General features: G+C 39.1%; 1 protein-coding gene and 2 pseudogenes across 3 annotated transcripts; 1 reads left to right on the top strand and 2 right to left on the bottom strand.

Annotated features, from left to right (window-relative positions):
- Nucleotides 1-31344: 31344 nt before the first annotated feature.
- On the top strand, nucleotides 31345-31477 carry LOC139007958 (U2 spliceosomal RNA; annotated as a pseudogene).
- An 11861-nt stretch (nucleotides 31478-43338) lies between these two features.
- LOC139005587 (sucrase-isomaltase, intestinal-like) lies at nucleotides 43339-218048 on the bottom strand. 3 transcript variants are annotated; one of them, XM_070407808.1, is made up of 26 exons: nucleotides 217952-218048; nucleotides 156723-156809; nucleotides 155460-155590; nucleotides 140054-140223; nucleotides 122305-122824; nucleotides 119315-119417; nucleotides 118960-119108; nucleotides 106918-107086; nucleotides 106419-106515; nucleotides 105930-106042; nucleotides 75661-75786; nucleotides 74734-74865; nucleotides 73192-73305; nucleotides 71540-71656; nucleotides 70339-70423; nucleotides 62264-62381; nucleotides 57395-57563; nucleotides 55785-55901; nucleotides 54698-54846; nucleotides 53871-53955; nucleotides 50866-50922; nucleotides 48951-49081; nucleotides 47628-47716; nucleotides 45645-45694; nucleotides 45298-45456; nucleotides 43339-43529 (listed from the first exon to the last, which is right to left on the bottom strand). In XM_070407808.1, exons 4-26 carry the CDS (start codon nucleotides 140121-140123, stop codon nucleotides 43467-43469), a joined length of 2982 nt encoding a protein of 993 aa, XP_070263909.1. In that variant the 5' UTR covers nucleotides 140124-140223; nucleotides 155460-155590; nucleotides 156723-156809; nucleotides 217952-218048; the 3' UTR covers nucleotides 43339-43466. The 3 variants fall into 3 exon arrangements, with proteins under 3 accessions (XP_070263909.1, XP_070263910.1, XP_070263911.1); XM_070407809.1 differs by having other exon boundaries at nucleotides 155460-155587; XM_070407810.1 differs by lacking the exons at nucleotides 119315-119417; nucleotides 140054-140223; nucleotides 155460-155590; nucleotides 156723-156809; nucleotides 217952-218048 and having other exon boundaries at nucleotides 122305-122343.
- On the bottom strand, nucleotides 196718-196811 carry LOC139007943 (small nucleolar RNA U13; annotated as a pseudogene).
- Nucleotides 218049-244506: the final 26458 nt, after the last annotated feature.

Raw genomic sequence — 244506 nt, 5'->3', positions numbered from 1 at the left:
CATAAGTGGCTATTTAAGTTTAGATTAATATTAAATAAAATTAAAATGAAGCTCCTCCATTGCATTAGTTACATGTCAAATGCTCAATAGCCCCATATGGCTAGTGGCTACCCCATTGGATAGTACATATTACAGAATATTTCCTTCACATGCTAGAGGTTTATTAGACAGTACTGACAATCTGTTCTACTTCCCAATATTTCTGAAATCTATTCACCTTTCACTTCCCCTCTGCCACTCCCCTTAGTTCAGTTTACTTATGTGTTTCACTTGGGTTATGCAACACTCCCCTACCTGTCTCCCTGTTTCCAGTCATGCTTTTCTCCAATCTGCTCCCCATTCTGCAGCTAGAATGCACTTTATAAAATATTCATCTGGTCTTCTCAAATTCCTGCTGAAATTACTCATGTCATTCTTTGCCAGAAATATTCCTCTGTGCTTCTTTCCTTAACTAACACTTATTCTTCAGGACCCAAGTTAGATGCCACTTCCTTGACAGAATCTTCTCAAATATCTCTGATCTTCAATATTCTTATCATTAAAATGATGCTATCATCTATGATACACAGTTGGTGAAAATTAATGATAACGAATGTAACTCAGTGAATGCTTAGCATTTAAAATGAGAGGAGTGTTAACGCTTATGTTGAGAATAATAATTTTGTGATGATGGTTTAAGTTCTCTAGCTCTATTTTCTCATGTACCTATCCAAAGTTGCATCCTAAGAAGTGCCACCAATCTGTCAAGTAATCATTTAAAATGACTTACAAAGCTCATATGACATATACTATAACTTAGTCGCATAACTAATCTAACAGAACAAGTTACTTTATGTGCAGAGAAGAGATAGAGATTAAATTCTAAGATTCTTATATTTATTAAGGGACAGTGGCAGTTTACATTTCTTATAGAGTATAGTCATTCATTTGACTATGATTATTTAGTGATAATCAGTTAACATTAAGAACTTTCATAGAATAAACCCTATACGTATTGAAATCCAGGTGTCTTTAAAAGGGGCCTATTGTAAGAATTTTAAGGATATATTTTCATGGTTACTAAACACAGAACAGTTCTTACTTTTGATGAATGTTTTCAGCCTTCAAATTTATCTAAAGTTTCTTCCAAGTAGAAACTGCTAATTCAGAGAATTTGCTTTTCAAGGCTGCCAGAAGAAATCCATCTGTAAGACTAAGTCAGAAAGAGCAGGCCTAAAAATTTCTGAAACTTATCAAAAGAATATAGGAAAGAAAACATTCTTAAAGGAGGATATGAAGTCTAAATTATTTCGTTCCTGCAGGGGCCTTCCTAAATGCCCCAAATAAGCACCCTTTACCTTTAAATATATTATTAGAATAAGTATTCTGTGACAACTTGCCTAATATCTGTTTCCCCTGCTAGACTTGGAGCTTCAAGAGCGTCAGGACCAGTCTCTTTTTCACTGGTTCTCTCCTGTGCCAAGCATATTGACTGATATGAGTCAGGTGTTGTGTGGCCAGCAACTGTTGAAAGTTGCTTTGATATATTGATTTCAGGAGAGAGCTGAGCCCACAAGTGCAATGTCCAACAGGCATTTAGGGCTAGGCTGAGGGAACAGGATTGTCTAGATTGGAGTAAATAACTTAGAGTTAGTAGTAGAAGCCAAGGATTTCAGTGAACACTCCAGTGAAAAGGAAAGAGGAATAAAAATAAAATCTGATGAGTAACTTCCCTGGGGAGAGGAGGACAAACAAGGGTCCCACTGAAGAAATGGGTGGGGAAGAAGCACTGGAAAAAACAGGGGAGAAAAACTCCAGGATGGGGACACTAAGGACAAGGAAGAAGATGCTTTTAAGAGGGAGCCAGTAGGATCATGACAGCAGAAGCTACAGAAGTCGTATTATTGCCTTGTTTCGTTGCCACTGCAGATTGCCAAATTCTCTCTCAGGAAGTTTCCAATGTTACAGAATCCTCTAAAATGTTTCAGTTACCATTCCAGATCTGTCTTTCAGATTCTTATACTTAAATGCCCCTGGCTCACCTCTAGCCCTGCTTCACTTCCTTAAGCATGAAGCCCACCCTATTCCAGAAGTCTTCTGTGCAGAAAATAGATCTCCAGTAAGAAATTGCATGCTGAAGTAGAGGGTGGTGTGGGGCCTGGAAGTGCATTCCCCTGGCTGTGTGGACCCAGAGCTCCGTGTCCAGCATCTCCCGGCACTGACTCATTGCCTATGGCAGAAATAGTCAAGTTAATGAAACTCGATGTAATGGATGCACCAAGCCAACTGTAGTTGTTGACAGAAAATGAATGATAAAATCTCTTTATGTTATCTATCCTTTACCCTGAAGAAGATACCACCTTAAACTGGTCACTAGAAGAGAAACCAAGATGGCGGCATAGGTAAACACCTGAAATTGCTGCCTCAAACAACCACTTCCAAACTACAACTAAAAGAAAAAACGAACATCAGCCAGAGGAAGGCTGGCTGAGTAGAAATTATACAACTAGAAGGAAAGAGAAAAACACACTGAGACTCAGAGGAGGTGAGGAAGTAAAGTATAGAGGTACGGAGGTGCGCGCGTAAAGGGCTGGCAACTGAGGACATGGTTGTCTTTTTCAATCGGGAGGGAGTTACAAGCTCCCTACTTCTCTGAACTCCAGTTCTGGGCGAGTCTCTGGGGACCCAGACTCATATGGGAGAATCTGGACTGTCTGGCAGTGGGCGGAATTCGAGGGTGGCTTTCTCTCAGAGGTGCTTGCAGCGATTACCAAGATTACCACGGGACACTGAGACGTGGGGCCTCTTAGGGCAGGACTGAGGATCAGCCATAGCTGTTTGCTCCACCCTGTTGATTCCCTGAGACCCCCCCCCCCCCCCCGCAAGCTGTGCACAGAGGCTTTTGCATATGAATGACCTGGCCCTTTGCAATCTAAAATTACCTAACAAACTGCAGCTGGGTCAGAGAGATCAAGAACATCCAAAAGAAGGCCCAAGGCCCCACAGCAGCTTGCACTGCTTCACAGCTGGGCCTCATCTGGGCACCTCCAAACTCCAAACAAAGAAGAGGAATCTGCAGATCTCTCTGTAGCTCCTGCTGGGTAGCCTCAGGAAGAGGCTAAATTAGCACCTCCTTAGAGATCCAAGAGCCAGTGTACCCAGTGGTCAGAGTGAGACCATCCAGACTACAACTCCTCAGATCCATAAGGGACACACTCAGGGGGCAGACTCAGTGAGCACCAAAGCCCCACTGAAGCAAGTCTTGCCCCATAAGGGTGTCTCCAGCACAGAAGTCCTCCTACTGTAGACACAGCTGATTCTCACAGCCAATTGGCCTGGAGGTCAATTCCTCCCAGTGATATCAACTACAATCAAGGCTTAACTACAACAAGACTGTGCATACAGCCCACAAAGGGGTGCACCAAGAGTGTCCACCTCAGGTAACTGGGGAGGCTGAGCCACTGGGCCCTATAGGACACCTAGCACACAAAGCCACTCTACCAACACAGGGAAGGATAAAAAATGCGGAGACAAAGAAACAGGTCACAAATGACAGAAATGGAGGAAAGCAAACTACTGGATATAGAGTTCAAAACCACGGTTATAAGGTTTTCAGGAATTTTCTAGAAACCACCGATAAATTTAGTAAGACCCTCAATAAGTCTAGTGAGACCCTCGAGGATATGAAAAAGGACCAACTAGAAATTAAGCATACTCTGACTGAAATAAAGAATATTATACAGAGATCCAACAGCAGAATAGAGGATCGCAAAAATCAAGTCAAAGATTTGAAGTACGAAGAAGTAAAAAACACCCAACCGGAAAAGCAAAAAGAAAAAAGAATCCAAAAATATGAAGATAGTGTCAGGAGACTCTGGGACAACTTCAAGCATACCAACATCCGAATTATGGGGGTGCCAGAAGAAGAGAGAGAGCAAGATATTGAAAACCTATTTAATGACAGAAAACTTCCCCTACCTGGTGAAAGAAATAGACTTACAACTCCAGGAAGCACAGAGAACCCCCCAAAAAAGGAATCCAAAGAGAGCCACACCAAGACACATCATAATTAAAATGCCAAGAGCAAAAGACAAAGAGAGAACCTTAAAAGCAACAAGAGAAAAACAGTTAGTTACCTACAAGGGAGTACCCATATAATTGTCAGCTGATTTCTCAACAGAAACTATGCAGGCCAGAAGGGAGTTGCAAGAAATATTCAAAGTGATGAACAGCAAGAACCTACAACTAAGATTACTTTACCCAGCAAAGCTATCATTCAGAATTGAAGGTCAGATAAAGAGCTTCACAGATAAGAAAAAGCTAAAGGAGTTCATCACCACCAAACCAGTATTATATGAAATGCTGAAAGGTACTCTTTAAGAAGAGGAAGAAGAAGAAAAAGGTAAAGATAAAAATTATGAACAACAAATACATATCTATCAACAAGTGAATAAAAAATCTGATGAACAGAATAAACTGGTGAATATAATAGAATCAGGGGCATAGAAAGGGAGTGGACTGACAATTCTTGGGGGAAAGGGGTGTGGGGGTGTGGGAAGAGACTGGAAAAAAATCATACACTTATGGATGAGGACAGTGGGGGGGCGGGGGGGGTAAGGGCAAAGGGTGGAGTGGGAACTGGGTGGAGGGGAGCTATGGGGGAAAAAAGAGGAACAACTGTAATAATCTGAACAATAAAGATTTTTTTTAAAAAAAGAAATTGCATGCTGAGGAACTTACACAGGAACAACCCCTCTGGCATGTTATGGCCATGTGTAAGGAATGAATGCCTAATTTTCAAATCTGATTTAGATCCCTTCTAGAGCAGGGCAGATACATGTTAACTAGTGTGTGGTCAGAGTCTACTCTGGTTTCTTTCCAGCGTGGACAATTAGAATGTGCAACCATGCAAAAGAACAAAAGTTTTGTTGGAAATAGACACACACACAAAAATATGAATCTATTTAATAACTTGGTAAAATTAACATTCTTCTAGGATAGCCCAGCCTTTCATTTGATTTGAAAATAGTTATTTTAATGCAAAAATGCTAACATTTTGTAGGACCTTTCTCTAGCTGTCCAAGAGATTTGGCCAGAACTTTGCAATTTACAAAAGCGTTTTTCATAACCATGATAATTGCTGTTAAATTTACCATGAATTGTCACAGTAGATGGCGTATTTTCTATTCAAGTTCAGATCATTTAGTTATTGTGTTTCCAAGGTGAGTCCCTTATTGTATGGTTTATAGAAATAAATTGTTTTTGTTAGGCTTTTAGATGTTGAGGGAAAGTTTTCGCAGTCACTGGCGTGGTAACTGCTTTAAAAGGAAGGACTTGAGTTACTTATTCTAAAAGAATATGTTGAGGTTTAGTTTCTGCTTTAACAAAAGGATAATTTATGGCATTTATTAAGATCTTTTTATTTAAAATTTATCTATGAAGAGCTACCTACAGGACAATTATTTTTAAGTGTATATCATAAAATCTGCCGGGTTTTGCCTGTTGATGTTGAGGGACCAAATCTCCATAAATGATACTTGTGCTAAAACACACTGATGATGTTGTTAAGAAGAGTGATGGTCAGAAATCCTTCTGTTGAAGACCCACACATATTTTGTTGACTGGAGCCAAGTTTTTTTATTATTTGATCTTGTTTTGCAAATACAGAAAGTAAATGAAAGTAAAACATTTAGTCTATTTAAGTCAAAGTAACTACGTTCATGGCCTCACTGTGCCTCTGGACTTTTCAAATGCTGGTCTAGTCAGCCATGCCATTGAAAATTAACTTGGCGAATTAGAATTGACTCTTAAAGTGCCATATTTAACTCAGCAATAGTTTTCATCATTTTAGTTTTTAAAGTTTAAATGTTTTTTACAAACTTAGTATACATGTGTTACACTCTGATCTTTTTTTAAAAAGCAATCAAATAGATCTAAAATTTTTAAATTAATTTACTAAAACAGGAGGAAAATGACCAAAAACCCAATAAATTAATGAGCAAAAGACAGAAATAGATAGTACACAGAGAAAATAAATGCAAATAGCTCTAAAATATATGAAATGTTGCTCAACTCACTTATAATTTTAAAAAAGAAAATTTAACAATAGATGAAGATACTATTTTTCCAGGTAAATAAGAGTTTCTGAGACTGTGAGAGATTCTCATAAATGGCTGGTGGAAATGTAAAAGTTAAAAATAGTTCATTGGATATTCATTTGAAAAAAGAATGTACTTTAACATGTACCTTATACCATATACAAAAATGTACCCCAAATGCATCATAGACCGCAATGTAAAATCTAAAATTATAAAACTAGGAGGAAATTTTTATGATCTTGAGTTAGGCAAATATTCCGTAGATGTGACACCAAAAGCATAAAACAAAAAATTGATGCATTGGACTTCATCAAAGGTAAAATTTTCTATTCTTTGAAAGATATTGTGAAGAAAATAAGACAAAGCACCAAAGAGGAAATAATTTATAAAACATATATCTTGATCAAGGACTTGTATTCAGAATATATGAAGAACACTCAAAACTCAATAAGAAAGCTAACAAGTTCCCCAAAGAAGATATACAAATAACAAGTACATATGTATTATTGGCTACTGAATGGCATTTTAGAGCATGGTTAAAGTGTAAAATGTTTGCACCTGGCTATAAAGCAAGTTGTGTTCCTGGGATGAAGAAACTGCAAGAGGCTAGTCACTAGGGAGAGGAAGCTGGGTGTTGTCATTACTCGTTGCCCACAGTGACCATTTTTAGGCTGGGCTGGGTAGTGGGCCGCATTTTGCACCATGTGGTCTCAGCAATGTTGGCTGCGATTTGGTGAGCTGTTGTTCCAGGGTGGTGGCAGGACCTGTGTCTCACTTGGGAGAAGCCAAGTGTTGCTTTGTGGGTGCCAGGTCTGTGGTGCCATTTCTATTTAAATGGCCAGTGCATGTCATGGCAGCTCCTGTGTTGAGCGTCTGCCCTTTGGTGGTCAGTGTGCATCATAGCGACCAGTCAGATTGTTGGACACTTAGCATATTAGCCTTTTATATATATAGATTTCATTTTGAATTCATCTATAAACAATTGATTATTTAAGAATCTATCTTTTTTCCAAAGAGTTTTTTTTTTACCTTTTTATTTTTGCTTAATAATTTAGTTGCAATATTGCGAGATAACATGGATTATGTGATAACAGTTTAGAATTTGTCAAAGACTTCTTTTATGGCTTTGTATATGATCATTTTGAGAAATGTCCACAAATCTTCGAACATCACCATGGGAAGACTTGACAAGCCACCTATTATGTATCCCACCTCAGGCCTTTATGGAAAGATAGAAGAGTCTTCTCCCAGGGATTATTTCCATAATTCAGTTGAACATTCTCTTATATATGCCTTAGAGCAGTGGTTCTCAACCTGTGGGTCGCGACACCTTTGGGGGTCAAACGACCCTTTCACAGGGGTCACCTAAGACCATTGGAAAACACATATATAATTACATATCATTTTGTGATTAATCACTATGCTTTAATTATGTTCAATTTGTAATAATGAAAATACATCCTGCATATCAGATATTTACATTACGATTCATAACAGTAGCAAAATTACAGTTATGAAGTAGCAACGAAAATAATTTTATGGTTAAGGGTCACCACAACAGGAGGAACTGTATTAAAGGGTCGTGGGATTAGGAAGGTTGAGAACCACTGCCTTAGAGGAAAGGAGATTCAGTAAAATAGGAAAAACAATAATAACATCAAAGTAGAGTTTATATTTGTGCAGAAAGTGGATTTCAATTCTATTTCAATTTATGAATTGCTTCATAAATTCAATCCACAAGACATTGAAAGTCTAATTTGAGGATTATGCTGCAATATAATACCTCCTTTTAGAACAGGACAAAATAAAAAAAGGCTACTCCCAAGAGGTTTTGCTTTGTGAAAATAGATCTCCACTCTTCAGACTCTGACTCATGCTTGTAGCATGATAAGAATACTCACAGCTCACACTGTCTGACCAGCAGGTGGCACATGCCTACCTGCTAGTGAGCACAAATAATCAGTAACCAAATTATCTGCCAGTGTCCTTTCTTCCTGCTGTTGTGAGCAGCTGCGACTGTTGTGACTAATCAGACTTCGATTTTTTAATTACTATTGTTTTCCTAAAGATTTTTTCCTTTTCCCCTTAAGTCAAATAGAAATAAGAATCTGTTTTTAAAATAATTAATGATATTTTTAATGTATAATGTTTCCTCAAACTCTATACATAAACTATCTCTATATATAAAAGCCTACGCGACCATCCAACTGTCTGACCAGTAGCTATGATGCACACTGACCACTAGGGGGCAGACACTCAACACAGGAGCTGCCAAGCTGCGGTGACTTGGCTGCTGCGGATCTTGGGTGATGCACCCAGAACCAGAGAGGAGGGAGCCCGATTCTGGGATGTGTCATTTGAGAACCACCCTCTCACAATCCGGGACCCTTCAGGGAGTGTCGGAGAGCTGGTTTTGGCCCTATTCCACAGGCCAGACCGAGGGACCCCACTGGTGCACGAATCCATGCATTGGGCCTCTAGTTACATATAATAAGGTTAAGTTGCTTGGATCAAGTTAATTTTAAATTCTAAAGAACTGATTAAACTTATGATGTGATAATGTAAATTTACAAATAAATTGGCAGAAAAGTTGGTTGGATTTCTTTTTGTAGATTATTTACAGTAGAACAAAGATTTTTAATATGCTAGCCAAAGACTCTAAGAAAAAATTAATAGATAGGCTTTAAGGAGTCAATAAATATTATAAAATTATGTATAAAATATTGTTTGGAGAAGTGCTTTTCCTAAAGAGATACATATAGCTTTTATTAGTAAGCTCTCTGGGACACAGAGAACACAAACTATATATACAGGAATGGCTAAAAGTAGGTTTACAGTTGTAATACAAATAGATAATACAATACTCAATAAATAATAATACAAGAATATACTGTTTTTGTACTCACAACTGTAAACCTACTTTTTCCCACTGCTGTCTATTAGTAGACATAATTTCTTTAAATTACTGTAAATTCTTATATCAATATAAATAACTTGGACATTTTTTGTTATTCTCTCTTGTACATGTCTAGTGCCTCTAAAATCTTTGGGCTTTTAAAAAAAATCTTTCACTAAATTATTTTATTTTAGAACCAACTCAATTTCAAGAACCCTAAAGTATTCAACATTTTCTAACCTTGGGTATTAATACCTCCTGTAACAAATATATAGCAGTTTAACTTTATTTGACTGGTGTTATATTTAGCCATCTCTGAATTTTCAAGCCCAAAGCAATTAATTAAAGGTCCTTTGCCAGTTGTACTAAGTCTTTTGCTTTTTTGCTTTCTCACACTGACCCAAAATCTTCATTAAAAATGAGATTTGGTAAACCACTAGAACAGAAAAAGAAATTGAGAGTACTCCCCTTATAAGAAACCCCCAAAATAATATATAAGAAAAAATTTATTAATATAGGAAAAGCCAATCTCATTTTAAAGAACTTAGAATACCCATAAATGATTTTTTAAATGTTATAGGAGACAGGTTCTTATAAGTTTAATCTAGATGTGGGACAGAAATTCCAAGGCTCATATTCAGAGAAGGAATGTAATCAGGGAAGAATGAAAAAATCTTTGTTGTCAGAAGAATTGGCAAAACCTCTCCTTCTGACTCCACATACCTTTCTCTCTCAGAGGAAGGTTTTAAATCAACAGGTCTCATTGGTCAAGTTATTTAATTACAAGCAACTAACACTCTGATTGACTGAAGCAGAAAATCAATTAATTAATGGGATATTGAATAGCTCCCGGAATCACTAAGAACTCAAGAGAATCAGTCTCAAAGGCAATGAAGTTAGAAGCAATGCCCATAACTAGAAGAGATTAATAAAAGAAAATAAAGGGGGGGGGGGGAGGAATATGTAGTACTTTCAGCAATAAAGAGTTAAAAAGAAAAAATAAAGAAAAAGAAACAATGCCTAAAAATCACACCTTAAAAAGAGTGTAATGAGCACATCATAACTTCTATAAACAAGTATTAGATATTGGTCCTGGTATTGTTGCTATGATAACATAGGCTATTCAATACTGCCCCTAGAACCACTTGATTATTGTCTCTGGACAATTGACCTGCATGAAACACGATAGCCTCAACTGCTATCTTGCTACCATTGTCAACAGGTCTTCCACGTCTACTGCCATATTTTCACCATTGCCATCACCACCTACACCATTGATACCACTGCCAGCACTAGCAAAGAAAGAATATTCCAGTTTCTTTTTCTTAGAGCACTAGGCCAAGAGAAAGAAGAGCCCATTTTCTAGATGCTAGGGAGAAATCGCCTATATCTCCCACTAAAATTCACAAGCTGAGAATAATACAAATGTAGAATAGGATAATGGCAGTGAGCAGCCAAGAAATACCCAGTGAGGTTCTTATCCTATTATAATTTCTAAATAGGTATTGGGATGCATACATCTACATGTATGGTTACATATAACAAGAATACTCACTCATTCCTTCCACAAAGATTTATTAGTTACCACATCTCATTTCAAGATTTCTAGAGTATGCCTATTTCTTTTCCTATTCCAAGATAATTCTGCTTCAATAATTTTTAAAGTATGGACTAACTAATAATATAATATATAGAGAGGGGGAAACATAGAAGGGAGGAGGAGGAAAGAAAATGGAAATTAGTTTGTAATGTGTGTTATATACATGACTCTGCAAGGAAAAAAATGTGGGTATATCCCTCTTTGAATCTACAACTGGTTATAAGGTAATAGTTGGTATATATGACCTTCACATCTCATTAATTATCTCATTTCCACATTCCTTTTTTTCTTCAGCCAACACTTCATCTGGCCTGATTTCCTTGCCTAAACTTTTGGCCTAAATCTTCATTTCATAGAAACCACACTCTGGAAATCCTGTCTCGATCATATTGCATTCTATTCCATTTAATGGACATGAACGGACCAGAACACATTCTGGGTTCTATCTATACTTCTCTGTGTCCCCACTATGCAGTAGCAAATGTGTTTCCTTTGGAGAGTTAGGCTACATCACCTAAGCCACTTGAGTGTTTTTGCCTCTCAGGTAGTGGGAATAGTAGCCTAAAATTGCCAGGCAGCTATCTCAGCTTCAACTCAATAGACCTGTTATAGTAGCTCCAGGGAAAACATTCCTCTTTAGATATATGCAAACCTGTACAAGAAGAATGCAGAGTTGTATACATAAGAAACAAATACTGTGACTATGAGAGAAAATGTACCATTCATGAATTCAGAGCATATAAGCCATCCTGTAGAAGAGCAGCACAGCCTCACAAGACTTTGTCTCCCAGCTGGCACGGTAACTGAGTCTTCTCCTCTTTTATAAGACAAACTGCTGCTCAGTCTTAGGGTATAATGGTAAACCCTCTTTGTACCACAAATCTGTATCTTTTGAATAGGCTCAAAAAGCCAGGCAAGAAGCATCTGTCTAACTGGGAGTAACAGCTTCTGATTCAGCAGAACCATTACTGTGTTGATAAGTTGAAAGCATTCCTGCCTTGAGTGTTAATACATCCAGACCTTAATTACTGTCATGGAATACCATGTAACATGCTTCTGTCCAAGGAACTTAAATTACAGGAAAATAAATAATGAAGTAGAAGCCAGAGATACAAGAATAGGAATTAGACATGTATAGATTCTTAGTTTTAATATTACTAGGAGACATTCAATCTTTTGGATCGTGGACATATGCTTTCATGATGCTATATAAGACTCTAGAAATTAATTGCTAACCTAGGGAGAGAGGACAGGAAGAGAATACCATACAGTGATTGAGGTTAGCCTAAGTTTGCAGGATTAGGCTTCTATTACAGGCTAGAATAGAAACTTGAGACTGAGAGTAAGTTCGGTTTTAGAAAAAATAGATTTGTTTTGGGAGACTGAGTTTTGTAAAGTAAGAATTTCCTTTCTCTATATAAGCAGTTGAATGTATGATACCTTCTTAACAGACAAAATTCCCCCAAACAGGCATATGCATATGTATATATATATATATATAGAGAGAGAGAGAGAGAGAGAGAGAGAGAGAAAGAGAGAGAGAGAGAGAGAGAGAGAGAGAGAGAGAGAAAGAGTGAGAGAGAGAGAGTCAGTGACAACACCAAATTTAAATGAACAACCATTGAAAGTCTCCTCCTATACTCAAGGTAATATTTAACACTCACTATACTCTATTAATTTCTGGAGATCAAGGACCATGTCTTAATCACTTCTCTATCTACCCTCTGCACCTTTGATAGTACTCTTAGCATAAATACTCAAAAGTGTTTAATGAATGAATGAATAAAGTAGGGAAGTAACACATTAGCAGGATGATTCTGTTAGTTGTATAACATCAACAGTAATGAACGGTTCCCACCCCATTATCATACACACATAACGAAAATTTATTCTCAGTGAAAATTAAATTGAATATTATGATTATTTTTTAAATTTAACTAAAAATCAGTAGTTAAATCCTAAGTCACTCACTGTTAATAAGTCTGGAATTTAGACTAGAAAATGTAACCCTTATAGGCCACTTGGCAGAAAAAGGTAGTATCACAAGTCCAGTGTTCTGAAATGGTAGCCAAATGACCCAAAGACGCTGAATCCAGAGAACACCCACTTCATATCTTCCTTACAAGATTAAATGCAATTTCTTATTTCCAACTTTGATTTTTGGCATTAGTACCACTACATAGTCATGCCTAAAATTTGGTGAAAATAAGGAGCCTTATTCCAAGATTTGCTTTTATTGAAAGATGGTGACTTGACAAGTTTTATTTACTGTACCCTTTTATATAGTTCCTACCAAGTAATTGTAGGAAATAGCACAGTCATTATCTCTATTTTGAAAGGCCGGAAAGGGTTTACATGGAGAATACGTCTTTGGAAAAATATATTTTCTACTATATACCATGTTATGACACTTGCTCCAGAGGACCCTATGCAACTGACTTAAAGAACATAACAAAGGGGAAATTGAAGAGGAAATTGAGCCAAATTTAATTTTTGAATCAAACGAGATATTTTTACATGAACATTTGTTTCTATAGTAACACATTAAACAGGGGTTAGAGAAATATTATGTAAGTACCATAGTGGTAGCTGTAGATGACAAGGTCTCATCACAAATAATAGACTCAAAATGCTGAGTTCTCACCTACCAAAAAAACATAAAGGCCTTCCCCTCCCCAGCCTGTAAGCAACCCACAATATGAGAAGTTGGTCTTTACAGCATGGCATTGTTCTAGATTTCAATGGTATAATTGAACTCAAGTGCCACAGGATGTAAGTATCAATCACTCCCCCACAACCTCCTGCTTTGTTTCCATTGGAAGTCATTAATTAACACATCTTAGAGATCTTTTTATGACTCAGAATCTAAGGAGAGACCTAAAAACTATTATTTGGTGAAAAGGCTAGGAAAATCCAACAATTGTCATGGCAAGAAGGGTTAGTAATCCATCCATTTATGGTTGGGGCGGGGGGGGGGGGGGGGGGGGGGGTCTAAACAACTAATAAACTTAAGTCTTGCCATCAGAGCATCCTAAATTTATGACAAAAATCAGCCTATAATATTAGCATAAAATTGTTACATCTCTAATCATACAATTGCCATTTTCAAAATGTATTTCTAACATATTATAGTGTGGGAGTATCTACATAGAACCAAAAATTCTAATATTTGTTATGACAGGATCCTGAGAGGTTAAAACTGGAGATCCATATTTAGGAATCCTGTGTCTAAGCTTATAGGCCCTCTATAAATATTAGCTATTTATAGAGGGCCTATAATTAAATTGAATATTATGATTATTTTTAAAATTTACCTCCTCTTTCCCTTGTACCATTTCCTTCATCTGAATTGCTTATGTCCATCTGCCAAAATCTTATCATCCTTTTATGTCCCATATCAAATGCAACCTCCATCCATGTCTTCTCCAGTCCCTACTATAGACCTAGACAAAACACACTCTCAGCCAGAGTAGAAATATACTCTCAGATCTCTAACACTTTACTTTTCTATCTTACATGATAATTATCATTCCTTCTGTCTTCTACTTTAGCTATTTGGATAATGTCTTAAAGCCTTCTTCCAGATCAGGGGTTCTCCAACTTTACATCATGGATTAAGTATCACTTGAGTCAATTGTAAAAGATTCACATTGTTACTCACACAAATTCTGAATCAGAAGATCCATGGTGGAGCCTTGGACTCTGCCCTTCCAATATGTTCCCTATGATCTAAGTTTTATTCTCCTTAGTGTCTAAAAATTTTCCCTCTTTATAAACAAATAACAAGCTCTCTCTTAAAGACATCTGGGCTATATTCCATTTGTTTAAAATAATTTCCCTAACTTCTCCATTTTACCATCTATCATTGTGGTCATATTTGAGTGTTAGTAAGATCAAATAGGCTGCGGCAACAATTAAACCCTCAAATATCAGTGACTTAACAAAGTTTTAGTTTTTCTTGATAACATATATCTGTGCAAATCAGGTATTCCATCTCTATATTTTAGCCATGTCATATGAAACATATGACCTATAAGCTCTTTATGATATGAACATATATATCACTTCACAGATTTCAGTAGCTAGAACTAATTATATGGCCCCAAATTTAACTGCAAGGGAGGTGAGGGGCTATAGGATATTATGCATATACTAAGACTCTCAGCCCAAATTAAAATGTCAATTGCTTGGCTTTTAATAATACCCTACAGCAACTCCAACTCACTATGACCAAAAGAAGATCTACCAGCATAATAATCATGAGAGCTATTATTCCTTGAGCATTTACTATATTACTGTGGTAACTACAGTGCAAGACTAAATTCTTACACAACTCATGAGGTGGGTATTATTTGATGCAACTTTTTGAAAGACCCTGACATTTAGGAGGTGTGGTGATAGAACTTGACCTAACACACGAAGCATGTAAGTTGTGAAACCAACTATCAAACCAATCCTATATCACCAAAGCACATCTTTTAAAGGAATACTTTATATTTCTTGAAAATCACTTAAAGTACTTTTTATAAGCCACAATTATTACTCTTCATTGATAGTAGAATACAGCCTTTTGTGATTTCTTTATTTAAAAAAAACCTCTCTGATCCACGCTATCATAATCACACCCCGTTAGCAAGTTTATTTCAGCCATACTAAATAATGTGCATTTTCATACTAGCCCTGGTTTTTTCTCTCACTTTTATCACTTTTTCTGCTACACTCCTTGTCTTTTCTAGCTAATTCTCATCTATATACCAGGTCTTACCTTAGACATCACACTTATTCATAAATGTGAAGATATAAAAAAAAGTTTGTAAAAACTTAGGAAAAATCAACATTGTGAAAGAGAATCACTGAATTCAGTCAACAAAACAACCAACATCTGAAAGGGGGGGAACCAGAACGAGCAGAATACTACATGAAAACACATTCAAATTAAAATAATGTCTTAAAAGAAACTAAAAAAGCCATTATATCCAATAAAACATTAATGAATTTTTAGGAAAGAGTTTGTGGAAATGTAAAAAGCAATTACCAAAATATAAAAAATTCAACAAGTAGGCTTAATTGCTATATAAATATGGCTAAAAATTATATTATTGAGCTGAACATTGAAGTAATTTCCCAGAATGTAGTTGAAAACAACTGCATTTTCATTACATCATTTAAAACATAATAATGTCCTTATATCATAATATATCTGGTTAGTTCACATGTAACCATTGTCTTTTAGTATTTTCTCTAGTTTATTGGATCAGGAATCAAAACATGTATACATTTTAGTTATGTTGTATTCTCTATTTTTCCCACCATATTTTTTCGTGTGATTTTTTTAAAGGTGTTGTATTTTAAAGAATTGGCTGGAGTTTGTCAAAGTCTTTGTTTTGCTGGCTACACCTTTTCTTTATATATTAATCTGTTCTTCTGCCCCTGTATGTCTTAGAAATTGGTGGTTAGATGTAACGGCTTAATTACACTAGTCCCTCTTATATATGGGGGATATGTTCCAAGACCCTAGTGGATTCCCGAAACTGCAGATAGTACCAAACCCTATATGCACTACTTTTTTCCTACACACACATAGCCATGATAAAGTTTAATTTATAAATTAGGCACAGTAAGAATTTAACAATAATAAAAATAAAAGAACAATTATAACAAGATACTATAATAGAAGTTATATGAATGTGCTTTCTCTCAAAATATCTTATTGTACTATAGTCAACCTTCTTTTTATGATAATGTGAGGTGATACAATGCCTATATGATGAGAAAAGTGAGTTGAGTGACATAGACATTGTGACGCAGCATTAGGATTCCATTGACATGACAATAGTCAGAAGGAAGTTCATTGAGCCATGATGATGTTGTGTCTTCCATGCACAAATCTAATGTCTTTTCCATCTTGGCTAAGCATTAATCATGCACAATGGCCATAATTTTTGCAGTTTGAGGTGCAACAACAAAACTACTTTTAGTTTCTTTTTTTCTTCTTCACAATTTCACAAATAGAAAATTTGTTCTTACTGGGTATCTTAGCAACCTTAGCATATGATATTTTTTCTCTCATTAAGTCAAGAACTTTCACCTTTCATGTATAGAAGGCACTTTATGGGCTTCTTTTCTGGCATATCTGAATTACCAGCATCACTACTCTTGTGCTTTAGGGCCATTATTAAGTATAAGAGGAGTTTCTTGAACACAAGCACTGTGATCCCAGGACAGTCATCTGATAACCTGAAAGAGCTACTAAGCAATTAACAGGTGGGTGGTGTCACTGTGTGGAGACTCTGGACAAAGGGATGAGTCATGTCCTAGGTAAGACAGAGCAAGACTGGAGAGATTTTATCATGTTACTCAGAATAGTTTGCAATTTACAACTTATGAATTGCTAATTTCTAGAATTTTCCATGTAATATCTTTAGACTATGGCTGATCACAGGTAACTAAAACCATGGAAAGTAAAAATACTGATTGAGGAGACCACTGTAGATTCAGTTTTCTTTTAAATCAGGACAAGAATACTTGATAAGTGTTGATGTAGACTTTGGCTAGAATATACATAATGTATGTTCTTATGTAATGTCAGCAACCATTGATTATAATCATTGCTGTGCACTTAATTAATTAGATATTTCAGACTGGCAATTACTCTTTGGTTATTATCTGGAATGCTTCTATAAAAGAAACATCCCTGATTACTCAGGTACTTTACCTTAAAGCACTGTTTATATAGAAAAGGCATAGGAATCAATTTTTCCAGTTTTCCAAATAATGAGTTCCTTAGCAATTTCCCAAGTTAACAAACACCATTTTTAGTGCCATTGTGAGCATATGGATTAAAATATATTCTTGTTAGAAGCCATTGCAGATACTGCTTTTATTGGTTATCAATTTTTCTCATCTTTGCCCTGGGAATCCATTCAACTTGGTTCCTGAGTCTTTTTTGCTATGACCCTAGTAGTCTTTGAGAGCTTCATGCTTTGTGGTATTAAAAGATGTTTTCGGTTCATCTTATATATTTTCTTGTCCCAGAATTAGAATACATATGATAAGAACTATGTAATAGTCCTGGGAATAAAACTATGACATTGGATTGCAAGGCAAATATATCAACTACCTGGATATATTTTACTTTTGCCAATAAATTAAAACCCATTTGCTGAAATTATTCTAAAAATTAAATCCAATTATGGTAAAATACCATCAGGGTTTGGGAGTTCTAAATTTTAAAAGAATCAAAAATGTGCATGAATAATCAAATCTTTGAAAATTGTTCATAAAAATTTATATAATTTATATTATTTATATTATACTAGAGGCCCACAGGGATCGGGCCTGAATGGGCAGTTGGACATTCCTCTCACAATCCAGGACTGTTGGCTCCGAACCGCTCACCTGCCTGCCTGCCTGATTGCCCCTAACCGCTTCTGCCTGCCAATCTGATCACCCCCTAACCACTCCCTTGCCAGCCCAGTTGCCCCCAACTGCCCTTCCTTACAGGCCTGGTCCCCCCCTAACTGCCCTCCCCTGAAGACCTGGTCACCCCCAACTGCTGTCCCCTGCTGACCTGGCCACCCCCAACTGCCCTTCCCTGCCAGCCTGGTCACCTCTAACTGCCCTCCCCTGCTGGCCATCTTGTGTCCACATGGGGGCAGCCATCTTGTGTGTTGGAGTGATGGTCAATTTGCATATTACCTCTTTAATATATAGAATTATATTATAACATTTGTATTATATCTTTGACATATACCATAATATATGTTAAAATATATGAAAGGTTATGTTAATTAAAACAAACAAAAATACCACTATGTTGTCAAAAGAATTGTTAAATTTTTAAAAAGCCCTGGTTTAATGGAAATATAGTTTATGACAAAATTGGCAATTCAGATCAATAGCAAAATGATAGTTTATCTAATAAATGCTATTAAAAATTTAACAAAGATGTTCAAAAATAATTCTTACCTCACAGTCTATTAAAAATGTTTTAAATAGATTATAAATAAAAATATATAAAACAAGCTTATAATACTATTAAAAGGAAACATTCAAAATATAAAAATATACATGTACTTCTTAAATTTTGATGAGCAGGAGAGGTTTCTTAGCAAGAAACAACACTATAACACATAATGCAATATACAGATGATGTATCATAGAATTGTATATTTGAAACCTATATAATTTTATTAACCAATGTCACCCCAATAAATATAATTGAAAAAAGAAAAAAATACACAAAATTAAAACTTCTCTATATCAAAGGATACAATCAAAATTAAAGACAAGCAAAAAAACTGAAAGAGAATATCTGAAATTAATAGGAGAGAAAAAATAAGATCTGTATAAAGAATGTCTACAAAAAATTATTTTAATAGACAGAATAGGGATAAAATTTCAAAAAAGAAGTAGAAATGGTCCATAGATCTGTAAATGACATTCAAACTGACTAGGAATCAGAAAAATATACTTTTGTACATAAAACTGAATTGGATTGATAATAACTATTATTACCATCTGTGTGGGGGAAATGGGCCCTGAAACTCACTGCTGGTGGGTGAATAATCTATATAGCCTTTGGAAGGGCAATCTAGTAGTACTGAATACAATTTTACTGAAAACCACTGACCCAGTAATTTCACTTTTTGGAATTCATCCTGCAGAAACAGGCATTTATCTTACAATGTTACATGTACAAGATGTGCACCACAATACTATTTGCAATACAAACACTGGAAGCAATTTACTTATTTATCAGCATGAGAAGAGTTAAATTATAGTGCACTCATACTATTTATTAAAATAAAGTGGTTACAGAGACTACAAACTTGCACAGACTTGTATGCTAATGATTTTTTTTAGGGGGAAAAAGTAAGCCACAAGAAAAAAAATGCATAGAATGCTTTCATTTATATATTTAAAAAAATAAACATTATTAAACATACATATAGATGTAAATCCATAGAAAAGTCTGAATGGATATACCAGTGATGGCGAACCTATGACACGCGTGTCAGAGGTGACACGCGAACTCATTTTTTTGGCTGATTTTTCTTTGTTAAATGGCATTTAAATATATAAAATAAATATTAAAAATATAAATCTTTGTTTTACTATGGTTGCAAATATCAAAACATTTCTATATGTGACACAGCACCAGAGTTAAGTTAGGGTTTTTCAAAATGCTGACACGCCGAGATCAAAAGGTTCGCCATCACTGGGATATACACTAAACTGTAAAGAGTGGGTACTTCCAAGGAGAATAATTTGTGGAGCAGTAGGATTTCCTTTTTAGCTCTTTGTATTTACTGAGTGTGTGAGTGTGTGTGTGTGTGTGTGTGTTTACAATCAGTATTCATCTATTTCTTGAGTAATTAGAGAAAAAAACTTTCTATTCTTCATTATAAAATGCTCTGAAATAAATCTTTTAATTATTTTACAGCTGCAATTTAGCAAGGTCTAAAGGTAGAAGAAGGTATATACTTTACTGTTTATAGTTAACCAAATGAAAATATCTAAATGTACAAAATTAACCACTTAATGAAAATTAAAATTAAAAAAATAGGCCATTGAGTCTATGTCCTCATCAGATTCTGCATCCATATTTATTCTCAAAGAGATCTGCATCCTTATCAGATTCTTTTGAGAGTGCAAAGAAAGGAAAGGATCTGTTTCCAGGGAGAAACATATACAAGGACACACACACACTCCCACAGATATTTCTTGCAAGTATATGAATTTAATGATCTCCATTCCAGAAATTGCTAGTTTGAAAGTTAATGTCTTGGATGAGTCACTTAAAATCTTCTAGCATCCATTTCCTCATTAAAAAGTGAGAGAGGCAGAGAGAGAGAGAAATTGGAGAAGTAGAAATAAGAGGAGGAGGAGATGGAAGAGGAGCAGATAACAAGTAAATCAACTGTAAAGATATTGAGGATACTACATGGAAAGAACTTGGTGATATATTGTAAATGGGTATCGGAGATAAAGGAGAAGGAATATTAAGGATGATAGCCAGGTTTTTCTGTGGTGTGTGTTGGGTGGTGGTACAAAGTTGTGGTACAAAAAAATAGAGAAAGCAAATACTGGGGTAATTTAGGTTTGCCTTTTTTTTAACAGATTGGTGAGATGGAAAAACTAAAACACAGGGTGTTAGAGATGCTAGCAGCAATGTTAACTAATAAGAAACCATACAATCTAAGCTGGATAAAGTGGATAGCAAAATGGGGAGAAGAGTGATGGATCAGGAATGAGCACAGCAATCAATGGCCTGGAGGCCCTAGTGAAGCCAAAGAAAGATCATCATTGGACACATTGATGAAGCCAGCTGAAATGATATGAACTTTTGGTTGTAGAGCAGAATTTTTAAGTAGAAGATTAATGACAAGGTTGTGTGTAACCTTAGGAGCGTGTGACCAAGGTGACAAATGCCGCCACTTTTTCATTCTGATCTAAGACTCCACCATTTCTCTCCTTGCCTAAGGCAATCCCGAAGGCTGCCCCTTGCTTCCACTCATATCATTCTTATTCTTCCTATTAGTATTTTCTGCACTTCAACCACAGTAATCCTTTTTCATTGTAAACCATCTTATATCTCCCTTGGTTCAAAACCCTCCAAAGGCTTTTAGAATTAAATTCAAAATTGCTTCCACATATAAGGCCATGTGTATCTGGCTTCTGGCTACCTCTCCAAATTTGTTTTCCATCACTCTTTTCTTCTGCTCTAGAAGCAGGCTTCTGTCTCCAACATAGCACCCAAACTCTGCCTCTGATACAATACTCCTGTGCCGGGGCTGACCGGCAGACCCTGAGGGACGGATGAACAGATTGCTCTGACACAGGTTTCTGTGAAAGAGAGGGCTAAGGGACTCTTTTACTTTAGAAGTAAAAAGCAGTCCTGTTCACCTGCCTTCTTAGGCTTTTATAACAGCTTGAACTAAAATTAACCTCTACATACAATCAGCAGGGTAAGTATCCTTGAGAAAGTGTCTACTTCTACAAGGTTGGGTCTTTAAAGACTAAACATAGAGATTTTAGTAAAACACCCCGGGGGATTGGAATTGTTTGGAAAAGTCAAAGTGGGGGCTGCCACCTTCAGTAAGGTCCCCTCAGAGGCCCCCGATCTTTTGGAGAATCCTCCTTACAGACATTCCAAGCAAGTCCCATGCTTCCCTACACTCTTTCTGTCCCATTAGTTCCCTCCCAAAATATTGCATGGACGATCCCTTAGACCCATGGTCAGCAAACTGCGGCTCGTGAGCCATGTGTGGCTCTTTGGCCCCTTGAGTGTGGCTCTTCCTAAGCCTTAGGAGTACCCTAATTAAGTTAATAACAATGTACCTACCTATATAGTTTAAGTTTAAAAAATTTGGCTCTCAAAAGAAATTTCAATCGTTGTACTGTTGATATTTGGCTCTGTTGACTAATGAGTTTGCCGACCACTGCCTTGGACCATTGACATCTTTACTTAAATGTCAGTTCCCAGAGTCCTCTCTTGACCACTCTAAGTGTTCCCTATATCTTTATATTTCATTTCACCTCACTTAACTACCTGACATCATATTATAAAGTTATTTATTATTTTTATTATTTTCAAGCCTTTTCCAGTGGAACATTCAGTCTTTGAGGGCAGCTAGGTCACTGCAAATGAAGCCCAGAATCTTGATAAATGTTCATTGTATATCATTATAAGTAGGAAATCAGATCAGGAACTGAGCAGCCAGGTTTCAAACGGGTAATCACAGTGATGATGAGGTCCCCACGCTGGACAAAAATGATCAGATATGTGGATAGTGACAGGGAACTACTAGTATAAAAAGACAGCAATTGGTAAGGGAAGAAGAGTTTTATATCTACACTAGGGGCCCAGTGCACGAATTCATGCACCTTAAAAGGAACTATGGGCCGCAAGGCTGAGGTGGGCACAGGGGCGGGTCTTGGCTCATCCTTCATGCTCCCACTTGGCCCCTCCTGCCATGGCCCCCGGTTCACTGTCTGCCAGAAGTCCCTCCCCCACTGCTGCTGCTTCCATGTGCTGATGGTGCCAGCCCTTTTCGCACCTGCTGATGGCGTGGAGCAATTATGGCCGGCACCAGCAGTGGGTGCGAGCGGGGCCAGCGCTCTCAGTGAGTGCAAGCGGCGGCTGCTGTCCCAATTGCTCCTCAGGAGCAGGGGAAGGTGGAGAAGTCCTCAGGGGAGATCAGGGCCAGCAGCCATTGCTTGCACCCACTGATGGCACTGAGTGATCGGGACTGGCACCAGGCACTGGCAGCAAATTTGAGCGGGGCTGGTGCCGGCAGCGGGTGTGAGCACCCGGGTGGGACCATAGGGCATGGGAGCAAATAATTTTCAGTAACCACCAGAGGTTTTCCCCGATGACAGCAACTGGTGCCCGCCTTGGTCTGGTGCCCCTGCTCACCTGCTCCACCATCCTGCTGTGGCCAACGCCCACCATGTTCCACACTCTGCCACCTACTGCTGACCCCCACCATGTTCTGCACGCATCCCCTGGTGGTCAGTGCACGTCATAGTGACCAGTTGTTCTGCTGTTTGGTCTATTTGCATGTTAGCCTTTTATTATATAGGACTAGAGGCCTGTTGCACAAAGATTCATGCAATAGGCCTTCTTTCCCCTGGCTGCCAGCACCAGTTTTCCTCTGGCACCAGGGACCCAGACCTTGGTGCCATCTTCGCTCTGGACACAGTCTTTGCTGCGGCTGGAACCTTCAGTCTTTGCTCCTCGCTCCAGCCAGAGTCTTCAGTCTCCGGCCAGAGCTGCTCCTGTAGCTCCTTCCGCCCCCCACCATCCCCCTCATAGCTTGATCGCTGCTTCACCTGCAGACCTTGCCGATGGGCTCCTGGGTCCCAGGGGGCCGCCTTGCCTGCGGCCCGGCTTTCTGATCACGATCACGATCACGGGCGGCAGGCAAGGTGGCTCCTGGGTCCCGGGGGGCCACCTTGTTTGCAGCCTGGCTTTCCGGCGGCTCCTGGGGTCACACACGGGGGCCTGGATGGCAGCTCCCGGTGACCTTCCCTGCCTGCAGTATGCAAATTAGCCGCCATCTTTGTTGGCAGTTAATTTGCATAGCACACTGATCAGCCAATGGCAATGGTAGCGAAGGTACGGTTAATTACCATGTTTGTCTATGATTAAATAGGATGTATTATTGGTTCGTAGCTCAGTAAATTGTGTCAACTCTCATCCACTTTGTATTTTCCTCTTACAAATGAGTCAGGCCTTTGTTCAGAGTTAATAAGTGTGAATACATATTTATCTTGAGTATGAGTTATTATACATCTTCAAATGGATTCTTCAAATGAGTTTTTAATTATTAAGGAAATTTGCATATAAAAGCAACTGTCTCTTGAAAGGACTGTTTGTCTGGAAAAAAAAAAAGCTATAGGGTATAATGCAGACAGGATTTAAAAGCCTTTAAACATTGATGCCACTGAAGTTGTCCAGCATTACATTCATATTTTGTGTATTACATTAACATATACAATCTTTCCACTTTCTTTCTAAAATATGTATTCACTCTATTCACCTTTAAATAGTTGGTTGAATCAGGACTCTTTTTTGATTGCAGTAACAGAATACTCGATCTGTTGGTTTAAACAGAAAGAAAATTTATTAAATCAAAAACTGAAAAATATTAGTAATAATATTTCAAATAGCATTTTAAAAGCAGGGCTTGACCCAGGAGTTCACATTGTTCACTCCTTCCCCTCTGTTGTCTTCATTATCATACTCTTAGTCAGCTCCAGTCTCTCATTAACAATGCCAACAGTCACACTGGAGAAGAAAGCTTGCTTCTCTTGGTGATAACTGGTAAGAAGCTAACTGATTACATTTCATTAGGTCTGGTTGGGACCCATGCAGAATCTCAATTCAGTCACAGGACTGGGGAGCTGTGATACTCTGATTGGTTAGCCAACCCCACACCCCACTCCCCACTCCCCACACCGAGGCACACTGCTGGGGCTGAGAAGAGTCAATGCATCAAAACACATGGAATGAGAATGGAGAAGGGGTAGTTCCCTGAAGGAAAATAGCAGCATTGTAACCAGAAACCAAACCAGGAGTGGATGCCAAGTAACAAAAACCACAGCCCATTAGAAAGGCTTCCAAACATGATTTTAGTCACTGATATCGTATTCATACTATATAATAAAAGCCTAATATGCTAAGTGTCCTGTTGTCCGGTGACGGGTCGACTGTTCAACCAATCAAAGCGTAATAAGCTAATGATATGCTAAGGCCACTCAACCACTCACTATGATGTGCACTGACCACCAGGGGGCAGACGCTCCAACTGGTAGGTTAGCTTGCTGCTGGGGTACGGCCAATCGGTCGGGCCAATCGGCAGCCCTGGAGCCCTCCCGTGGTCCCTCCCCACTGGCCAACCTCCCATGTCCCTCCCCAGCCAGCTGGCCCCGATCGGCCCTTATCGGGACTGAGCGAGATGGGGCCAGACATGCCCTGGGACCCTCCCGCGGTCCCTCCCCAGCCCCGACTGTGCACTGGTGGGGGTCCCTTGACCTGGCCTGTGTCCTCCCACAATCTGGGGCCCCTTGGGGGATGATAGAGAGCCAGTTTCGGCCGATCTTGCAGGCCACTTTCCTTGGGAGGGCACCAGACGCAGCACTGGGTTCATGGCTGGTGAGCGCTGTGATGGTGGCGTGAGCCTCTCCTGATGGGGACTGATTGAGCACAAGCTTGTGGCAGGCGCAGTGGGGCCTGGATGAGCAGGAGTGGCAGGTAGGAGCTGCAGGCAGCATTGGACTGCGGGTTTCAGCCCGATCCCTGCAGGCGACCCAGAGGGACCCCACCTGTGCATGAATTCATGCACTGGGCCTCTAGTATATAATAAAAAGTACATTTAACATGCTACCTTTGAATTCCTTACATTTAAAATATCAGGATTAAATGGAAGAAACTCTGTTGGTCAGAGAAGAAAGTAATCATTAATCTTTTTCTGTGATAAAAAATGTATATAAATTCAAACTTTTAGTATGATAGAATAAATGGACTTTGAATGGAAGAACTAAAAGCACTTTGAATCATGAGATCTGTTTTTCATCTCTGCTCTAATGCCTCTCTAGTGCATCTAGACCAAGGTTTCCTCTCTTCCTGGATGCTTTGATGGTTTACTTCTCCTCACCTATAGTTTCCCTCTTCATTGTTCTGAGCCATTGTTCATGCTGTTGGAATTTTTATAAACATTGTATTTAAATTTTAATATAATTCAGAAAGCACTTAAATATTTAATCATGAAGTTTTATTACATAAGAGCTCTATATTTCTCTTTATTTATTCCAGGGGAGCTGGTGTGAACATGAAGCTTGTGCTGCCTGCGATGCCATGAGTAATACAGGTTTTTTTTCTCCGACCCAGGGGTCTCATGTCTCCTGCCAGTATTTATGAAACAGTGGCGGGATAGAGTGATGCAAGCAGGGTTACATTTCCACAGCTCCCGATACTGCTGTCCATTGATGTCCATGAGAATGCTTGCAGCTGCTGCTAGAGAATAATTGTTTGTCCTTCTCTCCTTAAGAATTTCTCATAATTGCCTCTCATCATGTGATCTAAGCAGAGCCCTACAGCAAAGGAAGTGCACATTTCCAAGAATTAATAAGGTTTTTAAAAAATCACTAACAGATCCTACATAAAATTGAGAGAGTGGAGAGGAAAATAACATATGCAAACATATACATAACAAAGCAAGGAAGAAAATATGCATAGATAATATGGTCCTTATTTCTGTAACCAGTCATGAAGCCATTTTGATATTCTTCTTTTTCTTCTTCTAATATTTATATGGTTCTTCAATTAGTTGTAAGTTTGTTTTGTTTTGTTTGTTTACCCAAACCTTTATTTCTGAAAGAACTAAATCATTAGTGTTCTTAACTGCAAGAGTAGATGTAGCCATCTATTTTTTCTATCACTGTAAAAGGAAATATTAAAAGGTGCCCCAGCCCTGGCTGGTAGTTCAGTGATTAGAGTGTTGGCCTAAGGGTCACAGGTTTGATTCCTGGTCAAGGGCGTGTACCTTAGCCTTGCAGGAGGCAACCAATCAATGTGTCCCTCTCATGTGGATGTTTCTCTACCTTTTCCCCTTCCTCTCTACTTCTCCCCTTCCTCCCCTCCCTTCCACTCTCTTAAAATCAATGGAAAAAAATATCCTTGCATGAGGATTAAAAAAACAAAGAAACAAAAAAATAGGTGCTCCAGAGAACCCTCTGAGCTCCACACTTCCTCTGATCCCCACTGTGTGACAAAGGCTTTCTTTTTCATTGATAATTGGAACCAGTTACTTTATCCAGTACAATGACTCTCTTCCTTTTGTTGCATTCTTCAGATATAAGACTTCTAAACTAATAGAGTTCAGACTTGAAGGTATTAGAAGCAAAAAACAATTTTATTTTATTTTTTTTCTTAGGGTCAATCACTTTTCTACACTTAGTTCTCTGATCCATATATTCTGAATATGGGAGACAAAACCATCATAAACTTATACTGGTAAATCTTTTGGAGAAGCATATCAATTCCTCGTAGTTGGTTATTAAATATGCAACCTAAGTTAGTCTTATCATTGCACAGTCCTATCATGTCTCCTTCTGTTGATAGTGTAGGTGATAAGACTTGTGTTTCTTCATGGATATCATTTTGCTGTCCAAGGAGTTCTTTAGTCAGATCAATGTTATTGGAAATTATGATGTTGAATAAAACATTTACTAGGTCTTTAGATTATAATACTGGCCAAAACATTGTGGGCAGAGAAAACAAATCCATATTTTTAGTGTCTGCTCCACTGAAATAAAATCGCTGCCCTTTCCATAATGAAAAGAAAGATGATTAGAGGATTCTGTGGGAATTGGTGCTGTATCAGATAGTCAGTGCAGGTCTTTGCTGCTAACAAATGTGTTATTCAGCAAGTGCTGAGTTACCTATTCCAATTATGAACTCAGAAACCTGGTGAGTAACTCTAGGATCATAGATCTAGGGGTCTACTTCAACAGGAACTTGAGCCAAAACTCCATTTATCTCCTGGCCTCCACAGTCCCTGCTCTCACCGATGGAGCACGAAGGCATTTCAGGTATTCGGGATTCATGTCAGTTCAGGGCCAGGGCTCTGTTATCTTTGAAATTCCTTGGCATTTCTCCTTCTGCAAGGCACAGTCACACTGATAAGTGACTATTATGTTTCCAGCGAAGACTAGGAAGAAGTGTGCTTTTGCCACTTGTTGAAAGCTGCTTCCTCAAGTGGACCTGGCCTTCTAGTTATGCAAGATGACGACACTGAATTCTAGATTTTACAAATCAAACACACACCTGCACAAGACTTGCATGTGGAAATGTGCATTACATACATGCAATTACAGTCAGAAAAATTTACATTCTGGCTGGTGTGATGCAGGCATTGGTTTGTTAGAGTAACCAATATTGGAGGTTCTAACGTCCAGTTCTGAGTGTCATAGAAACCAAGCAGCAACGGTGGTGATAGTTTAGCTAGAAAAGTCCTTTACAATATGGTTGGACATTGTTTCTGGCAGCTTTGCTTCTCTGACTCACTAGAAGATTCTGTTACCTACCCAGTATCTTTTAAATAGATCCTTTCTCTAGGGAAGTGGTGGGAATAGATTGTGTTCGGAAACACTGAGTGAACTCTTATATATAACACAGTAGGATACTACAAGTGGCCCAGGAAAACTTAAAGTAGAAATTAGTCCTTATCTGTACAAGTATTCCCCCATAAGTACAGGAAGATTAGAAGGGCAAAATGATCAATAAAATACAGAATACTTTCCCAGACTAGGAAAGATCAAATATATTTCAATATGTTTTTATTGATTTTAGAGAGAGAGGAGGGGAGAGGGAGAGAGAGATGGAAATATTGAAGAGATCGGCTGCCTCCTACAAGTCCCCTTTTGGGACTGACCTCTTGGTGCATGGGATGATGCTCAACCAACTGAGCCACACTGGCCATGTTCAGTCAAATATTTATTGACTCTATTGGCAAGTGCAATTACTAAGCTAGCATGAAAATCAATGTCAGTCACCATGCTAAATCAGTGAAGAGTGAGGGCTAAATGAGAGATGCAGGTCTGAGTTTAAATTATGATCTGAAATAGTCACTAGCTGTGAAATATTTGAAAAATTGCTTAGTCTCTTTTCATCAATTTTCCCATCTTTCAAGTGGGAATAATAATACTTGACTTGCAGTCAGTGATTAGATAGATTTAATAAGAAAATGGAAGTGCCTGTCATTGTGTTTGATGCACAATAGGGGTTCTATAAATATGGATTGTTTTACCTCATTCTCCTTTGCTCACTAGAAGGCCAGTCTAAATTTGACATACAGTTAGCAATAGTAAGGCTCTTATAAAATGAATTATAGAAACACAAATTCTAATCATTGCAGTATGAGGTTTGACTTTAAAGACCTAGAATGAATTCACCACATTTTACAGAACACAGAAATATTTTCAGCTAAAAATTACTAATACATTCACTGTACCAATTCAGATTGATCTACAAGTTATATCTATTCTATTGAAGATTTATTTTTTTTACACAAATAGTTTAGTTCCTAATCTCAGTAATGTGATCAGATTGTGATAATCAATACATTCTAACCAACTTGAAGGCAAAGTACCTTTAATATATTCTAAGAATAGTTATAACTTATTTTGTGAACCTAATTTAAGCCCAATATTATAAGTCAATAACACCAAAAAAACCCAGACATGCTCCACACAATGCCTTCCCTGATAGTGCTTTTTAAGATACTTTTTTATTTTGAAATTAGAGGCCTGATGCATGAAATTCTTGCAAGAGTAGGCCTTTCTACCCCCGGCTGCTGGCACTGGCTTCCCTCTGGCACCTGGGACCCAGGCTTCCCTCTGGCACCCAGGACCCGGGCTTCCCTCGCAGCCCCGGCTTTATCCAGAATGTTGTCTGGAAGGACATCTGGTCTAATTAGCATATTATGCTCTTATTATTATAGACTAGAGGCCGATGCATGAAATTCATGCCCGGGGGAGGCCCTCAGCCCGGCCTGCACCCTCTCTCAATCCTGGGCCCCTCGGAAGATGTCAGACTGCCAGTTTAGGCCTAATCCCACAGGGATTCCTGTGGGATCGAGCCAATGCTTAAACAGGCAGTCAGACATCCCTCTCGCAATCTGGGACTGTTGGCTCCTAACAGCTCACCTGCCTGCCTGCCTGATTGTCCCTAACTGCTCACCTGCCTGACTGATCTCCCCTAACCACTCTGCCTGCTTGCCTGATCACCCCTAACTGCCTCTGCCCTCTTGCCTGATTGCTCCTAACCACTCTGCCTGCCTGTCTGATCACCCCTAACCACTCTAACAGCCTGCCTGATAGCCCCTAACCACTCTGCAAGCCTGCCTGATGGCCCCTAATTGCTCGCCTGCCTACCTAATCACCCCCTAACCACCTTTGCCTTGGCCCCTGCCACCATGGCTTTGTCCAGAAGAACATTTGGAATGATGTCTGAAAGGTCATTTGGCTGCCTGGTCTAATTAGCACAGTGGTTCTCAACCTTGGCTGCACATTAGAATCACCTGATTTTAAAATTCTGATTTCCGGGCCTCATCCTCTGGAAATTCTGTTTCTTTGTTACTAATGTTGTGTGCCCCACCCCTTAACAAAGAAACAGAATTTCCAGAGGATGAGGCCCAGAAGTCAGGATTTTAAAAAGATCCCCAGGTGATTCTAATGTGCAGCCAAGGTTGAGAACCACTGAATTAGCATATTACACGTTTATTATTCTAGATAGTTAAGATTCACAAGAAGTTATAAAAAACAAAAAGAAAAACAAGTAGATATCTTATCTACCCTTCACCCTGCTTCCCCACTGAAAACATCTTATATAACCACTAGAGGTTATTCATGCATTCAGGGGGGTTCCCTCAGCCCAGCCTGCACCCTCTCCAATTGGGGACCTTTTGGGGGATGTCCGAAACCGGCAGTCGGACATCCCTCTCACAATCTGGAACTGCTGGCTCCTAACTGCTCACCTGCCTGCCTGCCTGATCACCCCTAACTGCCTCTGCTTGCCTGTCTGATCGCCTCTAACTGCCCTCCCCTGCTGACCTGATCTCCCCCAACTGCCCACCACTCTGGCCTGGTTGCCCCCAACTATCCTCCCCTGCTGGCCTGATCTCGCCCCCAACTGCCCTCCTCTGCTGACCAATTTGGTTCTGATTGGACGGTTTCTATGCCAGTCAGCAGCAAAAGCTCCGCCTGCTAGGCAGCCATTGGCTCCCCACAGCATCCAGATTTAGTTCTGATTGGTTGGTTTCTATGCCAGTCAGCGGCAAAAGCTCCGTCTCCTAGGTAGCCATTGGTTCTTCACAGCACCCACATTTGGTTCTGATTGGTCGGTTCCTATGCCAGTCAGCATCTTTGGGCCTATCAACAGGGCCTGATCAGAAATGCGGGGCTGATCAGCAGCCCCAGTGGAGGCCTGGAGATAAATGGAGGCGGGGCTGCTGGCCAGACTGGAAGAGAAAGAGAGAGGCAAGTGCTGATCAAAAGCTGCCACAGAGGCAATGGATCAGTACCTGCTTCACTCTTTAGGCCTCTCTCTGGCCCTGATTCGCAGCCCCCTCAGCAGTCAGCGGGGCACCGGGCCTACAGCAGAAGCAGTCAGCGTTGGGTTGCCGGGCCAACCCAGCGCTGACTGCAGGACTGACTGGTGGAGCTTCAGTGGGACCCAGGGTTTTTATATAGTAGTATAATACATCGCTTCTCGGCCTTTTGGCTAAGATCAAGTGTAGTATCTGTTCTTATCAGTTTAATATAGTAGTATAATACATATGCAAAACCAGGAAATTAATATTGATACAATACTATTAACTCAACTACATAACCATAACCATATTTCATCTGTTTTTACATGATTCTTAGTTTTTAGTACCAAAATGTATAGAATGCAAGTACTTATTAATTCACGTTTTATTGGGCAATGTTTATATGGAAAAAGTGTATTAATTTCCTCTAAACTCAATACAACATAGTTTTAAAAGAATGTGCAAAAAAATTTGCATTCCATGTACAAGTGGGTAGATTGCCAGAATCATGTGTTAGACCTTTTGAAAACCATACTAAGTGAAAGTACATTTAAACTCCTTAGTCACAATTTTCAAGTTTTAAGTCTCCACTTTATCCAGTAACTAAAGTATATTACAAGAAATTTCCTTGTTTATAATTATTATTTTTGTATATCTTATTTATAACAAATGTATTTATTGCTGGGTTGAGCTTTTTTCTGTGTAGTTATCATGGCATTTCATGCAAATTCTATATGCTACTGCTTAAAAAGCAGTTGTTATGTGTGCTTTTTTGTTTTGTTTTGTTTTGTTTTTACAAATCACTGGAGCTCAGGAAGCTGTGTTTAAAACATTGTAGATCCTAAAATGTTAGTATGCTATTCATATATATTTACTGGGTTTTAGTTTAATTCTGTAATTTTCCTCTTTTGAAATAGAGGCTATGGGGCTCTTGGTTAGTGTTCTCACAAAAAAAAGTCTAATTTTTACTGACATATTACTAACACGGAGATACGCCAGTATATAGATTTATTAACAGAGAGATACCCTGAAGTAGATCAATCAATGAAATGGGATAGTTCAGCTGGATAAACTGGTCCATCTAAGAATTTTAAAGATGAGTAAAATAATAATCATAGTCAATAGTAAAAGAAATGGCACACTATCTGAAAACAAACACTTTAAACATAAATCTTTGTTTCTACTCATTCTCATCCCTTTTCTATTCTCTAACTTTCAACAAGATACTCTTCACTAAATAATGAATGATTCCACTGGCCTTGCTCTTATTTCTTTCTCCCTCAAACCCCAAAACTTCCCTGGATTTTTTTACTGGAGGGAGTCAGGTTCTCACTTGTCCTCCTAAAGGACAGTCTGTTTCTCTGCCATCATACACATTTTATGAACTTTGTGCTGTGAATGGTGTGTTAGTGCAGATGTTTTTGGTTCTCAGGCTGAGTTTTAAGGGGGATTTGGTTCAAGTGATGCCCAGAAATCATCTCTGATTTGCTACCGGAGGGATTTATAGTGCCAGAAAGACAGGACTGGATGTGCCAAAGAGGGGCTATGACATGAGGCCACACCTGCTTTTCCGTCTTTTGTTTGGAGGTGCTATCAAAGAATGCTGGTAATAGACAGTTCATGTTGAATCCTGGGCACTCTATCATCTCAATTCCATTTCCGTTTGGTACCAATAGTGCCATTATTGACCCCCTTTCCTCATCTTCCTCCTCCTGAAGATTTCATGACTTCTTCCAATATAGATATGGATCTATACACAGGCCTAGGACATGCACTGTTCACTACCATAGAAAATCAGACTGATCCATGTAGTGCATCTTTGCAACCTCCATTTGATATGCCCTGTTCCTGCCTTGTTACTAATTATGTCTAAGAAAGTGTAAGTAAATTACCTTTGTAATGTCTGCGATAAGATACTGCTATGCAGTTCATCCAAGCTTAAAGGTAGGAGCTAAAGATGTATTTGTGTTTGATGCTAAAGAAAAAAATCAAGGCTCAAAGACCAAAATGTTTTTATTTGTAAATTATTCTGATCCAATGAGTGTCTTTGGATGGTGACATTATATCAAGGAATTTAAATATAAATGTGGTCTTGTATTTATTTTTCAATATTTTTTTCCTCAAGGAAATTCTGATAAGGTTATCATCCTCCATTATAGCACTCAGCTTAAAATGTATGCTTCAAAATTTGCAATCAAGAAATTTTACGCAGAACTTGGCAGCTAGAGTATATAAATGTGCAATGATCTCATTTGATTCTTCTTTTTTTCAATATAGATTAACAAATTTTCATAAGTTATTATCATCATGTTAATAATTCTATTTGCTCAGTATTACCTTTGTACTTCTCACTTAGAATTGGTTATGAGAGCTATTGAAAGTTCATTATTTACTAATAAAACCTATGTGGGAAGAATCTGGCATCTTTGTGTGTATGTGTATAGAATCTGATTAAAATAAATGAATAAATTCAAGAAACAATAGAGGCTTGAAATGTTATTTCTGCTTCTACATTTGCTTCCTTTAAATAAATTCAATATTTTAGGCTTTTTGACTGAACACTATCAAACAAAATTCCTTTCTAGCAATTTTTTTTTCCAAAGGAAGACTGTAGGAATACTTAGAGCTGAATTAATTAACAGTTTGGCCACAGTGATCTTAAATACTATGAATTGCAAAATCAGCACTGGTCTTTTTGCAGAATGCCATGAATTTAGTTAATTTTATTTTAGGGCACCCCATTTAAAAGATTATTTAATTCCATGTAAAAGGAAGAAAGAAAGAAAGAAAGAAAGAAAGAAAGAAAGAAAGAAAGAAAGAAAGAAAGAAAGAAAGAAAGAAGAGAAAGGAAGGAAGGAAGGAAGGAAGGAAGGAAGGAAGGAAGGAAGGAAGGAAGGAAGAAAGAAAGAAAGAAGAGAAAGGAAGGAAGGAAGGAAGGAAGGGAGGAAGGAAGGAAGGAAGGAAGGAAGGAAGGAAGGAAGAAAAGGATGAGCTCAGCCGGTGTGGCTCAGTAGTTGACCATCGACCCAACTCATGCACCAGGAAGTTTGGTTCAATTCCTGATCAGGGCACATGCCTGGGTTGCAGGTTCCATCTCCAGCAGGTATGTGCAGGAGACAGCTGATCCATGTTGATATTCCTCTCTCATCGATATTTCTATCTCCCTCTCCTTCCCTCTCTCTCTAAAAATTAATAAAACATATATTTTAAAAAAGGATGAGAGGTATCTATGACAGTTTATCTTTCTGTGGGAGGGACAAGATTTATTCACGGGCAGGTGTTTCCTCCTCCACCAATACTACTTAGGGAACCAGCCCACTCAGCACCCCTCCCTTGGGGAGAGATTTAGGAGATAGTGGCTGCTGGGCTTTCCTAATGGAGAACAGGCAGGGAACATCTAGAGCAGTGGTTCTCAACCTTGGCTGCACATTAGAATCACCTGGGAATCCTTTTAAAATCCTGATTTCTGGGCCTCATCCTCCGGAAACTCTGTTTCTTTGTTATGGGGTGGGGCCACAACATTAGTAACAAAGAGACAGAATTTCCGGAGGATGAGGCCCAGAAATCAGGATTTTAAAAGGATTCCCAGGTGATTCTAATGTGCAGCCAAGGTTGAGAACCACTGATCTAGAGGGCCTTGTGATGGGAGAGGAGAAGGAGGGACCATCAGAGCACAGGCCAGGACCATTCTTGCCTCTGGCTAGGGTTTGAGGAGTTGAAGAGAGTGAAACATTCCGTAAAGTATAACCGTCAGTTCAGCTACAGGGTGCGACAGAAGGGGATTTTAGTTAGAACTATTGTGCATTAGAAATCGTACTTTTTAATAGTATTTGAAATATGGAAGCATTTTAGAATTTGATTAGAATTGATAGTGGGTTAGATTTGTAGATTAGTAGGTTAGAATTCAATTTATAAAACGATATTTGATTTCTTTGACTCTAACATTAGGCTGCTTTCAGAGAAGTATAAAGCAGCTTTCTCTCCTCCCTGGTCCTCTGCTCCACAAAATCTGGCCACCTTGGCCCCCCAGCTCCACACTGTGTCTCCTGCACTGTGGATTCAGTTGGGCTGTGGGAGCCCTCTCTGTGAGCCATGGCCTGGAAGCTCTCCTCTGAGACACTCCTAAAGCCTCACCCTCTTTGTTTCCCATCTCTCAGGGATGTTTACCCAAGAAACATGGTCTATACTACATTTCTATGCAATACAAACATTGCATTTCATATGTATTTGTTCAGTGTTTGGAATCCTTTCTGTCTCTATGTCTTTAAGTTGCCTATATATCCATCTATAAGATGTCTGAGGATGTAGGTTGTGCTACTTACATTACTGTGTCTGCCTAGCTCTGAACACTTTACTGCCATATATATATATATAAAAGCACTTAAAGCATAAAACTGTAAAGTCCTTGATGATGACAGTCCATTCACAGTTGGGTTTTCTCTTGTACATAATTAACACCACAAGAAATTGTCTATTTTAACACACACAGAATTCTCTGGAGTGGGGGAAAGACAGATGGAATGGGGAAAGCAAATGGAAAAATGTGATGGTACAATGAACACCCCAGCATGCATTTTAAATAATTTACACAGATCTGTTCCAATTTGTGAGCCGAATAAAATAGCACAATTTGTCAAATAAAAGTTAAAACTTTGTTGAAGATTATAAGCCTTGATTTACACATCACACTGTTAGATTTGCCATTATTAAGCATACCATAAGGGCAGCGATCTAAACATGCCCTTGTTCACAGCTGCACAATGGTCTTAATTGGCACTAATTTCCCTCAATTGCAGTATCATTTGTTTTTCTTGGTGTGAAAAAACAGAGTAAGTTTGCTTTCTATATCAGTACACTGACAAAAATAAGCAAAGGGCCTTATTTTGTTTGAAAATAAGGAAAACTGATTCATAATCAATATGTGAAATATGCTTTGTGATATAGACCTCATATTGCTCATCCCACTATATATACTGGGGCTGTAAAAGGACCTAGATAATATTATTTTGATATATGCTGTTTGAATTCACATGTTCTGTGGATTCAGAATAGGTAGTCATCTTCAGAATACATTTGAAAGTAAATTAATCCCATGTTTTCTGTGTACTGTTAGGCTTGATAACCATACTATCTTCACTGAACTTTGTTTTTGTTAAATATTATTTTTTTCTAGTAAAAATAAATTTTAATGCTATAATTTTTTTTCTTTTGGGGAAACATCTAAATTATAGTAAAACATTTTAAGCTGAAAAAATAAATACAGGGCAACCAAGATGGCATCGTAGGTAAACCCCTGTACTCGCCGCCTCCCACAATCACATCAAAATTACAGTGGGGCCTTGACTTACGAGTGTCCCAACTGACGAGTTTTTTGAGATACCAGCTGTCTCTTGGTCGATTTTTTGCATTGAGCTGATAGAGTACTTTGAGCTAACGAGCTCCTTAACGAGCTTGGTCTCAGAATGAATTAAACTCGGAAGTCAAGGCCCCACTGTACAACTAAAACACAGAACAACCATTATCTAGAACCACCGGAAAGCTGGCTGAAGGGAAGTCCTACATCTAGGGAAGTGAAGGAGAAAGCACACTGAGACTGGTAGGAGGTGCGGAGCAGGCAGGTCCAGCACCCACATGCGCCACTTTTTTAATTGGGAGGGAGATCATCTTTGTGGAGGCTGCCTGGCAGAGCAAGGGGTCCCAGTCCCACACCAGACCCCTTGCCCAGGGTCCCAGAGCTGAGGAAAGAAGTCCTGTAACTATGGGCTGTAAAAACCAGTGGGAACTGAAGCTCAGTGATACAGAGGCTGCTAGATACCCAGCTGTTCCTCTTAAAAGGCCAGCACCACGAGCTGAACTTACCCGTTTCCTCTGAGCTCTAGCACCAGGGCAAGGATCTTGGGGACACATTTGTCTGGCATCCAGGCAGGAACTTGGGGGTGGCACTCACAGCAAACATTGTTCCTACACTGGGACATCCCGGGTCACAGGGCTGACAGCCATTTCTATTTGCTCCACCCTGGTGATTCCCTAAGACCCCGCCTCATCCAATTTACAACCCCACCCAAGCTGCCTGCAGTGGCTTTTGCATATGAATGGCCTATCATTGAAAATCTCAAACAAGCTGCAGCTGGATCAGGGAGTCCCAAACCTATCAATAAAAGGCCCTAGACCTGGCACCAGCCTGCCTTGCTTCACAGCTGGGCCTCATCTGATACAAAGAGGAGGAATCTGCAGATCTCTCTGTAGCTCCTGCTGTGTGGCCCCAAGCAGTGGCTGTGACTTTGCACCTCCCTGGAGACCCAAGAGCCAGTGTACTCAGTGGTCAGTGTCAGCCCATACCAGATTACAACTCTACACATCCATAAGTGACACACTCAGGGGTCAGACTCAGTGAACACCAAAGCCCCACTGAAGCAAGTCCTGCTCCATAGGAGTGTCTCTTGCATAACAGCTCTCTCACTGTAGTCACAGCTGGTTCTCACAGAAAATTGGCCTGAAGGTCAATTCCTTCCAGTGACACTAATAGCAATCAAGTCTCAACTATAACAGGACTGTCCTCACAGTCCACAAAGGGGTGCACCTATAGTTCCTAGCTCAGGTGACTGGGGAGACTGAGCCACTGGGCCCTATAGGACACCTACTACACAAGGCCACTCTATCAACTCAAGGAGACATAGCAGCTCTACCCAATACATAGAAACAAACTCAGAGAAGCAGCCAAAATGCGGAGACAAAGAAACATGTCACAAATGAAAGAAATGGAAGAAAGCCAACTACTGGATATAGAGTTCAAAACTACAGTTATAAGGTTATTCAAGAATCTTCTAAAAACCTCCAAGGGACTTAGTGAGACCTTCAAGGATATTTATTAGTGAGAATGCCAAACACATGGAAAAGGACCAGCAAGAAATTAAGCATAAACTGACTGAAATAAAGAATAATATACAGGTATTCAACAGTAGACTAGAGGACTCAGATTCAAATCAACAATTTGAAATATGATGAAGCAAAAAACTCCTAATCAGAAGAGCAAAAAGAAATAAAAGAATCCAAAAATATGAAGATAGTATAAGAAGCCTATGGGAAAACTTCAAGCATACCCACATTCGCATTATGAGGATGTCAGAAGAAGAGAGAGAGCAAGATATTGAAAACCTACTTGAAGAAATAATGACAGAAAACTTCCCCTACCTGGTGAAAGAAATAGATTTACAAGTCCAGGAAGCACAGAGAGTCCCAAACAAGAGGAACCCAAAGAGGACCACACCAAGACACATCATAATTAAAATGCCAAGGACTAAAGACAAAGAGAGAATCTTAAAAGCAGCAAGAGAAAAGCAGTTAGTTACCTACAAGGGAATGTCCATACAACTGTCAGCTGATTTCTCAACAAAAACTATGCAGGCCAGAAGGGAGTGGCAAGAAATATTCAAAGTGATGAATAGCAAGGACCACAACCAGCAAAGCTATCATGTAGAATTGAAGGTCAGATAAAGAGCTTCACAGACAAGAAAAAGCTAAAGGAGTTTATCACCACAAAACCAGTATTATATGAAATGTTGAAGGGTATTCTTTAAGCAGAGGAAGAAGAAGAAAAATATTAAAAATATGGACAACAAAATGGCAACGAATACAAACCTATCAACAATTGAATCTAAAAATCAAAATAAATAAGAAGTCTAATGAACAATAAACTGGTGAATAAAATAGAATCACAGGCATGAAAATGGAACAGACTGACAACTCTTGGAGAGAAGGGGTGGAGGGGCTGGAAGAGATTAAACAAAGATCTTATATGCTTATATGCATTACCTATGAACACAGACAATAGAGTGGTGAAGGCCTGGGGCAGGAAGTGGGTGGAGGGAGGCAATGGGGGGAAAAAAGAGGGACATCTGTAATAATCTCAACAATAAAGATTTTAAAAAAAGAAAAAAATTCAAAGAAATAATTCCAGCATGTAATACAACTGATATGTGATTTTATTCATGTCCTTAAAAAGGGATACCTATAAAGAGGAGTTCTGTTTCCTGGTTGTATAATGCTCTCGTTAATAATATTTATCAACAATAAAGACAATAAATAGGGGGGTTTGCAAAAATAAAATAAAATACATTAGTCTATATATACTATGTAGAACCAAAAAGCAAAAGAAGCCATATAGGGTGTTATTGATGGATATCCCATAAAAGATTTTGTGGTCTAACTCTAAGTGATTTCAGGTTTTAAAAATTTCCGGGAGAGCCTGGCCAGCATAGCTCAGTGGTTGAGCATTGACCTATGAACCAGGAGGTCACAGTTCCATTCCCCTTCAGGGCACATGCCCCGGGTTGAAGGCTCGATCCCAGTGTAGGGCGTGCAAGAGGCAGCTGATCAATAATTCTCTCTCATCATTGATGTTTCTATATATCTCTCCCTCTCCCTTCCTCTCTGAAATCAATAAAAATGTATATATATAAAAAAAGTTCCCGGAGATTGGTTTAAGAAAGTGTCAATGGGTAGTTCAAGGAACATTTTTAAGGTGATAGTCAACTGATTAGTTTTGATTTGTTTTAAATTCATTCTCTTTGTAAAATCACATTTGTTTTGGAAACTGCAGCATGAGGGAACTTTTACATTATTAAAGAGCTAAGAATTCAATGGAGCCCCTTAAAAGATCCTTACAGTAGTGGCATGCTGTGTGGTGTGTTCTGTCTCTCCTGAAAAGAAACGTTTGTTTTATGTAGTTCTCTAAAAGTTCCTCCTGAAAATTTCATACATCTCTGGGTTTATAGGGTATGATGTTCCTCCACAGTGAGAAATGTTTGGTGTCTTTTCCCTTGGTCATCAAAGATGAGTGGAATTTTTAAAAATCTCCCACGGTCTCTCTTGATCTGCATGAGTCCCTGCAAGGGGCTTTAGGAAGTTTTATTCTGTCCCAAGGCTTTCGGGCCTGGGGATCCGAACTCAGGACCAGTGTCTGGGACTTGTAAAGAGGTTGGCAAGACACTTGGTTTTTGCCACAAGTCCACCACTCCTTTCTAGTTGACCCTGACATGGCTCCTTAAAAAGGCTGTAAATGTTCTAGACTAGAGGTCTGAAATGATGTCTTCTCTTCATATCCCTAGTGATCAGCACATGCTTGTCACAGCGGGGGCCCACGATAGACCTCATAAATAAATGAGTTTATTTATCCCATGCTGACCATTCTAGGAGTTGCACACTGTGAGTATCATTAAGGATATCCACACCATATTTATCACATCTCTGTAGTTCTGGGTCAAACATATATTTAATACAAGAGCAATCTGGATATCAATAGCAGTTTCATTAGAATAGTGTAAACAGCTGGAAGCCCTTGAAATTAAAAAGATAATTATATTTCCATAATTATTTTACACTGTGTAGGAACGTAAGATAACCAGGCACAAGTGCCATATTGGTGTCACAGCAACTTTGGAGGAAGTCATAACAAATGGGAAGCTGAAACGATGATGACCTGAAGAGATAATTTAACAGTGACTGCAGTGACTCCTGCTGGGAAGTCGATGCCAAATTCCAGACAAATATGTGAACTCTTGTCAAGCTCCATATGTTTTCTTTTTCATAAGCTTTTTTCTCTTAAAGTAATTTTACAAAATGTTTTGCATCAAAGTAAGTCTTTACAGAAATGTCTCAGTGATAGTACGGAGAATCTTCAGATATCCTACACCCAGTTTCTCCTATTGTGAGCATCTTACATTACTATAATCCATTTGTCATAATTAGCCAAAATTGATACATTGTTATTAACTAAACTCAATATTTTACCAGATATCATTAGTTTTCCCCTAATGGTCTTTTTAATGTAATAGGATCCTATCCAATATGACATGATATTTGTCATCATTGTTCTCTTAGGTTACTCTCAACTATGACAGTTTTTCAGAGTTTTCTTGATTTTAATGAACTTGACAGTTATGAAGAGTACTGGTCAGGTATTTTGTAGGATATCTCCCAATTTGGATTTGTTTATCTCACAATTTGACTGGGATTACAGGTTTAGGGGAGGAAGATCACCAAGGTGAAATGTCATTTTCAACACCACCTATCCACAAAATGTACTATTAGCATCACTCCTCACTGGTGATATTAACCTTGACCACCTGGCTGAGGAAGTATTTGTCAGATTTCTTCTCTGTATGGTTATTTTTTTACTTCCCCCCTTTTCCTTAATATTCTCTTTGGAAGGAAGTCACTAAGCACAGCCCACAGTTGAAGTTTCTTTGTAAAATATCTGGCATTATTCTCTCTGAGACATATTTCTCTCTCTCCTGTTTACTTATTTAATCAATCATTTAGCTATCTCAGTATGGATTGATGCATATTTATTTTATACTTAGGGTTAAAATTCAATACTATGGTATTAGTTTTTTTGCTCAAATTGGTCCCAGTTTGGCCTTTGCAAACTTATTCAGTTGGCTCCTGTGTCTCTTTGACACACTCCCATCGTGTTATTTTTTTTCCGAACTTCTTTACTTTTGGTATAACATTATGCTCCAGATTCATTTTATATATGTTCTGTCCCAGCCCTAGAAATAGCCATTTCTCCAAGGATGCCTAGTTTCTTTTATTGAAGAATGTTATTAGAAGACAAGATCTGAGTCTTGGGTATGTTCATTGCTATTGAGTGTCATTGCCACTGGGTGTCATTGCCATATATGCAGGAGTGGGCAAAAGTGGGTTTACAGCTTATGAATATGTGAAACAGAATTAATAAAACCATTGTAATAATCATAACCTGCATGTCTTTTTCCATACCCACCCCTGTATATTCACCCATTGAAGGACAGACATCTGGGTTGTTTCAGCTTTTGGTTATTTATAAATAAAACTGCTATAAAAATTGCATGCAGGTTTTTATGTGGACAGACATTTTCAAATCAATTGAGCTTGGAACATAATTGCTGGGTCACATGGTAAGTCTATGTTTAGTTTGATAAGAAATCCTCCTCCAAAGTGGCTCTAGCATTTTGCATTTCTGAATAAGGATTCCTGTTGCTCTGCATCTTCACCAGCAGTTGGAATTATCGGTGTTTAGAAGATTTTAGTCATTCTAATCAATGTGTTGTGGATTTTTATTTGGGTTTATTTTTTACTCAAAGAGGTCAGTCTTAACCTCAAACAATGTACAACTAAATACAGATCTTAGACATGAGCAAATTATTGCCTACAGTTTATTTTTAAATCAAACAAAAAAGTCAACATACACAGCACACTCATACCCACATTTCCTCCAACCACTGCCTCATCTCTGCTGCCATTTACAACTAAGCTCCTCTAAAGATGTAACTGTACAGACAGTCCTCGGGTTACGTCAGACTCGATGTATGTCATTTTGTGGTTACGTCACCATCTCCCATTTATTTATAAAAAAAAAAGTTCCGTCATTTCGACGTATGTACATATGTGCTTTTTGTTTTTTATTATTTATTTACCACAAGTAAAGGTCAGAAATTGTTATCTTTCTTTTAAATTTTTTTACTGTTTCACTTCATTACTGTTGTGTATGTGCTCCATGGGAGTGACATAGGTGCTTATGTAGGTGGGTTCCAACTTACGGTGAAAATCGCCTTAAGTCGCACCGTAGGAATGGATCTCCGACATAACCCGAGGACATGCTGTACTCACTCCTCTTCCACATTCTCTTGGACCTACTCCAGTCCACCTTGTCCCTTCTTGTCATGTTCACCAACAACAGCCACCTTGACCAATCCAATGGTCACTTCTCAGTGCCTATTTGCCCAGAGGTCTACTCATTCACCTTCATGAAAGTCATGAAAGACTTTCTTTACTTGGCTTTGGGATCTTAAATTCTCTCTTGGTTTCCACATAGCTCAATACCCTAGTCACCAGTGAATATTTAACTTGATACAGCAAATGATTATGCCAATTCTTTGAAAAGTTAAGTAAACAGTTTCTTAAAATTCCTGAGCCCCACTAGCTTTTGGGCTCACAAGCCTTCTACTTAGTTAGAAATATCCCAATAGGTTTTTCAAAGATTTGCTTTAAAGACTAGAAAACATAATCTTGCTCAACAGCTCATCATTTCAATATCTATCAGTCCTTATACGGTAGGGGAAGTTTTATCCAACATTTTGCCCTGCTTTTGTAACAACGTCAGATAATTTGAGTAATATACACACACATGATTGAAATACTTTAATAATATTACTATTCAAATTAAACAATAATTTTCATTTATTCAAATAATTTTTAAGTGTTCTAAATGATTGCTGCAGATAATTTCTCACTATTGTTGTTTTGGTTATTACTCAATATTCAAACGAAATGGTTAACTCCTGCGAAAGGGGTGCAGATATCCATAAAGTGATTTTCTGTAACAGATGAGAGAATAAATAAATTAGAAAATGTAAATCAATATGAAGAAATTTAGTTATAGTTAAAGATATTAGAATTAACATATGATACTATAAAGATAATCAAATGTAATAAGTGTTAAGGGATAACAATTATTTACATGTAATGTATAGTGTATATTTTATATAAAATATATCCAATACATAATATATATTGGAGTAAATTAGAGTTATCAAGTGATTCATACACTCTAAGAATATAAGTTTATGGAATATTCCAATTAAACAACTTATATTACTCAAAAGAGATCTTTGTACCCTACAGAACTTTATCAAGTTCTTTTGGAAATTTTTTCTCTTAATAAAGATCAGCCACACACATACATGAAACTAAAATTTGTGAAACTAACTTCCCAATAGAGTTGTTTCTGTTTTTTTGACCTATCAATCATTTTTCATTTATCAGGAAAGAGAAAGAACACAAAGGGAAAAGGAAGGACAGCTCTGATTTCCTGTCACTTCCTTACTAATTGCAACATCATTCTAAGACATTGTTTCTTCCTCTTTGAAGTCTGGATGATAATACTGGCCATACAGATCTACCCAGGAGCATGTTGAGAATCAAACAAATTCATGTTGCTAAAGTCTTCTGTAAATCATAAAACTTCAAATAAAGAATTACTGTTATGATTAACATATCAAACAACTTACTCAACAAAATCCCCCAGATTGAAATTCCATTCAATTAGGAAAAAGTAAGTTTTTAATATATTATTATTTAAACTAGATGCCCAATGCATGAAATTTGTGCAAGGGGCTCAGCCTCCGCCTTTGTGGTGGCTGCCTCTGCCTCAGCCCCTTCACCGCTGTCTCGGCTTCTTCCGGAAGGTCGTCCAGAAGGTCATCCAGAAGGTCATCCAGTCTAATTAGCATATTATGTTTTTATTATTATAGATGACCCTGTCATCAATTCTTTTTAATTTTACAGAAGGGAATGAAAAGTCAGTATCTTAAGTTCTGTGTTACTGCTCTGTATAAGTATTAAAGACCATATGTTGCATTGTGTGATAAAGGTATTAGAAATACAATGAAGACTTCAGATTAGAAATACAATGTAGATTCCTCCTCCTATTTAGGGCTTTGGTGTCTATTCTGCTTGCTATTAAGTTCTTCAGGGGTGGGGATCATGTCTTATATTTATAAGCATGTTTTTATAGCAAATACAGATTTTAAAACTCTTAATAGGAGCCCAATAAATAAATGTTTCATTTACAAATGGAACAGAATAGAAGGAAAGAGCTGTGAAATGTCAGGAGTTTCAAGATCAAGACTTAGTTTTGTCAATTATTAAAGTACATGACCTTGAAAACTAACTTCACCTCCTTGGATGCTCAGTTTTGTCATCTGTTAAATTAAGGAATTGAAATACAGTCCATCCAGAACCTTCCACTTCCAATTTTCTATCAGCTTTTATTCTCATTTATTTTAGCCACTCATTTAGCCTTTCTTTATGTTATATTTAGCAAGGAACACCCAGCCTCACATGACATCATTTGTGATATTTAATACAACAAAGTTTCTAGACCTGACATGTGCATACTTTTAGCTAAAAATATAACTCTGTGCTAATTTTTCTTCCTTGAGTTTCAGAAACATGCAAGTTATTATTTTAGAAATGTGATCTGTGTCTATGGCAAGGAAGTAACATTCAGGGAAAATTCAATTATTAGTCCTAGAGATTTAATAAGGAAAATCTGCCTTTAAGTCAATAGTGTTTAAACCTTACCCCGTTGGAATTATACTGCATTCTGTTGCTTGGGATGGTTTTCCCATTCATAAAAATAACATTTGGCTTTGAAGTGAAACCAAGGATCTGAATGGTGTTATATGCCAGACTAGTAATTCCATTGTAGCCATTTTTTATCACAGTTGCTTTCAGAGATCTCTGTTGTTAAGGGAGAGAGGAAAAAATGTTAAACAAATAATGATAATACACAGAAATGTACAGCTTAAAGTGGTATGGAGAATTGCCGATACTTTTAAAAACTTCTTACTTTGAAAATCCCTTAAAATATACTTTCTTCATATAAATGAACTATTATGTCACAACAAATACTGAATGTTTACACTTACATTACTGAATTTGTATTCCACATAGAAGTACTCTCCCCTTTCAACAGAATCTGCAAAATAAGAATTAGCATTAGAAAATAAAGGTCAATTTTATCTTTTACTATGTTTTTTAATTTAAATTCTGATCAATTAAACTCCTATGACCACAGGCCTTGGCTAAACCTTGTACTTGGAATCCTCTAACTTACCTAGCAATTGCTGAGAGGAAAAAAAGTGAATAATCAAACTTACATTTCTAATGATGGCCTTTGGAAAATGCAAAATAGGTAACCTCATCCTCTTACCATGCCTCCCACGTTCCTCCTCATTTTCCATACTTACTATATATGGAAAAATAGAGAGAAAGGAGCTTTGTTTTAGACATGTTTCAACACTTTAATTTAGTACAGAGGGATATAGCATAAAACTCTGTAGACAACCTCCTCCCACATTTCTCTTTACTGTCTATACACAAACTCGCTATCACAGACAGAGGTATCTGTCTTTTCCCCTGGTTCTCTTTTGATTTGAATTCCTGTCCTCTAAAATTTAAAAACAATCTTTCAAGTGTTAGTGATTTAATCAGTGCTTCCTGAAGTATTCACTGGGCGGGGGGAAGGGAGGAATGAAAATGGACACAAAATACTGCCGATTTCCATGAAAATACAAGCATTGGCAGCCTCTGTACACTCTCAGTTCCTACCACAGAACCAGCCATATTGTCTATACGTAAAATTAGGAGTGCATCTGTGCACCTTTACATTTCCTTTTTCACATTCTCTTTTTCTACCTTTTCACCTTCCTTATAAAAATGTTTATCCTTCTGTGTTTCCTGCTTATGAACGAGGGGCAAGGAAAGAAAGATGGATGTAAAGTCAACTAATATGGAGACAGAAGAAATGTTCTCAGCAGTAACCTATGCACAGGCATTATCGTCTCTTTGGAATAGTGCCTATTTCTTTGAAAACCCATTTATGATTTTCAAAATGTGGCTGCTTTGAATATATTTATCACTGTATGTACAGTACTTATCTTCTTAACAATATAAGTCATTTCTATTTTTCCAGGGAAAGTCTTTTCTATAGTTTGCTGATCTATGAGATTATGGAGAAAATGGGGATAATAAGAGATAAATAAATAAACAAAACCATTGATATTGTGCCTTAGCCAGCTAAATCTTTTTTTTTTAAATTCTCACCCAAGGACATGCTTAGAGAGGAGGAGAGAAGGAAGAAAGGAAGGGAGGGAAAAAGGAAGGAAGAGAGAGAGAAAGAGAGAGAGAGAGAGAGAGAGAGAGAGGGAGATTGGTTGCCTCTGTACGTGCCCTGACTGGAGTTTGAACCTGCAACCCAAGTATGTCCTCTGACTGGGAATTGAACCTGACCCCTTTCAGCCCACAGAATGACACTCAAGTAATTGAGCCACTCCAGCTGGGCATAGCAGCTAAATCTTGACCTGTTTTCTCAGTTCAAGCTATACCCCTTTCTCTACTACACATAAATCTTCAAATTATGGTTCATGTCTCCCATCATAGAATCTCAACAGTTCTTCCTTCCTCTAGCCGAACATCTATGCCACCAGAGCCAAGTTCCTACAAATTTCTATTGAAAGTTTGACTCCTTAAGACTAGAATCTCTATTCCTTCCTAGGTGAGAATAAATTAATGAGAAAAAACTTATTGTAGCATACTAATAAGTAAATGTTGTCTCCTTCCAGGTAACCACAGTGTGATTTGTTATTACCTTCTTGGAGATAATGTATAAATATAATGTATTTCACCTTCTTAATGGTAATGGTCTCACCTGTGTGGATTAACCCAGAAGAGTAGCCAGATCTGAGGAAATTTTCAGGTTCCTGGACAGTAATGTGGGTGAAAGCAGAATCTTACCATGGTGTCTATTATATCAAACTTACTGTATTGGTTTAGAGCTCCAATTTTTAATTTAAGTGAAGTCATTTTGAAATTCAGAACATTCCAACTGTTGTACATGTTGGTCTACTTACCAATAGAGTCACCATCATCCCAGAAAAGGGAGCCAGATGCTTCTCCATGTTCATCTAGAGCAATTATGAGGCTAAAAGGATTCAACCGGCTGTAGAAAAAGAAGAAAATTTGTATTTTCAGAGTGAGAAGGACCTAACTCCTATCATCTCATGGAACCACCTAGAAAAATGTTGAGTCTTTTCTTAAACACCAAATTTCCACTTAGTTTATGTTTGAATATCTCCAGTGATAGGAAACTTAAAACATCCTTAAGTAACTTATTTCTGCTCTGAACTGCTCAATCTGAGGGGAAATGAGTGATTTCAATAGCATAGTCCTCTTAAGTGTGTCCCACTTAAAAAAAAGCAAAGGCTTATATAATTAATAAAGTAATAAAATAAGTACTATAACATGCTTATTGAAGGTACACTCCTCACTCTCTGACTTGTCTACAAAATTGCCAGTCTTTGGGTCTGGAAACCTGGGAGCTGATTTTAAAGTATGACCAAAGGGATTCCAGGAAAACGGAGCTTGAATAGTAATTCAGAGAGCATGAGATCCTCTCTTCTTTCTTGGAAATGAACTAAAATATATTAACTTGAAATCAAATGAATCTATTTTGCAAGTTAGTGCTTAGAAACTATAGATCTAGTATATAGTGCAAGGCATCCTCCGGGACCTTTTTAATATTTCAAAATGTCTAGCCAAAACTCTTCTCTAATAATGATGCATATTTTTAGATGATTTTATTTTCAATTAATGCCAGTTAGAGATTTTGATCTGCTTTTATGAATCTTTGATGTAAAATAGAAATATAAAATAATTATTATTATTACTAAAAATTCTGCTTGTTTGCTAGGCAAAGTCTTTGATTACATATCTATGGAGGGAGAAAAGGACTAATTAAACATAACCTGAATGGGTAAAAGCAAGAGGACCCTGACCTAGCCTTCATATAAAACCTAGGAGAGAATTCATGAATTAAAAATCCCTGGCTATCTTTAAAATAACCATGGGAAGATATTTAGGGCTAGATAGCTTAGAGCTGGATGAAATGCCCAAGCACATCACCTGATAATCTCTCTCCTTTTTTCTTCTGTTCCTTCTCTTCTTTTTCTCTCTTTCTCTCACATACACACATCAACACACTGACTCATACATACACATGTACAAACACATACATAGACCAATAATTCATTGCACCACTGATTGAGCCACCTCCTGTCAGTGGTCTCCTACTCATATACAACCCCTCCTCAGACACTAATAAGGAAGTTTGACTACAACAGAAAGGTCAAATCCCGAGCTCAAGGTGAGGTCTCCTGACAGAATGTGCCTACTACCTCAGCACTGTTGTTCTGGCTGGCAACTGTGTTGGCAGAATATATCCTCCACGAATGAAAAGGGGAATTACATCCAGAGGAGCAGGAACTTCAACAGACTTCTTCAGCCAAGAAGGTGATACTTGCTCCCCCTAGCACAGAACACGCCAGAGTTAAACACTCCAATTACTCACTGGTAACAAGGAATAGATTTCGGGAGACACAGGAAGTTAAAATCCAAACTTCTGTTGAAATGCAACAGAGCACCATGGAATTTACTAATAAAAAGGGTGACTTAAATGTCTATGTCAGTGTTTTTTAAAAAAGGAAAAAAAAAACTTACATAAACTCCTTTTCGTAAAACACATGAAAGCAGCATTCATCAGTATATACTAATTTTAGCATTTCAACTTTATAAGCACATTTACTTACTAAAAAGTTAAACGACAAGAATACAAGTTAACTTTGGGCTCCAAAGTGTTAAAATTTGATGTATAATGCTTTTGTGTGAGCATTTTTGTTATACTCTTTTTAAAAATCAATTTTATTAAAACATGAAATGTAATGCCAATATTTAAGGAAATGTATGAAGCATCTCTACAGAATATTGTTTGAAAACCATTGGTTTAATTGTTTAAGATACTATAATAACCTGACCATGAGAATGGAGAATTCATAATACCACTTCCACCAGTCACAACTAACTGATCATTTGAAAATAGGTTGTATGTCCTTTCTTCAAATGTGGAAATAGTCTTATCCTTATCATCTAAACATATTCCCATAAAAATTCCTTGAAGACTGGGTGAAATTAGCTAATGCTCATCAAAACATACTAAAAGAATGGGAGAAGAGAACTCAGTTATAGGAGAGATGTCATATTGCTTCCCTCAGATTCCACTGTTCTCCCCCATCATGGAGAGGATAGCCTCCACTGGGTGTAACTTATGCAGAAAAGGTAGTTAGATCAATGAAATTATCATTCTTAAGAATTTGAACTATAAAACATGGAAAAGAGCCTGCCACTTATCATAGAAGCACAAAGGATATATTGAAATATGTCCACTATAAAATAGAAGTTCAAAATTTTACAAAATATAACTCCAAAATATAGAGTCCTTTAGACGCTGAAGATCTTTGGAAGCCAGTTGTTAATAAGACAAAAATGATATCATGGAATTCTGAGTCCGGGTAATGGCACAACATGGGCTGAAATTTACAAACTTGCAATTGAATCCTGAATTTCTCCAGGAAATCCAGTGCTTTTAGAGTTGCTGGTCTTAGATTTCCATAAGATTACTTTTGTCCTTTCATATGTTTTCCCATAATAAACCTCATACTTGAGCAATCTTTCTGCTTCTTGCAAGGTAAAGTATCAGATTCATAAATTATAGTATCTTACACTCTACTACACGAAAATATCACTATGTAGAGTCATTTGCTTTTAAGAACTTGTGTTTGCGTAAAATAAATGTCTACTCTACTTCTAAAAAAAATCATTCTATCTCTCATCTTAAACATATGCCAATCTATGGCTGAATTCTACCATTTTGGGAGAAGTAAACAATTGTTGTGGTTTTTTTTTTTTTAAAAAAAAGTTTCCCAAAGAACCACAGCATCAGAATTATACAGTCCAATGCTCTAGAAGTCATATAAAAATTAGTGAACCCCTGCTGGAGGGGCGCAGTGGATTGAGTATCATCCTATGGAGTAAGAAAGAGGTCCGGGTTAGATTCCAGTCAGGGTACATGGCCAGGGTTGTGAGCTCAATCCCCAGTAGGAGGCATGCAGGAGGCAGCTGATCAATGTTTCTATTGCTCCCTCTCCCTTGCTCTCTGAAATCAATAAATATATACATATATATTTTTAAAGTGGGAAAAAAGCATGTAAATCTCTGATTTCATAGATTATATTATTTTTTCTATAAAATACATACTGTATAAAAGTCAAACCAGGATGCTTCAGGAAAATATACATACACAGATCTTGCTCCCTGTGAAAAAAGAAAACATTTGACTTTTCAATCCTCTTTTTAATTAAAGTATTCTAGTAAAAATACATTTGGTTCTCTGGATATTGAATCCTATCATATTTATCATTAAAACCAAGTACTAGTCAACCCAGACATGATTATGCAGTGGGGCTAGAGAATCTCCATGAAACATGCATGATTTATCGGAAAATATGTTTCATGTCTAGATTATGGCACATTAATGTGCACTATTGATAATTTTTTCTAAAAAGCCAAATTGGGTTTGCTATATTTCAAAATATTGTTTCAGTATAATGTAGATATATTCTCTTACTAACCAGGTAATTACTTTGTGGCATTTTAGTTCAATGTCAATTGTGATGTACTTATTAAAAATGTAAAATATGAAATATTTATCCATTTATTTAAAAAAATTTTGAGTTCTTACTAAGTATAGGTTTGTTCTCCTGTATGTTACATATATTATTATGTGTACATTTCAGATTTATATACATATATGTATATGTGTATATATAAACATAGGTAGTAGACCACATTATTATAGATGGCCTATATTATTCTTGTGTATGTTTGTGTGTGTGTTTTATATAGAGCTGTGGTGAATTCAAGAACAATCCAAAAATAGAGAAAATAGTTGCTTTGAAGAATCCCATAAAGGCCCAACTTCAGTTCTTGTGTAACTATGACAAGTTCAAAGCTAGTGAAATTTGACATAATGAACAGGCAGCCTTGAAAATATTTTTTCTACCTCTGGAAATTCTAATACTTAGTCCTGAAAGTTGGCACTGATTTCTGGTCAACACATTCTCATGACATATATCCTGCCTGTTCTCCTACATGTGTGGCTTTCACCCCCAGTTCTCTCAGATTATAGTCATGTTTTCCCTCTCTTTGTGACTAAAATCTGGGTAAGATAGCCATCTGGAGGAGAAGGAAAAATTAATTTGAAACAGGAATTTGTTTGTTTGTTTTTTCCAAAAAGGCTAATAAAAACAGCGGATATTCTCAGAACAGAATTTACTGCTATTACATTAGCATAGGTGACCAAAGTACTTTATTTCTTTTATATTTATATTTGAGGGTCAAAATCTTACTTCTGCAATTTATCTAGAGATCAATTTCAGAATCTCTAAATAGCAAAAGCATATATTTCAGTTTTTTTTATTAATTAAATCTTTATTGTTCAGATTATTACATTTGTTCCTCTTTTTACCCCCATAATTCCCCTCCACCCAGTTCCCACCCCATCCTCCTCCCTCACTCCCCACCCACTGTCCTCATCCATAGGTGCACGATTTTTGTCCAGTCTCTTCCCGCATCTCCCTCACTCCTTTCCCCCCCAAGAATAGTCAGTCCACTCCCTTTCTATGCCCCTGATTCTATTATAATCACCAGTTCATTCTGTTCATCAGATTATTCACTTGATTTTCAGATTCACTTGTTGATAGATTTGTTGTTCATAATTTGTATTTGTTGTTCATAATTTGTATCTTTACCTTTTTCTTCTTCTTCCTCTTCTTAAAGGATACCTTTCAGCATTTCATATAATACTGGTTTGGTGGTGATGAACTCCTTTAGCTTTTCCTTATCTGTGAAGCTCTTTATTTGACTTCAATTCTGAATGATAGCTTTGCTGGATAAAGTAATCTTGGTTTCAGGTTCTTGGCATTCATCACTTTGAATATTTCTTGCCACTCCCTTCTGGCCTGCAAAGTTTCTGTTGAGAAATCAGCTGACAGTCGTATGGGTACTCCCTTGTAGGTAACTGACTGTCTTTCTCTTGTTGCTTTTAAGATTCTCTCTTTGTCTTTTGCTCTTAGCATTTTAATTATGATGTGTCTTGGTGTGGTCCTCTTTGGATTCCTTTTTTGGGGGGTTCTCTGTGCTTCCTGGACTTGTAAGTCCATTTCTTTCACCCCCTTGTGGTCTTTGTGCACAGTCTTGTTGTAGTTAAGCCTTGATTGTTGTAGTTATCACTTGGAGGAATTGACCTCCAGGCCAATTGGCTGTGAGAGTCAGCTGTGTCTGCAGTGGGAGAACTTCTGTGCTGAAGACACCCCTCCAAGGCAAGACTTGCTTCAGTGGGGCTTTGGTGTTCACTGAGTCTGCCCCCTGAGTGTGTCCTTTATGGTTCCACGGAGCTGCAAACTGGATGGTCCCACTCTGACCTCTGGGTACACTGGCTCCTGGATCTCTAGGGAGGTGCTAATCTAGCCTCTGCCTTAGGCTATCCAACAAAAGCCTCCCTGCATGGCTTGGGCGGGGCGGGTCCCACGGGATCAACAGGGTGGGGCTAGCAGTTATGGCTGCTCTCAGAGACCCCACTTTTCAGTTTCCCGGCAATTGCTGTAAGCCCCTCTGAGAAAAAGCTGCTCTCAAGTTCTGACTGATGCCAGACAGTCCGGCTTCTCCCGTATGAGTCTGGGTCCCCAGAGACTCACCTGGAACTGGAGCTCAGAGCCTGAGACTCCCTCCCGATTGAAAACGACAACCGCGCCCTCAGCTGCCAGCTCGCTCCATGTGTGCCTCTGTACCTTAGTATTTTACTTCCGCACCGCACCTCCTCTGAGTCTTGGTATGCTTTTTCTTTCCTTCTAGTTGTAGAATTTCCACTCAGCCAGCCTTCCTGTGGTTCTGGATGATGTCCATTCCGTCTTTTAGTTGTATTTTTGAAGTGGTTGTTCGAGGCAGCAAACTCTGGTGTTTACTTATGCTGCCATCTTGGTTTCTCTTCTATTTCAGTTTTATTGAGACTTATTTAACATGAGGTATATTTTACGTTAGGTAGAATAAATATGTAAATACATTGTTTTCAAATAAAAGAATGAAAATGAGGTAAGAAAAACAGGAGAATATGGCAAGCCTGGACTGGTTGTAAGTATCAAATGGCATCAAGGTAAACTACTGTGAATAACTATATTGTGCTGGTATAAAACTCTGGTCCTTACCTCTTCAAGTACTGGAGTAATCATTAAAGCTGGTCCCCAAAGGAATGCTCTGTCAATTCCATGAGTCTGAGGATCTGATGTAAATCTGGATTTTTAGGGTGAAAAATTATTCATTTAATCAAATTAATGTCTTTGCATATATAACTAAAATCTTACTCAACCACCTCATGTTCACCAAGGAAACCAAAAAGATAAAAACAGGGAAAGGTTTAGGGGACAAGCAGAGTTTTAGGAATAAAATCTCATCATCAAGTAAAGCAACTGAAATCACTTGTCCTCTCTGACCAGAAGATAAATGGGCATTAAAACTAAGGTTAAAACTATGCCAAGCAATCAAATTGTCTTCAGTTTTTGTTGTTCCTTTTTGCATCCTAAACAACCTTTAAGGATTCAGCATCAACCCCATCTCCTTCATAAAGCTGTCCATTCCATTTCAAATTGACCTTGCCTTTCTTTGAATTTTTATAGGTTATGCCACATAATCACGACATACATATATAATGTTCCATATTATACTCAGTTACTTTCAACTCTGTTAGTTGCAACCTTCCCAGTACTCTGTGGGCAGGGACTATGTTTCATTCTTTTTCTATATTCCACACTTTTTAGACAGCAAGACACAACTTTTATTTTTGTTAGAAAATTTTTGAGTCTTCTTAATTAAATTCTTCAAATCTGTAAAGTACTTCTAATCATAGTCAATGGAGAGAAAAACTGATTTGCATATTTATTTATCCCTCACATAATTCCCTCAGTAGGAGAACCCGGTTCCTAAGATCTATATGGTAGAAAATCTAAGACTAGAACAATTATTAAATGTGATTTACTCATGCATCAATCCTCGGACCACTGTATTTCCACTGACATGAGAATGGTAGAAGAGGGTATATAAGTAAGGCAGCAATAAGTATCTAATCCTTAATGCGGAACGGGAAATAGCAGCGAACTCTTCTCCAAACACCCCAGGGTCTTGTTCCTATAAAAGAGAAACATTTCAATAGACCTATTAACTGAAATGGGAAATTTTAAGTGTTACTTTTTTCTCTCCTCTCTTTAGTGGTTAGGGAGAAACAACATTTAAAAAATCTTATTTCTTTTTACTTGAAAGCCTTTCACAATAGTAGGTTATTGCAGAGTTGTTTCTCAAATATATTACACTAGAGGCCCAGCACATGAAATTCGTGCACTTGCGGGGGAAGGTTCCTCAGCCAACCTGTGCCCTCTCGCAGTCCGGGAGCCCTCGGGGGATGTCTGACTGATGGCTTAGGCTCGCTCCTCATGGGGAGTATTAGATTTATCAGGGTGATAATTTCGTGAGTTATATAATGTCTAATCACTAAGCTGTACACCTGAAATTAATATAATATTGTATGTCAACTGTAATTGAAAAATAATAAATTATTTTATGTAAAAAAATGCATTTTCAAGGACAATTTTAGAGAAGCTATTTCTCCAACATTCATTTTTAGTTATTCTCTCACAGTTTTTTTATAAAATCAATAACATGCCCTGACCAGTTTGGCTCAGTGGATACAGCGTCGGCCTGTGGACTGAAGGGTCCCAGGTTTGATTCCTGTCAAGGGCATGTACCTTGGTGGCAGGCACGTCCTCAGTAGGGGGTGTGCAGGAGGCAGCTGAATCAATGTTTCTCTCTCATCGATGTTTCTAACTCTCTTTCTCTCTTCCTCTCCCTTCCTCTCTGTAAAAAATCAATAAAATATATTAAAAAATAAAATAAAATCAATAACATAATTTTTTTAAAAAACCAATTATAGATTTTGACAACTTTGTTTTAAAAGTTTGATTTAATTCATATTTTTATGATTCTATATGTACTTTCAAATCCCAGTTCTTAAGTACAAGTTAATATGACTACTGTATAGCAGCTACCATTTTACATTAACACTCACTCACCTTCATCCCAATTGCATTATGGTTTCTGGAAAAGGGATAAAATGCCCCAAGTTGCATCCAACGAAGGCAAAGTTCATAAGTTGTCTCTTCATTAAACCCACATATATCAGCTCCAATCTGGGGAAAGATTTTTATGACCTCAAAATATATCACTTATTACTTTTGCCAATAAAACCTGCACTGAAAATTTTAGGACACATTATTTTTAATTTTTACTGTGGAATCTAAAGATGGAAAGATCCTCTTTGAGAAAAACATTTGGAATAAAAAAGTGATAATTCCCTCTTGCCCACCTTGATTAAAAAATATACTATGGGCTATATGACAGTATGAGTACTTTAGGTAATCCAATATTCCGACAAATGCTTCCCGCCCCCCACCTCCCAGCCCAAGTGCAGTACTATAAAGTCCCTGCCTCAATATGGAAGTTAAAGACATAGAACATTTAGCTAATCCAAATTCTTAGTGGCTAACCACTCAGGCTGGAGCAAAAGCCTCAGGATTATAGCACCTGATTATGCTCTCCCTTTTATCATATAAAGTTACAGATACTTTGCCTCCTTATATCTAAGGAAGGTCTCTCTAAATCTCCAAATTGTTTTATTCCGGAACTCTTTTTTCTCTCTCAGAAATATTATATTTAACCCCAAAACTCATTTAATGTTGAAGTTTGTAGGCAAAAAACAGCATGAAGAAATAAAGCATGCAGTCATAAAACCTGTCACTTGTAATAAAAATGTTTTACCGTGACCAAGTGTCTTACTGACACCATCAACTACGGGGGTTGTAATCTACTCTTCGAAAACTCTAAAATTTTCAGTGGAGAAAGACCAGGTCATGCTCCCTTCCTCTATGGATCTGCTTATGTTATAACTTTAGCCTCTTTCAGTTTCTAGTCCAGACAAAACTTGAAGCTGTATTTCACTTTCAATATTTATTTCGCAATTCTTTGAAAGTACCTAATCCATCACTTGAACAACAAATGCAATTCTCACAGAATTTGAGTACACAGCAATTTTACTTGAAGCTTTCCAAAATAAGACAAATATTGCCCTATATGTTATTCTTGTAAAAAGTCATTTGGATATGGGGAATCTGCTACAATAAAACTTTGAAATTTGTTAACATAGCAAATTCATAGCTAAATTGTTTATCACTAGGGCTCAGATAAGAAAGTATTTTGCTGTGTGTTTGGAACATTTTACTGATTTAATTTCACTTCCTCCCTGAGTGAACTTTCTATTCCTCCTTCCAAATTGTCCATCCCTTCTTTTTTCACACATTACCTATAAAGCTCATAGTAAAAGGTTATAGAAGAATTGTGAATGGGGTGAAGATAGAAGTGAACGACAGAGAAAATAAACCTATCCAGTTTTACCGTGACCAAGTGTCTTACTAACACAAAACAAACAAAAATAATTAAGAATTATGTGGTTCTCTTGAAATCTATATAGGTTGAGGGCAATGCTAAAGTGACTATATGAAGCGTATTATTTATAATGAAACAACTTGAGTGCATTTTATCTTCATAGAAGTAGATTGGTGCCCCCAAATAATATGGGTTGACAGATAGGCCTTAATTTAATTGAATGTTTAATTTGAAAACTTACATATGGAATTCCAAAGAGATTAAATTCTAGCATTCCAATGATTGACATATGCATATCTCTCCAACGTGAAAAGTTATCGCCCAGCCAATGGCCAGTGTATTTTCCGCTCCCAACAAATGTTGAACGACTCAAAACAAATGCTCGCTTTCCTGTGGCATTCTGAGAAGCACTTTGAGAAAACAAAAGAAAAATTTTCTTCAGTAGCATTCTAAAAGGATACTCCCTCATCCCGCAAAACAAAAAACAAACACAAAAAAACAACACATGATCTTAAAGTGCATGAACAAGTCCTTATTTCATGTAATTTAAATATTTTATCAAATGTATAAATCTTTGTGAACATGAAATGGCAGGAATGAAGAAAACAAAAAGAGAACTTGCCATATGTAAACTATTTTACACATTTCATGAAATAGCTGTTAAAAGCCATTGCTAACCATCCAAACCAAATTTTCTCACTTAATGCAAATTTTCTCACACTAAATGTTTCTTATAAGTTATACTACCAGGCAGGTAGTATATGGTTTCTCAACCATGGCTATATATTAGAAATATCTGAGAACTTTAAAAGAAAAAAAAGGAAGGCATCATCTTTGATCAACTAAATCGGACTATCTGGGAATGAGTCCTAGGCATCAACATTTTTTAAAATTCTGCTTTTTTTTTTTTTTTATAATATGTGGCAATGGCTGTTTTTATACTAATGTTGAAAATGCCAGTAATTGTGGTTTGATACTGATTATATTTCCTCAGTGAAACCTTACATGTATATAAAAAATAACATATGTGTAGATAGTATCATTATTATAAGTTTTTGTTTGAATTTAACTTGTATGTTTAACCACTTTGGGGTTTTTTCTTTAAGATCAAAATCTGGTCTCCACTCTATTTCAACTTCACTTCTAACCTTGATTGCCATTCATATTCTTTTGGCCTCTTGTATCAAACCATCCTGTAACCTCACTGAAACTCTGACAGTTGTTTCAATCCACATATGTACAATATACATGATAAAAATTGACTTATTTACAAAATTGATACATCTCTTTTTATAATGGAAGAATTTGCTAAACTCTAGTGAAATATAAAGCTCCTTGAAGGCAAGGACTTATTTCTGGTAATCTTATTGACCTACTAGAGGCCCAGTGTGCAAAATTGCATGAGACCCAGACCCACCGTGCCATGAGACCCATCAATGCACCTCCTGGTGACCGGTTGTTTGGTCGTTATAGCATTATGGCATTACAGTCACTGGCTTTTTATAATATAGACTAGAGGCCCAGTGCACAAAAATCTGTGCATTCGGGGGGGGGTCCCTCAGCCCGGCCTGTGCCCTCTCACAGTCTGGGACCCCTCGAGGGATGTCCACTTGCTGGCTTAGGCCTGCTCCCCGGGTGATTGGGCCTAAGCTGGCAATCAGACATCCCTCTGGCAGCCCAGGAGCCCTCGGCAGATGTCCATTTGCCAGCAGGGCACATGCCCTTGATTGTAATCGAACCTGGGACCCTTGAGTTAGCAGGCCAACGCTCTATCCACTGAGCCAAACCAGTTAGGGCAAGATGGATATTCTTTTTTTTTAAATATATTTTTATTAATTTTTTACAGAGAGGAAGGGAGAGAGATAGAGAGTTAGAAACATCGATGAGACAGAAACATCGATCAGCTGCCTCCTGCACACCTCCCACTGAGGATGTGCTAGCAACCAAGGTACATGCCCTTGACCAGAATCGAACCTGGGACCTTACAGTCCGCAGGTTGACGCTCTATCCACTGAGCCAAACCGGTTTCGGCAAGATGGATATTCTTAATTGCATTCTGTAGGAGTTGGAAAGATTCAAATATAAGATGAGTTACTTAGGCAAAGTCACATAGTTATTCCCTGTTTTCACTCAATTCTAGAATAAGGACTGTGCCAGGCTCTCCCAGTATTTCTTTTCCTGCATTGGAGTTAGAGTTATAGCCAACGGAGAGGTTAGAATTTATTTGGTGCTATGTTTAAGCACTTTAAAATCTAACCTATAAATAAGAAGTTAACTGAAATAGGTTTTGCAATCAAACAGATGTAGTTTAAACTTCGTCTAGCTCGTCATTATAACATGTAACTTCTGAGCATGTTACTTAACCACTATAAAATGGGGCTAATGATGCTTAACTTCTCAGAGTTGTTATAATGTATAAATGAAAATAATTTATATATGAAAGCACCTCTCACAACCAGCTTAGCCCATAACAAGTGCTTAGTAACGGCTCATTTCCTTCCTGTACTTTCTAAACTTGCAGTTACAGTCCCTGATCTGCTTCACCCGGGTTAGACAACTTGAATCCCTATTTTAGGCCATTGTTTATCTACCTGGAAATCCAGGACTAATCATTTTGTTTCTCAAGGGTAAAATAATGAGGGGGATTTAAATTGTTAGATTAAATTGAATGATAGAGGCTGTAGTAATAAATTCAGTAAACACCTTTTATGCCTTCTCTAGATAAAGCTTGCTAATGTTTCCACTTAAAACTATTTTTATGCCTCTGGGAAGTAATTTTCATTGAGTTTCATTAAGTTCAGCATTTGGAAGTCACATTCATTTTTTATCCCTGAGGTATGAAAAGTACTCAGAAATATAATTTTCAACACTGAAGAGGAATACTTGTCTACATTTACTACTCCTTCTTTCTCTCTCCTCCTCCTCCTCCTTCATCTTCTTCTTGCCTAAATTTCTTGATGAGTTAAATACAATTAACAATTTCTTGGGTAACCTACTAATAGTTATGAGTGGTATATTCTAAAATCTAAAGAAGTGATTCCTTGCCTTTTCAGTAGAAATTTGAAATGGGTTATTAAATCAAGGGTGAAAAGGGTGAAGGGGCCAAGCAAAGAAAAAAAGCACACAATTCATAGCCACAGACAACAGGGTGGATTATCAGAGGGAAAGGGGGGTGGAGGGAGGTAGCAGAAGGGCAAGGGAAGATAAATGGTAATGGAAGGAGACTTGACTTGGGGTGGTAAACACAAAATATAATATATAGATGATGTATTATAGGCTTATACACCTGAAGACTATATAATTTTATTAACAAACTAGAAGCCCAGTGCACAAATTCGTACATGGTGGGTTCCGGCCACCCACCCCCAATCGGGGGGGGGGGGGGGGCGATCGGGGGCAGGGCTGGCAGTGGGGAGTTATTAGTGTCAAAGATCTTTGCAGGATGCATACACATTTGCTGTTGGCTTTCGGATGAGTTGAAACTTCAAAGGTACTTTAGTGTCAGGGACACTGACAGCTTCTGTTTCTAAGCCTCTCCCTAGACAGGTAATGCGGTTTAGTTCCCTGCTGACAAACCCTCTAAAGAGAGGCCGTGGTGTGATGTGGCTGCCCTCTTTGGCAGTAAGCAGTGGAGAGAGAACGCAGGAAGATGGTGGTTGTGCTGGGCACCTCTCCTGGACACCTGACTGATGGTCCAGACTGTGAGCAGTTTTCCTCCTAGTCACTCATCATTCAGGTTCCTGGTCTATGAAGGCTGGAGAGCAGTTATTTACTTAGAATCACTGAAAGTCACACTTCAGTGATCAGGGTGGGAGAGGGGGCGATCAGGGGAGGAGCTGGCAGGGGGGAGGGGCCGAGGGCAGTTGGCTGGCTGGCCCCGCCCGATTGGACTGGTTGGCTGCCACAGTGAGCATTATAGCCATTGGTCGTTCTGGTCGTTCTGGTCATTCCACCATTTGGCTGCTTGGCTTTTATATATATAGATGTCACTCCAAATAAGTTCAATACCATTTTTTAAAAATAAGATAAATAAACCTCAAATAGTGGCAAGCCACTTGATTCTGTTTTTTTTATAATTAGCCCCATTAAATATATATTCAGAATGTTGTCTATCAAATTTACTAGATGTGTATTAATTTTGTTTTCTGTCAAATTAAGACCTAAATATTTTTCAGAAGTAGGTAGGAGAGACTGTGGTTAAATGACCCTTATGTTCACTTCAGCTCTGTAATTCTCTATCGTGCTTACCAGATAGATTTCATTAAGGTCCCTGAACTCATGGCTCTAGGACAATGGCTAAATTCCAAAACAAAAAAATGAAATATATTTGTATATGGCAAAAATAATCTGTTCTATTTTGATCCTATACCGCAATAATCTGTTCTATTTTGATCCTATACTACTCCTGAGAATTCGCTTTATAAATCAAACAAGCTGACTATATGAGTCATATATATTTTGCCTATACTTATAACAAACTGTGGAAGTACTCTAATGAACCTCAATTGGAAGGAACACCTGTTTCAGACAGACAAGGATGCAGAGTAAATGGAAACACAGTGTTCTATACTTGAACCCTTGAATATAATTCTACTAATGCAGCCTATGAGTCTCCCAGTAGATATACACAGGAAAAGACAGAAATGGTGAACACAGAGGGGCAGCATAAATCAGGTGGCACTGAAAGGATGCTTAATATCTGAAATTATTAATTCCAGGAGAGAAGAGGATTATCTGCCAAGGTTCCAGTGTATCGCACTTGGTGTCTTAAACTTATGACAGCACAAATCTTGACTTTAATAAGGTCATTCTGCTCTGCTTTTGTGCTACTGCAACAGGTTGCTAATACATATATATATATATGTATATATATATATGTATATATACATATATATATATGAAATCAATGAGAACATTTAATAAAAATAATAAATCAGTAAGATAAAGTCTTCGAAGAGGAAGATAACTTACTGGTCCTTGGATAAATTAAGAAACGATAACATGTAACACCAGCTTTAAACAAACATTTCCTATTTCTTAAAGGACATTTTAATAATAATGTGCAGATACTAAAAACATTTCAAGGAGGTTTGGTTTACAAACTACTCACTAGAAAGTAGGTATTGCCTGGGACCAGCCAAACAGAGAATGTGTATCATAATGATATCCCAGATAAGTCTTGGAATTGGGACATAATGTTTTCTCCGCCAATAAGCCACCTGTGATATCTAAAAATGAAATAAGAGAAATATACATTCTTAACATAATTGACATATCCTTATTGTATTTTATTTGTTCGTTTACATATTGGTCACCCTCACTAGTGTATGAGTTTCTTGAAGACGTTAAGTATCTTTCAAGCAGTGACAACAGTGTTACACTAACATGGCAAACATTTTTCACTTGTATCTTGAATTTATGAGACAGTTAGCTGTTAGTATCAAGACTAAGATGGATTTCTCTCAGAAATACAAAGTCTAATATTTAAAAATCAACATAATGTATTAACATATTTAAAAGAAGCATTCAATTATCTCCAGATGCTTTTAAGTGTTTGATAAAATTGAACTTTACTCTTGACAAAAACCTCTCAGTAAAATAGTAATCAAATAAACTATCCTAACTTTGTTAAGGTTTTCTACAAAAATACCTATAGCCAAATTCATACATAATTGTGAAATATCTAAAACATGTCATTGAGATTGGGAAGAAGACGGTGCCTACCATAACCAATTCTGTTCAGTCGTGTACTGGAATTCTTATTCAGTGAAATAAGGCAAAGAAAAATAAATCCAAACTAAAAGGAATAGAATGGGAGAGCCAATGCTATGTGTAATTCACATATGATGTGAATGTCTACAGAGAAATAAAATCCTAAAGAATCAACAGGTAAACTATGAGAATTAGTATTATAGTATAGCACATTTTCTAGATTAAAAGACAAATATACAAAACTCAACCAATTACACTTTATAAATCAACAACAAATACAAAGTAGAATGACTAAAATGAGGCATTTAAAATAGTATAAAAAATATAGAGAACCAAGAGAAATAAGATTAACCAAATAAATCTAAACCTTCCTAAAGACATTATAAAATTTTAAGATTGTGCATCAAGCGTATAAAGAATTCTCACACAGCACAGTGTAAAAAGTAATTTTAAAAGACAAATAAAGGGGGAAAGTAGCATACTCATTCTTTTGGAAATTCTGTATTATAAAAATGTCAGTGCTTCCCAAATTGATTTATGGATTTAATGTCCAACAGCCAAAACATTCTTGAAGAAGGCCAAGGTGGTAAGTCTATTTCCCACATTACTTCCAGGTTCATTATAAAGCAGTAGAAATTAAGACAGTGTCAAATTGGTAAAGGGAAAGAAAAATCAATGGAACAGAAATAGCAGTCTAAAAGTAACACAAAGTATATATAGATATCTATCATAAAAAAATTAGTAGTGTAGATCAGTGGGAGAAAAAAAATAGCCTTTTAATTGGTTCTGGGACAATTCTGTCTCCACATACCAAAAAAAAAAAAAAAAAAAAAAAGGCCCTGGTCAGTATTCTCAATGGTTAGAGCATCAGCCTGAGCACAGGAGAGTTGCAGGTTTAGTTCCCAGTCAAGGGCACATACCTGAATTACAGGTTCAATTCCCAGCCCTGCGTGTGGGAGGCAACCAGTCAATGTGTCTCCCTGGAATCGATGTTTCTCTCTCTCTCTCTTTCCCTCTCTTTCTCTCCCCTCCCTTCCACTCTCTCTAGAATTCCATGGAAAAAATATCCTCAGGTTAGGATTAACAAAAGAAATAAAGTCAGACTGTTTTCTCATACTGCTCAGAATCAACTTCAAGTAGATTGAAGACCAAAATGTGAAAGGGCAAAACTGTTTAAATATTTTTAAAACTGTATATGTTTATGACCTCAAATTCAAAAGTATCTCTTAACTTGAAAAACTGATAAAGAAATGGACTGATATATTTGACAGTAGTTTAGTTAGGAACTTTTATTCAACAAAAGATCCTAAAAAGAGAGTGAAAAGATAAGCCAAAAATTAGTAGAGATATTTTTAACACATACTTTTCTTTCTTGGAGAAAGAAAGCTAATGGCTCACAAGAAAAATAGGGGAAAAAAACATTGAACAGGTCATAAAACCTGAAAAGCCAATGAAGACAAAAAATGCTCAATACTATTTATAATCATTAAATACACAATGAGCTGTCATTTCACACTTACCAGATTAACAAATAATAATAATAATAATAATAATAATAATGCTGAGCAATGGTTCTATTTTCTTGTGAAGCTCTGGTCAATTCAGTAAAACACCATCTTGTATTTGCTTTCCTTCCTCCTCTGCTTCACTTCCCTTTTTTCCTTACCCATCCTGCCTGGGGATTGCTTCACCTCCTACTCTTCCACCCTCCCCCCAAAAACGAACCCCATCTTTCCCAGATAAGTTTTGCCTCAGGCTCTGTTTTCTAGGGGAAATGGAATGAGACATTCTCTGCCGCTTTTGAAGGTAATGGTGTAAGACTGGATGTCCTTTCATTCTTTGATTGCTATGCACAAAATTTTGTGTTTTTTTCTTTAATTCCCCCCTCCCCCTTCACTGATATCTGAAATTCTGGGTGTGGCTTCCTTTGCCATCATCACCTAGAAGTCTCTGATTGTATTTCACTTTATGTTTACACGATGGTCACCTTCACTGGACTCTGAGCTTCTTAGAGACAACTATCTGTTTGGTTTGTATGCCCATAACCTTGAACAGATCGAATAGAGGGTGGTTATCTAGCATCTTGTACTGTGCATAACAGAGCAAAAGATTGTTCATCAAGAGAATAAAGAATTCTCACACAGCACAACTATGACATTCTCTCCCATTTCTACAAAAAAATTGAAAAGGAAATTCATTTAAAGAATAGAAAGTTTAGGTTAAATATGAGAAAAATTTGCCAAACCAAATAATGACTTTCTTCCTCAAGATTTTAAAAACAGAAAAGACTACAACTATATAAGAAAATTTGAGCATTGTCAGAGCTAAGTCGGGGAAAGACTAGGTACCACTAACACTCTCACTTGCTGTAGGAGTTTTGGCCTCTGCACATACACATAAGGGAGTAAGTCTCACCCACTGATGGCAGAAACTCGGGCTTTCTAAAAAGGAGATCTCAGGGCAGGAAGGAACTCTTCCCTCCGAGTTAACTCAGAGTGAAAAGAGTAAGATGGAGTCAAAGTTGAGATTTTTAGTGAGATTTTTAGCTCTTGTTTCTAAAAGCTATTTGCAGGAAGTATTAGCCTTTCCTCTTCTGTTTTTCCATTTCTTAAAAAAGAAAAAAAAGAAAAACAGCTTTAGCGAGGTATGATTGATATACACAAACCTGCCTATATTTAATGTATACAATTTGATGACTTTGAACTAACTATATCATAATAAAGCCAGCCTGCTTGGCCACAAAGAAAAAAATGCAACAAATGTGGATAATTATCTGCTGGAATGCAGTAGATAATTATACAGTACACATCACCAAGGCTTGACTTAAAACAAGTCTGCTTAGCCCTAGCTGGTTTGGCTCAGTGAATAGAGCATCAACCTGCAGACTGAAGAGTCCCAGGTTTGATTCCGGTCAAGGGCACATGCCTGGGTTGGAGGCTCCATCCCAGTGCGGGTTATGCAGGAGGCAGCTAATCATTGATTCTCTCCCATCATTGATGTTTCTATCTCTCCTTCTCTTTTCCTCTCTGAAATCAATAAAAATATATTTTAAAAAACACACAAGTCTGCTCAGAGATGGGCCTTTGGACAGTGGCCTTAATGGGGTTTTTTAGTAGAGACCTATTCTGTGAGTTGTGCTAACCTTATTTTTCTTAATTAATAGTTTAATTATTATACTATCAATAATAAAAATTACTATGCATATTAATAATAAATAGTACTATTGGTTGTTATTACTTTATATGAAATAAAGGTATTTCCTATTTTACATGTTCTCCTTGTACAATGCAGACCTTTTAAGTCTAGTCTCAACCTTCCTGCTAGGACTCTATGTTTATTTGTTTAGCTTAAAATTATGGAGCCTAATCTCAAGGCATTTATTGCAACTTAGAGTGAAGCTGCTGTACATATCTAGCTAAAGAACAATAAGATCAGCTTTGGAATGACAGGGGTCTGTAATAACAAGTAGAGTAGCTTTTATGACTTTTTATTTTTATTTTATTTTTTTAAATATATTTTATTGATTTTTTACAGAGAGGAAAGGAGAGGGATAGAGAGCTAGAAACATCGATGAGAGAGAAACATGGATCAGCTGCCTCCTGCACACCTCCTACTGGGGATGTGCCCCCAACCAACGTACATGCCCCTGACCGGAATTGAACCTGGGACCCTTCAGTCTACAGACCGACGCTCTATCCACTGAGCCAAACTGGCCAGGGCTTATGACTTTTTAAATGCATTTTTTTCAACATAGCAACAAGGATAGAAAGAGTCTAATACGCAAGAAAATCTAATTCTAACCCACATTCTGCAGCCTTGAAATGTTTGCCTTTTAGATCTTCAAAATTGAGACTTTAATATCATTTCAAAGCTGTCTTTGTGATATATTGAAGACATGTAAGGTCTTAAATACTGAAAGGATTTGGTCTCCCTGGAAAGGGGGGTAGGTGGGTGAGGTGAGACAATCATGTCCATTTGGAGTATTTTTGTTTCTACTATAAACTTTTCTCCCAACCAGCTATTATTTTGAAAAGAATGTGTTTTTAAAGAGATGTAGAGCCTCTTGACATTTAATTTCTAAATGTATGCATTTGAGAATAAGTCTAATGGAACTTGTGGTGATTTTTCAAAATGTAAAATAAAACTGAGACACTTTTCTTTGACCATCAGTTATGTCTTAAATTTAACTACATACATAGATAGCTCAGCTACTTGTAGAGCATGTAAAATAGATGCAGGAATCTAGATATTGTGTAATAATTTTCTCACCCCCTGTAAATGAAGGCAGCAGCCTCATCATATTCTTTGACTCCTGGGAGAACATTTTGACCACTAACTATATCATAATAAAGCCAGCCTGCTTGGCCACGAAGAAAAAAATGCAACAAATGTAGATAATTATCTGCTGGAATGCAGTAGTAATTACGAACTCCTGTACTTTAACTAGAATACAATTATCTCAAAGTCTAACTTTATACAATCAGAAACAGTTACCAATCAAAGAGGTAAAACCTTAGATCAGTGATTTTTCATCTTTTTCATCTCATGGCACACATAAAGCTAATTAATAAAATTCTGCAGCACACCAAAAAAATATATTTTTGCTGATCTGACGATTTTGATCCATTCATATCAGATGGCTATAGTTGCATTGGCTGTTGTCATTTTTTTTTATTTAACAATCTATTTAGTGGCCCTCACTAAATAGTCAGGTATTGCATGTTTTACAAATTCTTGGAGCACCCTGGTTGCAAGTCACTGCCTTTGATTGTTGAATTGTAAGAGAGAGGGGAGAAAAGAAATTTAATTTTGGTTAAAAATAGCACAGGAGATAAGAATATTCATCAGATGCCACATCAGACTTTAGTCTTTAGCTCAGTATCTTGGTAACACTCATCCTGACTACAAGCAGATTCCTTCAACGCTTTTTACAATGATTTTAGAAAGAATGCATCTGAGAGCTTAACTGGCCTTGTTTCTATTTTTCATGTTCCAAGTTGGTATTAATAGTCATTTTTCTCTCTGATTAATACTCCTTCCTTTCTGTGTGTTCTAAATAGTAATAGATTTGTTCTTTAAAAGAATATAAGACAGGAGTAAGGTAGGTAAGCATTAGGCCATCATATGTGAAAGAATGACCCCAGTCAGGGTGAAAATGAGAACTGTCTTAGCTACTTCTGGCTTCACTTCCTGAAGCATAATGATGGAAAATTATTATAATAATCACCCTTTTATTAATTGCTTATTTTTAGTATTTGGCAAAGTACTCAGAATTCAATTTAAATCCTCCCAAATTGTTTGTAATCGATACGATAGTGGCTATTTTTTTGTACACCTGTTGTATGCCACTCACCTGCTTTATATAGAATGTTTTAAATTCTTAACTTGTAAATTTTGAATTCATATCCCCATTTTATAGCCAAAAGAAAGGGATTGGACTAGGTTTGGGGGCCATTGTGACATCTGCTTTGTTGCCAGTCCTCCAGCGGGCTGCCTTCAGTGTGTGTGTGGGGAGTGGGGGGGCGGGGGACAGCTTCCATACCACTAAGCAGCGTGGGGCACAAGTGTCTTGTTGCTGGAATTATTATGCGTGATTCCATTCACTACCTGACCCTTTCATTCTCTCTCTATTCCTCATCCGTTGCTTCAAGAATTCAAATGAGTCTTCAATGCTGCCTGGGAATCCCACCATGCTTCAGCCATGAATTTGTTTGGCCACCGTCAGATCTGACTGGGACAGACCTTCTATCTCTTAAAAGTCCTTACTCCCCAAATTCACCCTCCTTTTCCCTATCTCTTGCACTGATGAACACATCTTTAAAATAGAAGCTTCTCTAGTGGGAAGATCTTCAGCCTCCCATCAGCTAGCCCACACATCCACGTGCATCTGTATGCTGGCTCTTCTTCCAGCAACAGTGAAGTGCGCCTGCTCTTTTGTCGCTCCGTCCCTTCACAAGGAATGCTAGCCTAGGCTCTCTTCTCAGCGACTTCAGTCCTCGAATTATCTCTTCCTTCTTTCGCATTAGCCACTTTGTCCAGTCTACTGGCTCATTCCTGACGCAAACAAACACACTCTAGTATCTCTCATTTGTTAAAAAAACAAAAATAATCAAACAACACCCCCTTCTACACACATTCTTCTCAGTTGCAGCCCCATTTGTCTGCTCCTTTCAGAGCCAACCCTGCCAAACGTTCGTTTACACCTCTGCCTCTACTTCCTCATCTCCCTTTCGCTCAGAATTTAGTTTGGTATCTATTCCCACTACTCCACTGAAACTAATATTGTCAGTATTGCCACACTCCGCATTGCTGAGCTCTGGACAAGCTCTGAAGTCATTTTGCACAACCTTTTGACACCATCTGACGGAATTGGCCATGTCATCTGCTTTGAGTGTTTCTTAATCTCCTCATTTGGGACACAAGGAGGGATTCTTTCCTGCCTTTCTCCATCTCTATTCAATTGCTTCCATTTGGTTTTCTCAGCTGCATTTCTATTTCCATCCAAAGCCTAAATGTTGCGGTATGGGGTCTTCTCGAGGCCCAGGGCTGGAGGGCCCGTTTGTCAAGTTCACATTTTACATTCTGACATTCTCAATACATTGACTCATCAATCCCTGTAAGTTTAAACACCATTTTTATGCATATAATTCCCAGGTGTTTTTTTTTTTGTTTTTTTTTATCTCAAGCCCAGATTGCTTCTCTCCAGATTTATATATCTTGCTGCCTACTTGATATTTCATTTAGCTATTTCACTGAATAATGGGAGAAGGGACCAACTTATGGCCACCATTTCTTCAGCCTCGCCGGTAACATGTGGAGGGAGGCCAGCATCTCGTGGATTCAAAGGATGTGAGTGGGATTTAGGGTTTACCAGCTCTGGGAAGTGGATTTTATGTCAGTTTTTGCTTTTCCCTTTTGTTCCGGTTTCACTGGGAGCTGAATCACTGTACTTGCGCACGGCTGTAATTTTAAAGGAGCTCTAAACGAAGTGCTATAAGTCTGCAGTCAAAGATAAGCCTCTCATTCCGAGTGCAAAACTCTACTCCTCAAATCTTCACAGCGTTCCTATGGCATTCTATTTTCGATTGTAGGCAATTAATTATAGAAATAGCAAAAACTATGGAAATTATAAATTGCAAACATTTTGCAGCCAAAGAACTCACTCATCAAAGAATCAGCTGTGACACATCAATAAATCTAGCTCCCTGCCTCTTATAAGGATAGCCAAGGAAAGAAGCCTTTGGATCCTTCTTAGACAAGTGAGGACACAACTCACAAACATTTCAAGGCCTTACCACCGAAGGAATACAGAACGTACACACCCATGTTCTAAATTTCCTGGATTATTCCTAGATTGGTGAGCTATAAAAGGAAATGTACTTTCCTAAGACAAACTGATGGCATTAAAGAGATTTTTCCCCCCATGGAATATAAAAATGTTTCAAACTCATCTGACACTTTCAGTGTACTTACCAGGCACATATGGTGGGTAGTTTAGATGATTCTCTTCACATCCTGGCTGTTGGCCATTTTGAAAATTGGATGGTTCATTCATATCCTCACATAAAAATAGAAACTCAATGAGTAATAATGGGCATAGTTTTCTTACTTTCCATTAGGGAAGCAGAGCACATAAAAATCATTCTTTCATTCAACAGACACATTTTGAGTATCTAAATGTGTGAGATGGTAAGCTAAGAGCTCTAGGAGGCATAGCAATAAACAAGGTAGTGTCCTTGGTCTCAAAGAGTATGCACTGGATATTAGCAAGTTTCACAAATATATAAATGTCACAGAACAGAAATAGGTACAACCATTTCTGTTCTGTGAAAGGTAATTCCAATCTTCCAATGGTTGTAGACACAAATTGTGCTTAGTCTTTCTTCTTGTAGCTCATATCTAATCTGTCAATCAATCCTGTCAACTCTATCTTCAAAATGTATACATAATCTGATGTCTTATTCACTGCATTGCCAGGCTACACTACCATTGTCTTTTGCCTGGATTGTCACAATAGCTTCTTAACTGGTCTCTCTCTTCCACATAGGCCCAGAGGTAGATTTATTCAGAAGCTAAGAAAGTTAAGTTTCATAGTCCCTTAAGTTTCATGACCCCTTCATAATTTTATACCTACAATTTTACTTGTAACTTTTAATAATTTTTCTTAAAAAGAGCTGCCAAAATTTTATAAAGCTCCATAAAATCTGGATTCATCTCTGTTTTCACACTGCTTTCTGCCTTCCTATAGTCTATTCTCAGTGCAGCACTAGAATGATCCTTTGAAAATCTGTGCTCAGAATCCTCCAGCATTTTTCCATCTCACTCAGAGTAAAACCTGAAGATCTTACAGTTGGTCCATGAAGCAGTTTGTGATACTGCCTCAACATCCTTCTGACCTTGTGTTCTCTGACTGTCCCCCTGATTCATAAGCATTATGAATGAATAAAGAGTAAGATGAAGCATGGATCAAGATAGCAAACAAGATGCTGCCACTATTATAGGCAGCGGCTCTCCCCTCCAGTGGTGCATTAGAACAGTTAAGACAGAGGTTACCAAGAAAGAGGAGAGGGGAAATGTTCACTTCAACTTATTATAAAGTGAAAAAAAAAGAAGTAGGTGAACATTTTACTTTTCTACCAGGGAAAAAAAAATTAAGTAATAAATTTGGACTTACAATCCAGATCCCATCATAATCAAGAATGTTTTTAAATTCCATGCACATCTGTATCCACCATTCTGCTGTTTTGGGGTTGGTGTAGTCTGGATACACTGAATCTCCTGGAGGCCAGGCCTACAACGGACAAGTAAGTCAAAGTAAATAGTGATAACTCACCTAATATGGTGTAGAAATAGCTATAGTGGGGCATTGTGAGTCATACAAATAAAATTTGAGAATCAGTGAAATTATATAACTTAACCAAGTACATAGTAAAAGTACATAGCAAGTTTGTGATAGACTGGGAATAGAAACCCATATCCCTGTCCAGTGTTCTTCAGCCATGAAATTGTACATGAAATCATATTTTTATTGCTCTTTTATATTTTAGCCGTTTATCTCCACACATAAATCTATGTGAATACAAATATAGGGATTAAAAATGTAAAAATTACATTTATAATAGCAATAAAAACTTATGTCTATGTTGTCAACAAAAGCCATAATAATAATTTAATGCAAACTACAGAATGTCCATGAAGTATTCAAAATTAGACATATCAATGAGAGATATAGAGTGTTTATGGATGGGCAGATTCCATGCTGCACAGACGTCAAGTCACTTCAAGTTCTAATGTAAATTTTTGGGTGAAATAATTAAATTTAAGAACACATATGACCCTGTCCGGGCAGCTCAGCATCATCCCAACACGTCAAGATTGCAGGTTTGATTCTTGTTCAGGGCACATACAAGAATCAACCAATGAATACATAAATTGCAACAAATCATTGATGTTTCTCTCTGTCTTTCTCTCTCTCTCCCTCTCAAATCAAGAAATAAAAGTTTTTTAAAATCATATATGGACACGAGATAAGAATATGAAACATATATTAATATTTTTACTGCAGCATTGCTTGTAATATTAAGATATGAGAAACAAGAAAATGTTCATCATTCGGAATCAGTTAAACTAATTTCCTCACATGAGAACAGTGGAATTTCATATTATTTCAAAAGAAAAGATAATTTCATATGTATTAACATGGAAATATATATACAATATTGTTATAGTTTTTAAAAAGTTTTAAATGCTATATACTGTTATTTCCCATGTAAAACTATGGCTACATATATTTAAAATCTAGAGGAATACACACTGAAATGATAAAATGTATATTTTGGGAAAAGAATAACTGTCACTTTCTACTTTTTATAAGTCAGTATTACATCTTTTTATAATATTGTACTGCTTTGATCCTTAGCAAAAGCAATGAAGTATTTCTATTGTGTAAAAGAAAACAATGAGAAATGTTCTTACATTTAAGAAATATCTTATATGTGTCATTCCTCAATTTACATAAACTTAATTTTCCTATGTAATCTCAATCAATATAATTTTGTCATGCTTATTAAACTGGGCTTTTTCAGAATGTTACAGTGTATATAAATGGATCCTTTTGATTTCTCACCAATTCTATGGGACTTAAGGAATTTCTTAACAATCCACAGTATCCAGGCCAATGCTCCAAATACTCAGCTTGAGAAGCTGTACATAATTTTTTGAACTAAACTCAGGTGATATCAATCCACTGATGCCTTATGAATTGTGATTTTTGAAATAAAAACTCAGTATAGAAGGTGGTATTCATCTATTCTTCAAGGTTCTTACCTTGCCAACCGCTGGTGTGATCCCATCAGAGTTATTGACCCAAATTCCCAATTCCTGTCCAAGTTCATAGGGCCTATAAGTACCTTGTGGTTCATCTTTTGTCAAAAAGGGATCCTGCAAATTCCCAAGAACATTGTAATTGGTAATAATCTGATAATTGATATTTAAGTATAAACTTTCCAAAAGTTTTTAATATACGAGTATCTATTATTCACATGCACAATATATTTTAAACTGCATACATTAATATGTTCCCAGCTATTAAGTATGGTTACAAATATAAGAACTCTCTATTTTCATTCATTTTTAATGCTGCAAAATGTGGAGCCAAGTAATGTTAAGTTAATAATATAATCAGTTGCTTCTAGCAAAAATCTCTAGTTTTCTTTACTGAAAAAGTTACATAAGTAGATAAATACAACTCATGCTACTTTTTTTTTGTCGCTTTTTATATGAGATAAGGCTATGAAATTGTAAAACAAATATAAAAGCCTAGATGGAGAAATCAAGAAATTGGGATTCTACAAAAAGCCTGGTTAAGCCACTTAATTTTAAGGGGGCACAAGTTTCTCTTTCTTCTACAAAATGAAGCAGTGTAGCTGGAAAATTCTTAAAGTCACTGTCCCTCTTAAAAAGTCAAGTTTTACAATGACTCAAGAAGAAAAATATATATGATTCTATATTCATTTTTTTCCAAAAATATTTATTGACCCTACTCCAAGTCTATTTCCCTTGCTAAACATTTTACTATCATAATATATTTATATTTAAATATTTTTTCATACACTCCTGCTAAATAATGTCATTTGGATAATAAATACATGTACTTTTATTTATAATAAGCCATCTTAAAAAAAAAAAACACAAAAAACCCCTCTGTCCATAAAACTCTAACACCATTAAGTCATCTAGGGATTATAACACATAGTGACATTTTTATCATTACATTAAGGTAACAGATAGAACAATTATTTTATAAGAAGTGTTAATGAGACAAGCACTTCATTATGAACCAACTTTTAGTAGCAGTCATACTCCTAGAAGTAGTTATGATGACTTTTGTTTTTATATTCTAAATGTATTAAGTAAAATATAATGTTGTACCCAACATGAAGAAAATATTCCTGCAACCTAAGTTCAATGCATTTATTCAATAACTATATAATCATTTGTTTAGAATTTCTATGACCAAGTCTTCAAATCTTGACAAATTATGTGACCTGTGAAAAGCCTTATTGTTCCTTCTATGTATAAGTCAATTTTTTTGAAGAAAGAACACTGTAGTTTTAAAAATTGTAACTAAATTCCTTCATGACTTGTTGATGACATTTTTGTATCACTGAATAATAGAAAACTTACTCATAATTTATTATCCTTTAATAAAATATAATGTTTATCATTCTATATTAAATAAAATTTTGTCCCTCAAAAATACTTTAGTGCTAGACATTCTTTTTGCTAAATTAATTGTAGTATATGCTTTTAGAAATTTAGGAAATATGAATTTAAATATTGTATGTTTGATCTTCAAAAAATATTTACCAAAATAATGACATAATGCATTCCATCATTTTTCAGTTTCTTAATGTACTCGGGCAGACCAGCAAAGTTAGCCTTATCGTAGGTGAAGTCCAACTGCCGTTCCATGTAGTCAATATCCCCATACTGAACATCCTGTACAAAAGAGCAATATAGACACAGCCTTCGAACATTAGAAAAACAAACATTGCCATAGACTCATAAGTAGCTATTGAGTGACTGTATATAATTGGAAATTTAAATATTGATGTGCGTTTCAGATCATCCTGTAAGAAAAGAGGATGAAAATGAATATTTTATAGGAAACGGAGAAAATGCCGCAATCCCTACCCCCCACTTAAAACCCCGCTGTGCTTTAGTTACCCACAATAACAACCATGGTCTGAAAACGTTAAATGGAAAACTCCAGAAATAAACAATTCATAAGTTTTAAACTCATGCCTTTCTGAGTAGCATAATGAAATCTCTCACTATCATGCTGTTTCCCGCCTGGCATGTGAATCATCTCTGCCTAGCATGCCCATGCTGTATACATCCCTACCTGTTAGTTACTTAGTAGCCAGGTAAGTTATCATACTTACTGTCTTAGTTTCATAATGCTTGTGTTGCAATAACCCTTATTTTACTTAATAATGGCCCCAAAAGAGTAGTGATGCTGCGAACTTGGTTATGCCAAAGAGAAGCCATATAGTGCTTCCTTTGCATGAAAAGGTATGTATGTGTAGAAAAAAAACAACACACAAAAAAACATAGAGTTTGGTACTATCTGCAGCTTCAGGCATCCACTGGGGATCTTGGCATATGTCCCCTGTGAATAAGGACAGACTACTGTAACACACAAATATGTATTTTATATAGATTACAGGTTAATCACTACACCTTATATTTTTGTTACAATCAATTCCCCCATAGTGTTTAGGGTACACTTACATGAGGAATATCATACTGTCTTAAACGTTCAACCGTTTTTTCCAGCACATCTATGCTATTATAGCCCCATCGACTTAGCTGAAATCCCAGAGACCAGTATGGGGGCATAAAGGGACGTCCAATAGCCTGTAAAAACAAAAGTGTTAAATCCAATTAAGTGTGTTAAATGTTCACAAGCATGGGTCTTCAGGACTTGATGACAAGTTTAGTTTAAATTTCTCACATTGTGATGAGCATCTAACATTGTAAGTTGTCCCTGGTCACAAACAAAGAAATAATGATGAAAACTTGGAGTTTCAAGAACTCTTGTGAGAATTTAATTATAGGCATGGAATTCCCTCCCAAAGCATATACCTATAAAAGCAATTATTTAAATTTTGTGAGTGGGGGAGTATGCTCCCCAGACTCCTCTCTCAGACCCCACTTAGTCCATTCCACCAGGAAGTAATGTAATAGAACTTTAAAGGCTCCCAATAAAAAGAAATTTGAGTTCACCTCTCAGTCCTGCCTTTAAGATCTGTTGATATTAGTAAAATTACATGTTTAAAATGGTTTAAAGAGTAGTATCCACTTCATTCATTTACAAGTATTTACTAAGTATTCACCATGCACTATTTTAAACCCAAGATCCCTCCCTCCCTCTTGGAGCTTGAATTCTAGTAGAAGAAAACCAACAATAAACATGTAAACAAAGTAGCATAATTATTAGAAATAGAGTATGTGGGGCTGGGGTGGAGGAATGTTAGGGAAATCTCTGGCAGTAAGACTTGAGTAAGTCAGCCATGCAGAATGCACCAGCGAGTCGGACCAGCGGGTGCACAGGCTTGGAGTGTACAGGAAGAGAATGATGGCCAGTGTGGATGAACTACAGCAAACAAAAGGGAAAGTGAAATACAAGAGAAGTAGGCAGATATTCAATCATAAAGGTTCCCCATGACAAATAGCTGGAAACTTTTTAGTTGTGTTTTCCCCCCAACTTTATATTATGAAAATTATCAAGCATATGTAAGAGACAATAGTATACTAAACCTCCACATAACTAGAACTAACAGTTAACATTTTGCCACACATCTTTATATCTCTACCTTGGGGGGAGGGGGAGATGAGGCATTTCAGCATTTTTTTAAAAAAATCCCGAAATAAAAAAAAAAAAAAAAAAAAAATCCCGAAATCATGTCATTTCATCCTTAAATATATCACTAAAAATAATCTCTTACATAACCCAAATATTACCACACCTAACAAAATTAACCACAATCCCTTAATATCATCAAATGCTCATCTAAATTTCTCTCATTTTTCTCAAGAAATGTCTTATTTACAGTTGATTTGTTTGAAAGTTGAGAGTTATATTCTAATTTCAATGGAAGCCATTAAAGTGAATAATATACTCTATTAATTTTTTTAAAAAATCACTGTGACAACTCAGTTAAATAAATTACAGGGGAGCAATGGTGGTCACCATGAAACTAGGTAGGAGGCTGGTACATGGTCCAGGCAGAGATGAGAGACAAACAAAGGAGGTCACATGTGATAATGAAAGAGTCAGACTGGAATACATTTTGGAGACATTGCTAACAGAAATTTCTAATGGATTTAATGTGGTAGAATGAAGAAAAGAAAGGAATAGAGGGTGGCATTTAATTTAAGGGTTGAAGGACAGGACAATCAATTCCATTCATTGAGATGGGAAAAACTGAAGGAGCATGAGCAACTGTGTTGAGGGGAGAGCACCACGCATGAGAAATATGGATGTATGCATTGGGGTTAGTCAGTACCAAATGTATTTAGAGTCATGAAACCAGGAGATATGACAAGAGAGAGTTCAGAGATCAAAGGAGAGCCTCCAACTAACCTCTGGGAGACTCAACATTTAAAGACATCAGCAAGGGAGACTGAAAATGAGCCATTAGGGATGGAGCAGAACAGCCAAAACAATGTGGTGTTCAGAGAAGAGGATGTTTCTAGAAGTTTCTAGAAGAAACCATGTGACGTAGATGAGAACAGAGACTTGGTGACTTATCTTGACGTTGATAACACCTTTATAGAGAGTGTTGGGGATTATAGCCCAATTGGAGTGTGACGGGAAATTGGGAGGTGAGGAAGTAGAGACAACCCACACAGACACTTTCAAAAAGTTGTACAAGGGTAGAGGAACGAAGAGATGGAGGACAGTGTGGGTCCTTAATATGAGATTCTTGTTTAGTTTTGTTCAGAAAGATGCTATTAATGCAGGTTTGTTGACGGGAAGGACCTGGAAGAGAGGGGTAAATTGGCGATGCAGTTGAGTGTGGAGAGGAGCTTCTGTAACTGACAGTGCAGGTGGATTTTGAGCACAGGAATTCTTACGCCTAGAAATGAGCAGGAACCACCTTCATAAGAAGAAAGGCAAAATTATATGGGCCTATTTGCAGGGAAATTGATTCTGTACTTGAGAAACAATGTATTTCTTTTTTAATTGCTTCTATTTTTCTTCGTAAAATAATAAGACACACCGACAGCTGAAAGTTGGGGGAGGTGGTGTTGGGGTTTTAGAAGAAAAAGTGTGAAATAACTGTCTCTGTGAGTGGGACTGCACATAGACTAGTCAAGCACATTTAGTGGGATTGCTAGACAGAGAAGTGCACTGGGAGATTAAACTAAAGGGGTTCTTGTCAGCACAAACATGTGATTGTTAGCCAGAAGCTTGCAGTTGATCAGGGTCAGGTCCTGCTTTCACTAATAAACTAGCACACAAAGTTCCCATCTGCTGTGTACAGCAAGTTGGTGTCAAAAGTGGTTCCGGTCTGCAGTTTCAGAGTTTTCTTCCTGTAAAAACCTTTCCATGGATACTGTGACTCATCTCTCCCTCTGACCCTATTATAATGTCGAACACAGAATATGAAGTTTATAATAGTTTATTTGTGATAGGAATGAATGAAGAGTCGATGATATCATCCATGTTTTACAGAGGGGCACACTGAGTCAAAAAGGAGATTCTGTGATGTTTATGATTTGACACCACACAAAAGACTAAAACCAGAACTGATTAGACCCATGATTCTCAGATCTGGCTGACCATTTAAATCATGTGGGGAGCTTTTAAAGATAGGTGTCCTATCCAGAGCTCACCATTGACTAATTTGATCAGAATAATTCAATCAGAATTTCCAAAGGTGGACTCCAGACATCTGTATTTTATTTTATTTTATTTTTTTTAAATATATTTTATTGGTTTTTTACAGAGAGGAAGGGAGAGGGATAGAGAGTTTGAAACATCGATGAGAGAGAAACATCGATCAGTTGTCTCCTGCACACCACCTACTGGGGATGTGCCCACAACCAAGGTACATGCCCTTCACCAGAATCGAACCTGGAACCTTTCGGTCCACAGGCTGACGCTCTATCCACTGAGCCAAACCAGTTAGGGCAAGACATCTGTATTTTAAAGGGCATCTGTATGATTGATGCAGAGGGAAGTTTAAGAATTACTATGTTAGAATGTGAGCAACTGGGGAGCAGGTACAAGGTCTATCCTTTGTGTGACTCCATTTCTGGACACAGAACTTGCCTCATCTGTGGACACCAAAGACCTTATCAGCTAGATCTCATAGATCTCCTAGTCCTTAGCCAAGTGGATTTTTAAAAATACATATATATTTCTATTGATTTTAGAGGAAGGGAGAGGGAGAGATAGAAACATCAATGATGAAATTCATTGATTGGATGCCTCCTACTGGGCCTCTAATGGGGTCGAGCCCACAACCTGGTCATGTGCCCTGACCAGGAATCAAACCATCACCTCCTGGTTCATAGGTCAATGCTCAACCACTGAGCCACACTGGCCAGAAGCCAAGTGATTCTTATACAACCACATTTAATATTACTCTCTGCTGCTACATTTTAAATCCACTTTCTTTCATCCTCACCTTATAATAAGTGGTGAATGTTTTATTTCCACCTTCTCAATAGCACAGCAAACACCTACCCTAAAAGGTAGTGGAGAAACTGGAGGAGGAGGAGGCAGCCAGGATACAAGGGCTGAGAACAAGATATGCTTGAAGGACTACAAACCAGAGCCTGGGCATCATGGAGTTCCGACTGGTGCTGAGCCTCAAATAAACATGAACAAAGCAAAAGCACACTGAACAGTAGGAAGCAGTACAGAGTGTCCAAGTAAACAAGGAAATATGCTTTGTATTGTTCTGCAGGAGCTGAAATATATGTGTACCAGCTTCCCCATGTCATAAGTTCTAATGTATGTCAAGAAACATTCCTCACGCTAATTGAAGAGCACAGAGCAGGCACTCTTCCAGCATTCTCTAGGCATCTAGGGCCTGAAATTTGGAAAATGTCACTATAAGTAACATATAATTATTACCAATGATATTATATACTAGTATATAATACATATAGATGACATTAAAAAGCATTGTCTATTAGCTATAGACAATAAATGCTGACCTAACTAATAACACTATGCCTTAAAGTAAATTCAAATATTTTCTTCAAGGCATATGCCAGTTCTTAGTTCTACTTTTTTTCCTGTTAGTTTAGTACGAGAGATTAAACTATTGTTATTTTGCTCATAGGGCATCTACTGCCACTTCTGTCTCTTCATACGTGGAGGTGTATACCTGTGTTAGATTTTATTATATACCAGCAATACTACATGGTGAACTGAACAAATGTTATCATCCCTCTTTTATACTGGAGGAAGCTGTAGTCCAAGATCATAAATGATTAGTACCAGGTTCAAAAATAGCACAGGGCAAAGCTGTAGCTCAAACTTTGATTTTCCGGTTCCCAGTCTAATAACTTCCACTGCCTCCTAAATATCACTGAAGTCATCCCATGTTTTCAGGTATTTCTTTAGGATGCCTGATGAGAGTTGGCATCCTAAAAGATAAGGGATAAAATTCTCTCCTTCATTTCCATTTCCCTTATGCTGTGTAGCCTGATAGTCTTAGGATGTCTTAATGTAAGGATATGTTTTATTAAATCTATTTCTATCCTAATCAAATTTTACATTTGTTTCCCTGGAGTAGAAAAGCTCTCCTAGAATAGATACGGTTGACAGAAAAATGAGGGATTTAATTTCATCCTCATGGCTTAAAAGACAACACAAACACAATATTTCTTCACCAGGCAGATGAAACAAATGCACGGTGGGTTAAAAATTGCCTCCTTCACTCATTTTATAGTATACACCCAGAATAACTTTCCTTGCTCTTGTTACTTCCTGCTACAAACCATAAATTTCTCCAGCCTGGGGAGTAAAGAAAAGTTTGTCTTACATAAGGAAATTGCATCCATTTCCCCTAATTGCATTTGCTTATTATCTGGCTTCACGTTCTTGACCATCTGCAACTAGAAGGAAGCGGCTTTGCACAGGAATGACAAGGACAAGAGAAGCGTGTGCTGCACAGAGGAGTCTCCACCTGCTTCGCGCCTACCAGGTGTTTTCCTCTGCTGCCCGCTGGAGTCCACACAAACCAGCCCCAGTGAGCACAGAATGCTCCTTTCAGCACTGGGGGTTTAAAAGTCGGAAGTTTGAAAAATCAGTGTGGTATCAAAAACGCATATTAGTATTTCTATATTCGCCTTTTGGCACCGTAAAGTCAGGAATTCCATTTGAATAAAATCAGGTCAAAGCTATCAATCACGGTTCTCCATATAAAAGCAGGAAAATGTTCACAAAATAATGATGAACATTCTACTGTTAATAATAATTATACTTATAATTTCGAGCAATTACTGTGTCCCAGGGACAAAATTAAGAGCTGTATGTACATTATCTCAACTAGCCTGCTAGTGATTCTGGGAGATGGGCATGATTGTCCTCATTTTGTATAGGAGGAAATGCAGGTTAAATTCCTCAATTCGCCAGCATGCAGACCACTCCAACTCCCATATTTCAAAGGTTTTAAATCATTATATTATGTTACTTAAAAGCAACAGGGCATATACATGTGATTTATATTAATATATGGTTTATTGATCATTACTTTTAAGAGGCAATATTTGTTTGGCAAGTTTATGCCATGCTAGAATTTGTATTATGTATAGTGCTAATGTTTGATTTTTAAATTCCGATTTTAAAAGATCAATTGCAAACCTGAGGTAGATTGAGGCATTTTACCTTCTCTTGTTTTAATCCCTAAAGGCTAAAGGAAGTATGTAAATCTCAAACCACCTACGGTGGCTTTGTCACATGTCAGCTTAGGTAAGCTGAACTACATTTACCAGAATTATTCTTTCTATATGTTTCTGGTTGGATGGACCATAACAAACTCTCGTGGGATATTTGGAGGATGAACTAGTATGCACATATGCATAAGATCAAATTCCTGTCACAAGTTTATCTCACCTAGTGGTTCTGCTTTACCGAGGGAAGCTTTACTGATACAATAAAATGGAATGAACACACAGGTTGAACTCCTAAAGCTATTTAATTATATATTCTCATTTCAGAAAGAGATAATACAAGCCTTTGTTCAGTTATATATTTTTTCTCATGTGCTAATAAGTAGCACCAAAGTTTTTTGACAAAACTTAAACTATTTTTCCCTAAAGAAGAAAAATTTACTAATTTATTACCTTAAGTTTTAAATTGATAAATTATTATCTGTGAACATATAAACATCTGAAATGTTTTAATTTATTAAAATATATTCTACTTCAAATATTAACACAATTACAGACAACTGCAGGAACAAATCTATCAACTGAAGAAAGGCTCTTACCTTCTAGATTGGCCAGACTGCCTATCATTTACCACATTATAATTACATTAAGTGCCAGCAGGAATAATCTTTGCTTTTTAGCACTTTAGAAGTCATTTTGAATAAAATTATTTTAGCACTCTTATTTTTCCCTTTAGGCATAATCAGACAACAGAAAGATTCAAGAGACAATAAAGTGTGGAAGAGGGGGAGAACACAGAGGTTCTGAATTCATTCTTTTCAGTGTACAGTTACAAAAAAAGGGATTCTCAATATTGCTCTACATATTTCTTCATCTGAACTCCCCTGATTGCTCTAAAAATAAAATGTCCATAGTGGGGAGCAGGGCCCCAGTGGAGGAGGAATCTATCTTCCAACATAGTCACAAGGCCAAGGTCTCTCATTAAGTCTACAGATATTCTCTCAGGTGGACACCATAAAAATCCTATAATAATACTTGATGCTTATTTTCAAAAGACCTTATTTCTAAAATTGAGCTGCTTTGTGGGAAATTAAGTCAGAGGGCATGAAGGAACATAGGATGCATTAAGGAACTAACATTGCCATAGCAACTGAGAGGAGAATTATAATTAATTATTTTTAACCCATATGTATGTTTTATAGAACATTTGGAAAGGAGGAAGGTAGAACGCAGGAAGCTAAGCAACAGACTGGAGAGTACATGATTTGGAAACTTTCTCCCCTAACTGTGTTACTAATCTGATAAATGCTCCACTATCATCTCTACGTCAATGTCCACTTCTGCTGAATGGAAAACATGCAGGCCTAATGCATAGAGTTTCTGTGGGGAATTACTAATGGATTCCACTAGAAAGAGCTCTGTAAACTGAGCTCTCTCACAACATGCTTCATGGTAAAAATGTGTCTCATTCTCCTACACTCTGAACTCATCAAGTTCTTGAACTTGATGGCCACATCATCCCCTGAGCTATTTTAAGACATGCTCTTAGGAAAATAGTTAAAAAGATCTTACAGACACTGAATTCTAGGTAAACTGAGGAGGCACAGCTTGAAACTCTATGGGCTTTCCTCTCCCTCTAGCAGATACTATCTCCCCTGCCCAGCACTGAGTCCAATCAAAATTCAATAAAACATTTTATTTCATCCACCTGTGACAGAAAAAAAGGAAAGACCTTATAAATATACATCAAAGCTAGTAGCAAATCAGTCTTGAATTAACTTATTATGACTTTCTGTGAACTCTCGGGAAAAAATTGTGTTATCTTTTCCAGACTGATCCTGCATGTATTAGCCTATCCATAAAAGGTATATATTATGAGCTACATGAATTTCATTCACATCCTCAGGTCAGGCTCTCATTAAAAATTCAGTCACAAGCAAGTAGTAATAATGGCAAGCGCAATGTGTATCTCCAACTTTTAAACAGATACTGAAAACCAGTAACAATTCACTCTTACAGAGTACCATTTAGGCCCGTGTGTGAAAAGACAGAAACCTGCTTTTCACAACTTTTGTACAATATACAAATTCAAGTACGTATTATTCTCTGACATGCAAATGAAAACAGATAAACTCAGAAAGAAATGGTCATTGTCACTTACGTACCTCCCCAAACTAATTTTCACCACTGCACTGTATAAGCAAAACTTACAACCAGTTGTGTGGAGGTAGCACTGCCAATGTGTACATTAATCATATCTAGGATGGAGATACTAGGTTTATAAGAACTCTGCGCTTTTATAGCATGATGCTAATTGCTTCCACTGTGGATACATGCCAGCTCTCTGCTCTCCCAAAACTTGCAGGTTGAATTTCTGCTCTGCTAAGGATCTAGTTACTGGATCCCATCTCCGATAATGGCTTATGCAGCCTTTGGATAGTGAGTCAAGATTTACATGCATGATACAAATATTAAATTCTATGGTCAGGAGATAATCCTCTGTCAAAATGTCTGGAACAGAAAGAAAGTGCCCTGGGGTTGGGGGTGAAAAAAGAGAAGACTAGAATAGGCTGGAGTAAGCTGAAACATGTCATGGGAGAACTAGGAAATGCAACTTTTGTATTGTCTTAGGTGGATGGGTAGTGAACAGAAATAGGTGCAAAGAGGACCAGGCAGGAATGAATTAAATACACGCCAAAAGACGGGCTTGACCAGAGTGGAGAATTTATACTGGATTTGCTAGAAGGTAAATTTGGATCGGAGGTACTGACATTTAGGTATACATGTTTGGAATTGATCTAGCAAGGAAAGAGGCCATTACAAATCCTATCCCAGAGCATATGCAACATGTATGGGGCCTGCTATCCTTTTCACTGCATTCGGCAAGCTTTTGTTGCAGACAAACACTGCCAACAAGGCACCCTGGATAATGGCAGGGAGCTTCTGGTATTAGCTGAGTTGTAAAAATGTTGGTTTTATTTTTTCTGAGCTTAATTTTCTGAGCTTTAATTTTCTTACTTTCTTTTAAAGGAGTATTTCTGACATTTTACTGTTAAATATCTATTTTAGGCTTGCTTTGAAGAAAGTTCTAAGAAAATTGATCGTTGTTACTAATCATGCGTACCAACACATGACAAGTTAAATGACCTTCGTTCCTTTCCAGGCTTTGAATTCTTCCCTTTTGATCTGCTCAACAGTCAGTACTCTTACAGGCCAAGACATTTAATTAAAGCTGAAATTTAATAGACGCTAGCTTGGCTAACAAAAAATAATTACATTATGAATTTTAACCTTACTAAAACTTTATTAAAACAGAACATTAAAGTATTCTGAGAAATAATAAAAAGAAAAAGTTGAAAGCTTGCCATCACTACCTACTTGACCTTACCCTGTCATGCTTTCCTTACATTATCTTACATTGAATTAAAAGTTTAATATTAGAATAATGTTTTTCTTATTAATTGCCTTTGGACTAGGTCCTGTTATATCTTTTCAAAAACCTTCTTTCATGCCATCATCTAGAGATAAGAATTTGTACCTCAGTTGAGCACTTGAGAAACTGAAGCTCAATGAATTTGTTACTTCCCCAGTGAGTCAGCAGCTCTGATTCCAAATCCATTGCTCTTCCCACTGCCCCATGATGCTTCCGTCACATGAGAGTGTAGTGTGATTTCAAATGTATTACCAATTTGATTCAAGTAATTTCTTTTTTTTCTGGGAGCCACTGGGGACTGGTGGGTAAGAAAGACTTGTCTTTCCCATCTCCCTGCTGCAAGCCAGGTGCTGTGTAGACCACACAGCTCCCAGAGGGGGGGCCCCGTGGCTGCCTGCCTCAGCACCAAGGCCAGAGCCTGCTTCTCTCTCTGATCCAACATAGACACTGGATGGTGCAGTCTTAACCCGATTCAGTCATGCCTCAGCACTCCATTCAGTAAGTACTTATATTTTCTTATGACGTTCATGACTATGCTAGGAAGCACATGAGACAGGGAAGACATTACATCTGGCCGAAACACTCAGACGTAAGGAAGACATGTGCAGGCCCCATGTGGGCAGGACCACACTGAGAAGGGGAAGCAGAAGCCCCACAGCATTCCGCAACCCTAAGTAATGGATCCAGGTGGTGGCCATCGATGACACTGAGACTGTGCGGAGATGGAGGAAGAGTCAGGAGTGAGAACGGAAGGGTCAGGTGGAACCTCCAGGCGAGCTCAGCAGCATCGTAAGTGGGAGCACCAGGCTGACAGGACTAAACGAAGTGCACAGCATCGCGTGCATTTGTGCATCCTTGCTGATCAGCTGACCCTGAATCTAATCAAGGCTTTAGATTAATTACTAGTTCACAGAAGGTACATGGCACAGAGGCACTCATTCAACACCTTGAAGAACCAATCATCCCAATACAGAATATGGAACATTCTACAAGATTAACGACCTGGTTTCTCCAATAAATCAATACCATCAAAAAGGTGGGGACAGAGCCTTCTCAAGAATAAAAGACTTAATACATATAACAACAAGTTCCAATGTTTGGATCCTAATTCAAGCAAATTAATTATAAAACAATCTTTGAGATAAAAGAGGAAATCTGAATAAGGACTAGAGACTTAGGTGACACTTAAGACTTAGATTGATTAATGCTGTTGAGTGATACTAGCATGGAAGTTACATTTTAATTTTTAAAAGTCCTTTTAGAGATACAAAGTTCAGGTATTTATGGATGAAAAAACATGTTGTCTGAGATATGCTTTAAAATCTTCCAGGAAAAAGTAAAGAGGGGGGTCAGACGGTGATGTGTCTTCAATACCAGGCTGAGGGGAATGATTCAAGTAATTTCTTAATGTTCATCTTTAAACAACACTATCAATCTGTCTCTTCTAGAGAAGAAGTAAAAACTAACTTCCAAATAATCCTCTAATATGTTGAGAAAAATTCTTGTGCCCAAATTTCTGTGGGCCTGATTCATAAATAAATACATAAGATGCTGAGGTCTACCGAATATGAACTGCTCAGCAGTTATTTGTCATTTCCCATTGACTAAGGTCTATTTTACTCTCATAATTTTGTACGTATTAATTAGAAAGAAAAACGTCCTTGTTAACCAAAAAGCCCCTTAGTACTAAGCAAGAACTTGGAATCTAAACAAAGATGTGGGCGAATTCTCCTTACTGCTAAACAAGTCACCAGATTCTTTATTCTACTCAAAAATCATTCAATTAGAAAGATGCACTTAACACAGAGGTTAAAGTCAGTTCTAAAAAGCAGGAAAAATCAATTTGCCTTTCATAAATTAACAAATTTATGTTCAAGTTGACACGTCACAACATAGCTGTTCACTGCGATGGAAAAGTTTTCTTTTCCTTTGATTTTATTTGATAACCATTTGAAAGGTTTGACTGCATTCTTCCATTTGTATTTGGGCTTCAAAAAAGCCTACATTTTACAGCAGGAAGCGGATTTAGTTGCATCTCCATTGATCAACATTTCCACAGTAGCCAAATAGACCAAACTTTGTCTAGAAATGAAATATTCAAACAGGAAAAATTCTTGCAGTTTTTAGTTTTCTTGGCACATGGAACAGCAAAAGAATTTAGGTGGGCTTCCTGAGGGAGTGGGAGGGGCATTGCTCTGTGCTGACGATCTGCACTCTGAGTCCAGCTCCACAGCAGCCGCCACTGTGGGACTTTAAGAAAGCCCGCCAGTCTCCCAGCGCTCCAGCGTCTCATTCAGTCAACAAAGGGGCTGCGGAGGACCCTTAGTAAACTCCCTTCTCCTCTATGATTGGCTACAGTGAACCCTATACCAATTGTGTGTAGACTTTGGAAGCTCAATGCTTTTTCATTCAAAGCTCAAAAGCTAAATAAGTGTTTTTCACTTTTTCAGCCTGGTAATGTGTGTGTGTGTGTGTGTGTGTGTGTGTGTGTGTGTGTGTGTATGCGCACTGGGGTGGGGTGCATTTTTTAATTCACATGAAGTTTTCTTTGAAATTCAAGGAATTCTAAGGAGACACATACCTCATGACTCAAGATGTGATATTTGCCTAAATTGTTTTCTTACTAACAAATGTAGGAAGGAGCTATAAAAAGCTGAGTGGGAGAAACATTCTTAAATTAGATGCAATCGTGGTATTGGTTAGTCACAGGAAACCTAAATTACATAGAAGCTTGAAGCAACACTCTATACATTTGTCAAAACTGGACAGGGCAGTTACACGAGGCTGATTGCTTTCTATCGTATAATGTGAACTATAGCTTCACAAGTTCAAAGTGCAGGAGTCAAACTAAAGGAGGACCAGAATTTGGGTAGAGGACAGAAAATTAGTTTGTAATTTCCTTTGAGCCAGAAAAACATATTGAGGAAAAAAAATCACAAGCGAGTAAAACCATCAAGAATCTCCTAATAAAATACAATATAAATAAAAAACTCAACTCCTCCCAACATCAGAATTCTGTTGTTAAATATTTCCCAGCTCTGCTAAGCTTATGAAATCAACTGATCAATGATAGAAGAAATTGGAATGAAGAGAATCAATTTCTTACAGATGTCTGTGTTCAGCTGCAGCTGAGATAACTTAACAGCTCAGTCAGCTTAAATTGCAAGAGGAAATACAGAAAAGGCAACAGCTTGTTATATGACACAGGATTAACAAGTTGTTTAGCTGTCAAGTTTTAAGACAAAGATATAAAAATACCCACTACTGCTACCTCACATTCAATGGCATCTTAGAACTTTCCAGAGGATTTTCAATTTTTTCTCTTAGATGGACACAGAAAATCTGACAGGCAGACCTGGCATCATGGTACCTCTCTGCATATGGGAAATCCAAAGCTCACAAGGGTTAAGAAACTTAGCCAAGTTCCTACTACCCACACCCTGAGTAAATTCCCAAAAATGACTTGATGAGAATATGTTATTTAAGATTCACCTGTATGGGTCTTAACTCAATGTTCTATTTAATTTTTTTATGGACTGAATAATCAGCTATACAGTTTTTAGGGTTCAATCCTGTTGATTGATTAGTGATCAAAATCACAGTCTCTCTGAACAGCTCTCTACTCCCCTTCCCACCCCCCCCCCCCCCCACACCACACACACACACTTTGGGTGGCATTACTTTTCTTTCCATCCATTCACAAAAGAGTCAATTATGTATATTGTGTGGTGTTGCAATGTTAAGCCCAGTGATAATTTTGGTTCAGGGAAAGAATAATTAAAATGGCTTCCAACAGCTGAGCAAGGAGACACCATAAAAATCAACTCCCTGGTAACTGGCCTCTAAAAATGGAAACAAGAACTCTGCCTCCTGCTCTACCCCCTGGATGTTTCATAAGCTCATCTTTCCCCTAACCATTCCCTCAGTTGCTCCTGCAGTGTCTGTGTGATTGATGACATGATCATTTTAAAGAGTTTAGTTGCACAGGGTGAACACCCCAGTCTAGATAACAAAATTCAATTGTTGACAAGTATCCCAGGTTTGTGTGTGTGTTCACTGAAACACAAGGGAAAAGATAAAGCTGCTGATGCTGTCCCTGCTGCAACACTAGCAGCTTATTTGCTAGGAAACTCCCGGGCAAGAAAGGAAGCAACTTATTAGAGATGGGAGAAGTCTTATTGTTTAAATGAGGCTTTTCTAATCCTTTCCCTTTCTCCTACTCCCGATTTCAAAAGCACTGGCAAGCATCGATTATAAAATGTCACTGGCACTTTGCGGCTGATCTATTTGATAAGGTCTTTTTGGGAGCCTGCTTTGGAGTGATTCAGGGTAAGTTCACTCCACTAACTTTTAAAAATATCATACTTAAAATCTACCTTGAAAGGTGAATACAAAGAACATGTAAGTAGGCCCAGTCTTACACTGATCTCTAGCCAGGATTCAAGGGCAGAACTGACCCTGACCAGCATAGAACTTATTTTGCACAGATGATAGGTTTGTGACTTTGCTGTGGTCTAATTTATCTGGATAACCTCGCAACTCCTGGGATCCAAATGGCAGGATGACCCACTGCCACATGCCAGGATCAGAGGAGATCTCTGAGAGTATTTGATCAATAATCTTGATAAAGCATGACTCAATTTCAAACAGAGGACAACTGTACAGTCAGAAGCCCTTCCCTCATTAAGCATGCAACCTCCTATCAAGAGAACAAGAAGAAAAACAGAATTCAGGTCCAAATTTTTTTCCCAATTTCAATTAGGTCATTCAGAAAGAGTGGTAAAAGCTTTGGATCATGATGTTGAATTAAGCATCCATATTTTTCTTCCCTCTATTCTCAAATCCCACTTAAATTACAATAAATTATTTTGAAAAATCTATTCACTAAAAGTACTGATAAATAAGAGTGACATATTAGCAAGCTCATGATTTAAAACATTTACAAGTTACAGGAAGCAGATGAGATTTTTTTCCTGAATACCAGAGTTGAGGGAGGTATTATCCAGAAAGTACAAGGAAAAATGATGCAAGATGGAGGAGAGATTTCCTTCTGGTTGAGTCTTAGCAACTCAATCTCAAGGTAGGCAGTTACAGAAATGGAGGGGTGCAGTGGGACAGAAATCAATGTATCTGATTAGCTGCCCCTGCCCCATCTTCCTTTTGTGAGCAGCAACAGAGTTTGCACTAGGTTAAACAAAGAATTTCTCTCTAAAGAAATGGAACTTCCCCTGACCCTTCCCATCACAAAAAAAAACAAACCAAAAAACAAATAAAACCACCTCTCAGGACTGCCCAAACATTGTGTGCCATGAATGGGTATGGGTAGGGTGACCATATGACAGCGTTCAAACCAGACCACTGAGACAACAGGTGGAAATTGGGACTCTTAAGGACAAACCCATGAGCCATCACTCTAGCTATTTGTGTGTTGAGATATTGATCCTCTCAGTTCTTGGGGAATCTGAGTGGGGCCTGAGGCAACCAGAGGCTCCATGTCAGGTGAATAGCCTAGGTCTGTTTACCACAACATTCCACCAAGTATTGTTATTTTCTATGTCTGTTATGGCAATATATATAATATATGTAATATATAATAAATATAAATATTAGTCATTCAACTCTTTTGCATATATATATATATATATAACTGGATTGAGGCAGAAGTCACATCCATAGTTCTGAAGCATTTTTCATTTGGCTATGAGAATTTTTAAAAGATTGGCTTCATATTTAGCAATCAGAAAATTACACATAAAAATCTAAATTTTGTATTCTCCTGGGGGAAAATATTTGTTCATATAATATCCACATTACAGTCTAGAAACTATCCAATGGGTCTGAATAAAGGCAAAATTCTCTCACTAGGAAGCATCACTTCTTTACCTTACCTCTACATCCCAGATTATCCTTTCAATGTGTTTCTACTATTGGTGGGCACATCAGAGTGCCCAGTGGTGGGGAGCACAGCTGACACCTACTTCACAACCACAGACCCTAAAGTGAAGCTGGCCTGCCTGCCTGTCAACCAGCCCTACCCACATTCCCAGCCCCAGGTCTGATCCTCTCCCTGAGGAAGAATTGAGTCCACCTCTAATCATCCACCTGATTGGTCCTTCACTCATAAGTAAGATCCGTCACACAGAGGTCACAGATGTTTGAGAAAACCCAACAACAAGAATGAGAAAACCTACAATTTCAAGATGAACAAACAAATCAACCAAATTATCTACATGGCACTTACCACTCCCTGAAATTACCCATCTCATTTATTTGTCTATTGACTAGAATGTTATCTCCACAAGAAGAATGAGTTTAACTTTTATTTATTCCCACGTACCTTGAGTCTAAAATGGATCCTAGTACAGAAGCACTTTATAAATGTATAGAAACAACCATAGGTATGGAAACAATCACCGGACTTGAAATACAAGCAGAAATGGTGAAAATGCCTCCCTCAGCAGAGTGAGACTAGAGGTAAACATGAAGGATGGCCTGTTCTCTATTCATTTTAAATAAATGTATGCAACTTTGATTTTTATTATTATATGCACATATTTCTATAATAATGTGAAAAACAAAGAATAAAAAGACACTATTCATTGAGTTAAAAGAACCATTGCTTCCTAAAGCTTGGGATTCTTCTCTAACACAAAACCCTAAAATGCACATCTCTAAGGAAAGCAGAGATTTTGCCTCAGTGACCCAAGTAATTATTTGTTGGCTTGTTTGTTTATAGAGGTAGCCTTCAACTCCTCAATTTGACTGAAAAGTAGACTAGTTGCAGGTATGGATTCTGGAGTCAAACAGCCCCGGATTCAAATCCTTGGTCTTACTTATCTCCTATGTGTCCTCAGCTCTCTATGCCTCAGTTAATCCTCATCCATAAAATGAGGTTATGGTAAGAAAGGGAAAAAAGATAATACAGAAAAGCAATTAATCATACCTGGCCCCTAAGTGCTCAATAAATATCAGCTATTCTAACAATTATCTGTAGGCCTCTATATGTTCAAATAATTTAAATCTCTAAAAGATCTCATCCTCCTTTCTACAACCATTAATTGAGCACCAACTACATATCAGTAGGTCTAATAAACTCTGGGCACACAAATAAAAAGAAGACAAAGATGTGAACTATGAGCATAAGATGCTCAGATCTGTTCTTCAGGATCTCAGATTTCTGAAGTTGAAAATTAAAGGTGGCAAATAACTAGAGCTGAGTACAGATGTGTCACTTTCCTTCACATAAGTCTTGAATTTTGCTTATTGCTACCCTCTCAATCTCTATGTTTTTTGTATGTTGAGCTTTAAAATTAGTCACTTAATTCTTTTGTATCAGCATTATTTAATTTTAAAATGTTAGTTTCACACTCTACTTCCCTCAGATCTTAAACACCTCAAAGAGAATAAGCTCAGGGGGAAAAAAGTTTATTTTAATTGCTGAGAGGAATTGTAGAATGTAGTACTAGGAAGAGCAGTTAAAGGAAAAGGTCATCTGAAAAAAAAATTGAGCTTTGTATAAGTATATGGGTTTTAGGACTATACCAAAAGAAAATAACCTATAGGAAAAAATAATGATTGTTTAAGAGAGAGACATGAGTTCCACACTCAGCATATTTCTAGGCTTTTATAATTTGACTACCTTCTATAAAATAGAAATAGGAGAGCTCTGATTCAAGATTTCAGACTTTCTGCAACCTCTATTCCAGTGATGGCGAACCTTTTGAGCTCGGCGTGTCAGCATTTTGAAAAACCCTAACTTAACTCTGGTGCCGTGTCACATATAGAAATTTTTTTGATATTTGCAACCATAGTAAAACAAAGATTTATATTTTTGATATTTATTTTATATATTTAAATGCCATTTAACAAAGAAAAATCAACCCAAAAAATGAGTTCGCGTGTCATAGGTTCACCATCACTGCTCCATTCCCTACCTCAAGTCTCTTAATGTTAAAGAAAAGATACCTTTTATAAATTCAGTTTATCAGTTGAAAACTGCAAGAGGGTCCCTTGATGAACATAAACCAAAGCAAAATCCCAGAAAGGAAGAAAACACAGGGATTTGATTAGACAGGAAAACACACAATAGACATCTCCTGCAAAAAGTGGGAGTGGCTCTGGAACATGCCCTGAGCACAGATGGGTCAGATATTGGCTCTGGGCCAGAAGCAAAGAGACTAGGTGGACTGGCCTTTCCACATCTCTGCCCCATGTCAACAAAAGCACCACACATGAGCAACAGAGCCTTTTGTTCCCCAGTAGGGACATAAGTAGGAGAAGCAAGTAAGGTAACAGGAAATTGGTGACATTCAGAGGAATAAGGAACTCCTATGCCTAAAAAGAATAATAAAAATAACGAACATAGTGCCCCATTCAGGAACACATTCCTCCCCACACACCCTCCCCTCCCATTCTTGGCAGGAGTGTTTACTCTCCAAGCAGCCACACTCCCCACCACCCACTCCACTAGGTTATTTTAGCAGTCCAGCCTCATAAGCCTTTGAATTGTGATCCCTGCTCTGAAAGACCACCGGACATTCTCTGTGTGGTCTTGAAAGTGCAGTGAATTGAAATGCTCTCTAACATCACGTGTTTTTCTGTTGATCGAGAGGCAGGCTGAACTGCAAAGAGCCCCAGGGATAGAATAACTGGCTTTAACCTTAGACTTTTCTAAACCAATAATTTGATTTTATGGGTCCAAAAATAACTGTGGGAAGCATATAGCAATGAACAGAAAGATTTATATACGAGGACTCTTAGAGCTTCTGCAAAGATCAGTTGATCCATCTCCTGAAGAAGCATGTAGGGAAAATCAGCAGATGTTATTAAACTGAAAGAACTTTCAGTTGTGAAAATAGTACCTGGGTTATTTTTAAATCCTTTTACCTACGTCCCCTGTGTTTCTGTGCTCATGTGGTTTCTGAACAAATGACTTATCAACTGAAGTGCACCCTTTCCACAAATTATAAATGGTTGCTTGTGTAAGAAATGAGACCTTATTTCACACTCAAATAGCAACAAACGTTCAGGAAACCCCTCCCAACTGACTATCTACAGGACAGATGTTGAGAGTTCAGATTACAGCAGCCAAATATGCTATGATATAGAGACTGATAACTTGACAAACTTAAAGTAAATTTTAAAAATTCAGTAATATTCTGAAATCATGCCCAAATTGGAACACTATAGAAGCAATTCCTAAATAGCTGATTTTAAGATACTTATAAACACTTAAATGAGTGTAAACCTGCCGGAGACCAATTCCAGCATGTACAGCAGGGCTACATCTGGGAATGGCTGAAGGCATTTCCCTAAACCTGAATAGGATACATTAAATTGATTTCTTGGCTGCCAGACAGCTAAAGGGCATCTTAATCTACATGTTATTGCCTTCTACTGGCCAAACACCTGAACAACCATAGGCTAATTCCCCCATTCTGACAATGGACTCTGTACTGAAACCCTGACCCTTTGAAGTGTATATCTCTGCTTCGCCTCAGGACAAGTTGTGTTAATAAAAAGCATGGGGTCCTGGGGACGAGGAGAACCTAAGGTCTGCTTAGACCTAAGACTTAAGACCTTAGAACTTAGCTCCTTTAGCTAAGCTCCTCTGACCCCCCAAATGCCTTTCAAAATTATCTTCATCTCTGGACTCTTATTTAAAATCTACGCACAGCCTTCTCCAGATTTCCTGAACCCTTCTTGATGCCAGAACAAGAAACCCGGCATAAACCTAACCTAAAGATCTTGAAACTTAAAGAAGAGGAAATCCTTTCATTAAACATATTTAATGACTTGCTCCTGGAAGATGATAAGAATACTAATATAATTTGTGCATTACTATGCAAATTCTCAAATGAAGGTGAAAATTAAGTATTGTCAATGCCATGCAAAATAAAAATGTCATTTCCTTGAGGTCAATGTGGCTTTAGAGAAACAATAACTTTTTACAATTTAAAACAGATTTTTAGAAGCACCTAGAATATATCAACATCCGTTACCTGAAGGTTATACATTTTGGGGGAAAAGAAACAAACAAAACACATTCCCAAGAGCTTTGCTTACAAAAACTTCATGTGATAGAAATGTCCCTAACAATTTCTTCAAAATTTAAAGCTATAGTTTTAAAGACCTACTACTTAAAATATTTTCATTTTATTTTATTTACATATATATTTTAATTGTATTTATTGTTGACAGTATTAAAGATGTCAATACTTAAAATCTTTTCAAAAATATATCGGTATAGATTGTATAGAAGTTTCCTTGGGGAAGAAATTAAAACAGTGAAGTTAAATAAACATGTTAGAAAATCCACAGAAATACTTATGGCCATTTACCAACATCATTTTGTATGTAGAAAGTATGATAGAGTGATAAAAATAATTAAATTTGGAAGCCATGATTATGTGGCTCTCTGTTATGTGTTCTTAGGCAACTCAATTCAACTTCATCAAGATCAGTTTCTTCAATTTTAAAATGGAGATAGTAATGCCTGTCTTGAATATCTCTCAAGTTTTTATATGCAACAACTCATAAAATACATGTAAAAGTGTCTGGAGAATGCAAGTTGGATTATTTCCATAATTTTGGTAACACATACTCATCATTCTAATCCACGTATTACTGACCAGTCGTAACCCAGTACATTTGGTGTCCAAAGGAAATTCAAAAGCCTTTCTTCTCTCCCCCCGAAACTGTCACTTTGACAGCTATCTCTGGCCATGACCCAATTTTGTAATAATACATTTAATAAGTACCTAGTTTTGCCAGGATGAATATATACTTAGATAGCTTTTCTATATGTTAAGAACTGTGTTCTAGAGTCTTCATATGTACTAACTTTTTAATAGTCAAAATAATCTTATCAGGTAGGTACTATGAATAATTCATTTTGCAGGTGAGAAAACTGGAGCCAAGAGATTAAAAAACTTGCCCAACATTACACAAACAGTAAGGGATAGAAACAGGAGTTACATTTAGGGAGTTAGCTTCAGGGAAAGTGTCCTACATTCAACTGTATCTCTCTTATACAGTGCAGTGTCATCAGGCAAAAGAAAACAAAACAAACAAAAAACAACAACAAAAAAAACACAAAAAAACAAACAAATACATTGTCTTCTGCATTTCTGACAAACATGGACCACCTCATAATAAGAATGAGAGTCACCACTCATTGGCCTACTATATATATAACCCTACCTAGACAGAGAGATACCTTTAATCTTGAGGAAAACTATGTAAGGGAAAGTGATAAACTGAATTTTAAAGATTAAGAAAGTTAAAGCTCAGACAGGTACATCAATTGACCAAATCCATGGGAGTCATACAGAGAAAAGCAAAGATTTAACACTTGAGGTCTGTCTGAAGCTAACATTGAACTGCCTAGGATTTGCCTTCTCAGAAAATTCCAAATGCTCACTGTAAGCTCACACAAAACTGAGGCATATGGGAGACTCAGATATTCTTGAGATACATAGATACCAAAAAATGAAAAGAAGAATAAATATGGGGGATTAGGATAGACACTGTAAACATGTCAGAAAATCTAACTTACTAATAGGTATATGCCAATAAAGTTTAATATTGTCCATGTAGCCATTTAAAAAGCAAGGTTCAAAAGGGAATCTTGGAGTATAATCTATTAAAACTCTAAGACTTCTGATACCTAAGCTTTCCAAGGTCAGATCTTTCCAAGATCATGTCTGTAAGACAAAAAGACCCCAAATCAAAATTACTCAGGGGATCGACCCGTCAAACTGATATACTACCATGGGCTTTATTTATTTTTGGTTTTCTAAAGTCTGCATGATGTCCTTAACAATGATTTTCTTGGTGACCATTGAGGAAAGTGGACCATTTCAAACAATCCCTGGAAGAATTTTTCCTTGGTGTCACAAAATTCAGCAATTTGGTGGCCCTTCAATTCTGCACCTAAATGTGAACTATAGCTTCCATTTTATAAGGCTAGGCAATTTTTAGAACTATAAAACTGGAAACACAGACAATAGTACATTCTTCCCCAAAACAATGTGCTTTGTGCCTTTCCTCATTTTCTAGTTCAAGAGCTATTGAAAGAAGAGGAAAGTGCAGCTAGAAAGGAATGTAAAGGTCAGAGAGAACTTACACCTTTTTCATACACATCACGGAACATAGCTGACAGGAACAAAGGCTTAGGATAAGATAAAATTTATTAAAATTTCAAACTTTACAAAGCAATGCACTAATTATCTAACAAAAAGGGGGATTTCACTCACAGATTTCCTATCCAGATAAATTTTAGATAAATCCTCTAGCCCCGTAAGTCCGTTTTTAGAAAATTTTGCTTTCTGGCTTTCTCACTGCTAGAAAATAGGACTGACTATTAAGAAAAATGAAAGTTCTAGTAGATTGGTTCAATATTGACTACTATTATGCCTCTCAAATTCTTCTTTGGTATAAAATTTTTATGGGGAAAAAAAGGCCGTTTGATGCCGTAGGACTCAAGATCACATGATTTTTCTTCCTCTTTGGAGAAGCCAGTGAATTTCTTTCCACAGCCATTATATTCTCCAGAGGAAGTCAGCGATTTTATAGAGAGCTTTAGCCTGAGGAAAGGACTCTTTGAGAATAATCTCCTTTGCAATATTTAAGCTTATTTTTAAAAACAAACACAAATTTTGATGAATTTACCTTGATATTACAACACGGAAATGAAGTTTATAAATGACATTAGATTGACAATTATATTAGTAATGCTGGTAAAAGACTAAATCTTATTCGGAAAACTACTTCTGTGGTTATGAGAAAAAGAAATGGCCCCAAATATAAAGTGGGCCCTTCCCCCTCTTCTAACTAGTGTCATGAATCTTCCCAATATGTGAACATACGGCAGCATCAGAGATCTTGGCTGGGCCAATGACACCCAGCACTGTCCCACAGCAACATAATGCAAGCCACAAATATAATCCACATTGGTCATTTTAAAATGTCTAGTACCACAGTTTTTAAAATGTATTTTTATTGATTTCAGAGAGGAAGGGAGAGGGAGAGAGAGATAGAAACATCAATGATGGGAGAGAATCATTGATTGGCTGCCTCCTGCAACCCCCATACTGGGTATCAAGCCTGCAACCCAGGCATGTGCCCTTGACCGGAATCAAACCTGGGACCCTTCAGTCCTCGGGCTGACGCTTTTTCCACTGAGCCAAACCATCTAGGGCTAGTACCACATTTTAAAAAGTAAGAGGAAACAGGTAAGATTTAATTTAATTTTAGTAATATAGTTTATTGAACTCACTATATCTGAACTCACAATATCACTTCAACATGCAAGTCATATAAAATAGTATTTTATTGTTATAAACATGTAATTATCAATATAATAGTGTTATTAATCTTGTTAATATAATGTTAATAAGTGGTATTAATATTTTATTAAATTAATGTGTAATATATACTATTGACATTAAAATATGGTATGAATAACATATTAATTAGCAATGTCACTTTCTTTTCCTACACGAAGGCTTTGAGCCTGTTTCCAGTTGACCTGGGCACATTTCCAAGCGTTCTGTGCCACATGGGGCTGGTGGCTACCACACAGGGTAGCACAAGGCTGGAACTCTGGCTCTCTGGTGTGAGCATTAGCATCTCCTGGAGAGATTTGTAAAATCCTAGTGCCAGGCCTGTCCCCAGGTCAATTAAATCAGAATCTCTGGGAGTCCCTCCCCACAACCCTCCACCTTCCACCTCATGTCAATTTTTCTCAAAATCAGTAGATTCTAATGTGCAACACTGAAGAAGCAGCGGCCTAGAAAATAGCCGGCATCGCTGGCATCACCACAACCTTTCAGTTTCATCTCAGAATTCCAGTTTGAATTTTTTTAAAAAAATTACATGCGGTTGACCTTCTATTCACTTTCTCACTTTTCTAGCAAAACCTGGAATCAGGTTCCCCTGAGTTGATTTTATCTCCACCACCTTGCAGTGCTATTGTATTTAAACCAAGCAAACATTTACAGTGGTATTAGTAATGATGGTAAAAGACAGTGTTTACTTGAGTCACTGGTTGGATCCTGTGCTGGCACCAGTGTGGGACATAAAACTCCTGAATTACAGAAAATTTTAATATGGAAAATCTCCACCTGTGAATACTGAGAAACAGGTTAGTCGGGCCGCACAGCATTTTCTCTCAGAAAGCTTGTCGAGTGGACACATGCCACGCCTTGGCCCTGCTCCTCTCTTTCTGATTGTCTGCTGCCTGCCTGGACTCATTCCCAGCTTCAGACCTTCAGCCGAAAGCAGGGCTCTGAGCCAAAGCAGCACTGGGGGAGCAAGACACCCAGTGCAGACCTGGCTTCTGAGAACCTGAGTGCGTCTTGCAGGTCTTCGTTTCTCTCTGCCAGAATGCAGGCAAGCAGATGTATCACATTGGTTTAGAAAAGGCAGTCTTCATAAACTGCATGTTAAACCTGTTGAATTCTACTCTATGCTTGAAAGCCAGGGTTAGACGCTGTAGCTAGTAGGATTTTTGGAGTTTAAAGGACCCAGGGAGACAGGAAGGTTAAGTGATTCATGCCCTGTCACAGAGCTAATTAGAGCACCCGAATGGGGGGTAGGAGCCAGTTCTTCTGATGCTTGAACCCAGTGCTCCTGCCATCAACAAACTTCAGTGTCTTAAAGTCCATTTCCTAGCCTTTGTATTCTAGACACAAATGAAAATTAATAGTCTTTTTCTTTTTGAAGGGATATTAGCAATAGCTATCAACATTTTAAATAGGCATGTCCTTCACTCATGCATTTCACCACATACGCCCTGCAGAAGTGTGCATGTGCCCAAAGACATTTGAACAAGGATGTTTGTTGCTCCACTCTCTACGATAGGAAAACATTAGAATGTCAGTTGGTACAACTTTTAAAAAGAAGAAAGATATAAATAACATCAAAGGCATGATCCATGAAAGAAATAATCGGTAAGCTGGATTTCATTAACATTAAAAAGTCCTGCTTTGCAAAAGGCAATGTCAAGTGAATTAGAAGACAAGTCACAGACTGGGAGAAAATATTTGCAAAACACACATCTGATAAAGGACAGTTACCAAAATATCCAAAGAGCTCTTAAGACTCAACAGTGAGAAAGCAAACAACAGGATTAAAAAAAATGGTCCAAAGACCTTAAAAGACACCTCACCAGATATACAGATGGCAAATAAGTCCCTGAAATACAGTCCACATCATATGTCATCAGGGAAATCTAAATTAAGTCAACAAGAGACATCACTGCACACCTATTAGAATGCCCAAAACCTGGAACAATGGCAACTTCGAATGCTGGTGAGGCTAGAGAGCCACCGAAACTCTCATTCATTGCTGGTTTGGAGGCCACTTTGGAAGTCAGTGTGGCAATTTCTTACTAAACTAAACATTCTCTTCCCATATGATCCAGCAATTGTGCTTCCTAGTATTTACCCAAAAGAGGTCAAAATTTATGTCCACATAAAAACCTGCATAGAGCCAAAACCGGTTTGGCTCAGTGGATAGAGCGTCGGCCTGCGGACTGAAGGGTCCCGGGTTCGGTTCCGGTCAAGGGCATGTACCTGGGTTGCAGGTACATCCCCAGTAGGAGATGTGCAGGAGGCAGCTGATCGATGTTTCTCTCTCATCGATGTTTCTAACTCTCTATCTCTCTCCCTTCCTCTCTGTAAAAAAATCAATAAAATATATTAAAAAAAAAACAACAAAAACCTGCATAGAGATATTTATAGCGACTTAATTCATAATTGCCAACATTTGGAACAACCAATATGTCCAGTAGATGAATCGATAAGCTGTGGTACATCCAGAAAGTAGAAGATTATTCGGTGCTAAAAATAAATAAGTTATTAAGCTTCAAAAAGGCATGGAGAAATCTTAAATATACATTACCAAATGAAAGTGGCCAATCTGAAAAGGCTAGTACATACATACTGTATCTAACTATATGACATTCTGAAAAAGGAAAAGCTATGGAGCCATGGCGGCTGATGGAGGATGGGAATGTACAGGCAGAAAAGAGAAGATTTTCAGGGCAATGAAAATACTCTGTATAATATTATAATAATATATATATCAAGAGGCATTTGTCCAAACCCATAGGATGTACAACACCAAGAGTGAATCCTAAGGTAAACTATGGGCATCAGTGATTATGTTGTGTCAATGTAGGTTCATCCTTGGTAACAAATGTGCCATTCTAGTGAGTGATGTTTATGATGGGGGAGGCTATGCATGTGGGGAGGCAGGATGTATATGGGAAATCTCTGTAACTTCCTCTCAGTTTTGTTATGGACCTAAAACTGCTCTAAAAAAATTATGTCCTAAAAAAATTATATAGATTTTATAAGTACTCATATGGAAAGATCTCTAACACAGAGGTAAATTAAAAGACCACCTCACAAAAAATAAATAGTTCTAGCATGATCCTATTAATACATGAGTGGAAAATATAAATACATGTGTATAAATTCATAGTAAATTTTTAGAGGAATATTTGGGAAACTATTAAAAGTGGTTGTTACAGCTACAGGCAGGAGGATTTAGGGGTATACTTCTGTATCATTTGACACTTTTACATGGAGAACAGATTTCCATAGTAATGTGTAATTAAAAATAAACTTATTCAGAAATATATTCATTGACCTCATTTTAAACAATCCAGAATAGTCACAAAGGCATGCTTATTTGGCAATGTAGATGTCCTTTCTAACTATGTAAATGAAGATTTTTTTTAGTGTCCCAGCATGCAGAAAGTTGTTAAGTCATTTGTGTTATGACTAAAGAATAAAGAAAAACTAATTAAAGAATGTAAATTAATTAGTAAGTTAATTAACTGAAATTGCACATAGTCTCCTTTCCTCAAGATTAATTTCGTTGGGGGCTTAGCATTATAAAAATAATATAAATAACTACCAATAATTTAATTTCATGTGGCTTTGAACGTTTGTTAGAAAAAAGCAGATTTGTAAATTATACCCAAAGCAATAAAAATAAATTGCTCAGAACATGGGTTAAAATTAAGGAAATAAAAAACTGATTTAAGCAGGGCTCTTCATTATGCGAGCCAAGGATAAATTCCATAATTCCTGATTTCATAGGTTTGGAGAGAGGACCTGGACTGGTTGGAAAGGCAGGACTAGAAGTCACTAGATAACAAAGCTTCCATTCATACTGTGTGTGAACTAGGAAGGATGCATGTAGAGTGGGAGTGTAGATCATCAACAGTAGGAAAAAGATTTCACAGAAAATGTGGTGCAAAGAGCAAGCTGATCACCAAGTAGATGAGATGGGCACTTTTCCCAATCAAAGGGAAAGCATGCATGCTAAGAACATAGCAGACCTTGAACATTTTCAGTAGGGCTGGAGTACAGAGTTTGAAAAGAAGTTGATGGGAGATGATGCTGTAGATACAGAATGGAAGCAGTTAATTAAAAGCCTGCTTAAGCTGTGCAAATTAATTTGGATGTTTTATCCTTCAGTCTTGTGTAGACGAGTATGGGAGTCGCTAGCCACATATGACTGTGAGTACTTAAAATATGGCTGGCCCAACTTGAGATGTGATGTTAAGTATAAAATAATGCACAGCAGGTATCAAGGACTTAGTATAAAAATATATAAAATACCTCATTATTATTTTTTGGCTGATTACATGTTGAAATGATAATGTTCTGAATAGAATTTCACCTGTCTTTACATTTTTTAATTGGCTACTAATATTTTTAAAATTACATATGTGTTTTGCAATACATATATTTTTAGTTGCCAATGACGCTTTAGACCAACGGTTCTCAACCTGTGGGTCGTGACTCCTTTGGGGGTCAAACAACCCTTTCACAGGGGTCGCCTAAAACCATCGGAAAACACATATATAATTACATATTGTTTTTGTGACTAATCACTATGCTTTAATTATGTTCAATTTGTAACAATGAAATTGGTGGTCACCACAACAGGAGGAACTGTATTAAAGGGTCGTGGCATTAGGAAGGTTGAGAACCACTGCTTTAGATACTGGTTAGATGTTTAACAGAGGAGTGAAAGATAGGGTTAACCGTTTAGAAGTATCCTCCTGACAAAAGTATGAATGAAGAATGGTTTGTAGGAAAACCAAACAGGAAGTAAGAGAACCAGTTCTCTAGTTAGTATAACCTTCCAAGGAGAAAGATGAAAGCTCATTAAAGCTAGAGTGCCAGAGACAAAATAAAAGGACAGAATCAATCCATGGGCTGTCAGACAATGAAGGATCAAGAAGAAGATAGTTTTTCAGTTTCTTGCCTGGATGATTGGGTTCTTGGTAATTCTGTTAACTCAGAAAATGATAACGGGAAGATCTAGTTGAAGTAAGAAGTTTAAAAAGAGATTATTAATTCTGTATAGAATATGCTGTGATGGTTGTGGAATGTGAAGTATACATTTTCAATAGGCAAAAATAAATATGCTGGAGTTCACAAAAAAGCTTTGGACTAGAGATAGGGCATGTGATTCATCAGTGCATGCATAGTAGGTGATGCCATTGCTGAAAAGCTGTTCTTCTTGAAGAGTACAGAACGCTGACGAATACTGATAGGAATACTGACACTGACGGAGTGAATAAAACATTTGTCAGGAGATTAAGAAAAAGAAGCTAGAGGGGGATAGGTAAACCAGAAAACACTGTTTCAAAGCTTAGCAAGTGGATTTCAAAGACAGCAATCAGCAGCTTCAGAGAAATCTAATAAAATAAGTGTCCATGATATGGAATTTTTTGGCCCTTCATGGGTGATTAAATGTATTTTATGCTTATTATCACATTTGATTCTTACAGCAATCATATGAGGTAGATACTACAATTATCCCTATGTTACAGATGCAGGAATGAGAGACACAGGAAGGTTAAGTAATTGCCCAAGATCACACAGCACATCAGCAGTAGGCAGGATTCAAACCCAGGCCCTCTGTAGGAGTGTTCTTACTAGGAATCTAAGCTATGCAGATGTATATAACCTCTCCTAGAGTACTCAGTGGGCTAAGGGAAGTTTATATTATCAACAACTAGAGGCCCAGTGAACAAAATGTGTGCACGGGTAGGATCCCTAGTGGCTGCTGGCTGCTGGCCGGGGCCTTCTTTCATTCCATGCCACCCCCTGGTAGTCAGTGCACGTCATAGTGAGCGATTGAACTCCTGGTCAGTAGAACTCCCAAGGGGACACTTCGTGTAATATATATATAGAAAATAAGATGAAAGAGAAAAGTTTATTTCTTTTAAACTGTCAGTTTGGGCCAGTTCTTCAAGTAAGTGAGAGATTGCTCAGGAGACAAGGTAAATGGGATTAACTTTTGCTTTATTTTTGTCACATCCTTTGCTAGTGATTTTAAAGGCTTTGAGAATCAAACCATAGCTGTTCTAGGCAGAGGGGACCCCTGCTGTAGGTGTCCCCTGGAATGAAGGACAGAAATAAGCAAGCAACAAGAAAAGGAGGATGGCGTCACTTTCAGCTTTAAGTAGCTCTCTCCTCAACCCCCCTCTTGTCTCCATTCTCATTCCCATCTTTTCTAAACCCCTTGATGAAGCTTCTGTAGACTTTGGGAAAGAGAACTGATGCATCTTTATGGAATCCCTTGAAACCACAAAATTTGGTGCAACCCTATTTCCAGCTGGGCCCAGGAGCCTCCCTCAGGCACTTCCTGATCTCCAGGAGAACTGAGAGATCTGATGGGACAGGTCCCCTTTCTCTTCCCATGATTGTCCAACAAAGGCCTTGTCTTTGCATTTTGAATTTCCTGCTTATCAGATTCAGTGACAGTCATAACAAAAGGCATTCTAGCAATTAGTATTTAAACAGCTCTGCTAAGACCCTCCCCTGGACCAAATCACATTCACCCTACCTTTCCCATCCACCTACTCTAACACCTACAATTATTTTGTTAGACAGTTTTTCAGGGTTAGCAAGTTTCCTGTTAGGAACTGCAGACATCCCTGTGGATTTTGGTAGTATTTGACTAGTTCACCCTGGGGAGATGGTTTGAGGAATGATGTGTGATAGGGGATGAGCAACAAATTGGCATGTACCTTGGCTACATTTGTGTACCAAATAGCTGGTAGATGTAGGGGCAGGGGACAGAAGTGGAGTATCTCCACCTCGATCTAGAAAGGAAAGATGTAGAACAAGGGTGGGGAATGTCCAGCCCACAGACCGTATATAATTTGTCTGGCTCTGCCAAGGCATTAAATGTTTCACCAAATATAGCAGGCAGATTTTTAAGTTGATAATCTTGCATGGCTCATGAATGAGGTTATAAATATCCAAATGGCCCACGGCAGAAAAAAGGTTCCCCACCTCTGCTCTAGAAGGAGGGCAAAAAGAAAGGTTGAGTATGGATGATAAACCAAGGTCACTACTGCACAATTCCCCAGGAGTTCTGTCCCATCAGGAGGTTTTCCTCCAAACATTGACCCCTCAACACCCAGTTCTATTGGATCTCAGAGAATCAAGTGGCTGGCTGATGAATCCTTTGGGAGAGAGTCAAGTGGCACAGGGTATGATGAATCAGAAGTAATGGAGCTGAGATGAAATGGTAATCAAGTCAGAAGCCTTTACCTAAAGGTGGAAACAGCTAGGAGATTGGAAGACTAAAGACTAGTTGCTAATTGCTCCCCCTTTCCTCAGAGCCAGGACAAAGAAAATGTGAATGTGAATTACTGCGCTGTACTCACTTCTGTGTACTGCTGGATAACATTTTCAGGAGTGGGGCCAAGAAACATATAGAAATCAAGGATTCCTCCAATGGTCCTGAATGTTAAAGAAGGAGATGGGCTCAGAGTGACATCTGGAAAGAACAAAGCAAAATAGAGAATAAGTACAAATAATATAAATGGCAGAGATCACTATATTAATATTTCTGCCATTTAGTTGCTACTTAGGTTGTCTATCTAATATTAGGCACTGAAATTTCTAGCATTGCTTGTTGAAGGACTTCTGATTTCTATAGTACTGTGTCTTAATAGAATTCTGCAATCTATTAGGATGACTGTATGTGATTCACTAAAAACCTTTCCATTTTGAAACAAAATATTAAATTGTAGACAGTCTCTCACTCTATATTGTTCTAATTAATAAGCATTTTTTTAAAGGGAGAAAAGGCAAAAAGCAGCATTTAAATTGTGCATTGGCTTCTTTATGATTTAACCAGATGACCACATTACCTTGGGCATTGGAATTCAAGAGGAGGACACCATGAGCATTAAAGTCTTTCTCAATGCACATGTAAAAAGGATGAACCCCATAGAGATTGCTAAGTGCCTGCAACATAAACAGAAATATTGTTTTTAATGAATTACAATTTAATTTTCCTATCTCAATGAGATTCAGTAGCAATTAGTGACATGCCAAAAGAAGAAGAAGAAGAAGAAGAAGAAGAAGAAGAAGAAGAAGAAGAAGGAGGAGGAGGAGGAGGAGGAGGAGGAGGAGGAGAAAAAAGAAAACAAAAGTGTCATATATTTAGTGAGGGTAAAAGTCAAACTAGTGAAAACCTGAGTGGATGTCAATTTCAAACTTGCCATTATCACCAATTAAGTATAATCCCAAATTATTTCTGAGAGTAGGTTTATAGGACCTTATAGAAAATCATTCTTAGCATTCATTCCCCTTTTCCCTTTCCATAAGTCAGATTTCTAATATTAAGAATCTATATCCACACATTACCACTGGCGACTGATCTCTGGAAAACATTCCATATCGAACATAATTCATGTCATGCTTAAAGGACGGATGTTCATGTTCACCAAATCCGTAGATCGAAGTCGATGGGACAGAGGTCATCAATTGTATGTACTGGTTAGAAAATATCAGGCCTCCAAGAGTCGTTTCCCACCTGTGCCAGACAGAGAAGCAGAAAGACAGTGACTGGGTGGCTTTTTTTATAAAAAATTTTTATAAAACTTTGATAAAAACTCTTTTCTCCATTAAATTCCTGTCTGAAAAATCCTGCAAAGTTAGCTTAAAGGGGGATGAGATAATAAAGACGGGATGTGAGGGATCTGAGGAAATGGCAATTCATGTTTGTTGAGTATTTGCTAAATGTTGGGTGTAATATATATGGTATTTCATTTAATCCTCACAATATTCCCTTGGGAAGGCACTATTATGCCTTTTTAAAATGAAGAATGCAGACTGGTGCAGCCACTGTGGAAAGCAATATGGAGTTACCTCAAAAAATTAAACATGGAACTGCCTTATGACCCAGCAATCCACTTCTGGGAATTTATTTAAATACACACACAACAACAACAACAACAACAAAAACACTAATTCAAAAGAATATATACACCCCTATGTTCATTTCAGGGTTGTATATAATAGCCAAGATTTAGAAACAGCCAAAGTGCCCATCAGTAGATGAGTGGATAAAACAGCTGTGGTGTATTTACACAAGGGAATACTACTCAGCCATAAAAAAAGAAGAAAAGTTCATCCTTTGCAACAGCATGGATGGACCTGGAGAACATCATGCTAAGAAAAATAAGCCAGTTAGAAAAAGACAAGTACCATATGATTTCACTCATATGTGGAATCTAATGAACAAACTGAACTAACAAGCAAAATAGAGACAAACTCATTGATAGAAAGCAGGCAGACACTTCTGGGGAGAGGGCTAGCAGGGAGGGATTGAGAAAAAAAGAAAAAAAGGAAAGAATTCCGAAACTTGAACAGTGTGGTGAATGTGGGGCGGGGGGGGGGGGGGGAAGGGTCGATAAATGGTGATGGGGAAAAATAAAATAAAATAATATATTTTTAATAATGACTTTTTATAAAAAGAAACTGAGACACAGAAAGAATAAAGTTACATTAACTTGCCTAAAATTACCCAAATAATAGTGCCAGGATTCAGTCAGTTTTGGTGCTCAAATTTTTGTGCAGCATTCTATCTGTTGAGATGAAAGTAGGTCTTTCTTGAAATAAAAGTGGTCTGTGATCAGATAAAACTTGAGAAACGTTGGGTTACCCAAACTGAGCTAGATTCTTTTCTGTAAGACTTTTTCAGAGTTTTGAATAAGTGGCAATGCCGACCGAATCTCCGAGAGCTGACTATTGCACTGACATTTCCCAAAGGTAAAGGATGAAAGAAGCCTTTTGTTCAAGAACACCTGTTCACATTGTGAGAGCCAGGGTTAAGGCACCTACCACGGGAAAGGAGAGAGTGGTGGTGGCGGCCGTGACAGCACACAGCCACAGGTGAGAGGCCCCCATGCTGCTCCGAACCCACAACCTTATCACAGCCTCTACTGCCCTCGGGTTCCCAGCCCTGTTCCCAGGGGCACGTGCTCCAAGGTTCCCGGCCAGAGGAGACCTCCTCACACCCTGGAGGAGACCGCCGTTTGTAGCCACACTGAACTGTTTGCTGGAACTTGTTCCTTTTTTAGTGTCTCTCTCTCTCCCTCCTTCCCCCTCCCCCTCTCGTTCAAGGATGATTTCCTGAGTGCCCAGCACTGGACACTGGAGAAATACATAGAGGAACGAGAGTCGGGAACAACTAGGTAGTTACAACACAATGGGATACATGTTGATAAACAAGTCCATGCTGACACAGGGGCAGAACAGGGCACATATCCCAGCCTGCGAAGGTGAAGGTCCGGGGGAATACGGTGAGCAGGTAAGTTCTGTGTGTGAAGAGTAATGGCATGTTTCAAATCTGTTTCCTATGGGAAAAAGCCTTTATTATCTTTTTTTCTTGTGTTCTTATTTGAATACAGGTTTTTCAGACCCTAATGAACTAGAACACGCATTTAATTTTTCAGGTCATCGGAAGCCTCAGAGCAAGATTTCTCTCATTTTTTCCTCTTAGTATCAAAACCTCGAAGTATAGTTTCCTAAAAGTTCATTGAAAGTTTCACCTAGCCACAAAGACATAAAATAAAGACCAACATGCTACCATTAGTTACTTTCTAAGTAACTAAATCATATCAGTAGCAATCATTTACCTCAAAGATTGTTTTAAAAAATTAATGACAGTGGAAAATGTGCTCTTATTTTGACTATTAAGCATCTGCCTCAAAGACTGTATAAAAATATTAATAGCACTTACCAATTGCTAAAGAAACCATTCAGAAAGACTATACAAAAGGATTATATTCAAAATAATTAAAAATTAGCTCAGCACACGGTGAGATATCAGAATCCCTGTGATGCAGAGAGCTGAAGACCCCCCAGAGGACGGGTCTTTGCAAGAACTGAGGGAGACATGCGGGGTCCTGGTTGAGAGCAAAGGAGGGCGACAGAACAGCAGGAGGGACACGGGACCAGCTCAGGGAATAGCTATTAACTACCAGGGAAGCATTTCAGCATTTTCCCAGCAGCTTTAACCATAAAGGAACCTATCTCTAAGGAACAGTAACCATTCCTTAGAGGTAAGGAATTATTTTCAAGCTCAATTTGCCAAAAACCTAAAGGTTACTTTACCTCTCAGAAAATGTAATTTAAGAAAAATCCTTTGGCCTTGACTTTTCTCTGTAAAGAATGGTATCGCTTAAGCTTTAGTAGTATGCTATCAACGATTCTTCCAAAACTAGTCTATGCTACCGTTTATAGAAGCACCTGGTTTTCCTGGGTTTATCTAAAGTGTCATTTACTTATATAAGGCAAGCAGAACTAAGGACAACCTGCTACAGATCTCATTAGTTGTAACCACAAACCTGAGATGCAATTCTCCTATATATATTTTATTAAATACTAGAGGCCCGGTGCATGGATTCGTGCACCCGTGGTTCCCTCGGTGTGGCCTGTAGGGATCGGGCTGCTGCAGGCGGCTGCACCGCTTGCGCTCATCCTGGCCCCGCTGCACCTACAGCAGGCTCGCGCCCACTCAGTCCCGATCAGGAGAGGCTCATGTGCTGCAGCAGCGCTCACCAGCCAGGCGTCTGGCGCGTCCAGTGGTCAGCTGAGAGGCACTCCCCCTGTGGGAGCTCACTGACCACCAGGGAGCAGCTCCAGCATTGAGTGCCTGCCCCCTGGTCGTCAGTGCGCATCATAGTGACTGGTCACTTAGGCATTTACATATATAGATACACTTATACCCTTTTCCTTAGCAAAAAAAAAAAAAAAAAGACCCATCTTTGCGGTTGAGCATCAACCTATAAACCAGGAGGTCATGGTACAATTCCCTGTCAGGGCACATGCTTGGGTAGTGGGCTTGATCCCCAGTAGGAGGCATGCAGGAGGCAGTCACAATGATTCTCTCTCATCATTGATGTTTCTATCTCTTCCTCTCCCTTCCTCTCTGAAATCAATAAAAATATATATATTTTAAAAAGGGAACCTAATCATTACCCATGGAATTCACATGTCAGTCGTTTTGAAAGAGCTGATTGTCAGAAGTTTGTGGCATGTTGTGAGTTGCTACCGCCAGTTCTCTAGGTCTGGAATAACTGACTTAAGGGGCATACACTCTGTCAGACCTCTCTTCTGCTTCTTGTTGTAACTCTCAATGTTCTCAAAGGGTTAGCACCATTCAGAGAATATGCAGTCACTTAAGATTTTCATAAGCCATATTAACCATTATTCTTTCCTATTTCTCATTCCCCTTCACGAACACTGATTATACATATAATTATATAATATATATTTATACTTATAAAATAAGGCAAAAGGAAGGAAAAAGACTTCCTGAATAAAGGAGCAAATTCCATTATTTATTTGGAAATTACCTACATTAAGCATTAAAAATTAGGACCACTAGACTCCAATAAGTAAAAAAAAAAAAAAAAAAAGACATAGTATTATGACAACAATGTTAATTGAGTTTTAAAATGACATTCAAATACATTGTTCAAATGCCTTCTCATTGATCAATTAAAACTAAAATAATTTTAGTGCAACTAAAATAATACCAGATGAAAAATAAAGTAGAATAATACCATACGACTTTGCCCTTAAATATTTTATAAATGAAAGAAAACTGAGTAGATCAGATAAAAATTAAAGTGAAATAGAACTGCTTTAGAATTTTACTTTCTTATATAGCTCTTTTAAACAAAAATAAGGCTTCACCACAACCAACTCCTCCCTTATTTCATTCTTCCTGTCAGAATTTAAATCTCCTTTTCCACTCCTCTTACCTTCGTTTTCCATTTCTTTCATTCTCTCCGCTGTTTTAATTAGCCCTACTGACAATAGGTAGTGTATTATTTATTATTCCTTATTCCCAATAGCAAACACCAGGTGAATGTACTTGAAGAACGCACAAGATGCAACAACATGTATTGAGTATTCATTAGGGGAAAGGTTTTACACAGAGTGATAGGAAGTTCAATAATTCACTTTCCCTTGGGTGCATGCTAACACAGACCTCTGAGAAAGCCCTCCCAGCCAAGCTGTCTGATGGGAGTGGGGTGAGCAAGGAGATAGAGAAAGTGAGCATCGTGACTTAGGGCAATTGGGCTCCTCGGGCTCCCATTCAGCCAGAGAGGGTATCAAAGCACCATTCATACCCATGTCCTCAACAACCAGACCCCAGGCAGCTGGGACATTTTCCTAAAAGGTGGCATGACAAGTCAAACAGGCTAGACCCCAGTCACTCCTTATCGCCTTCAGTCTAAGCAATTTCAAAAGAATTTGGTTTTAAGCCTTGAGCATCCACCATGTAGACTGTGGCCCTGTATTCTGACTTGACTTCCTAGTGTGTTAGGATGAATGAACTGCCTGTGCTCCTCAGATTAACTCCTCCAGTGATTCACTGAACTCCGACCTTTCTCTCCACTTTTTCTTACACTGTCATTCATATCAAACTATAAACACTTTGTTATTTTTCTCCTCTTAAGTGGAAAAAAAAACTTACATTCTCTCTCCTGACCTCATTTCTTTCCATTTCTTTATTCCTTAAAATTAAAGTTTCCAAAAACAGTCGCTCACTGTCACTCTTGCCAATTTCTCTCCCCACTCTCACTTGAAGATACTCCTCTCAGGCCTTACCCGCCACAAGACCACTGGAGCTGCTCTTGTCAAAGGGAACAATGAGTGAGCTCCAGAGATTGTACAACATTGTACCTATAGTCAGCAGTAATGTGGTGTACATTTAAAAATTTGTAGGTCTCATGTTAAGTGTTCTTACCACAATAAAAAAAAAAAGATGAGCAATGAACTTGTTGGTATAACCCCGTGTCCAATTCTCAGTCTTCATCTGACTTAATCTATCAGCAGCATTGCTCACAACCTCCTTCCTGACATGCTTTTTGCATTCTCTTTAGTTTAGGTGAAGAAACTCCCTATTTCTCTAATTTCAGTCTAACTATGTCTGAGCATATCTAAAACGTACTTACAGGATAGTGGACAAGTGTGCACTGATATTTGCTTATTGAACACTAGAGGCCCGGTGCACAAAAATTTGTGCACTCGGGGGGGGGAAGAGGGGGTCCCTCAGCCCGGCCTGTGCCCTCTCGCAGTCTGGGACCCCTCGGGAGATAATGACCTGCTGGCTTAGGCCTGCTCCTGAGTGGCAGAGGGCAAGCCCAATCCCTAGGTGCAGCCCCTGGTCGGGCTCAGAGCAGGGCTGATTGGGGAGTTGGGGCGCCGCCCCCTGTCATGCACAGAGCAGGGCGGATTGGGAGGTTGCGATGCCACCCTCAGTCACGCTCAGGGTAGGCCTGATTGGGGGGTTGGGGCACCGCCCCCTGTCACACTCAAGGCAAGTTCAATGGGGAGGTTGCGGCGCCACCCCCTGTGATGCACAGAGCAGGGCCAATCAGGGGGTTGGGGCGCTGCCCCCTGTCACTCACAGAGCAGGGCCCATCAGGGGGTTGGGGCACTGCCCCCTGTCACTCACAGAGCAGGACCAATCAGGGGGTTGGGGCACTGCCCCCCCCCTCATCACGCACAGAGCAGGGCCCATCAGGGGGTTGGGGAGCTCCCCCCTGTCACGCACAGAGCAGGGCCCATCAGGGGGTTGGGGAGCTCCCCCCTGTCACGCACAGAGTAGGGCCGATAGGGGAGTTAGGGCACCGCCCCCTGTCACCCACAGAGCAGGGTGGATCAGGGGGTTGGGGCGCCCCCACTGTCACACTCAGGGCAGGGCCGATGGGGAGGTTATGGCTCTACCCCGTCACACACAGAGCAGGGCCCGTGGGGGGGGGGGGGTTGGGGCACCACCCCCTGTCACACACAGAGGCGCAGGGCGATCAGGGGATTTGGGCGCTGCCCCCTGTCACGCTGATCTGGTGCCAGGAGACCTCTCGGCTCCGCTGATCCCGGTGCTGGGAGGCATATTACCCTTTTACTATATAGGATAGAGGCCTGGGGGCTGGCTGGTTTGCCCTGAAGGGTGTCCTGGATCAGGGTGGGGGTCCCCACTGGGGTGCCTGGCCAGCCTGGATGAGGGGATGATGGCTGTTTGCAGCTGGTCACACACCCTTCAGGGTGGGGGTCCCCACTGGGGTGCCTGGCCAGTCTGGGTGAGGGGCTGAGGGCTGCTTTCAGGCTAGGGGTTTTGACTGAAGCTCCCAACCACTCCTTTTTTTCTTTTTTTTTTTTTCTTCTGGGCCAGCTTTAGCTCTGGCTCTAGCTCTGAGGCTTCCACTGCTGGTTTGTTTGCCGTTCTATAATCGAAACAATGTATAACTTCAGCTCTGAGATCCCAGCCGGCTATATTTGTTAGAATGTTTCAAACTGCCAGCTCAGAGTCCGGCAAGTCAGGCGGGAACGTTGGAATCTGCAGTCCCTGGAGCAAGCAAGCCTCATGTTCGCTTCCAGCTGCCTGGCTGCCGGCCGCCATCTTGGCTGACAGTTAATTTTCATAAGGATACGCTGATTAGCCAATCGGAAGGGTAGCGGTCGTACGCCAATTACCATTTTTCTCTTTTATTAGTGTAGATTTGCTGCATACTTGAATATATGAAAATGATAAAAATAAGCCAGACATTGATTCTGCCATAAAGGAAATTAAAATTCAGAGAGAGGTAATAAGGTGAAATGAATATGATGTGAAGTATGGTATGGGATTTTTTAAAAAAATACAGATTTTGTTCTACTTCAGCTAGAAAGAAAGAGAGGTCACTTCCATGGATGGAAGTGTGATCAGACAAATTTTATGAAGAAAGTAGATTACACTTGGGAAGAATTTTGATAAGCAGAAGCAGGAGAGAAAGGCATTCAAGAAAGAGGAAATAGCCCGGTCGGTGTGGCTCAGTGGTTGAATGTCAACCTATTGACTAAGAGGTCACAGTTTGATTCCTGGTCAGGGCACATGCCCAGGTTGCGGGTTCAATCTCCAGTGGGGGGCATGCAGAAGGCAGCTGATCAATGATTCTCTTTTATCATTGATGTTTCTATCTCTCTCTCTTTCTTTGTTCCTCTCTGAAATCAATAAAAATACATTTAAAAAAAGAAAGAGGAAATAGTCTGAATAAATGTGGAAAGAAAGAAAAGTTTAGGGTAGATCTCAGAAATGGCAAGGCAGTAGTCCAGTTTGGCTTGGAGTAGGATGCATAAAGGTAGATACTGGGAAATTTGGGTGGGGTGTGGAAGAATGAAGTAAGCTTTGAACATTGTAAAGTTGAGGGATTAGCCGAATAAGAAAGTTCCTATTATCTGACAGGTAGCTGATAATATGAAATTGGAACACATCAAAGGTTTAAATAGAGATTCAGAGGTCTAAAGAAGAAAAGGGGCTAGAAAAGCCAGGGCATTATAAAGGGAGAAAGTGCAGATAAAAGAGATAAGAAGAAAAGATGAAATTATAGAGGATTTTGTCTGTATGTGTCTTTCTCAATACATAGAAGTCTAGAAATTTCAGTATATTCAAATTCACAATTAACCAGTAAGGTGGCATACATTTATTGAGCACCAATTAATCTATGTGTTAGAGATGCTGAAGTGCTAGGGCTGACCAGCAGACCCTGCGTGATAGATGAATGGATCACTGCAACACAACTGTTTGCTGTGAAAAAGAGGGCTAAGGGGCTCTCCGGCTAAAGGAACCAGAGAGCCTCCATTGCCTGCCTCGTTAGGCTTTTATTATAAAAGTAGTTTGAGATAAAGCTTATCTTTTAGATACAATCAGTAGGGTAAGTAATCTTGGGAAGACACATGTGTTTGTAGTGTCTTTTAAGCAAGGACGCCTAAAAGATTAAGTATAAGGATTCCAGTAAACACCCAGGGGTCTGCACGTGCACAGACTTGTTTGGAAAGGTCAACTAATAATTACTGGCACTGTCTTCAACACTCTCCTAAGTCAGAATTCTGATAAATAGGGCAGGCAGCCTTGCACACACTTCCCTTTTCTCAGAATGTCTTCCTTACAAATTTTCCAGCAAGTTTCGTGTGCTCCCCAACACTGAAGTAAAATAAATAGATGGAGTCCCTGCCCTCAAGGATCATTTGTTCTAGTAGAAGATAATAAATACATAAAACAAACAAAACACATTCATAAGAAAATGTTGTGTTCATAAGAAGATAAAATATGTACCTGTGATAAAGGGTGAAGGACTACCATTTATAGAGAACACAGTTTTGCTTATATTATTTCACTCAAGATTTAGTAAAACCCACCTTAACAACAACAAAAAGCTAAGCTAAGAGAATTAAGTTACTTTCCTGAATTCACACAGCAACCCAAGTGGCAAAGCAGAGCTGCGGACCCCGGTTCATCTGACCCAAGACTATACTCTCTACTACAGTGAATGTGCTCTTTTTGAATGTTTGCTTTATCCCTGACAAGGTTATATTACCACTTCCAGGTTCTATGAGGCAAGTGCTTTGAGCTGGTCTTCATTCCTGACCATGAGCTCATTACCCACCACATTCTCTTTTACCCTGCCCACTGTGAACAAGACATGCAGGCGAGAGCCAGCTGTTCAAAGTTATTGTATCAGTTTTCTATTGTTATGTATCATACTGCCCCAAAACTTTGTGAATTAGAATATTAAAAATGCCTTATTCCTCACAATTGCTGGTGCAGTTCTGCTGGTCTTGCCTGGAATTATTAATGCAGTTGCAGCCAATAGGGGGCCTGGCTAGAGCTGGTTAACCTGGGATCTCAGCTAAAATGGATGGAATAGGCAGGATAACTGGGCTTCTCTTTCCATATGGCCTTTCATAAAGGCTTCTGCACATGCTACAGAAGTGTTCCATGGCTACAACAGTGAAATCTGTAAAATCTCTTAAGGCTGGGGACCAGATATCACACAACAGCTTTTCTGCCACATTCTACTAGTATTAGTTCTAGCAAGTTACAGGGTGAGCAGAGATCCAGGGATGATGAATTAGACTCTACCACCTGATGGGAAAAGTTGAAAAGGCCTTATAAATATCTTAATCTATTATAGATTACCTCCTGGCAGCAATTATTTACATTACACTCATATGCAAATATATTTGTCCCTCCTAAAATCCTCAAAAGGTTCAATCCATTATAACATCATCCACAATCTCATGGTCCATGATGAGGCGCCTCCAGGGCAGTCACCTTTTCCAAAAACAAAATATCTGCCTTCTCCCTCCCCGCCCCCCCCCCCCCCCACAAATACACAATGATTGAAAAAATATAGGAGAATTGCAATAATTATTCTTAATAAAAACAAAAGGAAAGATTAGGAAGCACATAACAATTTGTAGTCCACAGAAATTCTGAAATCCAGACACCTTTTATCAGGGCCCCTACTCTGGGGGTAGGAAATGTTACTTGATTAGGGCCCAGTTTTAGTCCTTAAGAATTGGTTCCTAATCCATTGTTCTGTGACTCTTAGGACCTTCTCAGGGCTTCTGGTTTCATGCTTTGAGAGGTCCTGCCTTCATCATAAAAAACGGCTAGTAGCTGTCTAATTCTACTTACTGGCCATAGAAAGTAAAGCATCAGAGGTATCTTTTAATAAAGAGTCAGAGGTACCTCTGACTCTTCCAGCCCACACTGATACAATGCCCTTAAAACCTTTGTGGGTTTTCTATAAATATGATTTATACCCAAAAGCCGTATCTATAGTTCTTTTAGAGAAAAAGCCCCTTTTATGGTGGGCAAAGCACTGTGAGAAAATGCCTTTAAGATTGTGAGAGACACTTTTATCTAGTTGAGAGGGTCTATCAGGCACAATACAAAATCTTTCCATAGTCTTAAAAAAGGCTTTATAGTCACACACTGTCAATCTTTATCTAAGACCATTTCTATCTTTGGGAGTCTTTTGCTGGCTGTAAGGACTGAGAATCAGAAGGAATTTCATATTCCAATCAACAGATCCAAAAGCTCTTGATGTTTTTTTTGTTCTAAATTCTGCTTAAAATCTGTATGGTTTTTTGTTTAGTTTATTTCTTGCTTCCTATAACATTATGCACAGTTAAAAAAGGTCAATTAATATTTTCAAAATTACATCTAGAAATCTCCTGTGTCAGATACACAAGTTCATTAGATATGTTTTCTAACTTCCAAATTATTGTAGGCAGATATAAGCAACATGGGTAACCATCCTTTCAGCTTCTATTAATAGTTTGTTCACCATCCCACCAGCCTCTTCACCATTTTCCAGCCTCTGCTTGTCATTGGGTCCTAAAGCCAATGAACAACAAATGATTTATGTTTTTGTTACCAATGACAGCCCATTTCTAGGGAGTGCCACTGTAACAAATTTTCCTAGTTATCAATTTCTACATATCAAACCACTCCAAAACTTAGTGTAAACCTTTCGTAGCAATGATTCTGGTCTCACCTCTAATATAGACATAAATTGGGATTGGTGCACCTTGTGGTCAGAAAGGAACCAGCTGTCAGCTTAGCTGTGGTTGGATGGCATACGAAGGTCTCACTCACAAGACAGGGGACTCACCTGGAATGGCTGGAATAAGTGAAGTGTCTGGGCCTCCCTTTCTATGTAGACTTTTATCACATGATGCTAAAAATGGTTCAAGAGGGTGTAAGGCCTCTTGAGGCCAGATCTTGGAAGTCACATGTCATTTCTTTTGCATTCGATTGATCAAAGCATAAACAGGACCAGCCCAGAATCAAGAGGTGAGGAAACAGACTTCATCTCTTGACCAGGAGGACATGGAAAGTATTTGTGGTCGTTTAAAATCCACCACACTTAGGAGCTCAGCATGGCCTCATAGAATAAAAATGGCCAAGTGGGCGGCATAAACATTGAAAGCTGCAGCACTATTAGAACCAGAAGCTGATCATCTGAGTTATTGAACCAAGGATGGCTTTACTTTCTGCATAGGCATAACCACATTACAATTCGTGTTCATTCAAGGCCAGTATATATTAAAAGGAAGTGAATGGTCAGGATGACATAGATATACCTGGAAATTCAAAGCAAAAATTGGCACTATATTATTTTGCATAAAAATGACAAGCCCCAAATCAATAAAAAATTACTAATATTACTTTAGATTAGTAGGCCTGTGTTTTTATTATCATAATGCTCAAAAATAATACCGCTGATGAATAGTAAAACCAGTAAAAATTATAACAGCTGATATTAACAGAATGTGTACCATGTACCAGTCCAACTAAATTCAATTTTGAAAGGGAACACAGAATTTTAATGCTGTAAGTAGTTTATAATTCAATTCCTCATAATTTAATTCTGAATACATAATTTAACAGGAGGCTACATGAATATTTTCCTACCCTATCTTACCCTAAAACATAGCTTTAAGTTAAACTTCATATTTCTAATACTCTAAGCTTGTTAATCCCATATTCTCCATAAATTTTTCATGCATTGTTTCTGAGAACAAAACTAAGAGCATATTCATGTGAGTAGTACTTACAATACGGTTCTTGTCTTCTTTCTTATCACTCTGAATTGAAGGGCTGTATCATTTATAAATTCAACATCATAGTTGGGTTCAAAAGACACATTTGAGGAAGATTCAATATTTAGTGGAACTTCAAATCGTTTATTATTAGGATCATAAATCTAAAACAAGTTAAATAGAATAAAGAGTGTATTAATTTTTTAAATGATCTAATTGCAATGCTACAAATAAGTGAAATAGAAAATTGTAGTTACCTCCAAAACAAGGTATTATGTAAGGTACTCAATCAAATAATGTTATGACATTTAAAACTTCCAATTAACAAGGTTTGTATTCATGAAAAATACAGACTATCAGTTATACTTACCTTAAATCGGAGACGATCCTTAGTATGAAATTCTACATCCATTACAATTGGGGAAATATCATTTCCAAACAGGGATATAGAACCACGTTTGATTAATGTTACCCTATAAGATAAACCACTTTATTAACCCAAATGAAGCATACTTATTTTTATAGATGAGTGGAATTCCTCAGTTAAAATAAATGTTGATAAACAGGGAGATAAACAACTTATCCTTTCAAAGAAAACAAAAATTCAGATGAGAAATGTTTTACTCAGAGAAGAAACACTGAAGAGTAAATGTGAAACACTGAAATGGAAATAAATCAACTAATTTTCTTCCTGATACATCTCTAAGAACAGGAAAAACTGCAACGACAAAATAAAAAACATGGCCACCTGACTTAGTTGATTTTGATACAATCTGCCCTGTAGTAGAATGAAATCTCTTGTCATGTTCAATCGGGATGGCTGTCCGTGACTTCTAACAGCCAGGCTTAGAAGTAATTAATGGGCAGTCATGTACCCAAAGCCCTGGGCACAGCCCCTCTCCTCCCAGTTCTGTCCTCTCTCCTCATCCTGCATACAAATGTGTGTGAAACAACTACACATGTCCAGCTACTAGAATCCCCAATTCAGTGCCATCACCACTATCACTCACTCTAACCCAGCTTTCCAAAGTTAGGTTCAGGGAGAGAAGGCCTCAGGTACATTCTTGGTTAGGTACACTATTTTAGGTCAATCATGGAAAAGGACCACTTACTGACATTGTTTTGCTGTGGAACATTCTGTCCTGACTTACAAAGAATCCATTAATATTTGAGATGTTTTATAAATTCAGCAAAAATGATCTGATGGTCAAATCGAGACATAACAAGATCTCCCGGGCCCAGAGTCAAGTGCAAGACTAGGCACACATTACCAATAAGCCAAAGGCTGCCCAGACAGCGAAGACACTGACATTTGGCGTCTTTGTGAATTGCTCAGTGTTTCTGCTTCTCTTACAATTCCCCCTTCTGGATAATCTTTGTTCCAAGTCAGAATTTAATATAGTTATAATTTAATTTATCTGACATTTGGTTTATTTTATGGTTCACTGCTCTTACTCATCCTGAGCTCCTATTATTTTAATTTCAGATTTTAATCTGTTTTCAAAAAATTTCCCATGATGGTCTCTGCTAAAATCTTCAAAAACTCAAACCAAGGCTAACTTAGAATAAGAGAAAATAACATATAATGTAAGTTAGCTCAATCAAGTTATATTTGAGCCCATAGAATAGGCTGGTGTATTCAATGCAGAGCATTTTCAAGGTCCAGAAGCAATAAAATCAAAATGTGACGATATTTTTTTCTCTACTTTCAATTTAGAATTCATTATATTTCCAAGACTACCCTGTCCCACTCTGACATAAACCAGTTCCTCTCAGCCCAGACCTCAGCCTTCCCCTTCCAGCTAGACCAGCAGTTCTCAACCTGTGGGTCACAACCCCTTTGGGGGTCGAATGACCCTTTCACAGGGGTCACCTAAGACCATAGGGAAACACATATATAATTACATATTGTTTTTGTGATTAATCACTATGCTTTAATTATGTTCAATTTGTAACAATGAAATACATCCTGCATATCACATATTTACATTATGATTCATAACACTGGCAAAATTACAGTTATGAAGTAGCAACAAAAATAATTTTATGGTTGTGGGTCTCCACAACATGAGGAACTGTATTAAAGGGTCGTGGCATTAGGAAGGTTGAGAACCACTGAGCTAGACGCAGTGGTTCTCAACCTTGGCTGCACATTAGAATCACCTGGGAATCTTTTTAAAATCCTGATTTCTGGGCCTCATCCTCTGGAAATTCTGTTTCTTTGTTATTAATGTTGTGGCCTCACTCCATAACAAAGAAACAGAATTTCTGGAGGATGAGGCCCAGAAATCAGGATTTTAAAAAGATTCCCAGGTGATTCTAATGTGCAGCCAAGGTTGAGAACCACTGAGCTAGAGTCTTAACTGTCATTTCTTGTCTTTGTCTTTAAAGAGAATGGTTCTCCAAATCCCTACTCCTAACCACCATCACTACATTTTCTATCACTGCCTGGTGAAAAACATAAATGGAAAACACATTTTGACACAGTTTCAAGCCTTGGTCTAGCAATGTAAAGAGAAAATAGCTCATAAATTCCAAATGGAAATTGAAGTAAAGTCAACTTTCATAACGCTCTGTGGAGGTCCAACTGAGTAAATGCCAGAATTCTATACATTCCATACTCTGCCCAAAAAGTATCTTCAAAATCAAGATCTAGTCTCTGAAAATCAGTATAGGAATGAGTTTTTTTAAGTGAGACTTAACCTACTAAATGTGGCTTTTCTCTTAAGAATCTTGATGAAAGGAAAATGACAATTTATTCTGTTCTCCTTATAAAAGTTAAGCCTATCATTTGTGATTGAGTTATTTTTGCACTTATTAATGAGAGGAAGTACTCTTATGATGTTAAAGTATAATTTCTGATGTTCTGAAATAGTGGCTGTTTGGGGCAATTTTTCATTCTGACTTTCTATATCATTTCACCGAAAATTAAGTGCTGTGTCATGCTTCACAAAAGATATGCAACAAAAAGAGGAAAAGATTGACAGGATCGCACAAAAGACAAGTTTTACCATAGCCTAACCTATTTGCAAGGAATCATCCCAGCCCACAAAATAATGAGTGTTTCCGGCTATTTGGCAGAGCCCACACAACTGACTGAGAAACAAGAAAGAGAGGCGTAACCTACTCTTCAACAGGGGAGTCTGACAGTGATTTCGAAGTAAAAACAATTAGGAAGCAAAAAGCCATGATGTCTTCTAGGCTTTCTGATTCACCATGAAGGCTCAGAGTTCTCAGGATAGAACCAATACAAATAGAATGAAATCTCTGGGGTGATATGTGTACCAAACAAACCCATGAGGCTGCATCAGTCAGTTCTGATGGTAGAGGTGGTTATTAAAAGCTCTGGAAGGTGTATACCTCCATCCTTGAGCTGTTTTTTGAGGCACGTCTTTCATGGTGTAGCCATGTGGACCATCGGCAGGGTAGAAGCACCAGGGCACATTGGCGACGGTTGTAGAACACCAGACACAGCCTCTAGCTTCACAGACTTCTCGAGAAGCTCCTGGTTGAGGATGGCAATCAACGCGGTTCTGAATGGGAAATTTCATGGAACAAGTGGCTTCTTCTTGGGAGTTATAGAAACAAAACGGAGCGGTGGTGTTCTCGGAGGCACACCAGTGACATCCGCGGCTCATACAGGCAGCTTCGTTGGCTCCTGACTCGGGATGACAATCAATTCGTTGGGGTTCAGGTACTACAGAACACGAATCCACCTTCTCAAAGCACCAAGGGATGCCTGGGGTTTTCCATGGAGACCAACAGCAATTCCTGGCCAGACAACTGGCTTCGGAAGCTCCGGGATCAGGGTGACAGTCTTTACGGAGTTGGGGGGCTAGAGGTGCCAAGCATGAACTTGAACTCACAGACTGGACTAGAGCTGAACCAAGAAGGAAAACAGGGCAACGTAAGTGCAAAAAATATCTAGACAAGATAATTATCATTAAGATACTTTGATGGAACTTAAAAAAAATAGTCTCTCAAAGTGCTTAGATTATGAGTGGAATAGTTACTGGATTTAAACAGTATGTACTATAACCCTAACCGGTTTGGCTCAGTGGATAGAGCGTCGGCCTGCAGACTGAAAGGTCCCAGGTTTGATTCCATTCAAGGGCATGTACCTTGGTTGTGGGCACATCCCCAGTAGGGGGTGTGCAGGAGGCAGCTGATCGATTTTTCTCTCTCATCGATGTTTCTAGCTCTCTATCCCTCTCCCTTCCTCTCTGTAAAAAATCAATCAATAAATAAATAATTAAAAAAATGAATGATATTAAATACTTGGTTGAAGAAAATAAACCACTTAATAAAAAAAGCTTACTTAAAACAAAACAAAACAAACAAACAAACAAACAAAACAGTATGTACTATAAATTTGTCAGCCTCGGTAAAAGAAAGCAAAGCAAAAAAACAAAAACAAAAAAAAACACCTTGTCCCTTAAAAATGAGGAATAACATTTTACTTTATCGCTCCTAATATTCTCAGCGTGCACATTCTTCACTATCTCCACAATTTTAGGCATCTACCCATCATTATCTTCTAAATGTTACCAAGTGAATTTCACAGAAGTCAGTAAAATTGCCTGTTCTGTTTGCTATATTTTCCTTCATTTATAGTCTAGATAGCAATTGTCAGTCTCCAATAATAATAGTGCAGAAATATCTATACATGCTTCCTCTAAACTAACAAGGTATCGTGTGTTATGTGTCGTTGAGTCAATTCCAACTCCTGGCAACCCTATGAATGGGTGATGTCCACTGTGTCCTGTCCTCCATAACCCTGCTGAGCTCCCATGGACTCATTCTTGTGGTTTCTTTTACAGAATCTACCCACCTCATATTTGGTCTTCTTTTCCTGGTGCCTTCTATTTTTCTCAGCATTATTGTCTTTTCGAAAGAACCCTGCCTTCTCAGGATGTGCCTGAAGTAGGACAGCTTCAGTTTTGTCATTTGTGCCTCCAATGATATTTCAGGCTACTTTGCTCTAGGACTCACCTGGTCATCTTTCTTGTGGTCCAGGGTATCCACAGAATTCTCCTCCAATACCATATTTCAAATGAGTCAATTTTTTTCCTATCAGATACTAGACCCCACAAGAATGCCACAATACTGCTGTACTTTATCATCCTCTTTCTTTTGTGGCTTGCTATTTTTAAAAGTCCTAAGTTTGTGTTGCAGACGGGGATGCTTTCATCACTTTGGGTATTTGTGAGTTTTACTGTACTAATACAATAAATGTCATGAATTGTAAATCTTTTTCTCCATAAATCGGATAAACATCTAAACACAGATACAATTCACCTCTTCATTCTGATCTCTTTTATCGTAAGTACTTTCTAAACTATGTTTTTGCAAGCGAGGCCCATGGAACTCCTTCCTCAGAACTGCCTATCAAATAGGTAAACATACTTTTTGAAAATGAGCCTTATCATCAGTACATGGCTGGCATGTGTATACAAACTGCACAATGGTATTGACAGGAATTTGACAATACCTAACAAATTACGTATGCTTTCATTTTTTGACCAAATACTATGTTTTAGGAGTTTATCTCAAAGACACACCAAGATATTTAGTGAAACATCATTTGTAATGGCAAATAATATACAAAATGTCCTTAAGTAGAGGACTAATTAAATAAATTATGGGCACATAAATCATAAAACAGAATGAGAAATTTCTATATATTATACAGACTGATTTCCAGCATATATTTAATAGAAAAAAAAACAAGGTTCAGGATAGTGTTTCTGAATGATACCTTTTCTGTAAAAATATATATATGCATCTCTTTATAATTTCAAATAGAAACAATGGAAGGATAAAATAACAAAAATAATTACATATTGGAGAAAAGAAGAAACAGGATAAAGAAGAAAAGAATCACTCTTTAGCTGTATCTTGTCATATAGGTTTTTTCTTGAAATCATGTCAGTGTTTTAATTGAATTTTCAGGAAAACAAAATTGATTTTAAAAGAAGTGTTTTAAAAAATTGACACATGCTAAAACAGATGCACTTGCTTATTTTCTTATGTTGGTAACATGTCCACACACACAAAAGGAATTACCTCATGATTTTAAAGCAAATATTTTTATATTTCTAATGGTATACATATACTTAAAGGGCAAACCACAAAGAAATTGTAACATGAATCCCAGTGGTCACATTGTTAATACTAATACTGATATTTTAATTTTGGAACCTAAGAATATATTGAATATATTGTTGCCTAAAGCAAATGAGTAATTATGTTATGTTTCTATGAAACAATATTTCAGCATAAGAAGCTGTAACTATATAATTTTTTAAATAATTCAAAACACTAAGCATAATTTGACTTGAAAATATTAGCATGAAATAATGATTAATCATACTCTTCTATAAACAGGCATGTTTCCAACCACTGACCACTGAGAAAACTAGAAGCAATGACAACCCATTAATAAGAAGCTTCTCTACCATCAACAAGGTGACTTTTAGCTGCCACACCTCATTAAAAAGAAAGACTCATTCCTTAGGGAAAATGACTCCCCCAAGGGTAAGGAATGTTTAAGAGGAGCCCGGGACATCTTTGCATTCAAGAAATAAAGAAAAGCACCACACCTTCCTGGCACCAACTTGAAGTGGTTCTCAGTGGCATTAGATGGAACAATCCACAGGACAAAGGACACTTCAATGGATAAACACAATAGATAAATAGTGTTTGTGCATGATTGCCCAGAAAAAAACTGAATATTGATTACACTGAAAATTGAGAACTGAGAGAAGGAATCATACATTATCCTGCTATTCTCACGTAAACTCTATTACAGGATTGCCAAGTAGTTGATGATGAAAATTTAGGTGTTTTTTTAAACTAAATACCAGCCCCTGGCTGGTGTTTCTCAGTGGTTAGAAACTGGCATATGCTAAAAAATATCTAATTAATGAATTAGGTTATCATTAATAAATAGAAAACCCTTAAATTTCTTTTGGAAATCCATCAGGGATAAGAGATATGAAATATTACAGATTAGATAGGTTGATTTAACACTCTTATTGTATTAAGTGTTGATTAAAAATTTGTTAAAAGAAACATTTTCAAAAGGTAAGTTCCTTACCTGCCAGAACCATGGAACAAACACGGAGAAACCTTATGGCCCTCATGGTCCCAGAAAAGTGACACTTGCTCATGGCATGTGACATATTTATATGGAACAATTTGAATAAATTGTTTGGCCTTGAATTTTTTCTACAGAGCAATGAGGCCAAGAACAAGTCCTTGAAAGACTTCCCACAAGGTTACCAGTGGCTAGCACTACTGTGTAATGGAAAGACATGAGACTAGCATGCAGGTGCCCTGGAGTTTAATCTAGCTTTCTGGTGGCTGTGGTAATGGATGTGTCATTTAACTTCTAGGAGTCAAGGTTTCTTCCAATGTAAGATGGATACAATACCTGCCCTGCCTATTTCATGGGGTTAGAATGAAGATCTATATATAATGTTATAGCTATAACATTACCATCCATAAGAAGACCAATGTCAGTGAAAAGTCACCTTCTCTTCTTGACATGTCCTAGGTCCCTTGACCTACTGAAGGAATTAAGGACTAGGTAAGAGAATTTGCCAATGAATTACAATTTTTTTTCTTTCTAAACCTCAAAATTTCCAATTCTGTGCTTTTTTAAATTATTCCTAGTTGAGCAAAAATTTCAATCACTGTACTTTAAGGGTCAGCATAAAAGTATTGGGAGAAAGAGTTTATGTAGAAAACAACTCAAGTTAAACCAAAGTCATAAGATTGTATAACTCATCAATATTCAACAATGCTTTATCTTACATATAAGCAAATGGGCAACTCCATATGCGGTGAAATATAGAAAAGTATCTTCCAGTATTCTTTCCCTCACTAACAAACCACAGCATGCAACATTTTCTCCCAACCACAAAGTCTCAGCTTTAGGGTTATCAAGGCTAAGAGCTGTATTTTTACTGGAAGTAATTTTAACTTAATAAAGTAGAAAGGAATAGTTTAACTTTTCTTCTAAGTGGAAAGGAAGGATCCTGGGAGGAGAAGGCAAAGGAGCTTCATCAGCCTGTCACAACAATTGACTGGATTAGTTCATTATCAGAAGGAGAAGCCTGGATTCTGGTAAGGAGGAAGGAGAAATGAGGGGCAGTTGACATCAAACAGAAAAAAGCAAACTGAGGAAAGAGGCAAAGACAAACTTGCCTCTCATATTTTTACAAAAGAATCTCTTAATCATCATTAGTGGGAAACTGAATCTGTTGGCAAATACAGTGATACTTCCACTGGTTGCTGCCCAAGAACTCGGTTCCTTGTAATAAATTCTGCCTGGACAGGGTTATTCAGAATGGAACAGAGGAGTTCAGAATCCCGGCATCCAACAGCAGGGCCCAGATTTGACCAAAGCCAAAGCACCCAGTATGATTTAAACAGGGATGCCGAAGTGTGGGTGGGAAGAAATCTGCACATTTACTACATCATTGTCCTGTCGTTTCTAATTCCAGCTGGCAAGAAGAAGCCTTAGAACGCCGAGCCCTTGGTTACTAGGACGGGTGTGTATGATCAAGTCCTCTGTATCATGAGGACACACAAGATACCTTCTCTAAAGGAATAATGAGCCTCACAGGGTACAGACACTTAAATGTTAAGTAGAACATGCACATTTATCATCCATTGAATATTTTCATTGGTAAACTGATCATATTGATTTTTTTCATCCAAGATAGACCCAACCAGAACCCTGGAGGACAGTGACCCACATTTCTATCATCAACTTTCTACTTCAAAGCACTACTTCTCAGGTGGTTCATGGAAAAGGTCCATGTAAATAGTACTCATGAAGTAAAGGAGCTGGAATTTTAGCCACTTCTCAATTATGTCAAGTAGGAAATGCAATAAACTATGTATGTGAAAAAAAAAAAACTATGCATGTATTCAAAACTTGTCAAGCTCTTATATAGCCGTGGCACTCATATTTATAAATCAAAAAGTAGAACATAACATACAACAAATTTTCTTTTAGAGGGAAAATGAGATTGAACATTTAGAATTCAGACAGAATGGGAAAAATCTTAGATACCAGAAAATCTTAGACTTGATTTATTCTTAGTATGACAAAGTAGGAAAAGGTCAGTAGCATTTACTATACATTTATTCACAGCACATATTTTACTAAAATTTTAAATCTGTGCTAGGTTCAAATTCAGGGTGTTTTCAAAGGAGAATTTTTGAAATCTGGATTATTGGCTGAAACTGAGAGATATGCCTAGAAATACTACTTTCTTATATGGTATTATATATGTATGAATTTTAACTGCTTTAAAAATAAATTAAAATAATGGGTGACTTGTAAGAAGAGCATTTGTTCAAAGTTCCTGTAATAAACTTAAAATTCCCGTAACTACTCAGTTCATATGATATTTTCTGTTAGATAGCAAAACTGTATGTACACATATATTAATTTACCTTTACCCTACAGGTATACTTAAAATTCCCAGCTGTATTAACATATTTTAATTATTTTTTCTATTTGCTTAATATATTCAAAGGGAGGAACAGATGTGTAAAAGTAAATTTATGCTATGATCATCATAATTAGTTGCAGCAACCTTTCTAATTCCTTAGGATAAAGAATTGCATAGTTTTGCAAGCTCAAGGGACTGTGTTAAATCACTGTTTACAATATGAAAGCTTAAAGACAAATCAGATCCCTCCCCCAGAGTTTATTAAAATAATTTATCTTAAAATTCCAATTAAAATAAAAATTTAATATTTTAAATAGTTATTGTTGTGCATATTTACTCACTTGATTATAATCATCCCTTTCTGACAATCTCATTAACAGATTATGCTGATTACATAAAGCACCATATTTTTTTATACAAGTTAACAGTAAATTGCTATTTTAAGCATATATAAACAGAAATCCCAATATGCTGTATCTCTCATTTTTCACATTGACATATAGATCAAAAACATCCATCAATTTCAGGGCTCAGCATATTTAAGAAGGAAAACCTGCTGGTGAGAGCATTCTGGATATTAAATCTAAATAAGCAAGATATTGAAGTGAAATATTCAGGAGCTAGTCTAATGAGGAAAATAGCTGGATGTCATCATACATCCAATATGGGAAAGAAGGTCAGAGCTAAATCAGTAATTGCTTCAAACTTTTCCCTTAATATCCCAGTGATTTGGTGATGGAGGAATGAGAAAGCGGACAGGTGACAGCATTTTATTTATCACATTCATGTAAATAATATAATCAATCTGGGATATGCATGAACTCGCACACACATTTCTCTTTTCCAGAACCTTATGCAATTCAAAGATCCTCTTCAAAACATTTATATACAGATTCCATTATGGATGCTCCCTAAGGATGTGGTTTCTATTCAGAAAACAAATTTCCGAAAGGTACATTTAGTCATTCAATAAATATTTACTAAGCGCCTACTATGGGCCAAATGCTGCCTAGATCCTGGGAACACAACACAATTCCTGCCTTCACAGACCAAGTGTCATGAATGGGGACCTCCTGGGAGCAGTGGGAAGGCATAGAAGACCCACCCCATTCACAAGGCATAGTTCTGTCCAGTAACACTCAGGGGGTTAATTGGATTATAGTAACAAGACATCAGTGTATTTCTAAGACAGACTCAAGCTTTCATTTGGTACTTGGCGTTTTCCCATTACCTTTACCTCTAAGTTTTAACAGTAAGCTAAAGCTGTTGTATTCTTTGTATGTTGGTTGGATTTTCTTCAAACATGTCAATTATTTTAGCAAAAAGGAAATGACATTGAAATTAAACTGTCCTCCTTTGTGAATTCCTAGATGAAGAAGGGCCTATATCACTAACACGGATTATAAATTTCATTCCAGATTCTCAATGTAGGGGGAAAAGATAGAGGAAAAAGATATGGAACATGCATCTAAGGAAGTACATATCCACAGCCTAATGCAGCTCACATTTGTCTTATACTGACCTGGTAAGGAGGTACTATTATTGAGCAGAAGAGACAAACCACATCTAACTTTAAGGGGGGTGGGGGATGGGAGAGGAATCTACTGCAATGTTTGTTCTGTTCTTTTATTTTTTAACACTTTTCCTGAAGTATAGCCTGTCAATCACTCTCATTTCTCCAAGGAAAGAGCATAACCAGAAGGAAAGTTCAAACTGTGGAAACCACCAGGGCTTAGAGTCCTGAGGAGAATCATCCTACAAGGTCCCATTGGGCATGTTCTACTTCACATTTCCAAACTGCACAGTGTCCTTTCTAGACCTTATCTTTCAATATCCTGTCTATCATTCTCAAGCCAGTAATAAATCTTTTATTCTACTCTCCAGGCATGGATAGAATTAATAAACTTACTAAGCTTTGGTCAAAGTTTAACCAACAATCCCGATGACAGTCCCCTTTTCTTAGTCAAATCATTCACAAAACTCATTCGGGATCATTCTTCAAAAACAAACAAACAAAAGAAACAGAAAACCATTATATATCAGAGAGTCAAATGCTTTTTCAAGTCAAGCTGTATTTGGTGACACCAGGAATAAGCAGTTATGAGAAAAGTATATCTATTGGGTAATATTCCTCCCCCTGAAAGCTATCTTGCAGTTTACCCATCTTATCACCTAAATGTTTACAAACTGATTGAGTATATTTATTTTTATTCATTTGAGTGGGAAGGTAACACATGACAAACCAAACAAACATTTACTTTAACCTGCAGGTTAACTAATCCTAAAAATCAGGGCCGTGAATACTAACAATTTATAATATTAAGAGGTAATAACATTCAAGTTAAAAGTCTACTGGACATTCCAATCATTTACATCATAGTTGTTATAGTTTACTATGGTACTTTAATATGAAAGATGATTTTGTTTTTAATATCATATTTGTGAACAACTTTAATAACATGGGAAAATATTTATAATACATCTTTAGCAAAAAGCATGATGTGAAATATTTTACAGCATCCCAAATTTGTAAACCTATGTATGTGATTATCTCTGAATGAACATTTTAAAAACATATAAATTTATTTCTAATTTCTAGCCACAAAAATAGAAGTCTTTTATTAAGAAAGTTACTTTGTTTTAGTATTTCTTTTACATCCGTTGGTTAGATATCCTAGAACAGTATAACTATCTATAATAATAAAAGCATAATATGCTAATTAGACCAGACAGCCGAACGACCCTCCGGACATCATTCCAGATGTACTTCCTGATGAAGCTGTGGTGGCGGGGGCTAAGGCAGAGCGGTTAGGGGTGATCAGGCAAGCAGGTGAGCAGTTAGGGGTGATCAGGCAGGCAGGCAGGTGAGCAGTTAGGAGCCAGTGGTCCCGGATTGCAAGAGGGTGCAGGCTGGGCTGAGGGACCCCTCCCACCCCCTGCCATGCATGGATTTCATGCACTGGGCCTGTAGTTCGTATATATAAACTACAATTGTCATAAATAAAAATAAATCCTTAAAAAGGAGGACTTGACAAAGGCATTTATGTCCATGATCTTAGGCAAGGACTTTAAAAGGTAGACTTATTAGGTAAGGAGAAAGAGTTGCAATGGAAAAAGTAAGGTCATTTTTCTAGTCTGGTGAAAGATCTAACAGCATTCAATGTTTTACAAAAAAGAACTGGCATTGGCAGCTTCATTAATTAAGCACTTTATTAGCTGAAGTGAGAACTTGATACTTCCAGGAGCATCCTTCAGTGAAATTTCTCACTAGGGCAGACAGGCCCTTGTTAGCAAATCAAAGTTGTGGCAATTCTCACATATGTGTGAAAATCAGGCTTGTCACCATTTAATGAGGTGAAAGTACAACCACAATAAACTAAGGAGACTTCAATTCAAATAAAGAATACTAGTTTAGCTAAGCAAACACAAAACACCACACAAACTGAATCTAGTGGCCCAAATAGATTTCCCTCATTCGGAAAGCTAAACGTTCTTCACAATGCATGCTATAATTGTAGGTTATGGCATATACAAAGATATATTTCTCCCATAATGTTTAATGTATGATATCTGAAAGCTCTTAGTCAATTGGTTTTCTTACAATATTCTTTAAGAAATTTAGATGTTGCCCTGTGCACCGAAAGGTTGCTGGTTCGATTCTTAATCAGGGCACATGGGCTCGTTTTTCTCTCCTTTTTCCTTTCTCTTTCTCTCTAAAAGTCAATTTAAAAATATTTAAAAGAAAAACAAGAAAAAATTTAGATGTTATTTTTTTAAACAAATGTATATTATTATATTTTATTATATATACACTAGAGGCCCGGTGCACAAAAATTTGTGCACTTGGGGGGGGGGTCCCCCAGCCCGGCCTGTGCCCTCTCACAGTCTGGGACCCCTCGGGAGATAATGACCTGCTGGCTTAGGCCTGCTCCCGGGTGGCAGAGGGCAGGCCCAATCCCTAGGTGCAGCCCCTGGTCAGGCTCAGAGCAGGGCCGATTGGGGAGTTGGGGCGCCGCCCCGTCATGCACAGAGCAGGGCGGATCGGGAGGTTGCAATGCCACCCTTAGTCACACTCAGGATAGACTGATTGCGGGGTTGGGGCACCGCTCCCTGTTACACTCAAGGCAGGGTCAATGGGGAGGTTGTGGCGCCACCCCCTGTCACGCACAGAGCAGGGCCAATCAGGGGGTTGGTGCGCTGCACCCTGTCACACACAGAGCAGGGCCAATCAGGGGGTTGGTGCGCTGCACCCTGTCACACACAGAGCCGCAGGGCAATTGGGGGATTGGGGAGCTCCCCCCCTATCAGGCACAGAGCAGGGCTGATCAGGAGGTTTGGGCGCTGCCCCCTGTCACGCTGATCCTGGTGCTGGGAGCCTCGCTGCTCCGCTGATCCCAGTGCTGGGAGGCATATTACCCTTTTACTATATAGAATAGAGGCCTGGTGCACGGGTGGGGGCTGGCTGGTTTGCCCTGAAGGGTGTCCTGGATCAGGGTGGGGTCCCCACTGGGGTGCCTGGCCAGGCTGGCTGAGGGGCTGAGGGCTGTTTTCCCGCTGGCAGTTGACTAAAAGCTCCCAACTGCTCCCTGTTTTCTTTCTTTTTTTTAATTCTGGGCCAGCTTTAGCTCTGAGGCCTCGCTGCTGAAAACATGGATACAATGTTGCGGTCCGGGGCTGACTGAAAGCTGGTTTTGTTTAGCTTCTTATTTGCAACATAGTAATAGTTGCTTAGAGTTGCAGTTGAGAGGCTGGCAAGTTAGGTGGGGAACGTTGGAGTCTGCAGTTCCTGGAGGAAGCAAGCCTCCCTGCTCGCTTCAGTGCCTGGCTGCCGGCCGCCATCTTGGCTGACAGTTAATTTGCATAAGGATACGCTGATTAGCCAATGGGAAGGGTAGCGGTCGTACGCCAATTACCATGTTTCTCTTTTATTAGTGTAGATGTGGAAATATATATGTATATATTTCTGAAGTTCAGAAGATATCAACTGCCTATAGCATCCTTGTGCCTTGGCCCCAGGGTGGAAATAGGTGTCTTGATTACTTGAGTTTTCCAAACTCAATATTTTCAATTTGATTCAAAAACTTCCCCAATAAATACAATTTAGCATTTGAGTCTATAAAAATTATGCATTCACATTGAAAGGAGTTTGCAAAATAAAAGATTCATATTATTTTGTTTGTGAGATTATGAATTTTATTATTATTAACGAGAGGTCCAGTGCATGAAATTTGTGCACTGGTAGGGTCCCTAGCAGCTGCCAGCTGCCGGCTGCCGGCTGGGTACTCCCTCCCTTCCCCCAGCCAGCCCTGCTTCCTGGTCGAACTCCCATACGAACTCCTGGTCGAGGGGACAATTTGCATACTATATGCTTTTATTATATAGGATTATTTTAATAAGAATAACTTTTCAAATAGTCAAGGATGCAATATAATGAATTCAATGCATATGCTATTTAATAAATCTAGAATATTGGTGTAAGATATAGTGAAAGGCTCTTATCTGATTTGAATGCTATTAAAATAAAAAGAAAAAGTAGTGAGTGGAAGTGAGTATGCAGTCAACTTTGTAGTTCTAATCCTACATTACAAAATAAATACTTTTCAAAATTTCCAACATAGAGCCAAAAATGTAGACACTTGTTACCTGCCCAAACTGTTCAAAGTTATTTCTTCTTAGTTATTAATCTTTTTAAAATCTTTATTGTTGAAAGTATTACAGATGTCCCCATTTTCCCCATTGACCATCTCCACCCTGCATACCCCGTCCCCTCCCAGGCCTTCACCACACTATTGTCTGTGTCCATGGGTTATGCATACAAGTTCTTTAGTTAATCTCTTCCCACCCACCCCTGCCTTCCCTCTGAAATTTGACAGTCTGTTACACGCTTCTATGCCTCTGGATCTATTTTGTTCAACAGTTTATTTTGTTCATTAGATTCCATATGTGAGTGAGATTATGTGATACTTGTCTTTCTCTGACTGGCTATTTAGCTTAGCATAATACTCTCCAGGTCCATCCACGCTGTTGCAAATGGTAAGAGTACCTTTTTACAGCTGCATAGTATTCCATTGTCTAAATATAACACAACATTTTTATCCACTCATCTACTGATAGGCACTTGGGCTGTTTCCGGATCTTAGCTATTGTGAATAGCACCGCTATGAAAATGGGGGTACATATATCCTTTCTAATTGCTTTTTTGGGATTCTTATGATATACTAGAGGCCTGGTGCACAAAAATTTGTGCACTCAGGGGGGTCCCTCAGCCCGACCTATGCCCTCTTGCAGTCTGGGACCCCTCGGAGGATGTCCACCTGCTGGCTTAAGCCCGCTCCCTGGGGGATCGGGCCCAAGCTGGCAGTCAGACATCCCCCTGGCAGCCTGGCAGCCCTTGGAGGATGTCCACTTACCAGCAGGGAGCAGACCTAAGCTGCAGTCGGACATTCTTAGTGCTGCTGAAGAGGCAGGAGAGGCTCCCGTCACCACTGCTGTGCTGGCAGCCATCAGCCTGGCTTGTGGCTGAGCAGAGCTCCCCCTGTGGGAGTGCACTGACCACCAGGGGACAGCTCCTGCATTGAGCATCTGCCCCCTGGTGGTCAGTGTGTGTCATAGTGACCAGGCATTCCCAGTTGTTCTGTTGTTAGGGTCAATTTGCATATTACCCTTTTATTATATGGGATAGAGGCCTAGTGCATAGGTGGGGGCCAGCTGGTTTGCCCTGAAGGGTGTCTCGGATCAGGGTGGGGGTCTCGTTGGGGTGGCTGGCCAGCCTGGGTGAGGGGCTGATGGCTGTTTGCAGGCTGGTCAAAAAAAAGAAAAAAAGCAGAGGCTGCGAGCTTCCGTCGCTGGAAGGGCTTGGCCAGCCTGAAAATGGCCCACAGCCCCTCACCCAGACTGGCCAGGCACCCCAGTGGGAACCCTCACCCCATTGAGGTTTGGCTAGCCTGGGTGAGGGGCTGATGGCTGTTTTCAGGCTGGCCACACCCCCTTTAGGGTGGGGGGTCCCCACTGGGGTGCCTGGCCAGTCTGGGTGAGGGGCTGAGGGCCATTTTCAGGCTGGCCAAGCCCCTCCAGCGACGGAAGCTCCCAGCCTCTCCTTTTTTTTAATTTATTCTGGAGTTTATTTGCCTTCTATAATTGAAACTTTGTTGCTTTGAGTGGAGCTCAGAGCCACCGCGGCAGCTTGGCTTCCTCCATCACTGGGGCAAGCAAGCCTCCTGCTTGCTCCAGCTCCGTGGCTGCTGGCCACCATCTTGGTTGGGTTAATTTGCATATAGTCGCTCTGATTGGCTGGTGGGCATGGCTTAAGGCATAGCAAAGGTATGGTCAATTTGCATGCTTGTCTTTTATTAGTGTAGATTTCTAGAAATGGGATCACTGGGTCAAATGGAAGTTCCATTTTTAATTTTTTTGAGGAAACTCCATACTGTTTTCATAGTGTTTGCACCAGTCTACTTTCCCACCAGCAGTGTATTAGGGTTCCTTTTTCTTCACATCCTCATCTACACTTGTCATTTGGTGATTTGAGTGGGGGTTTTTTTGGGGGGTGGTGGTTTAGTCTTTATTTATTTATTTATTGTTAATTTTTCTATTGTTGAAAGTATTACATATGTCCCCTTTTCCCCCATTGACTTCTCCCAGCCTGCACCCCCACCCTGGTTTTCACCACCCGCCCCCCCCCTCCCACCCCTTTGTCTGTGTCCATTGGTTATGCTTATATGCATACAAGTTTTTTGGTTGATCGCTACCCCCCTGCCCACCCGTCCCTGCCTTCCCTCTGAGGTTCAATACTTCTATGTCTCTGGATCTATTTTTGTTCATCAGTTTATGTTTTCATTATATTCCACAAATGAGTGTGATCATGTGATACTTCTCTTTCTCTGACTGGCATATTTCACTTAGCATAATCCTCTTGATTTGTTGATGGTAGCCATTCTGACAGATGTGAGGTGATACCTCATTATCGTTTTAATTTGCATCTCTTTGATGATTAGTGAAGCTGAGCATCTTTTGCCCATCTGTGTGTCCTCTTTGGAGAAGTGTCTATTTAGGTCCTTTGCCATCGTTATTAATCTTGTATTTTTTCTCTCTTGGAATGTTCTTTAAGTTTCCAGGGAAACCTCACAAATAAGACATAGTACTAAAGGAAAGAAAAAAAACAAAACAACTCTCATCATTAGAAAAAATATATTAATTGATCCCTGGCCTTTGATTCTTGAATATTTTCTGGAAATCCTAACATGAAATTAGAAAATGTTTTTTAAATGGGGCTGTGACAGCAACAAATGCCTGTGAGGATGTGAATGAAACAGAAACTCTCATTGCTGGTGAGAATGCAAATTGTTTCAGCCACTTTGGAAGACAGTTTGGCAGTTTCTTGCAAAACTAAACATACTCAAACCACAGGATCCAGCAATTATGCTCTGTGTTATTTACCCAAAGGAGTTGAAAATTTATGTTCACACAAAAGCCTGCACATGAATGTTTATAGCAGCTTTACTCATAATTGCCAAAACTTGGAAACAACCAAGATGTCCTTCGATCAATTAGTGGATAAATAAACTGTGGGTTATTTATTTCATCCAGAAAATGGAATATCATTCAGCAGAAAGAAAGAAAGAAAGAAAGAAAGAAAGAAAGAAAGAAAGAAAGAAAGAAAGAAAGAGAGAAAGAAAGAGAGAAAGGAAGGAAGGAAGGAAGGAAGGAAGGAAGGAAGGAAGGAAGGAAGGAAGGAAGGAAGGAAGGATAAAGGAAGGAAGGAAGGAAGGAAGGAAGGAAGGAAGGAAGGAAGGAAGGAAGGAAGGAAGGATAAAGGAAGGAAGGATAAAGGAAGGAAGGAAGAGAGAAAGACCAAGCCACAAAAAGACAAAGAGTACCTTAAATACAGATTACTATGTGAAAGAAGCCGAGCTAGCATAGCTACATACTGTATCATTCCTACTATGCAGCATTCTGGGAAAGTCAAAACTATGGAGATAGTAAAAGGATCAGTGGTTGCCAGAGGTTTGGTAGGAGAGAGGGACGAATAGGCAGAACACAAAATTTTTAGAGCAGTAAAACTTACTCTGTATGATGCTATAATGGTGGATATATATCATTATACATTTGTCCAAACCCATAAAATGAACCATACAAAGAGTAATGTAAACTATGTAATATAAACTATAGACTTTGACTGATAACCAGTGTCAATGAAGGTTTCATAGGTGATAAAAAAATGCCCCACTCTGGCGTGGAATGTTGATGGTAGGATGGTATGGCAGGGTGTGTGTGTGTGTGTGTGTGTGTGTGTGTGTGTGTGTCACGCGCGCAGGGGCGGGGAGAAGGAGAAACGGGAGTATGTGGGAACTTTCTGTACTTTCTGCTAATTTTGCTGTGAACAGAAAGCTAGTCTAAAAAATAAAGCCTATTAATTGAAAGAGAATAAGCACTGGGCTGACCTACAGAACTCTGAGCCCGTAAAGGATATTCAGGACATGATGTGGATGAACACGCTGCCTAATCCACCTACCGACTAGTCAGGGGTGGGCAAACTTTTTGACTCGAGGGCCACAATGGGTTCTTAAACTGGACCGGAGGGCCGGAACAAAAGCATGGATGGAGTGTTTGTGTGAACTAATATAAATTCAGAGTAAACATCATTACATAAAAGGGTACGGTCTTTTTTTTTTTTTTAGTTTTATTCATTTCAAACGGGCCGAATCCGGCCCGCAGGCCGTAGTTTGCCCTCGGCTGGAATCTGACGAAATGTAAAACATGCAGACGCCAGTGACTGAGAGCGAGTCAGCAGGCAGTAACCCCACACAGGTGGTTCATTCTTAATACAATTAAATTATCAAATATACCCCAAACCAAAGCCACTAAACAAGCATTTAATGTGTTAACAAGCTACTAATAAAAACTGGAAATAAACCCAAGGAAGTGAAAGAGCAAAAGGATTAAATCCAGTTCCTAATAGCAGTTTCTATCTTAGAGAATTAACACTCATTCCTGTTGTAGTGTCCTGCTGATTTCTATTGATTGGGGAAAACATCAGACATAAATAGAAAAATTTGATGGCAAAAAACCTCACCTGAGGACATTTTTAAAAGGAGGTGAGGGGGCTTTTTCTTTCAAGAGGAAAATTCATTTTTTTTTTCTGTAAGACTATGGAAAGCCTTTATTTTTCACGTAGTTTCACTTGATTCAACCACACCAAACAATGCTTCTGAGCTCAACTTTTCCAACTTTAGTAAAGAAAAGGGCATGCTGAGTCTTAGTCCTAGCTTTGAATTCATGCTTGTATTCCTCCTGCATACCCCTTGGAGTGCAAAGGAAAGTTTTCTATTTCTTTGGAGAAAAGAAAAATCTGTTTTATTTTTTAAGCCAGTATCATCGAATAGAATCGTGAGGCAGCAAGTTCTATGAAAAGTATAAGGGAACAAGAACAACAAAGGCAAATAAAAAGATAAAATCAATTATTAAAAATTCTAAATAAAAATGTGGAACATAAAAGCAGTCAATGAAATTTCAACAAACATTTCATTCCAGGCTTGAGCAAAAAAGAAACAACCTTTGACTGGCCAATCTACACAGAAAAATGGGCTCTGGCACTGAAGGTTAAAGGAAGCAATTGTCATTTGGGGAATTTACAGAACTTTTAAGGTTTTGAACCAACACAAGTCAGTTCTTTGAAATTAACGAAGACTTATTGAAGCCAGCGATGAGATTTACTGCGTTGCGGAAAATGTATAAAGAACAAATGTGTTCACTCAGTAAGTGACTTCTGTAGCATCTTCTATTAAAGGCTTTAGGATTCATCAGTGAACAGGGGTTCCCATCCCGCCCCCCCCCCCCCCCCCCGCAAAAGGTAGAGGTTATGTTCTATTTGGAGGGAGGCAGAAAATGAACACTAAACATTCATAACTATATGTAGGAAGTTAAAAATTCTACAGGAAACAATGAAGCAGAGTAAGGGTGAGTGAGAAACAGGTATTGGGAGGAAGAAAAGGGTTGCAATTTCCACAAGTGAGTGGAGAGCAGGGCTCCTTAAGGAGGGGGCATTTGAGTACAGATCTGAAGCAGGAGGAAGGGCGTCCTTGTAAACAGCCAGTGCAAGAGGCCGAGGGTGGAGCATGCCTGATGTGTCCTGGGAGGGTCCCCTTCAGGAAGTTTATGGTTACTCGGAAGGCCAGACGTGCACCCTGAAAATAAGAGATCAATCAAGGACTGAATACAAAAACAAAAACAATCAAGTTTCAAGAAGAATGAAATAGACTAACTCTCAGAGGATTTCTGAAAGCACCGAGAAAGAGATGAGAGTTTAAATGGTCCTTGAAATGTTTCTCAGGATTTTCTTCCCACAGGAATAAAGTCAGTGATCATAAGCAGTTATAAAAGATACAAAGCAGTTACAAAGATGAGAGATCACATCCCACCAAACGTTTTAAAACAAAAATGTTAGGTGATGCTCAAGTCTCTTGCATTCTCAAATAATTCAGCCCTTTGGCATGCAACCTCACCTAGCGGTGGGCCCAGCCGTCCCTTCTAGAAAGTGAAATCTACTCTGCTGTTCTTTTCCACCCTTTCGCAGTTGCTCAAAAACCTCTTATCTTGCTTACATACCCAGTGTATACATTTCAGTTATTCATCTTGCTTACTTTTTGTATTTGCATGGCCACCATGCAATTTTCTTCTCTGGTTGGTCTCTTGCTTCTCTCCTCCTGCCATTCTGTTCTTTCTTCCTCCACCAGCTCCATAAACACTGGGCTGTGTTCTCAGCTACTAGTTTTCTTCAGTACTCACTGTCTCCAATGTGCCTTCTCCCATTCTTTCATTAAAATATATTTTTATTGATTTCAGAGAGGAAGGGAGAGGGAGAGAGAGAGATAGAAACATCAATGATGAGAATTATTGATCGTCTGCCTCCTGCACCCCCACAGTGGGGATCAAACCCACAACCCAGGCATATGCCCTGACCGGGAATTGAACAGTGACCTCCTGGTTCATAGGTCAATGCTCAATCACTGAGCCACACCAGCCAGGCCCATTCTTTCTTAAAGCCACTCAAACCAAGGTTTCACTCTGCTACTCCACGTAATTTACTAGCTAACTAATAGTTTTCAGTTTCCCCAGATAACCTGAGTTGTCACAACTTAATAGCACCCCTTTTCGTTCTCACATTTGCTATCTCTATTTGGACAATGAACTATATAGTCTCCCTATCTATGACTCCCACTGAAAACTCCCATGGCCATTTCTCAGTACTTTAGTTCTCACAGTGTGTTCCAAGGCTTTCTAAAGCACCTCTGCAGCCCTAACTGGTTTGGCTCAGTGGATAGAGCATCGGCCTGCAGACTTAAGGGTCCCAGGTTCGATTCCGGTCAAGGGCATGTACCTTGGTTATGGGCATATACCCAGTAGGGGATGTGCAGGAGGCAGCTGATCGATATTTTTCTCTCATCGATGTTTCTAACTCTCTATAAAAAACTCTCCCTTCCTCTCTGTGAAAAATCAATAAAATATATATATATTTTTAAAAAAAGCACCTCAGCAAACTCACAGGGTTCTGAGGGATATTTTAAAATTTTGAGGAACCACATCTGTCAAATACAAAGTACTAGCGCAAGTAGGTTTGCAGTTCCAATGTGAGTTTGCACTGCTTTCCTTTCAATGATGTCATATTTTTGCAAATCTTGGTTTTTGGTGTTTGTTGTGATAAAAATGTAAGGACTGTGCAAAAATCATTGTGGACATGAGTGTGATGGTGTCCAAAGATATTCCAAGGTTAGAAGTTGTGTAGTACCCAACAGATACACACATTCCATTAAAAAGTAATTGCAGCCAAGACCGGTTTGGCTCAGTGGATAGAGCGTCCGCCTGCGGACTGAAAGGTCCCAGGTTCGATTCCGGTCAAGGGCATGTACCTGGGTTGCGGGCACATCCCCAGTGGGAGATGTGCAAGAGGCAGCTGGTCGATGTTTCTCTCTCATCGATGTTTCTAACTCTCTATCTCTCTCTCCCTTCCTCTCTGTAAAAATCAATAAAATATATTTAAAAAAAAAAGTAATTGCAGTTATTTAAGAATGAAGCTAAATATTGCAGGCTTTCTTCCTTGTGCTTGTGTGCATTCGGTTTTCAACTTTTCTAAGTTGATAGGACACAAATATTTATTAAGTAGCTTGGGGAAGGCCACTTAAACTTAATAAGCATAATAATTAGGTTTTCTTTTGGCCTAGATGGCCATAAAAATGTACTGAGACTCTAGTCTGACCAGTGTGGCTCAGTGATTGAGCGTCAACCCAGGAACCAACAGGTCGCTGGTTTGATTCCAGGTAGGGCACATGTCCAGGTTATGAATTAATCCCGTCTCTGGTTTTAAACAATTGAATGCATTTCTGAACATGCATTGACTTAATATTTTTAAATCAATTTTGCAATGTCCTAAGTATAAACATGCACCACTGATTTTGAACTTAATACACTACATTGAGGCTTATTAAAAATGTGAGTTTGGGACTGTTTTATGTATTCAATCAAAAACTGTGTGCACCATTAAACATTTACTTAATCAAATTTTTGAAAGTTGTAAGAAGGCTAAAAATGACTAATCTGTATGTAAGAACTCTAAAATATCATAAATATTAAAGAAACATCTTAGGATACATCAAATACACTACCAGACTAAAGGAAATGCTAAAACAATTAAGAGAGATTATAGGTAGATAGAGAAAAATGATTACAAATTAGAACACCAAAGCACTATATGTAGCACATATAGAACAAAAGTATCAGATTAAAGTATATAAACAAATTTCATAATATGTGTAAACACATACCATAGGAAATGTGTTAGAACTGTGAGTACTACAATGAATTGTCACATTCTCATCACAATAATCAGACCATTTCAAGTGTTTCTCATATTAGAAGAAAACGAATTCTTCTATATTTTTTCAATGCATTAAGTCACAAGGACAGACTTTGACCAATACTTTTACACTAGTCAGAATGGACTTACAAAAACAAAGCAAAAACAAGACAACCATCACTAAATCTCTTTTTCTTAAGGAATCATCACAGTCCAGTATAGGTTACATATAATGCCAGTGTGTGACATATAATAGGCAATGAAATGTGTGTTTAAAGATTGAATGAATTAATAAAAGGAAAGGAGAAAGAAGGGGGGAAGAAAGTCCTGTCAGACTTTGTGCAAACTATTTAACCTACCCCACCTCAGTTCTCCCATCTGTAACAGGGGACAATAGTGACCAACCTCCAACCCAGTGTCTACAGTGATTAAAATGTAATAACATAGGTATGGTATATAACATAAGAACCTGTCATTGTATGTAAGAATTGATTCATGCAATCAGGACAAGCTTGAGGCACAACTCAAATTTTCCTTAGCTGTTCAACTTCTTCCCTTCTCTCTTACTGCTGTTTTTCTCAAGTTTACCTCCCACACTAACAGCACACATGCAGAGTTCCAGTGAATCTACTCTATGTTGGCTTCCAATTAGGAAGAAACTTGTATCACCTGATACTGCCTTCCTCACCAGGTGAAGGAAAATTCAACCAAACAGAATGGAGACAGCATTTGACTTGGGCATGAAAGAAAGATATCAACAGTTAGAGAATGGTGGCAGGGTGGGTTTCTGCTGATTACAGGAGGTACCTGCCAATAGTGTATGGCCAGGCTGACACACATCAGCAAATTAGAATGAGTACTGGATTAAGTACTGGGACGAGGTCCAAATTCTACTCTGCTCCTAACTGTTCTGTGCAATTTTCAGTAGGTTACTTTATCACCTCGGCTTCACATTCCACATATGTAGAATGAGTAGGTTGTCCTGAGTAAGGTTTTGCTATTCTTCAGCTGTATAATTTTATGGAAAAACAAAACTATGATCATTGGGCAGAACTACTCTTTAGGAAATTCTCATTGAACAAGGAGTCTTTTAGAATGACACAGCGGAAGCGCCTTTAGCAATTTTATCTGACATCAAAAAACTGGATTTAACTGTCGTAGTAGGAAAAGGCTTGTGTTAATCAGTTTGGGCTGCTATAATAAATTACCATAGCCTGGGTGGTTTAAACAATAATCATCCATTCCTCACAGTTCTGGAGGCTGGGAAGCCCAAGATCAAGGTGGCAATGGAATCTGTGTCTGATAAGAGCCATTTGCAGATGGCCATCTTCTTGCTGTATCCTCACATGACTGAGAGGGGGGAGAGGGAAGCGGGAGGGGGAGGAAGAAAGAGTACTTGAGATAGAGAGAGTTCTAGTTCTTTCTCTTTTTATAAGGACACTAATCCCATCAAGGCACCCCATCTCCATGACACCATCTAAACCTAACTAATTCCCAAAGGCCCCACTTCCAAATACCATCACATCTAGTAACTGGGGTTTCAACATATAGATTTGGAGGAAAAAATATTTAGTCTATAGCAAGGTACCTTTCAGGTATTCACACAGTTTCCACCTCACAGTTCTTTCAGGATCTTCCTGAGCCCCTTCCAATGGAGCTCACATCTATGACTGAGTGAGAAGAGAGATATAATGCTATTCAGTTCAGTCTAACACAGAATACTGATGGGAAATTCTTGCCCCAAAGCTCCCAGCCAGGTTGGCCAAGGCTTGGCCAGGCCTGCATCACAATTAAACCTCATGCTCTGCCCAATCATGCTTTCTCCCCTCACCTTCCACAAGTGTTCTCCCTAGTAAACATTTTGCACCTCTGATACCATGTTAGTGTCCAATTCCATTAAGCTAATCTGCAATAGTTGAATGAGACAAGCGCAGTTAGAGACAGGAGACCTACCCCTTGCACAAGACAAAGTGACTTAGACATTTGAGTTCCTCCGAAGGAATGCTATATCCCTACTTCTTTTTCTGATCTGAAAGATAGTCTCACTATGGTTTCATGGGACACCAATGATTATGCCCATTTACAAGTCTCACTGAAGACTGTTGATAGCAGCTTCCAGGATTAACCATTCTCAGCATTTGGATACCATCCCATTTTTAAAAAAAAACAACACAATGGCAATTTATTGTATTTGTAACTTTGATTTAAAAATCCTTTGTAGCTCTATAATTGTTGTTATAATATTGCTGCTCTGTCTTTTATTGGACTTTGGTACCAAATTCACCCTGCAATCCGATTTTAGCTGGATTAATCCCTCTCTGCTCTATCAAACTAAGGAACATTTACCATCACTGAAGATAGTAGAGGATATTACTGCCCTCTAGTGGAAATACTGAAGACTATTCTAAGACTATCTCCCAAAGAATGGCATTTTCACAGGTGGGCTCACAAGCAGCATGAGGGGGAAAAAAATAATCCAGAAACTATCCTCATTTCTGGGTCTTGACATTCAGTTGGCTGTATTTGCCTAATTTCTATTTTATCCCCTTCTTTCTTATCTGTATCACAAATTCAGCCATCCTCAAATCTTTAAGTCATTGATCCATCAGGACATGGATCTCACCACCCAATGTATTTAACAATGAAACTTCCAATCTCCTTTTTCAATAAGAAAAGAAGATGCCCTGGCCAGTTTGGCTCAGTGGATAGAGCATCGGCCTGTGGGCCAAAGAGTCCTAGGTTCGATTTTGGTCAAAAGCACATACCTTGGTTGTGGCCTCCTCCCCACCCGGGCAATGATTGGCTGGTGAGGGAGGCAACCAATCGATGTATTTCTTTTACATCGATATTTCTCTTTGTTTTTACTTCTCTCTTCCACTATCTCTAAAAATCAATGGAAAAATATCCTTGGGTGAAGATTAACAACAACAAAAATTTTTTTAAGAAAGGAAGAAAAAAATACATATAGAGATAGCAAAATATTAAAAATAAATTGTATAGACAACCATTTCAACTTTAGTTCTTCAAATGAATTCTATTTTCTTGGATATGCCAAAAGATAAATATTTGAATTGCTATTGCTACCCCCCCCCCCGTATAGTTCCATTAAAATAGGGAATAAGAATAAATCACTTATGTAAATAGTTTGTGTAAATTCTGAGTGCATATATTTTCTTTGTGTGTGGGTGAAACAGCATAAAAGGCCATGCTAATAATTCTATTTTAAAGAATTTCTGCTGACTTTCTGTCATCTTAGTGTAAAGAGAAGACTATTAAGCACTCATCCCTTAAATTAAAAAGAAACCTACAAAAAAGGTCAAATCAGACTACAGACTAAGGAGGCAGATGAACTTGGGTTTCAGCCTTGACTCTAGTTCTTAAACTTCTCTGAGCTTCAATTTCCTCATTTGCAAACTGGGAACAATTGTACTTTAAGGAGTTGTGATGAGGATTGAATGAGATAATGTACGCAGAGCTTAAACCTGCTACATATTAAATGCTGAGACATTTGCTATTATTCTAGTCAACTAAAAAAAGAAAGCATTTATTTTAAGTAAGTCAAAAAGTTCTAACTCTGTTGGGTCTAGGCAAAATTCACCCTATCTGGTTACCTATTAAGATCTCCTAAATAGGTCATTTTTCAAGGAGATCCCTCCACCTGCTCCAGTTCTTTTCCTTTTGAAACCAGTTGTTGTTGTCAAGTCCTGGGGCACATGCCTATTCTCACTTCCAAGCCCCACCTTAAGCTTGACCTCTCAGAAGATTTCCCAGGCCCTTTCCTTGATCTCCCCTCCTCTTCCACATGTACACTTACTTCCAACAATCATACACACTGCTAGTCCATCTCCTTTTAACTGTAAATTGTTTAGAGTGAATATTGTGTCCATCTAGTCATGAATAAATGAATGTAGTTTCCTATTAAGTGAAAACGTTTGCCTAAACCGCTCCTATGTCAATTAGGTGGGAAAAATTTTTTCCAAAGAATTCAAATATGGAACTGAAGAGAACTTGACTTCTGAGTCACTGCACCTCCTCAACCCACAAAGATGAATGAAATAATTTCATCTAAAATAATCAATATAATGAGTTAATCAGCTTGACCAGGTGTAATCCAATCAGAACCTCTTTACTTAAGCTCCTGAGAAAGGCAATCTTATCCTTGGAGATTCTGAGACTTTGTCTCACCAGGTTATGATGATTTGCTTCACTCAAAGAAGGAAACATAGTTATAACATACCAATTTTATCGCACATTTACCTATCTCATGCCTAACTACAATCAACATGTCATATTTCTGTACTCTATCAGTTTGAAGAGCTATATTCTTTAAATAATTATTAGAAATCAAGTTTAAAAATAACTAAATATTTGAAGTAGCCTACTACAATAATAGTAAAAATAAAATCCTCTAAGGCTTCCAAATACTTGAGAGTGTAATTTTTCTTCATTAAAACACTATTGGCCTTTAGACTATCATTATGTCTGATTATATAAATTCAGCTCTTTACTCAAACAATGAATATTTGTACATGACAGATACTGAAATATTAAATGGGGGGTTATGTGATAATTCCTAGCAATCTAGCAATAAAAGAGGTGAGAAAATTTTAAAAGAAAATAAATTGTTCATGGTCTTCCTTCTCTTAGACAAATAGTTTCCTTCAAACCTATTCCTTAGCCCAATTTACATAGCAAATAAAATGTTTTTTTTCCCTGAAATGTCCTTAGTAAACCCCAAAATTTTCCTTGTTTACTTGTCTGTAAAGAAAAATATTATCCAACTTTGGGTAAAACACACTTGATTTTGAAAAGCCTTAAGAGAACAAAGTTACCATTTCTAGAGTATTTTGTATAAGTCAAGTAGGCTAAAAATTTTACAAGTATTATTTGCTTTAATCCCCAGGACAGGATTCAATCAAATATTATTGCTATTCTATTGCTATATTTATTTCACTATCTTAAGGAAGAAAACACTGAAAGACATCAAAAGTTGTAGCTGGACTCAAGTGTGTATGATTTTAAACACTAACGGAGAGCTTCCCAGAGTCAAGCTGTATGCCAAACAACCCACAAATTCTACCAATCCCCAATGATCCGGCAGTAATGTCCATCCCATTTCCCCCCTTTAATGGCCCTCAGCTACTCATTTCCAAACAACAAGGAGTGTATTTCACATTAGTCTGATTTACAGGTTTCAGAAAGAAAGATTCATAAAGTTTTAGGTAGAAATGAAAGCAACCCTCTAAATCTCAGTTCAAAATGATTTTCTGGAGGAGCTTCCATTTAAGATCACCATTTTAAAAAAAACAATTTACAATATACAGGCAAAGACAAAAATTGAAATATAGATTTCCCATCTCCCCCATCTCCTACCTAGAGTTTCTAGACTTCAGAATCAAACATACAGAAGTCATTAAATTTTAGGTAAATAAGAAATAATATTTTAATGTGGATATGTATACACGTTTATACCTATACTAAGGGAATCATTCATTTATATTAAACTCTAATTTAACTGGGAATTCTGTATTTTATTGGGTAACCTATTTCTACTCTACCCCCAGCCTCACATCAACTTGCTCAGCAGAGCTCTCCACCTGTCTGTCATCCGGGTTTCATTCAATAATGAGTCTCACCTAATGACTCTTTTTCCTTTTCCCATCAGTGATAAAGGGGACATTCTGAGGAATATTTACAAATTTATCATGGTCTATTAGTTGACTTAGACAGCAGAACTAATACACGGACAGGGTTGGGAGTCGCTGTATTTCATTGGTAAACACTGGTAAGGAGAAAAACTATTTTTTGTAATATTCAAGTTGAACTTATTTATGTGTTCTACTATCACATCACTACAAATGTAATAAAATAAAGCCAATGTTAATCTAATCAGAAAATAAAGAAAAAAAAGGTTTGGGAAGTTGACTAAGCTACTCATATTTTTTAAAAACAGTCTTTTAAACATAGATTTCAATAGAAGTTTCTAAAAATTTAGTTGTGCCCTGGCTGGTTTCTCAGTGGTTAGAGTGTCGGCTTGCAGACCAAAGAGTCCTGAGTTCAATTCCCTGTCAAGGCCACGTACATTGGTTGCAGGTTCGATCTTGGGCCCTGATCAGGGCTCTAGCGGGAGGCAACCAATTGATCTCTCTCTCTCTCTCTCTCTCTCTCTCACTATGCCTCCTCCCTCCCTTCCACTCTGTCTAAAAATCAATGAAAAAGATATCCTTGGTTGAGGTTTTAAAATGAAATGTAGTTGCAGTGTTGCCCAACTGAAAGATGCGCTTTTATCTTGCAATAGTGAGATGCTCATCCTGTATTTTATCTGGCTTTGTGGAATAACAACACACAAAAACTCATCAAATCCAGATTTTTAAAAAATGACTAAAATTGACATGATTTGTTTATTGAAGAAAAGGTAATTTTGGTTTCAGAAGATAACATCAATATAAATTTAGAGTACTCTCTTAGTGATAAACAATTCTCAAAGGAATCAAATTTCCTAAGTAAATGTCAAGTGTGTTCTCTAAAGCACTATTAATCAAATTATGTAATTAAATGTATGCTGCACTTTGACATATTCGATGTTGGACCATTTTACAAACTGAAGCTCTCCTCCTGAAGAATATGAATGAGTAAATGCAAAGTAGCAAGACCATTTTGATGTAGCTTCATGTAAATGCCCTCAATGTTTTAAAGGAGCACCAGCAGCACATCATTTTTAATGCTTGTATGTGCTGCTCAGTTGAACAGGAATAGGGAGGACCTCGTGAGACCTCCATCAGCTAGTAGGCTAGGAGGTTAAATTAACTACAGCAGGTGTCCTAGTGAGGTTGGGCTGCTATAACAAAATACACTGGGGCCTTGACTTATGAGTGTCCCGACTAATGAGTTTTTCGAGATACGAGCCGTCTCTTGGCCGATTTTTTGCTTTGAGTTGCGAGCTAAAATTTGGGTTACGAGCCAGCTTCAGATACCCCACCGCTAGTTGGCGCAGCGAACCTCACAGTGAACGCCACAACATCAGCCAAGCATCACGTGTCTCACTTGTTCACTTTAAGATTTGACATACGAGTAATTTGAGTTACGAGCTCCGTCATGGGACGAATTAAATTCATAAGTCAAGGCCCCACATATCATAGGTTGGGTGGCTTAAACAACAAACATTCATTTCTCACAGTTCTGGAGGCAGGGGCCTGCAATTGGGGTTCCAGAATGGTCAAGTTCTTGCCGAAGTCCCTCTTCCTGGTTTACAGATCGTCATCTTCTTGCCATGTTCTCACGTAGCAGAGACAGCTAGCTAGCGCTCTGGCCTCTTCTTATAAGAACCCTAACCCTCCTTCACGGGGTCTCTACCCTCATGACTTAATTACATCCCAAAGGCCCCATCTCCAAATTGAGGATTAAGATTTCAGCATATGGATTCGGGGCGGTGGGGGGTGAGTAGGGGAGAAGGGAAGCACACACACATGCAGTCCATAGTAGCAGGTGTTATGAGCATGATCACTTAAAATACTTCAGCACAGACAATGTGGTATTCCTCATGTATTCATTTACGTGACAGTATGGGCGTAGTTTATTGTCTGAATGAGAAAGGTACCCTCCAGGCCTGACCAACTAGCATTTAATGAGAAATATCTGGGCTCCAGAGGTTGCTACTCCAAGCCTTTCTGATATCATTATCTCCAATCAATACCAAAGGCCTGGTAAACTAACATAATGAATGCTAGAAAAAAGGCTGGTGAAGATTTGTGGCCTTTTAATCAGATGACAGATATTCAAAAGAGTTCTCAGTAATGAAATCAAAATACATAAATTGGCTAAAACCATTTATATCTATTTGAACTCTCAAATAAATATGGAAATCTAGTGAGCCTTTCACTTTCTAGAAAGGCTTCCAAAGATTGATTTTATAACAGAACTGGATCCAATCACTTTGTTAAGAGAGTCATACTGCTTGATGTTGATTATAAATCTAACTTCTGCCTTTAAAATACCGTCACATTCACCTTGAGTAAATATTTCATGCTAGGTCTTGTCAGAATACACAAAAGAACAGAGAGCTGGAGATTCGTTAAGCCTATGGAATGAATTGTCTGAGTTGTTTTATGTCTGCTTATTATTAAATGTTTGTTTAGTGGGTGGCTGTAAGCATGACAGCATTTGGTCTGTTTGCTTCCTTTGTAACTTAATAGAGAGGTGGGGAGGTGAAGGGTTTAGTTAACCCTGGCAACCTCTAAATATTGTTAGGTACCATTGTTTACCAAAGAAGATCTCATAGCTGCATTTGACCAAATTGCTTAGGTCAAGGGATAGCAACAGACATGTATACGGATAGGACATGTGGACTAGAATTTCTGGGATACAAGGAGATCCTAATTTAAACTATCAGTTCCGTCTTTTCCCAGAAGGTCTGATTATCTGTCCTTGGATTGTAATCAAAATATCCCCTAGCCTAGTGATGGCGAACCTATGACACCTCTGACACGCGAACTCATTTTTTTGGTTGATTTTTCTTTGTTAAATGGCATTTAAATATATAAAATAAATATCAAAAATATAAATCTTTGTTTTACTATGGTTGCAAATATCAAAAAATTTCTATATGTGACACGGCACCAGAGTTAAGGTAGGGTTTTTCAAAATGCTGACATGCCGGGCTCATAAGGTTCGCCATCACTGCCCTAGCCTCTGCTGGACTTCCCCAATAGCCTAAAAACAGGGAGGAAAAAACCCCATGAAGACTTAAAGTCAGTGTGGATTCAATTTGCCTTAAGTCAGTACATAGTGAGACAACATAGTGAGGGTATGCAAAAGGTTTGCATGAAAAGAATCATCACTCACTGCTTCTATAATCTTTGTTCAGTGTTCTATGAGGTTTTGTCTCCTTTCTTGTTTACTAAGAGTTTGTAAACTCTTTCTGGTAACATTCCTCTGGTAATTTTACATTTCTTTATTAAAGAAGAAGAAGAAAAGAGAATGGGGGAAAAACTTAAAGCTCTCAGTTATCCAACATGAGCAATAAAGCCATACTTAGATGTAAAAAAGCAAAGTGATTATGAAAAAAATTTTGCATTTTCCAGTATTCATCCCCCAAAACATCATTTCACCCCTTAGAGTACTCCCCTGTCCTGTAAGTCCCCTGTAGAGGGTGCAGGGAAAGTACGACTTATAGGGCTATCTGCTCCCTTCAAAAGATAAAATTCTTAAAAGGATAAAATTGGGTAAAGCCAAAAAAATCAAAGCAGCTTTGGAAAGGAATGGAGGCTTCCCAGCCACACTGTAGTCCCAGCCAGGGAGAAGGGAAGGAAGGAGTGCCCTTTGTCTTCCTAACCAAGAACTGAAAGCTGTGCTGAACTCCTCTAGTTCCATCTTCTTTCTGTTTTTCTCAGTGAGAGCTCGGGGAGGGGAAGAGGAGTGTATCATAGCCCCACCATTTTATGGATTCCTGTCACCGTCTTCTCCCAACCCAGAGGCGATCCTTTATCTCCTGAAAAACGCTACATTGAATTATTCTGCTCCACACCCAATTAGCCCCTTGGCATGTCATTCCTAATTTAGAGTCTTTCAATAACTCCTCAAGAATCTGCATAGTCTTAAGAATAAAAGTGTAATTCCTTCATTCAGCACTCCAGGCCTCCCACACTCTGGGCCCTAACTACCACGCTGATCCTGGCCTCTGCTCCATCTAGCCTCCTCCCCCATCAGAACATATTAGCCTTTGGTTCAGCAGAACCACCACAGACACCTAACAATCACATTGATGCACACTCTCTGTCGTCATGCGTGGGTTTGTCTGCTCTGCTTGGAACGCCTTCTTTTTATGATAGCCTTCGGTCATATTTATAACATCTAAGTGACTCTAAGTAATGGAATTTTGATTCTCAGGTCTTGGACATTTGAACTACCTATGAATTCATATTTATGGTTAATATGTAATCACCACAGAGAGCCTCACAATTCCTAGAGTATTGCTGAGCTCTTCCCAATATTCTAAGTTCTCAGATAGCCTTTCTATTTCAGCATCAGGAACACGCTTCCAGGCCATGTTATTGCTCTGACAGGTCTGCCTGTCAGATCCAAGCAGCAGTTGATTTTCAAATTGTTGTGTGAGGACAGGATGATGGAGGAGGGAGGAAGGGAAAGAAAAGTAATCAGACCAAGTACTCAGGGAACAAATTTACCGGGAGGCTTTTCAGGTTATGGTCAAAGTAGCTGAAAATTACCTCAAACTTTCTTAACTATGTTTTATTTCTCCCTTTTGAAATAAAGTTTCCCCATTTTTTTACTTTGAATTTTGCAATATATTTGGAAATACTTTTTTTTAATTTGTTTTTTGTTTTGTTTTTTAGATATATTTTATTGATTTTTTTACAGAGAGGAAGGGGGAGGGATAAAGAGTTAGAAGCATCGATGAAAGAGAAACATAGGTCAGCTGCCTCCTGCACACCCCCTAATGGGGTTGTGCCCACAATCAAGGTACATGCCCTTGACCAGAATTGAACCTGGGAACCTTCAATCTGCAGGCCGATGCTCCATCCACTGAGCCAAACCAGTTAAGGCTGGAAATACTTTTCATGGAAGGTGTAAAGAAATAGCAGTAAAAACATGCTCAAAGTCACTAAACATCCGACAGATGCAAATCAAAACAACAATGAGATATCATCTCACACCTGTCAGAATGGCTATCATCAACAAATCTGCTGGCGAGGATGTGGAGAAAAAGGAAACTCATGCACTGCTGGTGGTAATGCAGACTGATGCAGTCACTGTGGAAGACAGTATGGAGTTTCCTCAAAAAGTTAAAATGGAACTCCCATTTGACCCAGTAATCCCACTTCTAGAAATATATCCCAAGATACCAGAAATACCCATCAGAAAGGATATATGCACCCTATGTTCATAGCAGCACAATTTACCATAGCTAAGATTTGGAAACAGCCCAAGTGCCCATCAGCAGATGTGCGGATTAAAAAACTGTGGTACATCTACACAATGGAATACTATGTCACTATAAAAAAGAAGGAACTTTTACCATTTGCAACAGCATGGATGGAACTGGAGAGCATTATGCTAAGCTAAATAAGCCATTTGGAGAAAGATAAGTATCACATGATCTCACTCATATGTGGGATATAATGATCAACATAATTAGATGAACAAGAATAGATCCAGAAACAAATGGTGGTGGGGGGAAGGGGGGTTAGGGAGCAACCAAAGGACTTGTATGCATGCATATTAGCATAACCAATGGACACAGACACTGGGGTGGTGGGGGCTTGCCTGGGGTGGGAATGACTGGGGCGGGGGGGGTGGGGAGTCAATTGGGATAAAAGAAGACATATGTAAAACTTTAGACAAAAAAAAGAAAGGAAATAGTAGTGAGTGTGTGTGAGTGTGAGTGTGGGTGTGTGCCACTAAATACCTCCCATGCGATTCCTCTTTCTGCTCACTGAATGTTGACATGAGGGCAACTTGAAAGCTAGGTGCTCTCAACCTTGTTACCAGGTTATAATAAAAACAAGTCTCAGACCAGATCCTGTCACATTTATTAAGCCAACATTCCTTGCAAGCAGGAACAAAAACAATTTATATAACTTGTTTTGTAAGCTCATAAAGTCCCAGATCTTTGTCCCTTTACATATTCCAACCCCCACGTTGTGTGTTTTTTCTATTCCAATTTATTTTTATCTCCTTTGACAATATATAATAGGTATGTAGCTCTTGTTGGTTTCTTTTGTTCAAGGGTACAGTTCTATAACACACCATCTGTATATTGTATTGTGTGTTCACCACCCCAAGTCAAGTCTCCTTCCATCACCATTTATCCCCCTTTACCTCTTCTACCTCCCCCACTCCCCTTTCCCTCTGGTAATCATCATGCTGCTGTCTATGTCTATGAATTTTGGGTTTTGGTGTGTGTTTTTTGTGTCTTTTGTTGTTGTTGTTTTTGCTTAATCCTTTCCCACCTAGTCCCCCAGCCCAACTTCCCTCTGACAGTTGTCAGTCTGTTTTCTATTGGTGAGTCTGTTTCTAATTTGTTAGTTATTTTGTTCATTAGATTCCACATAGGAGTGAAATCATAAGGTACTTGTCTTTCACTGACTGACTTATTTCACTTAGCACAATGCTCTCCAAGTCCCACTTTTCATGAGAATTTTATTCAAGGCAGTCACAACAACATTCCAGAGCAGAATTCTTTTTCCCTTAGGGGCAGCATCAGTACCCGGAAATCCTCTACATCAGTGGCTGGACACAGGACCACTCAGAGCTCAAACCTCCTACAGGTCTAGGTTATTAGACTTGCTGGATTACTGCCCTCTGTTTATGCATGTGTATATCTAAAACAGTTCAGCCAATCCTCATAAGCACTTAATTTCATCAATTAGAGCTCATTTGCAACATTTACCTTTCTAATAATCAAGCCATCAATTTCACCAATTAAAAACTCATTTCTGGCATTAGTATGCACATGAGCAAAGCTTCAAATGTCAATCAACTTGCTTGATCAGCTCCTCTAAAGTGTGGCCTTTTCTAATATTATTTTAGCTGATGAATCTTGGACTGAGCCCTCACATTTTGGTGTATGGGATGAAGCTCCAACCAACTGAGTCACTGGCCAGGGCTGGAGCCCTCACATTTTGAATGAGTTTTAGCTTAGCCTAAGTATCCCTAAGTAAACTGCAGGTACCCTGACAGTGATATAACCAAGCCTCAAGATGGAATGTACTAGTAAGTCTGAATTCAGGCTCTGCCATAGATCCTTCTCCAGCACACTGCACTTGGCTTAGCATACTGCTTACAAGGCTATACCACAATTGTGTAATTGCTACTTTCTAACTAGACTGGAAGGAAAGCAAACACTGTGTCTATGGTGTTAGCATTGCTCTTCCCCGGGACCTAACATTACACCTGGCACATTTTTGAATGAAATTTCTGTGAACTGAAATAATACAGGAATGTCCTCCCGAGTAAGGGAGAAAGGAGGGATGTATACACATATCTTTCCCTAAACTGTGCCTTTCCTGTACTTCTTCTTCTTAAATGGGGATACAGTACAAAGGATACCAGTCCGTGGTCTAACCATGGTTAAGTGTTCCCTAAATATTTAATGGAAGAATAGAATGCATTCTGCCTCTATTTTTTGCCTCTATTTTTCTCTCCTTTCACCGTCATTGAAAGAAAGCTTCATTACTCACAGCATACTGAAGCATGCAAAAAACATGATGAGGTGGTGTGGCAATGGCCTGTGGTCTGGAGGTTCTCATTTCCTGTGCTCTGGAGTCTCCATGGCTCCCCTCATGCTCTCAGCACTTCTCCATGCTTTCTACTAAAGAAGCAATTGTCAACAGTGTGCTGCAAGAATTTGTAATACCTAACTATAACATGCAATACCTGACTACTTAGGCAGGGGCTCTGACCTCTTTTCCCTTCTTAGACTGCCAAATAAAAAAGCTAACAACAGCCATCTGGTGTGAATGAATCAAAATTATACCTATTTTTCGGTGTGCCGCAGGATTTTAGCAATTAGTTTATGTGTGCCATGAGATGAACAAGGACGAAAATGGCTGCACTAGAGTAAAAGGCACTTCTCAGTCCCTTGCATGCCATTTGCAGGCCATGGGGAGCAGGTTCAGCCTCAGGGAGGATAGCCTTAGTCTCTCTTCTCCTCAAATCTGCACTCTCACTCCATCGATGTTGGATATAGTGCTGAGCCAAATGCACAAATTCTCCGGCAGGCCTGCCTCCTCCCTCAGGCTCCGCCTGGGAAAATCTGCCCTCATTCCTAGTGTTCCTGACTTACAGTGCCTTTCTGAAGTTTCTACCTCATCAGACTCATTCAAGGTTGGACCCGTCAGAGGGAACAATGCCGACAGGGGGCCTGCCCTCTTGCCCTCACAGTCCACCGCTGGCAAAGGGAAGCTTTTCTATCTCACAATGGCATGCTGGGTTTTTCTTTCCTGTTTCCTTGCTGAGCTCACTTTTTGCCTGGATTCATTTTTGGCATCATCACCTGGGAAAATTTTGAAAAACTGAAGTGGACAAAAGATTGCTGGATGTCTTTCCAGTGGAATGCTGAGCTGAACACTGGCTTGTACCCTTGACTTTGGCTACTCTGCAACGTTGTCAATGGAAGAAAACTGAGATTAGTTAATCTAGTCCTTAGAATTACAAATTAATTTTGACCAGTTTGATTTCTATCCTGTGGACACAATTATTCCAAAGATTGTATTGTATTGTCCTGGAGGTTATTATAAATCTTGCATCCCTTAGCAAATTCATTTCAGCATTTTGATTATCTATGTCTTCAGTTTATCATTTGAGTCAATAGCATCTTACTATTTATCTAAAAAGTAAGTTACACGAGCTAAGAAATTGATAAAGTATTTGAAGTGTGTATTTCATATTTGTATGGGAATTATTTTACCTATTGAAAGTTATATTTTTGCATTATCTCTTACCTTTTGCCACATAAGTCAGCAACCTCAGTGTCAGTTTCTCTTTTCTTCAATCCTCCAAATTCAGTGAGTCACCAAGGCCAAACACACCTGCATGTGTAATATTTTCAGTTATGCTTATGGCCTCTCCATTATCTATTTTCACTACCATATTGTTCATTCTAGCCCTCATTCTCTCAATTTAATTATGTTTATCTCCTCAATTCCAATCTTTCTGTTAAAAATCTAAATTTCTCACTACTGAAGTGATCAATTTAATATGCAAATTAGATTCTACTATTCTGATGCATTAAACACTTCTTTGCTTCTTCTTTGCTCCAACATAAGTAAGCTTCCCTGATCTGATCTGTTACCCCCCAGAAAGCGTTCTCTCTCCTGATATAAGCAACACTGAATTATGTTCATTTCTCTGGGAACACACTTCTAAATTGTCACCAGTCTGACTTTTACCACACTCTGTTTCAAGCAACTCTATTCTTTGTCTAGGTCACACATGAGACTGTAAGCTTCAGAAATCAGTAATTGGATATAAATTTGTTTTCTACTGTTGTGTAACAAAGGATAATAAATTTAGACGCTTAAAACAACACATAGTTTTTAATCTCGCAGCTTCTGTGGGTCAGGAATCCGAGCTTGACTTAACTAGATCCTCTGCTGAGTGGCTCTCAAGATGGTAATCAAGGTATGAGATGGCCTGACTGGGAAGGACCTGCTCCCAGGAGAAAATCTCCAGATGGAATCTGCTAGCAAGATGGAGCATCGTGTAACTAAGTAACATAATCACTCTATTGTATTGGTTTGAAGCGAGTCTTAGAATGGGGACTGATTTTTTTCCTAGGTTAGCTTTTCGTTGAAGACTATTTAAGGGAAGCGTGATGGGAGAAGATGGGTCGGAGATGACTTGGGTTTTTGTTTGTTTCCAGACATTTCCTTTAACACTGTCACCCAAGGCTTTTACTTAGCACATAACAGAAAGTCTCCCTAAGTGAAGTGCTTTTATATGAGGTGCACACGTGTGTGTGCGTGTTTGTGTGTGTGCGTGCATGTGTGCATGTGTTATTATTTAGCAGTAGGCCAGCCTTCCTGGGTGCACCACCCACCATTTTTTGCTCCACTCTGTCATACAAGTAGCTTAATTTGGTTGGGATGATAAAAAGGATCTAGCTACACGCTTCCTCATGCATCTACCTTGTCAGCTAGTCTATACGAGTGCCAAGTAGAGTTCAAAGATATTTTCATGGCCCTCCCACATTCCAGGACCTGGCTATTTCAAAGGCAGTATTGTTGCTAGATCCCCTGAGGTTATGCACACCACTTTTGGACATCTCCCAAGGTGCAACTTCCCCTCTCTCTACCTGCCTCGGTGTAGCTGTGTTAGAAGCCCTTCTTTATAGATTATAATTGAGTTCAATTAACAGAGCAGCACAAAGATGCCTTTACTCTGTCACTTTGAACTGAAAGTCATCCCTGAGGATTTTTTGACACGTTACTACCCTGATGGACACCCAATGGACCTCCTCTCAGTCTTTCACAGCCTTTTCAAAACCTGATCAATACCCTCTGGCCACATCTCCCTTTACTCCTCCAAATATACAGAATTTATTTTAATTCATATTCCACTTCAATTGTGATAGACATTTGACTGTACAGAACTACTTGCTGATGCCTGAATGTGTGATGCTCTTCCCACTTCACTGCCTATGCAGTGCTTGTGCATAGAATGTCTTTCTCCTGTCCTTCCAAATGGCCACTTCAGCACTCAGCTCAAGCGTCACCATCTCTGAAAAGTCCTTTACTGCATCCCCTCTGCTCAGGCTAGCATGTCTTAAAAATAATATCCTACTAAGTCAATCAATAGTTTATGTCTGTGCCTTCCCTAATAGACGGGGAGCTCCTTGAGGGAGGGACTTGGTCTAGTATGTCTTATATCAGCAGAGCCTAGCCTAGGGCCTGGCCACAAGATGCTCTTAGTGGAGTATGTTTGTCATATTCATTAAAAACACGTACAAAAGCCATGTTTCACAGTGCAAAGACTCATTTTTAGAAAACACTACTAGAGGCCTACGCCGGACTGACATCAGATTATTCAAATTAATAATTTATCAAAAAATGTTGTCATTAAAGTTCTTCATATATAAGCAGGGAATGTTCGGAATGAAGATTTACATTATAAATGATATTTTAATTACTATTAATTCCTTTGAATAGTAGTTTCTGCTCAGATAGTTAACATACTTGGCTAACTCAAACTTTTCAGAAATACTTGAATATTTTAAATAAGCATGAAGAACACCTATGAATTGCTAGATAAGAACCTTTGTCTTTCCTTATATCATTCACAGATAAAGCAATGTTTTACAGACTAAGCTCTCGCCATGATCATATAACCAGGACTAAAGTAAAATCAGAGATACTGACATAGTTTGTAAGCCATAATACAATTTCATGGAGAAAAAAATATTTCAGATAAAAATATTGCAATATTTCCAAATCTTTAATAAAATGTAATCTTCAAGAATTTTTTTAAATTCTAAAATAGTTGGGAAAATTTAATATCCCATTTTAAAATATACTCGTCTATAATCTACATATTATATAGTTTTTTCCATTATTAGTGACAAAGTTCTACCAAGATTCACACATATAGTCCTGTTAAAATATGTCAAACAGCATATGAATAAGTTAAATAGAAAAGCAAGTACATCCCTCCATTAAATGAAAATAAAAGTTAAAGATGAAACAGAAATAACTCCATTGGAAAGAAAGATTAAACTATATTTCTGTGAGGGCATTAACATTTTTCTTAGCATTAAAGGCATGCATAGAGTTAAAATTAATTACATAATTACTAAAATTTTAGCACAGAATATAGGCAGCTGCACAAGTTTGAAAATACAAGTTAAAAAGTAACATTACCACAAATTGTTGTCTTTGCTAGAAGATTAAAGCCAATATTTCATTTTAAGAACATTGCACCCCCAAACACTTTCTTATCTCAATTTTGTCATTATAACATGAAAAGGAACTTGCAGAATCAGAAACCTATTTAAGGTTGGTTTAAATGCTAGACAAGTGGGTTACATTTTGATCAATGGTCTCAAGCCATTATAATATGCAAATCATCTGAGCAAGCTTTTTTTAAAGCTTCTAGTGCTTTTCATTTAACTCCATTTGTCTTTTTTCACAAAAAGCAGACATCAAAAATTTTAAGATGCTTTTGATAGTCTGAGACATAGTCTAAAAAATGAAAGAAAAAGTGAGTAGTATACAAAGAGTTACATGTAGATGTAAAACCAGACATTCATATTGAGATTAGCGTTGTATACAAGTATACTAGATTATTATCTATAGCTAGGTACATTTTCATTTATTCATTCATGACAGCCTAATAAGTAGAGCCAAGTGCTGAATGTCTTTGCATCAAGTACATAGGGTCAAATACTGAAGGATTCACAAGACTCCTGAAGGTTGCAGAACAGGTCTCCCAACATAGCCACTTAGGCATATGAGTTATTTTGAGCTGAAGTCAATTGAGACACTGAAGTCTCATAAAAAACATTTCCCTCCTCCCTTAAAGAATTTAAATTATGGTCCCTTGCCCTGAATAAGAGTTATCACCAGAAATAACTTATGACCTATCTATAGTGCAGGGCATAGCTCTAATTGCTAAGCATCTACTCTTCTCATTATCTTCCTCCCATCTGAAGCCCATGGCATCTTCATCCTTAACTGAATGTCATATATACTTAAAATTCCCTTTCTGTCTCCAAGTCTCTAATGTCAGATCTCCAACTCGCTCCTGTAAATGGGGTTCCCATACATACGTACGCAATTAAATGTGGTTATTATCTCTTGTTAATCTGTCTCCTGTCTATTTGATTTTTAGACCAGACCAAAGAACCAGGAAGAGAAAAGGAAAGTGTCTTCCTCCCTCACACTCCACAGAGTGTATTCATGTAAGGCTTCAATAAAGGTAAAGAATATGGTACAGCAAGGGACACAGTGCCCAAGCAGTCACCGAGGGTTCAGAGACCTGCAGGCACCGCCCTCTAGGGGCCCTTTCTCATTAGCACAGGACATCACTTGATTTCAGGGGAGCTGAGGCCCACGTTTGCAATGGGATCTTTTATACCCTGCTGGTCGCATAGCTAAGCCAGGCTGTGCAATGCTTACTCTAGGTAAAGTCACAATTCATCCATCCCGCAACAGAGTAGATAAGCCAGCGCAGACGCCTCCAGGGTTGTTTTCAACATGAAACAGCACATTATAAATCACTAACTAGTCTATATCCTTCTTATCTTGCCTTATCAGTACCAGACTTCCACACATTCGAAGAGATAAGCAGAGAGCTGCCTCAGTCCTGCTATAAACGCCAGCCAATCCTACTCAACACACATAGACTATTATCACAGCAGTCAGGACTACTTCCTTTAGAGCTTAATTAATATCTTTATTTGTGCCTCCTTTGACAGAGGCTTGGACATCTCACAAATGGCGAGTTTTCCAAATTTTTACCATTGGTCCTTTATAAAACAAGATATTAAGGATTCAATATTTGAAAATGGTGATTGTATCTGCCAGCTTTCAGACCATTTTAAATAAAGTTTCCATACTTGTTCTTAAAAAAGGGATTCAGTATAAGCATATGATAAAGTCAAAGGCAGCACCGATAAACAAGCAAATCCTATTTGAGAAAAATTCAATCTCAGTAACTGGAACATTTTAAAGAAAGTTCAAGAGTTATATAAACATCCCAATCCACAAAAAGAAAGCTTTATACATTAAATAAAAATGTCACTTTTGGAATAAATCAACACAACAAAGCCATGACTTACACAATTTATTTCTAGACTGAGAATTATCCCCAATATTTTATAATCATTTTAATAAATTATTATAAGTAATCATTTATTTCTAGTACATAAGATACAAAGAAACATTTCAAAAGATAAATTGAAAAATAACCCCATCATCTCTATTTTAAATTTCTGGTTATGTAAAACCTGACTTTTCTCATACTTTATTGCTTTTCTAAGTTAATGTACATATTCTACTACCACCACCCAAAAATGAAAAGCAAATAAGATGATGATTAGGTAATAAGCATTGATCGGGTAATAATCATAGATCAGTGATTTTCAACCTTTTGCATCTCATGACACACATAAACTGATTACTAAAATTCTGCAGCACACCAAAAATATTTTGTAATTTTTGCCAACCTGACAAAAAAATAGATATAATTTTGATTCATTCACACCAGACAACTATCGTTGTGTTGGCTGTTGTCATTTTTTTTATTTGACAATCTAAGGGAAAAGAAGTCAGTGTCGCTGACTAAATAATCAGCTATTGCATGTTTTAAAAATTCTTGTGGCAACACCAGTGTACCGTGGCACATCAGTTGAAAATCACTGTTCTAGATACAGAGATGAACTACAGACTGATGACTTCTTATACTATATACTATTTCTGCAGATAAATCAAAGTTAGTCATTTACCATTCACAGATTTGAGTATTTCAATGTTACCAGACATGCCCTAAATATAGATCCTCCTACACTTGCCCTGGAATCAGATGCAGTGGTCAAAGCCATCCATGTGAGGTTCAGACTGAAGCAAATAATTCTGTGTGCTCAGTGCTCCAAATTCCAGCCATTAAATTGTAGACAAGTGAGGTTACATTTAACACAAAGAGAACCGAAATTAGGAATCACAAAAAGGCACTATAAAGCTGGGTGTATAAATAGGAGACAAGGGACTATCCAACTCAGTGGTTACACATCTGGCTGAGCGTTTAAAACACACACACACACACACACACACACACACCTGGAGATCTTTTTAAAAATGCTGATGGTCAGGCCACTGCTTCTAGATGCACTGCACATCTCCAAGGGGCACATGCGAATAATTTTGGTGTGAATAGAGTGCCATGGGGTTGTGCATCTCAGCAGTCCTACTGGGCCACACAAGAACATTTCTGAGAATGGCGATGGAGCTTTAGCGCTTTTTAAAAGATGATTCCAATACACAGCCAGAGTTGAAAGCTACCGGTCAAAACCATTTTTTTCCATAAGCTAATTATATGCCTTTGAGACCCATGTTGAGATCATTATTACTTTCAATATTTGCATGCTGAGCAGCTTCTTTCTTCTCCATTAATAACCTGGGTAATTTTTTAAAAATATGTCTAACAATCATCTTTCCCCTGCAATGCAAGAACATTTGCTTTCATGCGTACTTTCACTTACCTTATTCTATCGTCCCCAAAGATTAAAGAAGCTAGTTGAACCACACATTCCTTTATGTAATTATATCATTTTAATTCATAACAATATTAGCCATAATTACCATGTGACTTTTACATAGGCATGGATGCTATTTTCCCAGATACTCTGCACATCCTAACAATTCTATTTAGGAAATAAGCACAGCTGGTAACAAATACATATTCTAAAACCATTGTAGCCTGCTTAAAAATAAGAAAAGAAGAGCTATAGGAGTGACCAAATCACTTATTTGTTAATGGGTAATCTGGGTGTTTGTCTCTTTGTTCGGTCTTCCTCAAAACCCTTCTTTGGAGACATGACCTGTCCCCACACCATGTGTGGCTGCAGAGACTGCTCATCCCAGGACCATTCTCCTCCCAATCCTCCCCCACCAAGCATCACCAGCAAGGCAGAGTTGAACCTTGAGCAAAGATTCATTAGGACAAAAGGCAGCTGGAGTTGAGTCAACAGAAGGAAATGCCCTAGTCTAGACATAGCTTAAAAATCTCCGCCATTTGATCCCTTAAACTGCCCTGGCAGCTCAGAGTTCCTTCTTATTCTATGAGGAAACAAGTATGATTTGAACAAATTACTTTTTGACTAAGTTAGCTAAAATTGATTTCTGTTCTTTACAACTAAAGGATCCAAAGTTAGAGAAATCGGTACCAGTGTAGAATTCAGGCAAAAGAACCTGAGGGGGTGTATGTAGTAGTTGAATTTACTTATTGGGTTGAGGTGGGCCAGATGTAAGTAAAAATCCGCTTTGCATTCCATGAAGGGGAAATAGCCATTGTTTCAAAGTGGCAAAACAACCAACCAAAGTATCAATTGCACTCGTCTCAGACAATGACTCAGTGAGTACGAAGCTGTATCAGAACAAATAGCTCTACCATTGACCAAAATAAAGGGCATAAGGAGATTTTAGACTGCTGGGGGAAATGGTGGCCTGAACAAACTTAAAGAAAAGAAAATGAAAAGTTCTGATCTTAAAACCCTCCCCGTGAGGCACAGAATAGAATTCAGGGCCTTATCATAATCTGCAAGTCTCTTACCAACTTCCTCTAAATGTGAGGTGAAAGAAAACCAAACACACACACACACAAAAGATGCTGAAGGTTTCCAAATTGCTCCCAGGTAAACTAACACAATCTCAGCAGATCACTTATGTAAACATTTGAGCACTAATCAGGAGAAGGAAGATACTAATGATTTTAACACTACATCTAAAGAGATTTAGAAGAAATGGAGAACTTCAAAACCACAAATCCCTCAGAAACACCACAGGGCTTTCTTTGCCTAAAGTTACCTTGACACTCTTTCAGGGGACTTACATTTATAAATTCCACTGTGTCCCTCCTTTCACTACTGCTCCAGTACACCGCACAGTCCCTCAGCAGGAGGAGGCAACAAACTCACAAAGACAGGAAAGAAGAGAAACCTCATGCCTAGGAGGAGCTGAAGGACTACACTAACTGATACGGTTTTGACTTTGTTTTTATTTTTAATCTGGAGAATATTTGTGATAATGGCTTTTAAATGATCTTGACAATTTTGGATTGATTTTAATCCAAATATAATTTTGAGTTGGTAGAGCTGAATTCATTAATATTAATGTAAGTACCCACGGCTACACTCAATCTGCCAACTAATGCATTGAGTCTGGTGTTATCAACTTGCCTAACTGGTTCATGCCAAGTGACAGAGAGAGACCAGAATTTTATTTTGTTGCAATGAAAAAGCAATTCAATTATTTCAAAGACTGGAATGCTAGATTTATTGAGCAGTTCACCCATTTGCCCTTTAATCCTTGTCCATTAGAACCCAAATCAATCTCCATTCATTCTTGCTGTAGAAAGACATTGGGGAGAAAACACCAGTCTTTTAAATGTTAATTACTAGCTGTGATATTTAGACCAGTAATCTATTCAAGAAGTGCAGCAAATGAAAAGGATTTTCTAATATCATCAAGTTGCACAGGAGCCTGAAATAACTAAAACCAGGTGGCATCATCAACATAATGGGCAGTGGGACAGGTACAGGAATCAGCTGACAGCAAACATTAACACAAGATCTCTGACTTTAGCTGAAGTGGGAAGTTCTAGGAATGAAATCAATAAGCAATCACCAAGGTCGTATTTAATTTATTAAAAAAACAAAACAGACACACACACACACACACACAAAACGGCCGTGGATGGTGTGGCTCAGTGGTTGGGCGTCATCCCATGCACCAAAATGTTTCCAGTTCGATTCTAGGTCAGGATGCATGCCTGGGTTGCAGGCTCGATCCCTGGTAGGAGGCAGCCGATTGATACTTCACTTTCATATCAATGTTTCTGTCTCTCTCTCCCTCTTCTCCTCTCTTGCTAAATATCAATAACAATATTTTTAAAAAGAAACAACCTACTGAACAGCAGCAGGGTAAAGTTACCCTGCTTATGTCATTGTTTCTCAAACAAGTCTAAACCCTGAGTCAATTCACAGGCACAGAGGCCCTTAAGTAAAGTGGCTGAGTACAGTGAGAGAAGACCACGAGTTAGCACCATTTTTGTACGCTTGAATCTTCATCCTAACCTTCTCTACAGGAATGCGTGGCCATTTTATCTGGATAACTGTGTTTTAGAAAACGGGAAACATTCCAAACTCTTTTAGGGGTTATTGGATATAGGCTCTAAAATAACACTAATGTTTGGGGATCTGTAGTGTCACTGTATGCCACACAACAGACTGGAGGACAAGTAGTATTCCAACTGATTTTTGCCTCACAGTAGACCCAATTTTCACTAATTGTAAAGTTTGAATGGTATCTTCAACAGTTAATGCTACTTCAACATTGGCTCCCTGACCTATAGTAAGACCTATTATAAAAGAAAAAGTTATATGAAAGCTACTGTCGATTCTTTTTCCTGTCACAAGAGTGAACAAAAGCCCACACAACCACATTAAATAGAGAACTATAAAGAATTAATGCAATCATAAAAACTTAAAAGATGCCCAGGATTGTAAGTTATGTCATATGCTCCATTAATTATCCATTTTAGCACATGCAGAACATGTATGGGCGTGGAAAAACAGCAGCAAATTATCATAAGTGAAATTAGGCTGTGACACCAATTGCCAATTTGGTCTTTTCACTGCCAGCGGCAGACTGAATGTGTCTCTCCAAAATTCAGATGTGGAACCTAAACTCCCATATGATGGTACTAGGAGGTAGAGCCTTCAGGAGATGATTAAGTCATGAAGATGAAGCACTCATGAATGGAATTAATTTCCTTATAAAAGAAACTCCAGCCCAGCTGGTGTGGCTCAATGGTTGAGCACCTACCTATGAACCAGGAGGTCACAGTTCCAGGTTGAAGGCTAATCATTGATGTTTCTATCTCTCTCTCCCTCTCCCTTCTTCTCTCTAAAATCAATAAAAACATATTTTTTAAAAAAACTCCAGAGAGCACCTTGCCTCTTCCCCTATGTGAGGTTACAGTGAGAAGACAGCCATCTATGAACCAGAACACCAAATCTGGCAGCACCTTAATCTTGGACTTCCCAACCTCTGGAACTCTGGGGAATAAATTTCTGTTGTTTTTGTTTGTTTGTTTGTTTTTCAGTTTTATTGAGATATAATTGACATATAACTTTATGTACATTTAAGGTGTACAACATGATGATTTGATACACTTACATATTGAGAATAGCATAGTAGGATTAGTCAACTCATACATCACTTCACATAATTATCATTATTTTTTACTAGAGGCCCGGTGCACAAAAATTTGTGCACTCGGAGGGGGCGGTCCCTCAGCCCGGCCTGTGCTCTCTTGCAGTCTGGGACCTCTCGGGAGATAACGACCTGCTGGCTTAGGCCTGCTCCCAGGTGGCAGAGGGCAGGCCCAATCCCTAGGTGCAGCCCCTGGTCGGGCTCAGAGCAGGGCTGATAGGGGAGTTGGGGCACCGCCCCCTGTCATGCACAGAGCAGGGTGGATCAGGAGGTTGCGATGCCACCCCCAGTCACGCACAGAGCAGGGCCAATCAGGGGGTTGGGGCGCTGCCCCCTGTCACTCACAGAGCAGGGCCCATCAGGGGGGTTGGGGAGCTCCCCCTGTCACACACAGAGCAGGGCTGATCAGGGGGTTGAGGAGCTCCCACCTGTCACTCAGAGTAGGGCCAATAGGGGAGTTGGGGCACCACCCCTTGTCACACACAGAGCAGGGCAGATCAGGGGGTTGGGGCGCTGCACCCTGTCACACTCAGGGCAGGGCCAATGGGGAGGTGATGGCTCTACCCTGTCACACACAGAGCAGGGCCCGTGGGGGGTGGGGGGGAGGGTTGGGACGCCACACCCTGTCACACACAGAGCAGGGCCGATCAGGGGGTTGGGACGCTGCACCCTGTCACACACAGAGCCACAGGGCAATCAGGGGGTTGGGGAGCTCCCACCTATCAGGCACAGAGCAGGGCTGATCAGGGGGTTGGGGCGCCTTCCCCTTGTCATGAACAGAGCAGGGCGGATAGGGAGGTTGTGGCCCCGCTCCTGTCACACACGGAGCCGCAGGGCAATCAGGGGGTTTGGTCACTGCCCCCGTCACACTGATCCCGGTGCCAAGAGGCATATTACCCTTTTACTATATAGGATAGAGGCCTGGTGCACGGGTGGGGGCCAGCTGGTTTTCCCTGAAGGGTGTCCTGGATCAGGGTGGGGGTCCCCACTGGGGTGCCTGGCCAGCCTGGATGAGGGGATGATGGCTGTTTGCAGCTGGTCACACACCCTTCAGGGTGGGGGTCCCCACTGGGTGCCTGGCCAGTCTGGGTGAGGGGCTGAGGGCTGTTTTCAGGCTGGCGGGTGACTGAAGCTCCCAACCGCTCCTTTTTTACTTTTTTTTAAATTCTGGGCCAGCTTTAGCTCTGAGGTTTGGCTCCAACTCTTAGGCCTCGGGTGCTGAAAGCAGGTATCTGGTTTGTTTGGGTTCTATAATTGAAACACTGTTTCAACTCCAGCTCTGAGATCCTGGCTGGCTGAAAACAGGTTTCTGGGGTTTTGTTTAGCTTCTATATTTGTAACATTGTTTCAAACTGCAAGCTCAGAGGCTGGCAGCGGCAGGCGGGGAACGTTGGAGTCCTCCATCACTGAAGCAAGCAAGCCTCATGTTCGCTTCAAGCTGCCTGGCTGCCGGCTGCCATCTTGGCTGGCAGGTAATTTGCATATCGCCCTGATTAACCAATGGGAAAGGTAGCAGAGGTACGGCTAATTACCATGTTTCTCTTTTATTAGTGTAGATGGTGAGAACATTTAAGATTTACTCTATTAGGCACTTTCAAATATAAAATACAGCATCTACACTAATAAAAGGGAAACATGCAAATTGACCGTCCCTCCACTACACCCACCAGCCAATCAGGGCAAGTATACAAGTTAACCCAACAACGATGGCGGTTAATTTGCATATGTAGGCGTGGAGCGAAGACTGAAGACGACTAAAGACTGAAGAGGCTTGGCTTCTACACTGCGGCTGCAGTGGAGAAACCTAGCCTTGCTGCAGATGGAGTGGAGAAGCCTAGCCTAGAGGCTTGGCTTCTCCACTGCGGCCAGACCAAAGGCCTGGGTCCTGGGTGCTGGAGGAAAACTGGTGCCAGCAGCCAGGGGAAGGAAGGCCTATTGTGCGAATATTCATGCAACGGGCCTCTAGTTGTTAATAATAGTCGTCATGCTGTACCTTAGCTATCTAGAATGTAATCATCTTATAACTGAAAGATTATACCCTTTGACTGATATGTTCCCATTTTTCCCACTCCCTAGTCTCTGGCAACCACCACGAGTTTTGCATTTTTTTATAAGTACCGCGCGCTAACCGATTGCGCCACTGGAGCCCCAAGTTTTGCATTTTTTTTAGAGTGTACATATAAATGATATCATACAGTATATGTCTTTTCCTGGCTGACTTATCTCACTTAGCATAATGCCCTCAAGTTCCATTCATGTTGTCGCAAAGGGCCAGGTTTTCTTCTTTTTCATGGCAGAATAATATTCTACTATATATATATTCTCTATATATAATTATCACATCTTCTTTGCCCTTTCATCTGTTTATAGGCAGTTAGACTCTTTTTATATCTTAGCTACCGTGAATAATGTTGCAATAAAAGTGGGAGCACAAATATCTCTTTGAGATTCTGATTTCATTTCCTTTTGGTATATACCCAGAAATTGGATCACTGGATCATACAGTAGTTCTATTTTTAATTGTTTAAAGAATGCCAATACTGTTTTCCATAGTGGCTGTACCAATCAATTTACATTTCCACCAATGTGGCATAAAAGTTCCCTTTTTCCCGCATCCTCACTTGTTATTACTTGTCTTTTGACGATAGCCATTCTAACAGTTGTGAGGTGATATCTCAATTGTGATTTTGATTGCACTTCCCTTATAATTAGTGATGTTGAGAACCTCTTCATGAACCTGTTGGCCATATGTATGTTCTCTTTGGGAAAATGACTTTTCAGTTCTTTCTTTGACCATTTTCTAATTGAATTGTTTTATGGGGTTTTTTTTGCTATTGAGTTGAATGAGTTCCTCACATATTTTGGATGTTAACCCCTTATCAGCTATATGATTTTTAAGTATTTTCTTCCATTCCAGGGGTTGCATTTTCATTTTGTAAACTATTTATTTTGCTGTGCAGAAACTTTTTAGTTTGACGTAGTGCCACTTGTTTATTTTTGCTTTTGTCCCTTTTGTTTTTGATACCATAGTCAAATTATCATTGCCAAGACCAATGTCAAAGAGCTTTTTCTCTATATTTACTTCTAGGACTTTGTAGTTTCAGGTTTTAGGAATAATTCATTAATCCATTTTGAATTAATTTCTGTAAATGTTGGAAATTAGGGGTCCAATTTCATTCTACTGCATGTGGTTATCCATTTTCCCATTGTATGCTCTTGGCTCCCTTGTCAAATATCAGTTGACTTTACATATGAGGATTTACATGTGGGCTCTTAATTCTTCCCTATTGGTCTAGTGTCTATTTTTATACCAATACCATACTGTTTACATTACTATAACTTTGTAGTATAGTTTGAATTAGAGAAGTGTGATGCCTCCAGTTTTGCTGTCCTTTCTCAGAATTGCTTTTGGTATTTGGGGACTTTTGTGTCCATATGAATTTTAGGATTTTTTTTCTATTTCTGTGAAAAATGTCATTGGAATTTTAATAGGGACTTGATTAAATCTATAGATGGCTTTGGGTTATATGGGTGTTTTAATAATATTAATTCTTCTAATCCATAAACACAAAATATCTTTCCATTTATTTGTGTTTCTTTCATTAATGTCTTATAGTTTTCAGTGTACAGGTCTCCCAACTCCATAGTTAAACTTATTTCTGAGTATTTTATTCTTCTTGAAGCAATTGTAAGTGGGATTGGTTTTTAATTTCTCTTTCTAACGATTTATTATCATATGTAGAAATGCAACAGATTTTTGTATACCGATTTTATATCCTACAACTTTACTGAATTTATTAGTTTTAACAATTTTTTGTTAGAGTTCTTAGGTTTCATTTCATATAATATTATCTCATTTGCAGGAAGTGACACTGTTACTTCTTTCGAATTTGGATAATTTATTTCTTTTAAAAACAATTTTTTAATTTTATTGCATAATAGCTCTGACTAGGATTTCCAATACTATGTTAAGTAAAAGTGAGAGCAGGCATATGGATTTTAATAGGGACTTGATTAAATCTATAGATGGCTTTGGGTTATATGGGTGTTTGGGTTATATGGGTCTTGTTCCTGTTATTAAAAGAAAAGATTTCAACTTTGCACCATTGAGTAAGATATTAGCTGTAGGCTTGTCATATTTGGCCTTTATTACATTAGGGTACATTCCTTTCATTATCAATTTGTTAAAACTTTTTTTTTTATCATGAAGGGACATCTTATTCAGCCATGTTGCAGATGTCACTCTCATAAATGTATGTTGTTTATAAGCCACCCAGTCTATAATATTTTTGTTATAACAGCCTGAACAGACTAAGACACTGCTTTAAATTAACACATTGCCTAGCAATTGATATATAAGAACAAACATACAGGATGCATTTTTCCCCTTTTGAATAAACATTTTCAATAAAGGCTGGCTTTCACCTGCCAGAGACAGTAGTAGACTTTTACACACACACACACACACACACACACACACAATGTATCTCAGTATATAATATATTCATAACTAGGAACTACCTGATCCTCATAGCCAATGTGGGACAAGTTCTTACAGGGCTTCAAAGCATATTTTCCAAGTTAATATTCCCTATGCAATGTATGTTGTTTATGTTACTTGCTCTCTGGACAGATTTCAGTTGGGACCCCTGATAGACATGTGTCAGAGCTAGGGAAAGTGTAGGTGAAAGCCAAGGGCTCTTCTCATACAACTTTGCCTGATGAAAAAGATTAATGGATGTCTATAGCTACTCCATACAAGAGAATTGCAAGTAAGTAACCCTGTCCAACTGCCCTCCTAGTAAAGTCAAGGGGAATGTTAGAAGGAGTAGAAAAGGTCAGAGTCATTCATCCCAACTCAGACCTCACAACCAGTTCCAGAAACAAGATCTGTAGGCTGCCCTTCCTGTTTACCTGATACTGAGCACATACTATTACATGGGTTTGTTTTTATCACAACGTATTTCTAATACACTGATTTTGGTTGAACAACATTCCCTTTCTCACAGATAACCCTAAATTTCCTTCCTCAATTTCAAAAGTCATTTGAATTTTAATCTTACTCTCCACGGCATTTGACAACCTTGTACATAAAATCCCATAATAGTCTCCAGACAAATGAGCTTGTACACACCTAGAACCACCTTCCTTCCATCTGACTTAAGCATAAAATATGGGTGATGAATGCAATGGAATGTTCACAAGTAATACATAATTAGGTCATTTTAAAATGTATCAGTAGATCCTTAGTTAGATAAGACATTTGAAAATATATCTGTCTGAAAGGTTTCTGTTGATTAATGCAGATAAAACTTTAGCTAGGAATAATGCCATGAAAATTACTCAAAACATCTGCCCTTCAATATTCATATTGACTTTCCTGGAGCACTAATGGAAAGTTTGTGAATAAGACAACTTAAGAAAAGAGTAGAAAACTTACTTGGAGATCTCTTTTTCCACTAGAGCAGCAGTTCTCAACCTGTGGGTCGTGACCCCTTTGGCGGTCGAACGACCCTTTCACAGGGGTCGCCTAAGACCATCCTGCACATCAGATATTTACATTATGATTCATAACAGTAGCAACATTACAGTTATGAAGTAGCAACGAAAATAATTTTATGGTTGGGTCACAACATGAGGAACTGTATTTAAAGGGCCAGAAGGTTGAGAACCACTGCACTAGAGGATGAGGTTGAGAGGGAGTCCCATCATGTCTTACAGGTTACATTAAGGAGTTGCAATTGTAGCTATTGAAGCTGTGGAGCCGCAGAATACAGCATGAGTTATCTTGGTCAGATTTTTGGTTTAGAAATATAACTCTACCAAAGCATTAAGAATAACTTGTGAAAGGAAAGCTAAAGGCAGGGAGAATAATTAGGAAGCTACTGAATTCGTTTAGCAAGAAAATTGGGGGCCTACATCATGGTGAAAGAAGTGGGGATGCAGAAAGGGCCAAACTTTTGCTACATGAATAACTACTGTGAATTATCTTATCATAATAAATGTATTACTCTTATATGTTAAGATGTTAGAAAGTAGTGAACAAACTATATCCAACTTATCAATAGCATTAACACTTTCAAAGTTATCAATCAAATTCCTCTATGGACACATTACTTCCAAAGGACTCAACTATCCAGAAACCTCATTGATCTGAAATTAGTTTGTAGAAAGAAAATATTACAAGTAATTTTTAAAGGCCTTTGAGTGGCCAAATGACATGGCACAAAGTCTATTTAGTAAAATGTATATACACAAAGGGCAAGTTTTCAGGCCTCACTTAGAAATTATTAACTCTTTTTATAGCTTTTCAAAAGAACTGTAGCTATCTGGATTCCATGTCCAATTGAAATAGGAAGTCAGAAGCCCAAAACTAATACTTAGAGTAAAGGGTACGGGTTAGGATTAGGATTGGGGTTAGGGTGATGTAGGTAAATGAGTGAAGGGAACCTGTATAAGTCAGTAAGGAGAGGTGAAGACTGTGACAAAATAGAGAACATGTGCCCCATCTAAAAGCAGCAGCCCTGCTCAGCATCAGCCAATTGTAGTCAAGTGGAAGTAAAAGCTAAGTTCTATCAAGATCTTCTAATTTTTAAAAAGAAGTTAGAAATGTAGATTTGACAGAAATCTCCCCAATTGTAATGCACACAATGTACCCAAATTGTTTTGAGTAAGCCCAACAGAATATCTCTGTGATATATTTGAGGGCTGTAGGTCCACAAAGTACCAAACTGTCTAGAGTTATCTCATCTAAGGACAGAACACCTTAATCCCTTCAATAAGAATACCAGTGTGTCATAGTATTCCACAGTACTTTTTATTAGTAATATAACCCCTAAGCCTAAAGTAAATCAAGTTTAGTATGAGTCATTTTATAAAGCTTGGAATTATATAATACATTTGAGAAAGCTTCATATGCATAGTGATTGAAGATTTAAAATGGTAATGATTTAAGCTATTTGAAAATCTTGGCTATCTAGAATGACATATTGCCTGAAGTCTTAATCAGCACAGTTTTCCTGTATGATCTATGTCATTAGTTGATGTACAGATTTTCATAGCTATATATGTGACTTGTCAGTGAGTAGTTAGTTGGATAAAAATATAATAACAATGCAGAAAAAGTATCTGAAGGCATAATATCTAAAATATTCCCCCAAAAGACATTGAAACATTAATTCATATATATATATAAAGTTCAATGAATAAATTAAATTAAATGGGATGAATTCAAAGAGATCCATGCCCAGACATATTATAACAAAAATGATGAGCACCAAACACAAAGAGAAAATCTTTGTTCACTACATTATTGATTGGTATCCTTGAAACCCTGCTTCAACTACTCTGTTTTCTGCCTCAAGAGCTATGAAACAAAACAGCTGAGCTCTAAGTCAGGTTATTGATTTTACTGATCTGATGCAGGGAGGAAACTCCATTCCCAAAACTTTGTTGATACAAACTACCTCTAATTCGTCACACTGTCAAACCCCATATGTATGTTATAGAAAATAAAGCAGTATATCAAACTTAGCTTGGCATTCAGAAATCCATTTCTCCCTGTTCACTCATTTATTTTACTTTTCCATGCCACTTATACATTTCAATCAATACTGTATCATGTGCATATATATATATATATATATATATATATAATGCTGCTTTACAATTTATCTTATTTGTGTATGTTTCCACAAATTGATCAAAAGCTATTCCAAAGAAATAATCTACTCTATCTTGTATCTCCTCATAGCATTACTGTAAGGAATATGGAGGGGAAAATATTGAGGAAAAAATTCCCAAAGTCAACATCCTAGCGAAATACTGACAAATGCTTCTGCTTAAGATGCACAACTTTCTGCATTCATTTTCTTTATCAAAAATTAATGCAGATTGTAAAGATAAGCCACTTGTTTTTTTTAAATCTAGAAAGTACAGGTAATTATTATTTGATGTAAAGTTTCTATAGATTGTGGACAGAGATTATAGCCATTAAGAGAAATGAACAGAGCAAAAATGTTCACAAAAAAAAAAAAAAAAAGGCTGTCAAGACATGGAAGCAACTCAGTGGCCATTGATAGATTAATGGATAAGAAAACTGTGGTACATATAGATAATGAAATATTACTTGACCATAAAATAGAATTAAATATTACCATTTTCAACAGCATGGATGGACCTATGCTAAGTGAAATAAGTCAGAGAAAGACAAATACCATCTGATTTCACTTATATGTGTAATTTAAAGAACAATATAGACAAACAAAACATAAACAGACTCATAGATACAGAGATCAGACTGATGACTGCCAGGGGCTGGAGGAGGGGAGGAAGGTTGGGGGCTGGCTGAAAAAGGTGAAGGAATTCAGAAGTACAAATTGGTCGTCACAAAATAGTCATGGGATTGTAAAGTAGAGCACAGGGAATACAGTCAATACTATTGTAATGACTATGTGGTGCCAGGTGGGTACTTGTAATATCAGGAAGGACCGCTTTGTAAAGTATGTTAGTGTCTAACCACTATGCTGCACAACTCAAACTAATTCAAAATAATATTGAATGTAAAGTGTGATTGGGGGGAGGAGTGGAAAGAATGAGTAGGAACCTGGATCTGCACTACACTTCCAAGAAAATACTCTGACCCAACTCCTCACAGTCACCCAGATACATTGTGCTTAAGGCCATCCCTCCCTTCTGCACAGGCCATCTTCTGGGGCCTGCTCCCCGACGCTGGGGTCAGTTTCTGGACACCTCCTCCCGTCCTCCCCAGGTTCACGTCCCTGATTCTTTGGCACACTCCCAGAAGGCGCCATCCATCATAATCTCTTCCTTCCCTGCTGTCATTCCTTTTGTCTTTGTAATTACACACTAGCATGTACTGCTCATCCGTTTCCATGGTACTTCATAGCCAGATTTGCTTTTGTGCAAAGGGATCTTCGACCCCATCATCCATGGATTGTAACATTGGAAAGTCATTGCAATGCTCAGGGAGTCCATACACACCTTTGAAGATGCACCGGGAATAATGTTTTAATTGGAAGATTTGAAGTATATAGACCCATGATATTGGAGATGAGAAAGTCATGTAACTCTTTAAATATTTATCCTTACATTGTGATAAGAATACTTAACAATGAGATTTTTCCTCTTAACCAGCGGTTCTCAACCTGTGGATTGCGACCCCTTTGGGGGTCAAACAACCTTTTCACAGGGGTCACCTAAGACCATCGGAAAACACATATATAATTACATATCATTTTGTGATTAATCCCTATGCTTTAATTATGTTCAATTTGCAACAATGAAATTGGGGGTCACCACAACATGAGGAACTGTATTAAAGGGTCGCAGCATTAGGAAGGTTGAGAACTACTGCTCTTAACAAATGTTTTAGGTGTGCAACTCAGCATTAAGCACCAGATGTGGGATAGTTTAAAAGAGGATCCAAAGAGCTGGAGAGGAGGTTGAGCAGCAGGTTCCAGGGACTGTGTGAGGCTCTCAGGAACTTTATCAGGGTCCAAAAACTGAGCACCCACTCAAGATCGTTCTGGCCTTCGTCTGAGTAACTGAGGGCCAGCAGCTGTGGGGTCCCCACTCACCGAAGAGTTATTGGGGGTGGAGGCCCTGAGCTGACATGAGGTGAGGGTTGGGTGCGGGCAGCCCTCTATCTGCCTGCCCATCCTGTGGGAAGCACACAGGAGTAGGGAGAAGGACAGGAGTAAGGAGAAGGCAGCCAGGACCCCGGCACCTCACCGCGTGCCCTGGCTGTCAGGTGTCACCACATCAGGTGACCAAACCAGTTCCCTAACCCCAGGGGACAGCCTGGGGGACTGCTCCCCACCAGCTCCAAGGCCCCCACCACCAAGGTCCTGGGGAGGGGTTCCTGGTTTGTTTGTTGTTTTCTCTCCAGGCCTGGACTCTGTTCAAGTTGGAGTGAAAGAGAAAGGCACCAGCCAACTTCAGTGAAGGGAGCTAGTACCCACCCACCTCTATCTCCAGCCCTAGAGTCCAGAGCGGGCTGGAGTCAGATATCCTCTGATGACCCCACCAGACTGGATGGAGGGAGTGCCACAGCTTTCTCTAGCTCAGCCATGGGCAAACTACGGCTCGTGGGCCGGATCTGGCTCGTTTAAAATGAATAAAACTAATGTAATAAAACTTATGTAATGATGTTTACTTTGAATTTATATTAGTTCACACAAACACTCCATCCATGCTTTTGTTCTGGCCCTCGGGTCCAGTTTAAGAACCCATTGTGGCCCTCGAGTCAAAAAGTTTGCCCACCCCTGGTCTAGCTCATCCTGCAGCCTTGCTCCTGTCCAACCCCCATCCCAGTCACACACGCCACCGCCAGGTCTCAGGGCTAGAAACATGGCCCAGCACCAAGGAGATCAGATGAAACACAAGGGGAGGTCGGATCCTGGTCCACAGGTGGGCGGAGGACAAACATTAAGAACAGTTCCCAGCCCACGAGTGTCGCCTTCTTAGAGTTGCCTCCGGCGCCTGCTTTAACACCAGGGGAAGAATGGAGGTCTCCGAGGTCATCTATTATATTCCAACCAACTTGACCCAATGCTCTCAAACTACAGCTTGAAATGCACTGACAAAATTTGAAGGCCAGAGTTGTACAAGTCTATGTTCTAGCCCTAGCCAGTTTGGATCAGTGGATAGAACCTCTGCCCTGGGACTGAAGGTTGCCTGTTCGATTCCCATCAAAGGCACATACAGCTGGATCCCCAGTGGGAGGCAACCAATGGATATGTCTGTGTCTCTCTCACATTGATGCTTCTCTCTGTGTGTCTCTCCCCCTCCCTTCCACTCTCTCTAAAAATCAATGGGAAAATATCCCCGGGTGAGAATTAACAAAATAAAATAGAATAAACGTGTATGCTCTAGCGTAATATCTGTAATCCACTCAGAGACACTCACTTCTGTTCCACTTGCTACTCCACCTATAAGACCCTCTTCTACTTCTCTCCATTTCCCCCAATTTAGGCTTCTTATTTAAATTTGTTATGTGACAAAAGTGCTGATGCACACGGCTTAAGAATGGTCACGAGGAACCGGGAAAATATTTCCAGTCTCTGTGCTTCATTTTTCTTATCTAGGCAACATGGATAATAACGGTACTTACCTCAGAGGGGTGTCGTGAAGATTTAGTTAGAGCTTCGTTAGAGCAAACATTGCCTGGCACATAGCATGCACTCAGAGCTCACCTCGTCATAAAACTATAATGTACCACAATGAAATGAGCTTTAAAGATACTATTTTTTATTATACTGCCAAACTGTCTGTTAGAGGTGGACAGGAATAATGTCTGATGGGTGGAAACTAATGTTAGTGGATAGACACAGGCACCTGGCAATCTGGGTTACAATTGTGCTTTCACCTCTTTTGGGAGGTGTGACCTTGGGCAAGTCCCTTCACTTTCTACATCTTAATTATTTATTCTGTAAAATGAGGAAGTAACAGTTGTTGATGAGGACTAAATGAGTTAACACTTGCAATTACTTTACAATATTTACTATCAAAGGTATAAACATGTATACAATGTAGAATTTTACCTTCTAACCAGATAGATTTTGTCACTCAGACTCTATGCACATTTATCAGAAACTCAGCCTTCTTACAAACACTTCTAGCTACATTTACATTTTGCCGTATACATTTTTGTGTTGTTTCCTTTCAAAATGCAATTTCAAGAACTTAAACATGATGGTTACTGATGTTTTCAATAACTGGAATGAATAATTTTGGGGGGAAATACTGAATATCAAATTATACTAGCTGAAAACTAATTGACAATGTCAATTTTTTTTCACATTTTATCTATAAAATTTACATTTTATATTTTGGGGAATCTATTCAATATGCAATGGATGTCTCCCTGTGCCTCATATCCACTTTCTTTAAGAAGGAATATCTTCTTGCTCAGTTTTATTACAGCCCATTGGGGTTTCATATTTATTATGAAATATTTCAGGCATATAAAGGAATATGAAAAATAAGACAAAGACCATGTGTACCCAGCAGCCAGTTTGAGAAATAAATTACTTCCATGAAGCCCCTGTGTAGCCTTCCTGGGTGGCTCCTACCCACTCACTGCCATCAGCACTAAGAAAATATAACCTTGAATTTCTTATTTATATAATCAAGCATTTGTTTATACTTTCACATATCTATGCCTCCCAAAGCATATATTTTATAAGTTTGGCAAGCTTTTAAACTTTATGTAATAGAATAATTTATTCTTCTTCTTCTATGACTTAGTTTTCCTTCCTCAAAATTGTATTTTGGAGGCTCATTCATGTTGAATGTATCACTAGTTCACTTTGACCACTGTATATAGGGTTCTGTCCAATGAATATTTAACACTTATCTATTCTCCTACTAGATGCTTCCATAGTATTTTGCTTTTTAAGAAAAAGGTTGAGAACATCTTTGTGCTTGTTTTCTTGGGCCAAAAGTTCCTCAAAGAATTTCTGTTCATATTTTCTGAACTTGAAAATTATGTTGTCCAAAAGAAGATTTTCATTTATCCATTCAAAAAATGTTCAGTGAGTGCCCTGAACATTATGGGCCTGGACTCTGTCCTCATGGCGCTTACACTGCTAAGGATACCAGAGGAGATGCATACAATGGTACATTTTTGTGGTAAGTGATATCTAAGCCTTATTTGATTCTGAAATTATATGGTTTGGAGATCAGAAAGATTCTATTAACCAAAATGGTCTTACAAACAAAACATTTTTCCCCTTCCTTCAGGAGCACTTAATTATTTTAAATGGAACCAGAAAATGAGTCAATGAGTCAGAACTTAATGAGACAAAGCAATACAGGATATTAAGCTCTTACTCACCATTAAGAAAATAATATGCAGTTCAGACAGAAAGAATATGCAATAGGGAGTAAGCAAATAATTGGTCCAAGAAAAATAACCCCCATGAAAGATAAGTAATAATAATTTGAATAGAAGGAAACAATGTGGGTTGTACCAAAAACTCTTACAAAAGAAAAAAAGAAGAAGGAAAAACAAACTTGAAGTTTAAAAGGGGAGAATAGGCAGCTAAAAGTAAAAAGATTATCTCATAAATTCATAAATCAGGTGGCATTACAAATAATGATTCTCCATAAATCAAAGCTATTACAAAGTAGAGCCTCTCTGAAATGACAAATCAAAGACATGCTACAGGGGCTCAGGGGTAGATGTAGGAAACTGTTACATCGGAACCATTTCCACTCGCTGCGGGGAGGCCAGCCCAGGAAAGGGGAAGCAGAGGTACCCATCTTTATAAGGCTTCAAAACCTTGATTAGGGAAGGAAATGTGGGAGAATTTGTTTTTCCATCCCTTTATGATCCTCACCATTTTCTTCCTCCTGCTACATAACCCATCCATTTATTGAACATATATTATTAAACCTCTCCTCTGTGCCAAGCAATGTACCATGAACACAGAAGTGAACGAAGTTGAAAATATACCTGCTCTATAAGCTTCCATTGTAGTGAAGTAAACAAGCCAAAAAGTAAGTAAATGCATAAATAAGTCAATTTTAGAATTCGCTAAGAACTATAAAGAGAACAAACAGTGCGGTGTGATAGTGTGATTGAGGGAGGTAGACACGGGAGAAAGGGTGATCAGAGAAAGACTCTCTGATTAATGTAAACTGAGACATTAGCTACAAGAATAGGCCAACCACACACAGAACTCAGGAAAATATTCCAAGCTCAAATAGATGAACATAAAATGCTTGGAGGGTATAGTGAGTTTGACAATTTTGAGGAACAGAAGGGACAGTATTGTGGGAGTCAGGGGAGATTTTTATTTTTTAAGATGGGTGATGATGTAGGATGTTTGTGTGCTGATGGGAATTACTCACTGCAGGGGTGGTGTGGGGACTAGTGTAGATAACAGAAACCCCTGTGATAGGATCCAGAGCACAAGTAGAGAAATTTGATTTCAGTAGAATCGGGGGCCCTTATTTCAATCTAACAAGAAGAAAGGCTCAGAAGATTTGTAAAATTGCATTTAACTTTATGGGTTTTGCATAGGAAATATGAGGGAACTCCCCTCTGATGTCTTCTTGTTTGTCCAAATCTTTGTAAGGCAAAACCAAGACAGATTACAAGCTTTTGATACCGCCTCTATCCCTCCTGGCCAGCAGGGTTGTAGAGGCAGTGCTTGCCAAGATCCCAGTGTCCAATCACTAGCTTTGTGGTGTCAAGAGACGGAGAACACGGTACGCATTTTGCTGGTGTGAATCACAGCGGTTAAATTATGGGATCCTCTTACAGTAGCAGCTTTTTAAATCATGGTGGTGATGGTGTGATTCTGGAGCTGGTACTTTCCAAATCAGGGGACAATAGATCCTTTGCAGCCAGCCCAGTTTTGGTAGTTAATGTTGAAAGTTTAATAAATTGTTTTTATTTCCAGACCTCCCAATGATTCTTCAAATTATTTGTTACCCTAGAATAAATTCCCCCTGCTTAAATGGCCTAGCGGAGATTCTCTTCTCTGGCCAATATAGTCAGGATCCACGATCAGTCATTCACAAGATAATAAAGTCACTCAGAATACGATAGGGGTGGGGTGAAGGGGAAGAAAAATGTCAGTGTAAGAATGTAAGGGATGTGGTGGTTTGTGGGTGGCAGCAATAAGGAATGTTTACAGCTGATCCCATGACATGATATGAATTTCAACAGACAATGACAAACAAGTAGAACATTTATCCTTCTTCCTGGCCCTAAGTTACATAGGTCTCTCAGAGAGAAAACTTCCTTACCTTGAAATGGATCAGAAGCTCTCATAAGGAAAGGGGTCAGAGGGATTTCAGGAAAGGACAAATGCAGGAGACTTTATGTTCCTGCACCCTACAGATTAAGAGGTGATAGTGAAAGGATTTTAGGGGGAAGAGGAGGGCTGGGGATTTAGTTATGAACAGGGGTACACAGAAATTTACAGAAATTATATTCTGGGGGGGATGGATGGTCTAGGAGCCATGGACTTCTCCAGATGATCAAGCTAGATCTACGATGAGGCAGGAGGGGGTTAGTCTTGATTAGTCTTTCAAATGAAGAAGGAAAATCAGTTCAAACTTGTCATCTGCTGTCCTTGACGCTGTGGCTGTGGGAAGTGCAGCCCATTCTTGGTCTGGAATTTCCAATATCTGAAATCAATAAATGTATTTTCACTGCATCTCTTTCCCTAATCATTAAAGGTAGACCAGACTTTCTTTAATCCTGTTTACAAGATTAGCACAAGTCAGCAAGGAGCAGAAGGCTTCTTCTGAGTGAGAATGCCTTTCACACATCAAGAGGCTGGCTCTACATTAACCCCCACTGCACTGTGAGCTTCCAGAGACCAGAGACCTTGTTCTGTTCATCTGAGTGTTTCTTTCCCACCCTTAGCATCCACTACCATATCTGACATAGAATTAATGTCCACTAGTTCTTTGTTAAATGAATGAATGGGACAATGAACATATTAGCAGAAACTCCCATCTTAGAAAAAAAAAAAAGGTTGATTAGCAGATAAATCTATACTCTTTTTTTTTTTTTTCATCCTCACCCGAGGATGTTTTATATTGATTTTAGAGAGAGGAAAGGAGAGGGAGAGAAACATTGCTGTGAGAGAGAAACATTGATTGGTTGCCTCCTTTACACACCCCTTCCAGGGATTGAACTGGCAACCTAGGAATCAAACCCATGACCTTTCAAGTATATGAAATGATGCTCCAACCAATGAGTCATACCGGCCAGGGAAAAATTCTAAATTTTAAATAGGCTCTTTTCCCATTTCCAAGTCACTCTCTTATCAAAAGTTAGAGAATTAGATAAATAAATGCCAAAAGGCAACTAGAGAACAGAAAGAAAAACAGGTAGCAGCAGGATCTTAAAACAGTGCTCTATACAGCTCAAGTCTAAATACCTAACTAACTTCTTACTGAGTTTTTGACTCCAAGGAGAGCTCACATGAATGTTTTTGGCTTATAAGCAAAGATCCCATCTCTTTTAAGTTTCCTTGACCTGTGCAGGAACATTATACTGAGACTGTTACTAGTTGCATAAAAAACAACAACGACTGAATTATTCCAAGACTTCCCCTTAATACAAAATGGTGATAGAGGATGTCACTACTCATTGTGCCTTATATAATTGCTGTCAAGTAATGATTAATGACATTCTTCCTAATAAAGTAAAGTACTTCTATTTTGAAAACATGAACATTTGGCGCCTGGCGAGACTGTCACAGAGGATGTGAATTGGAAACACAGCCATCTTAGAACTGCATTCCATGACACGCTTCTGGGGGCCTCACGCTCCTGACTCAATGGGAATTCAGAAAGACAGGCATATTGAACTAAGCTTAATGTTTAAATTTAAAAAATTTTTATTTTCTCAACAGGAAGAAGTGTTTTCATGGGAATAGATAGGAGTTTGTGAAATATTCTTCTAAGTAGTTTAGAAATGGAAAATCAAGCATAACTTTGGTGCTTCGAGAGAAGTTTAGAGCAAAAGAATAATTTTTCTCTCTTAGCATTCACTCAGATGCCCATAAATGTGAAGCACTTTGTCTGCCAAAGCCTCTGCTATTACTAAAGCAAAATACCATGCGCTGGGAGGCAGCAGGCCTGAGAAACAGGTTATAGGGGTGACTTGTGGCACATGCTTCAATGAAACAAAGGAATCCTCATGGTGGTTAAATGGAACAGCTCTGATGTGGCTCGGTTGGCTCTCATTTTGAGGATTACATTTGCTATCAGGGACCTGAATTGGGGAGTTACCCATAGAAATTTCTTCCTTTGACTCAACCCCCAAATATTCTGTTCTGCAATGGAGCTAAAAATCCTGGTGTAACTATGAATTTGATGTTGAAATGTTTAAAAAATACCAAATTATAGAGGTAAAAAGCCATCCATGCCTGCCCAGCATTTCACATTGACAGTTTCTTGTCCTGTTTTTGTGAATGGAAGGCTAAAGAAAAAGAAAGAAAGAAAGAAAGAAAGAAAGAAAGAAAGAAAGAAAGAAAGAAAGAAAGAAAGAAAAAAAAGAAAGAAAGAAAGAAAAGGGAGGGAGGGAGGGAGGGAGGGAGGGAGGGAGGGAGGGAGGGAAGGAGGAAGGAAGGAAGGAAGGAAGGAAGGAAGGGAGGGAGGGAGGGAGGGAGGGAGGGAGGGAGGGAGGGAGGAAGGAAGGAAGGAAGGAAGGAAGGAAGGAAGGAAGGAAGAAAGAACATGTGGATTTTTTAGATCAATGGACCCATGGAGAATCACATGGTGGGATGGCTCATATACTGGATTCCAAAGCCTCTGAAATCTAAAGAAGTTGCCTCTGGCAGACCCTCTGACACACACACAAACAAAGGTACATTAGAAGTAATCACTGCCTATGTGACTTTTTCTTCAGGAACACATATTTTTGGGTACAAAATATGTTTTCCTATGCATCAAGGCAATTAGCAGTGTGGCAACAGCACATACAGTGGATTAAAAAATGTATATATGTTGGCCTACAAGATCAAAAAAAGTTTTAGAAGAAATCGGATCAGGCCCAGGAATATTAGAACAAACATAATTTGCCATTAATGAACAGAGACATGCAGAGGAAAAAGACCTTCATGCAAGAATTAGGATGCCTTGAGGGAATCGTAGTCCAAGAACACAGCAAAGGGTCGTGAGCTCCATGGGATGAGAATGGGGTTATCAACTAAAACAAATGTTAAGACAACATGCTGAAAACACGATCGTGGGAAGGAACTTGTGCTCTAACTCAAGCTGGGCTTTTAGAGATACTTTTTCAAATGGAAGCTGAAGTAGCCCAGGCCCACACTGACTGCCAAGTCCCAGGGAATCTATTCCTGGAAAACATTTAGGCCCCTTAATCTGTGGCAGTTTCTAAGTAGAGAATGTAATTTATATTGGTGCCCATTAACTACTTTGCTACCACGAACAGAGCAGAATAAGACATACTCAACTGTACAATTTGTGGGGATAGGAAATAGATTCAAATTTTACTGTGCACTCCTACTAGGAAGTTGATGGGCCATCTTAAAAGGCCATCCCATTGGAAGCCCATTTCAGTTCAGTCCTGTGAGATGAAGGAAGGTATCTGGTTATGAGTTTGAATCCCAAACTCAACCAGACACAGCTTTGGTTTATACCTCACCACACCATCATATTTTGTATGGGAAAGGATCATATCTGCAGTGAGGAGGCAATAAATACTCCAGTCTCGACTTATGAGTTGTTTTACCTGTAATCATATTGTAAATTATTGGTGGAAGTCAATTTCATAGTTGTCAATAAGACTTGCAATATCTGTAGTACCTACAGATACTAATGGTCAAATGTACCTGGAAATTGAGTTTAAACCTCTTTAGTACTTAACCCAAAGGAAGATAATTATCATAAGGAGGAGTTCGTTTTAATTATTAATCAGTTAATTGTGGTGTTAAATCTATCTGTTCAATCTTTTCACAGAGTCTAAATTACAGTAGATAAGAGGAGTAAGAGAAATGTTAACTGACATAAAAACATGAGGAAACCTGTAGGAATTATAAGATGGTTTAGCTGTCTTTTTAAATAGGTACCCAAAACAAGAAATCATTTGAATGTTACAGATTTAGCACTTTATTGGATTATGATTTGCCTCTGGTTTTGTGGCGGCCCAGAGGTTTTCACAGTAACAAATGATGTCACAATAGAAATGTACCTACTTAACCAACTCACTATGAAAGACCCACAACACAAGCAGATTTCAGGTCTCCTGGTTTTCAAAGTTTCATAAACATGCTGGTGATAGTTCAAGAACTGGAGACAAAGAGCATCCTGTGTGATCCAGGAGTGTGAGGACAAGGAAACCTGAACTTGAGATTGCTTCAGAACCTTTCAAGGCAGATTCTCTCCTGCTCTTGATGCATTATATCCCTAGCCATTAGTAAAGTGTTGTGTGAGTAATAAACTGTTTAAGTCCTGCTCAGCAGTCAAACACTTAAGGTAATTACTGTAGTGCACAATTAATGCATTATGGAAATAGGCTGTGACATTCTAACAATTGAAGTAGAAGCTGTAATTGTCAAACTTGTAAATATTTTTATTTAAACAAAGTAACAGAACTACAATATTTTTTAGACAAAGTTAATACTGAAAACCATACTTCAGTATAGCAAATACTCACTATATCTGCCATCAGTCAGGTAGATTATTTTAAGCATTTGAAAAAAAAAAGTCAATATAACTGTCCTATAATGATAAACCTCTAAATTTTGATTGCATTTCCAATGAGTTGTAAATCTTTAATGAAATTATTCATTGACAGGAGCACTAAAAACTTTTAGCTTCTGAAGTTTTGAGTGATTTTCAGTTCTTAGAACCAAAGCTTGCAATAAGAGTTTAAAATGTCTCCCTAAAAACAAAGAACTAAACAAAGTACACAATAATAGCTTAAGTAGTGTGAAGATTTGATTTGGAACTTATATATTGGAATATTTCAACCGATATGGAAAATCTTTTATAGAGTTCACTTTTATTGAATAAATTTACTTTCTGTACTGAACAGAACAAAATAAAAGACTCATGAATAAAAAAATATATACTGTGGTGTTTTGACTCGTGAAAATATTCCATTATTCCAGATTCACCCCTTCAAGTGAAAAGGAGCCCAATTCCTTACATGGCTGCCTGGTACCTGAAATGCAACAGGGTTCCATTAAGAAGGAAGATGGTTGAGTACAGAGGTGATAGCTACATAGGAAATCAATAGTGTCTGCTACATTTCTTAACTCCAAAGGAAGCACTCATGTAAGTCAGCACCAGGAATATTTGAGAGACCAAAATGGGGGAAACATTAATATCAAACATTTTAGGAATTTTAATGACAAATGAATTCTTTAAGTCTCTGCTGGTACAGACTCAGGTACAGAAATGTAGTAATCTTTGCCCATACTTCTAAATCAGTGATTGCTTTCCCATCCATGGTCTTTATTGCTGATTCATTAAATACACTAAATTTTGTCAGATTCAATGATAATTTTTTACCTCCAAATGATTAAGGTTTTCATCATTTTAAATTGCTTCATTATCTTGAGTATCATTTATTATGCTTCACTTATGCACATAAATTTATTTAAATGTTTTCATAAATTATAAAAAGGTTTTAATATAGCAAAAGCATGTGTTACTTTGTTTCTCAAAACAAAAAGCTAAAGGTATTTTTAAAGAATTAAAATCTGATAATAATTATAACTCACTCATAGCATTTACTATATACTATATACTATGCATTATTCAGTTTTTATACATATCAATTCATTTAATATTCCCCCAAACCATGTAAGATAAGTAGATTTACTATCATCATTTTCAAGTGAAAAAAAATAAGAAACAGGTTAAGTTACTTGTCCAATGCCAAAACGCTAACAAGGGTCAGAGCTAGGATTTAAATTCAGGTAGCCTGCTTGCAGAGTCCTGTACTTAATTAGCACAATTGATAAGAAATACTTCTTAACATATATGGTGGGGTCTTCTATGAACATTAAAAAGTTTCTTCCATCTGAAAAGTTTTATTTAAATAAGTTTTAAATAGTCTGTTAGAAAATACCTTCAAGTGATTTGCCACTATCTAATAGTAACTTAATGACCATTTAACACATTATTTTAGAATCCCTTCATTGAATGGCTCTGTGATTAAGTTGGAGAAACTCTATTAGACATAAGGAAATGGCTATATTTATCTCATTATAATAGAAATTCCCAGATAATTTAAACATTAAAAACAGAGATCAGTGAGATAGTGGTATAGCAAGTCTCAGCCTTTGTTCCCCTATAGAAACAATTATTTAACAAACATATACCAGCCAAAATATCTTTATGAGATTTCTAGAATTCAGTTAAGAAGTTACAGCACCCCACACTAGTACAAAGCCAAGAATATCCACATTGAAATGGGTAAGAGAGCAATTTCAGCCCCTTCACATGCCAACATAGCTCACAGCTCAGCATCAGGAAAGAATGCCTCTACTAATAACTTCTCTGGAGTGGGGAGTATGGAGAGAGAACACCTCCATTTATAGCTTCTCTAGGTGGGACATATATAGAGAGTAAAGCTTGCATCCAACATTTTGGCTTTTCAAAGGGCTTCGCAAGAGACTGATTTCTGGCTTGGCTCATTTAGACCACTGATGAAACTAACATAGTTTGGGTGCCTGGGGCCATTGAGAACAAATAAAGAGTGGAGAACTCCTGGCTACAGCTAGTACAGCCACACAATGGGGAAAAGATAGTCTCTTCAATATATGGTGTTGGGAAAACTAAATATCCACAGGCAAAAGAATGCACTTGGACCCTTATCTTACACTATACACAAAAGTATACTCAAAGGCTTAAACATAAGTCCTGAAACTATTAGACTCCTAAAAGAAAACATAGGGGAACTGCTGTATATTACTGATCTTGGCAATAATTTCTTGGATATGACAAAAAGCACAGGTAACAAAAGCAAAAGGAGACAAGTGGGCCTATTTCAAACTAAAACCTTTTTCACAGTAAAGGAAACAACAAATGAAAAGGCAACCTATAGAATGGATCAAATTATTGCAAACCATCTATCTGATAAGGGGTTAATATCCACAATATAAGAAACTGCCCGGCCAGCATAGCTCAGTTGTGAGCATTGACCTATGAACCAGGAGGTCACAGTTTGATTCCCAGTCAAGGCACATGCCCAATTGTGGACTTGATCCCCAGTGAGGGATGTGCAGGAAGCAGCCGATCAATGAGTCTCTCTCATCATTGATGTTTCTCTCCCTTTGCGTTCCTCTCTGAAATCAATAAAATTATATTTTATTTTTTATTTTTTATTTTTATTTTTTTATGTTCTATTTTTTTTTCATTTTTTTTTAAATTTTTCGCTAAAAGTATTACAAAGGGAAAAAAATTATATTTTAAAATATATAAGAAACCCATACAACTCAATAGCAATAATAATAATCTGAATTAAAAATAGGCAAAGGATTTCAATAACATTTCTCCAAAGACATACAAATGGCCAACAAGTATATGAAAAGATGCTCAAGATCCCTAATTATCATAGAAATGCAAATAATTAAAACCACAATGAGGTATCACCTCACATCTGTTAAGATACTCATCGAAGAGAGAGAGAGAGAGAGAGAGAGAGAGAGAGAGAGAGAGAGAGAGAAAAGGAAGGAAAAAAGAAGGAAGGAAGGAAATTAGTGTTGGAAAGGATGTGAAGAAATTGGGACCCATGTTGCACTGCTGGTGTTAATGTAGAATGGTAGATCTGCTATGTAAAACAGCATTGAGGTTTAAAAAATTAAAAATATAACCATCATACGATCCAGCAATTCCATTTCATGGTATTTATGCAAAAGAATTGAAATCAGGATCATGAAAAGGTATTTGCCCTCCCCATGTTAATTATAGCATTATTTACAATAGCCAAGAGGTGGCAACCTAAATGTCTGCCAGTGGGTGAGAAGATAAACAAAATGTGGTAGATACATACAATGCAATATTTTTTTCAGCCATAAAAAAAGAAAGAAATTGTGTCCTAAGCTATCACACTGGTGAACTTTGAGGATATTATGCTAAGGGTAATAAGCCAGTCACAGCGGACAAATATTGCATGAATCAAATTACATAAAATATTGAAAATAGTAGAACTTACAGAAGCAGAAAGTAGGATGATGGTTGCAGGGCTGGGGGAGGAATGGGAAGTTGCTGTTCATGGGGTATAGAGTCCCCTCTTGGCAGAATCACTCAAAGAAATGGAGAGATCAGTTATCATCAAAGCTGGTGTAATAGTGAATTGTTTCAAAGCCAACATATAATTGATGCCAAGTAAAAGCACTATTTACCCATTAAAGCATGACACTATTGAATAAATGAAGTACAATTGAAACATTAAAAACATAAAAGGAACGATTTATCAGAAATAAAACACTGAACTTTTATTTGTTTTAATATATTTTTATTGATTTCAGGGAGGAAGAGAGAGATGGAAACATCAGTGATGACAGAGAATCACTGATCGGCTGCCTCCTGCACGCCCCCTACTGGGATTGAGCCTGCAACCCGGGCATGTGCCCTTGGCAGGAATTAAACCCGGGACCCTTCAGTCCGCAGGCTGACGTTCTAGCCACTGAGCCAAACCAGCTAGGGCAAAACACTGAACTTTAAATCAAAAGCTGGGATTTTGCAAGTAACTAGTCAAGTAATTTAATCTCTCAAAATCTAGTTCCTTAAATTCAACTTGTCCCCTAGTCTCAGTGTTCAGAGTCTGGTTCTGCTCAGTGGCTCCTCTGCCTGGGATGCCCTTAAACCCACTCCGTGGCCTGGGAAACTTTGCCTCCACCCCAAAGCAGGATATGTCAACGATCTCAGATTTCATCCACATCCATAATTCCTTTCCAAGTTTTTGGTCACATCTGTATGATTCCATTAAACTTGAGGAGGAAAAAAAAAAATAAACTAGGATTAAAAGGGCCTCTTCTCACAGTTTGCCTTAGGAAAGGTCAGCCTCTTCTCAAAATAGGTAAAACGCCGCTGAGGTTTAGCCCATGCAATCAAAGGGGAATTATGTACTCAAGTCGCAGCTAAAATTAGGATCCCAGAATTCACCATACTGAAACTGCAAACGAACAGAAGACCAGAATCAAGAAATAGACATTAAGCAGGAACATGATTTAGGTTGACCAAATCGATGGCTGACAGTTTTCACTCTCATTTCTTATTGGGGCACAGGGCAGAGATCAAATCAGACACTAAAGCAGTGATGGCGAACCTTTTGAGCTCGGCGTGTCAGCATTTTGAAAAACCCTAACTTAACTCTGGTGCCGTGTCACCTATAGAAATTTTTTGATATTTGCAACCATAGTAAAACAAAGATTTATATTTTTGATATTTATTTTATATATTTAAATGCCATTTAACAAAGAAAAATCAACCAAAAAAATGAGTTCGCGTGTCATAGGTTCACCATCACTGCACTAAAGTAAAAGGCAAGGGTTCCAGTAACCAATGGTGTAGGATAAGATGTGGGCCTGTGCTTTCCTGGTTTGGAACTAATCCAGTGACATCCAAGGGGCTGATGTGATGGAAGGCCAGGCACACTGGTTGATGTGTACAAACATCAAAACTGACATTCCCATTTAAGCTCCACACGTGTAGGGGCTCCAGTCTTTTGTTGTTTTTCCTGTTGTATTTCTAGCTCTTATACTATTATTACCTGGTCCCTTATTGATACTCAATAAATATTGGTTCAATAAATATATGTGTAACTTGCAAATAAGGTTTGAATATTGGCTCTAAATAGGTGTGTTCCTTTGATTAATCACTTTATCTCTGAAGCCTTCATTCCCATATCCTTGAAAGGGGAATGATAAGAGACCTCTCAGATACATATGAAGTTGAGATAAGTACCTAGCAGACTACATAGCATATAGAAGTTGTTAAATAAAATGGACCTATCTGCCTTTTGCCTTTAATTCACTGTTCTAATTATTGTGACTATTATTTAAAGCAATATTGTGATTTTTTAAAACATAAAGATGATCCTTTTTATGATGTTTGCTTAGAGCAGTGAAAAATTCTCTAATTCTTTCCCATTTAAATGAATTTCAGTTGTGGGAAATTTTAATATATTTATTTATTTACTTCTTTTTAAGGAAAAAAATAAAATATACTATTTCTAGATAAGATTTCTTTCTTTAATTTTTTAGCATTATCTTTTTTTTAAAATACATTTTTATTGATTTCAGAAAGGAAGGGAGAGGGAGAGAGATAGAAACATTAATGATGAGAATCACTGATTGGCTGCCTCCTGCATGCCCCCTTACTGAGGATCGAGCCTGCAACCCGGGCAAGTTTCTTTGACTGGAATTGAACCCGGGACCCTTCAGTCTGCAGGTCAACACTCATCCACTGAGCCAAAACAGCTAGGGCAGCATTATTTTTCTTATCCTTTGAATTCCTTGTAAAATCCCTCTTTGTGGACAAAGAGGTCAAATCCAAGATACCCACTGGCTTCTGGCAAATGGTGTAAGTATAGAATTCCAGAGTTGTCATCATCACTCTCAGATGAATCTAAATTTATCTACATATGCATATCTCTCAGTCACCTACAAACTTATCTTTGCCAGTGGCAATCATAACAGAATTCAGGACTGCTGACGATTATTGTGTCTGTGTGGCAGCTAACACTGTGTAACTGTGCACTTTCAAAGTAATACGTGGGGGATTCAAAGACAATGATGAATTCACAGCTGTATTTCCTTTTGTACATAATTAGAGCCTTGAGAAATGATCCCTTTTCATATGAACAAGATTCTCTGCAAGAAAAGACAGATGGAGCCAAGAAGGCAAATAAGAATGGTGTGATTTGACCAGGATCATTTCAACATGCATTATATAAAATGTATACAAATCTTTCCCAGTGTGGGTTGTAAAGTAAAAGAACTATGTGTACTGTGTTAAAAAATTGAACTCCACATTTTCCACAAAAATAGTAGACTTGCATCACATTTTAAAATTGAAACCATGTTATTCAAGGCATTAATAAACATATGAATAATTATTCTAAATATAAGTATGACTGCTCTGCTAATGATGGTCTTGTCTAGCCCGTGCACTTGCCTCTACTACTTAGATTGTAACGGGGCTCTGCTTCCCTCCTTACATAAGAGAGCAGGTGCCTGGGCTAAGTATTTTTTACTGCAGTGGGTGGCTCAGGTGTGATTGCTAACAAGGTGGACAAATCAGAAGCCATCTCTGGACTTTTCCTAAGTGGAATTCGCAAAATAGATCCTCCTCTCCTTGGGACACAGGCGTCATAGTCCCATCCATGAAAAGGGATGAACAAAGGACAAAATGTGAGAATTCTGGAGGTCAATGCCAATGTTCAAGTCCTGAGTCTTCCCAGGGCTGCCAGGTTCCAGGGGCTCCCCCATCAACAGGATGGGCTAACCCAGAAGCATTCTAGTCAATCTTCCATTTTTGCTAAAACCCATTTGAGCTGGATTTCCGTGCTTACTAATAAAGAGTGTGTACAGGACTGCCACAGCTGCGCCCTGGCTCTTGGAACCAGTCACCTTCAAATGAATGGGTCATTTTGTATTTATTGGTTTGAAAACTAAAGCGTGGTGGCTTTCTGTATTAGCAGTACGCAGGAGCGAAGTAGATCACGCTTTGTCTTGCCAGTCAAACGAAGAAAATTGGCTTGAAATGTTTTTTGCCACAGAAGAGACCATTTGAAATGTATCGTGCATTACAGGAAATGGGACTAGAAATAACTCCAATTGATGTCATCTTTGTGTAATTTTCATTTCTGCTCACATTTCTCTAGATAATATGTCAAGAAAAGAGAATGGTTGTAATCTCTCAAAATACAACAAAATGCCTGTGTATTTTTATTTGGAGGTGCAATCCCCTGTTTTCTTCTAAAGTGAGTTGCCCCTGGATAGAATGCCTTGCTTGCTGAACTGTTGTTAAACAGAAAAATGCAGAGAGGACAACCTAAAGAGAGATGGCACAAGAGGACATTTGGAATAAAGAAATGACTGTAAGCAACAAAGAAGGAGAGGCTAGGAGGCCATGGTAGACCTGTGGTTAAGGTGGATTTGGGCTAAAGAAGAATTGCTATAGGAGTTTGGAAATGTTGGATGGGATTTTGACCAGCGTTGTTAAGTATAATACAATATTGCACTTCTTTCTCATCTATTTATCCAAAACATTCTCCGTAAAAATCCACATTCCTTGCTAATGCTTTGTGGAGCTGGCTTTGCTTTTGCATGTTGTGACCAAGTGCCATTTCCTCATTCAATGTGGTCATGGGGGTGGGGGGACGACCCAAAGGTTTCCCATAAAGACTTGGTCACATCTTTATTCAGTTGTAAATCATAATTATTCTTAATAATATAATAATCACTGCATAGATCTGATCATAAGACACTTATGACACTTCCAACTTAAGCTCCAAATTTTTGAACTGTTTGTACTAAGTATTGTCAATTTTTGAAAGGAGGAAAATTAAGTGCCTGTCCTTAGGTTCTTTGAAATGGGAAAATACTGAAGGTACCATCTACAATCCTTAAGTGAGAAGTAATCTATAAAGGATTTTACCCTGGAGACTTTGTCAAATGCTGCACTTCTTATAGACACCAATTTAAATGATCATTATAGTAAAATGCATTTAATTACACATGGTAGAACTAGTTTGTGTCATTTATTAGTAAACAAGAACACCATTATGAAGGTGTCCTTTTTCCTCTTCTCTTTCCCATGGAACTCAGCATACATTCACACAAGTATACTTAGCATCAATTCTATATACCAAGTGGTTTTTAATGTTTCAAGGCACAATTGTAGGGCCATATCCTAGAGATGAATGGCTTAACCATTCAGAAACTGAAAAATTTCACTTAGAATCAGGATCTTGAACAGAGAAGTTACAATAAGAGTCTTGGTCTTTGCCACAAATCCTTCTATTTCTACCCTATTTTTCTCTGCTTTCTTTTATAAACTGGGGAAAATAAAGAACCAAATCAGGAGCTCTCAGAGGATAGAATAACAACTCAATGGCCATTTTATCTTCTTTTTCAGGAATACTTTGTAAATATTACCTGAGTAAATGTGTTGGTAATTCAGTAATAGTGGCTCCAGGAATTACCTTACATTCTACTCAAACTAAGAAATGGACACATAGAGATGGAAAGAGAGAGGCTCATAATTTATATTACAGAATGAGTTGTGACAGGAAGCTTTAGATTGCCTTGATTTCTCTATGGAAAACCTGATTATCTTCTTTGAGAAGTTTAAAGTATTAGTTTTTTCCCTTTTCTCCTTTCTTCACCACAGTGAAAATATACCATAATCTATGCCATAAAAGTACAGGGTACTGAGTTATAATCAGTAATTTGAATACTAATGTTTCTCTATGCTATATTTATAAGGTATATATATCCTTGGTTCAAATAATTCAACCCTGTAAGCAATCTAGATTTCAATAAGTTTCAGTAAAATTATGTAAACAGCTAGAAGCTCTCCAAATTCAATAAATAATGATACTTCCACAAGTGCTTTATACTATTAATAGGCTTAGCCTTAGCCTTAACTAGCCAATTGTTACAAGGACCATGCTGTTGTCATAGCAACTTTGGAGAAGGTCATGATGAATGGTACACTGAGTTGGTAAGCTAAAGAGATAATTTAATAGTGACTGCAGTGGTGCCTTCTGGGAGGACAATGTCAAAACTTAGGGGACTGTGCTAATTTCCCAGGTGGTGGGCTTAATTGGGCTTAGTCTAATCAAGCTAAAACAGAATATATCTGAACATATATTCCTTTCATTCACTCCATTATTACCTACAACTTTGTTTTAAAGAGTCGAGGCTGGTAGTATATGATTAACATAAACTACATTCCTACACTTAAAAAATTTTTTTTTCATTTTCTTCCAAATATGGGCCAATACATATCTTTACTTTTCATATTTATAGTCACTGGTCTAGAGAAAGCCCATATCTTTCATTTATAACAAAAGCCTCCACTGAAACAATTATCTTACATATGGGAACTGAGCACAGAGTAGCTTTTCTTTCAATGTGTCTCCTTATTACTTTAGAAAATTAATATCCTTCAGCTTTTTTCTGACTTTTTAATGTGGAGGTCCAAATGTGAACATCATAAGCTGGAAAATTAAGACATGATTTTCATTTGGAAATTGCATCTAAAGATACTGTTGTGAATAGTTATTGCAAAATCATTAATTATTTGTTGATGTTCCATTTTGCAATTAGCTGACTAAGTCAAATAAGTAACAAATTTTCTAATGAAGAAAAAGTAAATGGACATGCCTCACTCCCGGGCAACACCAACCAGCAAAGGCTTCCATAGACTTTTCTCCAAAATCTACAGGTAAGGAGGGAATCAGACCTCAGCCAATGTTTAGTACTATGTTTTCTTTCTCTAAAGTACCTTATCCTAATCTGGAATCAAGATAAATTGATCATTTTTTAAAAGACAAAATTAAATTCTTACAAAATAAAAAAATAAAAAACAAACTGTCATCAACAGAGATTTTTTTTTTAAAGGAAGCTGGGATCCAATTCAGAAACATAGTCCTAAATCCTAAGAAGATAACTGGGCAGGCATAGCTGGGCCACTGATTTAGATTGGTTTAGGATAGTAAATTACTCAAGAAGGGTGCTTTCTAGGAAAAAATTAAGTGCAACAGATCACACAATTTACAGCATAGAAATAATTGGGGACATGAAGGCATTTTTCAGTTAGAAAGCAGGCAATTATAAATGTCTCCATCAGGAGCATTCTAAACTGTCAGTGGTGCCTCCATTTGTTCTTCTCTCTTCCTGCAGACAAGGCCTAGAGATGGAGCAGCCAGCTATGTCTGTGAGGCAACAAACACAGTAACAGAACATTTCCTATTGGAATAGAAACATAGAAAGAGCTTAGGCATCTCAATGATACCATTGTTGAGCCACCAAATCAATCTTGGACTAGCTGTCTTAGGACTTCTTGTTTTCTGAGACTAGGTCTAATACTGAGAGAATAAGGCCCTCTAAACAAAAAAAAATCACTTATAATGAGAAGATCTAAATCATTATACCCATTACAACTGAAAAATCATTTAAAACATGGTAAGAACAACATCAAATGAATCTTTAAATTGTATTTATATTCCATTTCTACTATATAATGACTAAAGTACATGTTGTATAGAAATTAAACTATGTTGTTTCAGAAAACTACATCTCCATGGCCTTCGCTCTTTTTATAAAACTGCATTACTTTCTTGATAAGTGAAAAATATAGATGGTCAAAAGGCAAAAGATGTAAGACTTTCAGTGAAAATTAATTCCCTCTGCCTCCTGCTTCTCTATCCAAAGTCACCCATTGTTACCATTTTCTCTTCTTGTTCTTTCTTCTTTCTTCTCCTCCTCCTTCTCCTCACTCTCCTTTCCTCCTCCTTCCTTTTTTTCTCACATCAGATGGGTAATGTGTCAATGTTGTAACAAGGTATGAATGGAGGCACAACTCAAGAGCATGAACAACCATTACCAGGTTCTTAAGCAGCCTTCTCCAGAGCTAAACCTTGAATTTACAAACATGTATTTGAAAGGGTTTCAAGAAGGGAATGGTAAAAAGTGGCAGTCCTGCTGAGAGACTGAAGAAGATGATGACAGAAGAGCACTCATTGGCTTTGGAAACATGAAACTCACTGGTGATTGACAAGTTTTAAACAGGCAGACATTAGATGAGAGTGTGTTTTAAAAAAAAAAAAAAAAGCACAGAGCCCTAACTGGTTTGACTCAGTGGATAGAGTGTCAGCTTGGGGACTGGTTTCCACTCTGGTCAAGGGCACATGCCAGGGTTTCGGGCTCGATCCCCAGTAGGGAGAGTACAGGAGGCAGTCGATCAATGATTCTATTGTGTCATTGATGTTTCCATCTCTCTCTCCCTCTCCCTTCCTCTCTGGAGTCAATAAAAATATATTTTTAATAAATAAATAAAATAAAGCACAGAGCAGGATTTCTAAACTGCTTGGATTGAGTAATTAATTGAAAGCTTACATTCACCAAATATATTTCAATTATACTTTTAATAGCAACCCGTCATTATAGAGTTAAATAATTAGTAAATCATTCTAAGAAAATTCATCAAGCTTTTCCACAAAGGGCAAATCAAGAAATTACTCTTAGAATGTCAATGGGCTTTTCAGAAAAATAACTAACACTCAAGAGATTAAAAAATTAAAACAGACATTTCTTTTCTAACCAGTAATGATATTTACTTAAAAAGAGGAACTTCACCTGGCCTTCTTTACTGATCTTTTTGTTTCTCATTCCATATGTTCTTTTATTATCCAATTTATTCTCACGGTTTCAACCACTTACTTTCTTCTGAAACCATAGAATCTAAATCTCTAGTCTGTCTCCCTCCTATGAACAGATCTGCATTAAGAATTCTCTGGGTAGAAAATACTATAGGCAGTCCTCGGGTTATGTCAGACTCGCCGTACATCGTTTCATGGTTACGTCGCCATCTCCCATTTACAGTATTTATATATATAAAAAAAAGTTCCATCATTTCGGCGTATGTACATATGTGCTTTATGCTTTTTATTATTTATTTGCCACAAGTAAAGGTCAGGAATTATTATCTTTTAATTTTTTTTACTGTTTCACTTCATTACTGCTGTGTATGTGCTCCATGTGAGTGACTTAGGTGCTTATGTAGGTGGGTTTCGACTTACGGTGAAAATCGCATTACATTGCACCATAGAAATGGATCTCTGACATAACTCGAGGACCTACTGTATGTGGTTCTATATTCATGCACCTTTAAATTTAGTATGTTTACAATTGAACTCCTATTCCCCATCAAATCTGGTGTCTCATCCCCATTCCATAGCCTCGAGAATTACACATTATCATCCATCCAGTTGCCCAAACAGAAACCTGGGAGCTAACTGTGGCCCTTCCTTTACTCTTACCCCACTTAGTCAATAGCAATTATCAAAACACTAGAGGCCCAGTGCACAAAAGTTGTGCATGGGGGTTGGGGGGTCCCTCAGCCCGGCCTGCACCCTCTCACAATCCGGAACCCCTTGGGGGATGTTCGACTGGTGGGTCGGGCAATCATGCAGGATTGGGCCTAAACTGGCAGTCAGACATCCCTCTCGCAATCCAGGACCACTGGCTCCTAACCGCTCGCCTGCCAGCCTGCTTGATCACCCCTAACCATTCTCCTGCCTGCCTGATCACCCCTAACCCCTCTGCCTGCCTGCCTGATTGCCCCTAACTGCCTCTACCTCAGCCCCTGCCCCCGCAGCTTCTTCCAGAAGGATGTCCAGAATGACGTCTGGAGGTCATTCAGCTGTCCGGTCTATTAGCATATTAGGCTTTTATTATTATAGATGTTAACTCTATCTCCTTAATACCTCTCAAATAAGTCTTGTATCATTCTATGGGACTCCATCTTCATTGCCTGGACAAAGGCCTTCTTCATTTCTGACCAGGATAATAGCAGTCACTTGCATTATTTTACTTCTAAAAACATATATATATATATATATATATATATATATATATATATACTAATAAAAGAGAAACATGGTAATTAGCGTATGACCGCTACCCTTCCCATTGGCTAATCAGCATATCCTTATGCAAATTAACTGTCAGCCAAGATGGCGTCTGGCAGCCATGCACTGAAGCGAACAGGGAGGCTTGCTTGCTCCAGTGACGGCGGACTCAAACATTCCCCGCCTGAGTTGCCCGCCTCTCAGCTGCAACTCTAAGCAACTATGTACTATGTTGCAAATAAGAAGCTAAACAAAACCCCAGAAACCGGCTGTCAGTCAGCCAGGTTCAGCCAGCTGGACCACAACATTGTATCAAATACAGAAGGAAAAACAAAGGCCATAACCTCCCCATTGGCCCTGCCCTGAGTGTGACAGGGTGCAGCGCCCCAACCCCCTGATCCGCCCTGCTCTGTGTGTGACAGGGGGTGGTGCCCCAACTCCCCTATCAGCCCTACTCTGTGAGTGACAGGGGGGAGCTCCTCAACCCCCTGATCGGCCCTGCTCTGTGTGTGACAGGGTATGGAGCCCCAACCTCCCCATCGACCCTGCCTTGAGTGTGACAGGGGGCGGTGCCCCAACCCCCCAATCGGCCCTACCCTGAGCATGACTGAGGGTGGCATCGCAACCTCCTGACCCGCCCTGCTCTGTGCATGACAGGGGGCGGCGCCCCAACTCCCCAATCAGCCCTGCTCTGAGCCCCACCAGGGGCTGCACCTAGGGAACTGTTCAAAAAAGGCCAGATAAAGACAGCAGCAAAAATATTTACAGAGGCAGCTTTCTTATTGCTTTAATATATAAAACTAGAGGCCAGGTGCACAAAAATTTGTGCACCTGGGAGGGGGGGTCCCTCAGCCCAGCCTGTGCCCTCTTGCAGTCTGGGACCCCTCAGAGGATGTCCCCACCTGCTGGCTTAGGCCTGCTCCCTGGGGGATCAGGCCCAAGCTGGTAGTCAGACATCCCTCTGGCAGCTTGGGAGCCCTCGGCAGATGTCCACTTGCCAGCAGGGAGCAGACCTAAGCTGCAGTCAGACATCCTTAGTGCTGCTGAGGAGGCAGGAGAGGCTCCCACCACCACCACTGCACTGGCAGCCGTCAGCCTGGCTTGTGGCTGAGCAGAGCTCCCCCTGTGGGAGCGCACTGACCACCAGGGGGAAGCTCCTGCATTGAGCGTCTGCCCCCTGGTGGTCAGTGTGTGTCATAGTGACTAGTCATTCCCAGTTGTTCTGCTGTTAGGGTCAGTTTGGATATTACCCTTTTATTATATAGGATAGAGGCCTGGTGCATGGGTGGGGACTGGCTGGTTTGCCCTGAAGGTGTCCCAGATCAGGGTGGCGGGTCCCCACTGGGGTGCCTGGCCAGCCTGGGTGAGGGGCTGATGGCTGTTTGCAGCTGGTCATACCCCCTTCAGGGTGGGGGTCCCCACTGGGGTGCCTGGCCAGCCTGGGTGAGGGGCTGATGGCTGTTTTCAGGCTGGCCACACCCCCTTTAGAGTGGGAGGTCCCCACTGGGGTGCCTGGCCAGTCTGGGTGAGGGGCTGAGGGCCATTTTCAGGCTGGCCAAGCCCCCCAGCGACGGAAGCTCCCAGCCTCTCCTTTTTTTCTTTTTTTCTTTTTTTATTCTGGGATTTATTTACCTTCTATAATTAAAACTTTGTAGGTTTGAGAGAAGCTCAGAGCCGGCCAGGGCGGGCGGGAGGGAAGCCTCCTGCTTGCTCCAGCTCTGTGGCCACGGCCAGCTGAAATCAGGTATCTGGGGTTTATTTACCTTCTATAATTGAAACTTTGTTGCTTTGAGTGGAGCTCAGAGCCACCACGGCAGCTGGGAAGCTTGGCTTCCTCCATCATTGGGGCAACCAAGCCTCCTGCTTGCTCCTGCTCCGTGGCTGCTGGCCGCCATCTTGGTTGGGTTAATTTGCATATAGTCACTCTGATTGGCTGGTGGGCATGGCTTAAGGCATAGCAAAGGTATGGTCAATTTGCATGTTTGTCTTTTATTAGTGTAGATAATCCAAATACTCTTGAGATATTTATTCTTTAACCCTTTTCTGTCCAACCTCGAGGCTGACTCGACAGACCAGGCACTAGGAGCAGGTCCAACGTCAAGCAATAAGAACATTAAAAAGTTCAACATTCAATCCTGTCAATTAATTTGGACCAGACTGCTTGAATTCCAAAAACAACATTGGACTGCAAAAGGTTAATATTACTTTTTAAATTTTTTGTGCATTTTTTAGAACCTAAAGAATGTTTAGGTCTGTTCTTCTTTAAGGTCTGTTCAGATATGTCAAACAAGAGAAGAATCATGTTGTTATAATTATAGAAATATGATCCTTTCAAAAGTTCAAATCAAAAATATTTTTAAAATTCATCTGTGATATACCTGGATTAGTTTTATTTTCAGTACATAGTAAAAATGAGTTTAAATACTTCTAAAAATAATAAAGCCATATTATAGCAGCATAAAAGTACGGAATTTGCTTCTTTTTAAATTAATGCTTATTCTCTTCCCCAAAGGAATGTTTATCTATTCCATAACTCTGGGGATCTGAAATAAATCTACTTTTAAGTGTGAGAAATCATTAGAATGAATAAAATTATTTGTAGACATAATCTTAATCAGTTCCTCTTAAGCAGGCTATTCATGCTGCTCAACAAGAATTCCGGGCAAGTGCACAAAAAGGTAGAATTATATTAGGTGCAATAAATGTTTTGGTAATGATGATCTAATCAATAATAAATTGGCACTAAAAATGAGATCTCATTATTCCATAGGCCTTGGTTTTATCCTGTAAGTTACATCTACTGACATTTACTGAAGTTACACCTACAGAATAATGGAAAACAATCTATATATATAAAAAGGCAGCTACTGTAAGGGCCATAACGACCTAACAACTGGTCCTATGATGCCCACTGTGGCCAGTGAACTGGCCAGAACAGGGGGTGGGGCCAGTGGCCAATCTCACGGCCCCTCCCCCCTGCTGGCCTGCCCCTGATTGGACTCTCCCACCCCAATCAAGAGCAGAACCTACAGGCCAAATGCCCCCTCCCTTCCTCCCAGCCATTCACACCCCGGATCAGCCCACCCCACCACAATAAGCACGCAGCCCCTCCCTGATTGCCACCCCACCTCAATAGGGGGCGGGGCTGGACTGTCAACCTCCTGGAGCCCCTCCCCCTGGCTGGCCAGACCCCCGATGGGCCCCCACCACCCCAATCAGGGGCAGGGCCAGCCGGCCAACCACCCATGGCCCCTCCCCCAGGCCACTGGCCCCTGTTTGGCACTCCCCACCCACCCCATTCATGGGCAGGGCCAACTAGCCCACTGCCTACAGCCCTTCCCCATGGCCGGCCCCAACCCCAATTGGCCCCTCAACCCCAATCAGGGGCGGGGCCTGCTGGCCAATCACCAGCAGCCCCTTCCCCCAGCCAGCCTGGCCCTGATCGGGCCTGGATCCAAGCAGGCCAGCTGGCCAACCTCCCGCCATCTCCTCCTCCCAACAGGCCCAGCCCCAATCCATTCTGACTGGGGCCGGGCCGGCCGGACCCCACCCGAGCATGAGTTCATGCACTGGGCCTCTAGTATAGAATATAACATAATATAGTCCACTTTTCTCAACTAGAAGAGTCCCTTAAAAGAAATTGTATGTCCCATTTGAATTAATTGAAATAAGCAAAAATTCATATTTTGAAGTCCTAACCCCCACTACCTCAGAATGTAACCTTACTTGGTGATAGGTGGGAAAGGTAATTAAGTTACAATGAAGTCTTAGGGTGAGTCCTAATTCAATAGAACTGGCATCCTTAGAAGAGGAAATTTGGACACAGAAACAAAACTTAGACACAGGGAAGACAGCATAAAGACCCAGTGAGAAGGTGGCTGGCCATCTGTGAGCCAAGAAGAGAGACCTAAAAAAAAACCAACTCAGCAGACCCCTTGATCCCATAACAGCAAGAAAATAAATTTTTGTTGCTTTAGCCACCCCATCTGTGGTACTTTGGCAGCCCTAGCAAATGAGTACACTTGGTAAATACATTGTTGCCTTGTAAAGGTAGATCCAATTTTTATGTGTTCCAGTCAGCAATTTTCATAGTTTTAATTCATTAAGTCAGATTGAAAAAGTAATATTATCCTTACTCCTAAGTTATGAAAAGATTTAGAATTATATCTCTGCATATTGAAAAAAAACACACATATCTAAAACATATCTAAAGAAGCTTTGTGTTCTTATTTAAGGACTCCAACTGGCAACATAATTCAGATGCAATTAACAAGTTCTTGGAGAGCATAGATGTGGGTGGTGGTGTCTAAAGGGAGGCTTTGCAATGCTGAGCTGGAACCAGGAATAGAATTCTTGCACCCCATTGTGAAATCGGAGACAGCAATATTAATGGAAAATTCTTGAAATAATTATGGGAGACATGGTTTTTTTTTTATGACTTATGAGAGTAGCTTAAAGTATTCATTTATTTCCATCTGGTGAATCTCTCAAATACATCAAATCATTTCCACCCCGAACAAGGACAGTCAACAGGCCTATTTCTATGTGCAGCATTTTTTGTTTTCACTAGTCAGAATATTGTTTAGTCAAAGTTTATGATCATTTCATCTCAAGGTAAATCAAAGCCAAACAGATGAAACAACATAAAATGTAAAACTATTTAAAAATGTAATGGTAGTTCCTTGCCACCCAGATGAAACTGTCTGAATCTACCAATCACAGATTCAGCCCTGTTAACGCACCAGGCTAGAGCAAGGTCCTCCTTCCCCATCTGATCCCCACAGCCCTCAGGGAAGATCAGGAGTTTATCTCGTTGCCCTTGGACTCTGGGGAATGTTACGCGCCACTTGGGGCTGCTCGGGCACCACTTGTTACGGCCAAAGGTGATTCTGAGTGGGGGGGGTGAAAGGATTGAGAAAAGACAGACAAGAGAATGAAAGCTGGGTCTTGGTGGGACGCTGCTCCCTGATGAGGAGACAGTGCCAGTGCCCACAAGCCATGTCTTTATTTTATAGCAGATGCCACGAGGCAAAGTAGGGGCGTGATCATGTTGGTTACAGCATTCTCATGAGTTTCAACCCTACTCAACTACATGCACCTGAACTCTAGCACAAGGCACGTGGGGCCATGTGTTTGGACCATAGGTTCAAGCTTACAACTACAGCCGTTAGCTATGATTGTGCTGGGAGGGCCCTGCCCTCCAGCTGGGACTTGCATGTGGCAATGAGAGGACCCTGTCCTTTTATTAGTCCAAGGCTTGAACCTGGCCAAAACACTGTAGCTGCGCCCCACAGGGGAACATTTAGAACTGGACTGAGGTAGCAAACTGAAAACAAAAGTATGGAGAGAATCCTATATAATAAAGAGCTAATATGCTAATTAGACCAAACAACAGAACGACTATCCAGAGGACATTCTGGACGACCGTCCGGACAAGCTTCCGGACGAAGCCGGGGCTGTGAGGGGCTGCAAGGGCCAAGCCCCTTGCACAAATTCCGTGCAACGGGACTCTAGTATTTTCCTCATGAACAGTGAGGATCTCAGCCTTCTTCCCAGACCCGCTCCCAGAACGACTAACTGTGTGCGTGCAAGAGACCAGAGAGTTCTTTTTTTGAGAAACTGAACTATCTCAGATGTGTGCTAGTCCCACGGTGGGCAAGCCGCCTGATCACCCTGGAGTGAAGAGCACCCGTTAACAACCCCTATCTCCACTCACAGGCCTTCCGAGGCGCATCTTAGCCTTTCACTCTTAAATAAGCATGGTTAGCCAAGGAGCCACCAGATGACATTTGAGGAGGAGCTTCCACCTTGAAGGAGAAAGGCCAAACAAAGAGATGGGGGATGTGTGTGTGTGTGTGTGTAGGGGGCGGGGGGGGGGGGACCTGAAGGAAATGATGACAATAAATGAAGGAGAAGAAAATTTCAGAAAGAGAAAAACCTATAATCATATCCTTGGAGAAGAGAAGATATCATGCCCATAAAACCAAAACAGGGATGAACAAGAAAGAAACCAACACTGGGCAAGAAAGAGCCCTGGCTTTAAAATATCATAAGAGAACTATTCCAATAGAAAGATTGATATATAAGATCAAGAAAAACACCCTGACTGGAGTTCCTCGATGGTTAGAGCATCAGCCCTCGCACAGAAGGGCCACGGGTCCCATTCCCGGTCAAGGGCACAGACTTAGGTTGCTCCCCCACCTCACTCCCACCCCTGCAACCAAGTCGTGCATCTCTCTCACATCAATGTTCCCCTCTTTTTCTTCCTCTCCTTTCTCCACTCCCTCTCACTCTCTCAGAAAAGAAACGGGAAAAAAAGATCCTCATGTGAAGATTAACAACAAAGAAAATCATCAATAAATAAGAGAAAAGTAAGGGAAATTGGAAAATTATACCAGGAGAGGCAATGTCTCAATATGACTTCCAGGACAGGAAAACAAAAGAGAAGAAATTTATCAAAAACAAAAGACAAGAAATACTTTCCAGGGCTCAGGCCTGGGCTGGCAACCCCACGCCCTCTCCAGTGAGCTTAGGGCAGGTGCTTTGCCACTGTGTCCCTCAGTTTGCCTCTGTAAAATGAGGGCAATGACAACACTTATTTGAACTGGGATGAGGATTCTTACACAGTTCTGACACACAGTAAGCATTCAATGAAAGCAGCACAACAAATGGATCCCTGAGGACTTTGGGGGTTGGGTAATTGAGAGGCTGATAATGAGCTAACCAGGTCATTTCTGCTGTGGACCTAGCTGAGAGGCTGAGAAGTATACGCCTACAGGTCAGCTGGAAGGGTTGATGGGTTAGGAGGGATGGATGTTGGAATGAGGGCATGCCCTGGCGGAATGACCAGGACTATGAAAACGTGCCGCCTAAAAGGAGCAAAAACTTTTCAGCAAAAAATTGGCCATGCAGCAATATAAGCCTTCTAGATCAGATTCACTCTTTTTAGATCACCTGACTTTCTATTCATCTAATTTAAGTCATAACAAATTTACAAAACATCACGTAAGCAGAACAAGACCCATCTTCAGCCGTGTGCAGCCCACCGCTTCCGATTTAGCAGTCTCTGAGGATGTGTAACCTCGAGCAGCAATTATGCCTCCATCTTGCTCTGTATGGCACTTAATAAAAGCATCATGCCCAGTAAAAACATCCTTATTACTGTCCATCAGGACTATCGCATGAGCTGTTATTTATTGGTACATGAAAGTAGCTCTATTTGAAGTTGATGGTATCACAGAAAGGGACACAGAATAATTTTGAGAATTTGTAAGTATCAGTATTCTTCAATATTCCAAGCACTGCTTAATGCTTTTTAATAACTGAAGAGTTCATTGATAATCTTACTTCTTGGTGTAATTTTCCCCTATAATTCTGACATTTACTGAAAAGCAAGATTTAAGCTTCTGTAATCATAGATAATCTTTTAAGTCCTCTTCTAAGGTCATTTTAATATGTTTTTGAGATGTTGCAGCTAGTTGTTGAAAATACTTAAAGTCACAGGCAATATGTACAACAGATGGTAAATAAAGTAAAACAGTGAATAAGAAATAATTTTCCTTTGGCCTTGTAAATTTAACTCGTGAAAACTGAGAAAAATTGAACATCTATCTAAAAGCAATAAATTACCACTTCTCTGTCCACCATTAAATAAAAATATTAAAATAATTAAAATGGTTAATACTGTATGTCAACTATAACTTTAAAATAAATAAATAAAACAAATATAGTCAAAGTGTATTTGAGCTGAATTGTAAGGCCCACTCTCTAGAAAATAGTTCTGTCTATGAAACATAAAAACGTCCTTTTTTTTCTTTTGTTAATCCTCACCTGAGGATATTTCTTCCATTGATTTTTAGAGAAAATGGAAGGGAGAGGGGGAGGTGGGGGAGAAAGAAAGGGGGCGGGGGGGAGAGAGAGAGAGAACATGATGTGAGAGAGACACATCAATTGGTTGTCTCCTGTATGTGCCCCAATCAGGGTGGGAAATCAAACCTGCAACCCAGGTATGTGCCCTTGACCAGGAATCAAACCCACAACTCTTTGGTGTGTGGGCCTATGCTCTACCACTGAGCCACACCAGCCAGGGCATACCTAAGGATGAAATGAAAGTAAATACCCATTCTAAAAATAATTTTTAAATACTCAAATGGATAATTATCATGCAAAGTATTAGGCAGACATGAAAAAACATCTTTGAACACTTAAAAATATATAAACTAACATCACCAGATAACCAAACATTAACAGTAAGCTACTCTCTAAAATCCTAAGTGCATTCATTAAAATCTGTCTTCTAGCATTCTTTTTTTTTTAATATTTTAATAATTTTTATTTCTTAAAGTATTACAAAGAGTATTACATATGTCTCCTTTTTTCCCCCCCTTGACATTCTCCCGGCCCCTACCCCCCGCCCCCCCCCCGCCCCGTGTCTTGTGTCCATTGGTTAATCTTATATGCATGCATATAAGTCCTTCAGTTCTAGCATTCTTTAACAAGTATCATCACTCAATATGGCCACTTGCCTCCATGCCCATTTGCTTTCTGTAGTCTAATAACCGCTTCCTCTTCCTCCTACTATGGTAGAGTTGAGCTGCTGTGATGGAAGCCATATGGCCCACAAAGCCCAAAATATTTACTGTGTGGTTCTTTATAGGAAAAAATGCTGATCCTTACTCTAGGAGCATATATTAGGGCAAAATTTACTATTTGTCCCTTTTGGTGCATAGAATCCTAAAGAACAGGAACACTACTTTTACTTCTTTCATATAATCCATGGTATTTAATTATTGGACCAATAGCCTCTTTTTTTTTAGGACAAATGATGAAACCTCTAGGTACTTGGGAAATGACTACTGTCATCTGTCTGTGGCCAATATATTTTTCAATGTGTTCCCCATGAAATACCATAATGATCTGGGAGATGGGATGTATACCAGTGAATTTCAGCATTTTCTTACTGTGGGTTTCTTTTTTTCTTAAATAAAATCTCACTCTGGAATGCCAATGTACAGAACAGACAAGAACAATACTGTCTGCAGTTCCTTTGAAGGGAACCAAAGGTCTGCCACCCTAAAATATACTTCTCAGGATACTAATTTTAAGCTGGTTTTTAAGAAACAAAAAGACTAAGAAAGAACCTTTGACCCTCCCCTTGCCTGCCTAAAAGGATTCAGGTAGAAAGGCCTACTTCAGGGAGAAGATCTTAGCATATTCGCCTGAGCATTTTGAATGATGGGTGGCAGACAAAAAGGATCCAGCCTGTTCTGGATCCCCTGACCCCCTCCATTCCCTGTTGTTTCTGGGTGGCTTAGCAGGAATCTGTTTGAATTGCCTATTTCCCCTTTGAAATTCTGGACCCCTGCCCTCCTTCTCCTTTGTCCAGAACCTCAACTGTCCAATGCCTCTTTGGGCCTTAGTATAGCACCCTAAAATGTACATTTATAAAATAAATTCCAGACATTTTCTCCTGTTAATCTGCTTCTGTTGAATCTAATTATTAGCTCAGCTAGAATAACTGAGAAGTTGGGAGGAAGAAAGCTGTATATGTTTTTAGCCCCCACACCTCCATGGTTTGGCAGATAGAAATGAAAAAAAAAACAAAACAAAAAAAACTCCAGAAAGTCATGAATGTTAGAAAGCATTGCTTGCAATGGTCCAGAAAATTGCTAAGTTATTATGGGCAATAGAACTAAATCACAAACAGAGAAAATTAATCAATTACTTTCTTTTAATTCATTGTCTTCTAATAAACCTTTACAACGGAAATTGTCACATAAGGAGGCAGTATATTCTAAAGGGTATTCTCATGTAACTCAGTGTATTTCCCACTAACTAGGACATGACCATGAGGGCCGAAATAACCCAAATCATTCTGCCTGCATGAAACCTAATACCCAACAGGTCCCAGCATTTTGCAACTCAACTAGGCAATGTTTATTGATTATAAATATACTCTAGTCACCACCAAAGAAGATAGCCATGTTTGGTTTATTGCTTAAAGCAAACTTAATAAACTAAAATAGTCACAGAAATCCTCAAGGTTTGAGGAGAAGTAAAATGCTGGCTGATTATTGCAAAGGCAATCTTTCTATAAGTGAGCTCCTTGAAGCAATCACAAAAGTAATTATTTAGGAAACCTCCTTTTATCCTTCTTGATTTAAATTTAGAGATGAGAGTCATTGCATTTTGGAAACTGTTTTCTTTCTCTGCATCAAGCCATACAGAGTCCTACCCCATTACACCTTGTTTGATCAAGTGCCATGTACTCGGGATGTGTGGGTCTGTTACCAGAAAGGGGACCTGGCCCTGAGCAGGTCTGCCTAGGGCCAGCCAGTAGTGTGTGGGTTCCTGACTTCGTGCAGAAAAGATTTCACACTAGTCCGGCTGACTATGAGGGGACATTTATTAAAGCTGGGGACAGTGAAACAAAGGAGGGGCTTAGCAAAGAAGCAGCAACAGGAGAGCTTAGGCTGGGCTGCTTTGGATCTCTAGAAATGTTACAAGAAAGAAATGAGCTGAGGCCTGACTGCTTTGGCTCACTGGGAAGTCAGAGAAAAGGGGGCCTTGGAGACAAGGTCAGGGGATTCGCCCAGAAAGAGCTTCCGCTGCCCATTGCTCCCCTGGTTGCAAGTCTCATGGGTCCCTTGGAGTTTAGGAGATGCATGTCTGTGGGGAAGAAAAAGAAGGGAAAGGCATGGGGCTTGAGAGAGAGAGAGAGAGAGAGAGAGAGAGAGAGAGAGAGAGAGAGCACACATGCTGGGTTCTTTGTCTTGAGGGTTTTTTATCTCTCTCTTGTAGGAAGGAATCTCAGGGATGGTCTCAGGGGAAGGTTTCAGCAAAATATTCATTAGTTTTCCAGTTGTGCCCTTTCAAGGTCATGCTCTCCACTGATTGGTCAGCCCCAGGGTAGGGGGTCATTAGTCATTGCCACTGGTCCTGGTGTCGCCCACCTGGTTTTGCTGCTTTTCTGGGCCTGGAGCTAAAATACAACTGAGAACTAGATGTTATCTCTAGGGAGCTGACCTTCTGTCTTTGCTGCAAATTGCTGGGCCAGTTTGTTCAGCTGTCTGTTTCAGTTTCCCCATTCCACTCACCAAGGAGATTTCTTAACTTCTTAAGCAGGATTCTTATGTCTGTCTTGCTTTTTTCTGCAATGTTTGAGTGAAAGGATAATATTCAAAAGAAGTATTCAGTGTCCAAGGGGAAAAGAAATTTTTGTCTTATGCTCTAGTTACATAGAGTTGTCAGCCATGTCTGCTGGATTTTGCAAGACAACTCCCAGCCACAGAGCCTGTTTCCTATACCCAGTCTAGATCCCTGGATATTGGCTTGACATATATTGTGGTTGTAGGCTGCATGACATACTCTAAAGTCAGATGTGGATCTGAATCTAGACTCTGCCCATGGAGAAGTGAAGGGACCTCATGCTTCATGATCTTTATCTTGCTCGTGTGGAAGGGGGAGTTTATGGGAGAACTTTTTTCATGGGGTAGATAAGAGGATGTGATGAAACAGTGTATGTAAGCACTTTGGATGACCCAGGAAAGGTAGACAAAGAGAAGGAGGTAAGCATCTTCTCCTAGACTCTCCTACCCCATTTGCCCTCTGAATGCCACGCCTGGCAATCTGTTAGGGCTCTGGCTCTGTCCTACAGTTTGCCTGCCAACCTGGCCATTCACATCTCAAAGCAGAGCTGCTGATCACACTGAGTCAGAAAAAGGTCAAGACCCGTTGTGGAGAAAAGCAATTTAGAAGAACAAATAAATACCAGAATGGGTTTACTCGACATTCTGGGACTTCTGTGAGGTAGAATCTCAAGTAAAAGAATCATTGAGACACTATAAAAATAATGAGATCCTAGAGGGCAAAAGTCAGAGAGTCCTCATCATCGGAAAAAGCAAAACGGGCAACAGAGGAGGAGAAACAGCAAGTTGTTAATTCAGGGGATGAAAGGAAGCTTTAGGAACTCCACTATGCTTAGAGTAAAAGGTGAACATGCCGTCCTGCCCTTCGGAACTGGGTTGCTTCCACAGCACGGGGAAATGCCCTCTTCACATGCATGGTAGCAGGCAGCACTTACTCCAATTTAATCAGTAAGTACTGTAAGCTCTTTGAGAGTGGGAGTCACATGTTCCCTCCCTCCTCCTTCGCTCTCCACTTCCTGAACTTGTTACACTGCTGAACACTCAGAATAAAAGATACTTATCCAGTTGAACATGAAGTTCTTTAAATTCAGACATGAATCATGTCCCGCTGTGGATTTTGTACACAGGTAATAATGCCTATTAATCCTGAGATTTAGAAAACTAGCAAAGTCAGGATGGGTATAAGATCTGAAATGTGAAGTGGAGGGAATACACCAGGGAAGAGGATGTGTTTCAATCAGACAGGTACAAGTCCAAATGTCTTCTTGTAGTAGAAGAGCAGAAGTCAAGCACAGAAATGTCTTTCCGGGGCTATTTTTTTTTAAATTGAGAGATAATCAACATATATTAACTTCAAGCGTACAACACCAGGATTTGTTATTTGTATATACTGTGAAATGATCGCCATAATAAGTCTAGTTAACATCCGCCAGCATACACGCTCCCCGCCACCACCCTGTGGTGCTTCCAATGCTATTTTGACCCTTACACAGATCCAAGTTCAACAATACCCAGTGCCAGCTCCACAGCCATCTCAGCAATGCTGATTCTGGGACCATGTGGTTCTAGTTTGTTGTTCTGATACTTGAGGAAGAGTGTCAAAATTCTCAATCACACCCTTATGCAAAGTGGAAGACAAGCAGAGTAGAACCCTTCCTTTACCCCACAGACCAGATCATTTTCCCCAAGAAGTTGATATACCGACTCCTCTTTAGAATAGCTTTTTTAAAATCTCATTAATAACGGCAATTTAGGCTTCCTCATAACTTCTTTTTTATCTGCCTTTTTCTCACCTTTCTAGACCAGTGGTTCTCAACTCTGGCTGCATATTCGCATCGCCTGGGGGGCTTTTAAGAAATACCAACATCAGGGCCACCCCTGGAGATGGTCTGAGTTAATTATTGGTCTAAGATAGGGCCTAAGCTTCAGAATATTTTAAAGCTTCCTACATTATTCTTATATGTGACTAAGGATTGAGGGAATACAGCTCTAGTCAATCTCATTGGTACCTAGAGCTTCAATGATTATTTGTATTAACCCCCAAAACTGAGGTCCTCAGCCCCACCTTGCCTCTAAGCCCCAATCTATATTTGGCATCTCTTGCCCTTCTGGACCACAAGGTCCACGAGGATAAGAATCATGATGGATTCCTGCTTGCCTGTTTTATCCCAATGCCTGGCACATGGAAGATGCTTATTTAATATTTTCTGGTTAATTCATTTAACCTGTTGACCATCTTGTAGAATCAAGGAAGTTAACGTCTCCTGGGGAAAAAACAAAACTCACTTTTAGCTATAACAACATCCTTCATTGACAAGAGGGTGAGACAACCCAAAGGATCCAGGACACAAATGTATCTAAAACTAATCCAGAATCTGCAGCCAGGGTAAATCTTTTCTCTCTCTTCCATATATTCAAAACCAAGATAATAAAGGCATTTCTCTAGTTGTATTCCAAATGTTTTATATATATATATATATATATATATATATATATATAAAATTGATTTCAGAGAGGAAGGGAGAGGGAGAGAGAGAGATAAGAAATATCAATGATGAGAGAGAATCATTGCTTGGCTGTCTCCTGCACATCCCCCACTGGGGATCAAGCACACAACCCAGGCATGTGCCCTTGATCAGAATCAAACCAGGGACCCTTCAGTCCACAGGCTGATGCTCTAACCACAGAGCCAAACCAGCTAGGGCCAAATATGTTTTAAAGGCAAATCACCCCATTTATACAAAATTGCTTTGAACTACTTAGGAAAGCAGTGCCATGTCATATTCATTGAAAACTTCGATTCTACTTCAAGATTATTTGTAAAGAAAATGAGTTGCTCAACCTAGTTAGATTTTTAAGATGAGCTATGTCTAAAAAGTTAAAGTTCAACCCATGGTCATTTGGTTTTCAAAACTACCCAGTCAAGGAAAGAAATGCAACTGAAGATTTTTTATGCATGCAACATCTCCTTATCACTTTACCACATGCATCTTTTTTTGTTGTTGTAGTTGTTGCTATTAATCCTCACCTGAGGATATTTTTTCCATTGCTTTTCAGAAGGTGGGGAGGGAGAGGGAAAGACGAAGACTGGGAGGGAGGGGGGATGGCAGAGAGAGAGAGAGAGAAACATCGATGTGAGAGAGACCCATAGATTGGTTCCCTTCCAAACTGGTCCCAAATGGGGGTTGAGGATTGAACCATAACCTTTCAGTGTGCAGGCCAATGCTCTAACTTCTTAGCAACACTGGCCAGGGCATGTGCCTCTTTTTTAACTACAATTTTCATCTGTTCACAAAATCTTCAAGTTAAAGCCACTTGCAGGATGTGCACAGAAATGAAAAACAATGGCAGAGTGATCTGGACATTTTGTATTAATCTCCTACTTCCTCAGAGAAAGGGAGCAGGCCCCTTCATAGCCACTTCCTCCTGAGAAAACATTTTAAGCACTTACCGTATCATAATAAGGCAGCCCTACTTGGCCACAGGGAAAAAGGCCCAGCATCAATAATTACTGTGGAGTGCGCTGGGTAATTACAGGACTCCTGTACTTTCACCAGAATAGAACTTCTAATTTTGTCAAAAGCCTAACTTTATAAAATCAGAAATGGTTACCAAAGAAATTACACCAAGTGGTAAAACCTTAGGCTGTTGAAATGTAAAAGAGCTACAAAGAATTTTTTGCAACGGAAAAATAGCCTTGAGACGCTGGTACTCTGTGGCTGCATTGGGTACTCTTAGCTCAGTGGTTCTCAACCTTCCTAATGCCGTGACCCTTTAATATAGTTCCTCATGTTGTGGTGACCCCCAACCATAAAATTATCTTCGTTGCTACTTCATAACTGTAATTTTGCTACTGTTATGAATCATAATGTAAATATCTGATATGCTATATGTGTTTTCCGATGGTCGCGACCCACAGGTTGAGAACCCCTGTTTAGCAGGTCAGCACCACTCAGTCCCACGGCAAGCCAATTTCCTTCATGCATTGCACATCAAGTTGTTGAAGAACACATCTGAAACCCTAGCTGGCTTTATTTCTTTGTTTTAAAAAATGACCAAGGTGTTATTAATCGTAAAATCCTATCTTTTGTTTGTTTCATTTTTTTTCTCTCTGACTCTATGTTATGCTCTATTAGTCAAGCAGAAAAAAAAAAAGACAAAAACAAAACAGAAATCTTTAGGTAGCTAAAGCAGTCAACTCATTAAAAAATGAACCCAACAATGTAAATGAAAATTCGAGCTTCCTTACACAGCCCAACAATGTCACACTTGATAGAAATGTCACTGGTGTCATTGCTCCTTGGCTTAAATTGGCAAAACATTTGCAGCTAATGAAAGGAAGAAAATGTTGTTCAACAATAATGCCACTTATTAAATACCTATGATGTACCAAGCACTGTGCTAGATTGTTTACATATATTATTTGTTATCAAAGCCACAATCACAGAATTAGGTTCTGTTTTTGTAAATTTCAGAGGAAGTAACTGAAACTTGGAAATAAAGTCGATTCCTCTAGTCCAGCAGTTCTCAACCTGTGGGTCGCAAACAATGAAAACACATCCTGCATATCAGATATTTACATTATGATTCATAACAGTAGCAAAATTAAAGTTATGAAGTAGTTATAATTTTATGGTTGGGGGTCACCACAACATGAGGAACTGTATTAAAGGGTCGCGGCATTAGGAAGGTTGAGAACCACTGCTAGTCCCTCGTTTCTCAAGGGGGTGGGTCACAGATCAGCAGCATTGGTATTTTTAGGAGCTTATTAGAAATGTGAAATTTTGAGCCCCACCACAGAACTACTGAGTCAGAATCTGCATTTTTACAAGGGCCCCGGGTATACCTTAAATGTTAAGGCCTATTCTACCTCAAACACCTGGGGAGTGACTGAGACAAAAACCTAACCCAGGTATGTGTGTCTACACTGCCCCTCTAGTACCATCTTCATGGTGCCAGCCTTCCTGCTCTCCACCCTCCGACTAGAAGCTGCTTCTTGGAAGCGAGCAAAGGTACCTGGTAGGCTTCCATCAGCTCCCAGGGGCTTTAAGCACTTGGCCCCCAGTTAAGTGGACTTTCCATCTCTGCGCACCCTCACTTCCGGTGCTCAGACTCATGATTCCCTCTGGGAAAGTACAGAGGAGCTTTCATATCCCATTTCCTGTTGCTCAGAATCAGCTGATGAGGACGGATGAGCATCCTCCCAGCACCTCCGAAAGCCTGAGAGAAACAGGGTGGCTCACCACTTTTAGATTTTTAGTTTGGTTCTTTTTCAGTTTTGTTTTCCTTGTCACCATGGTTCAGTGGGAACTGAATCACTGTACATGCAAATGGCTGTGATTGCTTAGGAAATGTAAATAAAGCGCTATCATCACTCAAACCAAGGGGTGGAAAGTTTCACAAGGAGAAACCTTTTATTTGCATAAAAATTTTCATTTCTTTATTCTATGAGCATAACTTATTAAACCTTACAGTAACCGTCACTGAATTTGATTAGTTGTGAAAATAGCAAAACCTGGAGAAATAAGAAGCTTAACTGGCATAATTGCCGATCACACAGGTTTAAACATCTGAGAGTCATCTATAGTATAACACTGGGACGTGCTCACTCCCTGCTCTACCTTCTTCTCTCAAAACAGAACAATTCCTTATCCAAGAGGGATGTATTGAAGCATGCCCACCACGAAGAAACCAAATTGAATACAAATAAGGGACTTTTCTTTCTTAAAGCAATCTTAGCAAAAATGAAAGTAAAGCTACCTTGTCTGGGTATTTGGAGCAAAGAAAATGTAGTCGATTAGGAGAAAAGAGTCAGTGATTCAAAAAATAAGCATATACTGGGAAAATAAAACTTTCCTATCCAGTTATTCATACAATTTTAGGGACCAATCTGAGGATAACCCATTTAACAAATGGATTAAATAAAAATTTGTGGGGGTGTTATCCAATATGGAACAGGTTGGTATAATTACATAAGATTTATGGCTCAAAAGATAGAAGAAGGTGTGGTTGAGAACCTGGGAATACTGAACGGGACATGGGAAATGTAATATAAGGTCCTACACTTATCTGAAATACAGTGATCTTCCAATGATATTTTCTTTTCCAACCTCTTTGCACAGAAATGTAAAGATTTAGGGAATCCATTATGATTCCCTAAATCCCACTGCCAGATGATGACTACAACTTCAAGGCTGGAGTTAGGACCACTTCTCCTAAATTATACCAGTCAGCTGCCTGCATGGGACCTGGAATGCAAGGCTGGTCAATGATTCAGAAGAATTGGACTCTGAATGTAAAAATGTTTTAGAAACCCAATTTATTTCACTATGTGTTCCTTTTTATGTATACACAGAGTAATATATGACCCCCCCCCAAAAAAAAGGTCTAAATAAGCGTAGAATATTTACTTTCAATTAGTACAAAGTACACATTCTAATAAATAAGGTGTGTTATGGTTTAATGGGCATTGTTCTTTTTTTCTTAATGATACATGTTACAATTCATGGCATTTTAATTTTGATGAAACGTGGTAAAAGGAGGCTCTATCTTGCAGAATTGTGCTGAGGATGAAATAGACGATATGAAAGGCCAAGCACAGTATGTGGAGTGTTAAACAAATATTAGTTATCAGTGACTTTTTTAAATGAAAATTATATAAATTGAAGGACTGCTTAACAAATGTGTATCCCATTGCACTCTTATAATTCATGTAAATTACTGAGACCTCTTTAATTAGTTTGACTATTGTGGTACTTGAATTAATTTGACTATTGTGGTTCTTTAATTAATTTGACTATTGTGGTAAAAATCTGTCCTTAATTCTTTGGAACTCCTCACTTCAAATGTTGGCTTACTTAGTGACTGGCTTCTTTGAATGAAATGTGGCAGAAGTGACTGTCTGTGACTTGCAAGCTAAATAGCAAAAGGCATTGTGGTGCTCTCTTGCTCTCTCTCTTTTGGTTCACTTGCTCCTGGAAGCCTGCTACCATGTCATGAGAACATGCTAGCAATCCCAGAGAGGGGTCCAGGTGTGAGGAACTGGGGCTTCCTGCCCATAGTCATGTGATTGAGCCATTTTAGAAGTAAATCCACTAAGCCCAGCCAAGCTTCAGAAGACTGTAGTGCTGGCCAATGTCTTCACTGTAACCTCGTGAGAGCTGCTGAGTCAGACCACCCAGAGATGCCTCTTCCAGACTCATGATTCTTAGAAACTGCCTGTTGTAATAAATGTTTGGAGATAATGTGTTTTACAGCAATAAATAGCAAATGCGATTATTTTATTCCCTTTATATCAAAACTGGAGGAGGAAAAGTTTCTGGCATCCTTAAATTTACATTTCTGTGCAAAGAGGTTGACTACATTTTCTAGATATATTGTATTCATGAAAATGAGTATTACTGCTAAATCTTTTACTCAAGAAAATATACTATACATCTTGTGAGTCTCACTTTTCCATTTTACATAGAAGCCTAAATCTTCCTGCTTCTTTCATTATAAAATAATCTCTCTTCCATTGCTGATATTTCAGACAACATTTACTATAAGATCTGCATTTCATAAAGTAATAAATGCCATCAATCCTTTCCAAAATCTCAAACTGCCCTTCAAAACATTCATTCAGTTCCTTTATTAATTTCGTAATCTTGGCTTTGAACATTTCTGGGTTTTCTACCTTTCCAACAAATTCTTCCAAGGTGGGGAGGGAGCCACTGCTGACCCTCTAATCTCTCTCTTCCCCTCTCCAGCCAAAGCCAGTATTAGGCTTCCCTGAGTATGTGACTGCATCCCTAGGACTCACACCCTCATCATATTTAAGCCAAGAAAACACAACAGTGACAGTGATAGCAACAATAAAACGGTGGTAACCAGAGCACTCACTGCCTCTACTTCTGAAAAAACACTCCATCTGTGGGTATTGAACAAATAGGGTAGAGAGGGAGACAATGTCTCCTGCACCTTTGTCAGGTGGATTTGTCACTCACGTTTGTCGCTCCTCCTCCTCCTCCTCGCTGTCTATCACCTGGTGGGTATCAACTCAGAGGTCAGATCTTCAGCCAAAATCTTGAAGTCAAATCAACACCCAAGTGGCAAAAACTGCAATGCACAGTGTTGGCTGGCTTGCTGGAAACTGAAGGAGAGTTTGAAGCCTTAGTCAATTGTAAAGTGAGAACAGGAAAATATGTATTAATATATTTCATAACTAGGCTGTTAGGTAACACAGGGACCTAGGAGCATCTAGATTGTATATTAGAAAACTGTAGCCCAGAGAGGTCTAATGACTCACCCAATGTCACAAGCTGCTTAGAGGAGACCTACCTTAAAGACACAACTCTCTGATTCCTGACCCAGTGCGCTTCCTACAGCGTAGCTGTATCACACAGTTTTGATAGACCTATTTTATTGATTTTGGTATGCTTCTTTTATTTTATTAAAAGAACAATAGACTCATGTGGAAGACAATTTTAAAAATAAATATGTGATCCCATTAATATAAAATTTTAAAACATATATGTTAAGGTTTCTTAAGCAATGAACCTATAAAAATATGGATAGGGAAAATTCATACCAACCTCAGGATGCTGGTAGTTTTGGAAAATGGAATCACAAAGGGGTTAAACAAAAGTTTCAATTGCTTCATCAACAAAATATATGTTCAGGAAAAGAAAAGATTTGCAGAAAACATGGCCCCCAAAACTCTTTCTATCTTTGAGGAGTTCACTTTCTTTATAAGGTTCTCTATGCATCTCTGTGTATTTTAAATGTTTCTTGATTAAAACAAATGTTAAGTGATATACCATAAAAGAATGTGTCCCTCCTACCCTAGACCTCACTGCCCTCCTCAAATGTAATCTTGAATTAAGTTTGCCATATATTCTTTCAGAAGTTTTCCTTACATGTATAAATTCCCTTGAAAGTATGCAAATGAAATAATAAATATATACAGTTCCTCATTTTGCTTTTTTCATGTAAACAGTACATCTTGCAGATTTCTCCATTTGTAACCTCATCTTTTTAATTGCTTCAAATTATGCAACACTCTGTCTAGCACAAGCAAGAAAAGCTACAAAGGAAATAAATTATATGAGGCCTGTTCTGTTCACTTTACAAATTGAAATGTTATATTAACACAAATGGGTGCCATGACAACCCTTGCTGGTTAGGCATGAAATAGGGACAAACTATTGCATTCTGAAGAGATATGGATATTCAAGACACTTTTATTTGTACTAATTTTTTGTTATTTTTAAGGATCTGGTTTACTTAACCTAAGTCATCAATCCTGTGGGCCTAGAGTTGCTCATAAAATTCTTTTAATGTCAATGGGACTAGCAATAATGGGCCTCTTTCATTTCTGATATTATTATTTGTGTTTTCTTTCTTTTTTTCCTTCGTTAGCCTGGCTACAGGTTTATAGGTTATTTTTAAAGGAAAAACAATCATAACATTTGTAATATGTTGCTACTTTCATTCAGCTATTTTACTACAAAAGTCTCCCTTTCAAGATGAAATATGAACTTTTAAGTAATTTTGAGTTTCTATGTCAATAATTAATAAAAATTATAGGTGGGGAAAAGTATAATTAACAGAAATTTGCTTTTTTTCATTTTTACAAGACAATTATATCCCTCAGTATTGCTGTTGAAGAGAACACATATACATTAAAATATCTCTCATGATATGATAGAAAAGGTATCAAATGTCTGCAACAACTGTATTACTTGAGGGTTTATTATCATTTAAACATGCTTACAAATGAGATCTAGCAGCAATTCCAAAATTAGAAAGTATGTATTTGAATAACAGCTTTTAGTCAAACATGAAGAGCATAATTGCGTGGCCTGAGTCAAGGACAGACCAGTGGAAAGCATTAGTGGACTTTCCAAAATGTTTACCGAGGCTGATGAAAGCTTAACAAATGCCTTCTGGCATTGAATTCCTGGCACCTTATATAAACACATTTCTATCACTCATACTGTATGCAGTTAGTTTGTATGGCTCTTGCCATCAAGAGAGAGCACACTGAGCAAAGCTGGCTGGAATTATAAGTACCTTTATTGTTTATGAGAAATCTGGAGGTTGTTGGTTCTGGAGGCAATTCCATGGCTTAAGGGAACACTGGCTCTTTCTCTCTTCCTGCTCTATTTCTTTCATTTGTTGGCTGTTGCCCTGTGAGGGCAAATGGCTACTTAACATAGCAAGAAAGTGTCCTCAAAGGAAAGCATCCCAGGCAGGTGGGACAAGGCCAGGGCGAGAGGGCTTGTCCTTGTACAGCTTATGCCTTTATCGGGAACAAGAGGAGGGAAATCATTATCAGAAGCACGTAGTAGGCTTCTTCTGACTGAGTACTGTCTAAAACAGGATCACACGCCCTCACCTCAAATAGTCACTGGCAAAGAGGCATGGGACTGCCATATTACCACTCAAACAAGATTCAACTCTTAGTGCTGTTGGGTGAGTAACCAACAGCGTGTGCCATATTTGCTCTTGTTAAAACTATAATTTAAAAAGTAGAGTTCCACCATAAAGCTCTCCACTAAGTACATAACCATTAGTGATTAATCTCTGAAAAATTCTACATCTAATAAAATCCTTGGGTTGCTTAAATGATGAACATTCATGTTAATGGACTCCAAGTATAAGAGTAAATGGTACAGCTTGGGCTGGTGCAGTGGTCGGCAAACTCATTAGTCAACAGAGCCAAATATCAACAGTACAACGATTGAAATTTCTTTTGAGAGCCAAATTTTTTAAACTTAAACTATATAGGTAGGTACATTGTTATTAACCTAATGAGGGTACTCCTAAGCTGGCCTTTGCTGAAAACATTCTCAATCTGATTGAGGTACGTTTGCTGAGGTCGACCCCTTCCAACTCTCCCATCCACACTCGCCTTGTATACTTGTTTTGTCTAGCAGCTCCTTTCGTTCATCCTCTCTATATGTCCAAACCATCTCAACATACCTTTCTCAATCCTCGACACTACATCTTCTTTCACTCCACAACGTTCCCTAAAATTAACTTAATAAGCTTTACTTAAAGTTTTAAGTCAACTTCGCACTGTATGTGCACACCCGCACGTGGTATTTTGTGGAAGAGCCACACTCAAGGGGCCAAAGAGCCGCATGTGGCTCACGAGCCACGGTTTGCCGACCAATGGGCTGGTACATCTCAGTTGGTTGAGTGCCGCCCTGTGCACCAAAAGGTCATCAGTTTGATCCCAGGTCACCAGTTGGATTTCCAGTCAGGTCACATACCCAGATTATGGGTTTGCTCCCAAGTCAGGGTGCATAAGGGAGGCAGCCAATCAATGTTTCTCTCACACATTGATGTTTCTCTCTCTCTCACTCTCCCTCCCTCCACCTTCCTCTCTCTCTAAAATCAATAACATATTTTTTATAAAAAGAGTAAATGGTACAGGATTCATCATTTCTACAAGATGCCTAGAAAAAAAAATCCAATCATCCAATAAATGTACCAAGTACCAAAATAATAAGAAACTGATCATGTGAATCTCAAAAATGAGTCTTGCTACACAAACAAGTAAATACTTAGGTAGTCAAGTTTTACCATTGAGAAGGCAAGCCTTGATTCAAACAATTTTTTTGAACAGGATAATCAGAGATGAGTAGAAAACTAGTATTTTCAGCACCTACTAACACTAGTAACTGTGATTGGCTCTTAGCATGCAGTGCTCTTTTAATCCTCACCATAAACCACTGAAATAGGATTATCTCTTACATAGAGAAGAAACCTAAGTCTCAGAAACCTGAAGTAACTTATTCAAAGTCATCAGTAACAAGGAAGTAATGATTCAAACCTACTGTCCTACCCTGATCACATACACAAAGGATGTTAGATAGACCAGTGTTTCTTGCGTTTGTCTAGACAGAATGGCAAAGGTCTTTGTATTCGAGTTTGTTAACAAATCCAAAATTCTATGATTGCTCCATCAAAGAATAAAACCACTTTCACCAGACTTTTAAATAAAGAAATGAGCTAACTGGCTTAAATAAGGCCAAAGCTGAGTCTGTTAACCTACCCAGCAAGCAATCAAACACACGGGAGAAAGCCTGCAATGTTTTACAATTCTGAAGGGAATTGTATCAAATGAAACGTCACTGTCATTTGCTCCTGGACATGATAGCACATGAACACTGAACACCAACACAAACATGACTCAAGCTCCATTTAACTAAAAGAAGCTGGGAAGTACCTGGTGACTACAATAGCACAGGTGTGGTCCGCTAGGACATTCTCCAAAAGGTCAGGCAGCAGCGGAGGCCATAGTGGAAGTTGTTTCAATACTGAAATTTGGGAGGCTTGAATCCTCAACTTGTTTCAACAGTTCACTGGACAAGGTCTCTTGTTGTTTCTGGGCTCGGTGTTTCTATCTGTGAACCTACAGGGTTGAAGAGATGGTCTCTAAAGAAACTCTCTGATCCCAATTCTCTGTAATTCTCCGATGTCAACATGTGCAGTTGGGCAACAGAGGCTTCTCCCTCCAGTGCACGAAACCCCATTCGGACGCTGTTTTCAAACAGCAGGCAAGAGTGCTTTTTTCTCATTCTCCAATTCAATATTGTTCTATAAAGGGAATCAACCTGAACTTTAAAACTAGGTAGAGAAAAAAACTAATCAATACTAATATATTACTTATAATTTATAGCAGCATTGTGGTAGAGTCGTTTTATACCTCTATTTTAAACCCATGATTCTATTGAAATATTGAATTGTTCTGGAAAAGGTTTTAGTTTTTCAATAAAAAAGTTTCTGCTATAAACAAAGGAATTTTTGGTGATGAGAGGCTCTGCGTCAGTGCTGGCTGCCATGGAGACCAGAGGACAAAAATATCACATACAATCTAAAGCAACAACTGGTAATCCCTGTTGGGAAGAATATTGTTCTTTTCTCTATAAGAAGTGATGCAGCGGTGGGGAAAGGGAGGCAGGGCTCATAAAGGTGCTGCACACAGGTCCCTGTGGGAGTCCCAGGGTATGAGTATGGAGGGTTGTGTCTGTCTTCCCAGTTATTTGCAATCACCAAGCAAATAAAAGTTGACGATTCCAGAAGGAAGCTGCATCCATCACTGGGGAAAGCAGAGAGGCGCCCTTTGGTACTGCACTGACCTCATTACAGAAATAATTGGTCCTTGGAATTTAAAAGAATGAAGGAGGAGGACATTCGTTTCAGACAACCAAGTTCCCCACGTTCCAGGTGCCACGCAACCCAGGTCTTCTCCCCAGTTCTCCCTGCATTAGTTTCCCCCCTTCTGTGAAACCCAAAGGGGAATAAAGTTCTGAGTTTCCTCTCCCCTCCAGATATAGCAATAGACCCAGTGGCTTCAGTGGAAGATGTTGACAGTTTTCCAAACTCAACACAAGAGGGAAAGAGGAAAGAGCAGGAACGGACTCATGTGTATCCCCCATGAGACAGTACTCGGGATCACACCTTCCTATCATCATTGGCTTTTAACCTCGACATGGAAATCCCACGTCCTGCAGCTCAGTGATAGGTCTGTTATGACTTAGTAGCTCTTAAATGATTATCCAATATCAAAACAAATTAAAAATCTCAGAAATAGACTATAGTTCATGACCACGAGTAGTTCATTAATGAATATGCACCAGTATTGTTTTCTGTCAGCAAGATTTCAAATAATAAGCTAAGCAGATTAAAGGAATATATATTCAGCCTCATCTTAATTACTTTTGGATGGGAGACTCAATTAAATGACCAATTTCTATCTATTTTCCAGTTACACCTACTTAGTGGGTTATTTCTCCACCGGGTTCCGTCTGTTTTCCAGTCACTGGTAAGTAATAGAAAGTTCAAATTGGCAACATAGTCTCACTGCATTTACAAAATGCTCTAATCCCAGATAAGGATCGAAACACCAAACTAGTTTTGAAATTAATATCTCTTTCTCAGCCCAGGTTGCTGGCCATGATTTCTGACCCATGGCCATGGTTATGGTTGCTGCTGAGGAAGGGAGAAAGAGTAGCAAGAAAGTTCTTAAGTCATTTAAAATGTAAGGCGGCTTGGTTTTCCAAAAATCTGAGCATCCTGTTTAATGCTAATTCTTACTCTCTGGGAAAATTGTCCAACTGAAAATCCTGGAAAGCTGTTGATGAATTCCAGACTTGCTTCCCACCTACCAGTCCTCAGTTTCCCGCAGTTCACTCCATGGAACTCTCCCTGCTGGAGTTCCATTGCCCACCCTTCACCCTCACAGTCCGGGAGAGCAGTAACTCTTTGCTTGGCCTCCAAAGAGGCCTTCTCTCTTGCCCATGAGAATCCCCAGGCACACAACATTTAAGGAGCTCTAATAAAAAGGCGGGAAGGTCACACACACTGAAGTCCCCCTTTCTACTTGATTTGCAGGATGGACATTCTCTACCCCCAGTGCAGTTCTCTCCAAAGAAATCTTCAAATCTCCCCTAAATCCATCATGCCAACCATTTAATTTGCTTTCAAGTAATCTATTACGTTTCTAGACATCTACTTGAAATTTTTGCACCATAGTCTATATTCTAAATAACTTTTGGACTCTGATATGTATCATTTCTCTAAAATTTTTTTTAATATATATTTTTATTGATCTCAGAGAGGATGGGAGAGGGAGAGAGAGACAGAAACATCAATGACTAGAGGCCCGATGCACAAAATTTGTGCAAGGGCCTTGGCCCCGGCCCCCACCCACCGCCACCACAGCCAGGGGCCTCTGCCGCCTCTGTTTCAGCCCCCACCCACTGCGGCTTTGACAAGAAGGAAGGACAGAAAGAAGGACGCCCGGAAGGAAGGACACCCGGAAGGACATCCGGAAGGACATAGGTCTAATCAGCATATTATGCTTTTATTATTACAGATGAGAGAGAATCATCCATCGGCTGCCTCCTGCATGCCCCTACTGGGGATCGAGCCCACAACCCGGGCATGTACCCTGACCAGGAATCAAACTGTGAGCTCCTGGTTCATAGGTCAATGTTCAACCACTGAGCCACCATGGCCAGGCTGTATCATATCTTAATACTACATTTGAAACTTCTATTTTAACATGTTACAGTTTTTAAGTTTTTATTACAAAAGTACTATGCATTCACTATAATAAAAGTCCAAATATGTATAAGGTAATTTTCCATCATCTTTGGCCTCTAGCCTCATGCCACCACCAACCCCAATTTCCATCTCCGTGGAGAAACTAATAATGATCAGCTTGATGGTTCTCCTTCCTCACATTTCTTTATGTTTTTTGTATGTTAAAAATAATAACAACTTTGTTATTTTTTCCAGTCTAGGTTTTGTCTTGAGTTTGTTTGTGGAATCTTTTGCCTCCAAAAATATTTGTTTTATGTAATCAGATATCTCCATATTTTTCCTTAGGGTTTTCCTTATAGTCTCTTGCAAACAGAGATGTTGCCAATAATTTTGAAAGCCAAGAACTTACTCTACAAAAAAAGAAAAGAACTAAAATAGTATTGTCAGTTACTTTTTCAAATCATCTATAATATCTAAAAATGAGAATTCTTTCTATATTAATTTGACCAGAAATACAACATTAAGATTGTTTCTAAATTGTAAACTACAATGGAAATTGCCTTTACACACAAGGATATCATTACTTCTGTATAAAAATATTTTCCTGCCTAGAAGCTGGGAATGGACTCAAAAGATAACCTTGGAGAATCGTCCATAGGTCATTGGTAATAGTGCATAAGTAAAGAGAAAGCTACAGAAATCAGATAGTACAGCACATATACCAGGAGCTGAGTGAGTGTTAGCTGTTAAAACCTCTCCTGGCCCATGGCTTATTAATAAGGACCACAGAAAATTCTGAAAGAGGGCTTCCCCCATCAACTGTACCCTCTAAGATCAGCAGCAAGAAAAGGGAATTAAGCTTAGAGCACATGACCCTAAACTATTCATGCATTTAAAAAAAGAATCCAAAGTAGAAAGAGTTCCCTAAGCCTGCCAACCAATATAAAGTAAGATGCTTAGTAGAAAGGGGACAGAAAGATAGGAAAAAACTCAGTGGTTTCAGGAGCTTGCCACCAGAAGCCGGCTTCCCTAAAAATCACTGCCCTATTAACCCTTGATTTCACCTCTGCCCAACACATCAGTCACTTTCAATACAGTGTTTCAATACCACTTACTGCTCCCTCATGCCAGTGTAGTTAAATTTTATCCTCCAAAGCAAAGATATAAGTTACAGTTTTACTGGACCTCCAGGAAAACTTTATCAAACTATTACTCCACTAGAGGCCTGGTGCACGAATTTGTGCATGGGTGGGGAACCGGGCTGATAGAGGCCATCTCGCCCAGTTCAGGGGGAGGGGCTGCGGGAGGTTGGCCGGCCACAGGAGGTTGGCTGTGAGAGCGCACTGACCACCAGGGGGCAGCTCCTACGTTTAGTATTTCCCCCCCCCCCCGGTGGTCAGTGTGTGTCATAGCAACCGGTTGACCGGTCGTAACAGTCGCTTAGGCTTTTATATATAAAGATTTCCCCCCATTATTAACCCCATTGCTCTTCAATCCCAAACTGAAGATTTGGGATTGCTCTTCAATCAACTTGGTACAGTTGTTTATCCTCAAACATCTAACTCACCTAGCCTACAAGTAACATTTCATGCAAGGGGGATTTTGGCAAAACTATTTAAAATCAAGGTTTATTTTCTGCCCTCAAAGGTTTGAATAGGCTTAGAGAAATTATATCTAGTGAGCAGTATACTGCAAACAAAACCACTTTGCAGATTCTCCCTCTACCATAATGCAAGCTCACTACTTCTCAAACCTGGTTGCACATTGGACTCACTCATCGGGGAGCTTTAAAAGTTACTGCTGTCTGGGTCTCATCTCCAAAGACTCTAATTTACTCTCACCTTAAAAGTATGTAAATTTTTAAAAATATTCAAATACTCAAAGTCATTATAATGGAGTCAAAATTTATTCACTGAGTTTCAGATGTGCAAAAGAAGTACTATAGTTATGTTTATTTCTAAACCTGAGTTCACTTTGTTCTCAAGCCTCATTTTCAATAAAAAATTGACAAAGTTATTTCTGTTTCTGTTTCTTCTGGTTTTAAATAATCACTTGGGGATGCTCTCTCTTCTGAGAAAAATACTTAAAGTATCAAAGTTCACATTTCTTCAAAGACTTTTTTCTTTTCTCTCAAAGTAGATCCATCTTAGCCCTGTTTCTGCAAGTGGCACTGAGTTTTGAGAGAGAGTTAGCCCAGTTTGGAAAGGGAGAGAGATGAGAAGGTGGTCACTGGTGTTATTATCCTCTTTAACATTCATCTGATTATAATTCCTGGATACCATTAAGTTGCATACGGTTACACAAAATTTCAAAACAAAGACTATAAAATAGAATCCAAGAAATTTTCCAAGACACATAGCAAAAAGACAGTGACTAGTAATATGAAAAAAACAAATACAGGACTTGGCAAGAAGTTCCCAAAACTAAGGGAAGTCCTAGAGAGAACACAAAATGAAGGGGAGATATTTTCCAAAGAATGACAGAAAGGGGATATTCTAGCAGTGACGAAGGTAAGCATCTTCACATTAAAATAGCCTCTGAAAAGAAATGGAAGATTATATATGTACTAGAGGCCCGGTGCACAGATTCATCCCTCAGCCTGGCCTGCGCCCTCTCAAAATCCAAGATCCCTCAAGGGATGTTGGACTGGTGGTTTTGGCCCGATCCCTGCAGGCCAGGTTGAGGGACTCCACCAGTGCACAAATTTGTGCACTTGGCCTCTAGTATGCATATAAAATCTTTGGATAATCTCTTCTGCTCCCCTCTCCCTCCCCTGTTCCCTCTGAGATTCATCAGTCTGTTCCATGTTTCCATGCCTGTGCTTTGAGCGTCTGCCCTGTGGTGGTCAGTGTGCGTCATAGCTTCCAGTCAAACAGTCAAACAGTCAAAGGGTCACTAAAGTTTTAGATAGATAGATAGATAGATAGATAGATAGATAGATATAGATGATATAGATATAGATATAGATTAAAGAAATTTCAGACCATCAATAATAAAGTAAACATTTCAAAGAAAATACAAGTTATCTCCAGTAACAAGAAGTAGAGGCATTAATATTTCTTATCACCAATACAATATGATAGAGAAAAGTTAAGACAATACTTTCAAACTTTTGAGAAAAAAAATATTTTCTACTAAAAATCTTATACTCGTGGTCGGCAAACTGCAGCTTGTGAGCCACATGCGGCTCTTTGGCTCCTTGAGTGTGGCTCTTCCACAAAATACCACGTACGCCCACACGTACAGTGCGATTGAAACTTCATGGCCCATGCGCACAAGTCAGTTTTCGGCCTGGGCGAGTCTATTTTAAAGAAGTACTGTTGATATTTGGCTCTGTTGACTAATGAGTTTGCTGACCACTGTCCTATACCAAGTCAATTCAATAATCAAGTGTCATGATATTTGATAGCCATAGTTTGAATAGACTCAGAAGGTTTCCTTCAGTCCATCTTTCTTTAAAAAGTTTCTTGAGGATTAACTATAGCCAAAGAAGAGAGTAAAGCAGGGAATGAAAATATAGAGAATACTAGATGATAAAACTAGGGAAGGAAAGTCCCGTGGTGACGAGGCCTAGAGAGCCACCCGTCTATTTTGGAGAGGAAATAGGGTTCCGAGAGGAAGGATCTAGGGAAAAAGAGGGCAGCCAGAAAAAATTAAGCATATGACGAAGGCAAATGTAAGGGGAAAAGAATATTTAGAAACACAGGAAAAATGGGGAGGGAGGAAGGAAGGGGGTGTGGGAGGAGGCATTACAAAAAATATCAATGTCCAAATTAAAATGCAGTATTATTTTAAATAATTGGGACCATAACTTTGCAAGAGGAGAAGAAATGTAATCTTAGCATCCCCATAAACTGAATTTTATTTATATTGTTATAATAATATTATTTTCTGTGTCATTGTCCAGCATTAGATTTAATATGGGGACAAAACACAAAAGACTTGGGTGTAGGTTCTAAACAGAAAGCAAATTTTAGTAACCTTGATAGCACAAAAGCAGAACCCTACTTTATATCAAGTAGATCAAAGAGGAGAGAAGAAAAACAGACAAAAGGAGGATGCTGATGTTTTCATCTTATATAATTGGGGCTCCAGGACACACTATGGAAGGTAATAAACAAGAAACAGGGGATTGAAGTTGCTGTTTAAAGTTACAAAGTTAAGGAGAGGAACTTCGAGAAATATAACCACTGGACACAGGCAGGAGGAAGAGGGGGCAGGACCAGAAGTCCAGTGAAACCAAAGCTCCATAGTCCACAGTGGAGACTCTTCATCATTATCTATTTTACATTTTTATCTAAATTGATAACCATCTATTGATAAAGTAAAAACAAAAATATAGTCACATTTTTTTGGTTTACTGAAGTAATCACCAAAAGATAAAAATGAATTATCCAAAGGGTTTGCCTCTGGTGTATGTTTGGAGAATAGGCGGGGTCAAACAAGAGTTTATTGCTTTTCATTATACGATAAGAAATTAAATTTTTTAAAAAATTTAACTTTGGCTAGGTAGTTCAGTTGATTACAGCATCATCCCTATACACCAAGGTTTGGGTCCAATCCCCAATCAGAGCATTTACAAGAATCAATGAGTAGAACAACAACTCTCTCTCTCTCTCTCTTCCCCTATTTTCTTCCTTCCTCCCTTGCTCCCTCCCTCCTTTCCTCCTTCTCTCCCTCCCCCTCTCTCTCTAAAAATCAATTTTAAAAATTAAATTAGTCAAAAGAAAAAAAAGGAAATTAATAAGAGAAAATGAAGAGTTAAATGCACTTTCAAAACAACAAACAATTAAGTGTTTCCTATGGAGTGGATGACAGAGGTTTGCCTTTTAACGCTAATTTCTTTAAGAGTTTCCTGCTGATTTCTAGTGATTGTTTGAAATATCAGTCTGAAATAGAAAATGATAAGGGTGGAAATAAACTTTGCTTACTTCCACTTCAAGATATTTTAGGAATAAAGATGCAGGTTCCTTTTCCACTTGAAAGAACAAAATCCATCTGCTCCATAGGATTACTGACAGGCTTTCTTCTACCATATGGGGTTCATTTTACACAGCAGCATGAAACTATAATTCTGAGGTCTAGTTCTCTACCTTTTATTTATTTTCTGCTTTCTTTCTTTGGAAAAAAAATACATGCTGATTCTTAACAAAGATTGAATTCCTCCTTGGGTTCCCCTCTATTCCTTGGAGAGCAATTTTTTAAAAATTTCCTTTGAGGATATGTTAGTGATGTTAAGGATTTCTATTATCTAGAGTCATATTATTAAGCAGTACAGCATAACATATACAGATGGGGTATTAGACATAAAAATTAAAACAATAAGCAAAAAAATATATGTCAGTTAAACTCTGCAATGAAAATATGTAGATAATAAAAGCAGCCTGATCTTATTTTAACATGCCTCTTGGTTTGTCAAGGTTAGAAAATGACTTTTAATGACCAATCTGGGAGGGGGGAAAGTACTCTGACATAAGAGATTGAAAAGCAATTGTCAGTAAGTAATGGATTTTATTTTATTTTTAATTTAGGTTCTTAATCAACCCAACTTAAGTTCTTCAGTTCAAGGAAGAGCTCTAGAGGCAATTCACCAAGTCCTGACCAGGGAAAATCCTGAAGGAGCATAAGAATGAGTTTAAGAGGCTAACAATGTTATTGAGAAGACTAGAGGCCCTGTGCATGAAATTCTTGCACAGGTAGGGTTCCTAGGCCAGGCCGGCGATCAGGGCCATCACCTCCTCCCCACCTCCTCCTCCCCTTGCTCCCTCAGTGCCCCACCACCACCGCTGGTTGCCTGCCATGTTATGCTCTGCCCCCTGGTGGTCAGTGCACATCATAGCGAGCGATCAAACTCCCGGTCTCCTGGTTGAACTCCCGAGGCGACACTTTGCATATTATCCCTCGTTTTATATATATAGACTAGAGGCCCGGTGCACAAAAATTTGTGCACTCGGGGGGCGGGGGGAGGGGGTCCCCCAGCCCGGCCTGTGCCCTGTCGCAGTCTGGGACCCCTCGGGAGATAACGACCTGCTGGCTTAGGCCTGCTCCCGGGTCAATCCCTAAGTGCAGCCCCTGGTCAGGCTCAGAGCAGGGCCGATTGGGGAGTTGGGGCACCGCCCCGTCATGCACAGAGCAGGACAGATCGGGAGGTTGCGATGCCACCCTCAGTCACGCTCAGGGTAGGGCCGATTGGGGGGTTGGGGCACCGCCCCCTGTCACACTCAAGGCAGAGTCGATGGGGAGGTTGTGGCGCCACCCCCTGTCACTCACAGAGCAGGGCCGATCAGGGGGTTGGGGCGTTGCCCCCTGTCACTCACAGAGCAGGGCCCATCAGGGGGGTTGGGGCTCCGTACCCTGTCACACACAGAGCAGGGTCAATTGGGGTTGAGGAGCAACCTCCTGTCACGCACAGAGCAGGGCCGATCAGGGGGTTGAGGAGCTCCCCCCTGTCACTCACAGAGTAGGGCCGATAGGGGAGTTGGGGCGCTGCACCCTGCCACACTCAGGGCAGGGCCAATGGGGAGGTTATGGCTCTACCCTGTCACACACAGAGCAAGGCCCGTGGAGGGGGGTTGGGGCGCCACCCTCTATCACCCACAGAGCAGGGCCGATCAGGGGGTTGGGGCGCCACCACTGTCACACTCGGGGCAGAGCCGATGGAGAGGTTATGGCTCTACCCTGTCACACACAGAGCAGGGCCCGTGGCGGGGGGGAGTTGGGGTGCCGCACCCTGTCACACACAGAGCAGGGCCGATCAGAGGGTTATGTGCTGCACCCTGTCAAACACAAAGCAGCAGGGCAATCAGGGGATTGGGGAGCTCCCCCATATCAGGCACAGAGCAGGGCCCGTGGGGGGGGGGTATTGGGGCGCCACACCCTTTCACACACAGAGCAGGGCTGATCAGGGGGTTGGGGAGGTCCCCCCTGTCAAACACAGAGCCGCAGGGCAATCAGGGGATTGGGGAGCTCCCCCATATCAGGCACAGAGCAGGGCCCGTGGGGGGGGGGTATTGGGGCGCCGCACCCTTTCACACACAGAGCAGGGCTGATCAGGGGATTGGGGAGCTCCCCCCTATCAGGCACAGAGCAGGGCGATCAGGGGGTTGGGGTCCCTTCCCCTGTCACGAACAGAGCAGGGCGGATAGGGAGGTTGTGGCCCCGTCCCGTCACACACAGAGCCTCAGGGCGATCAGGGGGTTTGGGCGCTGCCCCCTGTCACGCTGATCCCGGTGCCGGGAGCCTCGCTGCTCCGCTGATCCGGTGCCGGGAGGCATATTACCCTTTTACTTTATAGAATAGAGGCCTGGTGCACGGGTGGGGGCTGGCTGGTTTGCCCTGAAGGATGTCCTGGATCAGGGTGGGGGTCCCCACTGGGGTGCCTGGACAGTCTGGGTGAGGGGCTGAGGGCTGTTTTCCTGCTGGCGAGTGACTAAAGCTTCCAACCGCTCCTTTTTTTCTTTTCTTTTTATTCTGGGCCAGCTTTAGCTCTGAGGCCTCGTTGCTGAAAACATCGATACAATGTTTCGGTCTGGCTTGCTTTAAGTCCGGCTGTTTTCTGGGGTTTTGTTTAGCTACTTATTTGCAACATAGTACATAGTTTCTTAGAGTTGCAGCTGAGAGGCCGGCAAGTGAGGCGGGGGAACGTTGGAGTCTGCAGCAAGCAAGCCTCATGCTCCCTTCAGTGCCTGGCTGCCTGCTGCCATCTTGGCTGACAGTTAATTTGCATATACTCACTGATTAGCCAATGAAAAGGGTAGCGGTCGTACGCTAATTACCATGTTTCTCTTTTATTAGTGTAGATGATATTCATATGCTTATGAAAGCAGAGAACAATTGAAGACTAAAATACCATATTGACTAGAATTGAGCCTTAAAATGCCTGAGACTTAGTGACATATTTCTGAAATACTCAGCAAGAGACAGGAGTGACATGGGCCCTGAAAGCACTAGAAAATTCCACCCCATCTCACCTTATCATGGTAAAAAGTTAAAGAATATGGGCAATTATACAGTCCAGCACAATCAAAGTTGAGAGACCAATCTTGTTAGAGTAAGAAACATTAAGACCTCACATCTCTCATGTCCTCTTGTTCTACTCTGCAACTCTCCAGCTATTGCCCTAATGTACCAGCTTGATTCACAGGCAAGGTCTGCAAGCCATATTTCTATTTCCTGATCCTGTTATTGTAGTGCAACAACCTCCACCCTTTCCACTCTTACTAAGTTTACTAGTAGCATCTTGCTAGCTAAATACAAGATATTTGCCCTTATCTTACTTGATATTTTTATTCCTTTGGGATTATTAGCCACTCCTTCCTTGAAATTAAATTTCCCTTGACCTGGTTTCTCTTTTGCTGGTCCCCTAACCCTATAGTCACTCATTTGAAAAATAATTATTAGGATCCTATGGTGTACCAGGCACTCTTACAGGCTCTGTGGACACAACAGTAGATGAAACAGTCAATCCTATATCTCATGGAATTTACATTATAAAGAGGACATAGAAAAATAAGTAAACTATTTAGTAGACTAGAAAATGATAACTAGACAAAGAAAAATAAAGCAGGGAAGGAGAAATAAGGAGTTTAAGCATTTGGGGTTGTAATTTTAGAGAAAGTAGCCAGAAGAACTTCTGGTTGGTCTAATAATCAAATTGACATGAGACAGATTAAAAGGAGAAAAAAAAAACTAATTTATTTCATACATACATCCAGGGATACCATAAGAATATGGGGCCCAAGGACAAATAGGGTAGTTGAGGTTTAAATGCCATTCTGGACCAAGAAGAGGTAGGCAGGGGTCTGGTATTTCAAGGTGAAAGTAGACAATTTACAGATAGATGAGAAAAAGAAAACATTTTGTAAACTAATTTTTGCCTGGCCACGCAGAAACAATGGGGCACAGAGGGAGGCCTAACCACAGACTTTGCTAGATTACTCCCTGTCTGCCATACTTCGTTCATATTACGCTAAGCTGGTTTTCCTTCCTGGAGCCAGTTTTTCTATCTGAATTCTTGTAGGCAGGTAAGAGGGAGATAAAAGGTTCCCCTTGAGTCTTTTATTTCTTAAAAACAACCAGCTTAAAATAATCAATACCCCCAAACGGCATATTTTGTGGTGGCAAACTCTGCTTCCCCTCAAAGGAAAATATTTACATTTGCTGAAAGAATGCGTATGAGCCACTCATTGATGTAATGTCAATCTGATTTCTTCTCTGAGCTTCAGAATTAATCGAACTGACTATGTTTTCTTTAGATGTCCCACAGATACCTTAAAACTAAATCTATGCAAAAAATAACTCTTGATATTGCTTTATAAACCAGAGTCGGCCTCTCATTTCTTATTTCAGTGACTGGAAAGACCATTTACCTAGGCACCCACATTAGAAAACTGTAAGTCACCCTACACTCCTTTTTCCACAGTACTTATATCTCATTGGTTGCCCAGTCTTGCCATTCTCCTGCATGCCCCTCAGCTTTATTCCTGCTACCTTTGTATTAAGTCCAGTGCCTCAATTTTTATTTCAAGAGCCTCATAATTACTCTTCTTGAGTATATCCTGGCTTCCTTCAATTTATTCTGTTCATTGCTTCCAGAATAATCCTCCTAAAAAGCAAAACTGACCCCATCGGCCATCCTATTAAGATTTCACATGGCCCCTTTCAACTTCCACAAGGATCAGAAACCAAAGGCCAGTCCAGTCTATGTTTAGTTTGGCCTATACATGTGTTACACACATTTGAATTTGTTTCCAACATTTAAAATTAAAATATTTTGTGTATAAATCTGCTTGAAAAAATCCAAAGCTCTGGTAACACTGGGCACAAATTTCCACATAGCAGCAGTGTAGAGCTGAATACCACCTACTTCCTGTGAACTGGGAATGTCCTGAGCTCCATTTTACCACAGTCTACCCAGCTCACATGGTTCACATAGACTATAGGACCAAATCTACTGGGCAAAAAGATAACTTAAAATACCTTAACATGTCAAATAAAGCTGTCTGGATATGCTTCCACGGGGAGACCTTTCTGAAATATTTCATTCCTAATGGCCTCTTACCTTCTAATGCCTATCTCCTCCTGGCCTCACAATATATATTTTAACCATGACAAAAGAGCTGCAGTTCTCCAAACACACCATGATCTCTAGTTTCCCTCCAGTTCCACACACTGTTCCTTCCATAAAGGACTGCCCTTTAAACTCCTACTCATCTGGACAAATATTATGTATATATATTTGTATTGATTTCAGAGAGTAAGGGAGAGAAAGAGAAAGATAGAAACACCAATGAAGAGAGAGAATCACCGACTGGCTGCCTCCTGAACACCCCACACTGAGAATTGAGCCCACAACCTGGGCATGTGCCCTGATCAGGAATCAAACCATGACCTCCTGGTTCATAGGTCAATGCTCAACCACTGAGACACACCATTCAGGCAAGAAGAGACAAATCTTGATGGGTCTGTAGGTTCATTTCCACCAAACCTGGGTAGATTAGCAGGGAGTTGGCTCAACAGCACAAAACACTACCAGCTGCTAGGCTTCAGAAACTGTCCTTTACCAAAGATATTATTTTCTTACCTATTGTTACATAGTCACAGGCATGCCCCCTGTTCTTTTAACCCTGTAAATATGTAGAGTTATTGGACTGGAACCCCTTTCAACTGGAATATTGGCTTTCATATGTGTAGCCTAGCATTGACCTAAACTATCTCTATATATAAAAGCCTAAGTGACCAATCTACTGAATGACCGGTTGACCAGTTACTATGACATGCACTGACCACCAGGGGGCAGACACTCAATGCAGGAGCTGCCCCCTGGTGGTCAGTGAACTCCCACAGCGGAAAGGCTGCTCAGCCAGAAGCTGGGCTCAAGGCTATTGCTGGTGAGCGCAGCTGCAGCAGTGCGAGCCTCTACTGCCTCTGTAGCAGTGCTACCAAGCTGAGCAGCAGCAGCAGCAGGCACAGTGGGGCCAGGATGAGTGGGAGCAGCACCCGATTCCAGCTTGGGCTCCTCCCTGGCCACCTGCAACTTCGCACACTGCTACATCCCTCAGGGGATGTCGGACTGCCGGTTTTGGCCCAATCCCCACAGGGCCAAAGCCAGCAGTCTGACATTCCCTGAGGGGTTCTGGATTGTGAGAGGGTGTACAGGCTGAGGGACCCCCACCCATGCATGAATTTGTGCACCGGGCCTCTAATGGGTCAATAAAAGAACAGCCTATTGCATGTGTTCTATTAATTCTGCTTGTAAGTCCTCCCCTCCCTCCGCCCCCCCACCACCACCAATACACCCTTTAAAACAGCGGTTCTCAACCTGTGGGTCACAACCCCTTTGGAGGTCGAACGACCCTTTTACAGGGGTCACCTAAGACCATATATAATTACATATTGTTTTTGTGATTAATCACTATGCTTTAATTATGTTCAATTTGTAACAATGAAAATACATCCGCATATCAGATATTTACATTATGATTCATAACAGTAGCAAAATTACAGTTATGTTTTATTAGCAATGAAAATAATTTTATGGTTGGGGGTCACCACAACATGAGGAATTGTATTAAAGGGTCGCGGTATTAGGAAGGTTGAGAACCACTGCTTTAAAATATCTGCTCCATGCAGTGCTAATGGTGTGTATCCATAACCCTTGGCATAATACCTTGAATTTCCAATTTCCTGCCCAGGCTTTCTTGATTTATAAAGCTTTTTATGACTTCCCCAGCTAGAATGGCACTTAGCTCATTCTGACTTCTCCCTAACACTTAAAAGATTTTTCACAACTATTGTAATTCTTCGTGTGAGTTTGTACTTTATTCATCTTTCTAACACCACACCAGGCACAAAATAAAAGCTCAATAAATGTTCCCATGAATTAAATAAATAATATCAGTGAAGTCACTCTGATAACTTACAAGACAATGAATTATTCACAAGACAAAGAAGTGAGTCTTTCCATCTAATTTAATAAGAACTAGAATAAATAATATTGTTTCACTTTTCTTCATCTTTTAGTACCACTTATCTTTATTTTTTCATAAACAACCTCATTGAATTGTTTTTGAAGACTAATTTCAATGAGATGCCTATACAGTGTTCAGCAACAGGGCACTATACCAAAGAGGCATCATTTAAAGTGGTGGGGAAAAAAAATGCTTTGAATTTAAACAAGATTCTAATCCTAGAGCTGAAACAGGGCATAGTACAGAGTAGCACTGGGTATTACTTGAATGAATGAATGAATGAATGAACCAGTGAGTAGGTGAATCCTGGTTCTGCCTATTATTCCTGGGTTGCCTCTAAGCCTTTGTATTCACTGTTTTATCTGAAACAGTCTTTCCCCAGAAATCTTCCCTAGGGTCTGCTCAAATGTCTTACCATTGAGAAGCCTTCCCAGAGAAGCTAAATGAAATGGAACCCTGGCATGCCCTTTCCCTCTTACTATACTTTCGTCCCACCACTTATCGCCATCCACAACACTGTGCCGTTGGTGCCCCTCTCGCTGAAACGTAAGCTCAAGAGACCAGGGACTTCGCTTCGTTCGCTTCTGTAGCTCCACCCAGAACAGTATCTGCATAAACGATTCTTGAAGGATCTTGCTACGTCTCCTCTTCCTCATTTGTAAAGTAATGGAGAGGAAGGAAAAGTACTAATGCCTTTTAGATGAAACTTTATAGGCTCCATTTCTCCCAGCTCTTTGCCCATTGAATACAATCATGCGCCTCCTTGTTTTATATAACTAAGTCCAAATTCTGTGCTGCTGGATGAAGTCGGTTAAAGGTGCCCCCTCCATGTCGTTCTGAAAACCTCTTCCATAGAATTACCCCGAACTTTCCAGATGGTAGCTAAATCCTACAGTGTGAATGGATTTGTGTTCTCATAGAATACAGAATGTTGTAGCTGTGATGAATACTAAAGTTCACCTGGACCAACTGAGTCATTTTACAGATGTGGACTGTGAAGACCAAAGGGGCCGAGTGACTTAGCTAAGATGACACAGAGTTAGTGACGGAGCTAGGGGAGAAAAAAGCCCAGATAACAGGATCCTAATCCACACTCATCACATTCATTGAAAGGGCAACGACAGAATTCAAATGTCTTCCCCTGATTCTGAGTCCTTCTACTATAACACCGTGATGGCTTGTCCATCTAGCTGAAGGCCAAGCTCATTAAACTTACCCAGTGGAAACAGTTTTATTCTTTCAGCAGCCAAATCTCTTATGACAAGCTAAAGTGGAATTAGTGACAAAACAGCCAGAATTCATTAAGAGTCTGAATTCTTCAGAAGCAATTCTCCCTTGTTCTCTGTTTGGCAATATTTGTTCCTTATGGTTTCATGGGACGTATATTTCTTGCCAAATCAAAGTCCTCAAACTTCCTAAGGCTGCCAGACAGGAGACTGAAGAATTATGAATTTTCAGGCTTAAGATAGCTACTCAATTTAACCAACTGCAGCAGCTGATTCAATCAAGTGGTTGCTCTGGTTTAAAAGACTCTAGCTCTGTAGAGGCTATTTAACTTTCCCTGCTCTGTCATCTGCTAGAATTTGGCTCCAAATCCACCCTAATGTCCACTGGCAGTCAAACTTAATCACTTCTTCCCACTCACACCCACTTCAAGTCCAAAAAAAGAATGATAAATTTTCCTATTCACAGTACCAACGTTGTAAAGGACATTACTCTCCCCTGGTGGAAACACTAAAAAATGCTCCTGAAAATGTTCACATAAAGATTAAAATATTTGCAGGACAAGAATGCTCTTCAAGATTATCAAGAAAAGACTAACTTGAAAAACCTGCAAGTTAAAAGATCCAGGGTCCTGGTTGGCCTGGCCCAGTCATTAAAGCTTCAGCCTGTACACCAGAGGGTCTGGGTTCGATTTCCGGTCAAGGGCAGGTACCTGGGTTGCAGGTTCGACCCAGTGTAGGAGGCAACCAATCAATGTGTTTCTCACATTGATGTTTCTTGCTCTCTCTCTCTCTCTCTCTCTCTCTCACGCCCTCCCCCACTTCCACTCTAAAAACCAATGAAAAAATATCCTCACTTCTCAGTGAGGATAATAATAAATGAAAAACAAGCTGTCGTCCCAGTAACTGTGTTATCCCACTTCCTCTTCCCCCTCCCTAATCTATCAGCCCCTCACTCAAACAGCCTCAGGCACCTACAATTCATCACCAGATGGTTTCAAGAATGGTCCCACTTTCAAACAAGGCAAAAGTTTGTATTCATCAACTAAAAAAAGTACACTATATGGTATGGGCCCTGATCAGAGAAATGACGGCAGGTGCCCACAGTAGAGTTGGAGGAGGGTTAAGAGATGTGAGGGATTTGGTGCAAGAGCTGAGTGGCCGGTGAGGAGGAAGGAGGGCTCAAGGATGACTTCTAGGCTTTGACTTCGACCTCCTTCCATCCTGGCACCACATCCATCCAACCAACCCACAGGAGCCCATGGGAGCCTTACTCTCTCTTACCCAGCATCCCAATGGTCCTTTATCGAGGTCTTGATCTTTCACATTCATGAGCTTCTTTATGTTCAAGGCTGCTGCCTCACTTCATGGCCTTGAAACCTCTCGCCTGGGTTCCTCCCACTCTCTCCCAGGAGTTTTCCTGTGTACAACACCTGTCCCCTTAAATCCTGACCTACCTCTATCACCACCTCATGGCCAATAGACTCAACTGTGCTGTCCTTTGGTTCTCTCCATGCCCTGGCCAGTCTATTTTAGCACTTATCACCTATAGCCTTCATTTTTATATGTCGATCTTCCCCACATGATAGGGCTCTCCCCAAGTTTGGGGATCAAGTATTACTGTTGCTCCACTGCCTGACACATAGCAGAACTTAATAAATAGAGAGGTCTATTGTTGGTGCTCTTGGCCAAGCATCAAGAAGGTTCAGGAATCTGGAGAAGGCTGTGCGTAGATTTAATAGGAATCCAGAGACTAATAAAGAGTCCGGAGATGAGATATAATTTTGGAAGGCATTGGGGGTCAGAGGTGCTTAGCTGAAGGAGCTAAGATCCAATATATTAAGTCTAAGGTCTTAAGTTCTCCTCCTCCCCAGGACCCCGTGCTTTTTATTAACACAATTTGTCCTGAGGCAAGGCAGAGATATACACACATCAAAGTGTCAGGGTTTAGTACAGAGTCCATTGTCAGAATGGGGGAATTAGCTTACGGCTGTTCAGGTGTTTGGCCAGTAGGAGGCAATAACATGTAGATTAAGATGCCTTTTAGCTGTCTGGCAGCCACAGTCAATTTAATGTATCCTGTTCAGGTTTGGGGAAATGCCTTTAGCCATTCCCAGATGCAGGTGACTACATGTGTGACTCAACCCTGTTGAGTCCCCAAGTCTCATCAACCTTTTGATAAAACTCTTGAAATTATGACATGCTGGAATTGGTCTCCAGCAGAGGTCTCTTTATTAAAAAAATAAAAAGGAATCCAGAGTAATTTGTCATTACCATATTTAGAAGCCTTGGTTGGCCTCACAGTGGGGGCCACAGTTCAAGCTCCTTAACTCAGCACTGGAGGTTGTCCTGACCTGGCCCTGCTTTGTCACTTGGGGCTCTCCGGAATTCTCTTTCTCCCCCTTCCTTCCTATTTTTATTCCTAACGCTGCCTCTCTCAACTGAAACTCAAGCACCATCTCTCAGGGAAATAGAGAGAACAACCTTCAGTTTTCTGTTTACCTGAGATAAAGGGAGAACAAAGCCAGTCCCCAGCTTTCGGCAGTGTTACAGCGGACGCTCACCTCAGGCGCCACTGCCTCCAGGGACATCTGCGCGCGCCTGGACTTTGCAGAGGGCCCTTCGCATCGGCAGATGCAACGCGGGCTGAACACAGCATTTTGGATGAGCGGCTGGGAATCTGACGTTGGCAATGCAAAAGCGGTTCTCACTCTGTGGTTAGTTGCATCCTGGGATGCGAAAGCCAGTGAACAGGAAGCCTTGTATTTATTGCGGGGGAAATCCCTTACACGTGGACCCGCACATGTCAAAACTGCGTTGTTCAAGGGTCAACTGTACTTTCAAGACCGTTTTTAGCTTGACCCCGCCTCAAATTCCTTCCAACTGCCTCTTACTTAATGCGTACAGAGGCACCTCTTTCCTGGGTAACATCGTTTCAATTAGGGTATTTTCAAGGGCTGGAAAAGAAGCCCCAGCTCTGACATGCTTATTAATAAAAGTGGCATCTCACAGAACGGGGAGAGGGCATCCCCAATATCGGCAGACCTCAGGTCAGCCTGCTCCGACGTTCATGTCACTGTAGTCAAAGCATGTCCAACGCAAAGGCTACCACGGACCAAACAAACAAGGTTTACATTTATGTGGGCCGCAAAAAACCAAAAGCTTCAATTTTCATAGAAACATAGGTTTATTTCAATAGAGACATGCTGAATACAAAGGGCTGAAATCAATGAGTAATCGTTAACATAAAAAAATAGAACACTTTGATTAAAATTAGTATTTTTTCTTGAACATTAACTTACCAGATACTGAATAGCTGCCCAAATTAATAAAAGTAATGCAAATAAACCTATATTTCTTGTTCTCCGAAAGCAAAATATTTCCTGTTGCGCACACCAAACAAGTCAGCACAAGACTAATGACGGGGCAATTGGCTGCTAAAACATTCGCTGCTAGTGTTAGTGGAGAGAAATGGTGCGCCTGCGCATAAGGCCAGGCGCGTAAGGGAAATGACCGCAACACGTTTGTAGTAATCAGTCATTAACAAACGAGTAGTTCGTTATTACTAATTATGTATAACAGGATATTGTAAAAATTAAGTTACCAAATTTTTATGAAAACGTTTCTTACATACCGTTAGATTGGCTGGGCTGCAAAAATATTTGTTGTGGGCTGCAAGTTCGACGTGCTTGCTGTAGTCATCCCTTTGTGGGCATAGGTGGCTTCCAGCAGCACCTGCAGCTACACTGCTTGCTAAATTGCTTGCCTATTAATTGCTGGGGGGAGAGCGGGTGTGCGAGGAGCTCCTCCAGTCTTGGTATAATGGTGATCCTTCCCTCAACAGACCCAGGAACTAAGTCACAGTCCTTACTTAGACTAATAATCACTGCCAGGGGAACACCTGGTTTTGATTTAGTTTCAACCAGATTCCTGACCCACACTACAAAGGGGAATAGATCGGCTTAGACCTGTGCTTCTCAAAGCCCTTCACCAGCCACCTCAGCATCACCTGGGAACTTGTTAGAAATGCAAATTATTTCGAGTCAGAAAGCCTAGGGGTGTGGCCAGGCAATCTGCGCCTTGACCAGCCCTCCAGGTAGTTCTGACTCTTGCATGCTGACAGAGAAGCACTGGCTTAGAGGAATCAGAACAATTCATGGGGTTTCCCTGATCGCATGGACTATGCAAGGGTAGAATGAACTGAATTATAAAGTGTTAGAAAAATATACTGTGTCTTAGAGTCTACCCAACTTGAGACTACCCCTCCTCTCTAAGTTAGGTTGTACTTTAATACGTTTTTATTGTATGTAATAAGACGAACTTTTCAGAACACTGAGACCAGTCAAATAGTTTTCTTGTACTGGTTATTCCTTATCAAATGCAATGTAAAAAACAAACAAACAAACAACAACAAAAAACACCTTTCTAGCTATTCATTTTTTTGCTACCTGAAGGTGGGGATCTTTAATTATTCAAATGACCTGCCAAGATGTTATTGCTCACACAATGAGGGGCCACTCGACCACTTCTCACCCCCACCCTACAGCTAGCCCCTGCAGGGAGCTACCAGACTGTTCCAATAAACAAAGGCAGTGTTCCTGGCCTATGAAAATACTCTCTCTGAGGCAGAAAGGATGGGCTCAGGAAGAAATCCAATTACAACCTTTGGCTTACTTAGGATACAAAAACATCCAAGATATTTCTGACCCATTTCTGGAAAATTGTACATCAAATATAGCAAGGAAATAATAATACCAAATAAAGGCACTTTAAGCACAGTATTGCAGGTGCATTTATACTCAATCCAAGCAGGGAGTCACCTCATAAGGACACAGTGATCACGACGTGCCTTGGAAGGACCTGAAATTTCAGACGCTTCTGGAGATTTTTCTGAGTCTCTCATAGGAATGTAAAATAGATAACGTTACTTGAATCCAAGGAGATGTTTAAACTGAACATGTCAGAAAAAGAAAATGGTCCCCAGTCATTGTTATTTGTTGCTGAAACTCAATTTCTAACAGATCGTCCTCATTTGTCTTGAGCTTTGATCTAGTTTATAAGCGGCGCTTCTTAGCTACAAATAACACACTGCCAGGTCAAACAGGAAAAAAAAATTACTGGAGGTTATCAGGTAATGTGTACAGTTTCCAGAGTGGCCAGAGAAAGAGATTCGGCGGCTCTGCAACCAGGAACAATGTCCAGAATCGTATTTCACAACTGGTTGCTTTTTCCTGCACTAGGCACAGCCTCCACGGTTTGTACACCTATACTGAACTCAAACTTCTTCCACCGCGTCCATTAGCTCCCACCCCCATCACAGGGATCCAAGGAAGTGCCAACATTTCTGTGTCTCTAGCTTCCAATTCAGTCTGTTGCCAGTGGCTCTAATGGACCAAATCTAAGTCCCCTGACACCTTGGCCACAAGACTAGGTGCAGAAATGAGAAACTAGCATCTACAGAGGTGTTATTTAAAAGATGGGACTACTCCTAACATAGAAAATTGTTCAAAGAAATCCAAGAGTGGCAAATACCTACTAGAGCCAGACTTAGGATCCTCTAAAAGTTTTACACTCGTCTTTCATTCTACTTTCTCACCATCAGGTGCAGGTGGAGGAGGCAAACACAGCAGGTACACACTGCCCAAGTGCTCACTTAGGGACTACTCACCGTCTTAGTGGAAATCATAGAAGGCAGTACCCTCAGTGCCTTGCCCAGCGGCTGCATGCTACCCCCTTGCACCCCAGAGATGACATAAGAAAATCTCTAGGAAGCAAAGTCATTTACAGAAGTTCAGTTATTGATAGACTAATGAGTTATTAGTCTGAGAGAAACAGTTAATATGCCATCTTGTCCAAATCCTTCCATTTAAATAGCTGACTTTTTGTCATTTTTATTTAAGAGGCCTATGTGACAGAAAACATTGTGGTGCTTCAAATTTGGAATTTTTAATGAAAATTACAGGCAGCCAGAATTTCCTGAACAGCTAACATTTTTAAGGAAAGAAATGTATTGGTTTTGAACTGACCTTACTTAATGAAAATGTGTTCATCTTGGGCAGTGGAGATCAAAGAGTCAACCAGCAGGGCTGGCTTTTACTCCCCCAGAGGCATCCTTGTTCAAATTAGAAAACATGCCACCCTGCTCAGTGTGGCTTAATTGGTTGAGCGTCATCCCATACACCAAGAGGTCACTGGTTCCATTCCTTGCCAGGGCACATGCCTGGGTTGTGGGCTCAATCCCCAGTAGGGGGCGTGCAAGAAGCAGCCAGTCAATGTTTCTCTCTCATTGATGTGTCACTCTCTCTCCCT

This window comes from Myotis yumanensis, unplaced genomic scaffold, assembly GCF_028538775.1.
Source record: "Myotis yumanensis isolate MYYU_CA2020_CCGP unplaced genomic scaffold, mMyoYum1.0.hap1 SCAF_3, whole genome shotgun sequence".
Taxonomy (NCBI): domain Eukaryota; kingdom Metazoa; phylum Chordata; class Mammalia; order Chiroptera; family Vespertilionidae; genus Myotis; species Myotis yumanensis.
Note: the sequence above shows the minus strand (reverse complement) of the source record. Positions and strands in the feature narration are given on the sequence as shown.

Bases quoted from the DNA above. Each gene is read 5' to 3' on its own strand.
- LOC139005587 (XM_070407808.1), bottom strand. From the start codon at position 140,123: ATGGCAGGAGGAGAGAAGCAAGAGACCAACCAGAGAAGAAAATTGCAT. The intron at 74,866-75,660 runs GTAAGTGTACCC...TCTTTTGTACAG, and splicing joins GACAGTATGATATTCCTCAT to GATGTTCAGTATGGGGATAT. The intron at 45,457-45,644 runs GTAAGTGTAAAC...CCTTAACAACAG, and splicing joins TGGAATACAAATTCAGTAAT to AGATCTCTGAAAGCAACTGT.